We start from the raw sequence: 288,358 nt of genomic DNA, 5'->3' as shown, positions 1-288,358 counted from the left end.
AATCTTATTTAATGATCACTTCAACTCGAGTTTGTAAACTTGGGTTTTCATAAGTGATTTTTCGGATGGCCCTCAACTCCTTCAACGAACTTTGTTTTATCTCTTCGATCGACTGAACGACGGCTTCCATTCCGATGACTGTGGACTTCTTGGCATGGCAGACTCATACGATAAACCCATATCTTATTGGGTGTTATAATGCTCTTCATGAATCTGGGATCGGAATTCGAATGATCAAGCATGCCTCAAGTGACCAGTTTACGGTACTCTTTTTGAAAAAAATCAGCTTTATCGAAACGAGTCGACTAAGAACGCATTCCATACTCAAATATGCACTAAAATCATTTGAAACATTTTTTGAAATACCACTTACCCTGTGAATTTAATAGCAATTTCCGAATGCTTTGTAGTCAGAATGTATGTCGGTCCACGGCGAAGTCGATCATTACGTCTAACGTTGGCGTAATGATCGACTTCGCCTGAAAATAAATTCTACACGCACCGTGGCATTAAAGTTGTCAAGCGAAAATCTGATATCATCAAGGTGCAGATGTCATAAGCGCTCTCTAGGCTCTCATAAAAGGTACCTTTGGTCATATCTTCCGACTTCTCCATCTAGGTTATGTATTAGTTTTATTTCGACGAATTTGGCTTGATACAGATTGTGCTCTTCAATTATTACTGGACAAATATGTCTTTGAGAGTTTTGTAAAAATGTCAATTCGATTAGTCCAACCATTCCAAAGGAATCATTTCTCCTCATTTCAATAAAGATCAAGCGATATCAAGCTACGCTGCTGAAGTTCTATTATACCGCCGATTTATTCCAGGGATACGAATCCGTGCGATTGAACCAGCTACCAGAGCCGTCTGCAGGCGCAAAAAAGAGGAAAGAACCTATAGCGTCACAATCCCGGACATAAATTTGTGGATAGATGGACAACGGATCTAGGTCCTCAGCTAACCCAAATACTGAGTGGACATAGAAGCTTTAGACGTTACCTGATACGATTCCATCACGACCTTAGTCCGTTCTGTCCGATGTGTGCAGAGTACTCGTACATAGTTGACTCTAAGCACGAATTTTTTCAATCCCTTCAAATGTAAGGGAAAAGTTAAAAACTTCGCTTGGCGATAGTTTTTCGGTAGACAATTTGACAGCACTCATTTGTCAGTCCTCTGGTAAATGGAAAGCTGTCAGCGAAGTGTCAGCTCTAATTATGACAAATCGAAAACATATAGTAACAGTACTACATCAGGCGTCAGTCAGTCTGTATGACAGATGAGGCTTAAAATCTTTCTCTCCTCTATGAAGTGATAATTAATCCGGCGGTTCTGTGGGAGAGATGTGAGTTTAGAGTGGGTTAGATTTAGCGGATTAAAGTTTCGTACTCCGGTTTTCGATACTTCCTACGAATATAAACTAAAATGTATCCAAAGATGCTCATATCTCTTGAATATTGAAGGATCATTTTAAAATTTTCGGAGAATATTCTCATAATCACAAAAAATTCGATTTTTTGAGAATCTCAGTTGAAAGAAGCACCTTTAGAGCCTTTATGAAACCTTTGAACTAATCTGCGTTGAATCATATACAACACAATTTACAAAGTAATGACTTTAGCAACCACTTACATTCTCGCTTCCTCACCTGCAGCTGTCAACCAAGCAAGAATACAACAACAACTGACTTTAATAAATGAAAAGAGAAAATTGCATGCGCTCAGCAGCAGCTGAGAATGACACTTGAGTATTTATTATTTTAATTACATTACACTTACAACAATACAAGCAAGCATGGTATATGTATATACGCACAAACACTGGTATGCATCGGCACGTCTAGGCCAAAGTTTAAGTGTCCGTTGAGCGAAGTAAAGTGATCGCCTTAGGCGCTTATGCTGGCGCTTATTGTTGTTTTGGTTGTTGTTAACTGACAAATTTTGCTCTTATTCGCTTTTATGGCAACTTTATTAAAGGTATTCTAGCATACTTAGCCTGGCATTTGTACCAGCACACAGACACGCACACACGCCCGCGCCAAGGTTGCAGAAATGCAACGCTGCATGCATGTATAAGTGTGTGGGTGTTCCAGCATATTTGCTGGCATAAATATTTATGAAGTTGTAGATATGCACACATACACACATTTACACTTACATGTGAATGTAAATAATACTTAAACAAATGCTTACACAAATACTTAGTATATGTAACGCATTTTATGCTCCTTTTTCAGCAAATAACAGTCACTGCATTGTCGTTGTCGTTGTTGTTCGACATACATTGTATTACTGCATGTTAATCCTGGCATTTTCATAACTTGTTATAAAATGTAAACAAGATTAAGTTAAACTTTGGTACTTAAAGTGGCAACATGCAGCACAGCGCGGGAGAGAGAGAGTGCATTGTTGCAAGTATTATATGTAAGAGGAGAGCGGAGAGTAGTTTAAAGAGAAGGTGTAAGAAGGTGGAAGAGTTAGCACAACGGAGCAAAGCTGTATGTGAGGGTGAGACAAAAAAATGCTGTGATACCAAAAATTCCACATTCGAACTTGACTTTGATCGGCTCGTTTGTATGGCAGCTATATGCTATAGTGGTCCGATCTCAACAATATCTTCAGATATTATACCGTTGCTATAGGCAATAATTTATACCAAGTTTGGTGAATACGAGTATATACAGTCATGTGCAAAAACTTTTCCATATAGGACGACATTTTGGTTTATCAATGCGTATGACAGCTATATGCTATAGTAATCCGATCTGAACGATATAAACGGAGATCGTTTCGTTACCTTAGGCAATACTGTATGTCAAATTTCAAGCTGATATCTCGTCAAATAAAAAAGTTTCCCCTACAAAAACTTGATTCTTGTCGTTCAGTTTGTATGACAGCTGCATCATATAGTGATCCGATCTGAACAACTTGTCCGAAAAAAGTATCGTTGCCTTTGATAATATTAATATCCGAATTTCGTGAAGGTAGCTGAAAACACCATACCCGTATTCGTGTCGGCACTACAAGGGGCTGCCCATAGAGAGGAGTGCTATCCCCCCTGTTTTGGAGCCTTTGAGATGGACAAACTACTTGTCTTGCTAACTAACAATGGAATCCGCTGTCAAAGATGAGCGGATGATATTGTTATCATAGCCAAAGAGACACAAAGAGGACTAGGCTCACCCAAGGGATGGAATAGAGGTGATGGAGTAAACATCAACACCTCGAAGACGACCATCGTCCCATTTACGAGCCTCAGGTCTCTACCTGCGCTCAAGAACCTAACACTCGGGGCAGAGAAATAGAGGAAATATCGTGGTCTCCACCTAGATTCCACTCTGCCGTAGAAGTAACATGTTGATCGGACCGTGGTCAAAACCACGAAGGAACTTTGGCTGAATAATCAGCTTGCTGCTAGTTTCTGGGATTGCAACCCAAGGAATGTCAGGTGGTTGTACAACATGATCGTGCGACCGATTATCGCATATGAAACGATGGCTTGGGCTCCAAAAGCATCGCAGACTTCGTTAGGACTTCAACCATCGCAGCTGCAATGACTCGCCTGGTGTCATGAGCAAATGTCCAACGGCGGCACTTGAAGACTTGCTGGAACTCACACCGCTTCAACAATTAATTGGTAAAGTCGACAAACAAACACTGGTCCAAATGACAGCAGAAGGGTTTGGCAAAGGTAAGGTAATCTATTCCCAACGCATGAAGGACCTAAGTGGCGAAATACCACTGGCTATTCTCCCAAGGGATAGCATTACCAAAATAGTTAATTTACCCTCAGCAGTAAGGCCGAATGGAACGACTGCACTCTCTACTGTGCACCGACAGCTCGAAAACGTCGGGATAATTTGACGCAGGACCATGCACAAAACTCTTCATACATTTTGGTAGTTTACCGAGCATATTCGCAGCAGTCGGTGCGTAGAGTTAAACCTCTAACGCAACTATTAAAATGAACAATACATTATACTCAGCGATAGTCAGGCACCACTCAAAGCGATATCTGCGTACGAGATCCAATCGCTATTGGTGCAGAGTGTATTAAACGACTGAGTCTATCAGATCGGGAGCCAGGTGACAAAGGTTTCGCCGGAAATGAACTGGCTTGCCGCTTCACATTCATCAATATGGTAGGACCGGAACCTTTCATTGAGGTTGGTCCCCACACAATAAAAGAGCTGTTTCGCAAGGATGAAGCAGTGGGTAGAGAGAAGACTTAGCAACAACTCCTGGGCATGTGTCATGCCAAATTGCTAATGGGTGGTTACAACCTTAAAAGGTCTAAATATGTAGTCAACCTTCCAAGGAAAAAACTCAGGCTACTCGTCGTTTTCTACAATGCCATTGTTAGATCAAGAAGCACTTATATAACATGGCACCAGCTTCTTGCGCGAATTTCCGGTTCTGCGATTTGGAGTCTGAAACTCCAGAACATCTACTAATTGACTGCACAGTAGTGTGTACGCTTTTGGATCCATGTTTCCCTATATAGACATCACCTCAATAGCACATAGCAGTATATTGAAATTTATCAATTTGCTGGGGCTAGGTGAAGCGTTGCGACTTAGGTGAGAGCACAATAAGTCGCAGTTTTCCTTACCTCATCAAAGAAATTAAGGAAAAGATTGACGAGGATCGTAGCATAAGCCATAACATCGCGAAGGAACTTAATTCATTCATTCTCAAACGGTTTTGAACCATTTAAAAAAGGCTGGATACAAAGAGAAGCTCGATGTTTGGGTACCACATGAATTGTCTATGAAATATTTAATGGACCGAATTAACATCTGCGATTCTTTGCTGAAAAGAAATGAAATTGATCCGTTTCGGAAGCTATTGGTAATGGGAAACGAAAAGTGGATCAAGAACGACAAAAATATGCGAAAAAGATCATGGTCCAAGTGTGGTGAAGCTCAACAAATGGTCGCAAAGTCAGGGTTGACGCCTGGAAAAGTTATGCTGAGTCTTTGGGATGGGAAAGGAATCATCCACTAAGAGCTGCTCCAGCCTGGTCGAACGATCGACTCTACATTTTACTGTCAACAGCTGATTAGATTTAGGGAAGCAATCGAAAAAAACGTTCAGAACTGATCAACAGAATGGGCTTCGTCTTCCATTTGGACAACGCTGGACCACACACTTTTTTTAGTACTCGACAAAAACTGGGAGAGTTTGCCTGAGAAGCTTTGATGTATCCATCATATAGCCCTGACCTTAGACCATCGGACTACCATTTGGTTCGGTCAATGCAGAACTCTCTTAATAGAGTACAGTGGGCTTCAAGATAAGCCTGTAAAAATTACTTGTCGCAGTTTTTCGCCGCGAAACCAAAAGAGTTTTACATTGATGGAATGAAGTCTCTAACCAAACAATGGTCGTCCAAAATGGGACATATTTGGTACATTAAAGTTCATTATAAATAAAAAAAAGTTGAAGTTTGATTAGAAACACGAAAAGACTTTTTCGACACCCAATAACTTTACCAAATGTTTTTTTTTTTTTTTAATCATCTCAGTCGCTATTTTAACCATTACTAAGTGGAAATAAAAATTAATAGTTTTATTCGGACCACCCTAATGCATATTTGCAGTTAAAAAGCGTGTGGCACAATTGTCATGCCTGCTTTCTTTGTATTGCGTGTAGCAGGTGGCAGCACCATATGCCAGGTGTTTAGCAACTAATGCAAATCTAGCTGGGTACTTATATTTGCACTAGGAATACAGCTACTATAACTGTAACGGTAATGCTTGCACTCATCCCCACACACACGCTCAAACACTTACTTTTCTCCACCAAACAAAACAAAGCGCCAAAGCATACAATGACACACGGCTTTTATAGTTGATACTTTCCTTAATACTGGTAAGTGTATGTGTGTGAGTGTGAGTGCTAGTATTAGTGCATATAACGGCAGAGTGGACGCTGCAAATGATAAAAGCTTTCATAGACTTATTCTACGAATTTCACACAATCGCATAAAGAGTTGCATTGTAGCTGGCCTGCGTCATATATTCATTCATTCATTGCGCCAATTCGCACTTGTAGTTGTGTATCCATTACTCTATCTATTACTCTATTACTCTCATTCGCTTTCGCCTTTTTGTTTCTGCACATTCACAACTTTCAACACAATAAAATTTGCTTACAAAAGGATTTGCGTTATTTTCACAGCTGTCCTACACTATGAGCCTTCCTCCTCAACCCGTTGCATGCCTGAGCCGTCCGGCCGCACACAACTCGCCTGCGCCTCCCACTCGACCCGATTGCTTTTAGTTTTGCGAGATAATTTTTCGTTCGCTTCCAACTTTGCTATTGATTTGCTCTACTTTGCCGGTGTTATTGTTGCAGCTGCTGCGTTCGAGTTGTTGGTGGACTCACATATTGTTGCCACCTGTGCTGGTGTTTTGTGGACTTAGACTAATTCAGTTTAATTAAAGTTATAGCAAGCGCTCCTTGTTTTAGAAGCTCACTTAAATTAATTCTCAGCACTAAAAATTTGAGCAAAAAGATAGGCTGTGAATTTCAGCTGCTAGATTTAGGTCAGGAAGTTAGAGTTTCCTCTACTAATACCAAATTGAGGGAGTTAAAGTTGAAGTGCTGCACCTCCGTCTAAACAAAATATTTCACCATTAAAATGTGATGAGTTAGCAGTTACTTGTTCCAAATTACTTTTGTTTTTTTTCTTATTGGGCATCAGGTATCTTTCCTTAACATTTTGAAAATGTGACTCGAGTAAGGTTCTACGAATTTGAAAAACTTTGAGCAAAAAACTCATCGAAGAACTTTATTTCACACAGATTCGAATACGCTTCTTCGAAATATCTCAATGGACGCAATCAACGTCTTGATCTTCACAACATTCATTAGGATTTTTTTTGTCTTTATATATTGTAGTATGCAGCTCGATTGGCTGCCTTGTTTAAGCAAAATTATTACTAAGAGATAGGTCTCTTATAAAATTTATCTGATATTAATACCTATTTGTACTCAATTCCTTATAATTTCAATGGTAGGGTGAGCAAAAGTAGGTGGCAGCACCAATCAATTCATAACATTAATCTCTCTCTATCATCAATAGGCAGATATAAAAAATGACAGTAGATGCTAATAATGTGATCAAAACTCCAACAGAATCCAATAAATGATCAAACAACTTAACTTAAGCCTTCGTTTTGCCTTCTTTAGAATATTATGAGGTTGTAACTATTCATTTGAAATTTTGCCTGGTACAGGCCTGTAAATGGTTGCAAGCATCTCACCCTCCCCAATCTTTCCTCTTTGCTGATAGCCGCTTTATGGTATGGGAACCCCCTGCAATGCAGGGTTCTGGTCCTACCATCCTGTAAACCGGAGCGAAGAGGACAAGCCCATTGGTCAGTTCGTTCCGGGCCATCCCATTATGAGCCGAAACCAAGATGAGATACACTTGGTTTCATACTGTTCAGGTGGTAATACCCCAACGGTCAGAATTTGCCTGCGAAAAGGTATGCCTATCGTAAGTGGCGACTAAAATCCATATGCCTGTATTTTTTTGTTTGCCTTGAAATTTCAACACTGCCCTTGTCAGAAATAGTTTTATAATTCTCAACTTGAAATGATATTTTAGACTTTGAATAAGTTTCCTTGTAATGAAAAGACATTTGAAGTTCAAACGACAAATGTCACCAGTCATTGACTTTTTTGGGTGCTCAACTGGTAGCAGCAAAAGCCCCAAAGTCTGAATGGAGACTTAAGGCTGGTGCCACGGGGAGCAGTTAGCCCTTAGAGTTCGCTCCAATCTGCTCATTGGGATTGGCTCTTTGGGGAAAGTCGTGGAGACTGTGGTTTCAGTGTGGAGTCGCACTGCGGCAGGGTGCCGGACCCACAGCAAGATGGAAAAGGTATCCCTTCCACCAAACCAATTGAATTTTTTGATTCCATGTGCAAAAAGATTTTATTAATTTGGGCGCTGATCAACGAATTGTATTGAGCTATGTGCTTTAAAAAAGCAGCGTGAGGTTAGGCCGAATTCGGCAGGTCCTCATGTAAATCACAACGATTTTTGTTCAGCTCGTAAGCTGAGATCGCTTTATGTGCCATTTGACCGGCGCTGAGTATAACAATACATTAACTGCGCTAGTTGCATGTAGATTTATTTCTACACACCAATTTGTAGTATAAACTTCTGCTTGAAAATGCTCAGAAAACTTCAATTAGGTATGGAGAATTCGGTACGCGGTCCTACACCAATGCCGTCCGTCGTTTTGGAGCCGCCAGTATACTACTTAATACTGACTTCCCTATATAGAATATCAAGCATAAAGTTACTCCATTCCATATAACTGCCGATAGTAACATTAAACTTCTGTGTGGAGTTTATCCTTTTGGCAAACTTATGTTTATGGTGATAATGCTCCAGCTGAACGATCGTGCCAAAAATAGTTTGCACGAATCAAAAGTACTGATTTTGGATAAGAATAATGCAATAAGAAGATATTCTGTTCGGCTAAAAAGTCTGAAGACGAAGAGCTAGAAGTTTTACTTGATGATGATTGTCGCCTAGTCGAAGAAGAGCTCACTGATTATTAGTGAGTCCCAAACGCAGCCATTTAGGAACATATAAAAGCAGACGGATACATTTATAAGCTAGTAAATTGGGCGCCATATGAATTGAAGCCAAGAGACGATGATAGACGATTTTGTATGACAGAAATGCTACTTGGACGCTGCCAAAAAAAGTCGATTTTACATCGAGTTGGGATAGTAAATGCAAAGATTATAAGTGAAACCTGGCCAATAAGCCAAATGAATGGCAAAGCCAAGGTAATACTCTATAATTAGATTAGATTAGATGGCTGATCAATGATCGCACGTGGACTGTTGTATATAGTTCTTTGTAAAGCCATAGAAGAGAAGAACTCCTGTGTTCGAAAAAATAATTTAGCAAAACTGCTTAGTAGTTTCTATTTCAACCAGCTCGGTGGGTTGTCTGAAGGTATGCACTCCTAAGAGTTTGAGTCATGGCCTACCCAACGCGTAATAGTCAAGAATGAAGTGTTAATTTGTTTCCATCTCATTTTCTTTCATACGGCTTCTGCAGATGGCGTCTGGTAGCATTCCTAGCTTACAGCGTGGGCGCCAATAAGGTAATAGCCTGTTAAAAGCCCCACCATCAGAGAAAGGCTAGCCTTACTGAAGGCGAAGAGATCACTAGTTCTCTTGTGATCGATCTTGGACCAAAAGGCGCATGTACCGATGGTGGCCAAGCTTCCACGAAGCCCAGCTGTATATCTCCGCTATCTAAGTGAATGGTCACTTCTATGAAGGAGGCTACTATTTACCTTAGTGCCTACAACCTCGGCCTGGAAGACACTGTAATAGTCAGGAAGTCTGAAGCTGGAGTTGATAGAGAGTTCTTGACAGTAAACCCCTCTACCAACCTTCCCCCATACTTTGACCTATCCATAAAGAAACTCACTACTCCTCTCTTCCAAAAGCTGTTTCGCACCCACAACTCCCTCACCGGTACATGGGTAGAAAAGGAGCCGCCAGAGTTCGGTGAAAACTTAAGTTTGAAGTGAAAAATATTACTGTAATACACAACTCAGTGAAACTTTAATTTCCTTTCCAGGAGGACTCGAAAAACCTGCGGCATAAATAACCTAAAGCATTGATAACAACAAAAAAAAAAAACAGCGGTCCCTTTTACACGTTTATCTAATTTATTAAAATACTTCAGAACTAATGCCATAAAGCACACGAAAACACACACATACAGAGGTGGTGATTACACCCATTTTGTTGCATAATTAATTTATCATGCAATCAAGCACCGACTGAGGCAACACAATTCATTTTTGCCACGCACGCATAAGTACCTAAAAATATGCTTCAACTTTTTTAACACAGGTACTCAATCAACGAGGATGATTGCAACCAACCACACACACACTCAGACGCACAAACGCCAGTAGATATTGTACGAGTATATGTGGCAAAGTGAGGTGAACGAGCATTTGCTACTGTTTTATTATTGTTGCATGCCAACATATGCTTGCACCGCAAATTCAATTTACCGCTGGCAAAGTTCCACACCAGCAATTCAACCAGCAACAACTACAGTTGCGCACATAACCACACGTACGTACATATATGCATGCAGCCAGTCAGCGAGATGTGTGCAACACTCCACATAACAGTAACTGCACTGTGATGACCGACAAAAATAACAATAAAGCATAACAATGCCAAAAGCGCACAAAAAAGCAATAGCACTGACAACAACAACAATAATAACAACAAAGTGCAAGCTACCCTCACACGCTCCACTGGGCTGCCAGCCGTGCCGGGCTGACGTTGTAACCCTTTTGACTGCGTTTTGTGTCTGCCAAAATATGCAGGGCACAGCAAAACTACAACAATAACAATAATTACAACAACAACAATGGCCCTCTACCTTGGTAGGCACCTTGCCGTGGTGTAGAGGCTTAGTCGCAAGGCATACTCGGCGCCCCCCAACCGGTATGGACAGTGCTGACTAGCGCTATTCAGGCGGGTTGTCGGGAGCTGCATGCGTGCGACGACCAAGGTCTACCACCTCCTAATCCAGGGTGTCATGCGACCCGTGCCCATTGGATGATTTGCAGCCAGGAGGTAAATTCGGCTGTATTTTAACGGAGCCTTCCCAACACCGGGCCGAATTGGGAAGTAACGGTGGCCTTACCACGCCAAGGGGCTCTGGTGTGGCGGACCTTCCCGTTCCCCATATAGACTATAGACCCGACAGCTCACCCTGTTGAGCCAAGGGTCGTACGAACAAGATGAACGACCAAAAACAAAAAATAACAACAAAACCGGATTTGATGACGGACAAAGGCCAACGACAGAGGACAACGGTAGCGGATACGGAGAAGGAAACTGCAGCAGCGGAAGGCAAGGGGGGTCGAGGTGCCAGGCGCAAGCCTAAATACTTTGACGATCTCACGCCTGAGGAGCGCTCGCTGTTCGAGGAGCACGCCAGGGAGGATGACGACGACGTGCCCTCTGGCAGCGGAGCTCACCTGGGGGGTACGCCTGGAGCTGAAGCAGTACCTAGGGGCATCGGCAAATCCCCTGCCGGAGGGTGCAGTGGGTCGGCCTCTGGTGAATCGAGTCGGGCAGAGCCTGACGGCGCCAAGAGGAGAAGGAGAAGAAGGCGCAGGAGAGGTGGGCAACGCCCCCTCCCAGAAGCTGGCCAACCCGGCGGGGGTGGGGATCCACGTAGGAGAGGAATGAGTGGCTCCACCATGAGGTGGTACCTACGCCACCTACATGATGGGAAAACCCCGGAGGAGGCGGAGGCTCTAGCCAGGAGCAAGGGCCAAAGGAGTAACGTCAACCCGGCGACTAGACGCGACCACAATGTGCCAGCTCGCGCGCAGGGCAGCGGCAGCGGCGGCCGTGGCCCGGTCAGCACTACGCTGTCCGTGCGGCGGGGCGACAGCAGGGCATTGCCCGCAGGCACAAGCGCCCAGGCCGAAAAACGAAAAAGCGGCCAAATCACGCCACAGGAGCCCCCACGATCCAAGAGGGTGAGGGGCACAGACGAGGAAGCACCTGGGAGCCAACATTCTGGACCGGCTCCTCACCGGGTGGAAGAGGGGCGGCGTGGGTATGCGGATGCTGTTAGGGGCATTCGCATGGCTGTTCTGCCTCTCAAATACCCGGCGGAATCGCTAAACCCGGAGCAGCTCACCGCGCTGCAGGACATCCTCATGGACGAGGTGTGTGGAGGAGTCGAATACACGGCGTCTTTCCTTGGTATTGACTTCAGGGGAGGCATGATGCAGGTAGACTGCTATGACGAGTCGTCCGTCGACTGGCTGAAAGAGCACGCTCCAAAGCTGGGAGGCTGGACGGGCCCTGTCCTCTGCGCGAAGAGGGTGGAGGACGTGCCAATCATGCACAGCATGACGGTTTTCCTCCCTCGGAGTGGGGACAGGTCCTACGAGTACGCCCTGAGCCTGGTGAGGAACCAGAACAGGGGGCTCAGTATCTCGTCATGGTGTGTTGCCAGCAGCAAGAAGGAGAAGTTAGGCGATATGGAGGGATGGAGGCTGAATGTACACATCGACGACGAGTCGTACAAGTACGTCCGGGCCGCGAGCTTCCGCCTGTTTTACAGGTATAGCACGGTCGTCATGCGGCCCTACAAGCCTGCTGACACCGGGAGCAAAGAAGCCAAGACGCCCGCGCCTCCACATGATAAAGGCGTCGTTAGCCAGGCAGTGCCGGTATCCGCCCAAGAGGATGCGATGATGGAGGTGGACGTGTCGGCGGAGCAGCCCTGCGTGAGCAGAGCTGGACAGGCAGTGCCAGGACCGACAAACGACGTCCCCGATGATGGCCGGAGCATGGGGCTACCCTCAACACAGGAGCTCCTAGACGGACTTGGTGGCTCAATCGACAGCAGCGCGGTTGACGGCGGGGTCGAGGATCTTTCCCTCCTCGAGCCCAATTTATGATGGCCGTCAACATGGAAATTGCCCAAGTGAACCTGCATCATGCGGCGGCAGCCTCAGCTGTCATAACAAGCAGGTTCACGGCGGAGAAACTGGGCACGCTGCTAATCCAAGAGCCTTGGATATACAAAGGAGAGGTAAAGGGCCTCAAGACCGAGACAAATAAGGTAATCTGGGACCTCTCTAGCGAGAGGCCTAGGGCGTGTATAGTCGTCAGAAGCAATATTGATTTCTTTTGCATTTCAGAGTTTCTGACACAGGACTTGGTGGCGGTGCAGGCTAGAGACAGTGAGGGCAAAGACTTCGTCCTAGCCTCGGCATACTTTCCGGGAGAGGCAGCAACGGCACCCCCGGAGGCGGTGGGAAGGCTGGTGGAGCATTGCAGGCTGCACAAGCTCCCCCTCATCATCGGCTGCGACGCGAACGCCCACCACACGGAATGGGGCAGCACCGACTGCAACGCGAGAGGTGAGTCCCTTTTAGAATATCTAGTAGGTAGTAATTTAGCGATAGAGAATGTAGGGTGTGAACCCACATTCATAACGATAAGCAGGAGAGAGGTGCTGGACATCACCCTCAGCAATGAGCCTGCATCAGGGCTGGTCTCGCAGTGGAGAGTCTCAACGGAGCCCTCCCTGTCGGACCATAGAATTATAAGGTTCACGCTGAGGGCAGATGTCAAGCTGTTCCCTCCTAGACGTAACCCTCGAAGGACCAATTGGAGTACCTTCCAGGAGAGGCTAGATGAGGAGTTGAAGAGGAAGGGGCAGACTGACAGTAGCGCCACGGGCCAGGGCATTGAGGTCAGATTGACCATGCTCAACGGGTCCATAATTAATGCGTACAACGACAGCTGCCCTTTGGGGGTATCCGCAGACAGGCGCAATTGCGCTTGGTGGACAAGGAAACTCGCAGACCTAAGGAAAAAGGTACGAAGCCTATTTAATAAAGCAAAACGTACAGGGGTCTGGGAGGAGTACAGGAGCAACCTGACTCTTTACAATAAAGAGATCAGGTCTGCTAAACAGTCCAGCTTTAGGAGATTCTGTGAGAACGTCTCCTCCACACCAGAAGCGGCCAGGCTGCATAAAGCTCTGGCAAAAGGGAAGACGGACACAGTGCTAGCCATCAAAAAGAGTGACGGGACTTTCACGACCAGCGCAGAGGACAGAGCTAAAGAGCTCTTGCGCGCTCACTTCCCGGAGACTGTCCCGATTTATCGGTGTCTGCCCTCAACTGAACACAGGCCGTCCCGCACTGATTGGGCTATCGCCAAACAACTGTTTACTGCGGACTCGATCAGGTGGGCAATAGCCTCGTTCGAGAGGTTCAAGTCTCCGGGAGTGGATGGTATCTTCCCAGCGCTTCTACAGCAGGGTGAGCAGATTCTAATGCCACACCTGATAAGGCTGCTGAGGGAGAGCCTGGCGTTGGCCTACATCCCCGAATCATGGAGAACAGCTGAGGTTATCTTCATACCGAAAGTGGGAAGGAAGGATTACTCGCTGGCCAAATCTTTCAGGCCGATCAGCCTAACCTCCTTCCTACTGAAAACTATGGAGAAGATAATAGATCATCATTTAAGGTCTAATGCGCTGAGGGACGCACCCCTGCATGCAGCTCAGCATGCATACAGAGCTGGCAGATCAACTAATACAGCTCTGTACCAGTTGACCTCCGAGATAGAGAGTTCGCTGGAGAAAGGGGAAATCATGCTATGCGCCTTCTTGGATATTGAAGGAGCTTTTGATAACACTTCTCATAGAAGTGTAGCAATGGCACTGGAAGGTAGGAATGTGGAAGCACCGGTGCGTAGATGGATAGAGGCGGTACTCCGCACTAGGATTGCCGAGACTACTGCAGGGGGTACTAAGATTCGCCTAGGAACAACAAGGGGATGTCCGCAGGGTGGTGTACTATCGCCCCTGCTATGGAGCCTTGTCGTGGACGACCTGTTAGCATTGCTGACCGTCAACGGCATTCGCTGCCAAGGATATGCGGACGATATAGTAATCATAGCGAAAGGCAAATTCGAGGACACTCTCTGTGACCTGGTGCAACGAGGGCTAAATCTGGCTAAGGAGTGGTGCAGGGGAGTTGATCTGAGCATCAACCCCTCGAAAACAACCATCGTCCCGTTCACGAGGCGTAGATCCTTACCCGGGCTTAGGAACCTCACACTTGGGGGCAAAGTGATTGAGATGACCAACAATGTTAAATATCTCGGTCTCACTCTGGATTCCACTTTGCGGTGGAAGCAGCATGTGGACCAAACCATGGTCAAGGCGACGAAGGCTCTAATGGTGTGCAATCGACTGGCAGGCAAATCCTGGGGTTGCAAGCCAAGGATTGTCAGGTGGTTGTACACCATGATTGTGCGACCGATAGTGACATATGGAGCGGTGTCCTGGGCCTCTGTTGCGGCACAGGCCTCGGTGGTGGTGAGACTATCGAGGCTTCAACGGCTAGCATGCGTTTGCATGACGGGCGCGATGCGGTCCTGCCCAACAGCGGCGCTGGAGGTCCTGATGGATCTCACACCGCTTCACATTGTGATCGGCCAAGTAGCCAAGCATTCACTTCTGCAAATAACGTCAGAGGGATGCGGCAAAGGGAAAATAATCTCGTCCCAGAGGATGGAGGTGATAGGTGTCAATAATCCAATTGCCCTCTTCCCGAAGGACGGGACTACTAAGATAATTAACTTCACTAGGAAATTTAAGGTTACCTTTGGTAGCAAGAGCGAGTGGAATGACTCCACTCTTGAGCTGTTGCTGAGGGACAGTACACTGAAGTGGTACACCGACGGCTCGAAGACGTCGGAAGGTATTGGTGCAGGGATCGCGGGCCCACGCGCAAGGTTATCCATACCGATGGGTCGATTCCCCAGTATCTTCCAGGCCGAAGTCCTAGCCATAAGTCGGTGTATAGAGATAAACCTCCACCGCGGCTATCGTAATGAGAGAATAACCATACTCAGCGATAGCCAAGCGGCACTAAAAGCAATCTCGGGCTACGAGATCAAATCGCTGCTAGTGAAGGAGTGCAGGGAACGGCTAAACAGCCTAGCGGAATTGAATCAGGTGCACCTAGTCTGGGTACCTGGTCATAGAGGCATAGCCGGAAACGAACTGGCTGACGAGCTTGCCCGCTCTGCAGCATCCACAAGTATGGTAGGGCCCGAACCATTCACCGGGGTGGGCCCCCACACGATAAAGGAACTGCTCCGTAAGGAGGAAAGAGAGGGCAGAGAAGGTCATTGGCAACGGGCGCAGGGCATGCGGCATGCCAAGTTGCTGATAGGGGGGTACAACCTCAAAAGGTTCAAATCCATAATAAACCTCCCTAGGATCAAACTCAGGCTCTTGGTCGCATTTTATACCGGCCACTGCAAGTTGAAAAGGCACTTGTTCAACTTGGGACTTGCCTCTTGCTCCAATTGCCGGTTCTGCGACAGAGAGCCTGAAACCCCGGAGCACCTGCTGATCGATTGCATCGCAGTCTGTAGACGCAGGTCTAAGGCCCTTGGAAACCCATTTCCGGATAGGGACCACATCGACTCACTAGCTCCCAGCAAAATACTGGAATTTATCGATTTGTTGGGGCTTGGTGAGTCCTTGTGAGCTAGGAGAGGGCACAATAGACCCAAGGTCGCAGTGCATACCTCAAGTAAATCTATCTATCTATCTATGGCACGTTGTGTATAAAATAAAACGTCAATGGTGTGGCATGCCACAACAGCAACACCATGGCGCACATTCGCGCTGACACTCAACTTGGCAATGCACTTGCAACATGCAACAGCAATGGCGTTAGCTGCCACTTACTTACTGCACTTGCTACATATGACCAAGTGTATGTGTGTGTGTGTGTATTTTAGTTATTTTGCGTATCTCTGTGTGTGTGTGATACTACGTGCCTTCGCATATGTGAAGTGGTGTTGCAAAGTAGTTAAGCACATGCAACATGCAATCGCAGCAAGCTGCCTGCTAACAGCATATACGCACATACTGCGCAAGAGAACCCAAAAATTGAAAAAAAAAGTAATAAAAATTCCAAAAAATTTCAACAAACAATACAAACGCAGCTGCGGCGTTGGTCACGCATACATAGATACACATACATACATATGTATATATGCACATATACATACATGCATACGCATGTGTTGGCGCTGGCTTGGCGAGCAAGTGGCATAACTACACATTGTTGCAGTTAGCCTTGCAACGCCATGTGCTGCCACTTTGATTTAACGTGATTGCACGTGTACGTGTGTGCGTATTTTGTTGCATTTTTTAACGAAACCGTTATCAGTTTACGTGTATGAATATTTGTATTTATTTTTACGGGGTTAAATTTCAACGGAATCTCAGATAAACCCCATAAACAAAATTAAACTGCATTGTAGCCAGCGGCTGGCCCTCAACCATAGGACAGATGATTCTTGCCTTGAGGGAATATCTCTAGTCAAGCCAAGTTAGTTTAGACATGAACCTTTGTAATTAAATTCAGTAATCTAATCAATCAATCTAATCTAATCGAATCCAACTCAATTTACTTCAATTTAATCCTATCAGATGCAATCCATTTTATTTAATTCCGTCCAATCTATTCCAATACAATCCAATTCAATTCGATCCCGTCCAATCCAGTCTGATCTAATCCTTATCTTATTTTGTTCAATCCTATAAAATCCAATCTATTATACTCCCATCCAATCCAATCCAATCCAATCCAATCCAATTCAATCCATTTCATTCCAATCCAATTAAATTCAGTCCAGTCCAGTCCAGTCCAGTCCAGTCCAGTCCATGCTAACGCATTTATGTTAATTTCTTCCAAGTTGGAAAAGTCATGCTTAACACATGAGACTTTACTATGCTATACGAGTATATGTTAGGGTGGGTCATCTAACGTTTTAAATTTGAATTATCTATATTTCGATATTGGAAACGTCAAATACCATTCGGAAAGTGACAGATATTCAGTAAAAAATCTAAAATTTACGAAATGGGTCGCTATTCGCTAGAAAAAAGCCATCTACTGTTCGCAGATTGATTAGAAGATCGTTTGACCGAGGATGGTCAATTTTACCGAAAAATCATCTTTTCGGACGAGGTTCATGCCCACCTCGATGGTTACGTTAACAAGCAGAATTGTCGCATTTGGGGCACAGAAAACCCGCACGTAATCGTCGGGAAGCCAATGCACCCAGCACGAATCACTGTATGGTGCGGATTTTGGTGTGATGAAATCATCGGCCCATTTTTCTTCGAAAATGAAGAAGGAATCGCCGTTTGCCGTGGTGAGCGATATCGTGCAATGTTAACCGAATTTTTCTTCAAGCAAATTGAAGAGGAAGACTTGGGAAACATTTGGTCCTTGCAGGACGGCGCTACGTGTCATACAGCACACGCTACACTCAATCATTTACTCCCTACCTTAAATTTAAAATTTTATATGGCCCACCCTTAATATAATATGCGCGATTTTATCTTAAAACTCAAAGAATGCTAAATATGATATGGCAGCCAGAGCTCCAGGTAATAGTTTCTTGTTCGTTGGTAGATTAGAAGATTTCACGAATATTAATACAGAATATTCTGGTAATTCCCGTAGACCCAAAAAACCGACATTGTGGATATTAAGAAAAGAGACCGCTTTTATCTTTATTTTTGACTGACTGCCACACTGTAGTTGAATGGCAGCCACGGGTCCCGGTTTGATGGAGTTTTATATTATGTGCATGCTGTTGTTGCATTTTTTATGTATGCGTTGAGGAGAGCTGTTGGTGTCAATATCAGCACTGTAGCCTCTTATTATTGTCCATTAAACGTTCAGCTACTCTTCGTGTGTCAAATGCAGTTCAGTGATAAATTGTGCTAAGGCACACAAAAAAAGATGCCATATCATACTGCTTTGGTTTTTCGGGACTCTTTTGCCAAAAAATCGATTCATATGGTTACACAATCGTCGTATTCGTGTGATTTAACTACTTGCGGCTTCCGGTTACTCAGCAAACTCAAGAGGCCAATATATGGACGCCGTTTTGACACGATTAAGGAGATAAAAACCCAGTAGGATAAGGTTTTGAAGGCTATACCATAAAAACATTATTCCAACTGTTAGAGGACTGGCTTTGACATAAATGCATTTTATTGAGCGAAGATTATATTGAGGGGATGGAAATGATTTGTGAGAAAAATACAGAATTTACGTCTTATAAACAAATTCAGCGTATGATTTTATCTTACAATCTTTAGAGTTTAAGGAAAGCTATTTATCTCTCGATTTGATTATCTAAAAATACTCATGAATACCAATGTTTCTTAGACAAAACTAGAAGCTTTTTGGTCTGTCAGACGGTAGCACTACTTTAAATTACCCATGCCCTGCTTTGGTAGTGCTTTGCTTAAAGCAATCTTTGAAGAAGCTGAATGATCTTCGGCAGCGTAGAGGAATTAGTTTCTCCCTTTTTAGTTATTAGTTTTTTAGCATACGCTTAGTTATTGTTTTTTAGCATACCCTAACGCAGTGAAACTTAGCATAAGCACTACTAATAGTTTTATTTGTCTCATGGTTAACAATTAGAAAGTTAATGAATTTGCTGGTTGCAGCAGAAGCTTATAAATCGTGTTCTGCTTTGCAAAGATTGTCGGCCTGAAAAACTGAATTTAAGTTTCATGTTGAGTATGCTTCACTACACTTCTGTTGTTATTTCACCCTTTAATCTAACAGTGAATTATTTCGCCATTCTAGTCTACTTCTTCTTTTCTAGGTCACATTGCGAATTTAGCCCGAGTTTGGCAACATGCTCGAGTATTTTTACCTTGCTCGCAATGTGTCTTGGCTAGATCGGATTTATCCATTTCTCAAACCACCAACTAAATTTTACAATATCAAAGAAATTGTATAGTTAGATGCAATTACTGTACACAAAGTATATTTTAATATCAGTTTTTGGAAGTTGGTGGTGTTGTACAGCGCCTACCAATAGGGATGCTGACTTCTGGCGGCCATTTTTGTGTACGGACTTATGTCGAATTATGTCAGTGTGTTCGGTAAGCTTTGCCATTTCATTATTCCAGATTTTTATGCAAGTTCAATTTCTCGAAAAAAAGTTTAGTAAAAGTTCATCGGGTTCAGGAAACGCGGTTGCATGCCAAAAATTTATCGTTTACTGCGGTTTGTGGTATTGCGGCATAAACGGATCTTATTTCTTTCGAAATGAAGCACACTTTGTTATTATTCATTAATATCGGTTATAAACGGGTAATGCAAGTGGAAGCTCTCTTCAGTAGCCTTTTTTTGATAAATTATAAATAAACGTTCCTTAAAGAATGTGTTTTGTGCGCTTCGCCCAACTTATAGCTAACTTAATGGGCTTACTGTACTGTGAAAAAAATATAACAGCCGTAGCTGAGAGTGTACACGAACATCGTGAAGAGTCGAATTGACGCCATCCACAGCAGCTCGGACTGATGTACGGAAGACTATTACGGCTAGATCTTAAATGAAAAGCATACAAAATACAGCTTGTTTTTAGAAAAGTTCCAAGAATATCCGGCGTTTTCGGACTAAATTTTTTTCGGTAATGAATCCCATGGCTCTATGTTTACATACCTAACAAATAAAATTTCCGGATTTGGGACGGCACCACTTCCCACACATCGTATCCATCAATGAATTTATTGAGAGAACATTTCGGTTAGCAGATAATTTTCTCCTTTTGGGCCGGGCAATTGGCCGCCGAGATCGTGTGATATCACACTGTTGGTATTTGCCAGTTACCTGTCGAAATACTCGAACGAGTCATCGAAAATTTTAATCCACGGATGAAACATCTGTGACAAAGCCGCAGCTAACAATTGAAAAAGATAGTCTTCAAAAATTAAATGCCAAAAAATGATCTTTCGAATGATAATAACCATTTCCCATTAAGTTTGAAGTAGGAAGCTTCGAAATGAATAATCAGAATGCAATGGTGATCGAATATTATTTCCAACAAGACGGTGCGCTGCCTCTTACTTTGAGTCTAAACATGGACATATTGCGTGGAAAGTTTGGCGATACGAAAAATGGTGCAGGGAAATGGCTTCAAAGATCATACGATTTGACGCCTCAAGACTTTTTTTAGGCATATATTAAATCAAAGATCGAGTCATTGTTAATTGGCTTTGAAACGGAGCCGTGGTGGCTATGTGCCGACATTTATCCATTAAATTGCATACAATTATATGGGGAAACGAAAAAGCAGAACTCACTTTGAGCGAGCTCGAGTGTTTTATTTAAATTTAACATCACGCCGTCCTTATTCCTAGACCCTTTAGGCTAATAGTTTCTCTTAGTTGGTTAACAAGGTTACGATCCTTTAACCGAATTGCTTTGACAAATTATTGCTGATACTTTTCAGCGTAAATATACGCTATCCACCCCCCACCACCTTACTTACCCAAAGGCACTTGAAAATATTTCAAAATTTAATTTAGCTAATACGAATGTGGTTAATGTTTGCATAAGCATGACGGGAAATACTTGACGCGCACGTAAATATGCCAAATTTTAATTAATTGAAATAGAAAATTTTACCCTTTTCAACAAAAATTTCATAACAAATCATAATGTGTATTTAATTGCAGCCGCAAAGTATTACACAAAAATGCAGATGAGCGTATATTGTATATGAATAAATGTATATGGGTGTATGCAAATACATATGTTTGTTTGTAAATGCATATGCATGTGTTTGTGTGCAAATAATTTCAACGAAAAACAAAATCAAATTTGCCTTGAACGCGCAAACACGCATGTAAATGTAGGAAGCATAAAGCTTAAGAGCGTGTTAAGGGCACTTATGCCTGTGCATGTGACATGCGTGTGTGTGGATACGCCTGTGTAAGGGCACAATTTGTTTAAACAAAAAACCGTTATGCTCATTTACGCGCAAATTTCTGCATAAATTCACAACGCTCCATTGGCGAGGCACAAAAATTCGCATTTATTTACAAACACGCACACTTATATGCATAATTATGTATGCGTGCATGCGCTTGTTGTCCAATGTTGTGGGTACCGCTTTTGAGCAAACACATAAAAGTAATTAAATACATTTTTTATTTAAACACAACTACGCAAATGTCACCCACAACGAGGCAGGCAGCTGCGTCGCACACTCGCAGTGCGCTCTCATCAAGGCACTCTCACTTCCTCTCCGGCGTAATAATATATTTTTCATTAAATTTATATTAAAATACGCAAATTAGTGTGCATATTATTTAAAGGCAAGCGGCAAGCATGCGAAAGGCCAGCGTACAGCGGTCACGTGTATGACACTCATGCTATGCCATGTTGTGTTATGTTATGCAAATATGTGTACTCGCATATGAGTATGGCAGCTGTCAGCATAGCGCCGACTGCCGCAAAGCAAACACATACGCATGCATTTGCATATGTGTACGTGCGTGCACTTTACATACAGGTCAGGCAAAGGCAAATAATTATTGCTGCATATTTATAGGCGCGCACACAAATTGCCACAGTGTCAGCGTGGCGCACAGAGCTGTGGCCTGTCTTTACCAAAGTTACTTAATTGCGACCAAGAAATAAAAAAAAAACAAAACACAAAAATAAAAATAAAAAAAAACAAAACCAACAATAAAAAATTTTGCATCACACTCTAATACCCTTAACATATAAAAAAATCTCCATACAAGACACGGTTTTGATCATTCAGTTTGTATGGCAGCTATCTCCTATAGTAATCCGATCCGAACAATTTCTTGTCAGATTATGTAGATGTCTTAGATAATGATCTTTGCCAAATTTCGTTTGGAAATCTCCTCAAATTAAAAAAATTTCCATAGAAGGACTGGATTTTAATCCTTCAGTTTGCTTGACAGCTATATGCTATAGTAATCCGATCCAAACAATTCCTTCTCAGATTACATAATTGTCTTAGAAAATTATCCATGCTAAATTTCGTTTGGATATCTCGTCGTTTCAAAAAAATTTCCATACAAGGACCAGATTTTGATCGATCAATTCGTATGGCAGCTATGCCCTGTAGTGGTCGGATTGAAACCATTTCTTCAGCAATTGGAGTGTTGCCTTAAACAGTCATTCGTGCCGAATTAAGAGAATATATCTTACGAAAGAAAAAAATTTTCCATACAAAGAGTTGATTTTGATCGCTCAGTTTGTATGACAGCTACATGTTTTAGTAATCCGATCTGAACAATTTTAGTGGAGATTATTGTAATGTCTTTGATAATTATTCTTGCCAAATTGTATGAAGATATTTTTTCAAATAAAAAAGTTTTCCATACAAGGACTCGATTTTGATAGGTCAGTTTGTATGGCAGCTATAAGCTATAGTTGTCAGATATCAGCGATTCCGACACATAAGAAGCTTCCTAGAAAAAAAGAAGCGTATGAAAAATTTCAGACCTTTATCTCTTACACTGATGGACAATTTTCCATATATATGTACAAACGGTCAGTGAGTTTAGGGTATAATTGCAATTTACATATCTACTCCTATGATATCATACAAATATATATATATATGTATATATATATGTAAAAATATATATACATATATCTTTGCACACAATTTGCAGCATATTTAAATGCTTATTTATTTTTATTTACTCACGCTTACCAAACACAAGAAGAACACATAAACGCGCAATGCGCTAACCGACGCTCGCCCATACACAAATACCCACACACACGCACATACATATAAGCGCATATTAAGTTCATTAATATGCATTCGCGAGCGTTTAAGCAGTCATATGTGCGTCTGCAAATGCCAATAAACTCGCTTACAACTGTCCGCACTAGCCGCATAGCGCAGCTGGTGCACCCACTAGCGTATGTCATGGCGTATGAGTAATCTTCTTTAGCCATTGCAAGCAACTTTGCGTAATCGTCAAACAACTAAATAATTTGAATTTACTTGTGTTTTTATTTTTGTTTTTACTTTTATTTTACTTTACTTATGTCATTTTTATCTATATGCCACATTCGCTTAATGCCACTTTAAATAGCCATGCAATTGGTACCAGCTGCAGTGTAGGTCTACGAATATGGTAGATACACACATATGTATGTATAAAACTGTATGTAAATATATGTCTATATAACTGTATATACCGATATATAACTGTAAATTGCGGCATGCGTGAGAGGTGTTTAACAAAATCCCTTAATACTCAACTGAGCGCTGGATTATCCGCCGGCTGTTAACCAATTACGGAACTTTCATTTGATGGCTGTGCGCTATTGTGTTATGTAAGAATTGACATGGCAATCGGTTGATTTAAAATATTTTATTTTACGCTTCGCCAATAATATGTGCCTGAGGTAAATAAAATGCCTAAGGCTGACTTAAGCTAAATAAGTGACTTAACATGAAAGTGCTGGGTTGCATGGGAATTTTTATTAAAAAATAGGAAAATATATATTATAAAAATTCCATACAAACGCACATTTCTTTATTGATATTAAGGAAACAGTTTGTTCTAGTACGTTTAGGCAAGTTGTTGCTAAATATACACCAAGCGTTCGTCTGAAAGGATTATCTTTCAAGTAAGTTAAAAAAAAATTTATTTCAAAAAGTTTGATCCACATTTTTCGCTGTCCCAACGTTTTGTCTGTAATAAATTTTCAAAATATTGATGTTCCAAATTTCGTCATCAAAAACAGCTATGTCCTACAATAGTTGTCCCACACTTTAGTATAGTATGATTGAAAACACATAAATGAATATAACAAATGGAAAAAAATATTTCGAACTATTTTGCAACCAAAGAACTAGTGAAAAGGCGTTTCGAAACTTACTTTTGCTCCGCACAGTCAGATCAATGGCTTAAGGGTTCAAAATATTTATTTATTTACCATATTTGCTGAAACAGTGAATCATTGCATAGTTAAGCCCACTTTTACATTGACTCGCCAACAAGTAACATTTATTTAATAATTAAATGTTAAAGGTTATTTAATTTTTAAGCATAATAATTTTCATTTACACAAATGTATGCATATATAAAGCTTTATAGGCATATTTTAATACGCCACTGTAATTGTTTGCGGCATTTTTATTGCGGTCACTTCAAAGTGTCAATAACTCACGCAATGCCCTGCAAATTGTTGCTTCGGTAAATAACGGTTATTAAAATGCTGCAATTAACAAAATATGTTAAATACAAATGAAAAATCTGCGGATATTGCATGATTGAACAGGCAACTGTTGAGCCTTATTATAAATGGTGTTTATATATAAACAATTACGATAATGATACACGCCACTTCAACGGTTAATGTGAGATTTTATTTGCGTTACATTTGTTTATTTATAAAAATGTATTTTTTTTTTTTTTGAGTGGCATCTCAACTGCATTCAGTGAGGGTCATGAAGTCATCGAAAACTTGCCCATATATAGGTCGCCCAACATAACATTTATATTTTTTCCTTATTAAGGAATCTTAATTCAACTCTACGATTCTTTAGAGTGTTAATGGAACAGAAAGCCATTTAACTGTTGGTTGTGATTGGAGTTTTTCGACGTCGAAACTTCCTTGGCAGGCGTATGTTGTGGCACAAAGAGGGTCCTAGTCCATATTGGGTCTTTGGAGCATACGAGTGTCAAGAACACTGAAGACACGTCGGTCTTCTATCACAACATTATTTGGTTTTGAACTTTTCAATGCGAAGGCAGCCAAGTAGCGTGATGGATTGTTATGTGCTTAAATCTAGTACTACGGGCAACAATATTTCGGGACCCGACGAAGTCGATCAATCCCTACTAATTTGGAGTAGTACGAGAAGTTTGAGGATTTGTACACATTTATATAGTGATCCGCTTACTTTAAGACCAGCACCCCATCTAAGCTAATGATTCAACTTGTTTTAGTCTTTACATTAATTATAGAGTTTTATGGGTCCAAAACCATCATCTTATGTATAAAAATCGTTGCATGAAATGGAATATGGCCTGAACCACTTTGAAGGTAATCCAATAAGAATGGTTCGTAAAAAAAAAAACTTCAGAAAACTTTCATTTTTAACCGAATTATGAGCATAAATTAAAAAAACAATTTATTACTTACTTATAACAGAGAATACTAAATTTAGGCAGCGAATGTTATTTAACATTTATCTAAGCTGCAGCAAACTGATAAGAGCGAGTTATAGTGTTGCGTCAGGGCACTCGCAAGACGTTTCTGGCAAATTTAATACTTGCTAAAATAAGAAAACCAGGGAAGAGAGCGATAGCAGTTGCTCATTCGTCTTTTAAGCCTCCATTATCCATAAATCTTGACCAACAATCAACATGTTCTATCACCAAACAAAGAGGACAGAATATTAAAAGATTTAAGTAACACCTTTGCTCTCATGGACGGGATAACTTTTGTATTTGATGGAGATTTACGAAAGGCTCTTGCGTCGATTGAGAATATTAAATTACTGATATGAATGTTAAAACACTGATAGTGATTTTCCACAGCAAATGTTTAAACTTGGGGAAGGCATTTTTCGTATTCCAAATTTAAGCAGTAATAATAATACACTAATAAAATACACTATAGTTTGAAAATTTTAAAAGATGTAGTAGACATCGAGAATTTGCACGAAAAGGAGGTGCATTGGTTGTGTTCCAGGACAATAGTGCCACCCAATTTGTCTTCGAATGGTGCCCGGAGAAATAAAACAAAAAAATCGATGGACACCGTGACTAATATCGAAGATGCAGTCTATTATCCCAGGAGTTTTTAAATTCATTAAACCTATCTGGACTGCCACCACAGGCTTTAAAAATTGGAATTCCAATTATACTTTTGAGGAATTAAATCCTCCAGGCACGTGGAACGAGACGAGACTGCTTATTAAGGAATTGAAAGACAATTTAATTGAACCAGCCATTATCAACGGCCCAGCAGCTGGTCAATTAGCTCATATACCGAGGACTCTGATAATACCAAGTAATCAGTCAATCCCATTTAAACGGCTTCAATTTCCAGTGAAACCATCTTTCGCTCTAACTACATACAAGTCCCAAGGCCAAACTTACGAATTAGTAGGGATTGACTTATGAAAAGAATGTTTTACTCATGGCAAACTATATGTTGGTCTATCGCGAGTAGGAGGTGCTAAAAATCAACTCATATTGCTCCTACAAAATACTTTCATGTTCAAATTTTCTTCATTTAACTAGTTTTTAACGAGAACGAGAAAACGAGAAAGTCTGTGTAGGAGAGTGTGTACAAAATTATAGCTTTTGAAATGATTGTTTAATAACCGTGTGAAGCCGAGTCGGGCTGCTAGTATTCGTAAGTTTTTCTCTCAAAATTTCAACAAGTATTTATGCATAACATGTATGGTAGTATTGTCCGGAGGATTACTCATCGGAATGAATATCCATTTGCCAACTTTCTATCAAGTTGTAGATTTCGTTATAAAAGCACTTCTAGAAGCAAACGTTTGACCCGATAAAAATGGGTATATAAACGATTAGCCTTACTGTTAGTACGAAGTAGTCCCTCCGCTTTTGAAATATTGGTTTGAAATTTTGCACAATGTGTCTATTTTGAAAACAAACCGTTGGCCGGTAATGTATTCAGATTAAGTTATATACACATAACTTCTTTTAAGAAATGCTCTTGTGATGTCTATCATAGCTTCGACGCAGACAAAGGTAACGATTCCTATCTTTTTGCTTTATAAATCTTTCTTTTGTATGGTGTATGTAATACAAATATTTCTTATTTATTTCAAAATTCGTAAGTTAATCTTTGCTCTTGTTTTTATCTTTAAGACTTATATCAGTAATATCAGCACAAATACTGGCTTAGAATAATGTACTAAAAGATTTAATTTTTATACTCTCGCAACAAAGTTGCTAAAGAGAGTATTATAGTTTTGTTCACATAACGGTTGTTTGTAAGTCCTAAAACTAAAAGAGTCAGATATAGGGTTATATATACCAAAGTGATCAGGGTCAAGTTCAAAGATGGGCAAAATCGGTCCACTGCCACGCCCACAAAATGGCGGAAACCGAAAACCTATAAAGTGTAATAACTAAGCCATAAATGAAGATATTAAAGTGAAATTTGGCACAAAGGATCACATTAAGGAGGAGCATATTTGGAAGTAATCCTTTTGGAAAAGTGGGCGTGGCCCCGCCCCCTACTAAGATTTTTGTACATATCTCGGAAACTACTATAGCTATGTCAACCAAACTCTACAGAATCGTTTCCTTCAGGCATTTCCATATACAGTTCAAAAATGGAAGAAATCGGATAATAACCACGCCCACCTCCCATACAAAGGTTATGTTGAAAATCATTAAAAGTGCGTTAACCGACTAACAAAAAACGTCAGAAACACAAAATTTTACGGAAAAAATGGCAGAAGGAATCTGCACCCAGGCTTTTTTTTTAAATTAAAAATGGGCGTGGCGTCGCCCACTTATGGACCAAAAACCATAACTCAGGAACTACTAAACCGATTTCAATGAAATTCGGTATATAATATTTTCTTAACACCCTGATGACATATTCTAAATATGGGCGAAATCGGTTCTCAACCACGCCTTCTTCCAATATAACGCTATTTTGAATTCCATCTGATGCCTTCTCTGTATAATAAATATATACATTAGAAACCAATGATCATATCGGAATAAAACTTTACTCAAATACGGTATGTGAGCTGAGGTATCCCTTGTGGAAAATTTGTTGTGATCGGACTATAACTTTTCAAGGTCCCTGATATCGAACACGAAGAACTCAGTGCCCAACCTAACCTAACCTAATTTTTCACCGAAAATATCGGTAAATCTCTCAGAATTTAATTCTAATTAATTTTACAGCAAAATATAAAAATATGTAAATGACGGATAATGAAATCTCGATTATCACTTTATCGTGCGAGAGTATAAAATGTTCGGTGACACCCGAACTTAGCCCTTCCTTACTTGTTTTATATAAATATATAGCATAATGACAAAAATTATTTCCTACGATTCAAAAAAAAACCTAAATAGTTTTTCGTTTAATATTCCCCTAAAATGCACAATAAATTTTCATTTCACAATAACATTAAATTATCCATACTGCCAAGTATTTCGCGAAATTCTCCACATTTTCACTCAAACATTTTTTATCTGTTTTTTTTTCACTTTTTCCTAACTACAATTTTGTTACAATTAATAAAAAAAATAAGCAAAGCTACAAACCTCTCTTCACATAAATGCCATTTTTCATAAACCATTTTAAAAATTCCGCCTAAAAGCGCACTTTTTGGCGCAAAGCCACATTTTAATTGCAAAAATGCATTAAATGCAAATGGCATGCAACAATATATAAAGCGTAAAATGCAGAATATCGCAACGAATATAATAAAATATTGCAAATGAAATATTTAGGGACCGATCGAACAACACACAATAAAATTCTAAATCGCTAAAAGCAAATAAAGCACATGTTAACAACAAATTTCGTAATCCTTTAAACGCGTGCATAACGAATTTAGTAAAAAAACGCGCATGCAACATGGCAACAACAAAGTCAAAAGCAAATAAAAGCTGCAAAATGCGCGTAATATTTAAAGCGCACAGCAAATAACTGGATATTTTGTGAAAGTTATTTTTCAAATGTCCCGCAGGAAGTGCATTTCTGCTGCTGCAACGTTTTTTACCGTTAATAAAATGTGCAAATGTAAATAATATATGTATATTAGGGTGATTCTTATCTTCAATTAAATCCATTTTAAGAACATAAAAATAAAATTTGAAGATTTTCCTGAAAAGTTAACTTTTCCTTAGGGTTTTTTAACGCTTTTTAAAAAATTTAAAGTTTTTTGTTGATTAATCTCTTCATTTTTTTTGAACCACCCTAATGTAGTATATATGTATTTCGTTATATGCCACTGCTTTGGGACGCCAAATGTGATAAATGCGCGCTGGTCAACCAAAATTTCGCAACTTTTCTCTTACCCCACATACACATCACTCGCTTTTGCTCGTATTTCGCTTTCTAACTCTTCAAATCCGCTTGTCTTACCCCAAAAGCTTTTTCAAGTGTTGCAATATTAATTTTAGTAGCATTGCATACTTTATTCTTGTTTACAAATTTATTTCTAACGGGTGATTTTTTTGAGGTTAGGATTTTCATGCATTAGTATTTGACAGATCACGTGGGATTTCAGACATGGTGTCAAAGAGAAAGATGCTCAGTATGCTTTGACATTTCATCATGAATAGACTTACTAACGAGCAACGCTTGCAAATCATTGAATTTTATTACCAAAATCAGTGTTCGGTTCGAAATGTGTTTCGCGCTTTTTTATCGACAAATTTTGTTCAGCGATGAGGCTCATTTCTGGTTGAATGGCTACGTAAATAAGCAAAATTGCCGCATTTGGGGTGAAGAGCAACCAGAAGCCGTTCAAGAACTGCCCATGCATCCCGAAAAATGCACTGTTTGGTGTGGTTTGTACGCTGGTGGAATCATTGGACCGTATTTTTTCAAAGATGCTGTTGGACGCAACGTTACGGTGAATGGCGATCGCTATCGTTCGATGCTAACAAACTTTTTGTTGCCAAAAATGGAAGAACTGAACTTGGTTGACATGTGGTTTCAACAAGATGGCGCTACATGCCACACAGCTCGCGATTCTATGGCCATTTTGAGGGAAAACTTCGGACAACAATTCATCTCAAGAAATGGACCCGTAAGTTGGCCACCAAGATCATGCGATTTAACGCCTTTAGACTATTTTTTGTGGGGCTACGTCAAGTCTAAAGTCTACAGAAATAAGCCAGCAACTATTCCAGCTTTGGAAGACAACATTTCCGAAGAAATTCGGGCTATTCCGGCCGAAATGCTCGAAAAAGTTGCCCAAAATTGGACTTTCCGAATGAACCACCTAAGACGCAGCCGCGGTCAACATTTAAATGAAATTATCTTCAAAAAGTAAATGTCATGAACCAATCTAACGTTTCAAATAAAGAACCGATGAGATTTTGCAAATTTTATGCGTTTTTTTTTTAAAAAAAGTTATCAAGCTCTTAAAAAATCACCCTTTATACCCTGAACAAAGAAGCTCGAAAAGCTGCTCATTTGTCGAAACAGTAGATAACAGACCACAAGCTGCTCTACTATATACATATGTACATATATGTCATAAGAGCTGACCAATCAAAATCAAGTCCTCATAAGGAAACTTTTTTATTTTAACCCCACGAAATTTGCACAAATTATAACCTAAGGCAGTGCAACAATCTCCGAAAATATTTTTCAGATCGAACAACTATAACGTATAGCTCTCATACAAACTGACCAATCTAAATCAAGTCCTTCTTAGAAAAACTTTTTATTTTACAAGATATCTTCACGAAATTTGGTACAGATCAATTTTCGACGCAACCCTACAGTTTTCGAAAAAATTTCTCAGATCGGATCACTATAGCCTATAGCTGCCATACAAACTCACCATTCAAAATCAACTTCTTGCGAGGAAACCTTTTTATTTTACAAGGTATCTTCACGAAATTTAGTACAGACAATTTTTAAGGGCAACCCTATATTCTGCCAGAATATTGTTCAGATCGGACTACTATAGCATATAGTTGCCATACAAACTTACCCATCAAAAACAAGCTAAAGATCTCTTTATACCCCTTTACAGTATAAGAACTGCATCTGTGAAGGGTATTATAGTTGCGTTAACAGTTTTTCCTTGTTTTCTTTTCTATTCACACACACATACACCTACATTTATCAATCTCTCCCTCGTCCGCATTTTCGCATTCACTTTGTTTGCTCGCACAAATCTAAATGCGAAAATTTCTTATTTGTTTTATTACCTCATCTGTTGTGGCACTTAGTTGTTAATACAACAACAACAACAGCAATAACAAAGATATATATCCACTAACATTAGCTACTTTGTTTGATAATCTTAAGTTTTAGTTGCAAAGCACAACAACAACGCCGACAAAATGTGGTAAATGTTCATTAAGAGTAAAATGCAGATAATTTGAAATTTGCCAAACGAGCAATAAACCATGATTGTGACCACAAAATAAATGAACAGCAAAATGGATAAAGAAGCTAAATGTGTTTGTTAAGAAAGGCATTATTTGTTATTGTGAAATTCGGTTTCCAATTCTTGCAAAAAGTAATTTGTTTGAGGAAAGTTTTTTATGGAAAAAATCTTTGGATTTTGAAAGAGCTCCTAAAATCATGTAAGATGAAATTAAGGGGCGCATCTAGTGTTAAATTTACAAAACGGAAGGTTTTAGTACCTTGGGAGAGAAATCAGCCTTGCTGGCATGCTTCCAAAATACTTTCAGTCAATATGCGATACGAGGTTACTGCCTTGATTGCTGTTTGGCTGTCTAGGTAGATGTTGACTCTGGAACTGCCTGTAGGTGCAGACCTTAGCTTGACATATACATGAGTGGTTCGGCAGCTTAAAAGCTTGTTTTAGGCCTAATTCTGACGAGAATATTCCCTCACCAACTCCATCGTCCATTTCGAGCCATCAGTATAGATGTTTGGATTGTTGCGCGTAGCTAACATACCTTTGCACCAGCCATCTTTTCCTATGTTTACTTTGAACCTTCTTGCCCAGTTGAAAAGTGGAATCATGTAGTCGGTGTTTGCCCAATCTTCATTACCCACCGAGCTATGCCTGAAGATTCTATGTGTAAATTCTCCTGCAGCCAATCCCACCAATTTTGGTGCGCAGTTTTCAGCGAAGAGGTTTATAGGTGGCAAGTTTAGTACCAATTTAAGAGCCGCCATTGGCGCTCTGAACCTTTTTCCATTTACAGTGATCTTGAATTTGGAATTGTCTTCAAAATTTATTTCAAAAAGTAGGCAGGAATGATTAAAACAGTTCGAAAATTTCCCCATAATTTTTCTCGTAATATTAAAAGATTTAACAAGCCGAAATCATTTTTAATCATATTTGAACGACGTAAGATAATGATCTTTTTAAATACCGCAGACACTTTCTAAATAGTACACCATCTTTTTCAAATAAAGTTTTGCATTTTTAAATTTCTTTCTGTTTTTCTATTTTTAGCCTGAAAACCTTCAAACATTTTTTTTAACCATACCACCATGTTTTTATATAGGAAAAGAAGGAAATTGTTCAACACTATACAGAATATATTTTTCATATTCTTCTTTTTCTATATAAGGAGCCGATTTAGAAATTGTGGAATACAACTGTCGTGGTGCTGGTCAAAGATGGTAAAATCTAATGTCTGTTCTCACTATAAGTAGCATCAAACTACCTCACTATGAGATTCATTTGGGTGACTGATTACAGTGGAATCCTCAAAAATTGCAAAGTCGTATCGTTCGCAAGAAGCGCGCTTTGGCCCCTAATATGACGAATAGAGAACGAGTTGGGTATCTGTTACTCTATTGCATTGTAGTGCTGAACCCTGAACTTCGCGTAAGTTTAGCAGATCCTGATCGGCAGCTAGCTCCTGTACGTTTGTATAATATAATAATAGAAGAAAGTTCGGTGGAAACCTACAGGAATCTTCTTCATTTTACAGCTTTTGAAAGAAAGAGTTTAAAAAATCTCAGCATTTATGTATATTTTCGGCGAACAAAGTGAGATATGAGCCACCTAAACAAATTTGCGACATACTCTTACTCTATAGATGGTCAAGATTTAGTTAGGTGTAAAGGGCGATCTTGTTAAAAAAGCATGCTACGATTTCAATTGGACAACTTCGAACGCCAGTCCGTTATGATACCTAAAACTTCTACCAGAAAGTTCCTCATAAATCGACAAAGGATTAGCATTCTAAGCGGGCTAAGTGTGATCCTTGGAGGAATTTCTAACAGCATGCCCTTTTAACTTAATCTAACCTTAATCACTTAAGACATATCACACAGTGCTCCACCACTGTTACCTATTATATAGAGACATGACAACCTTAACACATATGTAGACCAGTCTGCAAACAGAAAAAAACTAAATTTCCTAACCGAACCAGGCAGTCCTTTAACTTGAGTCCTTCTGATTTTATATTAATTATTAGGGATCCAATAGGAAACCTTAATATTATGCAAGATGTCATTAAAAAGCGCTTTTCGAGAACCTAATTCCAATTGAGTTAGCCTGTCTAAGAATTAAGTCTTCGATTACGATCTTGTCTTTGCGATTGTAAGCTTTTCTATGGCAACTTTCTGCTTTTATTAGGGCCACAGTATTTCTGGTCAGAAATCTGAAGCATGCGGGGTCTAGATAATTTATGAAAGCAACCAAAGGTCTCGTAAACTGAAGGGTCAGTCGATTTAAGAACTAAAATTTTAGATTTTAAAAAATAGAAGAACTTCTAGAATTATGAAAGGGTTTCGAATAATTGAAGGTTGAAAGACCTACATTTGAGCTTTAGATTCTCAAAATCTATATCTTTAGTTTTCATAATATCCCTTGTAACAAGCTTGCCTTAAACGTTTCCGCACAAAATACTTAGCTCGTCTTCACCACAACTAAAACTATGCATAACATTTAATGTTCAATTGTGTGCGATAAATACTGCTTGATGATTAAATGCACAAAAACAACAACTACTAAAATTGAATTGTCACATTTTCTGCTCAATTTCACTATGTCAAGGCAGGAAAGTGCAAAATCGAGTAAATAATAGCAATGCAAACAATATTTGTGCGCCTAAATGTATGCATATACATACGTACACAAACATATGCATAGAAACACAAACTTAAATAAACATGTTTTTGCATATAATTAAATGTTTGTACAGACGTGTTGACTTTTAACTAGACATTTGTGCAAAATTTCTATGCTAATGCAATTTCTCAGTATCGGTACTGCAACTAAGTTGCTAGTAGCGTGTTGGCCTGCACATATTGATTACCAGCAAAGATATTGTCGCAAATTTAATTTGCCTTTTCTACATAAGCGTAGCATTATTCAAGGCGCACAAGCCGCATCAACAATTCAAAGTTGACACGTTAGACTCGATATTTAGTGCGAGAAAGGGAAATTATTTACACAAAACGAGCGTACATAATTACTTAAGTGCGCCGGGAAACACACACAAACATATGCACACACACATGCATATACGGATAATGCTATAAAGCTCCATAAAGCATGCTGTTAGGCAGAGATAAGCGCTTACTAGTATATGTGCGCTCTCGTATAGTCAGCATCTTTGCTTGCTCGCCAACGCCGCAGTGCTAATGTACGCACACACACGCGCTTGCGGACGCCAAATGCATGCAATACTCTTGTGCACCCACACGCATCCATCAAATGCGGCACAAAGCCACATTGAACTGTATTTGATTTATGCTGGCCACTGCAATGAGCTATGACTGTTGCTGCGATTACTATGCCAGTTGCTGCTGTTATTGTTGTTGCTGGCATTGTTACATACTGCTGTTTTAGTGACTGCTTTAATGCACTGAAATCAATACCCATACTTACACATATCTACAAGCACACTTACAAATCCATTCAAGTATTTGCCTGGCCAAATAAGCAGCCTCTGCGCAGTGTCCTGCCGAAGCTTCTCAAGCCTCTGTTGCATTTTCCGTCAGTTAGCCGGAATATTTAACATATCCTTGAGCAAATTAATTGAAAATAAATTCAAATACAATTGCAATTAGCAAATCAAGTTGCTTTCTGCTGCTACGGATTGTATGCAAAGGAAGGTGCTTCTCACGCTGCTACAGCAGAGAAAGTAATTAAATTCAGTGGAAAGTTGCTTATGCGCATACTTAATGGCAAGTGGTGCCGTACTGAGTGTAAGGGATTCTCAGCTGCTGAATGTTCTCCCAAGAATTTCGCTGCGTATTCTGTAGGGGTTATTGATATGAAGGTTTCTGAATGCTTTAGCCTTTGCCTAGCTTTCATAGAAGATGACTGAACTGATAGCAGTAGAACAACGGATAGTTTCACAGCCGTGCAGGTTCTATGTTTCACCCAGACACTACGGAATTTTTTATGCCTGTGAAAGTACATTCGATGCCGTTATGTATGCATTTTGATTCCTTTTGCATGGTTACCACAGACACGCTTGGAGAAAGCCAGGCGCTGAATCCAATTTTCGACGAGATACTGCTGCAATTCCACCTTCGATATGCGTACAAAGTCCATCAATCGTCACTGACTTGTTGGCATAGACCATGGACGTGACGTAGCCCTACAGAAAATAGTCTAACGGCGAGCCAATTGACTGGTCCATTGCGTGAGATAACACGTTCACCAAACTGTAACTTCAATGAATTGACTATGACTTGTGGCGCTGTGTGACTTGTGACGCCGTCCTATAGGAACCATAAATTATCCAAGTCGATATCGTCCAAGTCGGGCAAAAAATATTCGTGTTATCATTGAGCGGAAGAGACTCCCGTTCACAGTAACGTTCCGGTCTTGATTATCATGGGAAAAGTATGGGCCAATGATTCCGCCAGTTCATAAACCGCACCAAATTTTATCGGCAATGCAATGGTGACTTATGGACTACAATAATAATATTTTGCTTATTAACGAAGCCATTCAGCCAGAAATGAGACTCATCGCTGAAGATGATTTTTCGATGAAAGCCCGGATCATTTTCATATTGTTGCTAAGCTCAATTCACAAATATACGACAATTCTGGTGATCAAGCCGCTTCAACTCTTGCGTCAATTTGATTTTGTAAGGATGTAGTTCAAAATCTTTCACAGAATTCGCCACAACGACGTCACAGAGATACTCGTATGCTATGCTTGAAAACGACATTTGAGAGGCTGATTTGGATCAATTGATGCGCTAGTGGCAGCAATATTCTCGACACTACGACACTTCTTTGTCTCACTGGCACGAAAACATTTTTTACTGTGCCTGCGGATACAAATTTTTCCACTAGACGCTCAATTGTAGATCTCACAGGATGATTACGACGATCATAAATTGAACGTAACGCTCCTAAAGATGAGACTACTGACTCCGAATTTCGTTAGTAAATTTTAATAATTTCGATTCGTTGTTGGATCGTACATCTTTCCATGATGAAATGGTAAACTTAACTGAAGAGAAATGTCAAAAGAGCGGAGAAAATATGCCGCCATTTGCTGTCCTTATCGGCCTACTTTGATAGCGTTTTTATTGCGAAACCCGTTACAACCATCATTGAAACTCAAAGATCCTAAAGGTTAGACCAAACCGTTAATTGAAGAAAGGCGAAATGGAATCTTTGGACACTTTCTTCCTTTTATCTAAGTAATCGTTATTTAAACCCAAGTTCACTAATAAACTAACCTAACCTAGACCAAACGCTTCTACTTGTGTAAAATTATCTCAAAGTGTTTATCTAAAAAATCGTTCCTTAACCATAACGCCATGTGGAGACTTAATGGCTTACGATTCATAAGCACATTTGCGACTATCTGTATTTTTTATTTTTTGCTCACATAAACCCATTCTATTACAAAAAACAAACAGTCGACAAAAAAAGGTTGAGATTGAAGGCCTGGACAGTGATAAGCCATGCATGTGGTTTCAGTTGCAAAGGTTTATTTCCTAAAACAAAAACACTTTCTTTTTGTTTATGAATAATTTATGGATTTCCTTCTCACCTGAAGCGAGAATTTTGTTAATTTACCGCACCAATCAGATGAAAATGAGCCTCATTAAAGTAGCTGATTTTTTTTACAAAAATCGTTATCGTTTTCAAGTTGTTTCAAGGAAAATCAGCAAATTCACGACTTTTACGATGGTCTACTTGCTTCTACTGGCTTCAGTTCTAGAGTTCGAACAATTTTATATGGATGCAACGACAAATCCTTTCTCAAAACTGCTGGGATGTGGTTTGTGAAAGTCCCATTTCTTGAAAACTTGAAAACGACAAATTGCTGTCTTCAGCAACATTTGACTGAACGACAGCAATATTTACTTCGAGAGGTTCTTTGTCTTATTGGCACTTGAAAATTGTGTAATGAAAATGTACGCTCGAAATTTTCGGTGAATGGCGGGCACAGGAGGATGACTGTTACGACCATAGAATGGCAAAAACGCACGAAAAGTTACAATCGGAGAACGTTATTTTGATAATGAAATTGAAAGATTTGTAAACGTTCTTCCTGCGTATATCTTTTCATGCTGAAATTGTAAACGCTAATGATTATGTGCAATGAAAAAAAATTACAGATCGTGACATATTGTGGCCGAAATGATACTTAGAGATAATATCATCCCTATTAGAAAACCTACCGATATTCAAAATATCATGGGTAATTTCAATGGAGTTCTGATGAGTTTTATACGCCGCAGTTTCCGCTTTTAATCAGTAACACTCGGTGTGTGGAATTCGGTATTTTTATTTATAAATGCATCTGCTTTCTTTTCGAAACTGGTCAAGAATTCCATCTGCCAAATCATTCATGCAACTCTATATACTTTTTTAACTTTTGTTAGAGAGTCAAGCCTGTTTTTCCAGGATTTCCTGACTATGAAAACATCTACTTTTGATATTGCGTTATGAACCTGTCAAGATCGCCATCTGTCAAATCATCCTCGTAACCCTATATAATGAGAACCCTAGTTCTGAACCTGCCGAGAGTGTCAAAAGTGAAATCTTCCTCGCAAATGTACAAACATTTTATTGTTAAGCCCTTTTGGAGCAAGTGAGGAAAATTTGTCATTTCAGAATTCTAGAAATCTGAAATAGAGAATAAGCTTTATTGCAGTGATCAAATTATTTATATGAAATATATATTTTTCAGAAAACTTCATTGGCATAGTCGGGCTTTTGTGTATTTCTGTAGTTCTTAGCATCTCAGTAGTCAGTTAGCCATTTTTTTCTAGGAAGTACCTTTCATTGGCATTGTAGTAACAATAAAAATCTAGCATCTCGCCTTCCCTCTGGAATCACCGATCTCTAAGCACATCCATATCAATTCAAACGCTTACTCTGCCAGTGAAGCATATGCAAATTACTTCAGCCAGTCAGTCAGACATACCCCTACTGCAATTAGAGAATAGATTTGAGGCCGACCATTAGAAGCTGTTAGTGAAGTAGTTCACCGTGCAACGCTATTGACTAAGCAAACACTTTGACTGCCAGCAAAGGATGAATGGAGTGCATTTATAGTTTGAACGCCTGTAAGTAGACTACAGTTAACAATTTACAACACCCTACACTCCCCCACACACGCAACGTAGTACACTTTAAACACACGATACGTTATGCACTTAACGCAAACTCATCATTGCAATTGCAATTTTGACAGCAAGCGCTACTTAATGCCAAACGCGCCTACAAGTAGGCTTTAATATCGACAGCATGCGGTAGCATATATGCAAAACGCTGAGTAGACAGACAGACAGTAGTAGTAGTTGGACAGGCAGAGATTAGACAGCGGCAAGTCAGTATACAAGAAGAAGGAGAAGACATGTGATGTAGAGTGAGTGGCACAAAGCACAACGTGAGTAAGGACTGTGTGCGTGTTGCTTGACAAGCTTATAGTCAATCACAGTGGCAGTTGAGGCGAGGTAGACAGATGGTCGCATGCCTGACTTTCGGACAACTTTAATGGCACGCAAATGCCTGCAGCTACGAAGCAACGGCACTGTGCCCACACACCTGCAATCACCTTGCCGGTTTGTTGTATAATTTTAGGCGCCATATTGTTTATCTTGCAGCGCATCTCCGTGGGGAAGCTAACGACTGGCTGTTAATTTAGTAAATTGCCACATAATGAGAATGCCAAACCAACACACGGCCAAACACCAGCGACCACAATGGCCTAACAGACGCATACCAGCGCAGCAGCGGTGGTAAACACACACACACATACACATACATGCATACCTTTGTACGAATATGCTTGCGCTAACAAGCGTTTACAACGAAATTAACACAATCTCTGCCCCGCTCTTCTCACCCGCAGTACTTCCTTGCCACTCACGGGCAAACACACACACAGGCAGAATTCGGTGTATGCGTTAGCCGCCACACAAGCGCGTTAATGTCCACACCAGCAGCACCACGTTTGTAATAACATAATTCACTTTGTTTACACACAGCGCCAGCGGTTTCAGTGCCCGCCACCGACTCGAGCTGCATGCCGCGCATACACTTCTTCACGACACCACCAGTCCACCGCAGCCTTTGTATGTGCCACAGGAGCGCCCAACTCCCCAAAGCAAACATGCTCATGCCGCTGCGGTGCTGCCATCACACCGCCACCACCAACATTACATTAGTGTCAGGTGTCACAGCGCCAGCCGCAATCTTAACTGCAGAAACAACAACAACAACACGCGCGATGTGGCAATCATAATTTGTTGTTGCGTAGTAAATTGGCGCACACCTTGGTGGCCTGGAGTTGCTGGGTCGGCGCGTCTAGTGGGTGTGTCTGTGGACGTGGCGGCGGGCCTTTGCCGGGATGTCAAAATTTGGGTATGTCGCTTGGCAGTTGTTGTTGCTTCAAGTATGTATCTATCTATATGCTCACACCTGCTCGCAATGTTACGAAGATTTTGCATGTGTTTTACTTAATTTGAAGATAATTTCCTTCGTGTTGGGAGTGGTAAGCTACCGCCATGAATAATTCATTGTTTCATTAAGTATTCATGCGAAGCCAGTTAGCTCTAAATGCCTGAGATTGCAAGCAGAGCTGTGTTATTTTAACACTTTCATAGACTTTACAGACTTTGCTGCTGAAGAGTTGATTTATTTGGTGTTAATATATTCATTGAAGCAATGTCAAGCAATTCAGGGTTCTGAACCGCACATATGTTGTCACATTCATGCCGTTGGTCTCTTTCTTCGCTATCACTTCGTCTGACATTATAAAGTCTCTAGAAGATACAAATCCATTATTTTTCTAACAAATGGCTTTAATAACTTGGAGCTTGCGTTGTATAATTGCGATCGACGAATTCTATATGGTAATAGCTTAGAATAAGTTAGTCTAATGAGCTGGGCATAGACCAGTTTTGGTTCTTTTGTGATGTCAGATGGAGCGGCATTACGAAAGCCATGTAAAGTAGTAATTTTTAGGATGTTTTAGAATTAAAATTCCGATATATGGTTTTTCACATAACTTTTGCAGTTTTGCATCAAGGTAGACCGTTTCGTCGCGTTTTAATTATCTTGCCGTACCCCCGCCCAGATAGTTCTATAGACAATAAATGGGCTTACCAATGTCGCTGACGATGTCGGATGACAGCTGTAAACCACATATGGCAATCTCGTCTACTATCTTATTGCCTTCGATGCCTTTGTGAGCTGACACTCAGTAGAAAAAAAGACACCTGCTTCTGGCAACACTTTTCACTACTATCCTGCTTCCTAAGATATTTCTGGGTCATATAGGAAACGAGATTATTGCTTTGAATGCTACTTGGCTGTCCACGTAAATATTAACTCTGCAGTTTACTGCTGATGCACTAGAGCCTAGTTCCGCGACTTGTCCAATAGCAAAGGCCTTTGTTTAAAACATAATGCAGTGGTTCGACAGATTTGAAGGCTACTCATGCCTAACTCCGGACAATATATTTTCACACCAACTCTGTCATCCATTTTCGAGCCAACCTTATGAATGTTGAATGTGTTGTGCGTAGCTAGCACATTTTTGCACCAACCATCTCTTTCTATATTTTCTTTGAACCTTCTTTCCCAGTGGGAAAGTGGGAAATAGTAGTCATCCCGCAGATTTTGGCGCGCATTTTTTAGCAACGCGGTCTTTAAATGACAGGTCTAGTACTAGTTTTAGAGCCACGGTTGGAGTGTTTCTTAAAAAATTGCTGCGTTGCACTAAATCATGTTAGAAGGAGGCAATTTCCAAGTTGGGCCAAGCTTCTGCCTATAACCATATAGGAAGTTGCGGGCCTTTCTTACTCTTTCTTCCACATTGGGCTTCACAGAATTTTGCTGTTCATCACTACCCCAACTTATTTGTAGCGGTTCATGAAAGAGAGTTTTGTTCCACTTATCAAAGAAAACCTCTATGAAAGTGAGTGAAGGTTAGTTAACCTTTAACTTATGAGGTCAAATTTCGAAACGTAGATTTAGAGGTAGTAGTAAATTTTACACCATTTTTAATTGTTAAAATTTATTAAAGATTTTTTTATTATAATACTTACAAATTTCATTAAACTGATTTAAATTAATTCTAATTACAGTATTTGGAAAGAAAATTTTAAACTCTTAGTATTTTTTTGAAAAATGTGTCGTTTATTTTAGAAGCCTTTTTTACTACCACGTCATAAGTTAAAGGTTAAAACAAGCACATTCAAATTTCCTACCATCGCTAATGATAGGAACAAAAGCAATATTTTTTGTTAAGCGGATAATTACTGATGACAAAATGATTCACTTATAACAACGTCAAGTGAAAACGATCGTGGTCGAACACGGCGCAAACGCGGTCAAAGCAGTATTGACGGTCAGGACGATTTTTAATGTGTTTGGTGTGATCGAAGAGGAATCGTCTTATATAAGCTGCCTTCTTACGCCTGAACATTTAATTCAGAATTGAATTGCAAACAATTGAATTGGACAATAAAATAGGACAAGAATTGTCTTCCTTCAGATCGAAGCCAGGTTATAAATATCGACAAATATAACTATAAACTCCAAAAGCTTGGTAGAGAGATTCTTATTCATCCAATTTACCGTCCAAACCTGTTACCAACTAATTAATGCCTGTTCCTGTTCCTGTCTACGGCGAGTGATTTTGAAAATCGAATGACCATTTCTCTTACCAATAAGACGAGAGTTTTTATGAGAGTGGCATAAAGAAACTACTAAATAAATATCACAAATGAATATTAAAGTATTGGATTTCTCTTACTAGACTTATTACGCCTTCGAACGCAGGGCCGCATAGGCTTTTCGTGGCTTCAAGAATTAAAAATCGAAAAATGGATAATAGGAAATTTTGAAGTAACTGCGACCTCTACCGACAAATGTTTTTTTAAATAATCTGTTGGTCAGAATTAAGTAATTAAATGTTTGGGTTAGGAGCTCTGGCCTAGGAACATAGTTAGAATAGCAGAGGTTCTAAAATTAAAGCAAATGAAGCTCCGTCTTTACACAAATCTAAGTAACGGCCTTAGAATAACTGCAGGAACTTTATAGGAATTAAGATATTTATTTGGAATTATTATTATTTATTGATCATGGAATCCATAGATTATCTCCGCCGAAATAAATTAGGCTTCAGTCGTATATTGGATTTTTTTCTTGTTAAGTGGATGTTATTCCTTCACTGAGACAGCTAAATCCATAGGGATTTTTTTGCCATTTAAAGACACCATCACACTTTCTTTTTACTAGCAGATCACACCATAGTTCCAAGAATAGCGCTATTTGGAAAGGTTATGAAAAAATACCACGACCACGAATTTTATCCAGTTAAGGACTATCAACTCGGTCACATTACTTCAAATTATTATTCGGGGATGTTTTCTGCCGCTACAAGAACAACAAAAAGAATAGAATGGAAAAAAGGAAGGAAAATAAAAGGAAGCGTGAGAAAAGGAAGGGAAGGAAGGATGGGAAGAGAGGAAGGATATATACGCTGTAGTTATTTTTCTTAAAAATGGAAATACTCGTATAACCTCACTAGGAGTATTAAATTTTAGAGATTGTATCTGAAAACTCCAATACTCACACAACTACCGACCTGAGAGCTGAATATTTAAAAATATAATTTGTGAAAGCCCTGGCTTATATGATGGTATGATTTTAGTAGACTAGTGAATTAGCCATGTTACTACAAAAGAAAATGTTTAAGACTGTTTATTTGAAGTACTTACTTTTGTGCATTTCAACATACCACACCTCATTGAAACTCACCACACTTTACTAAATCTCACTACACCTTAGTGGAATTCATCATACTTGACTAAAACTCAAAAAAAGGTTGAAACTCACCGCATCTTACGAAAATTCACCACACCTTATAAAAATTCACCATAACTTTCCTTTATTTCAAATACATAAAATCCAATTTGTCTCATCAAATGTCAGCTTATCCTTGTCGAACATTCTCTGCATTACTACCTTCTCTCTTACCACACCTGATCTTAAATCACTTGAGTGACCCACACTCGAACAAACTTCTCATTTCAATAGTTATGGTTTCGCTTCAAACAGGAGTTGAACACTTGAAACAACGAATACCAATTACACCCTCCAGCAAACGAAACGATTAAGGTGACCAAGCAATATCGCCTGTAGCTTGAAGCTCCATTGGTTTTGTAGAATAGCACCTAGCAAGTTCTATGTCTGCTTTTACCTAAGCACTTTAAAATAGTTCTGATTGAATTTTTTTACCTCATACAAATTATAGACATCAGTGTCCAAATAACAGTCTCTTTTCTCCAGCAAAAGAAAAATCCAAAAATTTTGAAAAAAAGTTGCAAAATAGACTGCTAATTACAATTCGATTTGGGTAGTCATTTTAGACCGAATTTTAAATGAATTCCAATGTTAATGCAATCCACAAACACACGCACACACTGCAATAAAAATGAGCAGAATATAACTGTATTTGCATTTTAGGCATGCGTAAGTGTAGTGGTAGTGGTGGCTAAGGACAAACACAATGCAAAAACATTGCCATTTCATTGCCATATATGACAACCAATTTTGCGGTTTGGTTTTTGTGGGCATGTTGCACGTTGCATGCAACCGCATAACGTAAATGCAAGCACATATTTGCTTATCAGTGTAAGCTCAAGTACATATGTATGTATATGTGTGTGTGTGTGCGTTGCGTTTGCATTGCTGCACTCACTGTTGTTTTGCAGTTTGTCAAGCAGTGCGGTTCATGTAGATGAATTGTGGAATTTACTAGCGCACACATACACCTATACACCGAGAATTGGTTTTATGCACGCGTTTGTGTGCGTGTGTTCATATGAAAGTGAGTGTGTGTTTATTTGTTTACTACACAAACACACGCGCAAATACTCAACTAAATCCCAATAGGCAGCTACTCAAAGCAGCAAGATATATACTCGTACAACAACAATAAGTACAACAGCGCATCAGAGTAGCTACAACAACAGTTCGATACCACAAACAATACAAACATTGCAAGTAAATACCGAAGTAGTCAACAATTATTAAAAAGGATTTCATGTTATCTACGAAGGATTTCCTTCCGCACGGCACCGGCTCGAACCACAAGCCAAATTGCAGTGCACAAATAAGCAAATAAACTGGCAAACAAACAAACGCAGAACGCAGCACTTCAAATAGCCAAGCAAATAAGCGATATTAGAAATTTGTTTATTTTACAAATTCCATCAAATGCGCATTGCTTCGGCACGTGAGGCAGACGAAATTGACGGGCAATAAGCAGTAATTAAGTGGACAGCGGCAGTTTGAGGTGCTTAATGGAAGGAGTTGATTAGATATGAGAAGAATTGTAGCTAAAGTGAGTGGTTGCTTTTATATGTTAAACATGTTAATGACTGCACCGAAGCTATAATGCCTTTCAAATGAACATTTCTTATAACACCTATATGTTTAACTAAATCTGGAATTGTAACCGGCTTTCGGTGTGGTAGTTCTTTGTACAACTAAATATTTTTTATGTTTAAAAACCCGAGGAAAATGAAAAAACACGCGTTCAGAGTCTTCTATGTCTTCTCCATGGCATGGACGGATTGACGCCTATTTATCTGTAACTGTCTATAATTTGCCATAATGGAAATTGCCCTCTTGGCGAACATCTTTACCCTTTTCCTCATACCCGCTTAATATTTGGGTCAGGTGTAAGTCCAGGTCTCCATATTGTCTAGTTATCCACGTATGATTGTCAGGTATAAGTCTGAGGGCCCACCGTCCTTTGGTTGAGGTTTGCCACCATTGCTGCCCTATATTTATGCTCTTCCTTCTTTCCACTATCTTTTTGATTTCTGTAAGACACTGCCAACTCATATAATCTCGTAAATTCATCTCGCTGGATGTGTCTGGACGCCATATTAACTAGTACTTCAGCTGCTCCGCTGGATATAGTTTGGAAAGCATTTGTTACTCTTGTTGCTGTGAGTCTATGCACCGCATTTATTGGTCTGGCATACGTTTTTATGCTAATGCCTATCTGTATCCATACCTGAACAGCATAAAGTCAGTATGAATGACAGCTATATGCTGATGCGGTCCGATCCGAGCAATTTGTTCATGCTTTGCCAAATTTCTTGAAGATATCTTATCAAATAAAAAGTTGTCCATAAAAGGACTTAATTTTCATAGAGCAATATGTCATACAAAAATATCTTTCGTACCATTATCCTCATAATCTGAACTGAACTGACCTACTTAGAACTCAGACTCTCAAAAACAAACCAACCAAGAATCCATCCAATGGGCCAACACATAACCGTGTTTTGAACAATGTTATGGATTTTAGGTTTATAAGTAAGTAGGGCGGATATCTCACGACAAAAATAGATCTTTAAGGGGCCCATTTTGAAGCCATTGGTACTAAAATTCCTCACTTTACTATGTCCTGATAAAGTTGATCAATACAAGTCGGTTTATATATGGAACTTTCGAGACATTGTCTAGAAGCAATCTACCGACATTTGGAAGACTCTGTAGGGGTATAGCAGGCTGAAGGTGATTATGGTATCCAATTATGTGTAAAATACATCACCTATCACTCGATTTTCTTGTTTGGAGACCAAAGAAGGCTAAGTTAAAGAATAAATGCCCAATTTTTCACCGGTTTCGTTTTCATTTTGTAGGCTCAGTACTTTTCGGACTGCCCGTGTAGTATCCTGATCCAGTGGAGAATATTCAACTTAATTTCGACTGAGTTGGACCTTCAAAATGTTAAAAGCGGTCTGATTAAGCCTCACACTGCGTAGTTAATTGTGAAGCTCTCTAGCCCATTGAATTCGTTTGCATAATATTCATACAATTAAACTGTGCTCGAAAGAATTTTAATTTCAGCGAAGTGCTCAGCCAAAGAGTTTAATTTAATTTTAAAGTACTTTACATGGGAAAACTTCAACGAAGTGGAGTTGAAACTTAATTTGTATAAAACTGGTAGCGAACACATTCGATTGCCGTAAGGACCACGACTGAGAGAGCTTGCAATTTAAAAGTAAGTATTACCAAATCGAGTAGCAATATACTTTTGCCCTTTACCCATGCACTCCAAACATTTGCCACAATCAAAGAATATATGCGAACAGCGTTGCAGGGTGTCACAATATGGCGCATGCCAGATCAAGCGACCTGTGCCCCCAACCGGCCGTCCGTCACTTTGGCAACCCATCCGACACAGCTCCTCGGGGAAATTGTTAAAACACTCTCGCACGAGCAACCGAAGTGATGCGGCAGCTGCAGGCCAACAACTTTGGCAGCCACTTCGATACTTTCTTTCCGTTTTGCTGTTGGGCAACACCTCCCTAGCTCCAGAAGTGTGTGGAGCACATTTCTTTTTTTGTTGCCTTTTTTGTTGCCAATTGACACTTTATTACGGCAACATCGAAATCAATGAAAATTTTCAGGCGGTGAGCGGGGAGCGGCAGTGCGGAAGTAAGGCTCGGGCTGCGCAGCTCTTCCGCTGCAAGGGATCGTAGTCAGTCAGGCAGTTAAATGCAAGACACACACGTGGAGACAGTGTAATATTGAGCACTGTGCCGCTGCCAATGGAAATTTGAATATTGCACGTTGAACGGCGACAATGTAAAATTCGATTGCCACTTGGTGCAGTCTCCAGCTGCTGTCTGTCTATCTGTGGCACATCTGTGCAGTTCAATTTATATTTGAGTTCGTAGCAGTCTGCATGCAGATTCTTAGCAGTTTGGGTCCTGAGTTTTGGTGCTCGAGTTGAAGTTGAAATGAATGAATATTTCCTTGCCACTTCATTTGCAACATACACTCGTGTTCATGTACGTGGATGTGTTTGTGGTATTGGCAATTAAAAGTGGCACCACAAAAGTACTTGCAACACTCAAAGTGTCCCATCCAATATGTGAGAATGAGTCTGTAAGCGTCATCTAAGCATCAGCAGTGATTGATAAAGTTCTTGTGGCAATAAACACTTAGTCATTATACATGCATTTAAATGGGTGAGGCAGGGGTGTGCAGAACTGATTGCCGTATTGCAAGAATTGAATATTTGGTAGAAAGGTGTTGACAATGCTAACGTATGCAGTTAATTGCATTTTATGTAGAATCTTTCAGGATTTCATTAAATCTTAGAAAAATAAGCAAAATTAGCATGCATCAGAGATCAAATTTTGAAGTTTTGTGATTTTTAGAGCCCTTAAGCTTTTTTGAATGTTTTTAGGCTATACATGGCTTATACGAATTTTTCGGAAATGTTCCCACATATCTTTGCATGGAAAAGAACTTATTATACCCTGAACAGGGTACATCAAGTTTGACACGAAGTTTGTAACACCCAGAAGGAAGCGTCGGAGACCATATTGAGTATATATATATAAGTATATACTCGTAAATGCTCAGTATGATGAGCTGAGTCGATTTAGCCATGCCCGTCTGACTGTCCGTCTTGGTACTGAAAATGCTTAGCATTCTCAGGGCGCTGATCAACGCATTGATTTGATCCGCTGTGCTTTTGAGCGACGTGAGATAAAGGTATCATCAGCAGGTACCCACGTAAAACACACCGGACGTTGTCTGTCCGTCTGTCGTTTTGAAATTTTGCAAACGACATTTCCTCTTCAAGAAGTTGCTCATTTGTCGAAACTGCCGATATCGGACCACTATAACATATAGCTGCTATACAAACTTAATATTCGGAATCAAGTTTTTGTATGGAAAACTTTCACATTTAACAAGATATATTCACGAAATTTGGTATAGATTATTGTTCAGGTCGGATAACTATAGCATATAGCTTCCATACAACAACAAACCATACTGAACGAATAGTTACTGACAGAAATGCACCTGTGAAGAGTATTTAGCTTCGGTGCAACCGAAGTTAACATTTTTTCTTGTTTTATTTATTAATTGAAAACATGTGGTAAATGTTTATATCCCTTTTTTTCGCATAGGGACGCGAAGGCGGCATCCACAAGTTTTTGATTCAAGCACGAGGAGCCATAAGCTGCTGGCAGCCATCAGTACAGGTGGAATCAAAACTTGTTTGCTGGTCCGAAATAAATAAAATGTTTTCCTCGTACCTAATTTTAGTAATGGAGACGATTCGACTACTGGGCTTGAGGGTAATGCCGTAGAACTCTGGCTTTTCTCAGTCTATATTTCGTACGATGACAAGGATGAGCCAACTCCAGTGGTGCTGAGGAAAATTCTGGCGGACGTTCGACGACAAAAAAGGCTCACTGTATGGATAAGCTCAGACATCAATCGAAGTTAAGAGGGAGAATGGGAACTGAAATCTTCCGTCAAAAGCTCTCTATCAACTCTAATTAGCATAATAAACCACTATAACGTCTTTCAAGCTTTCTTACCAACAAGGTAGTGGGAGAAACACTGCTCTAAAATCCAGCATTCTTCAGAGAGATTCGCGTTCACGCCAATGATAGCTATACTGGCCTTAAGCTTACTGACTGTACTCTCAAAACTAGTCAAGGATTGCATAACCTCATCAGCGAAAGCTTCAAGTTTATTTCGTATTAGACTTGTATGGGTGATTGCTTATACGGAAATTGCTGAAAACTGAAAAGCCGAAAAGCCAGCTATGAAGGGCACTCTAAGTTAAATTTCATCCGATTGGGTGAAAGTACGTTTCCGCATGGCTTCCTCAGTTCTATCGCTGGATCTATGGAGCTGGAGCTCGAAAGCGCTTGTCAACAATCAGAACTTGTGCGGATCCGTGATACGTGAGAGGTTCTTTGAAGTTCTTACTCTTTACACAGTGCATATGGTCATGAACCTCTAGGGAGTTTGGAAAGCGCTTGTCAGCAACCAGAACTTGTGCGACTACAAGATGATTCTGGCCCAAGCTGAAAAGTAAGTGATCCTCTGACGTCCTTACTATTTGCAAAGTGAATATCGCCGCACTTGTAAAGGGGAAAGCGAAGTGGAATCATCTTGTCGTTTTCTTCTCTATCGCCCGAATTTTTCCAAATTGAGATTGAAGTATATCGGTAAACATACCTTTGTAGAACTCTGCGAAGGGCCTGAGATTAATATTGATCATCTTAATAAATTCGTGGTTTGCTCAAAATGCTTCGTCGATCTATGAGGTTATGCACTTTAAACAGGTTTTGGATAACACAAAGGACAAATATCTATTCAAATGAGTCGATTTTTTTTCGATCAACCCTACGAACTTATCTAAACTTTGTTTTGCTTACCTTTCGAAAGCCCAGGTTTTGGACTACTTGTGAATATATTATATAAGCCGACGCTCGTGGGTGAGTGCATTACTTTCATCTTTTTTATTTACTACCTACTCGCGTTCATCTTTTTTATGTTTTCAACTCTTCGCGCATTTATTTTTTGTTGCACACATATTTTGCTCCACTTTCAATTTGTTAGCCGCTAACAGTTACCCCACGGATTTGACGCGCCGCAGCGAACTACTCATATTACACACACACACACATCAGCGCCAGCTCTCAGTCACACACAGACGGTCTCATGCATTCATACATACTCACACGCTCAAACATTCACATATGAAAACGTATTCACACATGGACTCGCAGGCCCCACCGCCGTCGACATTTATGTGCGCATTCAGGTGCGCAACTGGCATGGATTTTGCGGCAATTTCAATACAAATTGGAAATTTTATGATCGCATCTGGTCGCTACACGCCTACACACCGCCAGCCAACTGCTGTGCGCTCGGCCCTAGAACTCTTTTCGCCCATTTAATAGGGCGGCTGCCCCGCTGAATGGGTTATCGGACGAGCGACGCGCTTGTCTTATTTGGAGTACGGCAGCGCGAGGCCGCAGCGCCTGGTGCAGATGGCAGATTGAACTGCGGCGCGCAACTACACACAGACACACACACTCACACTCGTGTAACGTAAATCCCAATCCCAAATGCAATCGTCGATTTTGTGTTTATATGCGCCGTGCCATCAGCAGTGTGGCCGACGCCCGCCGCTTTGCCGCACGCCTGCAATTTGGATGAGCAATCGCTGAGCTGCTGTATTGCTTTTCCATTTTGTGTGCGCATTCCTTTTTTGCGCGCACATTTCATCTTGCTCTTCAATTATAACCATTTCGCGTGGGCCAGCGCGCAGTGTTGCATTCGTTGCTGTTTTCTAAAACACCACATTCGCTGCCTAAAAATGCGGACTGCATTTTTTCGCCCCACCGCAGTGGCGCTTTTTGTTATATTTGTTGTTGTTGTTATAATTTTTTCATTCACTGCAGCGTCCATTTGTCAGTCAACCGTAGAGCGAGTCAGCGAGCCAACCAACCGTTTTTGGTAACCGAGGTCGTCGCTGCGTATTGCATATTTCCAGGCGCTGCCACCTGCCGCTGCAGCGTAACGCGTGCCAAAGCGCCTTTGCGGTTTTGTTGTGTTATTTCGCTGTGGATGCGCTGACCATTAAAGTGGTTGCACCCGTGCTGCATGCGGGACGGCAGACATGTGGCATTTATCTGCGCAAAACTATTTGTATGCGTGTGTGTGGTGCAGATCACTTTTAGGCGCTACGGCTTGATTGTGGTTTTATAGTCCGTTGGTTGCAAGTAGACAAAAAAGAAAAAGATATACGTGTGCATGTGTGTATGCGCGTTGTTGTTTCGTTCAATTACTGCATAACCGATTTGTAGTGGCGAGATTTGTTATGAACTTTTAGCTTTCGCTTTTGGAAACGTCGAAGGTTTGGCGTATTTGCTGTTGGGGCGCTGCTTGCTAAAGTCCTGTTGCATGAAATGTTGATTTAGATATTTGGTTCAGTTATTATTGTGTGCGCACCTGTTGCAAGCGATGCCAATGGTGTTCTTAATTGGGAGCAATGTTTAGTTTGTTATTCGAGTGAGCAGTATTTGAGCTTTAGGGTTCCTACTTTGAAGGTAGCAAGCCTGGCAATTTTTATATACCTTAGTTTTCAAACAAAATTTGATATAGCATTAACGTTATAGCAGTTTGTAGAAGCATTTTATAAAAAACGCTTATGTTCAAAACTCCTTAGGAATTGATACTAACCTCCAAGCACCTTAAAACAACGAAAAATGTAAACTTCGATTGAACCGAAGCTTTAATATCCTTCAAAATACAAAATATTCTACAAAAGTACTTGATCCCAATCGCTTAGTTCGTATACAGCATCTATAGGCCATAGTATTCCCATGAGAATAACAACTATTTATTGCGAATTAATAGCAACAAACAGCTACAGATCTTTGCGTATTTCAAATATTTTACTCTAGAAAGGAGAAGGTACCCCTATTTTAATTTTGGATGTATAAGTACCAGTTTTCCTCTGATCATCGAAGACAGGGCTAAGTTACGTTTGGTCCTGGCTACGCCAAAGATAAAAGCAGGAGCATTCTAACTGTTTTCCATCTTACACTTCACCTAATTATGAGGTGTTACCATCTCCAATTTTGATGCGGATGACTTTGGTAGAGCCCAGAGGAAGAAAATCAGGATCACTATTGGCTCGGATGCTACACCGAGGGAACCTGTATGAAATTAAAAAGTTATAAATTATTTCCAGTGAGCCACAAAAATCATAAATAGTCAAAAATTACACATACGATAATAATATTGTATTACCGGAAAATAGTATATTATATAGTAAGTTGCCGACTACAAGTGACACTCCACAAAGAAGCGGATTTTGAGTTGCTAATATATTTTATTTACCCTATGAGGACTCATTTTAAAATTAGCCCATTTCTGTGGGTGCGCGTTCTCAAGAAAAGAGATAGTGGTAGATCTCTTTGTCTCTCTCTCTCTCAACGCGTTGAAACTACAGTACTGAGCCAGAGAACATAAAACAATGATTTGACATGGTACATGCTCGACAGCGAACATTTGTAAAATTTCAACCAGGAAACTTACCTCACAACGATTTTATTAAACTTATTTTTTACGTCACCACGATGTAATTCACCTCGTGAAATATCAACATTGCTTTTGGTTTTAACAGAAAGGCATCTGTAGAAATACAGTATGTTCATGATCAACGAAGGAATATTGTTGATCAACCAAGATTGAATATATTTATGCCATGCGATTTCTAAATGTCTTATGCATTTTTTGTAAATAGTTCTACATAAAACTGTTTCAGCTCAATTCTTGAGCAAAAAAATTGTGCAGGTTTATGAGACAGGGTGAATAAAAAAGTCATGATGCCGTTATTCGATTCACAGTCGCCCTTCCAGAAATCATTCAAGTACGTAAAAAAATAATACCGTACTGTACAACTTCGAGTTTCGAGTTGGAATTTTCTGTCTAAGTGATGTTTTGTCACTGACGCAGCCACTTACTATGATTCTGCAGAACAAATCAATCGATCTTTCGAACGCATCAAACGTCATAACAACATTGGTTGCAACATTTAACACACGAAGAATGCATGCTAATCATTATTTTAATAAAATTTTGTCAGATGGCTGAAAATTACCTGTTAAAGTAAAAACCTAGAACGTGTGGTCGTTAGAGTCATCGAAACAATCACCCATCTCAAAGCCGTGAGGACTTCTACACAGTTTCTGTATACATGCCACTCATTGACACGGTCACGCAAGAAAGTTTCAATTTGAGTCAGCTGTTCCACAACGATTATTTTCTTCTTTGCGCCGAATCACTTGGCTCTTTGCTCTGAACAACGACGCTCCAGAAAAATTGAATGGCTTAGCAATCCTCAACATAAGCTACGACATTGCCGTGGAACCAGAAGAAGTAATAGAAAGATTTGTTTAAATATTTATCAAAAATAAAATTATAGTCTACAGTTACACATTTCACAAATAAGTACAAAAATTTATAGTTTAACAACCCCTAAAATTCTACTCTCATTCCGCCCCTGACGATGATCTAAACAATATACTAAGCTTATTTCACCAATTTTTTTCTTTATTGATTTTTCAAAACAATCACATTACTGATGTTTTCTTAAAATCGGAGATATTTCTCATTTATTAGTTTAAGCGACAAACGAAAGGAACACCCGACTGTGATCAGGCTAGAGTACACGTAAACGTCTGTGTTGCTGTTCGTGAAACCAATTAGAGTTCACTAAGTTCCTTATTAAAAGTCTGTTGACTGTCTCGTTTCATATTCTGTCAGAACGCTTTTTGTTTTGCAACGGTCTTAATTGATTACTAGTAACCCGCTGCAAAGACAACAACTTGGCTCCCGGCATAAAAGAGGTGAACTTTTATATAAGAGTACCCACTGAAGAAACTCACACTGAATCTCAAACAAATTTTCACAACCTGTTTTTGGTAGGTTTAAGAAGGCTTTCAGCGAACTTTTCTCCAACACCTTGACGGGAATGCGCTGTTTCGATTCGACAGAAATGCTTCTGTTGATATCTGCGTATATGCAACGAATTCAACGAATTTCTGGAGCAGTAGGTCAAACGTAAACGATGATAAGCGAATTGCGTTGAGCTGCTGACTATCACGAAACTTTTGGTATGTGTTTAGTGGGAAAGTAGGTCCTCTACATCCTACGACCAAGTGCGAGCGTCTGAAGAAAGCAATGGCTCAGAAGCTGTCATCTTCAGATAATAGGAGAGAAATTGTTTGTCATCATAACAACGCCACACAAACACATCAAAAATGAATCGCCAGAAGCTTAATGAGCTTGGCAAGAAGTTTACTATGCATCCATATTCTAGTAAGGACTCTAGAACTGCCTTTGATAAATAAATTTTTTGGTAAAAAATTTTCAAGAGGAGCTTGTGAAAATTGACAGTCCCAGTCTTTTACTAATACGAACGATGGTTTCTGTGAGATTGGCGTTATGGAATTACCTTTAAAAGGACAACAAGTTATCGAACAAAACGGTGCTTAAGTTAGGTCACTTAAACTACCAAAAATAAAAGTTTCAATTTAGAACAAATATATAATAGAATTTTTTTGCTAGAAGTTATGTCAGAACATATGAAAAATCATCACTGATTTCTATGCTATTTTAAAGTTGTGAGATAGAGGCTTTTTAACTCCTAAAAACTGAACACAGTTTTTGTTCTTTTTTTCAAAAACATCAGTTTTGAAAGTCCATGACTTTATGGCATTGAAAAGTCTGCTCTAAAGAATTTATGCTATGAAATGATAACTAGAAAGATATTATATAAGCCAACTTTTATTTAAGTTAGTATTTCTCTTACACAATTATTATAATTTTTTTTTCAAAAAATACACATAATTTAATATAAAATATTAAAAAAAAAACTTCCCTTTTATTTTAATTTATTTTTCACAATTTGTTTCCAACTTTCCGTCTCATGTCGTCAAACTTTTTAAATATGCGCCTTCATCGCTATATAATTACTTGTTGCCACAACAAAAAATGGCCGGAAGTGAAATTTAATACATTAAAAAACGAAAACAACAACAGCAAACACATCAAAATACCAAACAGCAGCCAAAATTAAAACTTTGCCGCAAAACTTATGCCATTAGTGTCATTACAGTACAACAACAGCAAAAAAATATTCACACAAACAACGACAACGACGCGTGTCCCCCCAAGCGGAAATAAAGAAATTAACATACCGCCGAAGACTACGCAAAAACGAAAAAATGTTTTCACCCCGCAACATTTTTTGTACTTTTCCTTGTTGTTGTTGTCATTGTTGTAAGTCTAGACCAGATCGTTAAACACAAAAACCGTAACGAAGGTGTAATCCACTTCACATTCTTCTTTGTCTGCCCATCAACGGAAATAAGTGTTGTTGATAGAAGTCAACAGCATTCTGCTCAACTTAACTGCGCTTCTAGCCCACATCAAATATTTAACTGTCAACGTTTTGCCCTAATTTCCGGTATTCGTGTAAGGGACGCGCGGGCTCAAACAAAATGTGAGAGAGGAGAGGGTGAAAAGAAATGCGAAAAGTTTATCTTTATTATTATTTCGACATGACCAGCCTATGAACACAGCAGGGAGGCAGAAAAAAACTTAAATAGCGGAAATGCCACAAACGAGCGTGAGAAAGTTGGAGAGAGAGAATAATTGTTATACTTGGCTTCAGAGTAAGGGAAGATTTTGTTGCCCCTTTTTTTAATTTTAGCTTAAAGTGGTCCCAACTCAAAGTTTGATTTGATTTCACTCCTTCTTTATTGCCTTTAATCTCAGTTTTTGATAAAAATTTTCCAAAATATGTTTTCCAGTTTTGATGACAAACAGACAAACATATTGACTTCATTTAAATGTAATTTTGAGTTTTTTACAGTTCTTTCATTGCTTCTCCCTACTTATATTTTGATTAGTTTTAGCTTTTTTTGGCTAGAATCCCCGACCTGATCTGATGACCTGATGGCACCTTCAATGGTCGGTGAAGATGTCGTGAAGTTGGCTGATTCCCATGCCCGCAAACTGAGTTAGATTAGGCCATATTCTCAAAGCATGGAAACAGGTCAGAGTGGCATTCGTCGCGAAAGTTGGCATTATTGACAAGGATTTCCGGCCTATTAACCGCTCGTTATTTATTTTTAAAATGTGGTAAAGCCTTATGAATCCGTAGATCAGGACAAGATATTATAGTTGCGTTCTAGTGCTGGATCTGTGGTTATCGTTTGAACTAAGTAACTGTTTGTCTTCAGCCAACACATATTTGGTTACGAAACCCTAAACGTATTGATGAGATTCATTATAATACCTCAATAATTAGTTAGGTTAGGTCATTTGCTTGATCCAAAATCGACAGATCTCACTTGGACAGATATATATGTAGGTACAACGCCAGAAAACGGACTACGGTTTCATGAAGTCAGGTCACTCTTGAAGAGAGACTAGCAAGGCTATTTCCTTGATTAGAAGATCTCTTGGAAGCCAAACATTGAAGAGATAGTATTTCTTTCTCTTTATAGCCAGTCAACTAAACTTAATCTAAGATAAAGTTAAAAAAAATTGAAAACGTCTTCAGTTAGTAAGATTTAACTTTCAGCCGATAATATTTAGTATATGATGAGACATGAAATCTTTCCAATTCGAGAAGACAAGTGTAGCCATGTTCTTCTCCACTTTGTTTCTCAAGAGAGAACTTTACTTCTGAACTGCCTACTTACTTGTAGTCTGAAGTGCTCTATTGGCAAGACTTATTCTGCGTTAGATTTCGAGGATTGTTGTTGGTGTTAATACTGATTACAGGATATTATCTACGACTTCGTAGTTATGACTTTCAATAATAACGTGGGAGCCAAGTTGCGAACGTGATGACTGTTTTTTTTTGATGATAGGAAGTATTTCGCCTTGCCCTTGTACACCATCAGACCCATTTGCTTTGCTTCCTTATCCATTCTGGAGAAAGCTCTATAGGTCGAATCTCGAAGAGTAGATTGCAGAAGTCGCACCATAGGGAGTCACCTTGTCCGAAACTTCGTTTGATATATGACGGGTCCGAGAGGTCTTCCCCAATCCTAACGTTAAGCAATACAATGTCAGTTTAGGTAGTAGTAGGCTTATCTTACTGCATGATTTTCTAAGGCTCTATACGTCATAGCTAATAGAGATTTGGCATAGTCCATTGAACGGGCATATGAATCACGTCACTGCCATTGATGAGTAGCAATTACAACGGTCAGAAGATATCCATGATATTTTGCGCAAAAATATAGATACCCCGGAACATTTTACGATAATAACACTCATATATCTGCCCAAGGAATGAGTCTAGAGTCCATGAAATGAAATGATCATGGCCTTGAAATACAGAAAGTTGTTTTTGGCGTTTTTGAATACCAAAAACGGAAATGTTTTTTTTACTTTAAGCTTAATCATTAAGGATGTTTGAAGTAATAAAAGTTTTGCTAATAATATGTGAAAAGTATTTCAAACCTCCTAAATTAACACGACAATAATATCCATACTGGGGACTATAAATAATAGATCGTACATACCGGCCTATACATATATACAAGTGTTCTATTAGCTGTATACATATGTATATGTTATATTATATAAAGTAGACGTAGAGTTTATACGCAAGCTATAAATATAAAGAAGTTCAGAACGTCTTTAATTATAGAAGACTTCAGCGTAAAATGTCTTTGATATTTTATGCGACGTTTTTATGTTTCTTTTTCGTGAGCTTCCTTCTTGTCGCTATGTCCTTGACCAAAGCTGTGCACGAAGAAATTCAAGCTTAACTATTTTTTATTCACTTTCCTTTTTACATTTTTTTCTCTAATTAATGTGTAAATTAAATAAAAGTATCCCCAGCATACTTTTAGGATGGTGAAAGTGAAACGAAGAGAAAATGCGAAAGTTTGTTTGTTAGAGCGAGGACTGGTGAATGGGAATGAAAAATGAGAAGAAAAGAAACAAAAATTTTAAAAATAAAAATTATATAAATAAGAACTAGAAAATATACACCATAAAAGAAAAATTGAGAGTCCAAAAAAAATAAATATGTACGTTAAAGAAGGTCTAGCAGCCAGTTGTCGCAGCAAAGCTCCGCTGCCGCATAGGAAGAACAGGAAGAACATAGGGAAATGCGAAAAATCTGCACTAATTGCAAATTCAATTGTGTTGAGAAAGCTGTCAATTCTACAAAAACAACAACACCATTACGAGACCAAATAAGAACAACAACAAAAAACTACAACAACTGCTTGGGATGAACAGTCACAGGAAAAAAATAATTATGTGAAAACAACATAAATTTAATACGACAAAAACTGCAACAACACCAAAAACAACAATATTAAGACCCAACATAAACTACAACAAAAACTACAAGAACTGTTTAGGATAAACAGGCAACTGGAAAAAAATAATTAAAATGCAGCAACTTAAATTTTATACAACAACAACTACAACAATACCCACAACTATAACAACATAACTAATTCTGAATGTTTTTTATGAAAAAAACAGAAAGTACAACAATTAGTACATACATAATTTTATACAACAACTACAAGTAACTGCAACAAGAATAAAAACCACAAAAACAGCTTGGAAGCATATTCACAAGGGAAACAAAAAATATTAATTTACAACAACTCTACAGGAATTTATTTATCAACAGCTACAACAACAAGCTAGCAACTATAACAACAACAACACTAACTATTTCTGATGAACAGTCTGTAGGAAAAACAAAAAAAATCAACCAATAGTACATAATTTCAATACAACAACATTAAAAACAACAAAAACAAAAGCTACAACAACAACAGCAACAAACGTTGTTTGGAAAGTGCAACCGTATGGAAAACAAAAAAATTGAATTACAACAAATTTTATTACATTTTCTTACAACAACAACAACACAGTCATACAACAAATGTAAATACATTGAAATGAGCAACCGCATGCTTCGCAACAAAATAATAATTAAAGCAAGCTTTAGAACTTTCAACCCAACAACAACATGCTGTATTGTTTTGTTGCTTGAAACAACAAACCGCGCCAACGACACGTCATGAATACGTGAAAAATCTGCGGAGAACCACAGCGTGAGACAACGCAAAAACAACAACAATAATTGTAGAGCATAGTACACTGACAAAACCAACAAACAGCAACAATAGTAATACCAAAAACAACAACAACAAATAGCAACAACAACAAATCGCAACAAAAACAACCAAACAACAACAATAGTAATAACAAAAACAACAACAATAAATCGCAACAAAAACAACCAAACAACAACAATAGCAACTGATTGCATCATTGACAATAGCACCAGCACTTTGGGAGATAACATACTTATTGTCATGTAGCATGCAACACTAAACCGACCAAGCGAAACAAATAACGGTGCAGCAGCAATGTGAAGTGCAAAACCGCAAGTACTAACAAACAACAACTAAAACACATATGTACATATATAGCAATAATGATGCAAGTTGCTGTGGCAGCAACAGGAAATGCCACACATAATCTGGGCAGCGTTGCACACATAATCAGTGCAGTTCACAATGCCACGCGGGCCTCACAAACGACAGACAGACACACAGAGAGCAGTAGCGCATTTGTAATTCTATGCTGTGGATAGTATACATATGTACATATGTATGTATTTGTATATGCCTGTGTGTGGCTGCATGAGGCAGCCTGCCACTGTTGCCAAGCATCAAACTTTGTCACTTCGTCAGTGGCGCGCTCGCTGCGCAAGACACCAACTTCACTTACTTACCGCATGTACTTCATGCCACAGATGCATATTGCAAGTTGGCGTTGCATGCCACATACACCGGCAATGATGTCGCACCGGTAACGGTATGGTTTTGAAAAATTTATTGTGAATTATGTGAGTGACAGCGTCATCGACGGTGAACCGTTGCCAAGCAGCTTGCAACAAGAAGAAAAAAACAGCAACAACAACAACAAGACACCGGCGACCCATAACGTGGCAGTCGCGCACACAATAGCGCAGAGCTCTGCAATAATAATATGCATGTATGCAAACTCGCCTTGCATTATGCATCACCTAACTGACACATACACACACACACATACTTACGTTTGTGCAACGCTAACAAGCAAGCGGTATTTGCATTAAAAATTTATTGTAAAATTTACTTTTCACACACACACACTCATATGCATACTGACAGTCGCTGTGTTGATGACTCACAGCATACTGCGCCTGCAAATATGCAATGCAAAGTACACTTGCCACATTTTGCCAAACAGCGCAACGCCGGCTTTTTAATTTTCTCAAAAGCGGAGTACCTTTGCTGGAACGTCTGACAATGCTTATGCAACGGCACGCAGACGCTCAGAAGTGTAAGTGTACTCACACACACATACATGCAAATATATGCACATGCATTATATATGCGCCGCATATATGGTTAGAGGCTGCAGGTCTTAGCCGTCGGGGTAGCATAATTAAAGTGCGGCTTTCTTCTGCACACCTTTAACAGCCTCTATGTATTTGTGTGTGTGTACATATGTCTGTGTGCTTCACTCAAACATTGGTGTAGCATATTTTCACTTTGCTTTAGGTTGTCTGCGTTCCCTTCGCATAGTTTCAGTTAAAGTTTGTAGTCTAAAATAATGAATTAAAATTTGCCACAGCGCAAAAGTTTGGTTTGCGTAGAATTTTTATGAGTTTGTAGAAATAGCTAAAATATATGCGCACAAAAGTATGCTATTTTTTGCACACCGACGAAGCAACGAAATGAAAAGTAATTTTAGAAGTGGCGGAGAACTTCAAAATAAGTAGGCCAAGTGCGGGAGAGTAGCGTATAAATTACAAGAAGATTACGTCTAGCTCATAGTTTTAACCTCTTAACTGTGGAAAAATATTCTTAGAGCTATTTTGAGACTCATTGCGTTATCATCGGCTTTTTAATCTCAAGTAAAATAAAATTTGCCAGTGTATATTTTTTCTGAATCTCTCAAGTATGCTTCATAAATCTGCTGTCAGTCACTTTGCATTTCTGTATAATTGTTACATGCCCTTCATGCGTTCAAATTTCTGCAAAAAACTCGAGTCCCGAAATATTTTTTTCATTTATTGCATTTATACATTTTGCTTACAGATATTTTTAGTGTTTAGCAACTTAAGCACCGATAGTGAACAAAACAAATTTTCGGAATCCCGAAAAAAATTTAAATATTTTTTTTTATTTGTTGTAGCTTCAGGTGCCTTGATTACGCAAGACTAGCACTCCTTTAATTTTTTTAGATAAATTTGCAATTTCGGGACCCCGAAAACAAAATTAAAATTACGCTTCTTATCTATACTTCAAATACTAAACTTAAAATTATGTATACTGTAAATATATGTTTATGTAAGTGCTGTAATATATAATATCAGGGATCCCGAAATACTTAATTTTCAAGTTTACAAATTTCACTTTCGGGATCCCGTGAAAAAAACTTTCTATTACACATTACTGAAGTTGCAATAATATTGTAATGTTTTAAGGACAAAATGTATATACTAAAATTTGCATTCTCGGGATCCCGAAAAAAATTTGGTGTTACACTTCTTATCTATAACTCAAAATACTAAACTTAAAATTATGTATACTATAAATGTGTTGAACAAAAAAAATTCAGTGATCCCGGCGTATTTAATTTTAAAATTCAAAATTTTTACTTTCGGGATCCGAAAAAAAATTTTTGACACATTGCTTAGTTTTTTGTATTTAATATGTAAAAAAATATATTAATAATTACAATGAACATACAATATTGTAATATTTTGAGAAAAGAAAATTCGGGATTTCGGAGTTTCTACCTTCAAAGTTCACAAAATTCACTTTCGGGATCCGGTGAAAAAAAATTTTCTATAACGCATTACATTTGCACTTTCGGAATCCAGTGGAAAATTTTTGACTTACACTTTTTATATTTGAAATTATCTAACCAAAAGGCTTAAAATTACTTTAAATTTTTAGTTAATATTTTTTTAAGAACATAATTTTTCGGGATCCTGAAACTCGGGATTTAATTTTTTTCTTAATTTAGTTACCAAAATAGGTCCTCTAGGGCAAAAATGTGTAATCCCGAAAATTTGAAATTTTTTTCGGGATTCTAAAACTCGGTATTTGATTTTTCCTAATTTAGTTTCCAAAAGAAGTTTTCAAAATATGTTTCTCTAACAAATTTTTTATGCATATATAACCAATTTGAGTGCCACATAGTATATTAACTTCCTAGCAAAAAAAATTCTGAAAATTTCCTAATTTTGAAATCAAACTGTTTAGCTCAAAATTTTTAAATTGTTCAATATATTCGGTACCTCGAAATCTAAGAACTGACTTTTTTCTCTATATTATTTTTATTAATTAATTATTCATAATTTTTTACCAAATTTTACCAAAATTGCTAGTTTGAGCATCAGAAATAAGGTTCCACATATTAATGAGTCATTAAAATTTCCACAAACGGACTAATTTTTCTATGCACCTCATTGCTTCATGCAACACTAATTGCATATTCTTTTGCAAAACTTTGATTTCACCCAACATTACATTCAATTAAAGACTTAATCATCTTTTCGACCTCAAAAGTGCACGCACACTCTACTTCACCGCACATTGAAAAAGATTCCACAACATTTCAACTGTCATTTGCGCTGTCACACACCTTTCACCTCCCGCAGCAATCAGTTCATATTTATTGTAAGTGGCAGTAAGTATATGCTTTTCAAGTGAACCAAGCTAAATGGAGCGCAATTTTCGCAAATAGACCGACAGTGTGGGTTTGTGTGTGTGTGTGTCTTCCTGACTAAAAGTACATTTTATCATGCTCAGTGTGTTGCCACATTTAATAGTGTTCGCAACATTGTTTGCGCAGTCATTCATTCATACAAATTTACTTCTACGATGCGGCTAGTGCCGTTACAACTAACTTTAACTAACCAATTGCGCAAGCGAAAGCGCTTTGATGGCGTAACTAAGTTGAACGGAGAGTATACATACGTAGATAGAACATAAAAAAATATATTTACAAAATTATATGTATATATATAATATATAAAAAAGCAAAACGATGTATATACTTGCCAGTTGTCAGTTATAAGCAAAATTTTTTCACTGCTTGCACTTAGTTTGTTGGCTGCCATGTCGTATACGTAACCAACGAACCGACTAAATGTCCATACAATTGTGCGCAAGCTACTTACTACCTGATAATTGGCAAATGTACAATTCTCCACAGAAATAAAATGAACTGTACACTTCCATATATATATAAATATATATACATACACATGTACAAACATACATACATGCAGTGTGTCTCTGTGTATGCCTGTGCATCACTTCTGTGATTTGGAACGAGGTCGCCAAGTGTCAACAGCAGGTGTGGCAAGCGTGCCAGTAAATTGAAAGTAACCACGACAGGTCTCTTAGGACTCTAGCTGACGCCGTTGCTGCCCATCTGGCCCATCTGGTTGTCTGCGCAAATTCCCATTTCATATTATCACCACTATTTCGTATGTTCGGAATGGATAATTTATTTGCGAGAGTTCAAGTGTTTATTGCTGTTGAGTGTACTTTCGCATAGTTACAGCCGTACATTCACACAACTTAGTTTGTTCGTGTAGTATTCTTAGTTTTTGGCAATGCTTTTGCAAGTATTGATATTCTTGCCACAGATTGTTTGAGCGTAAATGGGGCACCGGAGATTCAATTATGCGCATAAGGAAGCACTTAATTGATGCTCAAAAGGTAACAAGAAGGTAGGCAAGTCCATTAAAAGGAAGCATATTTCTATGTCTTTTTACAAGCGAGCTATTATCAGTAATGACTCTGTTAATGGACTCTTTGTGGTATTTTTGTGCCTATTTGTATTTGTTGTAATTATATGCTCATTAAAAGCATTGTGAATAGTTTCAAATATAATTTTTTTGAGAACAATATTTAGCATAAATTTTAAAAAATATCGTTAAATTTTTTAATATCCAAATACGTTCCACAAAGATTAACTTCAGTTCATTGCTTATGGCATGCATTGTGAATAGTTTCATTTTTATTTTTTTTTTAAGAAGGAAAATATTGCATAAATCTAGAAATATTATGTTATATTTTTTGCAATCCACATACATTCCACAAATAATACTTAGCGTTCACTAATATTTTGTAAAAGTATTCAGTAATGTAAAATATATTGTTAAAATTTACGTTCCACATACGATCCACAATATAAAATGTATGGATTAAGTAAAGAAAGTAATGTAGATATCAAAAATTTAACTACCACCGTTTAAATCACACATTGTACATATGTTTATTATTTATGTTTCACATCATCCACTAAATATTATATACAAAATGTAGATGTAGTTTTACTAATACAAAGTTTTTACAATATCGTAAAAGTTTTCTTATAATAAAATATATATGTATATGTATTCCACGACTCTCTCTACTACTCACTAGTCAGTCAGCAATAGGTTGACACGTTCCATTTTCATCCAATTTGCTGCTCATTCAATCTCATTGCAAGTGAATTGCGTGTGCATGCAGAAAATTGCATTCCACACATTTTGCGCAACGAAGCGGCAATTGCAGCAGTGTAACAGAAACCAAAAAAAACTAGTAGTGCACAACCATGCAAGAAAAGGTGGCAACATATTGTTGTAAGAAAAGAAAAGGAAATGTTGACACTACACGCTGCTACAGAGAATGAAGCGCCGACGCTTGCGAGAGCAACGGCAGCATACCAGAAGCAACCAGCCACAGTAACCGTTAGCGCTGAGTCCTTATGGTGCATGATGCAAACCGACTTGCGACGCCTTGCATTTTTCCACTTTTTCTTGTTGTGCAATCAGTGCAACCAAGCGCTGGCAAAACGAAGCCAAGTTGACATCCGACAATGAAATGAACGCGTGGGACAAGTAGCACATGGGTCGTGTCGTCTAATTAACTTTATTGCTAGCTTACGAGACCGTACTTAACGAAAAGTGGTTTGAAGGAATAAAATTAGTTATTTAACATATGTATTTATGTATATACTTGCGTTTGAAAGTAGGAAATTTTATAACATATTTATAGGACTGGAAACCTGACTGTTAAGGATGTGATTCTAGAAGAAATAAGTACTAATAATGATGTTGCAAATAACACTTTTTTAAGTACATAAAAACTTTTTATTTATCAAAAGAAAAATAAAAAACTTACGTTCTACATATGATCCAAGTTTTAAAATTACCACGTTTTACTGATACGGTGCAGAATGCTCCAAGTGTGATTCTAGCTCATTAATTTTACTTTGTAGCATCATAAAAATCCTTTACAACTTACGTTCCACAAACTTGAATTCTAAGATTTGGACTGCGAACATATTTTTAATGCAGCAATAAGAGCAATGATGAAATCTTACTTAATCAAAATTTTTCTTTAACATTTAAGTTGGGTTCCACAAGCATATATTTCTTCTCTTTATTGCTTTTTGACGTGGTAAAATTCAATAAGATTATATAGTATGTGAATGTAATGATTAAGTGTTCAATAAAACCGGAAATATGCATAGGTAAGATACGTTCCACAACTTTTTTTTGCTCCAATTGTAAAAAAATAAGTGATTTCTCATTCACTTATAACTAAATGTGGGTTCCACATACTTTTGTCTAAAATTACCAACACAATTTTTTTTACATACATTCCACAAAGAATTTCATTACTGATCTTTCTCTAGTGTTGCTATAGTAATTACTTAATAACAAATATATGAAATTGCTTATTCCGTTTTCTTATCTACTGCCATCCATTATGGTGTGAAAAAATCCCTAAGGTGCATATCGCTTACTGTTTACATCCACCTTGCACCATCCCACACACAAACTTTTCTAATTAAGTGTATGCCAGTGGAATTTGCGTAGCGAATAAGAAATGCGTAACATAAAAACAAAAAAATGGCATACACACCACAAACTAGCTGCCACCAGCGCAATTTATTGGCAGTGGAACGTAAGAACTTTTCCACTTTCTTGCGCACATTACACAAGTACATTTGTGGGTGGGTGTGCATTGCAAGGCAGTCACCAATTTAGTGCTTTTTCGTTGGCACTCTAATGCCATTTCATCGTTAATAATATTTTCTTGTAGCTACGCGCAAATTTACACATACATATGGATGTATGTAAGTATGAGCGACTGGGTGTATGAGCTTGTGGTGGTACGAGTATGCTTCACCACCACAATTGCAATCGTACCACACGTAAGTGCATTTGTTAGCAAGTATTTGCAACATTGCATGCCTTTTTTTATTCAACCTTTTTTCTCGTTGTTGTTACTGTTACTGCTTTTCTTCCACAACTCTGTTCACTTTGCTTAGAGCTTTCGCAATTAGACACACCCGGGCAGACACGCTTCATATGTATATACCGTCGAACCCACACTGAAAGCATATATGTGCACTCCCACACATACATTCTCACATATACATTTATATTTGCTATGTATGAAAATGTGGGCACTAAGTGTTTTCCCAAGTTTGTGGCATAAGTTTGTTAATGTACTTTTTTTTCGTCCACTCTTACTTACCACAACATTTTCAACTACAAGTGTTAGTAGTTTTTATTTCATTCCAAGTTGTGGCACATGTAGTACTTAATAATAATTATTTCGAGTTCTTTGCGACATTTCTTGCTCACTTAATTGGGGTATCAAATGTCTTGACAACGAGGCGACCTCCATATAAGTAAGTAATGCTCGGAAAGTATTTAGTATGTTAGGGCGCGTGGTGATCAGGAGAGAGAGGGAGAATAATAATTGATTACTGTTGACAATTTTTTTTACAAAACATTCTAGGTGCACATTATTAAAACTAGTGGAACCTATTTAAAAAGTTATGCAAAGCAATGAAATTAATTGATTTAAATGCTTCTCTCAAGTTCATTAACTAAATCAAAGCATTATGTTATTTAAAAATGTGGAACATATGTGGATTGAAAATAATATCCGCTATTACTATATGGAACATTGTAGCACAAATAGATAACTTCATTTTGAAGGTTTTGCAATGCTTTATTGAATAAATTTAATGTGGAACGTAAGAGTAATATAGTTAGCATATTTATTTAGTAATAAACTAAACTGCAAATTAAACATAGAAATGAAATTGAAGGATTTTTTAAATATTTCTAACATAATTACAGCCATACATTTTGCTATTGTAGAACGTAAGCGGTTTTATATATTCTTAAAAGAAAAATTGCTCTGTAAATTCTATATTCAAGTTATATCAAAGAACTAGTTGAAGCTATTGTAGAATTTATTATTTTAATGATGTTGTAGATATTTGTGGAACATAAATTTATTAATATTTTCTAACTGAATTTGGGGCATGACAAAGTAAGTAATGAACAACGTTGTTATAAGGTAACGGATAACGTAAGGTATAAGGTATGTACATATGTATATTCATACTTTTCATTTGAAATAAAATGACTTAAGGTAGTAGTCTGGTAACTGGAATTCAAAAAATCGATCAATTTAAAACAAAAAAATGTGGAACGTATGTGGATCTTAAGTAAAAAAATAAATTTGTTCAACTCTCGTATACATATGTATTTGTAACATTTAAAAAAAATTTTGTGAATTTTTTGATTATTAAACAAGAAAATGTTTGTGGAATCTAATTTCGACTTTTTATGTCTTATCAATTTTAAAATATTTCTGACTTTATCGTACAAGCTAAAGTTTATTATGAGATGTAAATTCAATAATATTTGATCTTCTGATACCTCTTCAAGTTTTATGTCAGAAACGTTCTATTAAGCGGACATCTCAATTAAACGCGCACATTGGCCGGTCCTAACGTCTTTTGATGTTTATTAAGCATTATTAAGGATAATATGTTAACTGGACAGAAATGCTCTTCTCGACAGTGTCCGCCTAAGGGAGATTTTACTGTACTATAGTTCAACATCATCTCTGCAAAAGAACACATAATATCTGCGTTTTCGCATTTTTATTGCTTTAACGAGACATTTGTTGAGGTTCAAAGTGTTATGAGGCAAAAAAAAACTATTTAATTATAGAAATACGAAATATTTTCGAAATTTTCAAGGAAAATGACGTGGAACGTATGTGGAACTTAAGTGCAAAATTTTAAATTCTTCTCATTTTTCGACTTTTTAAAATATTTTTGTACAGAGTATAAGGTTTCACTTAATTATACAGCACGCTTACTTACAAATATCAATATGGGAAGAGTCATTTGTTTCCAAGATACCTTCCAAAGTTGAATGCTGCTTCATAATGTATGTTTACTACGCAAAAGCATGAAATATGTTCAAAAGCTAAGTGTGTGGAACGTATGTGGAACTTAATTATAAAATTTCAAAATTGTCAAAATCACGTACAGATGTATCGGTTTTGACAAATTTTTATAAAAATAATCAATAATCTTCAAGAAAAGTGTATGTGGAATTTGACTTTTTCGAATATAATCATGTCTGGTGATTTCAAAAAATATTGTACACGCTCGAATTACCTAAAAATGTAACCTCGTAAGGAGTAATTTGTTTTCAATATATGTATCTCCCCAGCTTTTGTGTTCCACTATAATATAAAAGTACGCTTAATATTCACAATTTCCTAAAATTAAAAATTAATTTCCATTTGCGCAAATATAGCGCATTTGCGTGACGCACAGCTTATGCTGTCTCTTGAGCTCCTCAAATTTCTTGTATTTATTTTTCTATGAAAAAGTGTTATCTATTATCCTCGTGGTTGGCTCAAAGTTGCAGTGGCAGACATTTAATCGCTTTAATGAATTTCTAGCTACGCTTAAATAATGTCTGTTTGAACTTGCAACATTTTGGCAGCAAGTTTCAGTAGCAGAAGATGCTTGCGCTGTGGCAGTGGAATAAAATTTGCGGTAAATGACAAAATTAAAAATTCATTAAGGTGCAAATGAACGCACAGCAGCTGTGTATATATACAGTTATCTATATATTTTATATATATAATTAGAAAATGGAAATGCGTTGCAAAAACTTCTTAAGGAGAACTTGAATTATGAAAGACCGATTTGCATGGCTTATTAGCATAGCAGAAACTGAAATGGTGGCAAGCAGCTAATGAAGAATAAGAAAGTAGTTTACTAAGAAACCGGCGCACAAGACGACATAGCGCTGTGGCAGCTGTGTTTCACACAAATATGTGCAACGCCGGTGAAATATTTCACCTCTTGCACTCGGCGCACCACGATGTCACATTATTTATGGCAAACCACGCATTTAAATGCAAATCTTACCGCAACCAACTGCGCGGTGTCTCAAACGCGCGCTGCAACGGCCGCCGTCTGCGTATTTCCTGCTACACATACAAACACAAGCGCGCACGCAAATAAACTTTGCGGCAAGTATTTTAAAGTCAGCGCGCGCTCCAGCGTCACATCCTTACGACAGACGGCTTTGTCTTGCGCCACAAGGTTAGCGGCGCGCTCAGAATGTCTGCGGTTGCAAAGCATTTGTTGCGCGCATGCACCTGTAGGTGATTGTATGCTTGAAAGTGTATGTGTATTTCAGCGCGCATTACCGCCCCCAAATCGGAAAACAACCGCATGTAGCCACAAGCGCCTCAACTTTTCTTACCGCAGCTCACCTCAGCAAGCTGTAATCTCCGCGGCGCGCGCTTGTCTCAGCCGCATAACGACACACCGCGTTTCCTTAATTTTTCCTTAGTTTAAGCTTTGCGTTATTAGCCGCCTTGCGGTGTGTGCGTCGTTGCATGAAGTTCATCTTAGCGATTTCCGCCCTCGTGTCGCTGCGTTTAGCTGCGTCATTCATCTCAACTCTTCCTGCCAGTTGCGCTACCCTCGCTTCGTTTGCCTGAACTTTTGTCAGAGTTTACACTTAATTAGCGTTGCAACTTGGCCGCGCGTTGCAAATGCAAATGCGAAAGTCCGTCGCGCGGCATAAAATTTGCGAATGCAAAATGCAAATGTAATTGCAATGGAAATGAAGTCGGAAATGGCAAGATTTTCCAATGATGTGCGCACTGTTGTTCTTGTTGTTGCTGCCGCGCTAGCTTGTTGCCTGCGTTGTCCGCTGTGACGCGGCGTGTTTGCTTTTGTTCTTCATCGCTCTGGTCATTTCGTTAGCACAATGCTTTTAAGCTAATTTCCCTTTATGTTATTCGCTTTTAGTTTTCATTTTTCCTCCTTCGCTTCAACGTTCTCTAACATATTCATACAGCTAGCGACATATTTTTAATATTTTTCTTTTTATTGCCTGCAAACTGCACTTTTAATTAGTTCAAGAATTTATTGCGTTGTTCAAACAAATTCTCTAATTAAATATTCACTGTAATTTCGTGGAAAGTTCTGCAAGCGAATGGGTTAAAAGAGAAGGCTTTAAAGCGAGAAACGAGTTTTCGTCTGAAAATTTTGCGTGATGAACTCGCAGCTCAGTTCGCAGCCAGAATTTTAATTTATTTAGAACATAAAATTTAATGTTTAGTGCAACAAAACTCGTTCAAAATAAAAAAATAAGTCTCAAAATTTAAAAATTGTCCTTAATAATCAACTAAAGCACAGAGGCCTTAATTTATTACTGTGATTGTTAAAGGCAGTTCAGTCCAGTCTGAATTTAAAAATAACATATGTACTAAAAATTTTAAATTCCTCAGTTACAGACTTTAGCCGATGAGTTCAATCAGCTTAAAAATGGGTTTCGGGTTTAAAAACATAGATTTTCTTTATTAACTTATTAAATTGTACAGGACCTCTAGAATATTGTCCTCAACTTTCAAGTTGATCTAAGTAATAGTTTCGGAGATACAAGCTTGAAGACTTGTGTACTCGAGGTCATTAAGATACAGTACATAAAGACTTGGACGAAGAGTTTTTTATTTAAAGAAACACGTCGCAAAATTTTCACTAAAATTTGCATTTGATTATAAAAATATCTGCCACAAATTTAATTCTCCCTGTTAAAAAGTTTGCAGTAAATCCGTTAATGCACACAAAATCTTAAAGTAGTATTTATGAATAGTAGTTATTTCCTTCGTGCCAATAGTGATAGAAGTTTCGAGGCAATCTTGCCAAAGGTGAAGGCTTGAATCCTTGAGAACGTCTAAACTTTGTATAAAACGCTCAAGTTATGTCAAAAGCAAAAACCAGCAAGAGACTCTTCTTTTGTTAAAAAAACTTACTGATCCATTAAGAAATTTAAGTTGGAGATCAGTATAAAAATGACGAGGACGTCAGCAATTATTATATATTTAATTTGAACCTGAGGATGCTCACTCTTACAAAGAAAAAGTACAAAAAATATATTATATTATAAAATTAAAACATTATAGAGGTCCAGTAAAAAGAACTTACTCTTTTTGGAGTAAATTGAAAATTTAAGTTAGAATAGTTGCAATGATCCGAGTTGAGTTAAATATTCAACGTTTTGTTCAATAGTAATAATTAATAATTTCATTATGTCGCTCTCATAAAAATCCTTGTCTCCTTTGGCAAAAAAAAACCGCGACGGATCAGTTCTACAAACGCATTTCTGACCAGCCAAATCAAACGCTATAAATAGAAAAATATATAAATCACTTGTTACCAGGTCCATACTATAAAATATAATTCCTCTCCTATTGGTTAAATTGGGCACTTGCTGACTACTTTCCGTCAGATTGACCAATTGTTGGCAAAAAAAAAGTTGGAATTATTCGAGTTCAGCTCATAGTGGATGATTCCATGCTAACCCCACCAAATACATCGCAAAAGCTTCCTGACCGTCAATCTTAGCTTAGACATCGTTTGAACGAATTTAGCACGATTCTATTAGGACCATTTCCACTTGACGTTGTCGAGAGTGATCTAATTTTCATCGTCAGTAACCAAACGGTTAATCGAATTTTCACTATTTAGATGCGATTTCCAAATGGATATGCAGTTCAAAGGTTTGATTGCCTTAATTCATGTGGTGCCTATACTACTATGAGCAGAAAATAGTAAGTCTTTGTTCATAATTTTGAAATTCATAACTTATTCCTGAAAATCTATGTCTTCCCCCTTAAAATAGCACCCTTGGCATTTAATACCTTCAATTGACTCAAAACGTTTGCCCCGAAACGGTCGTTTGAGTTTTCTGAATAGCCAGAAGGAACTAAATCAGGTGAAAATGGAGGTTTCGGTACGATATTGGTTCAAAATTTAGCAAAAAAAAATTACGAGGAATCAATACAATAAGCGTGGCATCATACTTATGCACAAACTAAGAGTTTTTGGCCCGTAATTTCGGTCTCTTTTTAAGAATAGCTTCGCGCAAATGACGCATAACACGCAAATAGTATTCCTTACTCACAATAATTTTAATTTTTGACCTACTTTGACGTTAATTTTTCGACTCCGGCTAACCTTTGCCACGATATTCGGCCGATTGATCGTCTGTTTTCAGGTCGTAAGCATATATAAATCCAAGACTTATCGCCACTAATAATACGTTTCATGGCATCCTAGGAGTCGGACAGCATTATCTCACAGACGTTAACACGATGGTGTTTATCGAAATTTTGTGACTTTGGAATCAATCACGCTTTTACTTTTCTTATGCCTAAATGATGATTTAAAATGGCTTTATTTTATTGACGTGTTGATCATCAGTTCATATCGATGGACGTCCTGGACGCTGTTCATCGCGAACGAATAATGTTTAACAATCAAAAATACTTGTTCGCGACAAACAATTATTATCGGGGGCATTTAGCAACATTCTAAACGTTTCGGACTCAGAAATTTGATTGTGGAAATAGAATTTTATTGACAACTTCTTTGTTGAATAATTTCACTTATCGTACATAAAATCGGCGAACGCACTTTATGTACTTCAGATAGAAAAGAAAAACACAAATGGTTATTTTGATTTGACATTTAATTTAAAATGTCTTATTATTTTTTCCCTACAGTAGTATCCCTCTTATTTTCGCTTTATTGAAGTATGAAAGCGTTTGGAATATTTTCCACCTCGTTAAAATAAAATTGATATAGCTAAAGGATAGAAAAGGATACAAGTAGATCAAATCACCACTATTTACTGAAATGACACAATTAGCTTTAGGTAATGGAAAATCATTAAACTCAAATACGTAATCAGGACACCTTAAATATCAATACCAACCAATTAAACAACCATTAAATCGGTTTGGAAATTTATTTTTATTTATTTTAAAGTACAAAATGTGTAAAAATAATCATAAATTCAGGACCAATTGCTCGATATGACCATCTTTTGCCTCAACTATGGCCTTGAGACGGTCAAAAAAACGAATTGCAAGCTGCCCGAATGTGACTTGCCGGTATTTTGGCCCATTCACGGACAATGGCTTTCTTCAGCATCTCGAGACTGGTATACTTTTTACTTCCGACCTTGCTCTCCAAAATGGCCCAAAGAGAATAATCCATTGGATTCGCATCTGGTAAATTCGAGAGTCATTGTGTGTTCGTAATGACATTCTTGGTTCACTCGCGCTTTGTGAGACGGTGCTGAGTCCTGTTGAAACGTCCATGGTTTGCAACCGAAACGTTTGTTTGCCCACGGCTTCAAAGCAGCCTCCAGAACACTTTCTCGATAATATGTCGCATTTACTTTGACGCCAGGCTCGATTAAAACAACTGGAGGGCGCCCATCTGCGGCCCAAACCATTATTTGTGGCGGGTGCTACCTCACCAAGTGGTCGGTCAAGTAAACCCTATAGTTTTGAAAGTTTACGAATTTCTTAATCGGAAAATTTTTTGTCGTCAGAAAACACAATCTTCAAAATTTGACCACTTTCGGCCAAGCGAAGCGACTGCTTCGCTTTCTCAAGTCTTACTTGTTGCTGCTTCGGTGTGAGATCATGGGCTTTTTGGAACTTGTAAGTCTTGTGACCTGGAGCTCATTTTTTCAATATACGTCGGATGCTATGGTCGGATATTTTCAGTTCTTTAGCCATTTGATTGGCACTTCGTCGTGGATTTCGCTCAAGTCGCTTCTTCACTTTCCGAACCATCACACATGACGTTGCAGTCTGTTGAAGACCACCTCCATGTGGTTTTGCGATGCTACCAGTATTATTGTAACGAATGATGGTGCGATAAACAAAAACTTTATTCACATTAACGTGTTTGAGCTCACGAACAATTGCTGGATGTGATTTTCCAGCTAAATATAAAGCAATCACACTATTACGTTTGAATTCCATCGCTGATCACTTTTTTTTTGCGTTCACTTTTGGCAAAACGCTTGTGAACAATACTCTGAACTGTCCTTCAGCAAATTTATAAACAGCTGATTCTAGAGCGAACAGCAACGCGAACGGTGTGAAGAGGCAATAATTTATGTACCACCGACTATATTATAGCTACTCATACAGTACGGGCGTATGGAGGATCCCATAGTTTACACAAGTAGTTGGTCCTATCTTAAATTTTTAGTCCTTTGAAAAATATATAAAATGCTTGCAACTTTAAAATTTAAAAGTACTTTTATTTATTAATTTTATTTCAATACAAAATAAAAAATAAACTAATTTATTTTTACAAAATTCGTAAGTACATTAATCCAAACTATCAAATATAAAAAAAATACAAAAAATACAATACCATTTATTATATATCTGCTATATTAATTATAATACATACCAAAAATTAAGTATTTGTTCGCTTAAATGGTTCACATACTATAATATCAGTTGTTACAAAAATGATACATAAAGTATAAAAATTTATTAATGTAAGAATTACTTATAATCGTAATTGTTTTTATTTCACACTAATCGAGCTAAAGTTTTTAAACAATATTTCTAGTTAAATTTATAACTTTTTTAGTTTTAATAATATTTCAAATGAATTTAAAGTAATTAAAATTTTTTATAAAGTTTACAAATTATTTATGCTTTTTCTTACTAAAAAAATTTTTTTAGCAAATACATTTAGTACTAAAGAACTTTTCATATTATTGCTATGTATAGCTAGAATTTAACTAAAAATAAATTAAAAATAACTAAAACCTATATTATTCCTCACTGATTTTTTATAAAGCATATAACAAATATATAAAATAGAACTTAAAGATTATTATTATTTTAATATTTAAATTTATTTTTTTAAATATAACTAATTTTTTTTTTAATACAATAAAATTTCAAAATTTAGTTTTATAAAAATATATATATTTTTTTAGTTTATTTTTTTTTTATTAAAAACTATTTCAATTATTTAACTTCAAATATAAAAAGATTTACGGAAGTAATGTCACTGCTTTTCCTTAGACTTAAAAGCAGATCTTTTCAATTACATAACCTGATTTTCATGCTATATTTATTGTTGTCATTCAGAAATTGTTCAAACTGTCAGAAGATTACTCAGTAATGACAGCTAACAACCAATGAACAAGAACTTACTTGTGGACTTATAAAATAATCTCATAATAAATACCGCTTTAAGAACGATACTTATTTAATGAACGCCTACCAGGTGAAGACAACTGGTAGCCCTTACTACAAAACGGTTATTAAAACTCACGCAATTAAGATGACTAAATACTTTTGTCTAAATTTTCTAACTGAACTTTTTTCGTCAAAAATTTTTCTTTCTTTTCTTTACAAGTTTCGTTTTTCTGCTTTTCTCTTCTTTATCTTCCTTTTATTTTTCGTTGCCCTCCCTTCCTTTTTCCTCAATCTTTAAACAGAGCGCAAAGGCAAACGCAGAAATCTCGCACTAATTGAGTTATGCCTTTCTATGCTTCTTTCTCTTGGTCACCTCACCAATCCACTCACTTGACTTTCACATGTAGTCCACCCTTGACGACCGCTTCGGCTGGCGGAAACCTTCTCGCCTGACTAATGTCGCTCTTTCTACGTATGCCAGCGAAAAAGCCGCCACCACGTCGTGGCGTCGTAACAACACTCGGATGCATGGAGGTTGTCGGCACCACCGGGTCGCTTACGGCATCCTCCACAACCTCTGCCACACCAGCCGTACCAAGCAGCACTTCTGGCACAACTTCCACCTGACCGGTGCCCTCAGCCAACGGCAATTGATCATTGCCGTCGCTACTGCGCGCCTCAGCCTCCTCATCCACGGCCGGACGGTATGTGCGTATGCCCGAGTTGGAACGTACGGGCAGCAATGTGACCAATTGTGGTGCCGTTTCCGTTGTGGTATCCGCCGCAAACTGTGATGACTTCAACATTTCCTCGTATTTATTTGGGTCGATGACCTCCACCTCGGCCTCACCCACAACTGGTATGGCCGCACCGATGCCCTCAGAGGATGTGTCTTCCATGAAACTGGACATGGGCTTGATGAATGGCTCTTGTCGTCGTAGCGGAAGTTCAATGAAATGTTCGTCGGTTGTTGCTGTTGGCATAACTGTTGGTGCTTTTGTTGTTGTCGGCGTCGCCATTGTTGTTGTTGTGGTTATGGCTGGCCTCGTGCGCAATGTTGGCATTGTCGTTGCTGTGCTTGCTGTTGTTGTTGTCGTAGTTGTCATTCTTCTCGTTGTTGTTGCTGTTGATGTCCAAGGCATTTTGGTTGCGGTCGCTGGTACTGCCGTTATTGTGCCTCTTCTAGTTGTAGGCATCCAATACACTGTGGTCATTGTTGCCGGTTTGTCTCTAAACGCTAATGGACGTTCTGTGGTGGTGGTGGTGGTGGTTGTGGTTGGTACTGCCGTTGTGTTTGGCAACTTGCTTCTGCTGTCGCTCGTGACCTGTGTGTGCTTGAGCTTATTCTGTGAGAATGGTGGCACTTTTGTTTGTACCATGGGCGTAATGCCCAACTTGGAGGCCAGCGTATCGAAGATAAGCGAAATATCTTGTATGTTGGTCGCATTATTTATGCGTGTCTTGATGTCATTAAGCGTGAAGTTATCCTCCGTATTACCACCCACATCCTCCGAAATCCACGCCTGCAGTGTCTTATTGAATACTTTACGCATGTTGCCCGTATGGCCGAAGCTATTGCTCGCCGAACTATTCACAAATTCCCATTTCGATTGTGATGGAAAGAGATTGGAGTCATCAAGTATGGTCGGTGGTTTCTGATTGTATGTGGGTCTAGGACGATTCCAATTTGTCACTGGCGGCTTGAGTGTGGGACTAAAGAGTGTTGGCGGCGTGGTTGGCGTTGTAGTGGTTGGTGTTGTTGTAGGCGTTGGACGTCCGGTTATGCTGTCGATATTACGCGTTTGGTTTTTGGCTTGATTGCGCTTTAGAATGAGTTCTTTAATATTTAAGAAAGTGGGTTTTGGTGTTGTTGCCACTTCTTCAATAACTTCCACCACTGGCTTTTCCACACTCTCAGTTTCAACCGAGACTGGTTCACTCGCCACTGCCGTAACTGGTATGGTGGTTTCTTGTACGTCTTCCTCCTGCACCTCCTCATTCGACACCGCTTTAGTTTCAGGCTCGGTCACCAGGTCCTCCACATTTTCCTCTGGTTCAATACGCGACTCAATCGGCTCTACTGCCGGTTTTGTCGTGTTGCGTGCATTTTCTTTTGGTAAGTTCAACAGACCCATAAAGAATTCTCCAATTGTGTCGGCCAGCTCAGAGTTAGCACTCGATTCAATGCGATTAATGTTCGGTGTGCTGACTTTCGGTCTAAATGTGGAGGTTGTGACACCCTCCAAAGCGAATTGCTGCAGCAACGTTGGTATTTCGGTCTCACTCTCATTATCGGCATCACTAGCCACGACCTCAGTGTTAGGTTTCGACTTCTCCTGCCCAGTCGCCAACTCTAACTCGTGCTTCTTAACGATCACACCACCGCCGAGATGCTCAAACTTTTCGTTGGTCTCCATCGGTACTTTATCCATGCCCGGTATGAGCGGTTTAAATGGTGGTATGATGACATCGTCGATTAGCGGCACCGGCAGTGGATGTGGCTTCACATGTGCGCCAGCGCCTAAACGTTCTATATCCTCAGTGCCAGGCATGAACACCGGATTGCCGAAACTGTGATAGAATAACATATCTTGTGGATTTGTAGCTTCTGCGCTGATTTCCGGTTTACGCACAGCGGTACCAAAGTAACCGGATGCGTATGGATTGAAGGCGGACGGTGTCGGCGGTGAGGGGTTGTCCGGTATAAACGGCAACTCTATTTCATCATTTCGTCGCATTGGTAGATCAGGTCTATAGGCCGGTGCAAGTGGTGCCACCGGCATTGGCTTGTCTACATTAGCGAGTGTCTTCGTGGGAAAGGCCGGCGGTGGTCCAGGCAACAGTTCAGGCACTTCACGATGTATCGGACGCCAAGGTTGTGTATCGAGCACAGGCACTGATGCAAAGAGGTTGGCATCCAACTTCGGCACACTTAAAGCAATGGACGGTGTAGTCATCGGCGGCAAGCTGTATTGTTGTTTCGGCGAAAAAGCGGTAGGCGGTGGGTATGTTAGCGGTCGGATGGTTGCGGGTTTAGCGGTTGTGCTTGTTGTTGTGGTAGACGTAGTAGTTGTAGTGGGTGGTGGAGTTGGTGATGGTGTCGTTGTAGTTGTGGTAGTCGTGGTGGTGCTGGTGCTTGTTGTAGTCGGTTTTCGTGTCGTCGTAGTTGTTGTTGTGGTAGTCGTACTAGTGGTCGTGGTCGAAGTGGTGCGTGTAGTTTTAACCGTGCTGGTGCCACGCGTAGTGCTTGTCGATGTTGCAGCCGAAGTCGTTGGTGAAGGCTGATTCTGTGGTATAATGGTCGTAAGTTTTTCTATCGATGGCTTCTTCGGCTTGACACGCAACGCAAATGGTGTTACCGCCTTCGGTGGTAAGCTGGTGTAAGCCTTAGTAGGTGTAACCTTCTTACGTGAGATATCAGCATCGGTTTTAGTAATTTCGAACGAACCCTCAAAGGAACCTTGTATAACTGGCGCATTCTCGACATCGACGTCGGGCTCATCATCGACTGAGTGTGGACGATGTGTAGTACGTGGTTTAACGGTGGTAGCTGGCTTCGAGAGTAGAGTTGGCGCATTGGGTTTCTTCATTAGACGCTTCTCCAGCTGTGACTGACTAGTTGGCTGCTGCACCTGATAGTTATGAGCTCATGAATTATAAAGCACAGTTAGAGAAACCAAATAATACTTACAGCATCTTTGAAGAGCGACGCAGCACGCACAACTGACTCATCCAGTATACGTTTGATCTCCACCGACTCTGCATCTATACGCAACGAGCGATAAAGTGATTTAGCTGCGGTAGTTTCCAGAAAGAGTGATTCCTTGATGTAGTCCTCAACGCTGTGTATATTTCTGCAATAAAATTTGAGTTTAGTCTAACTCGGTATATAGATAATAGTTTCCTACTCACTGTGGCAATTTTCTCACATCCAAAAATGTGCGAAATGAGACTTTTATCAGCGGTCCGTCACCAAAGCCCCATGTGTCCACACGCAATGGCTGCAAACCGTTATCCATCAGCGAACGTTCAATGAAACGTTTATAAAATTCGATTTTCTGCTTATAAGTCGTCGTATGGTTGTACTTTAGACCCGTCGAGAAAAGGTCACCCTTCGCTATGCGAAATGAACCCTCGAAGCCCAAAACAGCTGTATGGTAGAGAATATATTATTTGTTAAATTTTTGCTTTCATTAATGCCAAACTACTCACGATCCTCCATATTCGCTTTCACCGAACTAAAGTAGAACGCCAGTCCGGCTATTGAGATCACGGCGAGTAGCACAATAAACACTGCGGTCGTGAGTATAATGGAGAATGAACGCGGCTTCTGGTAGTGTGTATGCGTTTTGGCGGAGAATGTTGAGGGGGCTATATTGCGACCATCACGCCATATTCCCCACGCATTATAACTGTATTGACTGTTTAAACTGTGTTCGTTCGTGTACGAAGGTTGTTTGTTCATATGGTAGTAAGCTCCAAGTGTCGAGCGACGTCCCAATGTGTTTTGGTAGGTGTAATCGTTGGACTGAAAGAGAAAAAAGAGAAGGAGAAATTATTGTACGAGCAATGAATTAACATATTCATTGAAGAACTTGGTTAAAAGATTCCTCAAAAAGTTAAAAAAATATGATAAATTTCAAATTTCTTCAAATTTATTTTTTTCTCTTTTCTACATATATTCTTTATTTCTTACTCAATTTAAGGCTTTCAAACTAAACCTATTTTACACCTCCTTTCGTACTTTCCAACACCTTTTTTCCTTCTGTCTTCAAAGAACTATCGGCTCCATTGGCTTCTTGAAACTCAAAAGGCGAGCTTTTGAAGATAGTGAAGCTTCTTGTATGCTTCAAGTTTTAGTGTGAAAATTTTGTAGGACTTGAGGAGCTAATTATGGTCAGAGATGATCTAGTGGTAAGCTTTATAAGGTTTTCGAGCTTTATAGCTTTATATAAGAAGTTCTTAATAAACTTTAAGCAATAGGAGAGAGCTTTTTAAAATCTTCGTATTATAACATCTTTCAAAAAGCTCAAAAAGTGAGTTACGCAATATTTATAAGTTGCAAGCTAAAAATTTGTACAAACATTTAATTCTAGAGAGGTGCTTCTTAATGGCTAAAAGTGCTAATTAAGGCCGGAGGTGTTCGAGATATAAGCTTAATAAGAATTGTAAGCCCTGTAGAGTCGATTTTTATAACATTCAAGCTTAAGTTGTAAGCTTTTTCATAAACTTTAAGCATTAGAAGGAATTTTTTAAGGACTTCGTAACAAATATTTTTGAAAAGGTGTTCGAGCTGTAAGCATCATAAGAATTGTGAGCTCTATAAAGGGATTTTTTATAACTTTTAAGCTCTTGTTGAAAGCTTTTCAGTTCTTGATCTAATATTGCTTGAAAAAACTTAGGAAGTGTGTTACATAAAGTGAGCTTTCAACAGACGCTTCTTCTTTTTATTTTATTTTAGCTTTGGTACGGAGCTTTTTAAGGACAGCTAAATTCATTTATGGCTGAAGCTGTTTGGAGAGTAAACTTTATAAAACTTTTTATTTATGAGTTTTATATCAGAGCTTTTTATAATATTTGAGCTTTAGTGAAAAGCTTTTTATAATTTTGGTAATCTCATATTTCTTAAGAAAACCTCAAAAGGTAAGCTATTTAAGATGTGTAAGCTTTAAACTGAAGCATTTTATTTAAATTTAGAAGCTGTTTAAGGCCTTAAAGCTTTCATGACCGAATCTGCTCAGAGAGTAAGCATTTTAAGGTTTAGAGGCATTATATAAGAATAAAGCCTTTTAATAACTTAAAGAACTACTTATAGTCGGAAATTCTGGCAGTGTAGGCTTTACGAGAATTGTAGGTTTTACAAAGGAGCGTTTTTATACTTTACTTTACTTTACTCGGAAACTTCACTTTACTCGGAAGCTTTAATTTAAAGTTTTTCGTGATCATAGAAAACTAATTGTGCTCTAAAAGTTTTGAAAGTGAGCTTTATACACTTTGTGAGCTTTATGCAACAGCTTTTATAAAATGTAAACTTAACTGTAAAGCTTTTTAAGCTCTTCAAGGTATAAGTATTCTCAAAGGGGGTCAGAATATAGGTGTTATAAAATTTCTGAGCTTTATTCGGCAGCATATTTGTATAATATGCGTAAATGTATTTCAAAAGCCTCGAAGATTGTTCTTGTATTATTTATGTGGCTAAAAGTATGTTAAAAGCGCAGTAGACCGATGATAGAACTCTGAAGGGTATATTAATGAAAAATTTCTGAATTTTAGAATCAAGGGAAAAGATAGTACTATTTTCCGGTCCTTACATGATCGCGAAAGCTTTTTGTGTAAGACAACATCAGAAAAGTGCAATCTTATTAGTCTCCTCATACAACTGTATTAGGCGCCATGACAAGAAAAGCAACGAAAGTGATCAAGATGCATCAGCAACAATATAAATTCCAACCAAATTCCCTCCTTACACGCAGCGCTGTTAGAGCCTTCGATTTTCCGCATCAACAATTAACAGCAAGTGATTATCAGATACCAGTTATGTGGCAACGCCTAGTTAATTAAAGCTCTACAAGCGGCAAATTTTAAGTGGGCTTGAACAGCATGCAGCGCCGACGTCGACGCCAACGCCCAAACTACAAAATTAATATCCGACAGGTACTGCAGATGCCAGCGACAGCGTGTGATTACACATATGTCTATGTGTGTATGTATGTATGTATATGTTAGTGCTTGCAGTTAGTCAGCCAATTTGTAATCCGACACATGCCAATGCCAATGCTAGTCAACTGATTAACAATTAACCAGTTTTCGTCTGGCAGACAATGATGTCCCGGGGGACAGCACGGGCGCACACACCAACACACACACCCAATTACAGCGAAATGAGCGCAAGATAATGCTGGGTTGAGAGATAATGGCGGCAAAAATAACTATTCGAGTTTGTGTGACTGTAAAGGTGAATATATATATATAGGCAGATATAGTTATATATATGAAAGGCACAAAACTTCATCTCGATTAGCTGCTGCCGACTACACGACTGACTAGCTATTTGATAGACACTGCATACCAACTAAATTGGCAGCATTGTAATTATAGAAATTTGCCTATAACCCCGCCGTATGCATTTGTGTATCAACATGTGGCATGTAGCTACATGTTCATATGTTTGTATGCGCGTTTGTGCCACTTTGCAGTGAGACCTTCAAAACTGTTTCAAGTGCAGTCATTGCCACAGCCAAACTATACGTTGAATTGGATATGCTTTACAGCTAAAATGAGCGCATGCTAAAAGGATTCCATTGAACTCGCCGGCCGGAGGCAACAAAAGGCTAGCAAACACCAAAAAAAAAGCTAAAAGTAACATTAAAATCATCAGTCGTTAATGGTGTTGCCATTAAAATAAATTACTCGCTTCTAACTATATGCTATGGTTGCTAGGCGTACAGCCACACACACACACTAATACCAGTGTAGCTGTGCGCTTTTATAACTGTAGCGATATTGTTGTGTGGCAAGCAGCAAATGCAACAGCTTCCTGCATTTAATGGAATTTAATACTTTGTAATACTTAGCAGCACTTTAGAGCGGGCCCTCAAGTGTGTGGAGTATATATGCACAACTACAACTACATATGTATGTGTGTATCATAGAAGTGGCATAAATATTTTCATCTACATTTTTATACCATGAAGAGGGGTTGTTATGAAGTTTCTAACAGCCTGAAGAAACTGAAAGATCCTATAACGCATATTCTATACATAAATGATCAAACTGACGAGCTGAGCCGATTTAGTCAAGTCCAATACGTGCAACCGTCTATATTTACTCGAGTTAGTACCTACGTTTTTAAGATATCGAGCTGAAATTTTGCCCACGTCTTTTTCTCCCTAAGAAGCTGCTCGTTTGTCGGAATCGCTAAAATCCGACCACTATATCATATAGCTGTCATACAAACTGAATGATCAAAATAATGTCTTTATATGGAAAACTTTTTTATTTGATGCGATATTTTCATAAAATTTGGCATGAGCTATATTCTTAAGCAATAATGCAACTTCCGAAAAATTTGTTCAAATCGGACCACTACAACATATAGCTGTCATACAATTGGTCCTGTCAAGATCAAGTTCTTGTATGAAAAACTTACTTATTTGGCAAATTATCTCCACTAAATTTGATACAGATAACTCCTTAAGTTAACACCAAAATTTGCAAAGGGATTTTTCAGATCGGACCACTATTATATATATGTACATAGCTGCCATACAAACTGACAGATTATGACCAACGTTTTGTATGAAAAACTTACTTATTTGACAAATTATCATCACCAAGTTTGGCACAGATTATTTTCTAGGCAGCGCTATAATTTTTGGATAAATTGTTCAAATCAGACCACTATATCATATAGCTGTCACATAAACTAACCGGTCAAAATCAAGGTCTTGTATGGAAAACTTTTTTATTTGATGAGATAATTTCATGAAATTTGACACAGATCATTATCGAAAGCACAGTTATAATCTCTGAATATATTGCTTGAATCGGACAGCTATATCATATAGCTGCCATACAAACTGACCGATCAAACTCAAGTTCTTGTTTGAAAAAACATTTTTATTTGTTGAGATATCTTCACGAAATATAGCGTGTATTAGTTTTGACTTGAATCCTACAATATCCGAAAAAATCATTCAGATCGGACTACTATAGCATATAGCTGCGGTGCAAACTAACCAATAAAAGGCATGAAAAATATATTTGTATACCTTTTATGCCACAAAAAATGCAGCTGTGAAGGGTATTACAGCATCAGTGCCGCCGAAGTTCATATTTTTCATGTTTACGTATAATTATATCAGCGCTGTTTAAATGCCACCAACATGTTGATGCCGTTAATAGCTTCCTTTAAGCCACACACAGGTTTGTATGCTGATGTGTTTATATGTATATGTATGTGTATGTAAAGTTCCGCTGTCCGCTCAAGGCTATCATAAAGTATTTGCAGCCATACTTTTAAGCTCGTGATATCAGTTGCATAGCTCAACTCAATTAAATTGCTTTCAACTGTAAACCTACATGCCACACATTGTTGGAACAACTAACAGCAGGAAATATATAAATGTACATATTAAACTTCAATTCATATGCATTCAATAAATGTATTTTTTTTGCACAAAAATGCCCTTTGAGGCACAGCGATTGCTTGCCACTACTGCAACATGCACCTTCTACCACACATATCAATTCATCGCTTATAACGAAAGTGTTTACTTTGCGCTATAAAACTTTTCTTCAGTTTTTTCCTGCGCATATCACATCATCTACTTAAGGCCAAGAGTATGCATCAGCCCTACATACTGCCTTATCTACTGCTCTAGCTCTTAGTCACACTCTCTTATGGTTGCCCACCGCTTTTAAGCGGCTCATACCGTTCTCGAGCAGCTGAAATCTTCTTTTAGCCACGCTTCACACAGACCGGTGGTGTTGCTTTCGCTCTTTGTTGCCTTAGTTCATTGAACTGTTTGCCGTCTGCCTGTCAGTTGTCAGATTTATCACTCAAACAGCCATGAATTCTTTTGCTCACAGTGTCCAAGTAGACACAATCAACCGCCTGTTTTTATGTGTTCTTTTTCGCATTGGTACTATATGTATGTGTGTTGACTTAAAGGGAGTGAGTGTTAACATCTATATTTGCAGCACAGGTCGTTTTGAGTCATACCAGGGTTACCGCGTATTTTAATGAATTTTTCAAAATATTAAAATTTCGATGATATGAATTTTTAGTGTAACATAACATAAACCTTTATTTGGAAAATAAATTTTTTGCAGTAATTTTTTTATTAGGTGGCAACCATATAAAAAAATGTTGACCTTTATGCAATTGATTTGCAAATTGTCAATCCCCTGCAAACATGACCGTCATGTGTAGTTTCAAATCAACAAAAGGCAACTCCATCCACTTTTTCTCTACCTCTGGTTTTTTTTTATAAAACAAATTATAAACAATCTGGCAACACTAAATAAAATATAAAAAACAAACAAAAACTAATCTTTTCATAAAACTTGCAAAATATATTTCATTTTACATCATAAAATATTGAAATTTATATTAGTTGCAAACTTATTAGAAAATTTAAACAGTCTGGCAACGCTAATTAAAATTTTATTTTGTTAAAAATTTCCAAAAATACCATTTTTTAACACCTTTCTAAATATCTTTCATTTCACTTAATTAAATAAAAAAATTATGTATATTGGTGGCAACCCTATTGGAAATAAATTTGCTTTAAACTCGTAAAGATGCCGGTATACTATTTAAATTACACATGTTTATATAATTATATATACAAATTTACGGATTGGGTTTATATATGTACATACATATGTATGTACATAAATACATGTGTAATTATTATTTACTATGCCCACATATGGCAACTCTAAAACTCCAGATTTCTAGAACTATTAAATTAAAAAAATGAAAACTTATCTATAAAATAATTTTTTATTTCGATATAGAGTGGAATTATAATAACTTTTTGGGGGCAGGTGGCAGCACTAAAAAAAAATTAAGAAATTTTTGTTAACATTGAGCAGCAGTCATAAGAATATTTTTTTATATAGATTCCAAACAGGCATGATTTTGAAGGGATTTTAATTTTTTTTTAGAAAATATGGCAACTCTATCTCACATTTCAAGAATTATGAATTTTTAAAAAAGAAAACTTGTCCATTTAACAAATTTCTTTTTCGATAGCGAACGAAATTATAATTATTTTTTTAGGAACAGGTGGCAACTCTAAAATATATTTTTTTAATTTTTAAAGAATTTTTTATTTTAATTTTCAGCATGAATTTAAAAAACATTTTTTTATTTATATTTCAAACTAGCATGATTTTGAAGTTTTAATTTTTTTAGAAAATATGGCAACTCTATTAAAATTAGTTTGTTTTTTTTTTCAGAGATTTTTAGTTTCCCTCTGCTTCAAGTATTGCAAATTTTTTTTTTAATTTTATTTATATTCCAAACAGGCTTAGTTATGAAGATAGTCACCCACGTATCTTCAGCAAACGCCAGCGCCATTTAGCAAATATCGATAGTTCTTAATCTTTATTTGCTTTGCATCGTTTTCATATTACTTCTCCGTATCTTTTGCATACCGGTCTTTGGTTTTCTTTTTGAGACGCTTCACTAATGCCTCAAATCTCAACACACACATGCCTTCGAATATATTCAAGTGGTCGTTAGTTGCAAATTCTTCTGTTGCATGCTGCCATGTTTATTTCCCTTCCATCCGGCGTTTTTCACACTTTTTATTCCAAATGTTTGCCGATATTACTTTCATGTCGTCTCATACCCAGCTGTTGACGAAACATCAAACCGCTTGTTGTCAGAATCTTCGCTCCACTGCACGTTTACTCCGCTTTTTCGATTGATGTTTGCTTGAGCGTTTTTTCTTTCGTATTTCTGCTTGTTTACACGTTCTAATGTCGGCGGCAACAATTGTGGGCCTTTACCGGTCGTTTTGTAGTTCTTTTCTGCTCTTAATTTTTGTTTGCTTCTGTTTCCATATTGTTCAGCGTGTGGCATGTTGCAGGTGTTTTGATTTCCATTTTCTAATAATATTTACAACTGCAATGCTACAACTAGATATATATTTACCTCAAATCGGCATGAACACGCTAAGGTTTACCTAGGCTGAGAGCAGCAAAAAGGATATGATGCTTATGCTGTGTTTGTGTGCCTCAAATAGTGTCCGATATGACAACATGTTTGCTTAACAAGAATGCACACGGGTATGTTAATGGCTAAACATACAGGCATATTTGCGTTTATATAGTTTTTAATGAACTCAGTTTACATGCGGGATTTTTTGATTTTTTTTAGTGCAACAAAGATAAGATTAGAAGTATGTAGTACCTAATATTTCCATACCTATTAAGATAGAACAATTGCAGCAGAGTGAGATGTTGGGCAAAATGTTCATGAAGTAAGTAAATCAAGTAACTGAGTGGTACAACGCATTCAAAATAGCGCTGAAGTCATTGGGACCTTACCTCAAATGATCCCTCTACTGTGTTCAATAATATGCAAAAGGTCCGAATAAAGTTACACAGTCCATATTTAAGGAATATATTTGTAAAACAAGACCTTTTTTACCTTGAAACCCTAACCCCTTCCTTAATGATGAGTGCTTATGTTGGCATCAGAAAAGTAGCAAGGGATCTCAACATCTCTTCTGGATCGCCTTAACGCATTTTGTGTTTTTGTTTAATGTTTTGGGAGTGAAGCGTGTCAAGGATAGACTCATACCAACAGAACTGAATCTTTTATAAACACGACTTGATCTATAGATCGCAAAAGACATTCTTGAAAACAAGTGTATGGAAAATTGAAAATTAAGACATGAATGAAACGTTGGAATAAGAAATGAATTAAGCGTTGGCATACTAGCAATGACTAAGGAGCCTACTTTGAAGGTGATAATAAAATTTTGTATTCATGAAATGTTTTTTTTTCCAATCCAAAGCAAAATTTTCAGTTCAGGTCAGATTGCATATCTCCAAGCTATCTGGCTCTATGCAAATATTATATATAATATTAATACACATATGGATTGGTAGAAATCGGAAGTTCCTTTGAGGAAATTGTACAAGAAAAAATTGATTTTAAAAAAGAAGGGAGTAGATCTGTTCATATCAAAAAATCTCTCCATAACAAAATAAAGTCATTGCTGCACAATGACTTAGCATCATACTTAATTTAAAGTAGAATATAAACTTTGATCTGCTCTTTCTCAAGCTGCTGTAATCTCAAAACTATCTCAGTTTAGCATTTCAAAGCATAAACAATACTGGTATATTTATTATTGATCTTTGAAACGAGAACACCCATCTTCTTCATAAATGATAGAGTTGCATGAGACATTTTATTCCTCTTCCTTACAATCAATAAAGTACAGCGTAGTGTTTAAAACTCGAATTATTCAGTCCCACCCCCAAAAAAAGTGAACTCAAAGAAGAAGGAAACGAAAATATTGATGAAAATTTTTTTGGTAAAACACCCGATAGTATGGTGAAATCATTTTTGAGAAAATTGTGAAAAAATTATTTTAAAGTACTAGGCCTCTATGAGTATATGTTTTAGAGGAGAATACACAATAGACCTTAGATCGCAGAGCAAACCTCGTTTAAATTCTATTTTATTATATTTCAAAATTAGGTAGTCTTAATCAAGTTCAAGTGTCAAAGATAACTTAAAAAGCCTGCATGTATCAAAACAAATATTTGTAAATATTTTTACATGAAACAATTCTCCAGTTTTCCCATGATCTCTTGATACCCTCTCTTCAATGTAATAGCAAAAAATTAAACACATAGTAGTCACGCTTATAATATTCTCTAATAGTGCTCTTTTAGCCACATACTGCTAAGAGAGTACTCACTGATCGCTTGCTCACTAGACAAAGGAGCGAAGAGAAAGAAAGCGCTGAGAAAGAGCGTGAGATATTCACTTATTGCCGTAAAGAGCATATAGTTAGCATAGATTTGCATTAACTGCCGCTTAGCAAAATAAACAATTTCTTCTGACACAAAAAAGCGCAAAAACTCTCTAAAAAATAGAAGAACAGAAGAACATCGATGGTTATGCTAATAACTATTTTGCATTTAGCCAATGCTGCTAAATTAAGCTAACTGTAACAATAGAACGCGGACAATTAGTAACACAAACGATGTCAATAACCTTCATTTTATTTTTTTTCGCGTGTTTTTGTATGAAGAATTTGTAAAGCTATAGTTCCATAATATTTATTGTTATAATAAAAACTTTATGAGGTGTGATTTCAAGAATAGATGAAATAAGCGCTTTATCTACTTAAGCGCATAGTAAATATTATGAAATGTGACGTAATTGATTTGGCTATGTTGTTTTGATTGCTATGTTGCCCTGAAATGAGTGATTCTATAGAGATTTGGATGAATATTCTTGCAAAAAAGGCAAGATAAATAGACAGCAAAAGCATGGAAGCTGTTAATAGCTGTATTTTTTTTAGAAACGCTTATAGTTTGCATAATTCTTACTTAAATTAAAAAAAAATCAGAAAATAATTTTTGGATTTCATTCCAAAAAAAGAAAGGATACACAACTTTTGTTGTTTCAACTCGATATTAACAGATAAGATTAAGTAGAAGGAAATTTTGAAGATTTATTCTCAACTATATCAAATTAACTAGAAAATTCTTGGAAGAGTTCAACTTCTTCAAGAGTTCAAAAAACTGTAATTGATAGCCGTATTACCCATGACATATATACAGTCGGACCAAAAACATCGGGCACCTTAAGGTTTGCATCCAGTTATGAATTTGAAAACACCGATTTTTTTTCCTTGAATATCGCGTACACATATATTAGTATATGTTTTCTTTGAACTTTGAGAGCTTAATTATAAGAATTTTTTAACTTCTATCTCAGCTTCGAAAACTTTGAAAGCGACGAGAAAAATTTCGCCTAAACGGTTGTACCAAACCACTCGAATTTTTCACACGTTGCTAAGACGCTGTGATGTGTAAATTCTTTCACAAAAGCGGCTTTTTAGGAAGACTCCACTTTGACAAAAATGATAATGTGGACAGGTCCTTCAGCTATATCCGAATTTTTCATTGCAAATACATTTTTTGTTTTTGGTTTTGGTTTTGAGATAATTTTAAGCAGAAAATTCTTCCTCACAGCCGGACACCGCTTTTCGAAAATCATCCTGGAGACCGGCTCTCTGGTTGAATTGTTCAAAATGACTCAATGATTATTGAAGTTCCCTTTTTTCGGCTGAGTTGGTCAAAGAACAATGAAAAGAACGCAATTAGGCCATATTTTTCTTCGAGTCACTAAGTTCGTATATGAAAGCAATAAGAAAGTTAAATTAAATTACATACAAAAGACTATCTTATGAAAGTGGCATTACTGCTCATCAATATATTGCTATTCGATTATACCAGTCCATCTCAGTTATACCACTTTTTTTGTTCGAAGAGACCAGTTTTCCAAATTTTGGTAGATCCCTTCCATTCTGAATTCATACCAATTTAACTTATCTATATCAATTTTTGTTTATTTTGAAAACACTTTCATATTTTAGATAGTTGCTTGGCTTTTTATATTTGTTATATTACACTAGTCTACCGTTATAGATTAGACTAATTTTCAAAATTTTGGAAAACCACTTTCTACTCTGTTTCTCTTCTAGTATACCAGCCCGCATGATTTATAATAGATTTTTTTTATTAGATTAATTTTTCAAGTTTAAATGAGTTGTTTTCGATTTGATTACACCAGCCTAGCTTACTTATACCAGTTTTTGTTCAATTCAACAGATACTCAAAATTTTGGTGGATCTCTTGCTATTCAGTTGTTGTGAGATCATATCATTCTCTAATAATTATACCAGTTTTTGCTCGAGTCGCTCAATTTTCCAAATTTTGGTGGTTCTTTTGCTATTGCATTATTATTGTTGTGAGATTATACCAATCTTTTATATTTATACAAGTTTTTTTCGAATCGTCCAAATTTCCAATTTCGGCAGTTCACTTACTTTGCTGTAGCTATTCGATTATACCAGTCTAGCTTATTTATACCAGTTTTTTGTACGATTCTACAAATTTTCTAAATTTATACGAGTGGAAATCTGCTTCTAAATTGAAGGTTTTATTCAGCGAACGCATTATATTGTGAAAAAAATTCTGATGCAACATAATTTAACCCACCACTATGTATCCAGACTTATGTCGTGGTTTTTAATCTTCTAATTGTATTTGATAGAATTCCTAACCTTAAGTGTACTTTAAGCTGCCGTTTTAATAAAAAATCGATAGCGAGAAAGTATATCAGAATAATATATATGAATCCATGATGTATTATTTGCTTAAAAAAAGTTCCTTTGTGTATACCGTTACTCCGGCGTTTTTATAAATATTAGCGTAGTAAAATATTTAAATGTCGCTTTTATGTATATCAAGCTCAAAATGAGTGACTTTTATTAAGCAAATTTATTTTTTGTGCGAAAAAAATATTAAAATGTTTGTTGCAACTGACTGACAGCTGCAACAATGTTGCCCAAATGTGGCATATAAAATATACGCGCGTGAAGTGAGCAACAATTGCATTGCTGAAGTGTCAAACAAACTTTTATTAATTTCTTGCCAACCTGAGCGAGCAAACACACACAGGGACACATATGTATATAGGCAAATACAGACACATATACAAAATACGCACACATAAACATGAAATTTTACCGCTTATGCGTCTTTGCGACAACTTTTGTCAAAATGACGAGCTGCAGCATTTGATACATATTTTTTTTATTTTACGACTCAATTTTTTGCCGAAAAACCAACAACAAGAACAACGAAAACTGTATGTGTCATAAACGTGTGCATTTTGACAGCAATTCAACTGCATTGCGTTGCACGATTTTTTCGGGACACAAAACTTTTTCCAATAGCACGCTGCCACACACACACACACGCACACATGCATACATGCACGCTTAAGCGCCACACTGTCGCTTTTGCGCTGCGATTTGCTTATGCAGCTCAGCGCAGCTTGAGATGCGCAACCGTATTTTCTTTTTTCTGAACTGCAACAACAACCATACTCATGCATATATGCAACTTGTATGCCAGTGAGTGGCAGCAACACACTTGAAAGTCATAAAAAAGAACTTGTTGAGTAAAAACTCAACAACGAGCTGCTTGGCAAGCAAAGTGCACAAAAAGAACGGCGAAAAAAATTTGCCTTTTTAATGCTGCATGCAACACCGACAAATGTTGCACTGGCACTAGCAACATTTTTATGACGTTTTCAATGCAAAAAACGACGACACATATTATTTGTTGCATGAATAGAAGTGGTGTGTCAAAAGAAGCTGCATGCCACATAAACACACACATACTTGCGTGGACACTTGCATACATTTAGTGCTTTCAAATATGCATGCGCATGCGGTTATGCAGTTTTCTTTGCCCTAAGTTGTGTCTGTTGCAAGCAAAAGTTGACATATCGTTGACATATGAAAAATCGCTTTGCTGTCAGCGTCACACACACACTCACGTATGTTTTTTCATTGCTAGCTTGAAAAATATAGCAAGACTTGCAGGAAGTACTCATGCAGGGGTGTGTTGCAAGCTGAGTTGAAGGAGTTGTTGATGCACAAAATAAGCAAAGCAACACTTTTTGCAGCAATTGCTTGCCACACGCACACATATGCAACGTTTGAGGCGCTAAAACACACTTGCAACATACATGCAACACATGCCACATTTACACATATGCACCCACACGCATAAAAACTGTATTTTAGTGCGCCTGTATTGGTTTATCAGCCACAAAATACAAGAACAACTACATGCACAACAAAAACAGCGTCCATAAAAGCAAAGCCCCAGCACTCAACACGCTCCTGCTGTGGCAGTCTTTTTCAATTTAGCTATGCTACCCTCTTAAACACTATTTGACTTCTGCTTTATTTTCTTGCTACTTTTTATTATTTCTTATCAATTGCGGTAGATGCAAAAAAAGACGAAAACAACAACAACAACGCAAACAAATTGCAAATAAACGCAGATACACAGAGATACAGAGAGATAGTGTGTTGCTGCGGGAAAAAATAAAGCAAATACCATTTGCGACGACAAATTTTCACTATGCTGCTTGCTGCCGTCATTTAATAGTTTTTCACACAAACACACACAGATACGCACACAAAAACTCAAATCACACACTCACATACCAAAAGAAACAGCCAATGCAAATGCAAAGTCTTGTTTGATTTTCTGTTACCAGCATCTTTCTCATCCTCTGCCTGCACCGCCGCTGCTGCTGCTGCGTATTTTTTGCTGCTTCTCTCTGCCAGCAACCTACATAATCTATCTGGCATTTCCGCTATCCGCTTCACTTCACATCACATCACATTACATTGCTTTGGCATTTTTGCAGCAGCAAAAGGACGCAAATATTTTTTGGTTTGCTGTGCCCCCCACCGCCGGCGCGCCAGCAGCTCGTTGCTGGTAATTTTAATCTGTGACTCCTTCGACTCACTTGTCCGTGCATGTGTGTATGTGTCTGAGCACCTACACATGTGCATGCACCTATGTCATGTCGACTCTGCTTTGCTCTTATCCCATTACACTGATGCTGTGACTCTTTAAGTGGTTTTTGCAGATTCGTGTGACCACAAAAAGGCTATAAATGAGTACAGCATGGGAGCTAGATAAATAGAAAATGGCAAATCTTTAGTTGAAAAATGTGTGCAGGGTGCTCTAATAGCGCTGGTTTGCCTGTAGAGTAGTTTACTGCGTATAAAAGGGTGTAAAAAAATAGTTAACTTGATTTCGGTTGGTCAGTTTGTATGGCAGCTATATGATATAGTGATGGACTTGGTTTTGGTATAAGCTGTAGTGATCCGATTTATGGTAAATAACATCTTTGAAGACTGTTCATTTGAACAATAAGTTATACCAAATATCGTGAAGATACCTTGTAAAATATAAAAGTTTTCCACACAAAGACTTGATTTTGATCTGGCAGTTTGTATGGCAGCTATAAGATATAATGAACCGGTCTGAACAGTTTCTTCGGAGATTATACCGTTGCTTTCGATAACAACCCGCGACAGATTTCTTGAAGATATCTCGTCAAATGAAACAGCGTTCCATACAAACACGTTTTTCCGATCGTACATTTTGTACGACAGCTATGTGCTACGAGTATAGTGATCCACACTTGACAATTTCTTTGCCGATGATATCACCATTTTAGGCAATACCTCATGCCAAATTTCTTGAAGTTGTCTCGTCAAATGAAAAAGTTTTCATTACAAGCACTTAATTCCAATAGTTCCGTTTGTATGGCAGCTATAAGCAATAGTGATCCAAAATCGGCGCTTGGAACTTATAAGTAACTCTTTGCAGAGAAAAGATCGTGTGTAAAATTTCATATCAATATCTTAAAAATTGAGGGACTAATTCGTGTATATATACAGAAAAACAAACGAGCATGGCTGAATCGACTCAGCTGTTCACTCTAATCATTTATTAAAAAAATATTATGTAGAGATTTTGACCTTTCATTCTGTGTGTTACAAACTTCGTACCTAGTCTAATATAGCCTGCATTGAATTCTGAAAAAATAGTCAGTAAATTTGACAAATTATTGTCAGCTTTGAGGTTGAAGTTGAGGTTGAACACTTATACCTGTAACTAATCAACTTACATTATATTAACATTCGAAAAGTATACAAACTAACATTATTGGCATTTTTGTCGTTTTTAAGACTTTTTCTTAAACCTTAACTGTCAAAAAATCATAAAATCAAAATAGAAAATAAATTTTATTTCTGAATCTCTTTCCCCTAGACCATGCCAGGATAGAGATATCAAAAAAGTATACAAAAATATCAACAACGACAACTTGAGTGTAGTCTGTCACATATAAATCTCTTTCTATTTGGTTAATCAAAAAACTCAAATCAATATGTCAAAAAAATATGACGTAAAAATGTCAAAAAATAATGGCACAATGTCAAAAAATGACATAGTTTCTATATAAGAAGCTGAGTCTGTGATATATAGGATCAGCTCAAAATATATTTACATATGTAAGAGTAGTCGTTGGATCGTATGACAACTCAACTGACTAAGTAGTAATATAAAGTTGAATAAAAATAGCTATTCGACCGACAGATGTCGCTTTTGCTCTCATTCGAACAAGAGCACAATATTTTGACCACCTTTAGAAATTATGTAGCCACATTAAACCAAAATACGGAATTTTATAAGGCTTTGTAACACTGACGCACTTGTATAGATTAGAAAATCAAGTCCATATAATGTTTTACTGCACAAAAAAATATTTTCTTTGATTCATTTCATTTTAAATGTATATTTACTCACGCTTACGCTCCATTTATCTACCCGCAGCTGTATATCAATTTAAAAATATACACGTGTTAACTTAAAAAAGCATCTACCGTGAGCATCAACACCATAGCTACTCATTAATACCTGGATCTAGAGGCCAATTTGTAGACACTAATGCACGAAGCATTCACACAAAGCGCCCCAACCATTTGCATACCTTGCCACATCACCACCGGCTGCCACTTGCGCGCCCGCTCCCCATCATTTCCATATACAACATTTGCAGCACGTTGGTACTACAGAGAAGCTGCGCGCCTTCATCTTATTTACAATGCTGTAACTGATATGGATCGCATTGCTTTTGTTGCTTAGCATATTTTCACCTTTGGGGCATAACACAACACGGGCGCATGTAAGCAGCATATAATAAGTGACTCCGCACACAGCTTAGGCAGCTCTATTAAGAACAGAAGTATGTGGGTAAGCAAATAAGTGCGCAAGTAAGTGTGTAAGAGAGGTGGAGGGGTGTCGCTTTAACGAAACGGCGGCCGCGTTGGCAGATGGGAAGCCAACAACATCATCAGATATAACTAAATCGTGCCACACGCTGCTGGCCGACTGTACGCCAGCACGCGCAACACGCCGCTTGCTGATTTACTACGCTTTGCTTGTTGATTATACCCTGTACAGGGGCATATTAAGTTCAAGAGGGGTAAATGATTAGCGGCACGCGCTGCGTGGATTTCGCCTGACGATTGACTGTCCATGCCTGTCCATCAATATATTCGCGAAATAATTTCTCAGTTTTTGAGATATCGATTTGAAATTTTGTAAGCGTTCTTTTTTCATCAAGAGGGTGCTCATTCATTGAAATCGCCGATATCGAACAACTATAGGGTATAGCCGTCATACAAACCGACAATTTCAAATCAAGTCCTTGTAGGGAAAATTTTTGTACTTGACGAGATACCTTCACGAAATTCAGCACAGATCATTTTTCTAAAAATTGTTGAAAATCTCCGATGAAATTTTTTTGATCGAATAACTATGGCATATAGCTACCATACAAACTGATCGCACAAAATGAAACCCTTATATGGAAAACTTTTTTATTTGAAAAGATATCTTCACGAAATTAGACACGAATCATTATCTAAAGCAATAATACAATATCCAAATAAATTTTTCTGATCGAACCACTATAGCATATAGCTGCCATGCAAATTGACCGAACAAAATGAAGTCCTTGTATGGAAAACTTTTGTATTTGACGAGATAGTTTTACAAAATTTGACATAAGTGATTTCCTTAAGAAATTTTGAAAATCTCTGAAGCAATTTTTTCGATCGAATAACTGTATCATATAGCTGCCATACAAACTGACCGAACAAAATCATGGCCTTGTATGGTAAACTTTTTTGTTTGAAAAGATACCTTTACAAAATTAGACTGAGATCATTATCTAAGGCAATAATACATTCTCCGAAGAAATTGTTTGGATCGGATGGCTATAGCATATAGCTGCCATACGAGCTAACCCATCCAAGGTTTGTAAAGAATATTCTGTATTTGTGAAGGGTGTTATAGTTTCGGTGCGGGCGAAGTTCATATTTTTATTTATTTTCTTTAAATTGACTTTTTCTCCGCATTTCTTCATTTCTGCTTCTCTATATACCCTGTGTTCATGCGCTGGACCCTCAAGGCTACTTTTCTATATGCGAGATGCAATGAGTAATTTAGCGTTGTGGCGCGTACTAGCTGGCGCAAATTGTTTTTATTGTTGTTTTTTTTTTGTTTTTCTTGTTGTTGTTTGATTTTACCTTTCCAGATTTCGTTTCTGCTTTTCGGCGTGCTTTAGGTGGCATCCACTTCAGTAGGCAACTTTTTGGTGTTCTGTGTTGTTGTTGTTTTTTTTGGTATTTTTTTGTTTTTTTTTTGTAAATTTTTAATGCATTCCTCACACTTCACGCTTGATTTTTTTTTATGCCACAAAGGCAGCCCTGCGTAGGCTACTTTGTATAGCTCCTCCTATATATGTGTGTTTAGGTGCTTTTTTGTGAGTGTTTGTGCCCGCATACACTCACGCTCTGTGTAAAATATGAAAATTAACTTTAATCTGATATTTGCCTTTGGCAATTTTCAATTTGTTTATGCTAGAAATTCACGCCTCAGCGCACTGGCAAGCGGCTGATGAGTATCAACATCAACGGGCGGTTGGAAAACGCACCCTCAACGGCATAGCGACCAAACAAAGCCGAGTCGGTCCACACCATTCGCGGCCTACCCACCTCGCGTCGCCTTGCCTGCTTTGTTGTACACTTGCGTTATCCACATGTCTGTCTGACTAGAGTCGGTTACGTCTGCCTTTACCACAGTGTATCTGTCTCCAGGTTGGTTTGCGTGTGTTGCTACGTCGGTGGCTCTGTCTCTCAATGTCTGTATGCGTCGGTGTGTCTGTCTGCTAGCGGTTTGTTGTGCGACACCATAGCGCCTAAAGTTCGTGGAGCCACTTGAATGTCGTCTTTATGTGCGTCACGCCAAGCATAAATAGGAAATTCGCACTGATGTTTAATGCTGATTTGAACGAGTGTGCAAGTTGAGCTAGTCAGGGGAGTCAGAGAGCGGACATACAGTGGCGGACAGACGGGCATTCTAGCAGGCAGCCGTGTGTAGCTAACCGCGATCTCTCCTGTATCAGTCGTGTATCGTTGACGCTGCCGCTGCTACCACCGCGCCACTGAAGCACTGAACTCTCACGCCGCCACCGTCAGCTTCTCAACTTCTCGTCTTCTGTCGGCCCATCGCTGTGTCACGCTGCGCCGCGGCTTAAGTGTGCCTCTTCAACTTTGCAGCATCACTTCATCTTTCAGCGATTTTCGTGTGATTTTGTGTGGCATTTGATTTGTGTCGTCCGCTTATAAAGCGATTATGCTGATTTGATGTTGTTGAAAATTTCTAAATACAACTTGCCTCCGTGGATGCCACATAAATCTCTTTATGCGTACAAAAATGTGCGCTTAAATATTTATAAGTGTGCGTGTGCCGGCTACGTGTTGGCAATTTGCATGCAAAATATGCTTAATACCCGCTAACAACAACAACAACATCGAAACATATACACACATACAAAAATTGTATACATTTTCCTACCACTACATACTCAACTCGCATTACGAAGTCACTCGAAATGCATGCCCGTTTCAAGAGAGGCCACGTTTTTTCTATGTCAAATGCGGATTTTCCGTTATCATCTCCAGCGAATTTTTTTTGCAAGAAAATTAAATTGGATTTTTAGGTATTTTGTGCGCAACTCAAGCGTTTTTGTATTCGAAAAGCTGTGATTTTATGCAGATTTGCACTTGTTGAACAAGATTTCACAGCGAAATCGCAAGCACAATATTTAGCAGCATAGTCCAATCATATATGCGACTATATTATCGCATAACTGTGCATATTTATAATTTGTGAAATGCGTGAAAAATATGCTAATGTTTCCAATATACTATATATATAGTATACATATATATCTTTATTTTTAGAATCTTATATTAAACCAATCTAAGGACCTCTGATGAGCTTACAGTGAGAAATATGAAAATCCGCTTCTCAAAAAATACAAATTTTTCCACTAACAAGTTTTTAGTTAGTTAAAATTATGTTGCTAGAAGAATATTCGACTCCACATTTTTCTAAAGATTGCATCACAGCAAGCTTAAAGAGCAGGCAGATCAACCAACACTGCTCTGTACCAGTTAACTTTGGGGAAAGAGAGTTCACTGGAAAGAGAGGAAGTGATGCTATGCGCTCTAAGACGACCATCGTTCCGTTCACGAGACGTAGGTTCCTGACCGGCCTCAGGGACCTTACCCTTGGGAGCAAAGAGGTAGAGATGACCAACGTGGTCAAATATCTTGGGGTCACGCTGGATCCCATTTTGCGGTGGAAGCAGTATGTTGACCTCGACCATGGTCAAAGCCACTAAAGCAATAATGGTATGCAATCAACACGGATAATCATGAATTGTGTGGTGGCTTGGGCCTCAAAAGCTTCACAGTCTTCGGAAGGGATTCAACTATCAAAACTGCAACGACTCACTATATTTGCATGTCGGGTGCAAAGCACATTTGGCCGCTGGCAACACTTGAAGACATGTCATGTCACGGTCAGGCAGCCAAACACACACTGCTACAAATGACAACAGAAGGGTGTGGCACAGGTAAGGTAATCTCGTCCCATTCTCCAAAAGGACAGCATTAGCAAAAGACTAAACTTCCCCAAGAGTTTCAAGGTTACCCTTAGTACCAAGAGCTAAGCTACTGCTTAGAGATAATACAATCTAGTGGTACACCCCCGGCTTGAAAACGTCGGAGAGAATTGGTGTAGGAGTTCCAGTCCCACGCACCAACCTCTCCATAGATATATGAAGCTTTCCGAGCATTTTTCAGGCAGAATTCTTTGCCATAAGTCGATGCATAGAGATAAACCTCCAACGCAACTATCGCAAAGAACGTATAGCCATACTCAGCGAACGACAAATGGCACTTAAAGCAATCGCTATCTATGAGATCAAAAGATATAGCCGTGAATGAACCGGCTAATGATCTCACCCGCTCCGCAGCATCCACTACATCATAGGACCTGAACCTTTCATTGCGGTGGGTTCCCATAACATAAAGCAGCTGCTCCGCAAGGGAGAAGAAGAGTGATATTGGCAACAAGTCCAAGCCTCCCTAGGGACAATTCAGACTACTGGTCGCGTTCTACAAGGTCATTGCAAGCTGATGATGCACTTACCCAACATGGGCCTAGCTTATTGCGTAACAGAGAGCCTGCAACACCAAAGCACATGCTAATTGACTGCATAGAAGTCTACAGGCATAGATACAACGACGAGGGATATGTTATTGGAAAGGAGTCGCTAGAGAATAGTCTAGTCAGTGAGTTTTTTCATGAATTAGTCGCAGCTAGGAGGGGAGGTTAGAATGAGTGTTTTTAATAACAAGCTCTCCATCAAGCTTAGCTTTAAGCTACCTGACCACTATAGTGTATTCAGGCAAAAATGGCTGCTAATAAAGTAGCAGCGCTGAGCTCGTGAACTGTGAGGTTTAAAGTTAGTCAAGGAGTCTTACGTTATGTCTCTTACGTTACCTGAAGTGTGTTATATTACATATATTATCGCAGCAACTAAATTACAACTTATTCCCATAAGTGGGTCGCTTACAATCACGAATCTACAAGGCAAAAGGTAGCATTCTTAACTACGCCGTAGTCGTTAAGAAAATTTGTATGAAATCAGCATTCTCTTTTGCCAAAAATTGAGAAAATCGTGACCACTCTCCTTAGTCACCATAACCAAACATAAATATTTTCCAACCTCCGGCTCACTTTATAGTATATCGCATCTATTGGTTGGTCGTAACGTAAAAAATCTTGATAAAGTTCAGAAAGAATATCTTTCTAACAACAATCATAGCAATATCCCCTAGCTAAAATAAAGTTTTGTAAACACCTGAAAGTATTTTTCCGCCTTGTTTGTTTGAAATTACGAGAGTATAAAATGTTCGATTACGCCCGAACTTATCCCTTCTTTACTTGTTTTTAACTTTTTAATAAATTTTACTTCAATTTTCTGTGGACAAACGCTTTTTCAAATAAAAACATTATTTGATGGACCTCACAGCAACCAACCCACTTAAGTTCCAACTAAATTAAAATTAATGGCAGAACCCATTCTCGTTGCCACCTTTCTCTTCTAGATCTGAAGTGAAAAACATAGCAGCGCAGATAGCCCTTCATCTTGGACTTCCTTGGTCATTTTTGCGTCGATCCATTCTGCTCTTATCCGTCTAGAGGTCAAAAGGCTTCTGATCAAGCATTGTATAGAAGGATCAACACCTAATGACTGGATACTGTTCAGGATAGATTCAATATAGACCTTTTGTATGCTCCAGAAATGTCCAGGACTGCTCCAAGATCGTATTCCTTATATTGAAGAGACCTTTCGTTGTTAAGTACCAGTGTATCGAGTGCAGTCTCTATTGATCTGCCCTTCGTATATGCGTACTGCGTCTTGGACAAGATTCTAGGAAGCGCTGCAGCCCTAATGTCAGTAGGTGGGAAGTTAAGCTTATAGGCATAAACTCTTTTAAGTAGGTTGGGTTGTTCCTACTTGCCTTTGGTATGTAAACTACTCTAGCCTCTCTCCATGAGGTGACACATAGCTGAGCTTCAAGCATCCCTTTAAAATCCCCGCTAGACATGCCATATATGGATAGAGCGCATTCTGTGGCATTGCTGGAATGATTCCGTCCGTACCGCGAAATTTGTATGGGTCGAATGATTGTATTTTATCCTTCGTAAAGATGTTTTCGGGAACGTTTACTGCGCTACTTTATTTGTATCAAAAACTACCCCGTTCTTACAGCCTGGAAAGTGCACACCGACTTCCAATGAGTCCTGGCAGATGACCGTTCACTCTCCGCTACTTTTGCAAATTAGACCGAGCGAGGTGGATCCTTTGAATAATAGTTTCTTAGTTTTTCTGGGTCTTTTCAAATTCACTACAAAATGTTTTTCCAGTATTCTCGCTTTGTCCTGCGCACAAACTTTTTGTAGATCCTTAAGAAATCTTTATATTCGTTTCATCGCAGTCTTAAGCATTTTAGACTATTCTAAAGCCAGTTGTATTGTATTAAGTATCTACCTCAATCCTACACAATTTCTATCATTTCTTCACGCTGACAACAACTCTACACAGAGTAATGCAATGAGTGTGGCAACTTCATCGTGTCTCAATTAAAATACTTCACACTTCTTTAAGTAAATTACAACTATAACAAGCGCGCACTTAAAAAATTTCCAACACTAAATAAAAACATGACAGGAGCGCTTAAGCGCTTTTTTGCGCAAATTTCTCTAGCTTTCAACGAGCTTTCACGCATTTCTTTTGTTTTTGTATCTTTTGTGCTTTTGCAATGCCATACTTCATTAATGCTTGCTGCATTCACTTTTTGCCAGCTGCTGCTTATCTACAAAGTCAACGCAGTGCCAGAGCGCCACATAACCCGCATATTGTGTGTGTACAAATGGAAAGAGTGTAGAGTAAAAAAGTGCTAAAAAGGGTCCGACAGCAAAGAAGCCAGTGAAGCGTGTTGCAAACAATGAAAATCCAAAGCATTCGCGTTCGCCGCTTAAGACAGACATAATAACAATTAAATTAAAAACGCTTAAAAGGCATTAAATAGCAATTGCAACAACAACAACGGCAGCAATAGCACGGAGTACAACACAAACGCCACAACAACAGCAACAACCGAAACAATGACCATAAGCAAGCATAAGCTGCCTGAAACAGCGGCTAAGGCAAGCGTAAGCGTGTAAAAACCAACAATTACAACAACAAAAACACTAAGCATTAATGCTGCAATCATATCGAAGTTTAGCTGTGGCAAGTGCGCCGCCCTTCATGTGCCTGTGTGTGTGTACAGCTGCAGCCATCTGAATATGCACACTCGGAAGATAGTGGGCCACACACTTCAACTTGTTGGCTTCGCTGCCACCCTTAACCGCTTCATACACCACTTTTTACACTACGCATACCCACCACTCTCCCCACCCACCATCATGCTTTGTCTTTAAGTGCAATAAACACAGCGCCTCACAAGCAGAAAAGTTGCAGTTCCTGCACTTAACCAAAGTTATTGAAGCTCTAAAAGCAACTTTAGCACTTCAGCTTTCGTTGTTGTTGTACGACGCTGCTCTGCGTGCGTTGCATGCACACAAGTGGCTCTCAGTGCTTTTATGTTTAATATACAATTTCTTTTTTCTTCACTTTAACTACACTGTTGCATAGTCATTTTATCTGCCGTCTTTGGTTGCTGCTTGGCTAGAGTCGGTGGCATTTTCTTAATGGTCTATTGGCTGGTTGACTGCTGCTGCTGCTGCAGCCGCTCGTCGCCTGGTTACTCCTTACAGCTGCCGCACCCCGACCACCACTTTGTCGTCCACATTGGCTTTCATGCTGTTAGTTGCTGCCTTTATTTGATTTTTATTGCTTTATAATTGAATCTTCGAACGGCAGCTGCATTATGGCGCACTGAGTGCCGGCAGCAACAGCAGCCGCTTGGGTTTGTGTGTGACGGTCTCGCATAAGTTGAAGGGGCTGACTTGCGTGTATAGGCAAATTGCACGTACGCTGATTATGAGCGAAATGGTTTGCAGTTTTCATACTAAATTTTATATGCTGTGAGGCGGCGCTTCACTTCTTCAGCGCAACGCATCTCACTAGAATATTGCGAAACGGAAGTAAAGTGCAATTATTGTAGAACAAGTCTGCAAAGATAGAATCACTCGACCAAGCCAATCCGAGGCAAACCGCGAGTTATATAGAGGAAAGAAGTGAACTTTTTCTTCCTAAAGGTAATTTTATAGACGTTTTTACATGAAGAGATACGAAGAGTGTGAGTATACATCTTTTTATATTTTTCAAACCAAATTCAGATCTTCTTACTTACAACAACTGTTCGACTACTAAGTTCCTCTTCTTTTCTAGAACTACGGAAAAGTTATAAAAAGCTTGAGGGGTTAGAGCTTTTTGGTATGACTCCGAGCTTTTTTGATTCCAATTTTTTTTCAGAAATTCCTCTCAATAAAGAAATATAGACATATCAAATATGAAATCTAATATGAAAATCTTCTTCAGATCAAGTCTTTGCGATCCCTCTTGTCATAAAGAATCTCTCAGCTAAAGCTTTTTCTAGAACTACTGAAAAGCTTTAACAAATTTTTCATATGACTACGAGGTTTTTTAGATTCCAAATTTTTTTTAAAGAACACCCCTCAGTAAAGAAATGTAAATATAATTTTTGGATTAATGCGGCTGAAAGCTTATTTGGCGAAATTCCATTCTAATACATAATTTTAATACTTAATTATTTGTGGCTTTAAGTAAAATTTTTAATACTATAAATTATCAGTTTATGATACTTCATGAAAATCGACGTTAAAAAATCACAAACTTTAAATACTAAAGCACCTTATGACCTCGTTTAAAAATTTTTCGTTGTTTCCAAAAGCTTTATTTTGCGATGAAGTTCGAATTTGATAAAGGGAAAATCTTAAAGTCCAAAATACTTTAAGAGCCTTTTGAGGGGGGTTTTCCAGTTTTTAAAAGCTTTATTTTTCCGTGGAGAACAAGTTTGACAAAGCCCAACCTTAAAATATCAAGGAACTTTACTAGCCATTTAAGAGGAGGAAATCCAGAAATTTCAATATGCTTTGAGAGCTTTTAAGAGGTTTTTTCAGTTTATAAAAGCTTCTTTTTTCATGGAGATCGAGTTTAACAAAGCGCAAACTTAAAATTTCAAGGAGCTTTACAAGCTTTTTAAGAGCTTTTTACAGTTTTCTTTCCTCGATGTAAATCAAGTTTTATAAAGCGAAAACTTAGAACTCTGAAAAACTTTTTGAGCTTTTTAAAAGCTTTTTCGCAGTTTTTAAAAGCTTTATTTTATTTTTTTTTTTGTTTGAAGATCGAATGAAGATGAGTTAAAGAATGCCAAATCTTAAAATTTTAAGGAACTTTACGAGACTTTTAAAAGTTTTTTTACTGTTTTTGAAAGCTTTATTTTTTCCATGATGATAAATTGTGACATAATGAATATTTTATTTGATTTTGATGAGCTTTGTCATGCTGTTTAAAAGCTTTTCCTCATCTACTTGTGCTTAAAGTGACTTCTTTTAGAGCTTTCTAAGAGCTTTTTTCGCAGTTATTTGTTCCTCATGTCGATCAACTTTCATAAATGGCAAACATAAAACTCCAAAAGATTTTACTAAATTCTTAAAAGATTTTTTGCAGGTTGAAAAGCTTATTATTTATAGTATTTCTTTTTTCTTCTGGAAGATCGAATTAAGGAAAGCGAAAACTTCAAATTTCAAATATGCTAGCTTTTATAGAAGTCTTTTACTATTTCTAAAAACTTTATTAGTACCGTAAAAATCAAATGAAGATATTTGTTTTGATATTATAAGCTTTTTTAGAGCTTTATCCACTTTTTAAAAGTTTTTATTCATCTACTAGTGCTTGGGGTGAAATATTTTTCATACGCACTTAACTTTCAATCATTTCTTCAACTAATTTTTCTTTCAAAGCTTTCATTTCTTTTTAAATTTTTTCATTTTGTCTAAATAAATAACCCCTTAACAAGCGCAAAGCCACTCGCAAACAGTGATTGCCACTGCCAGCAACGCCAGCAATCAGTGCAGTCAACCGCCACTGCCACCACCACAAACACAGGTGACAGGAAACATTAAATGCTACTTGCAATGAAAGCAGTGCCAACGATAGTTGACTCCTGACTGCGGATGCTTACCGCTTGACTTTCATGTGGCGACAAATAGAGCCCGCCACCGACTAGAAATTCAATCAAACGCAAAGCTATGACCCCAAAAGCAACAAAGCGACAGCACTAAAAGCTCAACAGCCACGCTATAAAAGTGCGTGTGCAGGTGTATGTGCTCGTGTATATATGTTCGAGTGTATGTATTCGAGTATATGTGTATATGTATGTGAGTACAGGTAACTATAAGATACGAGTGCTTTGCCGAAAATACGAGCGCTGCGCTGCCACGGGCAACATTGCTGCCAGCATTCGGTGCGCATCGCTGGCCCACCGGGTTCATTTCGTGTGCGATTCAGGTTCAATGCAATTTGGGAAGCTGCAGCAAGTAAGCCGTCGTTGTTGTTGTTTTCATATCGTTCTAGTGGTGGTTACTCTGCGATATGCACAGACCAACAGCGAGACAGACAGAGAGACTGACAGCCGGTTGGCGTGTTGGTGGCGTAAAACAAATTTTTTAAGCCAAAAAACATTTGGCGACAGTTTGTTGCAGCAAATGGAAATGTTGCAAAGCAGCAACAAAATCAAAAAAATACAAAAAACGGCGAAAAAATATGGAAAAAATGCGGCGAACTGGAGAAACATTACGAGTGTGGTATTTGTATTTGCATTGAGCGACGTTGAATGAAATATAAAAGCGCAAATGCTCTGTCACATAACTGTAAAAAATGTGAGAGAGAAGTAGAAAAGCTAAAGCAGACAAGCCAGCAGACGTATGCAGGCAAGTCAGACCAGCATACAGCGACAGACAGCCGAAACAAATGGATTAAACTCATACATACAAGCCACACAAACACGTTCGCACACACACACATACACCTGCAGCATTCAACTCATCACAAACTTGACAAAATGCATGTGAGCGCGGAAGAAAAGTCTTTCAGGCAACTTGCTGTAGCCGAAGTTATCTGCTACACGCTCTTTTGCTAAGCTACTCAACACCTTTTGCATATTAAATGCCAAGCTCAAAGGCAAATACACCCACACATATATAGACATACCTAGCTACACTTACAAGTGCAAGCACGAAAAACTATTGAGCGAAAGGATTAAGTGAAGCTGCATGTAATTGTGGCAAAAAGAAATTGAAAACGGACAGCTTTTATGTGCATGAGATTGATATGGCGGCTCAGACAAGCACGTACTGCTTGATAGTTGTAATTGTATGAGTATGTATACACTGTATTCTGTATGTCTGTATTTTTTTATGTGTGCATACATAATAGTTGAGTGGTAGACGTCTGCAGCTCAATTGTCTGCGCTTGAATGGAGAGGAAGTTGAATTCGAATGGTTGAAAGACTAATTTAAGCAGGTACTCATAACTGTTTCAAGTCAGTGAATTTATTAATAATGTTTTAATGTATTGGCAGCGTTCATAAAAATTATTTTACAATTTTTACTCAAATAATAAATTATAAAATTAACTTCTCCACAATGCGAACTTTAGTGAGAATGGATCAAATGAGGTAGGAGATTTTTCACATGAAAGCTGTTTTTCTGGCTGAAAAATTTTGGGGAAATTTGTACCATTTAATTTTCCATAATTCATTTGTAGCCCACTTCTTCTCCTATAGAGACGATCATTCACATTTTAACTGCTATATTGATAGGGACTTCTTTAATAGAAGTGGAACCATTGTTTGTGGGCTTAATTTAAGGTTGAAATGATCCAATGTAGATCCGATTTGTTCTATAACTTATAACGATTTTACAGAAAATTTTCTAAGAACCTCCCTACCAACCTCCCAGAGTTTCTGGCAAGTCATTATCGATGTGTGTGGCCTTGCTTGTGCTGTTGGAGCACAATTCCTGACCAAAGCTGACCTCTCCTCGGCATTTTTCTATGAAACTGTCCAATTGTTAACTGTACAGTTAATAGTTAAGACATTGATGGTATGAGAACAGCTCATAGTACTCTGTTCCCTGCTAAACTCACCAAACGTACAGCAAAGCCTTCTTGACCATTAATCCTTGACTAGTTCACTTGTTGTGCTTTCTGATCGCAATTCGAACACGAACGTTTTCACTTTTTCTTCACCAGTAATCTTCCACTACAAAGCCAGATTTTCCAAAGCTTGATGGATCTTTGCCATAAAATTCCAAATCTACTAAGATACATACCTCATAGCTGATGTCATCACTGACGTGTTTATAACCGGTCGAACAAATGTAATTCGCATCAACCAGTCCTAAAACAATGAATAACACAGACCGAGAGCTGTTTCTTAAACTCACGACTGGTGCTTAAAAATAGGCTACACATTTATGATGTAACAGATTGGTTATTTCATTTACCAAAACAACAATATTTAAGAACAGTGAACAAGGACACTACTGAAATAATATATAACATATACTTGTACGCGGTGTGAGGGCTTCAGAGCGCTAAAGATCTCTTATAGAGCACAGTTTGAAATCGTTCAGTAACCAGCGGTATTAAAAGACTACACACGTCTGTAACAATAAAGCTGTTTAGAAAGACCAGTGCCCAAGGGGGAAAAGATTCCAAGTTTTGACGAAGACGGTGCTGTACTTGAACTCGATGACAAGTCAAGTTTTGAATTCGAAGATGACAGCAGTCCGAAATTGTTTTCCCAGGACGAGCTATATGATTTGGTAAGAGACTTGAATCTTTCCAAAACGCTGCTGAGTTACTTGGATCAAGGCTCAAGGCCCTACTTTTGCCGGGTGTGTCTTCCTACTGGCTTAGATATAGTGAGAAGCAGTTCACTTCCTACTTTGCCAAAGAGGACGAGTTGGTTTATTGTTCCAATGTTGACGGTTTCATAAAATATTTAAGATCTCATACGACCCATCACAGTACCATATTTTCATAGATTCCTCAAAAGAAAAGCCTTAAAGCAGTTTTGCTTCACAATGGCGGTTTCTATGCATCCATTCCTGTCGGTCATTCAGTACATCTCAAAGAAACCTTTAAGAATTTGGAATTGGTACTTTACAAAATAAAATATAAGACTGCGGATGGCAAATGTGCAGTGGTTTCAAAATATTAAGCATGGTCCTCGGACAACTACCTGGGTTTACCAAATACCCTTACTTTTTGTGTCTATGGGATAGTAGAAATCGACCAAATTATTAAATCAACAAGTATTGTCCTCCAAGGGAGTTAATGTTGGCAGAAAAAACGTCTTGCATGAAACTTTAGTGCCTACCTATAAATTGTTTTTACCGCATTTATAAAGCTGGAATTGATGAACTAATTCGTAAAGCCAATTCCAAGAGATGGAAATTGCTTAAAATACTTAGTATCAAAGTATCCAGGTCTTTCAGTGGCAAAGTCGAAGGAAGGGGTTTTCATTGGAACAGATATTCGACGGCTTGCGGCTGATCCACAGTTCATCACAACCATGACGGATCCTCAAAGAGAACGGTGGATTGCCTTTGAAGAGGTCATAGAGAAGTTTTTGGGCAATAACAAAGAGCTTAACTACAAACAAATCGTCAAAGGAATGTTAAAAGCATTTCCAGCTTTAGGTTGACTAATGAGTCTAAAAGTACATTTTCTATATTCCCACCTCGATAACTTTTCGGAAAATTTAGGAGATGTGAGTGAAGAGCAAGGTGAACGAGCAAAATAATAATCAGACGGAAAAATGGATGGCAGGCTACTGTTAAAGGCTTCAAAGAGACCTTCCAGATGCTTCCTACAAACGAAAATGTACTAAAAGGAGTCTTTCAATACTGAATCAGGAATATTAAGTTAACTATATAACTACCAAATCTACACTGATCAATTTTGCGAACACAATTTAAGTATTGTCTTACAATACCTACTTATCTGACTCATTTCTGACTTTGAAAAAATTTCTTCGGAAATTTATTTCTGTGAAATTTTTTTTTTTGTTTTGTCTTTTTGCATCTGGTGCAAAACCAGAACACATGGCAGATTGAAGACTTCATGGAGCTCTCGTTGAACAGTTCGATCCTTGGAAATCAATAAAAAATTTACTAAGCTTTTGCATTATTTTCTGAAGATTGTAAAATATTAGATTTGTCAACGGAACATTGTTATAAGTACAAGTATATCAAAAAGTTGCCTGAAAGAATGATCGAATGTCACTTTTCAATATCGGTGCTTTTAGTGAGGTTCATCAAAAAAATGTTTAGCAATTTAATTGACACGATCAGTGAGGATTTGGTGTTCCAATAGAATAAGTTGAAATGATACCTTCTATCAACTAAGCTTTAATTTCATTACTGACAGCTTCAACTCGAGTTTATTAGACTTGAATCAATATATACAAATTTATAAAAACCCACTGGCAACATTTAGTGTTATATAACAATAAATAAGCATGGAAAGTTTACTTGCAGAAAAGAAAATATATATCAAATTTAATATGCAATTATGTAATGCATAAAAGCAGAGAGAAAGGTATTTCGGAAAAAAGTAAAAAAAAACGTATATAAAAACTTTGCATACACCAAGGCGCTAAACCGCGCTAGCTCGCTGAGGAGCTGTCAATGGCAGCAAGCGAAGGCAAATTTACAACTCGCAAGGACAAAAAAATAAAGACGGCAAAAAAAGACATACCATAAGTAAGTAAATGCAAGGCAAAAACCGAAAAGGAAAAAGAAAAAGGAGCAAAACGCAAAACGAATAAAGAAATTGTGTAACTACTTGTTATATGATACGCCAAGCAAGCACACGCACACATACACACACACTCACACACACGCAAAAACACGCAATCTAACACACTTGCTAGCTGCTTGCGTAAGTGGCATATGTTAAGTTGCAAAGTACGCTGTAATAACAACAAAGTGCAATAATGTTGCAACACCAAACTCTTTGCCACACAACAAAATACAAACAAACAACAAAAAACATGGCGAAAAGAAACAGTAAAAACACGAATACACACAAAACATCAAACACTTGTTAGCAGCGGCATAAACAACTGCAACAAAAGCAACAACAACACCAACATATGCGCAAGAAAGTAAGTGATATGGAAAAAGTAATAAAGCAAGTTCTATTCAAAAGGCGAAAAAACACAATTTGTTGACGTTGTTGTTGTTGGCCATGTTAATGTGGCAAGCACATATATGTGAACTTTGTTTTTGTGTGTTTGCAACTACGTGCATATAATGTTGCCGCTTGAAGTGTTGCACATAGAAAAAGGCCAAGAAATAAACAACACTGTTTAGCAGTTTATTGCATAACAACAACAACAACAGCAGCAGCAATGTATAAAACGTCAACTGCACAATTTACAATTGACACTGCAGCTTCTAAAGTAACACAACAACAACAACAATATAGTTGCGAAAATAATAAAACAACAACAAATATAAAAGTTGCAAATGAAAACATGCATAAATTGTGAGCCATAACACAAGCAACAACAACTAAAGTGCCGGTGGCAGCAAAAGGCGTTACAACAACAAAATAGCTGTCAATTCATCGCTGCAACACCTACATATAAGCATATGTTTAAGTGTTTTAGGGTCAAAATTGTAGTGATGCTGTGCCGTAGTACCGTTATATGTGGCGGGAAGTTATATTTTCAATAAAATATTTTTAATTAAATCAAAATGTTTAAATACATATTTAAAAAGTTTATAAATGGCTGATAATAAGACCTTTATTGAGTTCTATGATAATTCCTATAGTTTCTGTCTCCATGCCGATAATATTTGAGAACCACAATCGTTTTCTAATCGCTCTGTTATCATCGGTCTATAATGTTCTTCTCACTCTGTTAGACCCAATCGAAAGGTTAAACTTCGCTTAGAAAGAAACTCATCCATCTTAGTCGAAAAACATTCCATTTCCTTGTCTTCCAATTAAGTATTTTTGCATTGGTCATACGTGTGAGTTTGGATCCCGATTCCATATTTCAGCTTGCTAGCAGCAAAATATTCACATTTTTCATCAGAGAAGTATTGGGTCTATAACAATACCATATTTGTTTGGTTTGACAATAGATGGCGCAACTTGATTATTATTCCATTCTACTTATATCCCAAACATAAATTGGAAATCTACTGTTGTTGTTGTTCCAACGGTTATCTACTCCCCGTTAAAGTGGTAAAGTTCAGATAAATTCTCACCGTTGTTATCCAATGATTGACTCAGGAAACGTGCAGTTTCGACGCGGTCAGACTATAGAGAGAGGGTTGTCAAATGTGTAGAGTTAGCTGGGCATGGAAAGAGGTAGTTCGAGTTATATGAGGACTCGTCGCATGCTGGACAAATTTTTGATATATCGGTGTCGATTCTGGATAAATAAGAATTTAACCTGCTAAAGCATCCAGAACGAAGCTGCGCAAGGGTTACTCTCTATTCTCGGGGTAACTAAAGCTAGTCGTCTGCAATTGGTGATGGTTTGACTCCAAGTACGCTATTCACTAAGAGTCGACGAAGTTGCTTTAATGTAAATGGCGTTCAGTACATGTCTGAAGTTCGTTGCGTTCGAAGTCCGGCCGGCTTAATGTCTTAAATCGTCGACGTAGTTAAGAAAGGAGGAAGGATCTCTTGATGCTCCTAGAAGTATGTTCCACTTCAAGGAGATGAATGTAGGTTTGATTTCTACGAAAATGTGACAGAAAAAAACTACTTGGAGAGGAGTTCATAATGCTCCTTAACTGGGAGCATGCGGGACTCACTGTGCTAATGTTCGATAGCAGACATGAAGATAACTGACATGTTTGGAGCTTCTTCGTCTACGTTTCACTGCATTCAGGCGATCATATTGGAGCTGAATAATTAAAGAATCGGCCGACAGATTGCCTTATATGTTGCCAAAGTAGTTTCTCTGTCTTTGTCCGATGTGCTGCCGGCTAGCGACTTGATGTTTTTCTTGCAGCTCTGTACTTTAGCAATAATTGCGGTCGTGTGAGGAGTGAAGGAGCACAGGCTGAAACCTACTGTCGTTCTGGGTGGAAAAAATGCTTTAAAGTTGAAAAACGAATGCTTCTAGTTCTTAATGAACATTATTTCAAATACCAACATTAGGAGTCAATCAAGCAGCCATTTTAAAACGTTTAAAAGTAGCCGGATATATTTAAAAGCAAGAAAATTAGTCTTTATTTCAGTTTAACTCAAGAGACGTTGAAACGTGTTTTGCATGTCAGAAATGCTGTTTAAGTGCTACAAAAATGTTGTTTTTGTAACCGATTGCGACTGATTATGAAAAATTGATATACCGCAATAGTCTTAAATGCAAGAAAACATATACGAAGCCTGGCCAACCAGCCAAATCAACGACAAAACCGAATATCAATGACGCCTAGATAATGATCTATATTTGATGGGATCATAAGAGCGTTTGTATTATCAGCTTCTGAAACCGAGTGAAATCATTAACGGGTAATGCCACCGAGCCAAGAATGCCAAGAGCTCACGAAATTGATGCGTGCAATTGCCGAGAGACTGTCGGAATTCACGAGAGTAAACCTGGCAATATTTTTACATCATGTCAACGCTCGACTTGAAGCAACAAGAATAGTTAAGAGCTATTTAGAAATCAGCATCTTAAACTAACCCACCTCATAGTCCAGTGCCATCTCTTCTGACTACCATTCTGTCCCAGTCGATGAGGAATGCGCTCACTAAAATACAGCTGGAAACAGTATAGGGTATCAGAAATTGGCTTGATGCATTCTTAGTCTCCAAAACGGCGCAAATGATTTGAAATGAGGGCAAGGTAAAATATTGTATAGCCTTAAATGGGCTTTACTTTGAGTAATCCTATTGAATGTTCACATTTTATATAGTAAATGTTTTTACTTTTCTTACTATGATGTTGGTGATAATATATACAAGTTTATATGTGAAAGTAGCGACAGAAAATATTAGTTTCTTTCAAGAGTAAAATTATTTTAGTAAATTGTTTCACATTATACTTTTCTTCAACATATCACTACCTTTCTCTTACGTTTGCGAATATATTCATCTCTTTCTATCTCTCTCTCTCTCTCACTTTTGCAAGTTCCCACTTTTTCTGTTTATATCCATCCGGCCATGTCTCCCTCTTGCTCTGATACGATTTAAGATCTTGCTGAGAGCTATTGAGACAATGCACTGCCTTATCGGATATATATGTAGATCCAAGGGCCTTATTATATATTTGCCTCTCTTTCGATAGTGCTTTTTCAGCCTTTCTCTGTGGATAGAACTCTAATTAGATATATGTTTCTTTTTCGATATTTCTATCTCAATATCTGCTTTTCTGTACAATAAATCCATATATATCTGCCTGTGTGCCTCACAATATATCTGTTGCTGCATATAGCTGTCTCTGTCTGTTGCTTTCTTTTTCTCAACCCATTGGTAATCGGTCTTTCATTCCACAGTGTTTTCTCTGTCTCTCCTTTCTCTCTAGATATAATTCTTATTAGATATATTTATATAACTGTCTCCTTTTCGATATATCTATCTCTCTCACAATCTATAGAATAAATCCATATACATTTATACATTATTTCCTTTATATAGCTACTTCTGTCCTATATAATACATCCGCTCCTGTCTGCCTCCCTCTGCCTCTTTCTTAACCCATTGGCTACCAAGCTGTTTTGACCAAATACTTCATCGGACCCCTAGCAGCTAGTTTGCAAACCCTCTGTTTCTCTTTCTCTCTTTATTACCATCATTTTCTCATTTCATTATACTTCCTTCCATAGCATCCTGTCTTCCATAAATAATTTAAATATACATTAATTTCAATATAAAAATTAAAACTTCGTTCCACTGTCATCGGCTTGTAATCCTTCAACTCTTTTTTGAAAAGAGTTTGCACCAACTTTAATCCTAATCGACGCTCTACGTCCCTCTTTTGCGCCAACAAAGTTTTTCTCACCAAAGCAAGTGAAATAACACGTCTAAAACGACGAGCATAAAAGAAAGTTGGCAAACTACAACTTTTTGTCAATTGCTTTTATTTGCCACTTTTATTTCTTTTTAATTCTTCCGACAGCTGCCAGCTTAAACATCAAAAAATTGCCAATAAAAAACCGTTAGTTGGGGCATCAAAATTGCAAATACGCGACGTCTGCATATTTTAAATGGAATGTGGTGTGCGGCACCCACTTTGTCCGTCACTTTTATCCAGCGCTGCAATTTTTATTTTCGCCTTTTCTGGCTGCTTTCATATTTTTCACCAACAAATAACGGTAAAAGGAGCTACTAATGTCGGCGATGTCAGGCTTTGAGCGCGCAGCTCAATTCTGACAGAAGCTGGCGGTGTTTGTCATAGAAACTGCCGCCCCTGAATAATCGGGTGAACAGGCTGGGTGGCATGATATAAAAGAGCAAGAACGGAGGATCAACAGCGAGTACCGTGACGTGGAAAACTGCAACAGCACGCTAACAGACAGCCGCAGGAAACGTACTCGTCTGCGGAAACGGTTGAGGAACTGCGACAGCCAACGGCAACGGAATGTCACATTCTCGATGCAGTGAATCGGCGGAGTCGCCTGGCTTTTGCTGACTTTCTTTTTTTAACCGCCAATTCATTGCAATTGCACTTCGTTCTGCGCATTCGTGCTTTTTAACCAATGCTGCCACATTATTTAATATTTGTAGATTCGCATACGATTTTAAAAGAATTATTGTGACACAAGGAAGAAAAGCAAGCAGCTACTCACAATCAAACTTTTACTATAAATGTATAGAGGCAATGCCTTCCCAGCGCCTTTTGTGCAATGAGTAAGCCAATGACTATCCTCACTCAGCTATTTCATTCATGAATTTATGAATGAGCCTTTGTCTGGCCGTATCTACTGACACGAAGTCTACAAGTATTATGTATGTTTGCGCTGCTGCTGGCAATATTTTGACGTCTCACTCGCTGACGTTTGCAACTTTTTGCTTTGTATAAATATTTTTTAATTTTCTCAAGTACATTTCACTGCGCTTTTCTACACTCTTTCACTAATCCCTTAGGTGCAAATGAAGGCGCGACATGTTGAGCCGCTTAAGTGGTGCTGATGCTTACGGCTTGGAGTGTTTCACAAGTTCAACTGTGTGTATTTGGCTGATGCAACTTTAAAAAGGCATTTTTTAGGAGAGCAAATGGTTGAAGTATCTTTGAAGTTTGTATTTTTTTGTACTGTTTAACCTTTCATTAGTTTGGAGGATGGAGCTATGGAGGTTAAGGCCTTCTGTAGAAGTTCACGCAAGTGAGGAAAGTTCTCTGAGTGCCATTTACTTAGGAGTGATCAGATACGATTATTCTACATATGGCTTAAACAACTCACAAATTCCGGTCTTAAACCAAGTATCCCCTAGGTAGCCAAAAAACATCTATTTGAAGGCAAGTTAAAGTGATAAGGCGAACTATCCCTCCCCAGGGTTGTGTGCTGGGTTTGGAACCCGTCACCCCCAATAAAAGGAATAAAGATGTTTTCGTTTCAAAGCATGTTTTTTTAATTATTGATAGCCTCCCGTACTTTGAGTTGTGAGTTCTTCTAGTTCTGTACTTTAGAATAATTGCTTTAGCAGATGAAGTACAGAAATGCAGACTCTCAAACGTTATTTCAAATACCCGCGGTTTGCTGACAGAAATTATGTCGTCATAACCCATGATATTAATATCTAGCCTGTACTCTTTGGGAAAATATTAAAGAATGTCACTTAACAATTTGTAGGTGAAAGTATAGGCAAGTAGCCCTACAAAAAGCCAGAAAGAACAGAGCAATTTTTTCCAAATATATGTCATGAATTACCCATTATATGGGTCGTGAAACACGTATTCCAAATTTCATCGTTTCAAAACAAGAGACTATGATGATTACTACTAATAATCTAGTAACCTTGAGCTAGTAGCCTTGAGCTTGAACACATCCAAATCTTTCGGCTTTTACTTTCAGCGATAATACTGACAATAAGTATACTCTCCACCTAGTTTGTTATGGGTTAAAATAACAGTTAAAATAACGTGTAGCAACTTGTACGGAGAACTCAAAATTAAAAGTCAGTTTCTTTACTATATAAATATTGCATTTCTCGAACTGTGCTTCAGTCGTACAATTCCAATGACAGCAGCTTGAGCTCACCCTCTTTGGATTAAGACTGTGAAATTATGCAAATTGAATTAAGGACTATATTAGATTATGTAGGTTGGCTAGTTCTCATTTCGAAGGTAATGCAGGATTACGCTTGAACAGCCTTGAACGGCGGTAGTTTGTGGTTCCTAAATCAACTAGATTTGTTTGAGTATAACTTTAAAGATGAAAGAAGCCTACCAAAAATGTAATGAAACGGCAATTAACATAACAGGTCAATTGAAAAGTATCCGATCCACTAGATTTAAAGCCATATGATTTTTAGTTGGCACTAATCTTCAAAATGCGCATATATACTAAATTTGACTGCCGTCGGATCATTAAGTTGTAAATTATATCAGTTTGAGCGAAGCAGCTTCTATTATTGTGCAAAATGGATGAATGAGAATATTGTGTGTTTTGATAAAATATTGCTTTTTGAAGGGAAAAAGTGCAGTTGAAGCAAAAACTTAGCTTGACCACGAGTTTCAGGACCCTGCCCTAAGAAAGTCAATCATCAAATATTGGCATGCTAAGTTTATACGTGGTGAAATCAGCACCGAAGACACTCAACGCATTGGACGCCGATGAGAGATTGTTATCAACGACGACATCAAAAAAAGTCCACAAAATAATTTTGGATAACCCTAAAGTGAGGTTGTTCGAGCTAGTAGCCACTCTAAAGATATCAATTGAACGTATAGATTACATCATTCATGAATATTTGAGTATGAGAAAGCTCTGTTCAAAGTGGGTGCCGCGTGAACTCCCTTTTAATCAACAGAAACGAGTTGATGAATCGAAGCAGTGTTTGGAGATGTTTCAGTTTAACAAACCCGTGTTTTTGCGTCGATATATGGCAAAGTTTGAAATTTTGCGCCATCATTTTACTGCGAAGTTCAATCCACAGTCATTCAAGTGGACTGCACGCGATGAACCCGCTCCAAAGCGTGGAAAAATGGAGTAGATCGCAATATAATTATTTGAAATCAAATTGCTTTCTCAAACTACACACACAACAGTGTTAAGGAAAATAATGAGAATAAGCTTATATATGAAAGTATGTTGCTACATTTTTACTACTACCGAATACACATAACAGTTTGAGTGCAGAGCTCCTTTCACTTCCTTCTATCACTCGGCTGTATTCTTTCTTTTCTCCGTCGAAAAAAGGCCAAACAAACATCTTTTAAATAAATTTGTATGTTTTTTGCTAGTTCTCTTCTGATTTATTTCAAATCTACTGACGAGAACCACAAGCTGTGATATTAATCTCTTTTTAGAAAAATAAAATACTATTTTTGGTACAGACGTTTTGGTTTTTTAACCCATTTTCCTCCTATCACCTTCATACATTAGCTTCTCGACATTATACTCCTCAGCACCAATGATTTCTGTGCTGTCTGAGAAAGCAAGCTTACATAAAAAATAGAAAAAGTTTATAGATTTGACTTACTTACATATATATATGTAATATAGAGGTATATAATATAGAGTGTGCTAGCCCTTGTATCAAGTAGCCAAAATAGCGGCAGCAAAAGTCATTCAAACCGAGAACGCAGCGATGAGAGTTAATTTTTTGCTTTAGCTGCTGTGAATTGGCGTTTCCACACATATCCCTACCCCTACACACATGCATATTGAAAAGCCAAAAGCCAAAAGCTGTAATGTACTATAGTAGTTGTTTATTTATTATTTAGTGAGTGAGTGCCCCAACATATCATAATGAGGTGAAAATATATGTAATGTTGTTGGCAAGCGAAAAGTTTTCATACAAGGGCTTGCTTACACTGGATAATGATATACATGTATATGTGATTGTAGTGCTTTTCCTTTACAAGTAATTTCATTTTTTATTTGCCTCTCTTACTTTCTTATTTCTTTAATCTTGTCTTCTGCTTTTGGTATTTCCTTTAAGCGCTTCCTTAGCTTGCACTACCTTTAGTAGTGTAATCCCTCGCAGTGTACTTTGGCAGTTTCTCCTGTTCGGCCGCCAGTTAATTAGACATGCTGTTGTAGTTACTTGAGTGCACTTTTACTCGTAAAGCTAATGATGGTGCAGTGTTGCAATTTAGGGTGCAAAATCACTGTAGAAAGTGGTAGATATAGGATATGCGCTGCTCAATATATGTAGATTCAAGGCTTATTCTCTTAAAAACTATTTTCTTTTTTTGAACTCAAAGTGAGTGCGTAATGCACTTTGATTGATATGTTTGGAAATTTTTAGCTCACATTCAGGCGATTTTTTTTTTTGTACTATCTATAGGTTTTATTGTTTCTACTGTCTACAGAGTTTTTTAAAAGGATTTTTATATTATAAAATGATATTTATACTCTTCATTTATTTGATAATGTTTATTTTCTGAATATAAATTAACTCTCCAAAAACCTTCAAATTTTTTTTTTGGGCGGCCTTTCATTGTAAAGTATTTGAAAATTGCTTTTTATTCAGGGCATTGTTGAATAAGTATGTTATGCGAATCTCTCCATACACACTCGAATAGATTGTTTCATTGTAAACAAAAATAAAGTAAATTTTAGTAGCATTTTCAAAGACTTATTGAGATTTGTTGCATATATTTAGGGGAAATTTAATTTTTTACTGTCTGTAGCGTTACATATAGTTTTTAGTGGTATCCCATCTAGGAAACCCCTAAAAAATTGTATGGCTCGTAATCCCTTGGTATACTTTAACCCTATAAAGACCACCGGATTTTTTTTCTTTTACAGATACATATTTAAAGTGTTAAAAATTCGCTTTTATTTAGGCTTATATTTACTAAGCTTATAAGCATTCACTATGCACGCATTACATTTTTTTATTGTTAAACTTTTTTTTAATACAAAATCCTTGGCTGGATGTGCTTAACCGATTTTTTGAGATTTGTTGCATACATTTAGGCGAAATTTCCTTTTTTACTGGCTGTGGTGTTTCATATAGTTTGTAACAGTATCCCTCCTAAGAAAATTCCAAGCAAAGTTTTATTTCTCACAATTTTCTGGAATACTTTAACCCTCTAAAGAACACCGAAATAATTTTTTATACAAAAATTCAATTAAAAGTATTAGAAATTACCTTTTTTTTAAGAAAATACACACTATGCACGCAAAGACTTTTTATTATTAAACCTTTTTCAGTACAAATTATTTGGCTAAAAGACATTTAACCGATTCTTTTGGGAATTTGTTGCATACATTTGGGCGAAATGATAGTTTCAACTAACTGTAGAGTTTCAGATAATTTTAGAGAGACTTTTGCTTAAGGTATATGTTGTGAGGTTTTATAGCGCATAATTTTTAGAACATTTTTATCCTCTAAAGGACACAGATTTATATTTTTGTACGAATTTTCAATGAAAAGATTTGGATATTCAACTTTTATTTTGGGTTTTATTAGGTAAGTATGTTATATTTCGCTGTTTTTCCCAAAATTCTGTCGCAAATAATTCTCAAATACAAACTTTTTGAAAAAAGAATTTGTTGTTGTAACAAAAAAAGTATTATAACTCTAAAAATATGGCAACTATGCTACTAAAAATTCGATCCATAAATACAAAACATTATTTTTTGATTTTTAATTTATCAATTTCAGTGTAGACATTGCTTACTTTCCTTAATTCTGCACTTTTCTTAATTTAAGTTTTGTTTCCATGCAACCCTGGCGCACTTTTCCACCCTAACCTCACTTTCATCGCGCTATCATTTGCTTATCAGTTTGTCATTTACTTCCAATACACCATTGAGCGCGCCTTTACAACTCATTACGTAGCAAAATATGTATGCAACATTTTGTGGCAACAACGCAGCAGTTGCTTAATGTTATTCATAGCAAGCGCTGGCGTTGCCACATTGGCTTTTCAATTTATTTTCAAACACCTACTTTACTTATCGGCGCAACATTGTTGTATGCCATAAGTACAAACAACAAAAGCGTGCGCAAACAATGAGCTTGCAACACACAACAACAACAATAATATCGAGAACTTTCAATTCTTTCAAATAATCGTTAACGCCAACGCTTGGCTGTGCGGCACAAACAATCCTTTTGCTATTGTGTCCCGCTACTACGGCTGCTGTTGCTACTTCTTGTTCTCCCTCTCCGTCTTCTTCTTCTTTCCTCTGTGCTCCTTGTGTCACATTGTATAAGCGTTTAAGCGCCGCTGTTGCCATATAACTTCTTAGGGAACGAGAAATCAAGCATGCAAAATGTTTTGTAAATTTCGCATACATTGTATGTGTAAGTGAATTTGTGTATGTGTGTGTGTGTGCGTGCCTTTGTGCCAGGTTTCGGCAGCATTAAAAGCGCAGCGCCAACAACAAGTGCAACCTATGCAACACTGGCAACGTCAAAATGTCACACTACAGGAAAAGCAACTGTGTTGCATGCAACATGCATACATATACGTATATGTATGTGTATGCAACGTAGCGTTGCAAGTAAAGACATCAGCAGCGGAAGTCCATACAAAGCGTCTGCCACATAAGTGGTTTCCGATGCAACAAACTCATGAAGTGGCAGTAGTGCAGGCACAACAACAACAAGTGGAGCAGAAATGTAGCATGCAACACACACACACACAAAATGATAACAATAATAATAATAATAATCAGAAAGCGAAATGTGAGTAACAACAACTGCAACAAAAATAACAATAACAACAAAAGCGCATTTGTTGCAAGTAAAACTTGCGTTGCAACAGTGGAGTGGCAACATCAATGTCACATAACCAGCAGCTACCAGTGACAGCAGTAACTACAATATGAAGTCGCTCTACATTCATATGCAAATTATGCGCAGCAACAACAAACACAACAAAAACAACAACGTAAGCTTTACTTGTGCAACTTGAATGAAAATTGAAAAGGCGCCACATGCAACAGCAACATTAACCGGAGCAGGCACACCGACAAGTATATAAGTAACGTTATACCTACATATGCATTTACATATATGTATATGCATGTGTGTGTGCCGGAAGTCGCCTGCAGATAAAGCAAACAATGCGCTGAAGCTGTGCAACATGCGCATACTAAGTACGTTGCCGATAAGAGTTGGCGACGTGCGGGTTTTGCTGCCGTCGACTTGTGCTGTGTGACATTTGCTGGCTTTTTGACTTTTTCCACATTTTGCCGCTTCAACTGCAGCAGCAGCTAGCGCATGTTGCATGGACGCAAGCTGTGCAACATCTTCAACTTCAACTTCATTTCTTAATTTTCTTGTTGCTTGCTGTTTGTTTGCTTTTTAAATATGTTTTTGTTATTTTTGTTGTTTTTTTTATATTTCTTGTTTTTGTTATTTTTGTTGTTGTTTTTTTTTGGTTTTGCATAATTTTGCTTGCTTCTCGCTGCATGTAAATAAAGCTGTATGTTGGCTTGTTATTATCTTATATTCTCGTCTTTAAGCATTTTTTGTTTTTTTGGTTGTTGTTGTTGTTTCAATGCCCGCATGCTGTTCTGATGACATTTGTTTTCATATTTTCGTTTGTTGCTCGCTTGTTATTGCATTTCTAGAGTTTTTTGTGGTGTTTATAAGAAAATCATATTTTTGTTGTTGTTGTTGTTGTTTTAAAATTTCATATTTTCGTAAAAATATTATTTGTATTCTCATATTCAGTGCAACTCTTGCCTTTACTTGCTTTGAGCACGTAAACAGTGCATGAGAACGTAGTTTTAAATGAGGCCTTAGCATACTTTAAGGCGCATTGATTTTTCTAAGATGCTCTGTATATGAAATTTGCCTTAAACTACTTTTGTGCATTAAAAACATATTTGGCTTTTGAATTAGAAGCAGTTTCAAGCAGAAAATTCTGCCTCACTGCTAGACACCTTTTTTTGAAGGTGCTCCAGGAGCTCGACTTGGGGAACAAAAGAATTCTATATATTTCAAAGAGGAATCTCGATTATTAAAATACATTAAATTCTATATTTCTGCTTTATTTTTATTTATTTATTATATAAAATGCTTTCCCAAGAATACCATTCACAAAGAAATGCATTTTCTCCTGACTTGTAAGTGGTTATTACCTCTAAATTGAGCTCTAATTGCCACTCAGTCATCATCGCACTGTTACCATACTTGCTTAAAATACCGAAAAGAATTATTTTACTGCGCTAATAAAATTAACTTTGATTGTATGTATATTTATGACAGCTATTCGACTAACCGGAGCACACTTCTAGGCGCTTTCCATAGTTTTACCTTTGTTATGCTTAATTCTTGCTCCGTATTTTTTATCTTTGTTGATTAAGATATCATTTATATTAATTTGCATTGCTAATAATGGGTGATCCAAGATCATGGTCCAAGTGTGGTAAAGCTCAACAAATGGTCGCGAAGCCAGTGTTGACCAATCGAAAGATTAGGCTGAGTGGAGTGGTGGGATTGGAAAGGAATCATCAACTATGAGCTACTCTAGCTTGGTTGAACGATTGATTCTACATTGTACTGTCAATGACTGATGAGACTGAAGCAAGTAATCGAAAAAAACGGCCAGAGTTGATCAACAGAAAGGGCTTCGTCTTCCGTTAGGACAACGCTAGACCACACACATCTTTGATGACTCGGGAAAAACTGGAAGAACATGGCTGGGAAGTCTTGATGCATTCACAATATAGCCCTGACCTTGCACCATCCGACTACCACTTTTTGCGGTCAGCGCAGAACTCTCTTAATAGAGTAAAGTTGGTTTCAAGAGAAGCCTGTGAATATTACTTGAAGTAGTTTTTTGCCGATAAGCTATCTCTAGCGGAAATTGGTAAAAAGTGGATGAGCAAAATGGTAGATATTTCATTAGATAGATAGTTAGAGAATTCCGAATTCATTAAATTTTCCAAAATAAAATAAAAAAAGAAAACGGAAGTAATCATGCAATATGGTGATCAGAAAAAAAAGTGCTCTTAGTATCCAATTTAAATTTAATATATTAAAAAATTGAGTCGAAAACGAACTAAAAATTTTTTTAAAAATATAAAACTACCAAATTTCATTTTTATTGATATTCTTATGACCTACTCATCCGCAGTACTTAAATTGTTGCCGAAAATATTACATTATCTTTTTAAACTACTCAACACATGCCCGCATGTGGTTACTCATACGTAGTGGCGCCTTCGCTGCCTATAAACAAAAACACCGAAAACGCCTCAATTGTATGAAGCAACAAAATTTTTACGAGCCAAACCACTATTCCGCTTACTTTTGTTTAATAAAAGCTTTCGATATAAAATAGTTTAACACTCTTTCCAAAGGGGTGGCTTCTAAAACTATTACTGGCATTACTGGATTTTTTGTTTGCGCCATTATTTCACTCTCACGCTCGGCAAACGCCTTTATTAGCTGATTTATGCACTTGCTGGAGTGTTGGTGAAATATGTGAAATGCTTAAGTGGTTATCGGAAAAGTGTTAAGATTGACTTTTATTGGCACTTAAGGCGCGCAGCGCACCAGCAGCCCAACACGCTAGGGTAGGAAATGGTACATACGAGCATAGAACAGAGCAAAGCAAATACTCCGGAACTATTATTTAGTGCGAGTGAGTGGCGTTGGAGTGAGTGTGAGTACATATATATGTATATATGAGTGTGCGTTGTAGTTGTTGCCTGCTACAGGGTGGATAATAAAAGGAAAGTGCGAGTTATTGAGCTGCTAAGCAGTCGTGAGCTATTAAACAAATGTGCCATGATTGGCGTGGGGTCAATTTTATGCGGGAACGAAATATAAATAAGCTGCCGGCGGAAACTGCACTAAATTTATTTATTTAGTAAGGAGTTAACACATTATTTGGCTCCGGTAGCATTAAAAGCGGCGAGTAGAATATGCATATAGTGCTAATATATTTAATAGAATATCGCTTATGAGCCTACTAAAAGATTTTATGGCAGTAAATGTGGAGAGCGTAATAAAATGAAACGAAGTTACATAGTCCTTTTCTGATGTCGGGAAAAATGAGTAAAAGAGGGAAAAAGAAGATTTGTACCGGAAAGGCAGTATTGTGATGCCACTTGTTTTCTTTTTGTTGTTATATTTTATGATTTTTTGGAATATTTCAATTATTTATTAAATTTCTGGTTTAAAAATAATTAAATAAAATATTGATTTACCAATACCCGAAATCAAAAAAAATTAGGTTTTTGTAATTTAGAATTAAAAAATATCAAAATAAATGTAATTAAAATACAAATCCGTTAATACGTGTATAAATATTTAAATTAATTTTTTTGTTTAATTCATCTTTAATTTTTTTTAATTATTTTAAAATTTTTTAATTATTTTAAATTTTTCTGATTATTTAAAATTTTTTTTTTTATTTTTTAAATCAAATTAAACTTTTTTTATTTTATTCTGAATCCTTGTAAATGTTTTTTAAGTTATCTGCGAATTTAATTTTTTCACTGAGCTTTGGTATTAAAAATTAAATTTTTAAAATTAAAAATTTAATAAAATATAATTTGACAATACTTATACGGTTTAAACCTTAGAAAAAAATTTGAAAAAAAATTTATAATTTAAAAATAAAAATGAACAATTAAATATGTAAAAATATTTAAATTGAATTACATTTTTTTTAATTTTTTTTTTTTTTTAAATCAAATTTAAATTATTTTTATAATATTTTTGTTTTCAATAAAATATAATTATACCAATGACAAAATTTTTAAAATCTAAAAAATTAAATTTGAAAAAATAAATTAAAATTTTTGAGATACTTGAAAAAATTAAAATAATTAAAAAAATTAAAAAAAAATAACTAAATCAACAAATTCTTAATTTTCTTCAAATTTTAACGGTATTAAAATGTTTATTCAGCTATGGTAATGGTAATCTACGAAAGAATAAAAATTGGGAAATTTAAATATAAAAAATTTTATTATAAAAAAAATAAATATACTAAAAAATTATAAAAATTAAAAAAAAAAAATTCCGAATATTTTTAATATTATTAATACTACATTTATATATTTTTCATTATTTATTTTTTTTATTTCATATTGTTAATTTTTTTATTTTTCATTTTACAAAATTCTTTTATAAATTTTAATTTTAGTTCTTTTTTAATTTATTTATTTTATTTTTTTTATTTCTTTAAAATTTTAATTTCAAAAAAAAAATAAATAAATATACTAAAAAATTATAAAATATTATTATTTATAAAAGCGAAATTTCCGAATATTTTTAAAATGATTTTTAATACTAGATTTTTTTTATTTTTTAGTTTTTTATTTATTTTAATTTTTTTAGTTGCTTTTTTATTTATTTTTTTTTTTAATTTAAAATTATTAATATTTGTTTTCATTTTACAAAAATTTATATGGTTTTTCTGATTCTTCTATTTTTGATCATAAATGTTTTCCCTCATCCACAAATTAACAAGTAAATGATAATTAAGCAATTTAAACTGAATCTACTCACCACAGCGCGCCCCGCTGGCGTCCGATAGATGTCACTGGCGCCTGAGAGGCTCTGAAAATATTTCTTTGTGCCGTAAACGGTATCCATTTTCGCGCTCCTTATATAGTCCGCCGTGTTTGTGAAAGATGAAGTGATATATAACAACAACAAAATATAACTCACACTTTAAATTTCAATACACTAGTGAGCACTGAACGTATCTTTATTATTTTCCAAAAAATTAGGTAATAATCACACGCAACGCAGTATTTTAAAATTCAAAGGGATTTCGAAAATTTTCACATAAATAAATTTTTTTTTCACTGACAAACAAGATCACATATGCATGTAGTTGAGCATCAGCGCTGGCCAGTGGCTGTGAGCAGCATATCGCTAAGAGAATGCCGGCAATGTCATTGTCATAACGTGCGTCACTCACACCGTCTTGCGTGCAACATATCAGCAACGGCGTTGAAGTGACACCTGAGTCGCAGTTGCAAACGTCGCGCAGGTGTATGCGTCACTGTGTGTGTATGTGTTATGGCGCGTGGAACTGTATTGATAGCATCAACTAATGAATGCAGCGCAGCAAAAAAAAAATCGCAAAAAGTTGAAAAAGTGCAGCTGCTGCTGTTCACGCTTAATATGCGTAATGAAATTGAGCCGACAGTGGTTGTTGTTAATCGTGTTCTTGTTGTTTCTGTTATCACTTGCACGCTTTTGTTGCTGCCACACTGCTCTGCGTTCTGTTGCCAACCGGCAGCGTTTCGACTTGTAAGTTTGCTTGTTCCGTTGGTTTGTTGTTTGGTGGAGTTGTTACTGTTGTTGTTGTAGTTTTTGCTTGCAGCATTAACATCAGTGTTGGTTGTCGGCGTTATGACGTTCGCTGACGATGAGCGATGAGCTGCCGCCGTTGGCTCTGTTTTTCAGCTACTCGGTGGATTTTCTGTTGCAGGTGAAGACTTTTCATAAATTTTCTGTAAAAAAAAAATTAATAAAGTTTTTTAATTTAAAGTAGTGATAGTGAATTTAAATTTAATTAAAATTTTTCTTATACATATATTTTATTTCAATAAACTTTTGTAATTTTGAATATGAGAAAAATTCACATTAACTTCACAATTGACTAAATTATAGCTTAACTTATATAAAAGTCGGAAACTAAAATTTAATTCCATTTTGAGCAGCTTTATTGGTTCAATAACGGAGTAAGTGAATACTTCTAATATCTACGTCTGTCAATTTTAAATAACTAAGTTGCCCATTTCTTCCGCACATTGCTTATAATCAATTCTAACTCCATTCCTACAGTTCTGTTTTTCAGCATAGAGCTATTTCTAGTCTTATATGAAATATATTCTTTCCAGAATTGATTTACTTCTAATCCTATACGAATACATATCAAAATTTAATTTTAAGGTACTTTAATGCAAATCTCTATTATTGGCATCAAAAGAGTCTCATTGTTATAATCCTCGACGAGAATGACCTATGACCTACTTTCTTCTTTTTCGGCTGTGATGACCTTCTTACTTTCAGCGAGTTTTGAAATTTTCGGTTACTGTAGCGCTATCCACTGGGTTATTGCAAAGTTTTGCCGTCACTAGTAATGATGCGTTTAATGAATGTAGGCTCCTCAGCTACATTGTGAAGCATCTCTTTTGCGACCACATAGGCGACAATTTTGAATTTTTGGTACCCGTCTTGGTATCAGTGAGATAGCAGGGGATCTCAAAATCTCTTGTGAATCGTTTCACCGCTTTTGGTTAATGATTCTAGTATGAAGCAAGTCAGTATACCCGAATCATTAACAAAAATGCGTTGAGACGATTCACATGAGATGCCAAATACAAGTAAAATCGTGATCCAATTTTTTTCGGGGGTTAAAATAGTTGTCGAATTTGAAAAAATTCTGGTTTTATTATCGTCATAGGAAATAAAGTATGATCTCGAAAGAATTTGTATATTTAACACTCATAAAAGTCGGTGTATTCCTGTTTTCTGTATTATCTGCGGTAACCTAATATTTTAAAAATTAATAAGCCTGACAATGTCCACAAGTACGCGAATACCGTGAAGAGTCGATTCCGTGCCGTTTTCAGCAACTTGGTTTGGAACGACTTGGCGCATTTTACGTCGAAATCTTAAATTGAAAGCGTAATAGCTCACAGCTTGTGCAAGAACTGAAGCTCTCGACTATCCTTTCGAAATCTTAAATTGAAAGCGTAATAGCTCACAGCTTGTGCAAGAACTGAAGCTCTCGACTATCCTTTCGCTCTATTGGATCTCGAATCCGACTTCGGTAGAGGGCGTTCCTAGCTAACGAACGAGCAGCTCGTCAGTTGTCTCCGAGCATCTGGAGTGCCAGGACAAACATTTCCGCGCGACGTGTTTCTGTAAGTGGTCCAAGCCAAGTGTTTCTGTAAGGTACGCGAGAGACGTTCGATATGATCAAGCAGGCTTACCTAGAAATGGCTTTAGCAAGAAGTGGTGTGTTTCGGGGGCATCAGGCCTTTTGGAGGACCGGGAAGAGGTCGCTGATGAATGAGTAGGCCCAAAGTGAAAACGATGCTCATTGTTTCTTTTGACATCAAAGGCATCATTCACAATGAATTTCTTCCTGCTGGACAAAATATCAACGCCAAGTTTTACATGGAAGTCCTCAAGAGACTCAAACGAAAGGTCAATGAGGTCCCAGAAGACAACGCAGCCATTTGGAAGTTGCACGACAACGCCCCGGCTCACACCGCTCCCCCCCGGACGTTTTAAAGCCTTCAAGAATTCTTCTGCGACAACAAAATATATTAGAAATTAAATTAAACTTAAGCACTTGAGGATTGCCACCCGCTACGTATTATATTTACTTAATTGTCAAGTCACTTTATTTAGCCCGCAATTTACAGCAGACAACTTGTTTCTTTTCTGCAACAACTTGAAATATGATATACGCAACAACAAATGGGAATAGTTAGATAAATTGCAAGTCAGCGGGTTTAAAGGCCAGACAAGTAGTCAAGCCGCGCACAAAGTCAAACTGACTGACAATGCCAATATCACAGCGCCACAGCGAAGAAAAGTGGACAATCCTGTATATGCAACAAACAAGCGGCCGCAAGGAGTGGAGGCATTGAAAAGCTGCATGCGCAAAATGAAATAAAAATAAATTAAAAGCAGAAACGCTACAGGGAAATTCTCACTTTTCGGCGAAAACTTCAGCGGCAACAAAAAATAAACAACAACAACGGCAAGCAAACAAGCACAATGCAACGCGCAAAGTCCAAGTCCAAGTCTAAAGCGCACAAACGAACGCGTCACCCGCTTGGCGACAAATAAATGGGCGAAGCAGGAAAAGTGAACAACAAGCCCGTGGAAGCGACCAGCAGCTGCCAACAAGCAAACTGGGGAGTTTTACCAAATTCCGCTGCCACAACGGCGACTGCCCGCCTTTCTTTGTTGTTTGCAACAAAGTTGAGAACGAGTTTTGCGCGCGCGGCAAGCGCCAGCAACAAAATGTTGCAAGGAGAATAGTGAAAATTTTCGGTGCAAAAAAAAAAGCAAATAAATTGCACATTCAAACAGCCAACAGTTTGCAATGCAATATGGACTATGGACACAATGATAGCAGCAACAAAGATTAGCGCTTCGTAAGACAACTTTACAACAAAGCAGCGCTGCTTAGTTACAAAGACGCCTTTCTTGCCTCTTCTTAGATGGAGGAAATACAGCTAACAGCCGCTAGCAACAGACAGTTAGTGGAAATTGGAGCACAAGAGGTGAAGACTACTTAGCAGCGTGCGACAATGAGGCACAATAACAACAAAAGCAATGTGCGGGCAGTAGAGATAAAGTTGTGTGATTAGCCAGCGGCTAATGGAGTAAAAGGAAATGGAATGTGTTGGCAAAGAGCATAAAAATGTAAGAAATGTGAAAAAAGTGAAAAATAATATACAGCTAGTTAAACTAATTTGAATGCGCATAAATTTGGCAACACTGCGTTTTGTTATTGAAAACGCCTACAATACAGACCGGACTTTGAATAAAGTTTTAAAGCAGATTCTTAAGTAATGCTTTGTTGCTTAAATTTCCTCGACTCTGACTTCATGTGTACGCCTAATTTAACAATCATCGGACGGTAAATACCGTGATGAGATGAATTGTGGCAACTCCGCCCTAAACAAATTCCACCATGCCTTTGCAGAGTATCAGATGATGTGGTAAATTCTTTTTACAAGTCTTGTCGCACTGAACGATTATTAATTCAGAAGCTTCCTAACCCCAATCGTGTCCACGTGTCACAACACGTACAGCGGCAATGACGTTTGATCGTTTAGGCGTTCGCCATGAGTAAAACCAACCAAAACAAAAGACAGCAAAGACGCAGCAACACCGACGAGACGACCTCTTACTACAGAGTTCAACGTTATCCGGAGACGCTCATCATGTGCTTTTCAGCGACACAGCAACTGGCCTCCCTGTCATATCCTAACGGTCACTCAACTCAAATTCCCTGTGTTCTGGACCAACGATCCCGCGCTCTGGTTCATTCAGTTGGAGGCACAACTTGGGTCGCGAAACATCAGAAATTACAAGACCATGTACCAGGCAGTCGCTGGTGCTTCGAAGCCTGAGGCACTCAAGAAGGTCTTCGACATCATCAGGGCACCACCAGCACAAGATAAGTCTACCTGTCTAAAAACCAATATCATTCAACGTTGGCTGTTGGCAGAGCTTGAACTTGGGAATCGAAAGCCTAGTCAACTTCTCACGGAGATGAGGACCCTGGCTGGCACCAGAGCATCAAAAGTGCTTTTTCGTAGTAAATGGATGGCGCTGCTGCCTGATATCGTGTACAGAATCCTTAAGGCCGTCCAGAATAACCAGCTCACCGAAGTTTTAGACAGTGTCAAGAAAAATCACACCAGCTCTCAAGTCATTTTAATCAGCACCCAGGCTCTTCCAGCTCATGTCCATGCCGTCGCAAGCAGCGGTTACATTTCGCAGTCACATCTCAGTCACGACACCTCGTACTCTGTCGCACTCTCCGAGCTGATCAGCAAACTCAGTAAGAGCAGCGACAGAAGACCACGATCATGATCTCCAACTTCAGAACCATCAGGCCCATGTTTTTACTTTGGTAAGAGAGCCGATCGATGTCTTCAACTCTGCACCTACAAGCCTGTTACCAATCAGAGAAATTAGCTGGGCTGCCGTCATAAGTCAAGGCGGTTGGCGACAGTAGTCATCATGTTCCATCCAGCAAGGAGTACCACCTGCATGTACATAACAGATCTTCACGCCAGAGATTCCTCACTGATTTTGGTTCTGTGGTCTCTGCAGTACCACAAGCTTTTATCATGCAAAAACTAGAACCCTCAGTGTTTAAACTCTACGCTGCAATTTCAACTAACATCAGCACGTACGGCTTTTATAATACCAGTTACCCTCAACCTTGGTCTTCGTCGAGCACTCACATGGCTCTTCATCATCGCTGACGTTCAGTCTGCGATCATTGGCGCTGACTTTATCGTACGCTATGGCGTACTGATAGACCTCAAACAATATCAACTAATCAATCCGCTAACATCACTCACAACGACGGGAGAACTTGCTGAAACCACGGAATACGGTATTTCGACAATGGATCAGCAAGCCCTCTTTAACTCCCTTACTAATAACAGGTATGTCGAGCTGCTAATTTGGTCAAAGTATAAATAGCTTTATCGCTATTATATCAGGTAATCAGTTGAAAAATATTGTCAATCAATTAAACTAGTATTATTTATTAATTGACTAATTTAATGTAGACAATTTATTTATTCAGGAAATTAATTGAGTAAATTACATTAATTGGTTAATTTATAATATAAATTGGCTAATTGATCAAATTAATAGTATTTGTTAATTGACTGAAATAATATAGCCACTTTATTAATTGACTCAATTAATGGACTCAGTGTATTAATTGACTAAATTGAAAATAATATTATCAAATTTTGAATTCATTAAATTAACATTATCAATTTGCAATTCAATTAATTAACGTAATCAATTTATTTATTGAATAAATTAAAAATATTATTGCAAAATTTTTACTCATTGATTAGTATTACAAATTTTTTAATTTACACAATTAATGTAGTTAACTTACTAATTCTCTAGTTACTTAATTAAGTGGCTAAATTAAAAACCAATATTAATTAATATTGTAAGATTATGATCACGTAAATTAGTGATATTTATTAATTGACTCAATTAATGTACTAAACTTATTAATTGACTAACTAAAAAATAATATCGCCAAAATTTTAACTCATTAAATTAATATTATTAATCAGTGAATTGACTCAATTAATGTGTTCAAAATATTAATTGACTAAATTAAAAATGTTATTGTCAAATATGTTACTTATTTATAATGTCAAATTTTTAAATCATTAAATTAATATTATTAATTAGTAAATTGACTCAATTAATGTGCTCAATTTATTAATTGACTTAATTAAAAATTTTATTGTCAAATATGTTACTTATTTATAATATCAAATTTTTAATTCATTAAATTAATATTATTAATAAGTAAATTGACTCAATTAATCTGCTCAATTTATTAATTGATTAAATTTAAAAAAATTATTTGTCAAATTTTTAACTTATTAAATTAATAATATCAATTAGTTTATTAACTCAGTTAAGGTAGTCCACTTATTAATTGATTAAATTAATATCTTTTTATTTCAATTGTTGATATTAGCCATTTTAATTCGATTTTAATATCTAACCAAAAATAACTTCTTCATTAAACTATTCTCGAAAATTATTTTCCAAATAAATACGGACAAAAATTGAAAATTTTTGAAATTTAATTATGAAAACATACATATATTGACTCTTCACAATAAAAAATTATCCTTGTAAATATGTCTATAAGGCAAACTTTCGTATATGACAAGCTTGCTAATTTCATTATTTATACTAAAATGAATGAAAATAAAAAAAAAACTGTTAATTTTCTTAGTAAAACCAAATAAATAAAACTTCCAAAAAAAATTTTATCCTGAACTAACTTTTTTTGTGCAGACAATTAAAGAAAATTTTCTCAATTAATGTGAAAAAATTTATGATTTTATTATTTATTGCCATATTACTCATGTCAAAGCGGCGCCGCATTTAATTTAACACATATTTGTGTCACTAGCAAGCTGCCAAAAAAGTACAAGCAAAAACAAAAAGTGTTTCGACAGGTGTGGTAACTGATTTTACTGCAACTTTCCAACAAATTCTTACTCAATCACATTTTATTTCTTTATATTATGATGTGAAATTCCAGCAAGCGCAAAAAAAATTAAATTTTTCGGCTTACTTCAGTTGGCGCCGACTTCTTTCTACATCACAGATACATACATATTTAATATTAGTCAAAACTTTCATCAGGCAGCTTAGTGGCACAGTGGCAAGTTCATAACGCTTTTGAATGTCCGCAAATTTATTGATATTTTACTCAATATATCACTGAGACGCGAGCGACAATAATTGGAAATTTTAAACATTGATAACTCCATTAGTTTGCAGCATAATTGCCTGAGTGCCACAGCCTTGCCACCTAGCAAACTGGCTGACCACAAAGCGCACACCAAGTGACTGTGGTGTTTATTGGCGTGCTGGCACTTTGATATTTCTTGCAACCGAGCATAAATATATCCAAATATGTTGCTTTGTATTGGTAGCGCCATTGAGGCAAACACATTACTGTCAACAGCACGGTTGTGGCTGCATCATTAGCGGCAGCGCTTGCCACAACCAACCAAGCGCCATATTAGCCACTCAAATAGTCATCCAGCCGATGTTGTTGTGGCCAACAGCAGATTTGAGTTTAGTTTGTTGTTACTGTTGTTGTCGTTTTCTTTTTTGTGCAACAAAATATAAGAATTTTAGAGAAATGCTTGCATTTACAGAATTTGCAATTTATAACAAGTTTTACCACTTCCTGCCTTACGCCCATGGCCACAAGCAGACACTCCTTTCGTGTTACTTTGCACTTTCTGCTTACCTTCCCTGTTCAATTCACTTCCACCGCTTCTTTATGTTCGCCGCAAACTTCAATCTTCATTGCTTTTGAGCAATCACTAGCATTTAGCCACCTTTCTCTTCCGTTCGACGCGCTCTTTCTCTCTAACTTACTCACACTCACACCCTCCAACTTGTTCTCACTCTTAACTGCTCACCTTTTTCGCATCATCATTACTAAATATTTATATTTAAGCACACATACATCCATACATTTCTTCACCTCTATCCAGCTGCAGTTGGCATGCGTGTTGCATGCATCTTTGCAACATGAAATTGATGTCGTGTCAGCTCAGCATTGCTTGTGTCAAATGCCAGATTGCTACTGCCACTGTCGCCACCGCTATCTCAGCGCCGGCTACTCGTACTGTGGCCTCCACTGTGTGGCACCTTGCCGATCCCGCTGTTGGCAAAGTGACAACACCAAGTGTACACACACACATACACAAAGGAGCAGGCGAACAGCCAGTTGTTGCAAGATAATCAAATGCATTTATTGGTGGTGTGTATTTGATATCATATATATAATGTACATATATGTATATATGCCTGCCTGCGCGCAAAGCACGCTCTTGGGCATCGCAAATATTCCCTCCGCTCAAATGCTGGCAACACTCAAATACACAAACATACAGCCGCAAACTTTACTGTTTATACTTATTTATTTATTTGTATTGACTATATGTATGTATGTATGTATTTGTTATATTGCTTGTAATCAAGCAATGCCAATAGTTTGCGTCAAATATTGATTCATCGCTGATCGATTGGCCAGCCAGCATCACTCTTACATACGCACACGCATTTCATTTGGTCTGGTATGCAGCACACAGCAATGAAAGTGATTGAAGAGCTTGTCGTCGTTATTATTACACATATTGCTGGTGAATATCCATGCAGTTGCTTGCTTGTTGTTGCACGTAAATATGTACATATATGTAAGTACTTTTACTTGGATTACAGTTCATTCGTGCGGAAGTCTCGTCAACTAGCCACGCACGAATTGTTGCCAACGAATAGTTGTAAATCTAATAACTTCGTTACTAGAACTGCCACAAATGTGGATATTATTATATTAAATGAAATCATTACAGAAATTATTGAGTTATTTTATTGTGGATCTTCTTCTGCACTTATTTATGTGCCCTATGGGAATCTCTATTAAAAAATGGTCGATTCAAACATCACCAGCTGGCTTTCTTCCTTAAGTAATTCAAGTAATCCGCTGGAAAAATATGGTTAATTGACTAAATTAATCTCATTTTTAATATAATAAAAGAAATTTCTTATTTAATGTAGCGAAATTGTTAATTCACTAAATTAATATTGCAAATATGTCAGTTCTCTAAATTAATATTGTCAATTCGTTAATCGACTATTATTATTAATTGACTTAATTAATTTATTAAATTTATCAGTTCATGCAATTATGAAATTGTTAAGTAACTCACTTCTTCTAGACAATCTCATAACTGACTAAATTAATATAGCCAATTTGTTAATTGAATATCACAATATAGTCATTGTGTTAATTAAATCATTTACTGTTGTCGACTAGTTAATTTACTCAATTAATCAGGTAAATTTATTAATAAACGAATTAAAATTTATATAATAACTTTACTAATGAACTCCACTTATGTAGTCAATTTCTTAACTGACTAATTAAATATTGCCAATATCTAAATTTATTCAATTAATATTATCACTTTGCCAATTGACTCAATTAATCTAGTCACTCATTAAATTAAGACCTCTGTCTTTTAACTTTTACACAATTTCTGAAATTTGATCTCTTTTTTATATTATATTAACTAATTTTATACTTAATCGAAATATATTACCCCTACTACAATTATATCAGAATTATCCCCTAACAATCCTTCTCTGTACCCATCTTCCTCCCTGCACAGTTTAACCAGTAGGTATAAAAGATGATCCATTTAGAGGTTCCCTACTTTTTCAAAGAAAAACATAGAAACCTTAAATTTAGTGGGGATTGTTTATTATGACTCTAAAGAACATTCTTTGGCATTTATTTTTTGAAGACTCTTTCTTTCAAATGTTGGTCGCGGCTTGGTTTCAGATGGTGCATCCTTTGAATCTAATTTTCTATGATACATTCGAGCATTCCGATCCGTAACTGGCGAATTCACGCGAGATGCTAGCCCGAATCGAAGCAGAATTGTCCGCATAGACTTCAGACTTTACATAACCCTACAGAAAAAAGTCTAACGGATGTCACACCGATCTTGATGGTATATTAACCGACTCAAAACATGAAATTATCTGCTTACCGATGTGTTCTCTCCTTCGCCGTCTTGTTGAAACTAAATGTCGCTGAGATCACGAGCTTCAATTTCAGGCATCAAATAGTCGGTTATCATGGCGCGAACACGCCATTGACGGTTACTTTCTCACCGGCATTATCACTGAATATGGACCGATAATTCAGCAGCTCTTGAATTCAGTAGCTCTTCGTCGCACATCCGGAAAATTTGCTTGTTTACATATCCATTGTGTCAGAAATGGGACTCATCGCTGAACAAAATTTGGCTCAAAACTGTGGGATATTTTTGGAATTTTTCAGTAGCCCATAGAGCGAAGCGATGTCGCTTAGGAAGATAGATTGTGTTAAGTTCTGCACAAGCTATATTTTGTACGCTTTCAATTTAAGATTTCGACTTAAAATACGCCAAGTTATTCCATACGTCAGTCCGAGTTGTTGCGAACGGTGCCGAATCGACTCTGACCGTGTTGGTGTTGCGAATAGTACACTCAGTAGTCCGAGATGGCAGTATGTCTCAGACAAATATTCGGGTAAAATGTTTCTTAGACTCTTCAGCTTGATTTCCGTATTATAATATTGAATCTGGTTCAATATCTATTTGGGAAGTTGCATGGGAATTTTTAGCAGATGGCAACACTTATTTAAAAAAAAAATGTCCATTAGGTTTTTTGAACATTTTAGTTTTTTACCCGTTTTTACGGATTTTGTTTATATGACCATTTTTATATTTATACTTTTTTAAAAAGTGGCAACCCTCTTTTCAAATTAACTTTACCTTTAAGGATTTTAAAAAGGTTTGACCCGTATTTTTGCTTTTAGTCCACATATATAATATGACCTATTTTATATTAATGAAATTTTTTAAAAAGGTGGCAATTCTACCATCTTATTTATTATTTAAGCAATTTAAAATAATTACTGTTAAATATTTCTATTTTTTGGTTTTAATGTATATTTTTACAAAATTTAATTCCTTCAAACAAGTGGCAACCACCTAAGAGTTATTTTAAAAGGGAAGTATTTAAAGACTGTTCACTAGTATTAAATCCATTTTGTAGTGCTTTAAGCCCTAAAATTTTTTTTTCTGAAAATTTTCAAAATGGTGGCAACCTTGTACCTTTGTTGTTTGAACTATTGACTACTAGATTGATCAATGTAAAAGGATTATTCATAGCGGTAAAACCTACAATACATTAGGAATCTAGTACGTAAAGTAAGCGTGACGAGATTTTGTTGCGTAACAAAATTTTGTTGCATTTTATATTTATATACATGTAGTATATTGTGGTACAAAGTAGTTTCACTACCAGCATTTAGAGTAAAAGCCTCTATTTATCTGAATCTAAATCTGTCCAATTGAAATATAAGCCACGCTCGAAGTACACAGTTTGCCACTTACGAGTCGTACGTTCGTGATAACATTTTACTCCAGTTTCATGGCGTGGCAGGTACAACAGCGATTTTACTTTGCCGGCCAAATGCTGACCGCGCAAAAGTAAATTTTTGGCACAAACACTAATGTATTTAATGTATGTGTATGTGTGTGTATGGGATGCAAAAGTATCTAGCACATTAGAAGAGCCGCTTTGCATGAGATAAACCGATATAGTAGTTGAGTATGTGTGTGTGTATACACAGCACTATTCCGGCTGCATTGCAAAAGACTTGACACCGAACGTGACACACGACTTTAACGACTGTCTCTAACACTCATTTAAGCGACGAAGTGTTTATTTACACTTCTCTTTGCCACTTGTGCGATCATTAAAATTGCTACAATTAAATTTGTCAAAATGTCTGACCAGCGCTTAGGCGGTCGTGTGAATCGCTAGCCAGCCAACAAGTATGACGGCTACCAGTCTCAGAAGTTGCACAAACCAACACGCCAAAAGGCCGGCGTGCACCTGCCGGTCGCACCTCAACAACGAAAACTCCAACCGGACCAGACCAGCTCCACTTCGGCTACTCGCTTTGCTATAATTTTCATATGTTTTTGTGCGCCTTTGCTTCGTCGCTATACACTCAATCATTGCAGCGTGCTTTTGTGCCGCATTTCCTGCCTGCTTGCCACATTTCGTTGCCGCCGTTGGCGCAGACTTCCAGCTAAAACGCCAACTCCAATGCCGACTGTCTGTCGCGCAGTGAGAGTTAATTCTTTTCGTTTTCTACATTATTATGGATATTAAGTTTGTACGTGCTAGTATGCCCACACACACACACACGCACATGCATACCTATTTACTTGCCGCTTATTGTCAATATGTAAGTAGAAAGGAAATTGTAAATTTCCGTTATTGATGCGATAATGATTATATTTATTTGTGTTCGTTCGCCAGCGGAAAGCACGATTGGGCGTTTAGTAAAAATGCCAGCGTATCGGCAAATATCTGTGTGTGTCTATGCTTAGAGGAAAATTTAGCCTCAATGCTTAAGTGTTTCTTAACCTAAATTGTTGTTGAAAAAATGAAAATTTTAATACTGAAGTTAGCAATAACATTTAGTTTTTATATTTTTTAATTTGTTTTGTTTTCTCTTTCGTTGCCGCAGCCAAGAAGGTCAGTGAAAACTTACTTTGGTCCACTTTTGCAGCTTGCGAATTCATAATTGGGTTAATATATCGATTAAATTAGCGATTTTGGCTATAAAATAATTTTTGAAATACAGAAACAAATAAGCAAACCGGTTTAGGTCAGCTCAAGTTAATTATGCAGAGAGCGCGGTGAAGCGGAAGAAGATGTCATAAAATACTTAATTTAGTTGAATATTTTTGAAGTTATTGTTGTAGGAAATGTGGAACAATAATTTCACTTTAAAAAAGTTATAAAAAATCAAGAAATTTTTAATTTGCTATAATAGTTCTTTCTCTCTAATCCACTAACAACCTCAGCCAGCAGTTTCCAAGCAGAAGTACTATGTAGTGTAAAGGGCTGTGGTTTCAATTGAATAACTACCGGAAGATACAAGAAGCAACCATATACAACACTGCTAGCCAAGTGGTATTGCTGGCCTTTTCGAAGCGACTTATAATTCCCTACGTAATCAACTATTACCGAAAGGCTTTCAGCTCATTGCTAAGTCAACTCCACTTGTTCAAAACTTGAGTTTCCAGCCACCGGAGCATTTTCAACAACGAACAAGTGGACAAGTTGACCAAGTTAGCAGCATCTTTAATACCACGCCCACTGGATACAATCAAGCGAGATTTATACTCACAGAGCAGATCTAATTCAATAGCCAACTGTCAGATAATTAAGCAGATATGGCCCAAGTATGATAAGCCTAGAACTAACGAGTAATTACATAAGTCTCAGAATAGTATTTACAAAATTACGGCTACAATAACGGAATACTGGCCTTTTGGAGAACATACAACATATATTTGCTACAGCTGCAAGCTGGAAGTTGATAAGGAACCACTTTCTCTGTAAATTCCCAGCCCGGCCCAGCTGTTACACAAAACATACAGAGAAGACTTCGAACCTATTACACACTAAATTTTAAATACCTGTTCACAAAAATCAAAGCGGATAAAAGTAGTGTCATTGAGAACACCTAACGGTTTGAGTGCAAAGATGAAAGGAGATAGCAAGATTATAGTGTTTTACCAGAATTTAACCATTTTGACCGCAGCTTATGAGGAACAATGTATGGGTTTGCAAATTTTTCCTGGGCATAACTAGCCGTAACTCGCCAAATAATGCACCGAATATTGGTTTTCGTATCGTCCCAAATTAAAATTTAGCAAACGAAGTGAAATCAATATCAGGAAGCCAATAGGCAGGCCCTTCTTAACATAACATCTAGTAAAATCAAAACCATATTTTTTTCAAAAGATTTTATCTCTCGTCTAATGAATCGATCGGATTACGCTATATGGCACCGAAGAAATAAGATTTTGTACAGGAAACGCTACACAGACAGTCTTGTGATTGTTTATCCCAGTATTGCTTCAGCATGCGTCAAAGATGGACACCATTAAAGTGGAAGTGCGACATATTCCACAGGTTTTCTTCAAATCCAACCGTCATGTTAGCACTGCTTTGATTGTTCAGAAGAATTCCAAGTGCAACCGGGTCCTTCTTCATCTGGTCTTTCCAATGACCATCCTTTCCTCTGCTTTCACCGACGGCTACTGCCTCGAATACTGCCAGAACTGTAGTGTTTTCGTCCATTTCGACGACTTGACCTAAGAAACGTAGTCACTGCCTCATAATCCGTTGAACTATGTGAATGCCGTCGTATGTCTCGTACAGCTCATCGTTCCATTGGATGCGAATTCGCCGTGGCCAATGCCCAAATGATCATTAATCTTCCGCAATACCTTTCTCGTAACGTTGAGTCATCAGATGTTGTCAACGCCCTTGCCTCTGCACCATATAGCCGGACGGGGATGATCAGTGACTTATAGAGTTTGGTCTTTGTTCATCGAGAGGGGAGATTTACTTCCAAAAGTAGAGCGTAAGCTTCATCGTCATCGATTGGGGAAGCGGGTTCACCATCGCATTGTGTTATGCTTTCACTGCCATTCAGCCGGCTGGAAAAGTGTTCCCTCTATAATTTTAGTATGCTCTGGGATTCAGTCACTAAGTCAACTCTGGGGGGTCTATAAGAGTATGATCCGGACTTGAAACCTGCTGTTAGTTGCCGCATCTTTTCTTAAAACTTTGGAGCATTGTCATCTAAACTAAATTAGGATCTATAACAGTCAACAATTAGATCGTCTGTTATAAGCAATCACCCAGAAGCAGCCAGGGCGCTTGGTTGGGAATCATCTGTGATCATACATATTCATATGTGATAATTTCCTCTTTATGTCTATGGCAAATGAGTTTACTGGTAAAATATTCACCTTAAGTGGCGCTTGTAGTTAGCATGATAAGAGACTGATATCTCTTAGGAAGAAAGAAAATACCGAAACATTTGCCTGAGGAAGTCACCTATCTTTAAAAAAGTGTGAACCCATATTGCCTATAGTACTTAAATTGAACCAGGCAGTAACTTTCTTTTAAATACTAGCTTTGAAAGTTTCGTAAGAATTACAAGCAACCTATTTCGCTTACCCTTGTGCCAATAAGGTTAGGTTAGGTTAATCTAGTAGGAAAATAAGCTACACATAGACCTGTTTGGTATCTTGCGATACCAGATTAAGTTCACTTGCTAAGCTAAGTAGGAATAGTAGAGGAGTAGTCGTTTAGGATGCCGGTGCTTGACGTGAATTTTAACAGATTCTGCGGGCTCACTGTCACTGCCTCCTCCATACTACAATGTTGATCACATTTTCGAATGTTAGTCGCACACCATTCTTGGCAATCCCGTCCGCTATTTCAATGTCACCGATGCCTTTGTGGCCTGTCAACCAATAGAAGAGAAGTTGCTTGCTTCTGGCAGCACTTTCCACTACTGTCCAGCTTTTCAAGACACTTCTGGCCGATATACGATACGGGGTTACTGCCTTGATTGCTGCTTGGCTGTCCACGTAGATAATGACTCTGAAATTGCCTACAGGTGCACTAGAGGCCAGCTCCACTGCTTTCGCAATAGCAAAGTCCTCAGCTTGAATATATCGAAATTGAAAAGTCGTGGCTTGAACTTAATTTTATGAAATATTTTAGAAATGTTGTTTTTCCAGCAATTTGAAAAATTGAAATTGAATTTGGTTCTCTTTTAAGATTTCCACTAAATTTCTGTATATAATTCCCAAAACCTGTTCAAAACTCTAAGCACCTTCCTACCTTACACACCTTAAAGCTGCCAAACATCAATTTAAAGCATTTATTCAATCAAATTAAATCCCACACAACACTTTTGCATGTGCCAAACACAAAGAAGCAAATTTTGCCTTTTACTTTTTTACAGTTTTGAGGTCTCACACACTTCTCCTTTTAATTTCCAATTACATGTAAGCACTTCAGCATTCGGAACGCTTGGATTAAAACGCGGAACAAAAGAGAGGAGTTCTATGGGTATAAAGCTTAAATGGCGGTCAATGTGTGGGAAGGTCCAGAAAATTTGCTTCGCTTTGTTTGCAAAATAAAAACGGCCTTTGTAAACTCAAAACACAAGTATGCTCCAAAAATTATTACAACAACAAGAAAGTGAAAAAAGTAAAAAACAAAATAAAATAAAATGAGCGCATGGCAAATAGTATGGAAAGCGTAAAAAGAACTAAACTTTTTCCACATATGCTCAAATCAAATGAATAACATAATAAAAGACCACGAAAAAAATGCCAAAACAAAACAAAATAAAATGTAGAAAAAGTCAAATTAATGAAAGATTTACTTAAATGTGGAAAAAGGTTGCCGAACAAAAAGAAGAATTCTTACAAAAGCATGAAGACATGTGACCTACTTTGTTTAAAGTGTTGCGCATGCGCAAGCAGCGTTAGCTAAACGCGCAGTCAAGCGCAAGGAGAAGCAACGCTTGGGCGCTGTGTTGGCGGTAGAATCTTCAAAGCAAAAGCAGAACGCGGTAGACAGATATACACAAACATACTTGCACACATACTAAATGCAACAACAAATTGTTTTCTTCTTTTGTAGTTGCTGCGTTGAAGAATTCTACATATGCCTGTTTTCTTTAAAGGTTTTTATCCGTCTGTGCGCACAAGTAAGCCCATAATTTAAGTTCTTGGCATTGGGCACACTGCGGTTTTTATTGTTTTTGCCTTTTGCCTCTTTTTCTCCCAAACAGTAAGCAGCGACCGCAACTCAAAAAGGTAAAATAAAATCTAAATGAAGTCACCAAAGCTTAAACGCATAGGAATTTTTTGTTTTCCATGAGTTGTGAAGAGACAATAGTGAAAGCACCCTGTAGGAATGGTAATGCCAAAGAAATATACTTTTAGTAAAGAAACTGATGGCTACTAAGTATATGAAAACTGGTCTTGAGGTGGTTCCATTTACACTAGATGGAAGTAGAGTAATCAAATGAAAAAACCTATTCCTATTTCGTCTCTAAGACTAATTAGAATTAGTACTTAAAATAATTATAATTTCTTAATAAGCTCTAAAAGGTATGGCTTGTTAATTTATCGTCAAGTGCGATCCTCTTTAAAGTCAGTCATATAACCCATAAACGTATATATATTTTCGACTCAGGCTTTCATGAACTATTTAAATTATCAGTACTTCTATATTAGGTGAAGTTAGGTTAGTCCGATAGATCCGTGAGCCACGCATAGACTAGCTTTGATCCTTAGCGATGCGAGATGGAGTGTTCATGAGTAGTCGGAATGACAGCTCTTGACGCGAATTTCAATCAGAATGTTTTGAGACCTCACTATCGAAACGTTTTCCAAGGTGTGTAACCGTGAAGATCACAAATATTTTAAACATTGCCTTACTAGTGTAAAATAAGTGCACAAAAGATGCTACATAGTTTCTCTAGTGCCTTGCTTTTGACATTTCCTGCACTCATCTTGATGTGTCAGTTCCATTTTGCAGGCGACCAGTTATACTTATAGTATATGTACTACTGATACTTTATATCATCCGCAACATCATCACCCATCTTGAGACTCCGCATTCATTATTGAATAATATTCGATCGAATAGATCACGTCCAGTACACAGTGAAGAAAATATAGGAAACGTAGCTTAGAGTGTACACGAAGACTGTAAAAAGTCGATTCGGCGCCGTTCGCAGCAACTCGGACTGAAATGAATAATGAAAAGACTTGGCGCATATTACGTCGATATCTTAAATAAAAATCGTTCAAAACACATCTTGCGCCCGAACTGGAGCCGCTCGCCCTTCCGAAGCGACATCGCTTCGCTCTATAGGCTCTTCAAAAGTTCCAAGAAGATCCGACGTTTTCTTGGATAATTTTGTTCAGCGATGAGACCCGTTTCTGACTCAATGGTAACACGTAAAACTGCAGCATTTGGGTCGAACAGGAGCTCGAAGAGATTCAAGAGCTGTCATTTGATCCAGAAAAAACAAAGGTTTATATCGGTATTCTGCTTGAGACGATTGTCTCATGTTTTTTGTGACTATAGTAATTTAGTGACTCTGTCAGTCAGGAATCTCATTTTTATATTCTAGCAGATACAGTGTAGTAGTATACTGTATAGTAGTATACTGTATTTACCAGAATACCAAAATGAGACTCCTGACTAACAGGATCACTAAATTACTATAGTCACAAAAAACATGAGACAATCGTCTCAAGCAGAATACCGATATTAGTGTGTTATGTGGGCCGGTGGAGTCATCAGTCCATGTTTCTTCAAAAATGATGCCGATGAGAACGTAACCATCAATGGCGACAACGATAACCGACTATTTAATGCGTGAAATTGAAGTTCGTAATCTCGGCGACTTTTGGTTTCAATAACCCGACGCCACTTCTTACACATCGCACCAGTCAATGGACTTATTGGCAAACACTTCGTTGAGCAGATAATTTCACGTTTTGGGCCCGTCGATTGGCCACCAAGATCGTGTGATGTCACATCGTTAGACTTTATGCTGTGGGGATATATAAAGTCTAAGTTTATGCGGACAATCCCGCTTCGAGTTAGGCCTTGAAGCAAAACATCAAACTCTGGCTTAACTTAATATAACTTAAACACTGAGTAAGTCGGCTTTTAAGATCTTGATATATATTTAACAATTAATTATTTAATTGCCTGGGTACCTGGTCATATCGGCGTCGATGGAAACTGTAAAAATGCGCTTTACCCAAATCTGATTAGGATGGGAATGAGCCGGTATTCTCCTGTCTTCTTCAGTTCTAGCGCTGGATATATGGCAATTCACGAGGGAAGCAAGCGTTGATCAACAATGAACAGCTGAGAAATCTTTCTGGCTTAGAGAGGAATGGAAGAAGTCTATTGAAGAATGGAATTCTAATTGAAGACTGCCCTATTAACACTCACGTAGATTTTGGAGGACGCCACTTATGAAAGTGACTTGGAGGAAGATGATGTGGAATCTTCTAGACACTTTCTCCTCCACTGTCTAGCTTTTGCTACACTAAAGTTGAAGCATCTCACTATACACACACCTTGAATGAACGAGGCGAATTGACTGAAATTGATTTCACTTGCCTCAATAAAATTGAGATCATCTCAAGGCGTTTTACCGATATGATACGATTTCTACTCAAACAGCCAAGCTTCATCGGGAATGAATTTTGGCAAAAGTGGTGAAAACCATCCAAATAGACCCAAGTCAAGGTAATAGCTTTGAAACTGAAATCTTTCATCTTAGTACTTCAGTCTAGCTGGTATCACAACAAGTATTTTTCTAATAATTTTTTTTTCACCTACTTGATTTCATTATATTTCTTTCTTCTAATTTATTTTTTTTTTTTTATTTTTTTCAACACTTTATCGACTACAAATTGGTTTTCTACAGTTTTGCCTACCCCACTCGAAGATTAATCTTTAGTTTCGGTTACTTTTTTCACTCCACCTTCTTTTAGCTACCAATAAGTGAAATTAAGGCGGTCAGTCGACCGATTTGCCTGGCCGTTGGGAGCGTGAGAAATGCGCTAACACCAAACTCAGTAAGCATATGTCAGCTTGTATGTATTTCTATAAGTAAGACTGTATGTCTGTTTGTTTGTGCTGTATGTATGCAGTGTACGTAGTGGGCAGCCATTCATTTTAATCACTGATTTTGATTCATGATCAGCAGTGCACGTTTTGAACTCGGTTACTTGCTTGCTGTTTGCATATCATTTTATTTATGTATATATATTCTGTATATATTTATATACTTATCTCTAGTACATACTTTTAACTTTATTGAAATTTCTTAAACTAAAAGCCGCGCTGATTCATTTCATCTAACCAAAAGTTCACTGAATTGCTATGTGAACCACACCTGAGCTTGAAGCACTTGCCTGCACAAAGAGTTAAATGTATGTATGTGTGTGGGCTTACATATCTTCAATCGAACATAAATCTTGTAAAAATTTCCACTTTAAGTAGAGTTCAGTAGTCGTATATTATGTGTTGTTGTAAGATTTAGGCCGTGCTTACTTATGAGAAAATGTATTTATATCTCCAGTACACAAAATCAATGTCGTATGGTGACTATCAAAGCCACTTCGTGTGTGTATGAGCCTGTTTGAGTGCTCTTTTTAAAAGTTTGTCCAACTGATATACACTTGTAAACTATGTAGAAGTGTGGATTTGTATACAATATATATAATATAAGTATATATGTATATATGAAATAAATATCTTGAGTGTTCTCTTATAGGTAGGCAAGTAGTTAAATTTTCTTTAGCATATTTAACCATTATTTTAAGAAAGGAAAAAAACGTTTACTTTGTATACCCAAAATATATTTACAAGAGCTTGATTCCGATGCAATTGTAATCCTATCTGGATGATTTCTTCGGAGATTACACCATTTCTTTAAACTATAACCCACGACGAATTTCCCGAAGATACCTCGTCAATTGAAAAAGCGTTCTATACAACACTTTAGACTCAGCTCGCCATGCTGATCACTTATGATATGTATATCTTGTAGTGTTTCAGACGGTTCCATCTGTGTGTTACAGCCTTTGTGGCAAACTTTATATACCCTCTTGAGATTATGAAAACCCGTCTTTTGGTGGCTGCGGTTGAGATCCAATAATTCGTCCTCATTATCAAATGTCATAAGCTTTGTTCTAAAGCTGAAAACCAACTTCAAATAATGTACTCGATGCTATGGCTTGGTAGAAACTGAGATACTCTTCTTAGATCTCACTATAATCTTCTTTTTATACTCTCGCAACAAAGTTGCTAAAGAGAGTATTATAGTTTTGTTCACATAACGGTTGTTTGTAAGTCCTAAAACTAAAAGACTCAGATATAGGGTTATATATACCAAAGTGATCAGGGTGACGAGTAGAGTTGGAATCCGGATGTGTGTCTGTCCGTCCGTCCGTGCAAGCTGTAACTTGAGTAAAAATTGAGATATCATGATGAAACTTGGGACACGTATTTCTTGGCTCCATAAGAAGGTTAAGTTCGAAGATGGGCAAAATCGGCCCACTGCCACGCCCACAAAATGGCGGAAACCGAAAACTTATAAAGTGTCATAACTAAGCCATAAATAAAGATATTAAAATGAAATTTGGCACAAACGATCACATTAAGGAGGGGCATATTTGGACGTAATTTTTTTTGGAAAAGTGGGCGTGGCCCCGCCCCCTTCTAAGTTTTTCGTATATATCTCGGAAACTACTATAGCTATGTCAACCAAACTCTACAGAATCGTTTCCTTCAGGCATCTCCATATACAGTTCAAAAATGGAAGAAATCGGATAATAACCACGCCTACCTCCCATAAAAAGGTTATGTTGAAAATCACTAAAAGTGCGTTAACCGACTAACAAAAAACGAGAGAAACACAAAATTTTACGGAAGAAATGGCAGAAGGAAGCTGCACCCAGGCTTTTTTTAAAAATTGAAAATGGGCGTGGCGTCGCCCACTTATGGACCAAAAACCATATCTCAGGAACTACTCAACCGATTTCAATGAAATTCGGTATATAATATTTCCTTAACACCCTGATGACATGTACGAAATATGGGTGAAATCGGTTTACAACCACGCCTTCTTCCAATATAACGCTATTTTGAATTCCATCTGATGCCTTCTCTTTATAATATACACATTAGGAACAAATGATGATAGCGGAATAAAACTTTACACATATATATATATATAACTTTTCAAGGTCCCTTATATTGAAAACGAAGAACTCAGTGCCTAACCTAACCTAACCTAATTTTTCACCGAAAATATCGGTAAATCTCTCAGAATTTAATTCTAATTAATTTTACAGCAAAATAAAAAAATATGTAAATGACGGATAATGAAATCTCGATTATCACTTTATCATGTGAGAGTATAAAATGTTCGGTGGCACCCGAACTTAGCCCTTCCTTACTTGTTCTATACTGCAGCCTTAGCTTAGGCACGTTAAGTTGGTACAAAACAATTATGAATAAAAATGAGCGCATCAAAAGTAGAACTGATGAATTTGGTGAATATGTTATAAATTGAGCTGACACAAGAGTTAAAGTTCATATATGTATAAGAGGATTCTGGTAAATAAATACGTAGACGAAATTCTCAAAGACTTCAACGGCATTTTTTGACAGATCACGGAAGAGTCCTGACAAGCTGTCATGTTAATTTTGTTGAGCAGATAATTTGGCTCGTTCGAATGATAATATTCCCTAATAAATTTAAAGTGTCTTTGTTTTTTTTTTAACTAGGGAACCTCGAAATGGATCAACGTTTATTATTGATCTTTCGTGAAAGAACGTATGTCCAGAAATATGAATAAGGTTGAGCTAAATAATGTTCATACCCCAAAGCAAGCGCAGCAAGCAATGCGACTACCCTCAACTTGAAGCCGACGTGGGAAAGTTCATCGAAGATTTGTGAAATTTGGAAACAATGTGTAGCATTAAAAGCTTTAAAAAAAAATTTAATGAAACTTATCCTCTTACTCCATGCATTTTTGAAAATATGATTGGAATGACTTTTGATATTAACTTTGTGAATAATGTTCTAAATTTAGTCACTAATTGCTTCAACTGTTAAATTTCTCATTAAATATCACACAATTCGTATTTTCAAAGTTGATTGCTTTTGTATAAAGTTTAATAGTTAATATTGGCATATTTTCTAGCAAACGATATTCCTTGAAATTTATTTTCATAAAATCAATTCCGTTCTCTTGATTGGCACACAAATTCACGCCTGAAGAAATACAAATTAAAAATTTTGTGATTATTAATATTTTTAGTAATGCGTACATACATACTTACATATGTACATATATGGGCTTTGATGAAAATTGCTCATTGGAAAGCCAACAACTATTTTGTACAATATGTGTATGTATATTTATTTATGTTTTTTTACAAAATTTTAAAAAAGATAGTTTCGGAAAGAGAAATATTTATTAATTTTTATGAATTCGAAAAGATATTGATAAAAGTTACTCATTTGCTGATACTTAGTACTAAAGGGTGTGTGGTCCACCGAAAGAAAGAACTTTCATTAAAATACATACGAGTACTTCATATAATGGCCAATATAGACTGTGTACAGAGAGCCAGAAAAAATACAAGAATTCTTAAACCACTGTGAATCCACATAATCTCCGGAGACATAGGCTTTATTATATTTTCAAAACAGTTAGGGATCCTTACTAAGCCACCAGTAATATAATCCGCTCGGCTAGACTGCAGCATAATAAGCGATGTTGGCGTCATTGGGGAACGGGTTGGAAGTTAGAGTCAAGAAAGAATGTGTTGTAGGCTCACTCGCACAATTGTCTCTCTACAAAACAGTCGGTATTCAATATGTATGTATATTATCGTTTACATGTGCGTATCATATTTATATGAGGTCCTCTGCTCCGAATTGAGATAACAAAGTAAAGATATCTGCTAGTATATAATATATATGATATATGGAAGCTTAAAATCATCAAGTAAATTTTTGTACTAACAATTACTACTTCAAAGTTTGCCACATGCTGTTTTTTCTTTCAAAATCTCATTATTCCCATTGTAAAGGCCAATAAGCCAATGTTACGTGTAAAAAATATTGTTATTTTGGAAGTAGGCTTGCTTGTAATCCATTTGCGTCTATTTTTAACTACAACAAAACAATTGTGTCAGAATATCACGAGCAAAATTTAAATCAAATTTGAAAAATATTTTTACATCACGACTATCTTGCATACTACGATAGTTTTGTTACTTAACCGTTAAGGTAACCATTAATTTAACTGTTAAATTAACCGTTAATTAATCAAAAATGCATTACTCTAAAACACGTTGTTAAAACAAACATTCCTTTGGACTTTCAAAAGCTACCTAATAAATATTTTTTTATAAGTTTGAGTGTATAAAAACATATGTACATACATATATTTATACACATATGTATTTACAAATACATATATGGATTTAATTAAATAAATGTTTAGCCAAAATCACAGAAACTGACCACAAAAAAAGGAAAGCGTAACAATATACCGGTAAAAATGTGGAAGTTATAAAAAGCATTTATATTTTGCAAAAAACGTATTTTTAACAACATTTGCTGCTATTGATGAATGAATCACTGCAACGCTTTGTATTTACTATGCAACATAATTGCTCAAATATTAAATTTTTTTTTTTATTTACTGGTAAGTATTTTCTGTGATTTATACTTTTTATAGATATCTGAAATATTTATACCCAAATCAGGGTACACGACCTTTCCTCATCAAAAGACAACTCATATGTCCGAATCACTGATATCAGACTACTATAGCATGTAGCTGTCACACAAACTGGCCGACCTAAGACATGTTCTTGTATGGAAAGCTTTTTTATTTTAGAAGATATCTTTTCGAAATTTTGCATGGATTATTCCACAGCTCCATTCAATGATCTCCTAAAATATTGTTTAGTTCGGAGAACTATATCACATAGCTGCCATACAAACCGACTGATCCAAATTAAGTTTTTGTATGGAAAACTATTTTTTTTGCCAACATATCTTCACGAAATTTTACGCTGATTTTTGCACATAAACATTCTACAAATTCCAAAAAAAATTGTTCAGATCGGCTCAATATAGCATATAGCTGCCATACAAACTGACCTATCAAAATCAAATTAAAAATTTTTTATTCATTTTTATGCACCTGAGAAGGGTATTTTGGCTTCAATACAGCAAAGTTCACATTCCTTCTTGTTTTTTTATATTTAGGTGTTTTTTTACAATTTTTATTTATATTTATTTATTTGCTAAAGTTTCAATTTCGACTGCGCAGCCAAAGTGTTTTTCTGCTGACTAATATTTCTCTCGCTAATGATTTGCAAAGTTCATATTTTATATGCATTTTATTGTTTAATTTTTTTACTTTACGAATTTTTAACGATTTTTCAGTTTTTTATATCACTTTGCAGTTGTTGTTTTTTGTTAACATCACTGCTTTGTATTTTCTCTGCATTATCACTTTATATTTGTTATTGTAATTGCTAACGCAAAAGCGGTTCTTTGCTTTTGTTTTTGTTGTTATAACGTTATTTTGTTGTTATTATATTTTTATGATTAATTTTTGTTGTTTTTGTTATTGTTGTTTTTGTTATTAATTTTTCTTGTTTTTGTTATTATTTTTTATTATTGTTTTTTTTCTTATTAACATTATTGCTGTTATTGTTGTTTTTGCTATGTATTGACGTAGCGTCTGCGTTTGACAGCTTCATTTGGTCAATTTGTTTGTGCCCACTCATGCGGTTTTTGTTGTTGTCATTGTTTTGGTACTTTCCGTTGGTATGATTGCATTTTTCCAGCTGAGTTATTTAATAAAGCCAATTAAGCAATCGCAATTAGTGTAATGCTGACACTTTTTCTTACTCTTTTCTATGCTTTATATATGCATGTACATATGTATATATGTATGTAGTATATACTTCATATTATCTAACTGTGGTTCGAGCTTGCGGTTTGAGTTCTCAAAATACAATATTTTGTTATAGTAAAAACAGACCTTTTCTCTATTTTTTTTACTATTTCCAAAATATATGCTTACCGTATATGTTATGTTAAAATATATTTTAAAATAAATACATTATTTATATAAAAATACAAAATTGATTTAATAAACAAAAAAAAAATTAAATAGTTTTCAAAACTATAAAACTACTATTTTTTTTTTTAATTAAATAGTTTTCAAAACTATTAAACTACCATTTTTTTTGTTTTGAAACCGTTTCGGAATTTTCAAAAATTTATAAAGTTAAAAGACAAAAACGATATATTTTTCACATTTTTTTGAAAAGTTTCGAAATTTAAAAAAAAATATTTAAGTGAAAAACGAAACAAATTTTTTTTTTTAATTTTTTGATTAAATTTGTCAATTTTTCAGTTTTTTTTGAAGTCTTTTAGAAATTTTTCAAAAATTTTTTTAAGTTAGAAAACAAAAACCAAATTTTTTTATTAAATTAGTGAATTAAAAAAAAATGTTTAGTTGACAAACAAAAAAATGGTTTTTAGTATTTCAAAACCATTTCTGAATTTTTAAAATATTTATAAAATAAAAAAAAAACCATATACATTTTTTTAAACCATTTCTGAATTTTTCAAGAATTTTTGTTGTTTCGAAACCAAATTCTGAATTTTTCAAAAAATTTTAAAAATAAAATATAAAAACAAAAAATTTTTTATATATGTGGTCTACGAAAAGGGAGCTAACGTGCGATTTTTTTTTTTTTTTTGAAAAAAAAATGTTAAAAATAAACAACTCAACTCAAGATCCAAATCAACTAAAAAGTGAAACTTTGATTTTTTGACACCTAAGCCCCCTTTCCGTAGATCAAGTCACATATATTTTTAAGGAAAAAAATTATTATAACTTTTTGAATCTTTCTTTTCCATAAAACATATTATCTCCTTCTTTTATAAGTCTTTCTCTTTTAAACTTCTACACAAAAAAAAATAATAATTTGGAATAAAATAATTATTTTTTTTGTTTTCATTAGCCTTTGTTTGCGTTGCTTAATTGGCTTTAATATATATATTTTATAATAATAATATTTTAATAAATAATTATTTTTTTTTTAACAATTTTTGAGTTTTTCTTCAAAAAAATCCAATTCCTTTTTTTTAATAATGAAAAATTGAAAAAAAAAATTATTTTTATTAGCCTTTCTTGTTTTGGCTAAATTTTGGGATTTTTCTAAAAACAAATTTTAGGAATTAAAAAATGTAATTTACCAAAATTTTAGCATTTTTAAAACATATTTATATGAAATAACGAAAAATTTTAGAAACGTTTAATTTTTTCTTCAATACAAAATCTGAGTTGCCTAATTTGAAAAACAAAATTAAAAAGATTATATATAATTTTCAGTTTGTAATTTTTTAAATAAATATTTATTTTGAATGATTTGTTCTAATATTTCTTAATTTTTAAATTGCTGAAATATTTTTTTATTAAAAATTTATTTTTTTTTAATTTTGTATAAAAGTTCATTTAAAATGATTTTTTCTTAATTTTTAAATGGTTTAAAAACTTTAAATAAAAACTTATTTTTTTTCTTAATTTTTAAATAGTTTAAAAACTTTAAATAAAAATTTATTTTTTAATTGAAAATTAATATCTATATTTTTTTAAATATTTTTTTTTAGTTATCAACAATTTAAAAATTAAGAAAAATTAGAGTAAATCGTTTTAGTTTCATTAGTTTTTCTTGTCTTCATCAATTTCTATGTTTTCTAATTATTCAAATTTTCCTTAATTGTTATTTCAAAAATAAAATTACAAGTCAAATTACATAAATTCCAAAAATTTTAAAATGTCGGACAAATTAAAGTAAATAAAAAATTTTTGGTTAATTTGCATTTAACGTTTTATTAGTTTCTATTTTTTAATTAAAAATTTATTTTTTTGAAAATTTAAAAAAAATATTAATTTTTATAAAAAAGTTCAATAAAACTATTTTTAAAATTTTTCGAAGATGTTTTTTTTTAATATTAAAACATATTATTTTTAAGCCACTATTTATATTATATATTAAACCATTTCATTTTTTTTGTAAGACAGCATTTTTCTCAAAGAATAAATTTCAATGTCTTATTAAGTTGTTGTACTTTTATTAGAAATATGAATTGTGAAAAGGCAGTCATTTAAGAGTCTGTCCCTTTCGTTTAACGTCAAACTGCTTTCAAGTACCGGTTACATAAGCCGGTGAATTTTATGCATCACTACTTTCTATTGAAAAAAACTTGTAATAAAAACCCAAATCAATGCTTTTGAGAAAAAAATCGTACAAAATTACTTAAAAGCGTGAAAAATTATTATTTTCACTATTACTTCGATTGAAATTATTTAATTATTATTTTTTCGGATCTATTTTGCATTATATGTACGTATTTGTTATTACATTTGACTTTGTTTTCACTACACACACACGAGCAACGCATGCAATTGTTCTGCCGTTTTTTTAGGGTTCATTATGCGACACTCATCAGTGCAAGCATCACAGCATTGGAAATATATATGTAAGTTTATTTATATATGTCTGTAAACACATGTATGTACATATGTAAATATATATGTATATGTATTTAAATATATATATGTATGTGTCATTCGCACTCTCGCTTTCGCCGTTTTGGGTCCATTGAAATCGCATTGTGAATCACGAATTCACTTGAAATGCGTCTGTCCGTTAGGCCATACACTTAGTGGACTTTCAAAAGATTTGAGACAGTATTTGCTGATCGCTTCTGAAAGTCAATTCAACGGCATTTAAATTTGTTTCCATGTGGCTTTTCTTTTATTATTTGTTTATGACAATTTCACTTTCATTGCCAGCCATTCGACAGTTAGCTATTGAAAGTTGTTTGGCCGTTTTTTGTTGTTGCTCAGATACAATATTTCAAATTTTATGAATGGAAATATTACAAATTACAGCTGCCGCTTTGAAAATAGCTAAGTAAATGAAACAGTATGAAAAGAAAGAAGCACTAGAAGACTTAAACAGCCGCTATTTAGTTAAATGCTCATCGCTTTTAAGCTTCGTGTGACGCTCAATTTCTAACTGAAGCCCACAAGCGTCTTATTAACTTACGGCGACTATTTTTTCTTGTTGTTTCTTTTATGTTTATGTTTACAGCTAGCCACCAGCTGCTGTTCAAGCCGTGGCTGCGTGCTTTCGTCGCCGTAAAATTAAATCGTCTCTCTCTAATATCGTTGTTGCTGCTATGCTGTAGTTACACGTCAACGATTTGTTTTGATCTTTCACCTCGATTTCCGTCTTAATCTGTTTATTTACATAAATAATTTTATGTTTTCTTTTCTGCGATTTACAGTTTGGTTTTCTCGAAAAGAATTCGACGTCGGCGCTTGACCTAGTTTTGGCACGAAGACTGCCCTTGAGGCGATTGTAACTTATGAAGGTGCAAAATATGACGACAAGAAAATTGATGAAGCATAAATAGTCAGTGGAATTTGATGTGAGTCATGACTTATCTTTTATGAAATACGAATTGTATTGAAATATTGGACGAAAAATATTCGGGCGATACTTAAGGGAATTTTTCAATTCACATTTAATAGGTTAACATTCATAAAATTCATAGATTTTGTAAAAACATACTTATATACTCTTATTTAGAGTCTACTTCGGAGGTCATAAATGAGCTAAGCTCTTGTTAATCTTAACCGCAGTAAATCAGAACAAGTTTAAAGATACGTCCTACCGGCGGTTCTAGACATAGCTTAGCGGGGACAACAACTTTATAGACACGTTCTTCATCTAATATCATAAAGATATCCAAGAAGTTATCAGTAGTTCTACAAAAAATTAGTTTAATACTTGAGTACTGTTCAATTAATTTTCTTTCCACTTTTATTTTAGAAAAAATCACTCCAGAATCATACATTACATGTTGACATGCGGAGTTGCAAAACACGGCTTAGCGGAGACAACAACCTTCATAATATGAACAATATCTGAAACAATTCGGTGAGTTGTCTCACAATCAAGTAAATATTTCAAATTAAAGAAAAAGTGTACTGATCGACTCCGATACGGCTATGATAACGACTCTCAATTGAAGAATAAGTTTATCAACCGAGCCTTCAAATCAATCTTCATCACCAAAGAGTATCAATTAAGCTCTGTGCTAACCGGAATGAGATTTTCTGCAATATCTAAACAGATATATAATCACCATAACCATTATCAACTACAACTTTTTATTGCTCTTTCTTTACTAAAGATGTTTTCAAACTGAAACCGCACTTAACAAAGGAAATATGTTTCAGACAGCCGGTAAGTAGTCAATTAGTAAATTAACTTTAAATTGCCTTTACTAAAAGAAAGCTAAATCTCACTAAATTCCTGAGCTGACTAAAATTAAAGTAATATTTTTCACATGACTCGATTTTCATTAAATTAGGTATTAATTGTGCTATTAGAAGTTTGTTTTTACACATTAAACTCAACTCAATTAGAGTCATAATTTAGAAACTTTTTTATTGTTCAATTAATGGTACTAACATATAATATTTAATTACAATTTGAAATTTGAAGTTGCTGTTCATTAGTCTGATTAATGCCCTAGCTTATTATTTAATTATTATTAGCTTCTTATTGCTCAATTAGTGGTTATTTCAAAGTTAATATGAAATCACTATATAAATATTATGGAATTTTAAGGAACAAAATGAAACAAGTATCAAATTGAAACAAGAAAATGTTTGCTTAAGTAGCTGCGATATTTGATCAACTTAGACCGCTTCAATAAATGAATGCTTAATTGAGTCAATTATCAATATCAAGTATTCCCATGAGCTCAAAAACTTATTTACGTAAGACACTATATGAAAGTTAACTTTACATTTTGCTTAATTGGGTCAAAAAATAACCAAAAATTTTACTAATTGACTTAATTAAGTGACTACATGAAATTTAAATAAACTGTATACTTAATTGAGTAAAAAAATAACCAAAAAGTTTACTAATCGACTCAATTAAGAGACTGCAGCCTTAAACATACCTACATAGTTGATATAACCTTAAACATTTTGTACTAGATCAATTGAGCAAACTTTTTCAAATTGAACACAATTAGATGAAAAAAAATTGAGTAAATTATTTATTATTTCAGTGTAAATTGAAAAGAATTTTGAGAGTAAATTGAGTTGAATTAATGAAATTGAGCTTGACTGCTCAATTAGTAGTAATTTCGTGCCTAATACAATATTATTATGCGTGCTTAAGTTATAAAGAGTTAGAAAACTGAAATTATTTGGAAAGCCGGAGTCAGTTGATAACTTATCTCTCGTATTGGATTAATTGAGCAATCTTTTCTAAATTGAACACAATTAGCTTTGCACAAAACTGAGTCAATTAATAATTATTTCAGTTGTAAATTTATAAGAGTAAATTGAGTTCAATTAATGAATTTGAAATTGAGCTCTATTAACAAAATTGAGTTTCTCAATTTAATTGGCCAATTAGTAGTAGTTAATACAATACTACTATGAGTGCTTGAGTTATAAACAGTTAGAAAACTAAAAATTTTTTGGAAAGCCGCAGTCAGTTGATGGTTGATAACTAGAAAAAAGTTAAGAAATACGTAAGCATGATAGCCATAACTGAAAATACAAAGTGGAAGATGAGCTTGCAATCAGTATTTGAGAAATACTACCATGCTTATAGTACTAAAATCCTTGTTTCATAATTCAATTCGATACCGCTGATCAAGGCTATCAAATGTAACCTTGTAATTTTAAATCAATTAAACTAAATTATAATTCACTACTAAAGTTCCGCCTAACCTATAACATTATGTTAATTGTATTGCTTGTTTCCGATTTTCCACCTCCAACTTTGCCTCAAATTTCTTGCTCTATTTTGTAATTGCTAATGCACAGCATGACATTTTAGCCACTTAATCTCCATGTAAATGCAGCATTTCAGTTTCAGCTCAATACAATGTAGGAGTATTTGAAAATCTGCAAACGATTAAATGTGTCACGCCCCAATTGCGTGACCACTCAACGTCGATTGTCGAGCAGATTAATTAAAGTGAGGCAAGCAGCGTCACTAATTGATGTAAATGAAATTAAATTTTATTCTCGGCAACATTCTATGTGGCACAGAGACAATACAAGAATCGTTTGAAGGTATATTCATACATATATACTAACATGTATTAGGGTGGCACAAAACACTTTATGCACGGAAGACACCTCAAAATTTCAAATATGTAACGGGTGATTTTTTTTGAGGTTAGGATTTTCATGCATTAGTATTTGACAGATCACGTGGGATTTCAGACATGGTGTCAAAGAGAAAGATGCTCAGTATGCTTTGACATTTCATCATGAATAGACTTACTAACGAGCAACGCTTGCAAATCATTGAATTTTATTACCAAAATCAGTGTTCGGTTCGAAATGTGTTTCGCGCTTTTTTATCGACAAATTTTGTTCAGCGATGAGGCTCATTTCTGGTTGAATGGCTACGTAAATAAGCAAAATTGCCGCATTTGGGGTGAAGAGCAACCAGAAGCCGTTCAAGAACTGCCCATGCATCCCGAAAAATGCACTGTTTGGTGTGGTTTGTACGCTGGTGGAATCATTGGACCGTATTTTTTCAAAGATGCTGTTGGACGCAACGTTACGGTGAATGGCGATCGCTATCGTTCGATGCTAACAAACTTTTTGTTGCCAAAAATGGAAGAACTGAACTTGGTTGACATGTGGTTTCAATAAGATGGCGCTACATGCCACACAGCTCGCGATTCTATGGCCATTTTGAGGGAAAACTTCGGACAACAATTCATCTCAAGAAATGGACCCGTAAGTTGGCCACCAAGATCATGCGATTTAACGCCTTTAGACTATTTTTTGTGGGGCTACGTCAAGTCTAAAGTCTACAGAAATAAGCCAGCAACTATTCCAGCTTTGGAAGACAACATTTCCGAAGAAATTCGGGCTATTCCGGCCGAAATCCTCGAAAAAAGTTGCCCAAAATTGGACTTTCCGAATGGACCACCTAAGACGCAGCCGCGGTCAACATTTAAATGAAATTATCTTCAAAAAGTAAATGTCATGAACCAATCTAACGTTTCAAATAAAGAACCGATGAGATTTTGCAAATTTTATGCGTTTTTTTTTTTTAAAAGTTATCAAGCTCCTAATAATAATAGCCTTCAGTTTTCTGAGTTCAATTAGTTATTGAAAATAAAAATTCATATCTCATTATTCAGTATTGAAAAATATCTCGTCTCTTATATTTGTAAAAAATCAAATTCATTATAAAAATTTTATATTACAATTTTTTCTGAAACCTTTCAGTTCAAAAGTTCATTATTAGGGAAAAAATAGGAAATTGAAAACCATAGGACTTTTCTATACATTTTAGGAGCGCTTCCTTGGAGAGAGCTTTTTAGAAGTGTCTAGCGACCAAATTTTCAAAAAATGAAATGAAAAAAAAATAATAATTTTTTGGACACACCCTAGTACATATGTATATATCAACGTTAGCCAATTTGTTTGCAATTTCTTGCAAGAATTTAGCCGTCTTTATTTCTTTTTTTTTATTTTGTTCTAGCTAATTAAAATTCGAAAAATGTCTTCGCCTACATTCGCTTAGTGTCGGCGGCGCTTCTGCAACGCTACTCTCTTATTTCACAAATGCACAGTTATTCATTACGTGCATTTTTTCGACCATTTATTGCGCGCCGTTTTGGCGCACGCTGCGACTTAATTCCGTCAAGACGCTGTGCCATTTTTTCCATTCCCATTCTTCACCGCATTCGCGCGCTGCAGACACGTACCATTTCTGCAATGTTTTTGCTGCAAATAAGGTGGCTCATTTGTATGGCCGTATGTCCGTCTGTGACGTAGACCGCAAAAAGTCACTCAACCCCGGACGGTGTGTAAGCAACTGTCAATGTGTTTTAACGTGAATACCTGCCACTAGTAGACTTAAATGCACGGCACTCAAAAAGTACAACGGATCAAAATCAAAGCGTTGATCAGCGCCCCAAAGTATAAGTGCATGCACAACACTATACTCTGGGAACCAAAGCAAAGTGCCGCCCCACACTTACACTTTGGTACCAATCAGTTCGGGTGAAAACCAAAGGAAAAACACTCTAGCCACCTTGGTCGGGTACGAGGCCTACCTAAACCTCTGCCGTACTTTGGGTCCGGCACCCGGCCGCAGTGCGACTCCACATTGGACAAAAGCCCTTCCTGCATTTAGGTCTAAACCACAGCCACCACGAATCTCCCCAAAGGGCCGAACCCAATGAGCAGATTGGAGCGAACTCCAAGGGCATTACTGCTCCCCGTGGTACCATGTTTTAGTCTTTGGTATGACCTGTAGACCACAGTGTTACCTGTGATCTACTGCCAGTCGGGGACCCTAAGAACTCCTAGGAATTCCTAAGGACCGGCTGTATAATGTGTTGTTCGTCATTTCATTTTTGTGTTTGTTATATAATCGCAAACCCATTCAAAGAATATGATAATCATTTCGATATAGCACTTTTCTGACACCTCATATGACCATGCCGACATTATAAATCTGACCTGTCAATGTCGGACATAGTGCATTTGGATTTTAGTCGCCTTTTACGACAGGCATGCCTTACCACGTGGATATTCTTTTCCCAACCACGCAGGGAACAATGGGATTTTAGTCGCCTTTTACGACAGGCATGCCTTACCGCGGGAATATTCTCAATCCCCCTCCCCGCAGGGGGACGGTGTGTAAGCAGTAGGCCAACAGTCAACCAACAGCTGATTAATATTTTTAGCCGACTTGACGTGCATTTGGCTTTGTCGTCTGTTGTCGTTGTCGCAGTTGGCTGTCACCGCCGTCGCAACCTATAAAACTTGACATTAGCCAAAGTCGGCTGCAAGCCATAAGCGTCGCTAAGTCGGGCTTTGCACTGTACTAGAAAAGTCTATGCAATTTAGGCGCATGTATAGTCCCGCAATTATTCGCATTTGCCAAGTAAACAAGCAATTAAAGTATCTACATTTTCGGCAGTCCGATGCAGTTTTTGGTGAGCAATAAATAGCTTAGCATTACAAATGGCATGCAATTTTGTGGTACACTATGTCAAATTGCAGCAGGGAAACAGGAAGATGATGACCAAAATGGCTGCGATATTTGGTCAACTGAAAATCCTTATACGTTGTATGCTTAATTGAGTCAATTATCAATAACAGGTTTGCCTTTGACCTTACACAATTTACCAATTGACTTAATTAAGTGACTGTATGAAAGTTAAATTTACCCGTGCTGAGGGTTGAATGGTCAGCGAGCGGTAATCGAGGAACTGATTGCGTACGGTCTTTTCTGGTGTCCGAGCGAGGTATCAAATTTTTTCCTATCCATACCGGCTCTACGGACGAGCGAATAACTCTTGCCGCCTAACTAGTAGGATCAAACATGAAGTTAATAACCGACAATAATGAACACTTTGACGACCAACGACACACGGATAACCAAGCGGCATTGCTGGTCTTTTCAACAAAATTAAATGCAAACTAGTCAACAAATAAAGGAAGGCTTTAAACTCACTGGCAGTTCAACTCTACTTGTCCTTAACTTGTGTTCGCGGTCACAAGAATATTTTTGACAAGAGCACCAATTTGTTCGAGGATCACATATAAAGTATTTGTGAAACGGAGATCTTTCCATTTTGGAATTTATATTTATTCACTTTTACTTTCTGATGATAAAATATTGCTTTTTGAAAGAGAAAACGACAGTTAAAGCAAAAATTTGGCTTGATGACTAGTTTCTGGACACTACCACAAGATTATCAACCATCAAAGATTAGTATGCTAAGTTAAGACGAGGTGAAATGAACCGAAGGCGGCCCAACAAAGGTTGTTACCGACGAAAACATCAAAAAAGTCCTGAAAATAGTATGTAGACATAGTAGGCCCTCTAAAGATATCAACTGAACGAGAACACCTGTATCGTATCATTCACGCATATTTGGGTATGATAAAGCTCTGTGTAAAGTGGGTGCGGCGCGAGCTCGCTTTCGACTAAAACCAACGATGAGTTGATGAATCTAAACGGGATTAGATCTCCGAAATAGCAGCTCTTGGTCGGATAAAATCCGGGTCAATTCGGATGCTTAGAACCTACTGGTGTGAGAATTGATCCCTACCATCCTAACGGGGATTAAGTACTCGTAGTTGTAGAGTTGATAAATCGGAGCAGTGTTTCGAGATGTTCAAGCGTAACAAACCTCAGTTTTTGCATCGATTTGTGAAAACATATGAAACATGGCTCCGAAGTCCAATTGGCAGTCATACGAGTGGACTGCACACGATGAACCCACTCCAAAACTTGGAAAAACGCAGTCGAATGGCAAAGTTTTGGCGTCTTTTTTTAGTGATTACCTTGAGGAAAGAAAGCGCAACCACAATGTCTATTACTATTAGACCGTTTGAAAGACAAAATCGCCAGAAAACGGCTGCATCTGAAGAAAAAGAAAGTTATGTTTCACCAAGATATCCGAAGAAAAAGAAGCTGCTGTGTCCTTAAGACAATGCCTCTTATCACAAGTCAGTGTGAACGATGACGAAGACCATGGATTGGGCTTCGAATTGCTTGCGTATCCATCTTATTCTCCAGTTCTGGGCCCAGTGACTATTTCCTGTTCTTAGATCCCAAAACAAGACGCACGCTGGGAAGAAGTTTTCGTCGAATGCAGAGGTGTTTGCAGAAACTGACGTCTATTCTAAAGCAAAGGACAAATCGTACTATAGGGTGATTTTTTAAGAGCTTGATAACTTTTTTTTAAAAAAAAACGCATAAAATTTGCAAAATCTCATCGGTTCTTTATTTGAAACGTTAGATTGGTTCATGACATTTACTTTTTGAAGATAATTTCATTTAAATGTTGACCGCGGCTGCGTCTTAGGTGGTCCATTCGGAAAGTCCAATTTTGGGCAACTTTTTCGAGCATTTCGGCCGGAATAGCCCGAATTTCTTCGGAAATGTTGTCTTCCAAAGCTGGAATAGTTGCTGGCTTATTTCTGTAGACTTTAGACTTGACGTAGCCCCACAAAAAATAGTCTAAAGGCGTTAAATCGCATGATCTTGGTGGCCAACTTACGGGTCCATTTCTTGAGATGAATTGTTGTCCGAAGTTTTCCCTCAAAATGGCCATAGAATCGCGAGCTGTGTGGCATGTAGCGCCATCTTGTTGAAACCACATGTCAACCAAGTTCAGTTCTTCCATTTTTGGCAACAAAAAGTTTGTTAGCATCGAACGATAGCGATCGCCATTCACCGTAACGTTGCGTCCAACAGCATCTTTGAAAAAATACGGTCCAATGATTCCACCAGCGTACAAACCACACCAAACAGTGCATTTTTAGGGATGCATGGGCAGTTCTTGAACGGCTTCTGGTTGCTCTTCACCCCAAATGCGGCAATTTTGCTTATTTACGTAGCCATTCAACCAGAAATGAGCCTCATCGCTGAACAAAATTTGTCGATAAAAAAGCGGATTTTCACATTTCGAACCGAACACTGATTTTGGTAATAAAATTCAATGATTTGCAAGCGTTGCTCGTTAGTAAGTCTATTCATGATGAAATGTCAAAGCATACTGAGCATCTTTCTCTTTGACACCATGTCTGAAATCCCACGTGATCTGTCAAATACTAATGCATGAAAATCCTAACCTCAAAAAAATCACCCGTTACAAAAATAGTATAGAAAATTCGGATGGTCTCTATAATCACTATGTATATTACCATTTAATGTAGCTATGTTGAATAATAAAACGAATTATGCCAAAATAATGTGTTTTACTATGGTAGGTCGGGGACTTTTCAATTGACATATTATATTAAGAGCAAGAGCGATAATACTGTAATAAAAACTACAGCCAAAAGCCACAAAAAGCGGCTATTGAACTTGTCTAAATTGATACACTATTTAAGAGTTAAAGGGAAACAAGAGAAAAAGGGAAACAGGACGAGTTTATTGTTGAGCTGAACGCAAGCAGTTGGAAGAAAAAAATATTTTCTGCCGGTATTCAAGTAGCAAAAAACTGAAATTTTTCTCGAATTCATCAAATCTTTCTATGCTGAAGACAAAGTAAGAAATATTTTTTCTCGCAATGACAACAACGCCTTTAAGCAATCGCAAGTTGCTGCTATTTATACAAACACTAATGAGCTCATTGGCCTTCAGGCTTCATTTACCAGCAACGTTGATCTTAAGAGGCCTTTGTTACTTTCGGTCATTAGCTGTAAAAGCTTTTTATATTCAATTTTGGAACTTTTTCCGTTGCGTAGTTGGATCAATCTACATACTTGTACATATAAGACGAATGAAATTATTTGAACTTAAACTCTGCTCTTTCTTTCTTGAAAATACTCTTGAGTAATTTGAATTAATTCAGAGAAATTTTCGAAGTATTTTTAAATTACTCTATTACATTTAGATATTATATTCAATAATTTTTGAGCGCAATAAACTTGCTTGTCTGCTTGTTCTTCCAATAAGCCAATATTCATACTTGCAAATGACCTACATAATCTTTTTTGAGGTAGCACAATTTATAGAAATTTTCTTATATGTTTTGTCTACTTTTGAATTCATTGTTATATAATTTAGTTCACTATACAATGTAATATGCTCGTCATTTCATAAACATGTTATGTCAAATTAGTTTCTTCTTCTTGTTAAGAAAATCCCTAGCAACAAAACGGCATTTAGCAACGGTTTAATCGAATCAGTACTTGGTGCATGCAACTAGTCATCATACGAAGCCACCAGCACATAACCCAGACGAACACACACATCACACACCTGCACACTCGCGAACTGTCAAAAGAACATCAAAAAATGCTTGTTGTCGTGGATTTTTGCATGCTCATCGTCAAAACTGACAGTTGTCAGCTTAGTCGCTTTCAACGTTTCTGCTTTTCTTCAGCTTGTTACTACAATGTATTTGGATTTTTAGTTTGCAATGCATTTTATTAGCTGTTTATGACGTTTCCGCAATGGCTTGGTGACTATCATTTTGTAGCGCGTCACCGCTTGCATTCGTATTTCCCGTTAAATCGCTTGACGTACCGCAAATTTACTGTTATTTTAGTTACGCCTCTGCCATCAGTGAGTTTGGTTAGTGGCTTTTTATTAATTCTTTCTTGAGTTGTAATGAAAAGCGTTGGCAAGTTGGGAATTAAATGGAATTAGCGAGACCAAAAGTATGTATGATACATGTGTGGGACTACAATGGTGTGAAGAAAAGAAGTTTCATAATAAAATTTCATTATTTCACAACTTTAACGAGCCATTTAATTGGCTTATTTGTCGCGTAGAACAGCGGAGAACAATTTTTCACAGTTTTGAACTGTTGTGGCATCATTTGTTTTGAAAGATGTCGAATCTTGTGGTTTCGAAAAGGTTGTGGAGTCTTCAAAATTTGACAATATAATAAAATAAGGCTTCGGATAGATGTTTTTATTAAATATTTTTTGATTTAATTATTGCTTATATTTTTATTTTATATTTAACTATTATCAAACAAGGTTGAAAAGATAATTTCTTAGCAAAGTCTCAGTCAATTTACACTAGACCTGAGGTCTATTGTGTCCTCTCCTGAGTCACAATAACTCTTTTTGCCCTAGCATATTGATAAATTCCAATATTCCGCTAGGTGCTATTCAGGCGATATGATCTACGAGTATTTGGAAAACATGGATCCAAGGGCCTTTATCCTGCACTTACGGACTGTGCAATGAGTTAGCAGGTGTTCTGAAGTTCCATGGATGGGGAGCTCCATTTCACAGAACGGGCAGTTTGCACAAGAACTAAGCTCATGTTATATAAGTGCTTCTTGAGTTTAAAATGACCAGTGTAGAAGACGACAGGTAGCCTGAGTTTGTCCCTTGGGAGAGATTTAAATTTTTAAGGTTGTAGCTACCCATTAGCAACTTGGGATGGCGCATGCCCTTGAGTTGTTGCCAATACTACCTACTCCTTCATCTTTGCGGAGCAGCTCCTTTATGGTATCCGCAATGAAATGTTTAGGTTCTACCATGATGGTGGCTGTTGCAGAGCAAACAAGCTCATTATCCAGTTCATTCCCACCTATACCTTTGCAAAACTTATTTTCAAATGCTGTAAACGAATATTCAGTACACGAAAAAATTTAGCTAAGATCAAAACCATTCTCTATATTCATTTGATATTGTTCTATATTACGAAAATAACACAAAAAAGCTTACATGGGTATCTTCTTGCATCTTTCGCAGTTCAGTAGCGAACTTATGCCCTGCCGCTCTCTTCCTTTCTTTCTCTCTTCTTTTCTTCAATCAACACATAGGAATATATTTTTCGTTCTTCATATATTTTATTAAATACTCAAGCAGCTAAAGATTTTGAACTTGTCTTACCCTGATCACAAGTACACAGCTTGGACAGCAAGCCCGAAGATCTATGTGTGAAATTCCAAGCAGGATTGATTACACAACTACTGCTTCGGCACCACGCAGTAACGCCAATGGTTTCAAGAACCTATTGGCTATTGCTGCTGCCCCTGAAATGGAGTTCAAGTAAGCTGCTACTATCAAGGTGTCTATCAAGGATCGCAGAAAGTTGGTTGCTGTCTCTGCTACATCTGCTCAGATGCTCGTGCTGCTGCCGAAAAGTAGGGATAAGTAATAAAGGAGGAATCAGAGGTAGAGGAAGACGAGACATAAGTTTCGGCTCCTTCGACTAAACAGCTCAACACATGCCACATCCATAAGGTACATATATGATCAGCATGACAAGGCGAGTTGATTTAGACATATCCCTATATACGCAAAAAAGTCCCAAAGTTTTAGAGATATCGCTCTGAAATTTTGGAAACTTTTCGTTCTTGCCAATACCCAACTCATTTGTCGGAACTACCGTTATCGGGTCATAATAGAATATAGCTGCCATACAAACTGAACAATTAAACTCAAGGACATGTATGGAAAACTTTTTTAATAGACAAGGTATCCTCACAAAATTCGGTGTGAATAATTGCCTCAGTCAACGCTACAATATCCGAAGAAATCGTTTGGATTGAACCACTATATTATATAGCTGTCATATAAACTAATTGATTAAAAGTTAGTCCTTGTATGGAAACTTTTTTGTTTGACGAGGTATCTTCAAGAAATTTTACATAGATGATTTTATACGACAATGGCATAATTTCCGAAGAAATAGTTCAGATCGGATCACTACATCATATAGCTGCCATACAAACTAGCCTTTCAAAATCATGATAAAACTCTTTTTATACCCTTTTGTGCTACAAAAATGCAACTGTGAAGGGTATTATAACTTCGTTGTGATAGAAGTTAACCTTTCTTTTGTTCTTAGAATATCTCACTAATAGCTGCAAGTGTTACGTAACAATTTCAGGCTGCATTTCTCAAATACTTAGCACCCAGCGAAAAATGCAAGGAAAGCCTTAACTTCTATAATATTTTTTTGTTGCAATCGCAATTTGTTTTTATTTTGTCAGCTAAATGCGGAAGTTGTGGCACAGCGACTGCGCAAGCGCAGCAACACAGGCGCTTTAATGAAACTGGCTGCTGCCCGGTGTGACGAGTGACGACAAAAAACAGGCAATACAGTTTGTCCCACTCATGCAATCATTTATTTCCTTTTTTATTGTTGTTCTGCTGCTTTTTTCCCAACTGTCACGCCAACAGTTCCGATTATTACGGAATTCACGCGGTGTCACTTTCGCAGCTGTGCGCCCACAATTTTACGCTGCCGGTGATTTTATACCTTTTTGCCTCTTTTTGCTTTTGTTTTTATAATTCACCGCACCGGATGCACCGTTACGTTGGTGCGGTGTTAGGAATACCGCTATATTTGCTGCTAGGCAGCACTCAGGGGGCTGACAACCTGGAGAGTGTGTGTTTGTATGCTCGTATATATACATACATATATACATATATACATATGTATGTATGAAGTTGTGTGCCTCAGCCTATAACAGTGTTGACAAGCATTAGCTGTCATCACAACAAACGATTATGCCTCAGCGTTGACATTCAAAAGTTGGTAAACACTTTGGTGGCACTAACCCAAGTTTATATACTATAGCGTGTATGTATGTGTGCAGCATGGTAATACTAGTAGTGTGAGAAGCCAATCACACACACACATACATACTTAGGCTTATGAAGTCGCATAGTTCACACATAGCCAAGACACTTCATTAATAGGCATTGTTATTTGTTGTTGTTAGTTGCTTGGTTGGCTCTGCTGAAAAAGTAGGCCATTCGGCGGTTACTCATACGCCACCGCATGCACGCAAATGGTGTCAGCTGTAGCACAATTGCACGCTTTTATCGCTTGACAAACCATATAATAGCTTTGTAGCTCATACTTTTTTCCATACTAAGATCGCCACATTGTTGTTGTTATTGTTGGTTTATGATTGTTGCACGCATTCTTTGCATTTGTGTGTCTTTTTTTGCTTTATTGTTGCTTTTTTCCTTTCAAATGTTGTTATTGTGCTATTGTGTTGCAGCTGGTGAATAATAAAAAAAATGTCAAGCCACAATGGCCTCTTCAACGCACAATTGGCCCATTGAAGCGATTTGTTCTAGTTGTATTGCCATATTTTCGAAGTTGTTTTAAGCTGACCGCTAATCTGCGCGCTGTCAGAACTTTAGTCATTTGAGCCGCAAACAAGCTAAAGTTTTCATGATAATTTCGAAAGTAAGTGTATAATTATTGTCTGCTTGTATTTCTTGTTGATTTTCGGCATATTTCTACATTCATATACCATATGATCAAAATTCACCCGGACTGTTCCATTTAAACTGCGCCTGCAAACTGGATAGATAGATATGTTTGACAACATAGCTGAGCGCACAATTATCAAAGGCATCAATACTGGTGCCGAGATGAGGGTTTAGGAATAAGACGTCGAAACTAGCCAACAATGTAGTGATGGCGCTCAAAAAATGTGCCGAAACTGAAAATTGAACAAAATTCCCTGAAAGCACTGTAGACTTATAAAAAGTGTATGGAAAATTATATTTAGCTTGGCATGCTTGTATTGGCTCATGAACCTTTTTTGAAGACGATAAAAATATTTGCATTAAAATACTTGAAAAAGTTATTTCTTTTTGTTGTCAGTCCGGCTCATATTTGATCTGGTATACTCTATTCAACCGCTTTTGTTTGATCTAAGAAGAAATGTGTGGATATACATATATTGTACGTATAATAAGATATGAGATGTTCCAAATAGAGATAATGCACCAAGTTCGAGGATATTGGTATCCGTTAAAGAATGAAAAGGTAAGCTTAAATTGATAAGTGATAAGCTATATTTAATTAATTTTTGAAAATCGTAAAATGAAAACTCATGGGAAAAACTCACTTCTTTTTAAAAATTGTCGTTACGGCAGGATGATTTTGCAGTAGAAATAAGTTTTTTCATGAATTTTCTTTTTACGTTTAAAAAAATTTCCACTAAATAAAATTGTATGAAAAGTTTGTCAAACAAGCCAATTGCCACAATGTCAATAGCTTAATTTAAAGTTACTTTGTTGACACTTTCTTCAAATCAGTTAAAAAAAACTTAGGTTAATAAAAAGTGGAAAAAAGTTGCAAAATCTTGTTATTTATGGGAAGAGAATTTCTAAAGCCGTCAAACCCGGAACACTCGAAAGTGATAGATTATGGCTTCCTACGTATTAGAAATTCTACAGTATGCATTCCCATGAACACAAGTCTGAACTTTATTAAGCCAAAATACTCAAGTTCACCTAATTTATTTCTGGCGCTGTCCAATTAGAAAATGATATTTCTCTCAGGACAACTACACTAGAATTTGTGAATAATAAATTCTCATAATTTTTATTGATATATAGTTGCTATGCAGAAATATATATGGCCGCTTTTGAATTAGGTTAGGTTAATCTGGTAGACCAATGAGCCACGCATAGACCAGTATTGCACTTTTGTGATACCAAATGGAGTTCAATTACTGGGTCCATAAGGAGTAGTCATCCTTTAAAGAGCGTACGCTTGACGCGAATTTCAACAGAGTCTGAGGCCCCACTATCGATACGTAGTAACCGTCTGGGATCATTACGTTGTGAAACACTGTAAAAGCTTCAAATGCTTATTGCGTAGTTTTGCCAATATGGAACAAATGCACAAGAAATGCACCATTGTTTCTTGTTCTAAACATTTCCTGGAGTCTTTTCTATCTCAATGAGTATTCTAATCATATTTCTACAATCTCTTGTGTGGAGTGAATTTTGTGTACTTCGATCTACCGCTTTGTACATAATTTTTGCAATTTTGCACCAACGTATCTCGTTCTATCTGGCTTTGAGTTTCTTTTCCATGCTTTTGTCATGCTCGTGGTATATACAACACATGGGTTTCCCAATGTTGAACACGTTTTCGAGTGTTAGCGTACAACATTCTTGACAATCTTGTCCACTATTTCATTGCCCTCGATGCCTTTGTGGCCTGGCACCCAGTAGAAGTGAAGTTGCTTGCTTCTGGCAACACTTTCCACCACTGCCCTGCTTCCCAAGACGCTTCTGGCCGATATGCGATACGAGGTTACTGCCTTGATTGCTGCTTCGCTGTCTACATGGACGTTGACTCTGGAATTACTTGCAGCTGCATTAGAGGCCAGCTCCGAAGCTTTCGCAATAGCATAGAACTCAGCTTGAAATATACTTCAGTAGTCCGACAACTTAAAAGGTTGCCTTATGTTTAACGCTGAACAGTATATGCTTTTAATCTCTATCGCAGAAAAATCATAAAGAAGTCAATCAAATCCTTCAAGTAAATCAAAAGTATGAAAATATGTCTCCTTTGTCTTATATACATATGTATGTATAATAAAAAAAATTACTACAAAATTCTTTCTGTGGTTACTTAAACAAATAAAGGGTAATTATATTCATTTTTTATATAAGTATTATATATCTTCCTGAACACTTTAGGTGCCCTCCTCATTAAGACGCGACCATGTGACCATCTTCCTCATATTTTCTATCTCTAAATTTATCTAACTACAAGTACATTAGGTCATGTATAATAATGAATGACCAATCTATTAGTCACAGATCATTTAAATTTGTTTCTTATTTTCCGGGCATATGTACCTACCTTTAACACAAACTTCGAAATTAAATTGGAAGGCAGTCATTCTGCAAAAAAAGAAAATTTTAAATAAATAAAAAATATATTTATTTACATTATTTTTTTAGAAATAATAAAAGTTAATATAATTTAATAAATAATATTGCAAAAATAATACTTAGTTAGCTCATTTCTAGCCAAAACATGGACTGTGACGAAACGAACAAACAACTAGTATAAATCATACAGACTGGTAGAATTAAATGGTAATAAAATAGCTATCTGCTCTACCAGTTTATTATTTATCTACCAAGTAATCAACCTTGGCTATGTTAAAAAATACTCTTTCAAATATTTGAATACAAATATTTATTAGCGCCTTCAAAATCGGTTCATCAGTCAATGGAAGCATGCCAACGTTTAGTCTAACGTCTTGGTACGCATCTAATATTGACAAACTTCTTACGAACAAAAAAAAGTTGCACTATTCTAGGAAAAATTAATTTGTCTACCCGGTGGGACACGAAGTTTAAATGGGCCAGTCCGGGTCAAGCTTGATCAGATAACTATATTGTATACATATACATATTTTAACTTTAGATTTTTTAGGTTTATTTTATTTGTTTCGGTTTGAGCGCGTAGCTTAAGTGGACCTGTCCGGGTCAAATTTGATCAGATGTATATATTGAATATATTTTTGGTGTAGATTTTTTTGTAAGAGCCCTCTCGAAAATAATAGTAGAAGCCCTCTGTGCTGAACGCCACCTAGCGGAAGTGACATCAAAGATAATATAGATATATGAATACCTAATTGATCGCTTAAAAACTGATTATATATACATTGCTGTTTTTTTTCATTGTAAACTATTTTAATAAAATTTTTGTGTACTCAATTTTTTTTAATATTTCCTATTTTTTCCGTTCATCCGCTTGTTATATAAAAACCTGAATTATTGCAAACAAATTTAATAATAACTTGTTTGTAATTTTTTCAACATTTTTTAAATTTTTTTCTTAAATTTTTTTTTTATTTTTCTTAATATTGTCTTAATTTTTTTTAAATTTTTTATAAATTAATAAGTTAAAAGCAATCACTGGAGGAGCTCCACGAAAGCATCCGCTTTATATTTAAAAAACAAGCTGAAAATGGAAAGTTCCTAAAATTGCCTTAACCTTTGCATTACCACGTTTTAAAAACATAATCATAATCATAATAATTTCCATAACCTTAACCTACAAACGAAAGCCGTAAAGCAACCGCAGTCATGTGCGAATTTCGCGCAATTAAAGCATTTCCACACAAGTGGTATTGCACTGTATGCCAGTGGCAGCCAGTGTTGCCATGGGTACGCTGGCCATATGCGACACTTTCGCTCATTAAAAAGAAAAACAATTTTTGTGACGCTACTGTGACGATTTTTCATTTCAGAATGCTGCTGCTACTCTTGGGTAAAAATATGTTGGTATTGCATTTTTTTAAGTTGACTGCGGTTGCAAAGGGTGGCAACTTTGATACGTGATTTTCTGTAATTAATCACATACTTAACTTTTTCAGTCGCTTTTTCAATTATTTACAGCTTATTTAAGTGCGTTTTCGCTCTGTCCCGCTTGCCGATAATGTCCATAAAACCTAACTGTAATTTTATGCACCACATCGCTTGTTTTTGTTTAAGCAAAATTCTCAGCATTTTTCACACGCTTGCAGCGCGCTGACAATTATCGCCCTTTTCGTGCCAAGTCAATGTCGCGGAGGAAGAAAAAAGATATGCAACTCTTTTATCACTGCCACACTCCAATGAATTTTCTCATCCACAGTTTTTTCTACGCTCTGTTTGCGCTCTTAAAAAACGCAAAATGCAGAACCAACAACAACAGCAATAATATGCATAAATTCTAAGCATGAAGCATTTCAAGTCGCTCAGCCGGCCAATTTTCTACATTTTCAGACATTTATTAGTCGCATCCAAGCGGCCATTAATAAACATCTGTGACAAATGCCAACAACAGCAATAACACCAGCACTTGTAATACAAATAAAACTGTCACATTTACACACTTAAAATGTCATTAAAACATAGCAGAGTAACTCTTTGCCACACATATCTTCATTAGAATTCTAATCTGTGAGAAAATGCCAAGTTATGTGCAGATGACCGCAAAATGGTCTAGAAAATGTTGGCAGGGAAAAGTTTTTATTTATGGTGTAGTCAACAAATGGACTGCAATAAAATTATGGTAAATAAAGACGGAGAAAAAAATGAGCTGACAATTTGGCACACGAACGTGAATATAAATAAGTCATAAACTGTACAGTGGTAGTGAGAACAAATGGGACAAACATAAGCTTTATAATAAACAAAATTATTAAATCTTATTATTTAAAATAATTATACAAATATATTTTATTACTTTAGTGCCCAATCTATACATTTTTTAGTAAAATGTAGAAACACCAAACTATTTTTATATATTCCCCCTATAAGTATTCACTATGAAGGCACTCTTTTTGGTTCAGTTCGTAGCTTTTTCTTAAAAAAAAGGCGCAAAGCTAGCGTGAAATTTAAACTCGATTTTTTATCATTATCCTATCGATAGGTACGAGAGTGGCCTTCTGATGATCCACCTAGCCCTTTGGGAGGCTCATTGTGAGACACTGGAACTCAGATCTCCTCTTTCTATTGTTTCCTCTCTGAACCAGCTCGCGCTACTGATAAAACTCATCAGTACAGTCTTCGAAATATCATGAAGAACACCTCGAGTTTCCCTGCAGCTATATACAATACGAGTAGTTATCCGATGTCGGTGGTTCCAACAAATAAACAGCTTCTTGGGAGAGAAATATGTTGAAAATTCCAGATCGATATCTCAAAAACTAAGGGTCTAGTTCGCTCATATACAGTCAGACACAATTGGGTAACGACGCAGTTTATTTATATACATAATTTATTTATTAAACAAAATTTTGCCTACAGTTCGGAACCAAGATTAAAACGTTTAATCAGCGATTTTTATGATGAGTGAAATTATTCTACAAAGAAGTTCCAATATATTTTGTTTGCTGAATCAAACTTCTGATGCTAAAACGTTCTGGACGTTTAATAAGGTCTTCGATGATAATCGTTTGTCCCGATTGTCGCGAACAAATGTTATGAGGGTCGAGAACGCGTTGACGACGAACCGCCTCCAAGACGGCTATCAACGTCAACTGATGATCAACATGCAATAAAATAAATGAATTGGGTCTTGAGAATCGACGATTAATAGTTAGAGATCTTACTGGCATTATCGGAAGGACCAATAAAAACCACATTGAAAGATCATTTGGTCCTAAGAACAGTGAAAGCACGATTTGTTCCAAAATTACTCAATGTTTTCGAAAAACATCGACGCGTTAATATCTGTGAAACAATGCTTTCCGATGAGTGTTGGATCTAAGCTTACGACCCAGAAAAGACGAGCAACTGGTCGAATATCGTGACAAAAGTGAGTCGAAGCCGAAAAACCATGTTGGTTATGTTGTGGCGGTTCTTCAATTATCAAGATGTAGTGTACTTCGACCTCCTTCCGCCGCCAAACTCTCAACAAGGAATAATATTTGAATGTCATGGGTCCTTTTCCCGAAGCTAAACAAGTTTTTTTGAAACTAAAATTTTTATTTTTTCGAAGATCAAAATTTGACTCTGTTAGCACCTGTCATATCGTTTTTTTTCGAAGATTCAACTTTTACTTTGTAAAAGACCTTTCATAGAAATAAAAAGTTGTTTCTTAGTTTTTCGAAATTAAATTTTTATAATATAGGAAGTTCCGACTTTGACTCTGTATAAGACCTGTCATAGAAGTAAAAAAGTTTTTTCTCAGTTTTTCGAAATTAAAATTTTTTTTCGAAGATTAAACTTTGAGTCTGTAACCTGGTGTATTTTTCGAAATTAAAATTTTTTTTTCGAACGGCACACACTATTGTATAACACCTGTCATATATACTTCATATTAATTTGTTTGCTTTTTTTGGTAGATTACATAATATGACGATATTTGCAATAATTTTAATTTCGAAATTCGAAGGTGAGTATTTCGGTTTGAGATGTTAACTTCAAAAAGCGGAGAAAATATATTTTTAGTTATGATCAAACTCTCGAAAAATTTGATTAGTTTCAATACCTAGCCGAGTTTCATCTAAGTTACATTTTAACTACGAATTGTAAGGCTGCCTGGGAACGCTTAGAGAGTTCGGTAACTTTTTTGTACCACTGTACCAATATCATATACAAAGTACAAACATATAAATCCGCTGTAACTACGAGTGAAATCTAGAAAACTGCAACTATGCAACGAATTAGGTGTCCAAATAACCTGTCGCAAAAGCCGAAGGGCAACACTTACTACAAACGATGACACGAATTGACGAACGCAGCGAAAGCGGTGCCGTTGGATTGGCAAATGCTGAGCGGTCACGTGGAAAATTGCAAATACGACTTTCAACGACATTTGACTTGGCACAAAGTGCCCTATTTAACGTCAAAACAAAATCCAACAACAGCAGCAGCAATGACAAAGAGCAAAAGTGCCACACATTGTTGCCAATCATAATAATAAAAGTAATAAAAATATTAGAGCGCAATAAATGGCAAATGAGGAGGAGAAAATTTGGCAACAACAACTACAAATAATATAGAAATAGAAAGAGGATGCATGAAGGGCACAATGTTGCACGCTGCATTGCACAAAACTGTCAAGCCGAATGCGCAATATTTGCTCGTTCAATAAAAGTCAAAATATTGAAGGCAAAGCGGCAAATCAGCTAACAACAACAACCAGCGACGGCAACAACAAAGCAATCAAAGCCAATGGGCGTTAAAAAGCAACGAGTGTGGCAAGTATGTAATGTGCGGCAAGCATGCTCAACCGACGACGGCAACATTACACCTACCAGCTGTCTGTCTGTCTGCCGCGGCGCGCGCATAGCATGTGAGCCACATTAAGGTTAAAGCGAACGTTGAACGGTGCAGCAACAGCAAAAACAATAAAGTTTACAAACGGACGGACATTTTGCACAGCAACGGCATATTGCTTAATAGAACAGAACGAATTCGGTTGCACGTTGCATGTGCCGCACACACGAAGCGCAGCAAACGTCATAACTGCAATAAATATTGACTGAGTATGTTCAAAGCACACAGCGGCAACAACAAAAACAACAAGAAAGACACTGAAACGAAGCGAAAAAAGTACGTGGCGCGTTAGAAAGATGCGGTAAAGCATGCAGTAATGAGCAAATGTGCGCTCTGCTGGAAAAATAGCAACAACAATAATAACAAAAATGTTCGAGTTTCGCTATAAAAATCATATTAGTCATCTATGAAGATAAAGGAGACCTTAAAAAAATGTTGAAATGTGCAAAAACTTGCACTGCTATTAATATTCGAGGCAATTTTCTTGATGTCAACCGATATCAAGGCAATTTTGCTTGCTTAAGGTAGCATAAATGATAGCCAATTTAATTTTCAAGGCAATTTATAGAAAATAATATATAATAAATATATATCTATAAATAAAATACATAGAATTGGTATCATTGCCTGATTAACCCGTCAAAAATCACGAGGTCATAACGACCCGTTTGTTATAATTCACTAGCTGTGAAGGTCTCGTTGTAATATGTCCCATACATATTTCCGTTGAAAGGTCATGCGAGTAGGTGGACAAAACATCCAACACAAGGAACTATATACTTTTCCTTCACCCTTAGACTAGTTTTGGTAAACAGGCTGATATTCGTGAGGCCAGGAATAAACCCAATCGAACAGACAGAGACACTTGTCCCGCTTGTAGCTTGTGATATCCAGAACTCCTGAGTATGAATCAAATAGATCGCAGCTTATTGACAAGGAGTCTTGAACCTGCCACAAATTCATTGTGGCTAGTATCAACACCATTTCGTAGATACGGGATAATCCACAATTACCGAGCGGTAGGCAATCGGACGAGTCACAGGTTGCAGATATTGTAAGGCAATCAAAGCAAAGGTTAGCTTAGATTAACCAATAACGAGAGTATCAGAGAGGTTTTTGGTGCACGGAACACTTTATATATTCTAAGTGCCTATGATTCTTGTAGCGATATAGATTCAATAACCTGCCATGGTAGCAACCTATGTTTTCATGAACAACGAACCAACTACCAAATGAGTTTATAGGCTCATTTCGTCAGCATGGCAGCGAAGAAGCTCCCAGTGAGTCACGGTATCGTCCACAGACGATAAAGGAGTCTACTATTAAATAATATGTCTTTAGTCACAACTACGTTTCCAGCCAATTCACCAGATTTATAGAAGGTATGACAACCGATATGCTTCAACGTTAATCCTGCGTAAGCTGGACAGTGGAGTAAACAGTGTCCAGTCGTTTACACCTCATCATTTCAATACAACTTCGAAAAGTTGCATCCTCTAAATTTTTTAGCCATTTTTACTTCATTATCTCAATATAACATACAATACAAAGTCGCATCCTCCAAAATCTTTAGCCTCCCAGCACGAGTTCCAATAAAAAAGTGACCTCTTATCTTTGCAGCATTAAGTAGTTCAATAGAGCTCTTTTGTTTCAATCGGGACAAGAAAAATTTCTCAACATTTCTTAACGCTTGCCAAGCTCGCGGAAGGTCTATAGATTGGCCTTCAGATGGCGAGAGAACAGAGGAACAGCACGTCGTTTCACACTTATTTCGTAAGGCTGCCTACTCCCGTGTACTCAACGGCTCTACAGCCTCCAGCAGTTCTGCTGTGACCACTCACGCAAGAAAGTGTAGGAATCGGATCAAAAAGTTAAAGAAAAATGGATCTCACATGAGCTTATACCAAAAACAACATCGAATTTATAATTCAGAGCAGTGTTTGACGCTGTTTAGCCGCAATTAGATCGAATTCTATCGCTGTTCAGTGAAAATGGACGAAACATCGTTTCACTATTATACCCTGGAATCTGAAAGATAGTCAGCTGTGTGGACAGCAGTCGACGAACCGAATCCAAAGCGGGCAACAACGCAACAGTCGATCGGTAAGATGAGGGCATCTGAATTTTGGTATGCGAAGGGAATAAATTTCATCGACTATCTCCAAGAACGAGTCATCATCAACAGTGACTATCATTGTGCACTATTGGATTGAACTTTCCATTCTTATCCTATGGACTTATGACCTATTAATATGGAAGTAACTTGATGGTACTGCTATTGAGATCAGCCATTCCTTGACTAGCTTTAGCGCACTGTCAATGAGTTCAAGGCCTAGGTTTCGGCTCCAGTTCCGGGATTGAATACTGAGAGAAACTGCACTTCGATGAAGTTCAATGAAGAAATTCACTGAAGTTCCAGATTCAAGATCTCTTCAATTCTACGCTTTCATTCTTTATAATTGAAACTACACATTTGAGTCATTGCATTAAATTTGTATTAATTGTCAAACACTTATTCGTTTGAAAAGGAGTAACTTCGCATTGAAATCAACAGTTCTGGTTAGAAAATTACGTTACATGAAACTTGTAAACTTTTCAAGGGGTTCTAATCTAGGTATCGATGAGTCTTAAGTTAGTTTTAGAAGCTATATCCTTAAAAAGTTCCATATACGAGTATATAGTTCGTCTGTAGTATAGTCACTAAACTGTGGTTATTAAATGAAAATTTTGTTTCGGTATATTTTGGATTGTATTTCAAAAAGCAGTCAGCGATAGTTTATTTAAACCACTTGGAATCGTGTACTAGTTGATATTACCAGCACTGGTTTGTAACCTCGCTAAAAAGTTATGAATCATGAGTTCGATCTGAAACAACTACCACGTCACCACACGATCATCATAAATTTCTTACTGCCCTTTGAAATGATATGTTCATTGAAATTACTATCGACTGAGAGACTGTAAAATTAAAACAAAGTTGGGAAAAATTTTTGGCTCGCAAAAGTTGTATATTAGGGTGGTACGAAAATTTATATTTTTTTACAATTTTCTTTTTACGATAAAATTAAAAATTGTATTTTCTGCATTTTCTTAGACCTCTTCTAAGTCTTATATTAGGGTGGCATAAGAATTTAGAAATATTTTTATATATTTTTGGAAAACTTTTGCTATAATTCATAATATTATCGACTCTAAACATACAACAAAAAAATATTGATTCTCATTTTCTTAAGTATCTCCCAAGTCTTATATTAGAGTGGAACAATAATGTACTTTTTTCAAACAATTTTTTTCTAAAATGCGTAGTTTTATCGATTCTAGATTCACAACGAAAACAATTTGGAGTTTCGTTTTCATAAATCACTTGCAAGCCTTCTATCAGGGTGGTACAAATATGTATCATAATTTTTTTTTGACAATTTTATTTTAGGATATATAGTTTTATAGAATCTAAATATAAAACGAAACAATTTTGAATATGATTTACAAGTCTTACATTAGGGTGGTACATACATATGTATATGTATTTTTTGTTACAATTTTATTCTAGTCAACATAGATTTATCGACACTATAGATGTAAAACACAAAAATTTTGAATACCATTTTCTTAAGTAACTTTTAAGTTTTATATTAGGGTGGTACAAAATTATTTATTTTTTTTTTCAATTTTTTTCTCGAATACATAGTAATATCGATTCTCGATGTAAAACGCGTATTAGTTTTGATTTTCCATTTCTAAAAACTGTATTAAAATATATTAATTTCAATTTCAGAACCACCCTAGTGTGTATAAAAATTTATCACCTACCACAATGCGATAGTAAGCACCTCAAAGTTGAAATGCCATACAAAGCAGTAAAAATTGCACGCCTCCTTAATTAAAATCAGACACGCTGCCAAGAGTATGTTCTTAAGAGAGTACCCGTTACACCCAGACAGCGCGGATGGGTGTATACACATATAATCAAATGTTAAGTAACTTCCCAGGCTCTAGCATCACAATACGTGCAAGCGTCGCAGACGATCGTTGATAGCGCATTTGTAACATTTAATTACCGTTATTTTATTTGTTAAATCGCGCCTGAAGTTCAGAGATGAGAAAAAAATAAAATTTTCGAAGTAAAAAATCTTCTATTTTTAATTTTTTCGCTCTTAACATCACTGAGACCGTGTGAGTAACACAAGAGCACATTTTTCTTTCACACCAGCAACAAAAATAACAACAATAACCACATATAAGTAAACGGCAACAAAGGCGGCGAGTAAAAGTTTCAGCTGAAGGCAAATGTTGGTGGCAAAAAGAGGCGTACACTGGGGCCAAAAAGAGCTTCGAAAAGAACGTTATAGAATTTACCGTAGTTTGAGACAGTTTGAGGCAAGAAAAAGCAACAAAAAGAATACAACAAAAGTGGCAAGAACAAAAATGGGCGAAAAAGTTGCACAAACAAACGGTGTACGCACACATAAACAAGCGCGACTTTACAACAAAAAATTGCAACAACAACAAAGGCTTGCAGCAACAAGCTACCAATAACTCGCATCCGAAAACAACAATAACATACAAGACTATAAGATTTCAGCTGGCTCACATGCACACGCGTACGAAAAGCTGCGCGGCAGAGAAGCGCGCCGAGTGTGGCAAGCACATAACACCCGCATGGATGCAGCTAAATGACGCTGCCGCAGATTGAAGCGGAAAAGTGTAGGTAATTTTTCTTCGAGACTTTAAGAGTGCAATGAAAAAAGTTGCGAGTGGCAAGCACAGTGGCACGCATGAGTGGTGGGCGGGCAACAGAGTTGCAACAAACAAACACACATACACTTGCATAGCGAAAACGTGCTCACACAGGCTACTAACGACTCCCATAAGTGGCGGGACGGACAGCAATCGTTGAGCGTGTAGCGTTGCAACAAAGGTGTACACATGTGAATAAATCGCAAGTTTACTTTGATGCACGTGTATGCGTACTTGGGTACGTGCAACAAGTTCGCTGCGCGACATGGCATCATAATTCAACGCATAAATGCGCCACTGACACAAAGTGCAGTCGTAAAAAACACCAACCAACACACACTCACATACATGCAACGTGCAACATACTCACAAATACACGACATGCGACATGCAACACGCACACACACATACGCCGCAAATTGTCGTAATGAAGTTGAAGCGCAGGGCACTGGCAAAAAGTGGAAATTCTTCAAGTGGAAAATAAGTTGCAAACAAATGCAAAGAGTGTTTGTGCAACATTTCTGTCAAAGAAAATGTATTGTCATACTTTATTGCTCAGCATTATGGCTTTGTCGTTCTAAAGTGTATGCATTCGCTTGGTTATTTATGTGGCATACAGTTGGCAAATGTGTAAGCAATGCTTGAGTTTTATGGCAGAGGGCGCTCTGTGGCTCATAAGATGTTGCTATTTATAGCGGACGCTAATGAATTCGTAAGTATTGTAAGAAAGTTTGATTATGGAGTCTCTAAAAAAACAAGCGTCGTAATTATCGACCGGTCTTCTTGAGTTGACAACCAAAAGTGGGGTTGGGCAGAGATTCTTTCAATCGAATGCAAGGGAAAAAAAAATTATTGGGTTAAATAGAATTAGATCCCTAGGATTCGAGCTAGAATTTAAGCTCTAAATACAGCTGTTGCGTCACTTTATCTTCATTGTGAAGATTTATTCAATTTTCGATATTTCCTCACAATTATTTCATTGAAGTTATAAGTACCACTTTCTTGGTGGCTCTGATATAAGTAGAGGTTTTTCCATATTCCATTCATTATTGGGCTATACTCGACCGAATAGAGTGTATATATAGACCGTGGAAAGTCGATTCGACGCCGTTCGCAGAAACTCGGACTGATGTATAGAATGAGTTGGAGCATAATACGTCGAGATCTTAAATTGAAAGAGTAGAAAATACAGCTTGTGCAAGAAATGAAACTGCTCGATCGTCCCAAGCGACATCGCTCCACTTTATGAGCTCCTGAAAAGATCCAACGTTATCTAACCAAATTTTGTTTAGCGAAATTGGCCTTATTTCTGGCTCAATGCGTATGTAAACAAGAAAAATTGCCACATTTGGGACGAAAAGCAACCTGAAGAGATTCGAAAGCTGCCATTTCATTCAGAAAAAACATCGGCTTGGAGTGGTTTCTGGTCCGTTGGAATAATCTGTCCATATTTCTTCAAAAATAATGCCGGTGAGAACGTAACCGTTAGTGGCAATCACTATTGCGCCATAATAATCGACTATTTGATGCCTTGAAGCTCGTGATCTCGGTGACATTTGGTTGTACCAAGACAGCGCCACTTCTCATACATCGAGTCATCGAAAATTGGGCCATCTGAGACGTAGCTGCGATCAACATTTGAAATAGATAATCTTCTAATAATAAGTAAAATGTTCTTTCGAATGATTCCCCATAAAATTTTAAGTTTCTGTAACCTTTAGCAGTTTCTATTGAGACTTACTTCGAAATATATACAGCATTCATAAAAACTCGGAAGTCAGAAAAGCTTTATATAATTGCTAAACATTAAGGAACGATTTCTTTGGAATCTTGTAAGGTGAGAGTTAAGAAATTTCGATCCACTGAGTTAATTTTAGACTTAAAAAAGAGGTGCTTTTAAAAACTTCAAATTCCCTATTCTTCCTCTTCTCATACCTAGTATATACTTGCTCGATTTCATACCGTCTAACGACAACTCCAAGTTGAGGAATACCTATCCCTGCTATTAACGGCATCGAGTCACTTCGTGAAAAGACTAATATGGACACCTAGCCATAGCATTAGCGCAAGGCACTACAAAGCTGACGAGCTGACAATAAAGGAGACTTTAGCGCCAATAAACTACTTGTAGAAACGGTTCGAGCTCTGCTCTCTTCTGGCTAGCTTCCTAATTATCTTTAGTTCTAATATTGGATAGCAGGATTTCGCGCGAGCTTGACTATTGCTTGGTTACCACTATCTCTTGCTTTGTCACAAGACCCATTTGACCCAAACTGAACCACATCACCGATCTAGTGGGCTTTTCATATTCAGTTAGACTAGCCATTTAACACAGAATTGGCCGCAAGTGGGCTTTTCGCTTTCTGTAAAGCTAGTATTTTTCTAGTTGTACGGGTTCTAACTAGTTATTGGCAATAAGTGTTCTCGTGGTAAAGTTGAGAATTTTACTGAATGCCAGTTGTAGAGGAGACAACTCTTATTTTTCTGAGAGTTTGCTGAAAATCATTTTTTGACTTCTAAAATCTGCAAATTTTAGATTCAGCGACCATAGTGCAGTTAACAAGTAAAGACAAATACCAAGAAAACGGTTTATTGAGATCGATTTTGTCAAAAGTGGAGAAAGCAAAGGATAGAAGACAATCTCTTGTCTTTATACACAACCGTATGTTTTATATGTATATTAGAATCAGTTCTCGATTAATAAAAGTCTGTCCAGACCGTAAATGTGTAGGAGGAATATGTTTTCCTTGAGTCGGCAAGCCAACTTGCTCTACAATAGGTGTTGGCTTGGTGTCGCTAACAGCTTCTCAAAAAAGAAAGAGAGAGCGTGAATGATGGTCCTTTTTCATCTTTTTTGTCATATACACCGCTTTCGCGAGTTATGGCCGCTTAGTCAATAGTATTTAACACGTATTGGTATTATACATATTGCGTTCATCATTTGTCTTAGATAACTTTATAGATATAAAGTTCTTATAAATTAGGCATTGTTAAAGAAACGATTGTTCAAATAAATATCTTTCATTGAGAATAAAAGTAGTTCGCTGTCCAATTGGCGCTCAGAAGTCATCAAGAGGCATTGTATCTCCACATAAGGAAGTCAAACACGGCTTGCTACCTTCCAGGTCCTGTACGATGTAGTCGGGCTTTCTTCTATGAAAATACTAATTTAATGCTCGCAATTCTTGACGTCTTCTCTAAACAAGAACACAAGAATAACATTAGCTTAAAGCTCGCATTTCTGGATTCATTCTGTCAACAAGAACATACCATATGGACAATATTTCATTTTAAGAATAATATTGGCGAGTTAACTCAGTTCACTTTCGCACCTCCAGTTTCAGTTATCATTTCAGCTTTTTTCAAAAATAGAACCAAAGCAACTGCAATTTTCTTGGAATTTGTAAACGCAAACTTTTCTTTTTGACAACTCAAACGCCAGTTTGCTTTCGAACTGTCAATTAGAAGTCTCCGTAGTCATTACACCGTATATTGCGCCGCAACTCTGTGTGCCCTGCAGTTCTGGCGGCACAATCAAATGCAAATTTGCACCGTTATTTGTCATACCATTTTGATTTATTGCTTTTGACTTCACTTGTAACTCAGCAGGCGTTCGCTTTATCCGAAAGCAACGACCTATAGCGCCTGCTGGTCAATTTCTCTCGACCAAAGTGTATTTCTTTCTTTAGAATTCGCTTATAAACGGTGCACAACTCTGAACTGCGGGTTAATCGTTTGTGATTTTTCTTGCAGTTCGCATGTTTTTGTTGTTGTCTTAATTGTTGCTTAGCTGTTTTCTAAATTTTTGCAATTTTCTTCGTTACTTTGGCCCTACATGTGGCTTTAATTTCTCGAGCTTTTCTCCGACGCTGTGTAAATCACATTTGTTGTTGCTTTTCTGGGTTTTTTGTTGTTGTGGCTGTCTCATAAACTTGATTCTTGCATATTTTCCACTATTAATGTACTTTTTCTCGCTTGCTGGTGATTTTCCCCCCAACACAACAACACTGCAGCAAGCATTGCTGTGCGCCAACCCATCTCTATTGCCCTTTTGCTTGGCCACGCTCGATTAGGTACACGTGGCTGGCGTGCATTTTCTGTGTATATGTGTATGTGTGTTTGTGTACATGTTTGTAATTTGCTTGCTCTCGTTATTTGTTGCCGCCATAATTATAATTTCTACCTTTTCCCTCAGTTCTTTAGTTTTCTTTTGTGCCTATATACTGTACATATGGTTGTTGTTATTGCTGCTGCTTTTAATCGCTTTATTAATTGCTACCGCGAATCATACAATTTTCACTTTTTTCTTGGAGTTTTTTCTTTGCTGTTTTTCTTGAAGTGTAGCCTCATACAACAAGTTTCGTTTTTATGATTTTGTCCCACAAATGACAACAACGTTGTTTCGCACTTTTATTGCGCTTAATTTTCGAGCCTACGTTTTATATGCCTATATAGTATATACATATACATATGTACTCATATAGTAAGACTTATTTGACCTTAAGTTTAATGGCGTCTTCAACACTTTTTTTGCTAATTATATGTGATTAAAGCATTAAAATTTGGTTTTAAAATAGATAAGTAATGCAAGCGCTCAAGACAAAGGGAGTATTTTAGACAACTGGTTTCCAAGAAAACATAAATCGCATATAACGGGTGATCCAAGTAGAAATACTTTTTTCAATAGCATTAAAAAATGCTAATAATAATGCAGATAACGCATGGGTTGTGTCAAGCTGTCATATTATTTTTGTTCAGTATCGTTTGGCTTTTCATCATTGAAACACTGACGGCTGAACAACGTTTACAAATCGTTCAAATTTATTACGAAAATTCACGTTCTGTAAAGAATGTATTTGGCGCGCTTTGCATAACTTATGGGCAAGATAATCGGCCTACTGAGCGTACTATTCGCAAGACCATCACCCATCTTAAGAACCAGCATTCATTATTGGACAATATTCGACCACATAGACCACGTTCAGCACGCATTGAACTCCGCAGCTGAGAGTAAACACGAAGACCGTGGGGAGTCGAAGCGACTGCCAATCGCAGCAACTCGGACTAAGGCATGGACTGATTGATTGAAAAACGAGGAATGCACCGTGGCCTTAGTTCTGTTGTGCTCTCTCCTAATCTCAAAGGCTCACCTAGCTCCAGCCTATTTTTAAAATCCAATATTCTGCTAGGTGCTAGCGAAACAATGTGATCACTATTTGAAAACATGGATCCAAGGTCCTTAAACAATCCAAATAACAGATGTTCTGGTCTTTCAAGTTCCCTGTCGCAGAACCGACAATTTGCGCAAGAAGCTAGGCCCATGTTGTTGACATGCCCCATGCCATGTAGTTGTTGCCAATGTCTATTTCTGCCTACTCCTTTTTCCTTACGGAGCAACTATTTTATGGTATGGAGACCCATTCCAGTTCAAGTTGTACCTTGTAAGCGGACGCTGCGGAGCAGGCGAGCTCGTCAGGCAGTTCGTTAATGGCTATACCTGTGTGCCCGGACATCCCGATAAGGTGCACAGGCTTACGTTCCGCTTGGCTATTCAGCCATTATCTACACCTTGACACCAGTAGCGATTTGACCAAATAGGAGGAGACTAGTTCCGTTGGAGACTATATTTCTATGCACCGACTTATTACAAAGACTTCTGCATAAAAATACTTGCAAAACTTCCCATGTATGGGAAGTTTTCGAGCCGTCAGTGTACCACTTGATTGTACCATCCCTAAGCAGTAGCTCGAGGATGGAGTCATTCCATTCAGCCTTGCTGCCAAGGGTAACCTTGAACAACGCATGGAAAGACTTGGCACAATTTTACATCGAGATATTATATTTAAAGTGAACAAAATATATCTTATGCAAGAACTGTAGCCACTCGACCTTCCTAAGCGAACTCGCATCGCTTTATGGGCTCTTGAATAGTTGCAAGAAGATCCGACGTTTTCGAGCCAAATTTTGTTCAGCGATAAAACCGATTTCTTGCTCAATGGATATGTAAACAAACGGAATTGCCACATTTGGAACGAAAAGCAACCTGAAGAGGTTTAAAAGCTGTCATTAAATCCAGAAAGAAAGGTTTGTACTGGTTTGCGGGCCGGAGTCATCGGTCCATATTTCTTTAAAAATTACCGGTGAGAACGTAACCGTCAATGGCGACCGTATTTGATACCAGAAAGTGAAGCTCGTGATCTCGGCGACTTTTGATTTCAACACGACGTCGTCACTTTTCACACATCGTATCAATCTTTTCATATATTGAAAGAACACTTCACGTTTTGGGCCGGTTGATTATTCATCAAGATCGTGTGATACCACACCGTTAGACTTTTTCCTGTGGAGATATGTAAAGCCTAAAGTCTATGCGGAAAATTTCGCTTCGATCGAGGCATGTTTTTATAGTAGGGGAAAGCATCGAAAGCCGGAGTATGGAACTTTAATCCGCTAAACCAAACCTACTGCCACGGAGCCACTGGATAAATAGTACTTCCTGGGACATTGAAATCTCTTCTACTGTGCAGACTGACGGACGCCTAACCTGTTGTCTCAGTTTTGTTATTATGAAAGCAGACGCTTTGCTAACGGCTTTCCATTCTATGTAAAGCTACCTCCGAGTGTGCTTCTTAGTTTTTCCATTGTATTTGAAAAGTGAGGGCAATATAATAATACATGTTCAAAGTCTTTTATATTTTCTGTACTTCTCGGACAGTTCGGACTAATGTTATTGTGGAATCTGTTAAGGTAGCATTTGTATTTGGGCCAGATGGAAATCTATCCACTAGTGCTTGTCCGGAATAAGTCTGTTGGTCCAACGTCCTGCCACCGCAGCTGCCGTATTTTATTGCTCTTGTTCCTTTCCCGCTGTTTTTACGATACTATTTTCGGCGTTGATTGCTTAAATCATCGCTTAAGTTCATCTCCCTGGATATCAGGCCTTGGAGAAAAATATAACGAGTGTCATTCGCTAGATACCAGTCAATCATCAATTGTCTCTCGCGGAAGGAAATCGGCAATATCAAAATGATTGGCTGTTACAGTATCAGCGAGAGACTATGACTAGAGCCACGTTTTAAAAAAATTGTGGATTTCTCTTAACTATACTTTATATAAATAAAGCAACATCAAATAGGTGTAAAACAAGAACACACAGCTGCATTACAACAACAGCAATACGAAAGTCATATTTCTCGTCACACAGAAGAGCTCTCCACAGCATCAGCAAGTGCAGCGGAAGCAAATAAATTTTATAGCCACATAAGACAACAGACTCCAAATAGTTATCTTTAGATGTCACTTGATAGCAATAGCTATTTACATATACTTAAACGAAAAACTAACAAATAAAGGGTGATTTTTTAAGAGCTTGATAACTTTTTTTTAAAAAAAAACGCATAAAATTTGCAAAATCTCATCGGTTCTTTATTTGAAACGTTAGATTGGTTCATGACATTTACTTTTTGAAGATAATTTCATTTAAATGTTGACCGCGGCTGCGTCTTAGGTGGTCCATTCGGAAAGTCCAATTTTGGGCAACTTTTTCGAGCATTTCGGCCGGAATAGCCCGAATTTCTTCGGAAATGTTGTCTTCCAAAGCTGGAATAGTTGCTGGCTTATTTCTGTAGACTTTAGACTTGACGTAGCCCCACAAAAAATAGTCTAAAGGCGTTAAATCGCATGATCTTGGTGGCCAACTTACGGGTCCATTTCTTGAGATGAATTGTTGTCCGAAGTTTTCCCTCAAAATGGCCATAGAATCGCGAGCTGTGTGGCATGTAGCGCCATCTTGTTGAAACCACATGTCAACCAAGTTCAGTTCTTCCATTTTTGGCAACAAAAAGTTTGTTAGCATCGAACGATAGCGATCGCCATTCACCGTAACGTTGCGTCCAACAGCATCTTTGAAAAAATACGGTCCAATGATTCCACCAGCGTACAAACCACACCAAACAGTGCATTTTTCGGGATGCATGGGCAGTTCTTGAACGGCTTCTGGTTGCTCTTCACCCCAAATGCGGCAATTTTGCTTATTTACGTAGCCATTCAACCAGAAATGAGCCTCATCGCTGAACAAAATTTGTCGATAAACACATTTCGAACCGAACACTGATTTTGGTAATAAAATTCAATGATTTGCAAGCGTTGCTCGTTAGTAAGTCTATTCATGATGAAATGTCAAAGCATACTGAGCATCTTTCTCTTTGACACCATGTCTGAAATCCCACGTGATCTGTCAAATACTAATGCATGAAAATCCTAACCTCAAAAAAATCACCCGTTATATAGATACACAAATAAACTGTACATGCTAAACCTATATAACCTCAAATTCACATATTGACAGCAATAATTATCCGCCATTTGAATTTCCACAGAATGCTTAAACAAATTTAGAACAGAAAATCAGTTCGTTTAGTGACACAGAAAGCTAAAAACAAATCAAGTTCGGGTGAAAAGAAAACAACTACAAAATTCTAAAAACATCGGAAAAGCATTTCCATAACCAATTAATGAGTAAAACTGGAAAATAACACATTGTTGTTGCACACTTTGACGTCAGCGCAACTCTAAATATCCATGTCAACACACTGCACGCAGCAACAACTTTCAATTACCACCAAAAACAGTGTCAACAGCACACCTCAACCGCCACTCGAATAATTATGACAACAATAAAAAATAGTAACAACAACAATAGCAACAAAAACGCGTGTTTATGGTATGGAAACTTGCGTGCGGATGAGAGAATCGCATGACAGTGATAACACTTAACCTGTATAAGCTGTTGTTGCAACCAAAACAACAACAACAAAATTATTGAAATGTGTATAAAAAATGCCAAACCAGAAAAAAACAAAATAAACGTGAAAAAACGAAAATTTATGTAGACTTCAGTAGAAGTAACAACAACAGCAAGAAAACAGCAACAACGTCAGCAACAGCTTCCGCGCTCATCGAACACCCGACATTGATGCAGCACAACTCCGCGGCGACAACTTTATTTCAATTGCCAAGTATTTGTTGGCGCTGTTGTTGTTGTTTGTGCTGCTGTGGCTGAGTTCTCACCGCGCTAACCCCTTTCGATTGCATTGTGGCAGCTTGTTGCTCATCACAGCACACACACATTGTTTGCAGTTAAATTATTTGATTCTTTGTTATTGTTGTTGTTATTTTTTAGTGAACTTCTTTTTGTGGTTTAACCACTTTCACATTTTTTAATGGAGCCAAGCAGTCACACGTACATACATACATTAATGTATATATGTATGCTTGCCGCAATATTCACACATTGAGGTGTGGAAAGAAGCAATCTTTATACCAACAAATATATAGTAATACATATATACATATATTTTGTGAGTGCCCAAACGTGTATATTGTGTATCGAGGCGCAACACCTCGGGCAACAGCTTGTCACAACGCGGCGGCGGCATTCTTTATAAAATGCAATAAATACGCGCTGACACCGCTAGAGTGACGGTGTGGACATAAAAAATAATCAAAACTATATTCAGGCACACAAAAAAAAATAAATACATTCTTTCTTGCATATATTATAGAAAGGAGGTTTGTGACATATGTACATACATATATAGTACGATGAGTTGGCTGTTAGTCATACTCAGATGAATTAAATAATTTTGATTTGTGGAATTTTTCAAAATACCTCTTGCTACACAAGGTTGTATACTACCATATATAGTAAAACTAGAGTCCATGCATTAATTTTTTTATTTTCATCAGAGACCTTCAGCAACTCCAGATATGTGAAAAATTGTACATTGAACTCTGATTCTGATAAAGTACAGTTTTTTTAGCCGACTAAAACCGTCCATCTCAAAATTCTAACAGACATAAGTATCATTATTGTCTTTTCTGTTCAAAAAAAAATTTTCAAAGATAAATACAATACATAAAATAGTAGGAATAAATTCCTAAAAAAAAAATACATAAAATCTGTTTTTAGAAAAATAGCAATTATCTATCAGTTGCAGGCGATTCCCGCCCTTTTGTGTGAAAGTCCAGACTTCGCAAGGAAAATTTCTTCCATTATAAACCACATTGTTTCGTTCTTTTTCGATGAACTCCGTACTAGAAGGTAATAAGCCCCACCAGGCTTGCAGTAACCATTACATTCCGTTGTCATTGCTTAAATATATTCTCGAAAACATTAACAAAGAAATCATTGGCAAAAACCACATTCAATCGCTATGTATCACTCAGGTAATCTATTGTTCCAAAGTTCTAGATCAGAGAATTTTTAAACCCAATGTAAATAACGTTTGATGTATGACTTTCAAAATAATTCTTTCTAACTCCAGCAATGCTGCTATTGAAGATTCAATAATGATAGACATACATTGTGATATAAGTACCCGAAAATTATAATTAAATTCCCCGAGTAAATGATTAAAAGAAACTGCATTTTGCTAAGTTGGGAGGACTGTCCTTAATTACTATAGCAAACATGAGCGCGATCTGCCAATCAGTTTGTTTACAGCAGCTGCTTAATTCGGTAGTGCGCTGCGATTTTTATAATAGATAAAAATATCGAAGAAAGAATTTGTCTAAAAATTTATATTTCCAACCAAATTTTGTGTATTGCAAATGTTGGAAGAGGCTCACTGCGCCTCAGTTTTATCAAAAACACAAGCCTACGAGCGGTACAAAGACTTCAAAGACGGTCGAGAGATCGTTGAAGTCATGACTCCTTCTGAACGACCTTTGACTTTTTCAACTGATGAAAATATTAAAAAGTGAGGGATATGGCCCTGAAAATCATCAGGCAAATATTATAGAGTTTGCTAGAGAGCTCGACATCTCTCGCAAGTCTGTTCGAATGATTTCGGGGTATACTTTTATTGTGGGTATGAAACGCGTTCGTGCTCGACTCGTCCCGATAAAGCCGATTTTTTCAAAAATATTACCGTAATCAGATCTGTTTGGACATGCTTGACCATGCGAATTCCGATCCCACATTCAAAACCGCTCAAGAATCAAGGTGATGCTCTTTGTTTTTTTGATATTCGTGGTTTGGTGCATCATGAATTTGTTCCGGATGGGCAGGCGGTCAATAGGAAGTTCGTTTTGGCCTTATAGAAGCGAAAATGGCCGGAATTGTAGAAGAACAATGCATAGATTTTACACGACGATATTACACCATCGCATCGAACCACGCTTGTGACCGAATTTAAAGCCAAAAACGCAAGTATTTCGAAGACTGAAAAAATCGTTTGCATAAGTAATTACATCTGATGGGAATTATTTTGAAGAAGATGAAACAAATATTGATTAGTTATTAAATAATTTGCATTTTATTTACAATTTCCGAGACCTTTTACGTCGAAATGCATTGCTATTGTTTTAGAAAGTGGTTTCTGTAATACCAGCTGTCGAAGAAAACACATTGTTTGACATTTCTCTAGATCAAAGATCTCCTTCAGCTTAACTCTGAGATAATTATTTTCTCCAACTATATGTTATTATCGAAAAATATCGATTCTTACCAAAATCCAGCCATCTATAAGTACAAACTATCCAATATCTCTCACTTATTTTAATATAGCAACAAGTTATGTCACAAAGTGGGTGAAGAGAGTGGATTCTGTAACCAGTTACAAAACCAGTTACAAAAAGTTACATGATATTTGGATGTATAAGGATCTTATATTACACTAAGCTATCAGCTCGGCAACATTCCTCAAAACAATATAGTTCATATTTATGCCGATACAACAAAAACAGTTCGGCGGTCAAAATATTGCCTTTAAGCAGGCATTGAAGCTAAGGAAGTGCCGCATTCCTTATTAAAAAAGAAAAATTACCTAATATACTTCCCATACTAACACATAATTAGTAATTTTATTTTTTTCACACGGTTTGGACGGTACTTCAAATTAATCTCCAGTAGTAAAACAAGTACTTCTCAAATTATCTTTCACCTTTTTATACATCGCTCAGCGTTTATTAAGTTTGCCTCGAAATGATCAGCGTACGAGCTAAGCCAATATCGTCATGACCATTGATATGGTTATCCGTCTACTTTCTTTTCTCTTCAAGAAGCCGCCCGTTTATAGAAATCGCTTGTATCGGATCACTATGGCATATAGCTGCCATACAACCTAGTCTTTCATATCTAAATCTTTATTCAAAAATTTTTTATTTCAAAAGATATCTTCACGAAATTTGGCATGGATTCTTGTTTCAGACAACGCTGTATTACCAAAGTAATTCAGATCGGACCATTATACCATCTAGCTGCCATACAAACCGGGTGAAATCTAAATGAAAACATTTTTATACCCTTTTATGCTATGACAAATGCCCCTGCGAAGGATATTAAAGCTTCGTGGCAACCGAAGTAAACGTTTTTGTTTTTTTTATAACGTTATAACTCAATTAACTGTCTGCATTTAGTCACATTGCAAAAGCTCTGCTGCATCATAAATTAAAATTGAAATCAAAATGCAATTACAATGTCGAAACTTACAAATTTATATATTTTAAATATATATAAAAATATTTTAATCCTCTTAAATTTACACTCTTTTATATAGATATCTATATAAAAATATATATAAATGTATGTACTCATATATTTGCTCGTCTATGAATATACAAATACATACATGTATGTATGTCCACGAAACACTCGATGCATTTATATATAAACTAAAATAAATTTAAAATTAGCTTTCAATAAATCAATTCATAAACAATTTATGCCACAAATTTAAAGATTAGAATATTTGCATAGCAAAATTCACATTTACTTTCACATAACCTCAAAAAATATGCAAACAACTGTCTGATTAATGTCAATAAAAGCTTACATAAAATAAAGGCAATTGAAAGAACGCTTTAAAAATGCATACAAAATACCGACAAAACTGAAAAGAAAAAAAATTTATTTCGAACAATACAACATAATAAATACCTGCATTACAGTAAAACAAGCCATAACGAAAACATAAAGACCACTTAAGAATTCGAATAGAAAATTGCTGAAAATTTCTGTCTGCTGGTGAGCTGAGATCTTAGATTTCTTAGAAATTAGCAACGAAAAGTGAAAGCTTGTCAATGAAAGTCCAAAACAAGGCAATCATTAGCAGAAAAAACTATAAAATAATAAGCTTAGAAAAAATTCAAATCAGAAATCTGCATTTACATACAAACAAATTGCTAGTTTCTAAATCAAACTTTACAGATAAGTGTTATTAAGACACCTTTCAACGCTGACAACTAAACGTCACGGCAAGACAACTGAGAATTCTGCAGCTGAATGACAGCATAACTGTTTGCCTGACTAACTGTCTGACCAGTCAGCAAATCAGTTGTAGCACACGCTGCTGAAATCTTAAGCCGAGCAAAGCTTTGTGTTTGTAATGTGCTGTTGCCTTGTAGCGACTTCGTATGCCGAAGAAAGTCTAGCACAACAAATACTTGTACAACAACAATAACAGCAGCCATAATAAGCAGCTTTAAGCTATACATATCGTTAAGAATTGATATTGATTGGATTTTTGAACTTTCACTTGTGAAGCTGGCGTTCGCAAAGTGATTTATGGATTCTGGCATTAAGGGGCGAGATGAGAAACTGAAATTGATAAGATAACACGGAAATATTTCTGTGGTGTTTATGGTTTTAAAGCGCTGGCATGTGGTATGAATGCGAAAGAGGTGTAATAACAATGAAATAATGCTATAAAATTTAACTGAGGGCAACGTAAATGAACTGGATGATGATTTAGTGGAAGAGGAAACTTTTTTTGAGGTTATGTGCTTTTTACTTGTGATTCTAATATCAGAAAGGCTTGCCGAAGTTTGTGAGTGCATAAAGAAGACTTAAAGTGGCTGGCAAATAGTTTAAAAAATCAAAACTGCAAACTCGGGGTTAATAGATATTCAAAATAACTCAAACTGGTAAACTTGTGTTTAACTAATATTAAAAAAAAATCGAAACTTTAAAATCGTGTTTACTAAATATTCAAAATCTTAACTCCGGGGTTAATAAATAATAAAAAAATCTCAAAATCGATAAACTCATGTTTAAAAAATACTCAAACAACTCAAAATCAATAAACTAGTGTTTAACAAACACTCAGATATTCCACAAATAAGTTTTTGAAAAACTGAAATGTTCCAAATGTTCAAGATCTTTAAACTCGTGTTTAACAAATACTCCAAAAAACTCTCAAACTTATGTTTAACAAATACTCAAAAAAAAACTCAAAATATTTAACTCGTGTTTACCAAATATTCAAAACCTTAAACTCGTGTTTAACAAATAAGCCAAAAAACTCAAAACCTCAAACTCATGTTTAACAAGTGTTCAAAAAAACTCAGAATCTTTAACTCGTGTTTTCTCAATATTCAAAATCTTAAACTCGGTTTAACAAATATTCAAAAAAACTCAAAACCTTAAACTCGTGTTTGACAAATACTCCAAAAAATTCAAAATTTTCAACTCGTGTTTTCTCAATATTCAAAACCTTAAACTTGTGTTTAACAAATAATCCAAAAACCTCAAACTCGTTCTTAACACATATTATAATAACTTGAAAACTCAAATTCGCGTTTAACAATCTTCCACAAAATGTTAAGCCTTAAACTCGTATTTAAACCAAAAGCTACTGTGAGCAGTGGCATACAGATTGAATTCCTTTAAATTCGTCTACAAAAAGCTGACGAAATATGGCTTTTGGTGTGTCCAGTTAACAACAAAGGTTACACCGCTCCAAAAATTAGATTAAACTAGGCTCAGAATACCACTTCTAAATATTCATAATTTAGATCGAGCGAAATATTATTGTACCATAACCTCATAATTTTTGGAATTTAATCTTAGTGATTAAGTTAAATAAGCCGCGTAGTTCAATAGCTTTAAATTATGCGCTCCTAAAGGTATGCAAAAATAACCACTGGACATGCTGTAGCATACCTTTAGGATAGCATAAAATCGAAAACATATTAAAACATTAATAAAATATTGATGTTATCGATTTGCTTTAGTGGTAGCGGAAATGAATAAAATATTTTAATTTTTATGCCTCGAGCGCCAAAGTGTGAAAGGTGAGGGTTGGGTACAAGCATACATCATAAATAAATTAAATAAAATTTTTTAAACGGTACAATCAGGCATGTCTTATTATATTTTAAAGCAAATTTTTTTCAGGAAAAACTCATTTTAAAATTGCTTACTTAGGACATCACTTCTTGGGAGATGGCTTCAAAAATAAAAGAATACAACTACCAAACAATCGGACCGAACAAAATGAAGATCCGTTCCTACTTCAATCGAATCTACGTAACCAAATCAAACTCGGGTTTTTATACGGTTAAGGACTGTCAACTCGGCAGAATTCAAAATGAAGATAAAGATTTCTTTCTCTTATATGCTATAAGAAATGCAACGCTAAATAGTAGACAAGATTTTATCAAATATTCTAAAAATTATTAATTTGATGATCATGTTTTTTTTTTTAATTTTTTAAAATAGTATAATCATCATACAACTTGATGACAATTGCTCTTTCGCGAAAATAATGACAGCATTTTTTCTTCCCAACCACTTCCTTATTGTCAAGGTTTTAACCGAAAAATCGCTAACTCACCACAATGTCAATGACTGTGAAGAATTCAAGGAAAAACGCAAATATTGTATATACTTAAAAAATCAAAAAAGAATAAACTTATGTTCATATGACAATCGCTTCTAACCTCATTTATTGTACTAAAGTCTATCTTCAAGCCTCTTCAGCGTTCAGTTTAACAAAGCCACGTTCTAAAGGCAGGCAGAAAGGTACTCAAAATAAAAATATAATATAATGAAAAATACAAAACAAAAAGAAATTAAGAGCAGACAAAATAATAAAGAACAATTCTTATTTACACAGACGCAATAGTAATGGCTTCCGCTCAACAATGGTCACAAAGAAGGCAAGCCAAGTTCATTGCAAACATTTCGCTTTTGTATAAGTATACTATATATGTTGTATATATATATCCCATGTATTCATATATACTTGTATATACTATGTATTATCATATAATTATATGTATAACACTCTGCTTTGTCACCATTCCGCAGCCAAATTGCAGAATTTTCTCACTAACTCCAGTTGATAGCGTTGAAAATCGTAATTACAACTGAAAGTCAACTCTTTTTGTTGTCTTTATTGTCATTGCCTTTGTTTCATATGCACTTAAAATTCGCTAATTATTTTGTTTCATTTTTTCTTTATTTTTTGCCATTTTGGCAGGCATTTTAAGTGCGACTAATTGTTTCTTGTTTGTGTTTGTTTTCTCTTTTTTCTAGCCATTCGAGGCAGACCATACGAAAACCATGCCGCCGTCGTCGCCGTCTACACGCCAGCGAAAGTAACAGATTAGCGCGCAGATTAAGCGTGTCGCCATCGTGTCTGATTGACCACCGATTTGGACAGGCAATTAAGCATTAATTGCGATTAAGAAACTTATAGTCAATGATGGCTGAGGGTAAAGTCTGATGGAAAACCAAGATAGGGGCATATTGATTGTGTTTTGGTGGAAAGTGGGAAATTGGGAGATGCGGTTGTAGAAGTTTTGTGGAAATTCGGTGGCTAGATTATTATGTTAAGCATAAATTTGCATTACATTGGACAGAAGTTTTTAGTGAATTTGGTAGAAAATTATTTTTTAAGCAAAAAACAGTTCATAATTTGTGTCAGATCACTTTTGCGACCCACTGAACTATTGTGTTGGCATAACTTTCCCTTGACATTATTGAATATGAGAATCAGGTTATTCTCTTTCGGCAGATAAGGCAAAGGTGATTGAATGATTATATTTTCAGCATTGCCATTTAAGCGCAACATTACTGTATGGAGATTCCCTTCTATGAATGGGACACAACTCTCTCTCAAGGATCGCATCACGTACCTTGGGGTAGTCTTGGACAGCAAACTGTTGTGGAAGCACAACGTGGAGGAAAGAAGGTGCAGAAGTAGACAGCCAAGCATCAATCAAGGCAGTAACCTCTTATCGCATATCGGCCGGAAGCATGGCAGCAGTGGAAATTGCTGCCAGAAGTAAGCATCCTCAGTTCTACTGGGTGCCGGGCCACAAAGTCCTCGAGGCCAATGAAATAGTGAACGAGATTGCCAAGAATGTTTTACGGCTAATATCCGAATACGTGATCAACATTAGAAAAATATATTGTCTATACGACGAACTTGAAGTATGCATGTGTTCTTTTGAGATTAAGTCAGAATTGGTTATATTCTAGGAAACAACAACAGCCAACTCTAATCCTAGATACTTTCGAAATCACTGTACTCGACATTTCTAAGTTCTTCAAAGTAATTTAAGCTAACAAAATTCAACTTAAATGTGTTAGAAGGATTGAAAAATGGCCGAAACCCCTTTCTACCTACTTTTCACTGGCGCGAGAGACTCAAACAATCAAAGCTAATGATGTAACTAGCCTTTTGCTCAGCAGGCTAGTAATAAAATAACGGCTATCAAATAAAACTTTACAATATTTATCAGTTCCAAACAGACTCAAAGACTTAAATTTCAAAGCAAAGCGCCATTAAAGGCAGCGCAGAGAATATAAAAAACGACTAAATTGCATTTAAGTGCACCAAGCTGCGGCAGAGTGCAAGCAGCAGTTGCTGGCAGCTGATAAAAGACACAAACTTAACTGCAGATTACAATGAAGCACGCAGGCATTTATAAGAGCCGCCTTACCTACTGGCAAACTGATCCCGCCCGTGAGCCGCTCGCACTAAAGTTAATGCCAAGCACAGCTCAAGTGCAACAGCGCGTATGTTTTGCTGTGTGTTGCTGTGCGTGGCAGGATAATGAAATGTGCACAATCTCGCGAGCGAAAAGTTTATGTTGCTTGTCTTTAGCGGCGCTCTTTGCATACGCACAGCGCTTAGGTGCGGGTGTGAGGCACCCGCCGGCTACTTATGCCAGCATCGCGCACGAATCTGGTGAAGCGTAAAACTGTTATTCGCAGCGTCGAGTTGCAGGTTTCAACTGAAAATTGTCTTAGCTTAACTCTCTGGCAAGTCATATCTTAGGTATTTGCCTCTTCAGTGCAGCAGCGGCTCCTTTACAGCCAGCTTAGTGCTCAGCTCACAGCCACCTCTGCAACTCTGCGCCTGTGTATATATTTCATGCGGCGCAACTGCATTTTATGTCATTTGTGTTTTATGACACACTGCACTTGAAAACTTTTAAAGTTCTGCGAAAAAATTTTATGGCAGTCACAAGTCAAGTCAAGTGGCAAGGTAGGTGGGGATTGCCAGGGGTATTAAGCAGTCTAGCTGCGTTTGTAATGTGGCATGCCGTGGAGAGCCGACTTCCTTATAGTTACCTCTAAGATTGTGCGTAATTCTCTGGGGTATTTAAAACATTAAATTAGTCGGTAGAGAGGTAATAAAAAACAATAAAAATCAGTGCTAGAATTTTTCACAGCAATATAAATGGAAAATTAGCACCAAAGGTTTTCGAATTAACTCCAAAGATTTTTTCTAAGCAAAAAAGGATTTTCTCTAATAAGCAAGAATTCCTGCTCTCTAAATTCAATAATATTTTTATTTAGAGAAACTTTTGTTTGGTCAGCAGATCCTATGAAGTTTTACTTATACTCGTACGAGTATATGTCAAAGAACGGCAGACCTGTGATGATGAAGGTATCCGTGACAGTCTAGAATTTTTCACTTTTCCTTAGTCAATTCAATCGTTAATTGCATTTTACGATTGCCTCTAATCAACTCGAAGTTTGGAGCACCACTCCCACGAAAAAGCACTTCCACAAGTCAACTAAACAAGATAGTACTACTAAGAAAAGTGATTTATAGTATAAAAGCAGTGTCATTATTCTGTCAAATTTTCAAACGTTTTTGAAATAGTTACATATATCAGAAAATACTCCAATACAAATACAAATACTCCATTTATTTGATCTTTTTACCAGTATAAAATATAGCCAAATTTGAACAATGTTTGCCATATGATGAGCTGTCAAATTCGATGGCAAACCTTGTCAAAACTTGAGAAATACTTGCTATTTCAATTTTTGTGGCATTTTCATAGCCTATAGATATAGAATGTTCTACATTTTCAGTAGAGTGGATATTATAGAGTACTTTGGTGATAAAATGATTTATCAAAGCGGTGTCAAAATGCTGTCAAATTTTCAAACGTTTTAAAAACAGCGACATATTGTTACATACATCTGCAAATACTCAATGAATTATTTTATCTTTTTGCCAGTAGAAAATATAGCCATATTTAGCAATGTTTGCCAAAAATATTTCCTTAACTCAATTTTGTTATTACTAAGATATTTTTAAAATGTTTAAGCACATAGCAATGATTAGTATTCCTAATATGTGTAAGCACATGCCAGTGAAATTAGAGAGGTATTTTAATACCAGCGCCACCTGCCGGACATATTTATTAACCGAATATAACATTTAAAGCAAAGGATGAAGTAACGAACTAAGTGGGTTGGCAAATTAGGGCCTTAGGAATATTTTGAGATCTAACAACACATATTGGAGATATTTTTGGATATTTTATTTACTTTCATTCATTTATTTTTATTTATTTATTTTCCTTAAAAAATTATATGATTAAAAAAAGAAATCATTGCAGCTATGCTGTGAAAAATCACTTTACGGAAAAGTTCTTGTATTGAGAACTTTTTTATTTCACAAGTTATCTTCACGAAATTTTCGGACAAATTATTATGCCAAACAATGCCATCAGCTGCGAATATATTTTTCAAATCAAACAACTGTAACATATAGCTGTCATACAAACTGACCGATTTTTGTTAAGTTCTTGTAAGGACAACTTTTTTATTTGACGAGATTTCTTCACGAAATTTTGTACAGATTACTTTCTAAGACAATGCTATAATTTCTTGAAAAAATTTGTCAGGTTGCATGTCTGCAGGATATGGTTGCCATACAAACTGACCGATTTAAGTCAAATTCTTTAAAGAAAATTTTTTATTTGACGAGATTTCTTCATGCAATTTTTTATAGAGTATTTTCTAAGACAGCGCTATAACATATAGAGAAATTTTTAAGATCCAACAACTGTAGCATATAGCTGCCATACAAACTGACAGTTCCAAATCAAGCCATTGTATGGAAAACTTTTTTCTCTGACAAGATAACTTCACGAAATTTTGTATGAACCATTTTGCAAAACAATGCTATAATCTTCAAACATATTGCTCACATCGGACTAATATATTATATAGCTGCCATACAAACTGACAGATTTAAATCAAGTGCTTGTATGGAAAACTATTTTGTTTGATGAGATATCATTACGAAATTTTGTAAGGCATATTTTCTAAAGCAGCGCTATAATATGTTAAGAAATTTTCAGATCGCATGACTAAAGCATATAGCTGCCATACAAACTGAACGTACAAAATCAAGTATATGATCTTTTTACACCCTTTTATGCTATGAGAAAAGCAACAATGAAGGTATTAAAGCACTAGAGCAGCTGCTATGAATTTTTTGTCTTTATTTTGGCCTTCCGGCATTCTCAAGCTTTGTAGAAAATTTATTAAATATTTTTATTTAAAAATCTCAATATCAAACAATTTTTTAGAGAAACAAAAATTAAGAAAAATTAAAGAAAAATATGAATATTTCTTATTAAAACATTTACAAAACATATTTTTATCACTCTAAAGCTAAATCTCTATAACTTTCAGTACTCACCATACAATTGTGGTACTTTTTCCGTCCTTTCTAACGCCAAAACCGCAATATACCTCCACTCATGTGGAAATATGCTGCAAATATAAGTAACACTGCACAATTTTAAGCCTTAATACACGAAGCTAAAAGTTGAAGCGAAGCACCGAACCGAAAGTACACAAATTAACTTAACTTTTTATAGTAATCAATAACTTTTAAAGAATATTTAAAAATCTTTTAATTTTTATTAAAGCAGCAGCACTAGCATACAGTTTAAGTAACGCTCAAAATGGCTCCAGCCGCAATTTCAACTCGAACGAAGTTCCAGGCTTTAGTTGCCACACAAAGCGCCCAACAAAAGTTCGTCAATGAACTTGAGTGGCGAGTTCAAAGTCAGCGCAAATTTTAACTGCTTATATATATACAGACAAATATGTCTATGTATGTATGTAAATCAGGGTATAATGTAGCAAGGGCACAGATTTCGCAAGTAGAAGAGATGCACTGGATATAATGTTTCGAAAATTTATTTATTACTGCAATTTTTATATTTCAAACATTTTTTTAATACAAAATTAGTACTTTTATACTCGAAGCACGTTCGTTGCTTAAGTCTTTTGTTTAGCACTAGTATATATGTAAATATGTATATATAATCACTTCTTACTCCTTTTTCTTGCTCTTTCACTACACTTTATGTAGCAAGCACACACACACACTAACTCGACGCGAGTTTAACCAATTCGGTGGCAGAAGACGAGTCGCTTTTATGTTGCTAACGCGCACGCAGTCGCAAGAGAACTGATGGCCCACAAGCGAGTCAAGGCAAATCACAGTCGCCGCTGAAGAAATTGCTTTTACCACAAGATCAAGTTTACAACGCTGCAACGGACGGTGGCAATAAGCAAATAGCAAATAAATGCTAGAAGCAAAAGGAAAAATGAGAAAAATAAAAATAAAGCAAATAGAGAAAATAAAGTAGAGAGAGCAAGCAAAGTGGAGAAAGAAAACAAAGTAGCGAAAGAAAGTTATAAAGCACAAGCTGGCAGCGGCCAAAGCAGTGGACAAAGCGTTCGAAAATAAGAACAAAAGAAAGCACGGAGTTGATGGGTATCAGTGATGAGTTATTTAAGAAGCGCACAGAAGCAATGGGAGAGAGCAAAGATTGCGAGCAGATAGTTGGTAAAGTGGCAAGCAAGAATTGTAGAGGTGTGTGGAGCAGAAAAAAATAGAAACAATAAAAAACCGCAAAGGTGGATAAAAGAAGAATAGCAGCAATAAGCCATTAACTAACTAGTAATATATATACATACATATATATATACATACATATATACCTCACTATCCATAAATACATATTTTTCTCCGCACATGAACGCCCGATCAGCAACGATCGCGCATTAATTTGCCAGCAGCGTGTTGCATACGCATAGTCTAATAATAAATGAGAAGTTCTGCATAAAGCAAAATATACAATCATATCACTGGCACGCACATATTTACGTGTGCGCTGCTCGCTCGTATTTAACGACTGTCGTAGCGCGCCGATGGGGTGATGTATGTATATGCGGTAGCTGATGCCTAGATCGCCGGGGCAGGCATTGAACCTGACTTTCTGTTGATTGCTGTTGGTGCTGCGGCCACAACAATAATAGCTGATTTTATTGCTATGTGTGCGCATGCGCGCTGCGTTTGTAGGTGCATGCGTTTAGGTGGTTTTTATGTTAAAGAATTTTTCTTTTGTTGCGTTAAGAGTGGAGGCCGGTAGAGTGTGTGTAAAAGAGAGTGCAGCGTAAAGTTGGGAAGTTGATAGAGGAGGAAGAGCGATGAAGTTATAAAGGTAGGTAATGAGATGAGTATGTGAGAGAGCAGTAGTTTAAGAGAGTACGCGCTGAGAGTTATAGATTGGGTGGTAGATCTCTTACAAGTAAGTATATCATATATATATAGATATTATTCGTTATTGCTCCTATTATTGGTTAGTTCTTGGTTTTTCGTTTTTTATAAGTAAAATTTTATTATTTTATAAATATTTATTGTATTTTCTGCTTCAATTATTTCACTACCCATTTTTCTTTTAAATGGATGGACTATAATTTCTTGAAATCTATTGCCTAAGAGGTTATGTCAAATTATGAGTTTAAAAATTTTTTTTTTTTTTTATAAATTGATTAATATTATTGGTATTAAAAATATTTTCAGAAAATTCGAAATTGATACTGAAAAACAAACTTAAATTGAATATAAGTTAGAAAAAATTTTCAGAAAATTTTAAATTCATCCGATAAATAATTTCGAGTATATGTTTTCTCGAAACAACTTTTCCGCACGGTACCGGCATTATCTCAAGTTCTATTCAATCGACTTACTAGAAATTTTGTGTGAACCTTCTTTATATAATCCTTTATTCTTTATCTTTATATAATCCTTAATCCTTTGTTTTTAATATCTAAAAAAAAATTCAGGAATTTCAAAAAAGCGTAAAAATTTATTTTTATTTTCAGGCAGTCGCCATTTTTCAAAAAAAAATTTTTTCGTGTTCCCTGAGGTAGGGACTATAACAGCATCCCTACTGATTAAGATTAAGAATTTTTTTTTCAGACCACCAGGAGAGTCAGGATCAATGTCACCAGGATATTTATATTTTTTTGTAAATTTTTTTTTTTCTGTATTCTTAAGATATCTATAAAAACTCCATAAAAAAAATGGATAGTAAAAATATTTTTGGTTTTTTTCAATTTAATTCAAAAAACTGCCCAAAAATTTGATTTCTAGAGTAGAATACCTCCTTAAGAGTGGTAGAGGGACGTAGCCTTTTGTTTAACAAAAAATTATGTAAAATATTATTATTTAAACAAAAGGACCATGAAAAAATATCTATAATATAGTACGGACATTTTTTTAGTTTCGCAAAATTTCATCGATTTATCTCCAGTAGCTTATAAGAAAATAGTTTTTACAATTTTCTCGTCCTCTAAATTTCAATCTTCAAAAACTTTAACAGAAAAAATAATTTTGACGAAATAAAGGGTGATTTTTTAAGAGCTTGATAACTTTTTTTAAAAAAAAAACGCATAAAATTTGCAAAATCTCATCGGTTCTTTATTTGAAACGTTAGATTGGTTCATGACATTTACTTTTTGAAGATAATTTCATTTAAATGTTGACCGCGGCTGCGTCTTAGGTGGTCCATTCGGAAAGTCCAATTTTGGGCAACTTTTTCGAGCATTTCGGCCGGAATAGCCCGAATTTCTTCGGAAATGTTGTCTTCCAAAGCTGGAATAGTTGCTGGCTTATTTCTGTAGACTTTAGACTTGACGTAGCCCCCACAAAAATAGTCTAACGGCGTTAAATCGCATGATCTTGGTGGCCAACTTACGGGTCCATTTCTTGAGATGAATTGTTGTCCGAAGTTTTCCCTCAAAATGGCCATAGAATCGCGAGCTGTGTGGCATGTAGCGCCATCTTGTTGAAACCACATGTCAACCAAGTTCAGTTCTTCCATTTTTGGCAACAAAAAGTTTGTTAGCATCGAACGATAGCGATCGCCATTCACCGTAACGTTGCGTCCAACAGCATCTTTGAAAAAAAATACGGTCCAATGATTCCACCAGCGTACAAACCACACCAAACAGTGCATTTTTCGGGATGCATGGGCAGTTCTTGAACGGCTTCTGGTTGCTCTTCACCCCAAATGCGGCAATTTTGCTTATTTACGTAGCCATTCAACCAGAAATGAGCCTCATCGCTGAACAAAATTTGTCGATAAAACACATTTCGAACCGAACACTGATTTGGTAATAAAATTCAATGATTTGCAAGCGTTGCTCGTTAGTAAGTCTATTCATGATGAAATGTCAAAGCATACTGAGCATCTTTCTCTTTGACACCATGTCTGAAATCCCACGTGATCTGTCAAATACTAATGCATGAAAATCCTAACCTCAAAAAAATCACCCGTTATTTATATCAAGAGGTATGCGTTTGGTCGCCCTCCTAACGAGCTCCTAATTTTCAAAATCGGTGATTTTGCGAAATATCCCTGGATCACTAAACGTGGTTTGACCCGGTTTCTAAAACTTTTTATTGCATTATCTATGGTTCAATTCATTCTTTTCGTATCAAAGGGTAGCTTTCAAATGAGCCTGATAAGTTAAAATGTTCCACGAGAATAATTAACCTGAACTTTATGCGATAAATTACCTGTCAAAAGATTTCTATGTACAATTCAAGTGTGTAGTTTAACCCTTCAGCGACCACCAAAGTACTTTTATAAGTTTTTCTGGAATTAGTGCTAAATGCGACACTTCAGGTGGTAACAAAAGGGTTAATTTTGTTTAAATTCAGTTGAATTAAATTTTTCATAGCATATGCATATAAACAACGTGCGTTCCAAAGTAAACAGGACTTAAAAAAACAGAACAAATAGTTTTTTCGGCAATCAAAATCAATTTATTTTATTCAAAATAGTCTCCTTCTGCTTCAATACAGGTTTTTGCACGGTCCAAAAGCATGTCGAAGGAGTGTTTTAGCTCGTTGACCGGTATGGCCGCCAGTATACCGGTGCAAGCCTTTTAAATGGCCTCTACGTCTGCATAACGCTTTCCTTTCATGGGGAGATGCATTTTTCCGAAAAGGAAGAAGTCGTTAATGGTTAAAATGTAATTTTTGGTCAAATAAACGGTCACAAGCGTCGACACGAATGTTGGATTCTGAGCAATTTTGGTCGTCAGTCAATTTGTGCGTTCACACACCTTTCGTAAGCCCAAATGTTCGGTCAAAATGCGATAAATTTCAATGAAATCAGCGCGATCGATTTTTAATGAATTCATGCACAGTTTCAATGGAATTTCCCGGCTCATTTTCGCACCGATAACACAAACTTTCTGACACTTAAAACGCAAAAATCGCATTTCCAATCGATGAAATGTCATCAAATTCTCACTGGACAATCGATAAAAATAGCAGATTATAACGTACCAGTCGACATATAAGTGGCACGACCAGGGGGCGCTAGTGCTGTTTACTTTGGAAGGCACCTTGTAACGGGTGATTTTTTTGAGGTTAGGATTTTCATGCATTAGTATTTGACAGATCACGTGGGATTTCAGACATGGTGTCAAAGAGAAAGATGCTCAGTATGCTTTGACATTTCATCATGAATAGACTTACTAACGAGCAACGCTTGCAAATCATTGAATTTTATTACCAAAATCAGTGTTCGGTTCGAAATGTTTTTATCGACAAATTTTGTTCAGCGATGAGGCTCATTTCTGGTTGAATGGCTACGTAAATAAGCAAAATTGCCGCATTTGGGGTGAAGAGCAACCAGAAGCCGTTCAAGAACTGCCCATGCATCCCGAAAAATGCACTGTTTGGTGTGGTTTGTACGCTGGTGGAATCATTGGACCGTATTTTTTCAAAGATGCTGTTGGACGCAACGTTACGGTGAATGGCGATCGCTATCGTTCGATGCTAACAAACTTTTTGTTGCCAAAAATGGAAGAACTGAACTTGGTTGACATGTGGTTTCAACAAGATGGCGCTACATGCCACACAGCTCGCGATTCTATGGCCATTTTGAGGGAAAAACTTCGGACAACAATTCATCTCAAGAAATGGACCCGTAAGTTGGCCACCAAGATCATGCGATTTAACGCCTTTAGACTATTTTTGTGGGGCTACGTCAAGTCTAAAGTCTACAGAAATAAGCCAGCAACTATTCCAGCTTTGGAAGACAACATTTCCGAAGAAATTCGGGCTATTCCGGCCGAAATGCTCGAAAAAGTTGCCCAAAATTGGACTTTCCGAATGGACCACCTAAGACGCAGCCGCGGTCAACATTTAAATGAAATTATCTTCAAAAAGTAAATGTCATGAACCAATCTAACGTTTCAAATAAAGAACCGATGAGATTTTGCAAATTTTATGCGTTTTTTTTTTTAAAAAGTTATCAAGCTCTTAAAAAATCACCCTTTATAAAAGTAATATTTTAAGCCTGCAGGAAACTCAACTTGTTTTGTTGAAGGTTTATATGGGTGAAGCTGGTTCCTGCGCTCAAACTTCCTGAACGATTGTCCCAGTGCATCGCGAAAGATACGCTCGTTAAGAATAAATAAATGACAGAACTTGGATATGTTGCTACAGAATATAACAGTTTTGTTCACCTGACGGTTTTATATATCTCTTAAAACTAATTGAGATAGATATATGATCAGGATGACGAGAAAAGTTGAAATCCGGTTGACTGTCTTTTCAGCCGTCCGCCAGACCAACATCGAAAAAAGTGAATGCTTAAGAGCTTGAAATTTTTAATTTTTACTCAAGTTCCGTCACTTCTCTTATCTCTAGATTCAAAGTTTTTATTGATTGGCCTGCATTCCCCTTAGCTCAATGAATCTTTCTCCTCCAAATCACTTCACCAATCTCCACCCTGCTCTATTGTCTCAATTTACCGTTAAATATATTGAATCCTGTTGAGCCATGGCTTATATTAAGCGCATTATATAACTGTAATTTGTCTGCCACACATTCGAACCATATATTGCAAGCGGTAAATAAACTGCACCCAGCTGTGAGAAATCAATTCACCGGCAAATGCTAACAACTATTTCTACAGTAGAAGGACGCAGTGCTCTCGTTAGGTAACAAGCGACAACAATTCGCTATAAAACACCGCAGTATATTTCCTTGACTTCATGCATTTTCCGCTGTTAAGCAAATCCATTTGTGCATTTGTAGCTCGCATCCGCTCGTTAGAAGCTTATCTTATCACTGTGCACTTTGTAGGTATGCGAAGTGTCAACAAACTGTGAGCGGCAGCCAGCGACGAGATGCAAAACAAATGAGCAACAAAGTAAATGGTAAAGGTATTATAAATGTAAATATATGTTTCCTAAGAATTCTTTTATCAGTTGATCTAGAAAGAGCGGAGATTATTGCTTACATGTTGTCAAGTCGATAAACAGACAGCAACAGTTCATTGGTCCTCATGTCTAAGCGCTGCTTTTCGCTGATTAAAATCGATGTGCTTGTTTGCATGTATTTGTAAAATGTCGCAAGCTTAGAAAAAGGGCGCGCAGACAGAATTGAATAAATTAGAGATAAACAAATTGACAATATTCTTAGCAAACGAGAGGTGAAAATGAAAAGGGAACACGCAAGGATCACTGTTAGGAACAAAAGAAGAATAACTATAGAACAACTGCGTATAATTTATTGTAAGCAATTTTGGTTATACATAGTACCCTAGCTATACTTTGAGAAGCAAATCTAGTCTAAAGTTTCGAAAAATTCAATTTTATCTATCCTGCATATATTGCTTGTCTTTACCGTTTTACAGTTTTCAAACTACAGGCCTCCACAGTATAAACGCACAGTTCAGTTAGCTTCACCTTTAATCAGATATTCTAGTCTATAAAAAAGTATCGATTTTGCTTATATGTTTTCATAGAGATATGTCTAGAAAATATCCACAAGAAAATTTTTGAAAATTCAAATTAATTTCGAAGAAGAAGGTACTTTGTTGACCAGGCATTTAGTATTCTCCTTTTTACAAAAAATGGGGAAACAAATCTGAGACAACTCTGAGGAGTATCGAAATTAATTTTTCATAGAAAATAGGGACAGTCAATACTTCCATTAATAACATTGAAAACAAATGAAAGGTAGAGAACGGACCGTCAATCTTCCAGTGATTTAAGTTGTAAAAGCAATTAACGAGATGTATGCGATGGTATTGCGTCAACAAACTTTCAGGAGCGGAGGGTAAATTCAAGAAAAATCTTTTAAACGCATTCAAGCACAGAGAATGATTTATAAGTGATATAGTTGATGTGATTAATGAAAGAAAATCTGTTGTCAAAGATTACCCCAAGATCTTTGATTTCAGTTATGCATTTTAGGACGCAGTTTGAAAAATTTAATAAACAGCACAAAGAGAAAGGGACCTAAAACGCTTTCTTATGACACTCCCGAAGACGCAGTGAATGATGACACCCCATCGACAATAACAACACATCGTCTATGAGGTATGACAATTAAGTAATGAGATTGATTCCATAAAAACCGTATGTTTGAAAATTATTCTACAACTCTGCCATCCCCTTCAAAGTAGTTCCCTTGGGCAGCTATACAGTGATTCCAGCGCGTTTTCCATGCTTCATAACATTTCTGCAACGCTTCGACAGCATATTCGAAAGCATATTTTTTAAGAAATTTTCGAAAATGCATCACATACTATAAGATCTAAAAATTTTTAAATACCACAGCTAATCGAAGGTTACTTCAACGTGGTATCGAACAAGCAGCTTAGCAATAAACCCAAATAAATGCCAAGAGGTTCTATTTACCAACAGGTATACGATCCCATGGCTATCTCCACATTCGGAGGTTCACGTCTTCAATCTGTTGATAATGTGAAAAAACTAGGGCTTATCCTTGACAGAGAGTTGCCTTTTATTTCTGTAAAGGAGTTGTAAGGAAAAGGTGGAAGCTTTCACTAAAGCTGATGTTTTGGCTCTACAAAATCGTAACGGAGGCAGTACTATGATATCTATCTCGGTTGTAGAGCGCTCATTGGGAACTTCAAAGTAGATAAGATAGTCAGGGGTGGCACCCTTGCTCCACTCACGTTGGAATGGGACCGAACTCGATCTCCATTAGCAGCTTGCGTTTCATGACTGACGTCGACGACCCTTTCCTGTGCGACTGCAATAACCTTTTGGCGTAAAGTAAATCGCAGGATACTTTCTGAATTACTTGCCCTTCAAATTTTTCAAATTTCATCTTTCGGCATTAGTAGGAGTTCTCACTGGATATTGACGGCCGCAAGTTGTCAATGTTGTATGAGGAAAGTTAGGTGGACACATTTAAACAATTTCTTCTCCATTGCCCAACCTTTTGCAAGGCCGAAGATGAAACCTCTCAGTAGTCTTACTTTCGGCGAACCAGGGAACTTAGCCGTAACTGACGTTAGCCGTCATAACTAATTTGTGGTAGGCTTAAAACGCTTTGACGATTTGTGAGGGCTCTTATGTTCTATCAAACTGGAGTTTAACGTAACACAATGAAATGGCGTTCTAAGCTGTTCAAGTGAAATCCCTGTTAACACCGACCACTTAATCTAACCTAACTTAAGAGATCTAGATAATTTCGAAAATGTTTTCTTAGACTGCTCAAATAACAGTCTTTAACCGAATAATTCCGGTAACATAGAACCGTATGTCAACGTATATGAATTGTTCTTGGTTCGGTATAAACAACATTTTGGAAAGCACGCCGAAGATATTGGGTAGTCAAATAAGACTTCTCGTATTTTGTCAATAGATGTCGTTGAAGTCGTATATCTCCAGTGCTACCAATTACAATATATCATATCATATAATGTTGGAAAGGTGAGATTTCAAGCTTCCTTGAGCCAAATAAATAAAAGAAAGGTGAAAAAATAAGGGAAATTGAAAAAAATGTTACAGCTGTTCAAACATGAAGAAATTCGCTAAATTTTGAAATATTTGTAAAAAAGGGAAGAATGCCACACAAGCCACCAACGAAATTTGTGAAGTTTGCGGAGACAAAGCTGTATCAGTTCGTTTAGCACAACAAGGTTTCACTCGCTTCGCTTGAAGTTTGATGTGAAATACGAAAAAACTTTTACGACTATCCAATATTTTAGGCCCTTGAGTTATTTTGATTCAGCATTTCTCAAAATCATAAATTTCAGTGTCTTTTCAGAAGACCTCGAATTACCGCTACATTAATTGCTTAGAAAATATTTTATGTGTATACACTTTCGAAAATTTCTTTAAAAATCTACGCATGTTATTCTTTACAAATTTATGCTATATATACATACATATATGTATAATGTAAGCTCACTAATCATTAGTAGTGTTGAAAAAACTGCGTAGAAAAATAAAGAAAAAGTAAATAAATAACCGAAGTCAAGGAAGACAGTGACCTGCAGAACCTTTGGCGAGAAAGCGCGAAATTTCCAACAAAAATTATTTACGACTGTTCAGTGGACAAAAAAAAATTACAATAATGTGGTAAATAGCAAATATGCAGACATACGCTGAGGGCAAACTAAAAACAAGCAAAGTGGTAAAAAATAATGCAAAAAGGAAGGAGAAAAATAAAAAAAAAAAATACTACAAAAAAATTAAAAAATTAAATACTGCAAAAACTACTCAAAGAATTGCTAAAAATAGTTTTTTCTTTAAATATATAGTTACATATTCATTAAGCACCGTTTTGAACAAAACGCTGTAGTTATAAGTGCCAGCCTTTTAGTAAAAGGCAGTGAATGCAAGGCTTTCTAGCAAAATGTACAAGTGTATTGTGAACTTGCAAAAAGAGTCATTAAACTTTTGCGTCAAATAGCTGAAAGCCAAAGCAGCGAACTGCCGCTGCTGCAATTCTAAGATTTTCCAAAGCTAAACTTATGTAATAAGCATGCTACTGATTTTCAATGCTAAGCAATGACATAACCAAAGCACAGAAACTAGGCCATTAAGCAGAACGTTGGCTAGCTATAAATATCTACAGCTATATATGTACATGTATACGAGTACGTGTGTCTGGGGAGTTAATCAAGAAGAAATAAAAATGTGGCCAACCGTCAATAGGTGAAAAGTTCATGCAAAATGTGAATGGTGGCTTGTAAAATCAGCAGAAGCTTCCATAAACTGCAGCAAAATATTATTACTACAGACATCCATATATATGATAGACATATATTCATGTAGATATGTATATATCATATATACATACCTACAAATATATGGATCGCCAACTTGCAACAGTTGATTGACTTGGCAATTACCAACTTAGAATGGCTATGCGCTAATGAAGCGACCGCCTTATGGGTGAGAGCGGCAGCTAAACACTGTATTTATACTCGTATATATGTATGTATGTATATCTACCGAAATATATATAAACACATTAATACGTAATTCTTCGCTTCTGTCTGCTGATTGATTTCATATCACGGCCGTTTGCTGCGCCATCACCATATTTAGTTGGTTCTTGTATGAAGTTATTGCTAACCAAATGTGGCTTAAGCTGACTCACTTCGCTTACGCATTTTGCTCACTCATTACGTTCACTCACTTCGCTCATTAACTTCGGTCACTTATTTCGCTCACTCAGTTTGCTCACGCATATTATTCACTCACGTACTCCTTTCATTCACTCATTTCACTCACACCTTACCAGCAGCAGCAGCGTCTCTTCTTCACTCAAATTCTGCTGATCTACACTCAGCTGTTTGGCTACGAACAGCTGACCGCAGCTGTTGACTTTTGGACTTCAGCTGCTGCTTTGGAAACTGTGTTAGCAGTGGCTTACATTGCAGCACGTCTTATGAGATAACAGTAGCGCCGTTCGCTTGCGAGACAGTATTTGTGGAGTACGTAATCAAATAAGAAAATTATTGTACAACAACGAGACCAAATCCTAAAACTTTCCGAGTTGTTCGTCAGATTGGATAGAAATTAAGCGACTTCAAATATTACTAATTGTCCAAAAATATCCATAACAGCCAAGGAAGAATACAGTATCGGCTGGGTTGGCTTACAATGCCTTCTAAAAATTTATGTTTTTACGGCTTCGGCTTATTTTTAGAGCGCCAAAGGTTGGACAAAGATTGTTGGACAGTTTCAATGTCATATTCATAAGCCCACATCTCACCACAGAAAATGATGCGCTCTGCTTTACCTCGGGAAATTTTTTTCGGGGAAATTTAGGTAATTATTTTAGAAAATTTTCTCTTACAAGAATGTTAGGTTTTATAATACAGGGTACAGGTAATCGAATACGAATTTTTCAATTGAAAAAAATTTCCCCGAGGTATGTTTTTAAGGAAATGTTCTCTTACAAGAATGTTATGTTTTATAATGCAGAGTAGCACGATCTTATGATAATCGAATACGAATTTTTCAATTGAAAAAAATTTCCCCGAGATATATATGTATTTTGGAAAATTTTCTCTTACAAGAATGTTATATTTTATAATGCAGAGTAGCACGTTCTTATGATAATAGAATACGAATTTTTCGATTGCAACAAAATTTCTCCGAGGTATATTTTTAGGAAATTTTTTCTGATAATAATGTTATGTTTAATAATGCAAAGTAGCACGTACCTATGATAATCGAATACGACTTTTTCAATGGAAAAAAATTACCCCGAAGTTTATTTTTTTTATTTTTTTGGGAAATTTTCTCTTATATTAATATTATGTTTTATAATGCAGAGTAGCACGATCTTATGATAATCGAATAAGAATTTTTCAAGTGGAAAAAATTTCCCGCGGTATATTTTTTAGGAAATTTTCTCTTACAATTATTTTTCAGCTGTAATCAACTTCATTTCAGACTACAAATCAATATTCATATAATATTATTAACAGAGTTGCCAACCTAGAAAATTAATTATATGAAAAAGATTTAACTGTTCACTTTCTTTTACTAATTACATATGTGAACTAGTACTTTTGTGATATCAATCTGCAATTTACATACATATTTTCGGCCAGAGATATATTGTTATTTTTGGCTGAGAAAGTGCACTTAATTAATCTCTAACCAGTAAGTTTCCCTTTGCCACTGTTAAACGAAAACCCCTTATGATATTTTAGTATTACATATTAAATTCGTTATTCTTTCAAATAAGTTATCTCTTATATATTAACTATTTCCTTCGCCTGCCGTATTACAGATGTTCACGTACATCCGCACTTAATTTATAGGTTTGTGTGCACAATTTATTTCCCTCGCCACATTATAAGCACATCCTTTGCTCGTCAATTCTCCACATGCTTGGTTTCTTTTCAATACTTTTTATTTGGTCCTGCAATATTTTGTACTCCTTATAATTTTAATTACATGCGTTTAATTACTTCTCAATAAAACAATTACAGCGCCCCACACACTTACCCCAAATTCATTATTGTGCTTACTCTTTGATGATTTTAATTAAAAATTTACTTATTACACTCGTGTGCTCAAACGATTGCACGCAAAGCAATATGACTGCAGTAAATATCCACCCGATACTACTTATAATGTACGTTCGCTTTTATTGGTATGTATGTATTGCTGTATACAGTGTGTTGTAAAATATTGATTTACGAATATTGTGAAGGAAATAAGCTTCTCACTTTTGTAATGCAAGTAGCTATTTAAAAAGCGCGTAAAATGTTGCATGCGTCTTCGGACAAGAATATTTATAAATTTAGAAAATTAAATAAACAAACAAATAAACATTTTGCCTCAATGACATGTGATAAATAATGACATTTAGTATGTGTATTTGTTTGAAAACTTGTGACGCCTTAAGGTATGCAACAAATTTAGCTCTTTAATAATACATACTATTTAACAATTACAAATCTTCATTTGCTCAGAAACAGAAATATATTGCATGCGATTTTTTATCAAATACAAATTTATTTAAACCAATGCGATTTCGAATTTAAATGGGGGAACCTTTCCTTCCAAAGAAAAATTCAAACAACAAGTACTACTATCTTCGCTTGCTCAGACACCTATTTATTAAATGCGTTTTTTTTTTTTCAAATACAAATTTATTGCATGCGATTTTTATATCAATATTAATATTATTATATTTATATCAATTTTTGGCAATTTTCCGAAGAATGCTACTGAATGACGAAAAGTAAGATTTTCAAAGAAAATTTCAGGCAACAGCAAGTAAGGAGATATATATACATATGTGCTGAGTCTTAGGCCAGTTCAGCAAGCATTGGTCAAGTATGCAGTCTCAAGGCCCTACCGTGGTAAATAGGAAAAACGTCCAGAGAGCTCTTCTCTCTCAGCAAGTTTCACCTTTCAATGGTTATAGCAGCCCAACGCTGACTAAGCACCAGTGAAGCCCAGCTATCCAATAGTAGAATACAAAAAGGCTGGAGCACTAACCCGTTCCCATTCTATATACTAGTACTTACCAGCTCGTCAACTTTACAGCTACCTGTGAATCCGCTGTGCCATCTGGCATCTATACTATTCTTATCATAACGTGACTCGATGTCATTGATAACATGGTTAGGTATTCTTTAGTCAGCCTTAAACGCACGTGAGCTCAAAATCGGTATTGCCACTCTGCACCCAGAGTCGCTGTTTGCATCGCTAAAGAAGGCTGCACTCCGCAACAAAAAGCATATTGCTACCTTACTAGCAGCAACCTCAGCTTGAAAGAAACTACAATAGTCAGTAACCCATCGGTAAAAAAGCTCACTTTCTTTCACAACTCCCACGCACTCATGTAGACAGAGAAAGAGCCGCCAGTGTGTGATTTGGTAACTCTGTGTTCCAAAAGGTCCTGTATGAAATGTAAGCGTACGAGGATTTCCGAATATACAGACTCATGCTTTTTTAGAAAACCAGATTTCCTGAGTCTGAGTGTTGTAAAGAGAACTACATGGCGTGAGAGAAGCCAAACTCTCCCAGTTTTTGCGGAGTCATCAAAGATGTGTGTGGTCTAGCGTTGTCCTGATGGAAGACGAAGCCCTTTCTGTTGATCAGTTCTGGCCATTTTTTTCGATTGCTTGCTTCAATCTCATCAGTTGTTGACAGTAAAATGTAGAATCAATCGTTCGACCAGAGTGGAGCATAGTAGATGATACCTTTCCAATCCCACCATGCACTCATCATAACCTTTCGAGGCGTCAATCCTTGCTTTGCGTCTATTTGTTGCGATTCGCCACGCTTAGACCATGAACTTTTTCACACATTATTTGCTTCAGAAATGGTTCGATTTCATTTGGTTTCAGCAAAGAATCGTAGATCTTAATTCGGTCCATTCAATTTTTCACAGACAATTCATGTGGTAACCAAACATCGTGCTTCTTTTTGTAGCCAGCCTTTTTTAAATGGTTCAAAACCGTTTGATAATGAATGTTAAGTTCTTTAGTGATATCATGGCTGCTTATGTGTTGGTCCTGGTCAACTTTTTCCATAATTTCATGGACTTTTTCAACGATAGTTCGACCAGAGCGAGGTGCATTTTTCACATCGAAATTTCCAGTACGGAAACAGCATCATTGACAGCATTGACAAAATACGAAAAGCCTTTTTCGTCTAACCAATATTAACAAAAATCCATCAATAATTGTTTAATTCCAAAGGTCTAAATTTTCTGCGCCCCTAAATGTATACTAGATTTATTTTTTTGTACAATTTTATTTTCATTTATACCATTAACATATTCATTATCATAGCTCACTGAGTGCTTATAACACAATAATTTTTTACATTAAGTACATATATATACCGTTATAGTAATTTCTATATCTTTTTTATTAAAAAACTTATATTCGGCCACAAGACACAGAAATGCATTTCATCAAAAGACCTTCGAGTGCATTTTAATTATAACTTAAAAATACCATCCCTTATGTAGCTAAAAACATAAACAGAATTTTTTATTAAAATATTATTGTTTAAAATTAATATGGATTGCTTTTCGATTGCGTCATTTCGCAGAGCACGCTTAACGCCAAGCCAAATACTGCTGAATCAAATGTCTTTTAGTAAAATTAAAGCACTATAAGCTGGCAGCTGTGGTCGCTAGAGCTATGCGAAGGCAATGACAGCGCCAAATGTGTCGTCTGCGTTGGTGCCACAGCGACTGGCAGTGTGTGCCACATAAATTCTACGCCATAAATCAATGAGAAAACGTGAACGAAAGAGAGAAAATTAAATGAAAATGCAAAAATAAAAAAAATGTAAAATAATAAAAAAAAAGTTGCAAAGAAAAATTGCAATGCAACAATACAACAAAAAAACTGAAAATGTATGCAAAAATGAATTGGTTGCATGCAAATAAATAACGTTAATGTGAGCGGACGCCATGCAAGCAGCGCGTAAAGCAATGAGGCAAACAAGCAATAATAAGAAAATAAAAATAAAATAATAAAAAAAATAGAAAAAATAAGAAAAAAAGGAAAAAAAACCATTAAAAGAATACCCAAAAAAAGAAAGGCTACAGCAAGTAAAGAAAAACTATTGTAAATAATTGCGTCAGAATTTATGGCTGCGCGTTTTTATAGCTGCCCAGGCTGTAGCGCCTGAAAATATGTGAGGCACATTATATATACGAATAAAAAAAATATAAATCAATATGCCTGTCTGTGTGTGTCTCGTGACCAATCGCACGTAGAAATTACTACAGCATACACTCATTAACGCCGTCAAGCCGCATAAGCGCGCACTTGCCGCTGCGTTGCCTCCAATTCTTCAGGCGCCGCTGCGCCACCAACTTCCTCCGCGCTTTGTCTCGTTGCATCGTCAGCGTCATCGTCATTTTCATACGCATTTCCTGTTGCATAATCTTCACCAAACGCCTGTCGATTTGTCGTCGCTACGCCTGCACGTTCGCCACGCATCGCTTCGTCCGCCTCACGATGATCCACGGGCAGTTTATCGAGCGCATCGAGTATATATTGCAATGTGCGTCCAGCGCGTGGCAACATCGCATTCAGCCAGCTGCTGCGTCGTCCCTGCTTGCCACCGCCTTCACCACCGTCACTGTCATCATCGATGAAGTCTTCGTCGCCACCGCTCAGCGATCGTGCGCCACCCAAGTAGTCGGTGTAGTCATAATCGGACACCAATGGATTTACTTTCGAGTAGTAAATGGCGGCGAAAGTTGAGTAAATAATCAGCAATGCGGTGCCAGTCTGCAAGTGAAGACATAAAGAAGAGAATAAGGCATGTTGGAATGAAAATGTGTGTGGGATTAAAGTAGAGAAGTCTTTAACTACATGTGTTTGTCTTATATTATGTGTTACTTATATATGTAAGTATATATGTATGTATTTGAGCTAAAATTGATTGACATTTAATTTTTGCGTGGTCAGCATAATATGAGATTTATTGTACCATGATACGAAATACATATTCATATAAATAAGTATATAAAGGACTATGGAAATTCTTTGAACGCAAAAAACAGCAAACTCTCTAGACGTAAGGCTACACACCAGACTAACCTTCTGGCTACACATCTAGCCAGCCACAGGAAAGGCAGCGAAAATCACCTCCCAACTCAACAGACTAATGGCCATCATTGGAAACCCCAGCCAAGAAAAGAGGAAGCTTTTAATATCGACAAAAATTAGCGTCCTAATATAAGGAGCTGAAATCTGGGCAGACGTGCTTAATGGAAGGAGACAACAAAGCTTTTATCTGGCCGCGGATACTTCAAAAAGTACCTTCACAGAAAGCGACGGAGTATGGAACGGCGTTTCAACAATGGTATATGGATTATCATAACTCCAAATGCGGCAATTATGTTTACTAACGTACCAATGAAAACAAAAGTGAACAAATTTTACTTACGAAAGTCGGAATGGGTGCAATGCCCTTGATCGCCGTTCGGCCTCAATTCTTACACGAGTTAGGTTTTGCAAACCCCCAAACCCAGATCCGTCCGGAAATATGATGCTGTAAAAATGAGCATCATCCCTTAATATTTATCAACAAATATACCATACTAACACACAACATTGCCTCAGACTCACAACACTGATACGCCACCTTCACCACACTCACCATATCATGGCTTACAATCCACATTCTGCAATACTCATGAGAACACTACACATCGACACCCACACGAAAACAGATGCATTTTTCTGAGATGCTTAAGGTGTGACCAATATCCACAATTGAAGGAAAGTAAGAGATCGCAGGTCTGTAATATGTCAAACCTCTCGGCATAAAGTTTGCTATCAGCCGGAAATGTGATGCCAACCGTTTGCTGGAACTCGTAAGTTGTGATTTAGATGGAAAATGGACTGCCTGGAAAATGGAAAACAAAAGATCACAGAGCTCTACTATGCTAAACTATTGGACACATATGAAGCCGGATTGCAGAAAAAACTGTATGATTTTGAGTCGAACTTATCGAACTAGGCTGCGAACTTCTTCTACGTCCACCTTAAAACTAACAAACCTTCAGTAAATCACTTTTCAAAGAATTAAGGAAGTTAGAGTACCGCTGGTCTTAGTATTAAATGCTAAAAGGAGAATATAAATACCAGAAATTTATCGTACCACCCTGGAAGTAAACTCAAAATAAGCATTTTTTAAAGTGATTAAGAAATAAGCGATTTTTAAGTTCCAATCTTTTTCCATGATTCCAGTAATATTTTTTTTAAGACAAAGTTACGAAAAAGCCAATAAAATTGTGATATTAAAACTTCATATCTAGATACTTAAAAAATTTATTAAATATTTTTTAGTTTAATATTCATAAGCTGATTCCTCCAAGATACGCATAGCAACTCAAGTGAATCCAAATCATCATTTATCCTTTACAAAATATACATGAAAGCACTCGAAAAAGTAAGAACCAAATTTTCGGAATATCGAAAATTTTTTTTCCAAGAAATTCAGCAAATTTTACGAACACAGCGAAATGAACTCGCTGCACAACTGCTGAAAATGACATTTCAATTATAAATTCGCTCACATGAGCATGTGCGAGTGTGAGTGTTAATATATTGCTGTTCTGACTGTTTATATGTGTTGTTGTATGACAGTGCTGTTGTTGTAGACAGAAAATACAACTGTATCAAATATGAAAATACGCTCATAATTCAGCGTAACAGAAGTATGTCAAACGACCGTTCGACCGCAAAATTTTAATTTGTTAAACGCCGTAATGTATGCTACGAGTTTGCCGTTACGCATTATTTTTATACCCTGAACGGGGGGTATTAAATTTGGCACGAAACTTATAACACTCAGAAAGAAACCGGGGAGGCCCTTTAAAGTATATCGATCTGATATAGACATATATAAATGATAAGCGTGACGAGCTGAGTTGATTTAGAACATGTCCTTTTTTCTATCCATCTGTATACGCGGATTAGTCCTTCAGTTTTTGAGATATCGATCTGAAATTTCGCACATGAACTATTTTTTCCCATAGACTGCTCATTTGTTGGAATTGTTGATATTGGACGACAATAGCATATAGCTGCCATACAAACTGTCCGATCCAATTCAAGTTCTTGTATGGAAAAGTTGTTTATTTTCGAAGTTATCTTTACGAAATTTGGCACAGATTGTTATCCAAGATATCGCTATAATAAGAACAAATATTTTTTACATCGGACTACTATAGCTTATAGCTGTCATACAAATTGAACGATCAAAATCAAGTTCTAGTATGAAAATTTTTTTTATTTCACTAGATATCTTCATGATTTTTGTCCTAGAATACTATCTAAGACGTCGCTACAATCCATGATAAAATTGTTCAGATCGGACTACTATAGCATATAGCTGCCATACAAACCAAAATATCAAAATCAAGATAAAGATTTTTTACACTCTCATATGTTATAAGAAATTCGCATGTGAAGGGTATCATAGCTTCGCTGTAGTCAAAGTTAACGTTTTTGCTTGTTTTTGCTGGTTTTTTTTTTGCAACTCTCTTTTCCCAAACGCGCTGATGCACTCGGCTGCGAAAAATTTTGCGTGGCTGCCAATTAAATGACTGACCTTACCTGTACAGCGGCAAAAAGCGAAGCGAAATGATGAAAAAATTACAAGAAAAAAAAACAACAACAACCGCAAAATGAAATCCGAGCAGAAGAAACACCGTTGAGTAATGATAATTATAACCGCAGGAGAATATCAAGTGAAGAAGAACAATAAAAATGAAGCCAACAAAAACACATACACACACACATGTACAAGTAAAAACTCTTGCACGCTACACAGAAAATGCGGCAATAAAATCTACAGAGAGATACCGTTGAAAATTACAAGAAACACATTAATTAAAAGTGGGCATTGAAGAAATCGCGGCGCGCGTTGGCATGCGGCACCCGGTGGCGTAAAGCGCGGGCAGCTGCAAGTTGCACTCAAATTAAGTGGTGCAGCTCATGTGGCAAGCGCTGATGCTGAAATCTCTTGCGGGTCAAGTCCAGCTGTCAAAAGCACAGAAATACCACGCGGCGCGTTATCCGGTTTACTTGTTTTTCATCTAGATTTTTCTGCGAAAGTTTACCGCTTTGAGCCGCGGCGAGGCGGAGTTAAAAAAATGGCGTTAATTTCACAAATAGCGAAAAATCTTTCGCCAAAAAGCCTAAACGGTTTTTTTTGCACGGGCTTTAAAAGCAAAATGGCGCACACTAACACAACACGCACACACTGACATGCAAATATACGCTTCATTCAGCGGCGCGTCGTTGTTGGCGCTTTTGTGTTGCGCGCTTTCAGGCGCCCACATGGAAAAACTCGTTGAATGAATGGTGATTAACTTACGGGTGCGCGTTACAGCAAATGCGCAGCAAAACCGAACCCAAAGACAACTATATATTTATAAAAACACTGCTAGATATGTTTTTGAGCACTGCTTTTGTTTATGTGTACTGTGGAACGCCGTTAAGGGGAACATTTTGAAAGCAGAATTTAATAATTTTTGTTTTGTAGTTGAACACTAAGTATTAGACAGCATAATTGTTTATTTTTAAATATAATATAGTCTAATTTAAAAGATGTTCTCATTGAATAAGCCTAGAAACATCACGGAAGCATACTTTTTCCAGCAATTTGCTCCTCATTTTTATCACACTTCCTTTATAACTTATTTGAAAACAAAAATCGTTGTTCGATCGATCAGTTTTCATTTGATACCCATTTTGTCTAAGTGAATAAAAAAAAAGAAATATGGCAACCCTACTTTTTTTATTTCTCATTTTTGTAAAAAAATCTACTGGTGGCTCTCACTGTAGGCAAATTCTATTATCAATTTTGATTATCAATATCAATATCAATATCAATATCAATATCAATATCAATATCAATATCAATGTCAATATCAATATCAATATCAATATCAATATCAATATCAATATCAATATCAATATCAATATCAATATCAATATCAATATCAATATCAATATCAATATCAATATCAATATCAATATCAATATCAATATCAATATCAATATCTATATCAATATCAATATCAATATCAATATCAATATCAATTAAAAAATCAATACAAAAATCAAAATAGTCTTATGTGTAAAATTCTTCTCAATGATCCGTATAACATTTCTCGAATACGCCATTTTTTTATATTTTTTGGCTCCCTGTAAATCGACCCGCTCTAATGTGTGCATACATATATTTCAACCACATCTGGGCTTAAATACACGAATTTGGAAAACAAAAACAAAAAAATTATGAATTCAGCGATAGGTGAAGATAAGTATTGATCTATATGACTGAATATTTCACAAACTAAAAATAGGTGGCAACTCCACCAACTTTTTTTTGTTTTAAATATGCATTTCTATTACAGTAAAAGCCACAAAAAATACTTTTTGTATTTTTTACTTAAAAAAAATTATTTAAGCCGCACCAAAAAATATGGCAACTCTATTAAATAAGCACTTTTTTCTTTCTATTCATAGTTTTTTGATAATTTATATTTCAACTTACGGTAATTTACAATATTAATTTTTATTTTAATTAATTTGATTAATTTTCAGTTGATCGCAACTCTATTAAAAAAAATGTCATGAAATTAATTTTTTTATCAAATTAATGTATTTTTATATTTAACATTATCGACTTTACCCTATTAATTTAAATTAAATTCATATTCAAAATATGTTGGCAACCCTAAAACCAAATTTTTTCGGATTTAAATTTAGTGCGCTCACCTTAAGCAAGTCCCACTTTAATATTGTGCATTATGTGTCATAAGCTAGCATTCACATACACAACACACTCAACACGCAGACACAACATACCCATCTCAACACATAACACACACACACATGCAAATATGCACACACGCAACCCCACAATTATGCATACTCGCCCTTACACATACCCCACTGTGGCTTAACGCTGTTGCGCGCCATAAAATATGCAACGAAATGGAAAATGGACACATTGCAGCTGCCACGCCACGCACTTATGGGCGGCAAACTCTTTATTTTGACGGCAAAAACATATAGAGTTGCCAAAAACATAAAATAAAGAAGAAAGAAAGAGAAATTTAAATTTGGCTGCATCGAAATTAGAATAGCCTTCATGGATTAAGGTAGAAAAAGTTGTTTATTTTGAATTTAAGCAGTCAGTTCTTGCTGGAGAAAAACAAATTTCGATGAAAGGACTTTATTCAGATCGGTCGGTCCGAGCAGAACAGGTTCTTCAGGAGATTATAGCGCTGCTCAACAGAGAAAAAAGTTTTCCATACAAGGACCGGATTGTGAACGGTCAGCTTATATGGCAGCTATATGTTATAGTACTTCAATCTGAACAATTTATCAGGAGATTATAACGCTGCTTTGGACAATATTCTGGGATAAATTTCGTGAAGAAATCTTGTTAGAGGAAAAAGTTGTCCATATAACGACCGTATTTGAATCGATCAGTTTATATGGCAGGTATATGCTATAGTTGTTCGATTTAAGCAAATTTTCAGGAGATTTCATAACGCTACCTTGAAAAATATTCTGGGATAAATTTCGAGAAAATATCTTCTCAAATAAAAAAGTTTTCCATACAAGGACTGGATTTTTAACGTTCAGTTTGTATGACAGCTATATGCTATAGTGATCCGATAACGGCAATTCTGACAAATGAGCAGTTCTTTGAAGAGAAAAGCACGTTTACAACATTTCTGAGCAATATCTCGAAAATTGTGGGACTAGTTCGCTTATATACGTATGCAGTTGAATAAAGGGGCAGAGAGAAGAATTTAAACCGTCTCAACTCATCAAGCTGATCATTTGTATGCGCAATATACTTTATAAAATCTCCGACGTGTCCTTCTATATAAAAAAAACTTCTTCACAAACTTTATTTACCCTGTGTAGGGTATAAAAACGCACAGATATCGCGTGGAAAAAGTAAAAAAAAAAAATATGAAAACGCTTTATTTATACTAGCATGTTGAGACTTTTATCTATTCGTGTATAAATAAGTATGCGTGTGTGTGCGTGTGAAAGTTTGTTCATAAGTTCGCGCTTGTTTAACGCCTTTACTTGCAAGTTTTTACACGCTTAACGGTGTTGGTGTTTTGCGCGCGTTAAACCTCGCGGCAATTGCTTAACTCACTGCATGCGGCTTTAAGTATATATGTGTGTGTGTGTGTGTATGCGTGTTTGTCTCATAAGTGCATGTTTGTATGCCACAGCTATTCATTTACATATTTTTATTCACACATACCTCGCTTCACATATACCCCGCTTTGTCCCTCTCTTATATCAACTGCTTTACTCATACATTTCATTTCTCGCGGTGTTTTTACGCCACAAATGCCTTCCCCTTAATGCAGTATTCAGGCTTGTATGCCAATTTAGTTCATCCATTAGAATTTGCCACACACACACACACACATATGTACTTAATTATTTTATGCGAATAAAATGCAATGCGATGAAATGAAAGGAATGGGGGAGCATAAAAACGCCAAAGCATACTTGCCACTTTTCATATTCACACTTAATTCGCTTGTTGTTGCAAGGACTAAAGGTACTTGTAGTCAACGAGTTTCTTATATAATAAATATACATATATATATATACATAATTCTTTGTAGGGCTGTGTATGTGCTTTCATTTAACAAATTAAATGCTCTCACTTTTCATTGACTTTGCTTTTGTAAATTCTGTTTTCTTTTGAATTATTTGCGGTTAGCTGTTGGCATTTACATTTGGTTTTCAAGTATCGCTTTCAAAGCGTAAATATTTGTACAAATATTTAGCTAAAACAAACATACACGTTTTTACAAAAATTTGAATTTTTGTCCTTATCTTCTTCAATATTTTATATATTGACAAACTTGTACTAAAATTATGAAGGAATTCAGTTTGAAACGGTTATATACACTTGCGAGTCAGAAAAATTGCATTTTTTCAAATCAATTTTTCTTTGAAGATGCAATTTTTTTAACAAATAAACGCAAAATTCGATTATTAATTTTAATAAAAATTTTATTTCCTTACTCAAAATCAATAATATCAATAATTTTCTTAGAATTCGGAGAGCTGAGTAGTAAAGGAATGATTACTAGAATGGAAGCGGATCGGTGCTCCCATATCATCTTGTGTTCTAACACTGGGCTTTGCAGAAGCTTAGCCAGCGCTGGGTCACCATCGGTAAATGAACTGTCGCAAAAGCCTTTTAGCCCAAGTTATAACGAAAGAGATTTAATGATCTCTTTGCCGTCTATAAGGCTAAACTCTCCCTAGTTGTGGGGCTTTTAACAGGCCATTGCCTTATTGGCGTCCATGCTGTACGACTGCGACTCTTATTAGACGCCATTTGCTAAAGTTGCATGGAAAAAGATGAAGTGCAAACAACTCAACGCTTCCTACTTGACTGTCCCGCGTTTGGGAGATCAAGATTTAAACACTTGGAAGTTCACATCTTCAGACATTGCACCGAACTGGCGGGAATGGAAATTAAACGCAAATTTGTATTGTCTACTAAGCGTTTTGCTAATTTAAAAGTTCGAATACAAGAATCCTTCTTTTTCATGGCTTCACAAATTACTACATAGAACAGTCTTCGTGATAGCCAGTAATCTTACCTAACCTAAGATAACCCATGGCAAAACAAAACTGAATTGCCTATTCACTTTCATGTACATATTAGAGCGGCAATTCTAGCCTTGAACTCAATAATGTGCAATCGAGGCTGGTTAAGGCAACAAATTGCTTCTGGGTACCAGGCCATGGCGGTATCGCTGCAAAACTGAGTTGGCAAATAAGCGCGACTTCTACGCTGCCGTTAAAGAGGGAATGTGTCAGCGCACTGCTGTACTTCGACGGTCTCCTTTTGAATAGCTGGACTTGACTGAAGTTTGATTACCGCTAGTCAACTATCGGTACTTCTACGGTCGCTGAGTACTTTTGACAGACAGTCCTTTTAACACGAAGTTCTTTTGCCACGAAGTCAATTGGAAGACAACTAGCTAGATATTATTAGATATTAGTTATAACTGGACAATGTTCAATGTTTCTTGTGCCAATTACAGAAGCTGCTTGGAGATGAGGAGTTGGAAATATCTGAATTTGTTCTTTTTGATTTCCCTCATACCCCTTGGACTCCACAACCTTAGAAGTCCAGTTGATCTGACGTTGTACAGCTGATCTGACGAGGATAAAAATTAAAATGTCATGGCAGATTTGTATTGGGTACAAGGCTCTTTGTCGGCACTTACTATAGTTCTTTTCTTGACTTTATAAAGTACTGTTCATAATCGGTCCAAGTGTGGTTCTCCCTTGCAGTCAGACATACGAGATTTGACAATTAAGTAATGAGACTGATTTTATTGCCGCGCTTGTGGTAAACCTGTGACCTTGAAATTCCCTTTCTTTTTTTCGGCATCCCTCTTCTCTTTGTACTGCTCGTCACGAAAATGGAAAAACGAAATCAAGAGCAACGTGTCGCGATAAAATTTTGCGCTAGATTGAGCGAAACAGCTTCGGAAACGTACGCTAAAATTGTAAGAGTGTATGGTGATAGTGCTCTTAGTCGTGCCCAGGCTCACAATGGTTGTCTCCGCGCGCCCCCCGCCCGAAAAAAGCTCGCATGAGCAAGTCGAAGGTGAAAACGATGATTATTGCCTTTTTTGATAGCCGTGGAATCGTCACAAAGAATTCGTTTCACTGTGGATCAAGTCTACTACTGCCAAGTACTCGAAAGATTGAAAACGAGTTAACAGAGTGTGCCCAGACATCGCTCGTAACTGGATCCTTCATCACGACAACGTGCAGTGCCACACCGCCCTCAGCGTGTCCCAGTATTTGGCCTCTAAAGGGATCGCCGTGTTGCAACAGCCGCCTTATTCGCCCGACATGTCACCCTGTGACTTTTTTTGTTTCCTAAAACAAAGTCGGTGGTCAAAGGAAGCCATTTTGAGTCGATTACGGACATCCAGGCGGCCGTGACGAGTGTACTCGCGGACATCCCAGTCGAAGCGTTCCAGAAATGTTACGAAGCATAGAAAACGCGCTGGAATCACTGCGTAGCTGCTCAAGGGGACTTTTAAGGGGATGGCAGAGTTGTAGAATAATTTTCAAATATACGTTTTTTATAGAATCAGTCTCATTACTTAACACTCCAGTGGTCGCGCCCCTTTTTGTGCCGTTAGTAGTCGCGCGTACTACATGTGTAGAACATTTTAGACATAAGGGTTTGAAACGAAATATTTGTAAATAAAAAAATTTGTTTTAATAATAATAAGTAACAGTTTATTATAAAACCAAATCAACCAAAAAATATTCATTTTAAACATATTAGGAACTTAAAATCAGACTTCTTGCGAATAGTTATTCGTAAAACGTAAAAGTATATACACAAGTGGTCTACTATTGTAGTACGCGCGACTACTGGAGTGTTAATTGTCATACCTCGTATAAATACAGGGAATTCTACTAGTAATACTATCTTTTTGAGCATTTACTAGTGTTTTTATAAAACTGTTTAAATTTATATTTGGTTTGTAAAACAGTTTTGAAAAACTTATCGTTGTACCATCATATTTAAATTTAAATTATTTAATTGATACAAAATTTAGCAACCATACAAATGAAAACCCGTAAAAAATTCAGACTGCAGCTCGTCAATTTATTTATTTGTCACATAATAATTTCCGGTTGGTTTGTCAACAGCGTTTGACAATAAAGCGCAGCCAGACCGGTGAACCATGACAGGTAAGTAGGCTTGCCGGAAATGTACTACAGCACACAAATAAATATTACTATTTTATTTTTATTTTTTATATATCCATAAGTACATCTGTATGTACTATATATAACAAAGTTTTTGTTTTGCCACACAGTTACATGTGGCAACATTACATGCTGCCTTTCATCAGCCGCGAGGCATGTCGCTGACAGCAGCAGCAGTAAGGCATGTTCAAGAGAGGAAAGAAAGCATAAAACTCTTGGCAAACTGACAAAGCCAAACACAGGTTTACAACAACAGTCTGCCAGTGCGCCAAAAAAAAGCATCAAATAATATCACATACATGTGGCAACACTGTGCATTCGCGTGTCACATTTAAGTAAGACAAATTATTTTCACGCCACTCATTTGGTGGAGCGCATAATTTGTGACCAGTCGGGTCCGCGGATTCTTCGTAATGCACAAACGCAGTTGCCAACACTCGTACACGATGCATATACATATGTATGTGTATGTGTTACGTGTGTGTGATTTTTTTTTATATGTTTTGGAGTGCATATGTCGGTCGCAGCTACCTTTTATGTCAAACTAATGAATGATTTCCCGACTGCTGTCACGTGTCGTCCGCTTTTTTCGCACCTGCCAACCCAGTTTTGAGTGAGTGAGTCTTGTCAACGGACTCTTGCGCCAACTGTAGACGTTGCCTTACTGCGTTTTTTAGCGTATAATCTAGATGGATGATGTGTGAGAGTAACGTGGATTACAACTGAAACGCATGAAATGAGTTTATGAAGAAAGATGTGGACATGTTTTCTTTAACATTTGTATAGAAGATACAACAGAGAAAAGAATACTGTGACTGGAATACTGTGGCCTGAGGATTCGGGACCCTTGTGTAGACTGCTCACTTAACAGTTATGTTATACTTCCCCGAAATAAATGTGGATTGTAAGTGGAACCTAACCTGGCATATGTGGAACGTAATAAAATATTCTTATGAGTGGCTGAAACTAATTTTTGACGTCCATTTTCCAAACCAAATGGCATGTGGACTGTATGTGGAAAGTATTTCTCAAATCAAATACATATTTTTTAAAGAAATGTGGGGTTTTAGCAGCATAAAGGACCTAAAATATTCGAAGGAATTTTGTGGACTGCATAGAAAACTCTCTTGGCTTGTGAAAATAAGCATATGTCCCTAGAAATATATGAAGACTCGGCAGTTGTTCTCTACTCCCTTGAAATAAATGTAGATTGTAAGTGGAACCTAACCTCAAAAAAGTGGAATATAAGAAAATATTTTGATGACTGGCTGCAACTAACCTTTCACCTTCACCTTCCGAAACAAGCAGCATGTGGGCTGTATGTAAAACGTATGTGGAACAAATTTCTTAATTCAAAAATATATTTTCTAAGAATATTTTAAAGAAATCTGTGCTTATAGCGGCCTAAAAGGGTGTGGAATGTATTTAGAAATTTTATGGACTGTATATAAATTTCTCTTAGCTGGTGAAAAGTAAAATAAGTTCGCGACCTATGAAGACTGCTCACTTTGCAGTTGTCCTCTACTTCTGGAATGTATCTGTAACTTAAATTAACCATGTGGAACTCAAATAACAAGTATTTTGGTTAGCATACTGCAAACTTTTTATAATATTTTTCCTGAAAGAGATGGCATGTGGAATGTATTTGGAACGTATTTCTTAAGAAAAATTTCAAAAGAAAGTCACAACTGTATTTATTAGAAAAAACTAATAAAAGTTGTGTTTAAAGCAGTCTGACGGGGTGTGGAATGTATGTGTAACAAATGTGGACTGGTGAAATTGTGGAATGTATTTGAAATATTTTCCGGAAATAAGTGGAAAACAGGATCGTTATATAAAATTGCATAAGTCGGCTAGTGAACTGTATGTGGGACGTATTTCTTAGAAAGAAAATCAAATGGTAAGCCGAGAAATATATTGGTTAAAAATAATGTGCTTAAACTTTACGTTATTTTCGTAATATAAGCTAAATCAGAAATATAGCTTAACGGAGCGTAAGATGAATATGGAAAAATAGTGGATTGTTTGTGAAAAATTTTGATCTGAAATTTGGCTTGGACGTGGAGTGCCTCCTTTCTTACGAAGAACGATTTATTGCTGTCAGTAACGAAAACAGAAGTATAGCAAGATCTCAGAAAATTGAAAGAAATTATATATTTAGATCAAGTCTGAAACTCTACTTTGAAACGCATTCCAAAGTAATTTCCGTAACAAATGTACGTGTATAATCTATTGTAAAACAACCATTTCGTACATATAATTCTAGTTCCATTAGTTCTAAAATAACAACATAACTTAACAAGTGAAATTCAATCATTATTTCGAAGCACTCACCTGAAAAACAGCCCAGAATTTGTATGAGCCTTCGGTGATGACGAAATCGTAGTAGCCTTTCAGCGGATCGCCTTTGATGTAACGACCTTCGCCCACATCAGTCGATTCCGTCACAGCTGTGTCAGTGCTTTGACGTTTCTCACGGTTACCCTGAGCATTTTGGCGCGCCATCGTATCACCCTTTGAGCCCGCGTTTCTATTGTTGCTGCTGCTGTTGGCAACCGTCTCTTCCACTTCGCTGCTCGCCACAAACTCAGTTGAGGTCGTACTTTGCGCTGCTGTTGTTGTTGTCGTTTTAGGATTTTTCGTCGCTCTGTTGTTTGGCTTAACTCGTTTTGCCGCATTTGGGGCAGTTGCAACGGTCACCTCGCTACTCTCCGCGCTGCTGCTGCTATTCCTTTGTGTGTATTTATCGTTCGCGCCGATTTTGGGCGGCTTTTTCGAATTGATACGCGTTTGTTGTGCGATTTGCTGTTGACGACGTTTTGCTGCCTCTTGTCGTTGTTGCTCTTGTTGTTGTCGGTGTGTCGCGAGCGAATTCCAAGCGGCAGAAAACGCCTGGTAAATGTCCCACATGGTTTTGAGGCTTTTCAATGTGGATAACAGTGAATTCTCAGTGGGCGGGTTGTTGTTGCTGTTGCTGCTGGTGGTTGGTCGATTGTGCGGGTCGGCCCCCTGGACCGCCTGCTGTTGCTGCTCCATTGTAGTGGTCTGTTGTGGGCGGTTTTGCGGTCTAGGTTGTAGTTGTTGGCGTTTTAATAGCTGTTGTTCGTATTGTTGTTTTTGCGATGGCGTTAGTGCACCAGGATACTCGTAATCCTCCATTGGGCCATCGGCATCGTAAGCAGCGTAGGGATCACTGTAATGTAAATGAGTTGAAATCGTTTAAATATGCAATTTAATAACTTTGGATTTTAGTGAGCGATTTAGTGAAGTTCCTAGAAATGGTAAAATAACAGTACATCACCTAAGAAACTATTAAATTGGTGTAACCCTGATATGGATATTTATTATACCTGAAATAATTTTGAATATAATATTTGATAAATCGGAAGCCGTAACCTAAAATGATGTCCGACAGTTTTTATTTATAGTAGCTATTGAAGCATGATACTACGAATGGCTTTCAGATCTTTAATTTTCTCTCTTAAAATATTCCCAAAATCAAGAAAATATGATAACATAAAACATCACACAGATAAAACGTGTCTTACCCCATTTACAGCACTGTCCTTAATTACTGTGTCAAATATGAGGGCGATCTGTCAACCAGTTTATTTAAAGCAGCTGCTTAAGTCGGTACACCTCAGTGGTGCGTAGCGACTTTACAATGAATAAAAATATCGGAAAAAGAATTTGTTTCAAATTTTCTATTTTTGACCAATTTTCGTATGCAAAATTGTTGAGAATGTTTGAAAAGGCTTACGGTGATTCAAAGCCTTCAAAGACTGTCGAGAGATCGTTTAAGACATGCCTCACAGTAGACCACCTTCGACCTCTTCAACTGATGAATATACACGTATGAAATAAGTGAAGAATATAGTGCTTGAAAACCGTTAGCTAAAGGTTAGATAGATGGCAAGAGAGCACGACATCTCTCGCGATGTATGAACGCGTTCTAGCTCGACTCGTCCCGATAAAAATGATTTTTTTCAAAAGAGTACCGTAAACAGGTATCTTTAGACATGCTTAATCGTGCGAATTCTGATCCCACATTTATGGAGAGGATAGCATTGAGACTGGCGCTAAAACATAGATTTATGAGTTTGGAATGAAAACAGTCAACAATAATCGGAATGGAGGAAAATAAAAGAGCTAAAACCCAAAAACCACGCCAAAACTGATCAAAAATTAAGGTGATGCTCATTTTTTTCAATATTTGTGGTTTGGTGCATCAATTATTTGTTCCGGAGCCACGATTGTTACTGAACTTAAAGCCAAAAAAGCTTTGAATACCATCGAACAACCACCGTTTTCACCAAATCTGGCTCCATGTGATTTTTTTTGTTGCCCAAACTGAAATTGCCGTCGGTGGGATCGGTGGAACCCGTTCCTCTGAAGAAGCTGAAGGCCATCCCAAAAAGTGTTTATGAAAAGTGTTTCGAGGACTGGAAAAGTTATTGGCAAAAATGCATTTCATCTGGTGGGTGAAAAGACGTTAAGCGTAAAGCATTTTATTTACAATTTTCGGGTTCTCTTTTGTCCCAATATATATTCCAAAAAAAGCTTTGAACTGAAGACTCATTGCTTGTAATATGAGGTCTTCCTAAAACCATCGGAACGGACTCAATTTAATGTTCGGTTAAGCAAAGTAATATAAACAGGATTCCGCAAAACATTTTTACAACTGTTGCATGCCTCTATCGTAACAAGCTTATGTAGTATGATAACACACAGAAAAAAGGTAATTTAGATGCAAGTTTTCTATAGTTCTCGTAACTTCTCGCTATCCAGAACTTAAATTTCTCAAACGGGATCAGCAACAAATGTTATGACTCTGGTCAAAAAAAGGTCGGCGAAAATTAAGAAACTTCCAAGGCTTAAGGAACTGTGGCCATATCTTTTAGAACGAAAACAGAAACTGTTCCCTATCTACGTTAGAATGAACCGTACTTATTATAGTGCATATGTCTTCTTAGGTTTATGGTATTTTTTTCAGCTACTAGAAAGCGACTTAGTTTCCGATAGTTTCGGTGGTTATTGAACTCAACTGGAAGTTATAAAGTTAGATTATGTTGAAAATGTTTCAATGACGGCTGATGTTTAATTGTTTGAAAATAAGAGCAGTCGAACTAGAAGCACGCCTACTTCATACGTATCATACATAATTTTAAAGTCGGTATGATTATATCACTTTACTGTACTATATAAATCAATGAATGGATATTTTACTTCCAAAAATAAGCGAGATCTAACCACATCTTATCAGGCCCCCATATAAAGAATATGTGGACCTCAGAATTGGTATATAAAGTATAGTATAGTATGCTGATGAAATACCGAAAATATTAATAAATCTGTAAAACATATCATTAAAATTCAGAGAGAATATTTTGCAGATAATTATGTACCGTTTTATAAAGAATCGGGTCGGGTAGTGTTGACCAAATATTCCCAAATATACATAATACGAGGATAAGGATTTTTAACTCCCAGTCGACTTTTGCTGTGTATATCGGTCAATATGCATGATAGAATAATTAAAAAGCGACGTTTAAAAATATTCCGTCACACACGATTTTTTGTCTTGTCTTATTTGCTTTAATGTACATATATATTTTTATTATACAGACCACTTTTATATCCCATTGATTACTATAAGCTTAAATAGTTATATTATATTAAGTTGGCCATACAATTGGTAAAACCCAAAAAGAAACTTTGGAGGCCCTATAAAATACATATAGTTATAGTAAATGATCAGCACAATGAACTGAACCGATTTAGCTACATATGTCCGTCTATCTGGCCGTCTGTTTGTATGTATACGAAATAGTGCCTCATTTTTGAATTTATCGATCTGAAATGTTGCACTTGTTCTTTTCTCACCAAAAAGCTGCTTATTTGTTGAAAAGACCGAAATCGGTCACTATAGCGGATAGCTGCCATACAAACTGATCCATCGGAATCAAGGGCTAGTATGGAAAACGGTTTTATTTGATGAGATATCTTCACGAAATTTTGCTTGGCGTATTTTTCAATACAATTTAAAAATCTGCGAGAAAATTGTTCAGATCTGATAACTATAGCATATAGTTGCCATACAATCTGAACGATTGAAATAAAGTGTTTGTTTGGAAAACTCTTTCATTTGACGAAATATCTTCATGAAATTCGGCATGCATCATTATTTAAGGCAGTAATGCAATCTACGATGTTCAGATCAGTTAACTATAGCATATAGCTGCCATACAAACTACACGATCGAAATCAAGTGCTCTCTAAAGGAAAATTTGGATTTGTGTAGACAATTATAGCTTCGATGCAAGCAAACCTACCGTTTTTTCTTGTTAATTTATTAGATCGATTTTTCAAAAGTTAAGGGACGTCAAACGCCTACTTGTTCATTGAAGGTTATCTAAAGTTGCTCATACGCACTGTTGTACTACACACTATGGGCGATTCTTCACCGCTGCACTCATTTTGAGCAATTTTAAGGTCAAAGCAAAAATGCAGATCGAGTTTGTGCCTATAAGAGCACAACAACAACAACAATTTGTCAAAAATCAAACCTCACTTGAGCGAAATTGCATGCAACACAAATTTAATGAAAATTCTGTTTGTACTAAACACAACAACACACGCTATGTACTTGAACCTTACGCACTCGCCACATTACTCATCGGCTCACAAATTTACGTTCACAGTTAATTTTGTTGCACAGCAATTTTTGATATTTCCGCTGCATTGCCATATTAGCTGCTGATATTCATGCTAATGTTGCAACATGGCGCACAAACGGCATCGCAAATATTTGCAACACCACTAGCAGCCATCATTAACCGCACCGTTACGCAGTGCACGAGATGACGTGCGCACACACACACACACGCGCATAGAAGTATATTTTAAATAGCTGCTGTGTGGTAAGCACATTGGCAAAGCGTGCGGCAAACGAGCATCAGTCACGCGCAACGCCTCCACCAATCAATGTGGTGCACAAGGCCACACATACTCAATCACACTCACACACATAAAACAGAGAAATGCACACATGACTGCTGCTTGATGGTTGCAAACTAAATCAGCGTTGCCGCAACCACTGCTGCCGCTGTGCCACTAAAACACACGCACACACACTCATATTTGCATGTGCACTACAATGGCAACAACACAACTAACCACCCACACAGTTGCACGCTTCAATGTACTCATTCACTCACTTTGCTGCTTTCGCAAAGCTGGAATTTTTCGCTATAATTTTGCTGTTGTTGCAGCCAGCATCATTATGTTGCAGCAGCGTGCATTCCCTGAGCATCGTGTGGCGCATAGTTTACCAACACACATATGTATATATCTGTATGTGTATCTTTACATGGCGCACAACTAATTTTGCTGGTATCGCAGGCGACAGCTTCAGCCGTCGTCGTTGTTGCAACGTCGTCGCGTTGCAAACTTGCAACTTCAAGTATAATGATAATTTTACGCTGAATTTGACGGGGAATTTCATGCATGCCACACTGTCAGTTACGCGCACAACTAACTACTTGCGCTTGCACTTTGAGCGGAACTTCAAGCGTGTGAGCGGCATTAGTTGCGCGTTTGTTAAGGTGGCGCCGCAGCAGTTTCGCTGATTTCACGAAGCTTTAATCAAACTTGCGAAGAAGTTTTTATAATACCAAAAGTGTAAATATAATGAAAATGAAGCTTCTTAAATGGTTCTATAAGCGCCGAAGTGAAGTGAAGCAATGCTTGCACCAAATAAAAGGTTTGAATAAAAAGGAGAAGAATGGCAACGCTGAGGGAAGATTTCTTTGGAACTCCGCTACCTTAAAACTCATAACTAACTAACTAGAATTTATTTAAAATTTCAATTTCGGTCTAATACCAAATAGGTGGCATCACTGCAAAATTTTTTATGGGAATTCGGTCAACATTAGAAACCATTTAATATCTTTCGATGCTTATGAGATTCATACTCAACCTGTAATGTCGTACTAGTCTCGTTTCAAAATTCATTATACCTTGAGTGTGGCCACCCTATACAAAAATACTCCAAATTAATTAATGAAGCCATCTGTTTCATTTTCGTTTTTCAAATAACCAAAATTTAAAAAAGTTTAATTTCGCTCTAATATCAAATAGGTGGCATCACTGCAAAATTTTTTAATGGGAATTCAGTCAATATTAAATACTATTTAATCTCTTTTGATATTTATGAGATGTATACTCACTTTTACTCACTTGTACTTTTTTACTAAAATAACATTAAAAAATCGATATGGCAACCCTATAAAAAAATACGGCAATGGTTGACAAATCATAATTTAATGAAACTATTAAAGTAGGATATATTTAAAATTTAATTTTCGTTATAATACCAAATAGGTGGCATCACTCTAAAAGATTTTGTTGGAATGCGTTAAGCATAAGAAACTATAAAATCTGTATTAATATGTATGAGATGCATGCATACTCACTTGTACTGTGTTAAGAATCACATATAAAGATTCGATATACCTTGTGTGTGGCAACCCTACACAAAAAAATTGCAATGCTTAATTCATAATTTAATGAAACAGTCTGTTTCATGTTTTTTTTATAAAACGAAAGTATAAGTAACATTTCATTTTTGCTCTAATACCAAATAGGTGGCATCACTGCAAAAAGTTTATTGGAGTTCAGTAAACATTAAAAACAATTTAATCGCTATTATATTTCTTTAATTTAATAAAATTTTACTGCACTTTCTGAATAGTTGGCAACTCTACTTCGGTCATAATAGATTCAAATATTTTTTTAAATTTTTTTTTAAATGCTCTTACATGAGTACTTGTTTCATTTTAAACATTTTTATAAAATTTTACTATCCGTTCCAAATAGTTGGCAACCCTACTTTGGTTATAGTAGACTCAAGGTTTTTGCTGTTTTTAAGAACACTTTTCTAGTAATACTTGCTTAATTTTAAATTTTTTAAATGATATATGAGAAGCTGTGAAAAAATGTATTCCTTATTAATGACCGTTGGCAACACTGAAAGTCGAAATTTTTAAGTGAAAACTTTTACTGATGTTTTTGGTTTTATTTTTCTTATTATAAATTCTTTATATTAAAAAATTTGTCATAAAATTATATAAAAAAAAATTTTTTAAATTAATCAATTAATGACAGTTGGCAATACTGAAAGTCGAAATTTTTACGTTAAAGCTTCTACTAATATTTTTAATTTTATGAAATAACTAAAATTGGCATATTTTTCTATTATTATTTTATTCTTGCTCTACCACTAAGTTTACATTATTCTAGACATTTTTATGAGTTTATTAAAATTATTTTAACTAATCCAGGTGGCAACACTGTACTAAATAAAATAATATAAATTAGGATAATCTTTTTTTGACAGACATTTCAGAATTACAGCCATCCACACTTTTACAAATTACATTGAATAGTTGTATTATAACTGTGTGGCAACTCTAGTCAAATAAAAGCTACATATTATTCTTCTTAAAGACTTCTAACTACTAAAACGCCTACAAAATGTTTCGGCACATTTTTTACTACAAGCAAATTAATCTTCTAACTAAACTAGGTGGCAATACTGCACTAAACTAAAAAATATAAATTTAGATAATCTGCCTCTCACAAACATTTAAGAACTTAGCCCATCCATACTTTTACAAATTACATAAAATACCTTTATTATAACTGAGTGGCAACTCTGTCAAATAAAAATTAGATATTCTTCTTCCTAGAGACTTCAAAGCACTAAAACTTCCACCAGACTGCTTCGGCACGTCTTTGCACCATAGGCAAACTAATCCCCATAGGTTTGCATCTGTTATCTCAAAGCCCCACACCCCTTTTGGAATAAAATTTATCTTGCTTAAAATTTAAAATTTCAGCACCGCCTCCATTACTCATTTATGCACCCCCTGTCAGCTAAACAACAGCACCCTTCAAAATCTAAATGCATACAAGTTAATGATGCGAAGTTAATTTCAACGAGCGCCACTGCGTATGAGTCATGTATTGTATGTAGCGAGTGCCATATGTGCGAGTAGTATGTACTATCAGCTGTGGCGCACGCTTATTATTATTGTTTTCTCATTAGCCCACGCGGTTATGCGGCACATTAAAAACGTATTTGCGCGGTAATATATTACAGCTTTACATACATATATACTTACATACATACATATACATATATAAATTGTACACTGCAAATGTGGGCTAACAAGTAGTTATTTATAAAATATGCTTTATGTAACGGAAAACAGGAAATGTGGGTGCACAAAAGAGTGTAGCAAAGAATTAAATACAAGGCTTAAATGCACACAAGTCAACCTTGGCGACAGTTATATGCGCTCATACAATATAAATATATATTCGTATATACAATATTGTTGTATAATTTTAAAGAAACGGCTAAAATGTTTACGGAAAATTTTAAAAAAGTTGCTGACACAAGCAATTGCATTAATTGCCATTACTTTTTATATATACATTAGGGTGAGCCAAAAACTGCAATAACTTAAAGAATTTGTGGGTTAAAATTAAATTATATAGGAGAAAAATATATCATTAATTTAACAATTTTTTCACCTTTCTAAGCTTTTAAATGTATAATTTTTTAATTAAAAAAATTTCCCTTGAGGAATATTTTTTGGGAAATTTTATATTTTACGAAAATCTGTTTTAGCTATGGTAATATTAATAAAATTTGTATAACTAAAAAACAAATTCCCTCCTGAGGTATATTTTTTAGAAAATTTAAATTTACTTGGGAAATATTTATATTTTACAAAAAACCAGTTTAGTTATGGTATTATTAATATTTTTTTTATTAAAAAAACAAATCCCCTAAGGGATATTTTTAGGAAATATAAATTTAATAAAATAGTTGGCAACTCTACTTCAGTCACATTGTTTTTTGGGAAATTTTTAATTTTTGGGAAATTTTATATTTTACAAAAATCTGTTTCAGCTATGGTAACATTAATAAAATTTGTATAACTAGAAAAAAATTCCCTCTGAGGTATATTTTTTAGAAAATTTAAATTTTTTGGGGAAATATTTATATCTTACAAAAATCCATTTCAGTTATGTTATTATTAATAATTTTTTTTATTAAAAAAAAATCCCCCTAAAGAATATTTTTGAGAAATATAAATTTTTACAAAAATTCCGTTTTAGTAATTAATAAAAAAGTATCGTAAATTCGATAGCTTGGTTTTGGACTGACCCTATTACATACAAATATAAATACATAAATATATGGTTGTCTACAAAAGAAAAATCGGTTGTCATGCAAGCGTTGGCATACATTACCAACATGGCTAATTAGCCCAAATGAATTGACGCACATACAAATGTACGGAGTTATAGGCATTTAAAAAGCGCAACAATGCGAAAGCATATCAATTTTCCAGCAGCGCACAGCGCCAAGCAAGTTTAAAAATAAGATTATGAAAAACATTTAATTACTTATATAAAAAAGGCCACTTGAACGCCTTCAGTGCGTGCGCTGAAAACTTTTTCATTTACGAAAATTTCCAAGTAAAACAAAGAAGCGAAAAGTAGCAACAACAAAAATACCGAGAGCATGCTCTTTTTGCTCCCCCGCACTCATATTTACTTATGTATATGAGCGAAGTGAGCGCTTTGAGTAGCATAAATTTGTGAGCTGCCATCTTTTGCATACCGTCAGGCGCTGTTGTCGACAAAAACTTGCTGTTTTTGTTTCGCTGCTTCAACGCCTTAATACCGAGCATTTTAATGTTGTTAAATATGCATGCATAAATATCTACAGATGTACTTATATGCAAGCAGTCGCAGATGCATACAAAAATTCATATACGTATATACACATTCAAATATACACACAAACATACATACACACATGTACACGCATATTAATATTTCCGTTTTATTTATGTCGACGGCAAGCGGATTTTCGTGCCTTTTTTCGGAAGCCAAAATTCGAGTTTGCTTTTGCTTTGTGTTTGTTTTTTGGATATACTTTATTTCTTTCGCAAACATTTTTCTTCTTCTTGCGCGTGTATTTTTCGTCTTTTTTGTTCAGTTTAATTGGCATTTCTTCTTAACTCGCTAACACTGTTTTCCAATTTTTATTATGTGGCTGTTTTTTTTTTGTTGTTCTTAATTAAAAACGCGTTAAAATTTATTGGTTGAAAATTATGCTGAGCAAATGATGTGCTTTTTTTAATAACGGTATTAATTAGAGTTTGAGCATAATGGGTACTTGAATTTTATATCAGTAATTAGTTGAATTTCGCTTATTAATGAAAAAATAATAATTAATTATCAGACTAATTTTTACTAAAACAATTTATAACTAAGTGGCAACTCTAACCAGAGCAAGTTGTTGCAAAAGGTGTTTCTGTTTATTTTACAACAAAATTCGAATAATATTTTAAATTCGAAAAAATATTTAAATATATTTTTACATAAAAAAATTAAAAGCAAGTGGCAACGCCAGCACATAATATGTCATTGTTAAAGCTGTTTCTTATATTTTTAAAACAAAACTGAAATTATTTTTTAATATCATTCACTTTAACAAAAGAAAATTAGAACAGGGTGGCAACCTTAAAAAACCAAGTTGATCTTGAAGCTGATTCTAACAATTTTATAATAAAATTAAAATAATATTTAATGAATATTATGCACTTTTGTATAAAAAAATAAAACTGAGTGGCAACTCCAGCACATAGTATGCCGATTTTAAAGCTGTTTCCTATATTTTTAAAATTGATTTGTAATTATTTTGTAATAAAGTTCAATTTTATATAAATAAATTAAAATAAACTGGCAACACCAACGCAAAATACGTCATTCTTAAAGCTACTTCTTATAATTTAAACCAGAGTTCTTCTTACTTTGTAATAAAGTTCAACTTTTATATAAAAAAATTAAAACTTCGTGGCAACTCCAGCACTTTGTATGGCTTTGTTAAGTTGTTTCCTATATTTTGAAAACAAAATTCAAATTATTTTCTATTATAGTTCAATTTTATAAATAGAAAATATAATGAAATGGCAACCTTATTGTTAAAACTGCTTGTTATAATTTTAAAGCTCAATACATAATTGTACATATTAATTTTCTTATAATTTTAAAACAAAAAAAATAAAAAATTTAAAATTCCTTCTGTAATTTTTAAAACTAAATCCAAATTATTTTGTATTATAGTTGAATTTTATATAAAAATAATAATAGCTGTATGGCAACTCCAGCCATAATATTTCGTTATTAAAGTTGATTCCTATATTTTTAAAACAAAACTGAAATTATTTTTAATAACATTTACTTTTACATCAAGAAAAAAACTATAACAGGGTGGCAGCCCTATCGCAAGGTAAAATGTGGTTAAACTGCTCCCTATAATTTTTAACAAAATTCATATTATTTTGTAAAATAATTCAACATTATATACAAAAAATTTAACCAAGTGGCAACCCGTGCACAAATTCCGTCATTTTCAAGGAGCAACAAAGATTTTCAAAACAAAATTCAATTCATTTCGAAATACAAGTCCATTTTATACAATATTAAAAATTTATATTAAAATATTTTAAACTAAAAATGTATAAATTTATAACAGTGTGGTAACTCTAGCGCAAAAAAAAATCGCTGCTCCTTAAATTTAAAAAACAAAGAATATTCGCAATACTTTGTAAAATATATTTTTTATGAAAAATTTATAACTGAGTGGCAACGCCAGCGCAAAATATTTCGTTGTTCCTTCAAAAAAATTATGTATGTATATATTCACAATATTATGGAAAATACTGTTATTTTAATTATTTTAATTAAAAAAATTTAGCTGAGTGGCAACTACAACTCAAGGCATAATTCATAATTTTTCATTATAAATTGTATTTTTTACAATTCGCTTTCCAATTTTTTTTTAATAAATATCTGGCAATACCTTAAGATATCTAAAATCGAATTAAGTTAATAGTTGGCAACCCTACATAACAACAAAAGTACAAACAGTTGGTTTTTATAACGCTTTAAAACTGCCAGCTCTAATTTCAAAGTCAAATTAAAATTATTTTGTAGTATAATTCAATTTTTGTTTCTAACATGTAGCAACGCTAAATTACAAACATTTCACAATTATTATTTTTTCATAATAAGAAAATTTGTTAATTATTTCTCATAAAAATACAAAATTTTTCTTGCTTGAACACGGAAATATATGAAATATTTGTTATCAAACTCATGAATCACCCTGTTCTATAGCAAAATGTGCGCCATTACCGGAGCGAACCGTATATATGCATAATAATAGTATACATATATAACGGGTGATTTTTTTGAGGTTAGGATTTTCATGCATTAGTATTTGACAGATCACGTGGGATTTCAGACATGGTGTCAAAGAGAAAGATGCTCAGTATGCTTTGACATTTCATCATGAATAGACTTACTAACGAGCAACGCTTGCAAATCATTGAATTTTATTACCAAAATCAGTGTTCGGTTCGAAATGTGTTTCGCGCTTTAATTTTGTTCAGCGATGAGGCTCATTTCTGGTTGAATGGCTACGTAAATAAGCAAAATTGCCGCATTTGGGGTGAAGAGCAACCAGAAGCCGTTCAAGAACTGCCCATGCATCCCGAAAAATGCACTGTTTGGTGTGGTTTGTACGCTGGTGGAATCATTGGACCGTATTTTTTCAAAGATGCTGTTGGACGCAACGTTACGGTGAATGGCGATCGCTATCGTTCGATGCTAACAAACTTTTTGTTGCCAAAAATGGAAGAACTGAACTTGGTTGACATGTGGTTTCAACAAGATGGCGCTACATGCCACACAGCTCGCGATTCTATGGCCATTTTGAGGGAAAACTTCGGACAACAATTCATCTCAAGAAATGGACCCGTAAGTTGGCCACCAAGATCATGCGATTTAACGCCTTTAGACTATTTTTTGTGGGGCTACGTCAAGTCTAAAGTCTACAGAAATAAGCCAGCAACTATTCCAGCTTTGGAAGACAACATTTCCGAAGAAATTCGGGCTATTCCGGCCGAAATGCTCGAAAAGTTGCCCAAAATTGGACTTTCCGAATGGACCACCTAAGACGCAGCCGCGGTCAACATTTAAATGAAATTATCTTCAAAAAGTAAATGTCATGAACCAATCTAACGTTTCAAATAAAGAACCGATGAGATTTTGCAAATTTTATGCGTTTTTTTTTAAAAAAAGTTATCAAGCTCTTAAAAAATCACCCTATACAATATGAAACCCCACGAATGCTGTCACTTCAGCAACTCTCCTCAAACCTGTTCAAGACACGTTTAATGCAGTTATTACGAACAACAACAACAACAACAAAACCACTTAATTACATACAATCAAGCTTTAAATTAAGCATGACACATTATTACAAGTTGCCAGTTGGCAAGCGAGCTGCTTAAAATGGCGTGGCGCAGAAAGCGAAAATCTGTCACCTGCTTGTATGTACATACTATATATGTATATGTATATATGCTATAATATGCCGTTGTTGAATGTATACCCTTTTTTTAAGCTTCATAACTTTATCGAATTGGAAATTCTTACAAGCTCTTTAAGCTTGCCTTCTTTGAAGGTTCTAAATATGTAAACGCGCTCGTCGATATTTGCATTACGCCAGCGATTACGCAATGAATCAGTGAGCAACACGGTCACTTGCAACAAAATGATACAGTTATATGGTACTCTTAGAATTTCAATAACTGCAACAGTGAATTGTGAGTGCAGCTGGTGTTTGTGATTTGCACTACGCATCCAGTAGTGCGCCTTCAAAGTTGTAGCAGGCTGGGAGGAAAAATTGAAGAAGGTTATAAATACAATTTGTTTTAGGAAAATGAGATGGTGATGAAAAAGTGTAGCAGTAACCGATGCATACCCGAAACTTTAACCAAAATGTGTATAGCCGTTGCATAAGTGAAGTTAAGATTGTCTGCTATCTCTATGATACCAACAGGTCGATTTTGAAGATTTCTTTAATTTATAGCATTGACGCGATTCATGCCCGAAACTTTAACCACAATGTGTTGAGTCCATGTAAAAGATTCTCTGAATCGAATGATTTTCTTCACCAGAGGGCTATAGCCGATTCACAAAGTCAAGTTTTCAATGACTTCACGACCTTTACTGCTTGCTTTGTGATACCCACCTATTTGTTTCTGTGATAAATTATACTCCCTGAAACACTTTTTCAAGGATTCTGTGGCCAACATTTCATTAAAAACATCGAATTTCAAGTCTTTAGGTTACCATTGACACGATTCATACCCGAAACTTTAACCAAAATGTGTTTAGTCTTTGCATAAGGAATGTTGAGATTATCTGTTATCCGTTAACGTAATTCCATTAGAAACACAAAATTTTATTAATGCTCGTTCTTCAAATATTTTTTCGTGGAAAAAATCGCATCTTAAATAAACAGCTGATAAGCTCACACTTATTTCCATATGAAGCGCAAACTTCGCACGAATATAAAAAAAATAGTTGAAACTAGGAAAAATTTCTTTTACCGATATTTACAATTTTTGGTATCATACTAGAAAAAAATCATATTTCTTATGATAAATTTTCCTACGCGATATTTAAACACAACATCTTCACTGCACTATAGTGTATGCCGGCAACAGCCTTGCCACCTAACACCCACTGCAGTTGCTTCCGATCCAGTCAAACGGCCAATTATACAACTGCGTTGCACAAAGCCGAAGCGCAACACATACACACTGGTTCACACATACAAACATACAATAGCGTTTAAATGAAGAAAACGAAATGAAATAAAGCCATAGAAAGAGTAACTACTTTTATTATTATTCTAGATATGTTTCCATGTTTGAATGTGTGTGTGTTTTGAAAAAGAGTTAATACACAATATGAAAAAAAAAAAATATATATGTAATAAATATGTACATTTAATTGTACAAAAGTATGAATACGCATACTGTTGCACAACATGCCAGTTGCCTACACAGCAGCTTTCTCTCCGAACAGCACGCACCACGGCTTATTATGCAGCGCTTGACTATAAGCAGTCTTTGTTATAGAAAAATGCAGAAGCTTCTTTATTCTTTATTCTTATATGTTATAACTATATACATACAAGTATATATGTATAAAAGTATTTATAAATATGCAAATAGCATATACTCAGCCATCAAAAGAATATTAAAATGTATACTTGCATTCGCACAATATGCTTTATGGAATTATACAAAAGCAAATTTCCTGTATTTGGAACAAAATTCCAAAACAACTCGTAACGGGTTTTCCAATAGTGATAATATGATTTCTCAGTGTCGTTTCAACTACTTCGATCAGGACAAAAAAACGCTCGAAGTAATAAAAATACTTCTGATGTAGAAGCAAGTGTTACTAAAGACAAAAACCGCAATTTGACGATTCCAAAACGGTCTCAAAAATTGGGACTGTCGCATACCACAAGCTAGCGGATTTTACGAAAGGACTTGTGCTTGCATTTGTATCAATTTGTTATCATTCAAGAACTGAAGCTTTGGGAGCAATGTTGTGAATTTGCTGTTTTTGCCTTGAAACCGCTTGAAAAAGATAACGATTTTTTTAAGAAATTCATCCTTTCCGATGAAGCTCACTTTCATCTAAATGGTGATCCTTTTTATGGCCGCAGTTGGAAAAAGTTAGTCTGTTCTCAAGACTGCGGCGACAAAAAGTTAATCTTGACAACACGTGGTACCAACAAGACAGGACTATATACCGCACAGCACATGCAACAACCAAATTATTGCTAGAAAGTTTGGAGATTCGTTTATTTCAAGAAATTGTGACAACAACTGGCAGGCAACTTCTTTTTCTTTTAGATACAAATTCCAAGGATGGTCAGGTCTTCTCCATTTGGCCTTTTCAATGGATTGAAGGTATTTCTCTAATTACCATGACGGGTACTGAGTGGAATACTCTCAGAGCTAGAGTGTTTTCATCCATGACCTAGCCAGCGTAGCCGCTGTCTCTTAATGCGCTGATATATGTCAATGGCAGGAAACTGGTCAGAAGAAATTAGTCTCCATTTCATTCAATGGAACAGTTAAATAGAGTGTCGTCCTAATTATATGTGTTGAGCTAGATACATTAGGTTCTAGCGGAATGACTGAATCCTATAACGAAGTTATAACCCACGTTAACACGGCAGTCGTGTCCAAACAACCGCAACAGACCCATGTTTTTATCCAGCCTAGGAGTATCAACTCGGTACTATTCCTCGAAATTACTTTATAAGTGTTGTCTGCCGCTTTCCCAAAAAAAAACAAAAACGAAGTTATGACGGTTTCAAAGAAAATGGAATCCATTTCATTCAACAGGGCTAGTTAAATTGAGTCTAAATATAGTCGTCTTGAGCCAGTTTCATTGGATCTTAGCGGAATGACCGATTCCGACAATTCATTTGGGTCTGAGTATAGTCGTAATTACATGTCTAGAGTCGAATCGTATGAATAAATTATAACCCACGTTCACACGAGAGTCGGCTCTACAAGTAAGCGGACCTGGATTTTTATTCGGCCAAAGAGTATTAACTTGGCATCATTCGTCGAAATTAGTTTACAAATATTTTCTGTCGCTTCTTAAAAAAGAAAAACCCAAAACGAGGTAATAACGGTTTCAAAAGTCGACTTCATTTTATTTAATATTTGACGCCGCTTACCTTGGAAAATTTTCTTCTCTACTTTTGTTCAGCGTGATTTCGAACCCACGTTCCGTTGGGAAAAAGTCAAGAACTTTAATCATCCGCATACGTTCCCTAATTTACTAACCATATCAAAAAAAATACCTCTCATAAAAATATAAACAATTTAATGGAACAATATGTGCTTCAGGCATGACCCATTAATTTTATTACGCCAAATTTTACGGTATAAAATCTTTAAAGTGGCGATTTCTTGTCATTTCGAATTCATGCATTGAAGAAAATGTTTGCCACTCGTCGTGTACTCGTCAATATTTGCGCATTTGTTTTCGCACTTTATATAATTATATGTGAAGGTGGACAAGAGGAAGCTTGGAATTGCTTAGAGGACCGATGTTGTTCTACTGACTTTAGTAAAATGGTGGTAACAGTGGATTTCTTAAGTAAGTACAATGCAATTAAGTACTACCGAAACTAACCTTAAAAAAAACATATTTTGATTTTTTATTATTATTATTTTTTGCAAACGCAGTGTATGCGTGTGGTCAAAAGGTCGATAATGAGTGGACGTATAGCTTGTTTTTGGATACCGGCGAAGAGATGGACTACATTGCTTATCATCCATATCAGACGTTGGACGAGACACAATACTGTGCTGAAATTTGCGAGAAAATCATGGTTTGCGTCAAATCGAACTCATTCAAAGTGTCCGATGATATGGGCGGCTCCGCCGAGTGGTGTTTCCAAGGAAATGTTGATGTGAATAACGAGACTTTATATAGCGATGAAAATATTTGTTTTACTTTCCACGAGGATGTCGTTGATATACCAGGCAACCTGGTGGATTTCCTTTCAAGTTCAAATATTTGGTGAATGTGGCCAGTGCACGAGATATTTTTTTAACATTGCGGAGAGTATATGATTTGTAGAAGTCTTTGCATAAGATATTTTTTCCACAAGTGAAGTGTTATTTTAAAAAAGAAAATATAAAAATTAACTTAAAAATTATTACGCCTTTATATTGGAATGGAAGTCTTAAAAAAGGAAGGCATATTATATTGTGCTATCAATAATTCGTTTCCTCTATCTCTCGATCCCCCGATTTCCTTATCGATGACGATTCAGCAAACGTTCGATTGCCCGACCATGAAAAAGTTCGAAAGCAAATACCCGACTGAAGAATCGCCAAGCTATTTAAATACGAAAGCATACCCAACGATTGGAATTTAAATGTGCTCTGCGCGATTCACAAAAAGGGAAGGCATTGACATTGTTCAACGAACAACAGCTCTGAGAGTCTTCGACGCAGTACTCCGTTGGAAAAACAATGTGAGCAAACAGCAAAAAGGAAGAATGAAGGGCCGGCTGTTATAAACTCGGTTATAACTGCGTAAGCGGTGTCTTTAGCAATAAAAAATAAGAAAAAAAAAATATATATAGCTACAAGTATTTCTAAAATACAATAATTTTTATATTTAATTATAAGTGCCGGAACAAAGTTGCCACTAATTGGAATTATTATGCTTCTTCGCAAGCTTTTTTGCTTGCCTTTTTACACGCCAAAAGTAGTGTATATTATTTATTTAAGTTACTTCCTCACTTAAACATATTAGAAATGTTATTATGCCGCTCTAAACAGTTTCGTTTTTTCATATTAAACGCGCTGTTGCTTGCTCTAAGCTTCGTATTACGAATCGAGTCCAAGAAAGTACAAGCTTGGCACTGCATGGCAGAGAAATGCTGTTCTATCGACTTTAGTAAAATGATGAGAACCGTGGACTATGTGCGTAAGTTTAAATAACATATTTCTACTGTAAACTCATTAACCTACTCTTTTTTCTTTATTCTTGCTACAAAGTTTACGCCTGTGGCATAAAGAAGGGCAAGAACTTGCACTACAAGCTTTATTTCGACAGCGGCAGCAAAATGGATCTCATCGCCTATGAGCCCGTAAAGCAGCTTGATGAGACGGAATATTGTGTTGCTGTTTGTAATGTTGCTGAAATTTGTTTTAAGAGCACAACATTCACCGTAATTCCTGATAATAACGGTACGGCTGAATGGTGTTTTGAAGGCAGTATTGTTGTTGAGGATGAAACTGTATATTATGAAGAAAATGTTTGCATAAAATTTTATAATTCAACAGTGGAATTTCCGCCATATATAGAGGAATATATGAAGGCGCATAAGCTTTGGTAGAATGAGGCAGTGTAATGTATAAAGTTTTATTAAGAAAAGTGGTTCAAAAATATCGACAATTTTCAGACAAGAGCGGAATGCTAGAAGCGAATAGGGTAGCACGATCCTTAAGAACATTTCGACTATTTTTAAGCGCCTTTTAATAAATCCCGATCTCTCTGATGGCTATAATGTTTTGAGATTAAAGGTTTAACATTTCAAAGCCCTCTCTTAAAAATTGAGCTCAACTTTAAATACAAGGGCACACCTGAAAGCAGCTCTTACCCAAACGGGCTCCATGATCATATCCAATAATTGTCCTTAGCTTTAGCAGAAATCTTAACTTACAAGCTACCACAATCATGTACATAATGTAAACTAACCCTCTATTTCTAGATAGTTCTAGCCGGAATTTTTTTGTACCGGATAGTTCGATAAATTGGATGCCTTGAATACGAGTATCAAACTAAATAGTTTTAAGAAGAATTTAAAAAGAAGGTTACCACTTGTTCGGAAAAAAAATATTCTCGAAGAAAGTTGCCACGTATTTCAAAATTTTAAATAAAAAACTTGGTAAGGAAAAATATTAAAAAAGACCATCAAACCAAAAAGTTTTAAAAACGTTTATGTTGAACATTTTGTGAATAAGGTTGCCACCTATTTGCATTTCTAAGTCTGAAAATTTAAAATTATAAAAAAAAACATTGAATATGAATACTAAACTGAAAGAGAGAAGACCTAAAGTATATTTTCATAGGAGGTTGCCACCTGTTTTAAAATTTAAAGGAGCAAACTTCACAAACTGAAAATATTAAATGTAAAAATCGGCCTACAAAGTTTAAAGAACGTTTATGCTTGAAAATTTTAAAAAGAAAGTTGCCACCTATTTGCATTTTTTTAAAGCCGATAGTGTATAAGATAAGAGAAATTTGAATATGGTTAGTATACTCAAAGGGTTTCAGAAGGCTTAAAGTTGAAAATATTCCTAACAAGGTTGCCACCTGCTTCGAAATTTTATGGGAAAATTTTATTAATTAAAAACATTAAATATTTATGAATATCAAACCAAAAAGTTTTAAAAACGTTTATGTTGAACATGTAAATTAAAACAAATAATGTAAAAGATAATATGTTCAATAAGAGTACCAAAGAGAAAAGGTTAGAGAAAAATGTTGCAGTTCAAATTTAAAGGGCTTCACAAAGGGTTATATTGAAAATATTTCCAAAGAAGGTTGCCACCTATTTCGAAATTTTAAATGAAAAATTTATTAACTGAAAACATTAAAAATTGCACGAATATCAAAATAAATAATTTTAAGGAGATTTGTAAACAACAATTAATTGATGAAGGTTGCCACATAATTTAAACGTTTAAAACAAATAATGTATAAGATAAAAAAATTTGCAATAAGAGTACCAAAGAGAAAAGTTTAAAGAAAAACAGTTTCTGAAATTTTGAATTCGAAAATATTTCAGAAGGAAGTTACCACCTGTTTTAAAATTTATGTGAAAAACTTGACAATCAAAAGATATTAAATAAGAATATTACGCTAATTAACTTTATGAATATTTACAGTTGAACATTTACAGTTACGGGCAATAAAATAGAACTTCATGGTACTAACTTTCCGTTCTATAAAAAAAGAAGATTGCCACATTGTTGGAAATTTTAAGCCCAAAAATTTTTAAAATAAAAAAAAATTGGAATAAGAGAAAAATGTAAAGAAGACTTAAATTTGAAAATATTTCTTGAACAGGGATGCCACATGTTAACAAAATTTGAATAAAAATACTGTTAAAAGAGTTTTATTTGAAAAAAATTTTCGACAAAGTTGGAATAAGGGATAAGAATATAGAAAATTTAAATTTGAAAATCTTTCTTGAACCGAGTTGCCACATGTTAAAAAAACGTTAGAATAAAATAACTTAATAAGAGTTTGAAAAAAATATGTGGAGAATATTGGAATAAGAGAAAAGAGCAAAGAAAACTTAAATTAGAAAATATTTCTTAAAAAGAGTTGCCACATGTTAAAAAAAAATTAGAAAAAAAGCAAGTTAAAGATAGTTTTATTAGAAAAAATATTTATAAAAGTTGCCAATAAAAAATAAATAAATGCAGGAACTGAAAATGTCATCGCTAAGCTCTCTTAATTTAATTTAGTATAAAAAACGTACGAAATACTCAAAATCATTAAAATCAATCAATAACATAAAGTGTAAAAGCAAGTTTTCACATTCTTAAACTTCCACAAAATTTTCCAACGTCTCAATTTCACTTAAAAGAAAACATAACAAAACCATTTGAATCACCTAACAAACTCGTGAAGGTCACCGAAGTGACGCGTCAATCATTTAGTGCTACGCGCAAACTTTCTTCCACGCACACACAAGCAACAAACCACCAAAAGAACACTGCATTGCCTAAGTTGCCGATCGTAAAATTGACGAAAACTTTTGATTAAGCACACAAACACCAGCTTTATTACATTTTTATAGCAGCGCTGAAGTCGTGTAGTAAAAAACGAACAGCCAATATGCGCCTAAAAGTTCACTACAAATTACGAAATCGGTAAAATGGCATTTCGCCAAGTACATGCTAAGCAAATAAACACATTTTTATGAGCCACAAACATTTTAACAAACTCCGTTTATACAACAACTAAAAAAAAAAGAAAAATAAAAAAGTTTGTAGCATAGATTACTTTATATAAAATATGAGGTGTGAAAAGACATAAATAAACGCATTGGCACGTTGTGCGTGGCCGCCAAACGCAGCACTGCCACAACTTTGTTATTCATCTCTGCCTTTTTAATTTCATTGACTGTGAGGCAAGTGTGCGGCATGCACGCGCGCGCACACATACGATACACAAAACATTCTATAAACTGTTTGGCAAAGTTGCTCATTGATGGTTGGAGCGCAAAAAAAAAACAAACAATGTGCGAGCAGATATCCCATGCAATCGTGTTTACTTTCACGTTACTCATATGACGCGTCATACCTGACACTAACAAACGTGCGGCTTTTATGTAAAGACAAATATGCACACATTCAAAAGTATGTTTTATCTGCGTTTTTTGTAGCCTATTTTTCGGCTGAAATCTAAGCTATCAATTTTCGTTTAAGTGACATCATTTAGACGTCGAAATTTTTGATTTGTGCGTAGCAAAAATTATGGTACTGAATGTTTTTTCATATTTGTGGAAAAATTTGGGTTAGTGGTTTAGTATAAGGGTGCTGATACATGTGAAGTGGACTTTCATTATTATTAAAACTGACATTATGGTCTCAAAGCCATTTCTGTGCACTTTATGTCTACTCAAGTAGTTGTCTTCTGATCGACATTTAGATTCATCAACTTTTCTTTCACTTCGTTTTTCGCAGAAGAAAATTTTTCATTATTGCTTGAGTGATTACTTGGAGACAAATAATCCCATCAGACGGCTTAAAGTTGAAAATGTTTAAAAACAAAGTTGCCACCTGTTTTAAAATGCGCGTTTTATAGATTTTATTAAAAAAGCCTTTAAGTTGAGAACATTAAATATGCATATCCAGCTAAATAGTTTACGTAAGATTTGTAATTAAAAAGTTTATGGTGAAGGTTGCCACCTATTTGCATTTTTTAAGTAAAAAAATGTATAAGATAAAAAATTATTATTATGCAATATTGGTACAAAGCTAAGAGTTTCAGAGTGCTTAAAGTTGAAAATATTTCAAAATAAAGTTGCCACCTATTTTTAAATTTAATTTTAAAAATTGGTTAGTTCTGAATATAAACTATGTACATATGTATATCCAACTAAATAGTTTTCGGAAGGTTTGAAAGTAAAACTTTTATGAAGAAGGTTGCCACCTGTTTGCGTTTTTTTTAGGAAAAAATATATAAGATAAAATGTGTTACTACGAGTATGGAATATTGTTAATAAGATTTCAAAGGGCTTAAAAAGAAGTATTTCTGAAAAAGGTTGCCACCTGTTTATAATTTAAAAATAAACAAGTAAGGAAGGGCTAAGTTCGGGTGTCACCGAACATTTTATACTCTCGCACTATAAAGTGATAATCGAGATTTCATTATCCGTCATTTACATATTTTTTTATTTTGCTGTAAAATTAATTAGAATTAAATTCTGAGAGATTTACCGATATTTTCGGTGAAAAATTAGGTTAGATTAGGTTGGGCACTGAGTTCTTCGTGTTCGATATCAGGGACCTTGAAAAGTTATAGTCCGATCACAACAATTTTTCTACAAGAGATACCTCAGCTCACATACCGTATTTGAGTAAAGTTTTATTCCGCTATGATCATTGGTTTCTAATGTACAGTTATGGACAATAAAATAGAATCAAAGGTGTGGCTTTGAAACAATATCATAATTTTTTTGAAATTTTTCATCTATGTAGTAACTTTTCGGCATAATAACAAAGGCAATAATATGTACTTTTAAAAAAGAGGAAAAGATAGCATTGTCGAGTTTTACAGTTAACTGTAATTTAAAAAGTGTAAATAGCATGCCTCGTGCTTAGTGACAAAATAATAGAATCAATAGCGAAATAGTTTCATAAATGAAAAATGTTGAATTTAAAAAGCGTAAAAAGTAGTTATATTAACTTAATTAGATCTGTGGAATGAATAATTGTATCAATTATGAATTTATTTAAAAAAATGGGTCAAGCAAAACATTGTTTAGAGGGGGAAAGATTGTGCGTCCAAAATTTGCAAGGGATGGGTCATGCGTAACGGCAAATTGCAAATATATGAAATATGTCTCAAATATTTGTGTTTGATGCCTTAAAATGTCTGAAAAAATAGCCCGATCACAAAAAAATGACTGCGCAAGTCGTTCGAAATATTGCATGATTGCCGATGCGCGTACCGTTAAAGGCCTCTGCAGCCATTCAATAAGAATTATTTGCAAAAATTTCTTCGAGAACAGTAAGAAGACGACTTGTGGAGAAAAATTGCTTTGGCACATGGTCCCGAAAGGTGCCAATGCTGAGAAAATGGCATAGATACAATCGTACTCAGTTTGCAAAACGACACATTAATTAGGGCGGAGCTGAAAATTAAGAAAAAATGGTTGGACATTTTATGGTCTCAATGCAAAATTAATATGATAGGAAATGATACTTAAGCATGAGTCCGACGTCCAAAAAACAAAAGAAATGTGCGTCCGCTACACGACTAGGTCTTTCAAACGCCGTGAGGGCAATATAATGGTTTAGTATTGTTTCTCATATTGTGTTCCGGGACCTATATTTTGGATACAAGAACACATAGACCGCCATATATACGTTAAGGTTTTAGATAAGCTCATGTTCTCAAATGCTGACTGGAATTGGCTTTGAATTTTGGCAATTCCAACAAGAGAGCGACCCGAAACATATTTCGGGTCTTGCAAAAAAGTGGTTTTCAGATCATGGTGCTAGCGTTATGACTTGGCCAGAGTAATCAGCAGATCTGAATCTCATCAAAAACTTACGGAAAATTGTTAAGGAAAATATTGCACCCCTTAAACCGAAAAATAAAGCAGAATTCTGAGAGAAGGTACAAAGGTCTGGTATTCTGTTCCACAGAACACTTTCGGTAGCCTAATTAGGTCTATGCTTAGAAGATGTGCATTGGGATTACACGATTAAGAATACACTACAATGTACTACCAATTTTTCTATTAGTTCCCTTAAAAAAATATTTTTCTTTTATTGAAAAAGTTTTTGATTCTATTTTTTTGTCCATCGAATTTTTGAAATATATTGTTTACCTTTGTTTTTGTAATATTTATGAATTCTTTTGTTCCAATATTTTTACTGCTACCAATAGCACTTGATATGAAGTACATAATAAAAATATAACTTAGTTGAATTTAAATCAAATTCATAATTTTTTTGAGAATGGAAAATTAGTACCACGGATGATTCTATTTTATTGTCCATAACTGTATATATTATACAGAGAAGGCATCAGATGGAATTCAAAATAGCGTTATATTGGAAGAAGGCGTGGTTGAGAACCGATTTCGCCCAGATTTAGTATATGTCATCAGGGCATTAAAAAAATATTATATACCGAATTTCATTGAAATCGGTTGAGTAGTTCCTGAGTTATGGTTTTTGGTCCATAAGTGGGCGACGCCACGCCCATTTTTAATTTAAAAAAAAAGCCCGGGTGCAGCTTTCTTTTGCTATTCTTTCCGTAAAATTTTGTGTTTCTGACGTTTTTTGTTAGTCGGTTAACGCACTTTTAGTGATTTTCAACATAACTTTGTATGGGAGGTGGGCGTGGTTATTATCCTATTTCTTCCATTTTTAAACTGTATATGGAAATGCCTGAAGGAAACGGCTCTATAGAGTTTGGTTGACATAGCTATAGTAGTTTCCGAGATATGTACAAAAAACTTAGTAGGGGGCGGGGCCACGCCCACTTTTCCAAAAAAATTACTTCCAAATATGCTCTTCCCTAATGCGATCCTTTGTGCCAAATTTCACTTTAATATCTTCATTTATGGCTTAGTTATGACACTTTATAGGTTTTCGGTTTCCGCCATTTTGTGGGCGTGGCAGTGGACCGATTTTGAACTTGACCTTCTTATGGAGCCAAGAAATAGGTGTACCAAGTCATCATGATATCTCAATTTTTACTCAAGTTACAGCTTGCACGGACGGACGGACAGACAGACATCCGGATTTCACCTCTACTCGTCACCCTGATCACTTTGGTATATATAACCCTATATCTTACTCTTTTAGTTTTAGGACTTACAAACAACCGTTATGTGAACAAAACTATAATACTCTCTTTAGCAACTTTGTTGCGAGAGTATAAAAAGTGAAAAGTGAAAAGCTAAAATGTGATAGATGAAAATAAAAGAATGAAACTGAATAGTTACGAAAGTTGAAGTCGAAACTTTTATGAAAAACATTGCCACCTGTTTGCAATTTTTCACTCCAGCAATGTAAAAGATCAAAGCAACATTATAATACGGGTACTAATGTAAAATACTTTCAAAAGGCTTGTAGTTTTGAAATATTTCAAAAAAGGGTTGCCAGCTGTTTTAAAATTTTAAGTAAAAAGATTGATAATCATAACATATTAAATAAGAAATATGACTATATATCAACCCAGATAATGCATATGTCAATATATTTGAGGAAGGTTTGATTTGTATAAAAATCCATGTTAAATTTCCAAATAAAAACATTTTCCATACAACGACTGGATAATATTCGTTTAGTTTATATGGCAGCTATGCGCTACACTGCTCATATGGCAACTAAGTTAACAAATAAATAATATCTATAGAAGAAAAGGACGTATACAAAATTTCAGATCAAAATCTCAAAATCTGAGAAAATAATTAGAGTAAATAACGTCTACTAAAATGCAAATCATCAAAAAAATCTAAATTGAGATTTTTAATCCTTACGATTCACATTACTTATGTGTAGCATAAAATTTTAAGCTTCCCCTGTCAAATATAACCAACATATAACCAATATGTAACCTATATATAACCTATACATATACCCAATATATAACCATTTTGTAACAAAAACTGAACTTTTTTTGAATATTATTTTCCCTTCGCCTGTAAACTTGTGAAAAGTGATGTAACCAATATATAACCATTTTATAACCACAACTCAAAGCAATAGCAATATAAATAAAAATAACTTTTAATACAAAAAAGCTTGAAAAGTATAAAACAGCTCACTTAAACTTACAGACAAATCTTTTGAACCTTCAACACTTTTCTTCACTTTTCACAAACCCACCTCAATCGCGCTCTCTTTGCTTATATACTCTTCATAGATAAGTAAACATAATCGCCGGAATTTGCGAGTATCAACCTAACTTTTGCAGAAAGCATGACGGGATACACAAAATATGTCACAAAAATATAAAATCAAGGATTTAACATACACTACCCAAAAATATGTGACACACGCACAAAGGCTACGCTATGCGCTAATACCTTTACAGCACACTTTTTGTTGACTTTTTGTTTTTATTTTTGGATTTTCCTAGCTTTGTTCATGGCTACGTGGCACCCACTTAAGCGAAAGTTTTAAGTTCTGCGCCTGAAATTGATTTTTGTCGTCGACACGTGAACCTTAAAGCGCCGAAAACCAGCAACGCCGACACACGCCTTACATAACTTATCACAGCAATAAAAACAACAAAAGTTTGAAGAGAAAAAAGTTGCAAAATTAGAATGCGCGAAATGCAAAAGAGCGAAAACTTTGCAAATGGCAACCTTGTAAGTTGCAACACGTCAACGTGCCACACGAATACGCCGACAAGCAAGCCAAGAAGTCAAAAATGCGCGCTAAGGACATTGACGAGTAAACGAGGAAAATCGAGAGCATAGAAACGAGAAAATGCAATGCAAAAACAATAAAAATAAAGAAAAAACAAAAAACAAATAACAAAAAAAAGCAAAAACAACAAAATGAAGAAATCAAAAAAAAAAAAAAACATAAAGAACAAAAACAATGTAAACGAAAAACAATTTGAGCACGCTGACGAAAAGATGCGCGGCAAACCACTTGCAACATGCCGGCAGAACGCAAAGCGCACGAAATTAAGGCACGTCGCACACTACATGCAGCGCTGCCAGCCGCGTTGCAAGGAATGGCAAGTAGCGCGCCAATTTATCGAAGGGAAAATCGAGTTGCCGCAGCAAACAACGAAGGGAGGCATGAACATAGGAAAGGGCTGAACAGTAAGCAAAACAAAAAACTAAGAAAAAAACTTATTTTTGATTGAAATTGAAAAAAAAACAGAAACTAGCTTCAAAAGGTTGCGCGTACAATGAATTTTACGTAGACAACAATGACTTTAAAGTAAATTTGCTAAATCATTACCCGTGTTGCTGCACAGCAGCGCCCAACAATCACACATACACACACACACGCGCCGATAACTCATTGCTAACAACGGTAATTCGAGAAAATTACTTGCAAAAAAAGCGCGCGCCGTTTAAAGCGAACGCCAACAAACGAAAAGTTTCAGAAAACTTGCGCCAACGTGACGTCTTCAAGCCGCGCGAACGTGCATCAAAAGAAAAATGCAGCGCGTTGGCAGCAAAGTAGTTAAGCAGTGATGGCAGTGTGCGCTGATGAAGCGCTAGTTTTGCTTACCTTTCGCTTTGTTGCTGTGCATTTGTTTGATTTGCAGTTACAAAGCGCCTTAGTTGCTAATGACCAGCAAACTTTTTCAACTTCCGCCGCTTGCTTTTTCTTGCAACTTGCAGTTACTTCTTAATTAATACTTATGGCAGCTACTAGTTGTTTGTGTGTGTGTGTGTAAATTTGATTAATTTAATTTCAGTACAAGTACAATTAATTATAGAACTACTTTTATGATTAAAAAAAATGCCTTTTTTGTGAACAATTGTGTTTATAAAGGACTCGGTTGCGTATACGCAGTGTCAGCTGAGGGTACGTTTCTCTGAGGACATGTTAATTCAAAGGTTTACGCCAATCAACCAGTAACGTACGAGGAACTTACCTTATTATAACATATCATGGTATTCTATTCTATCAAATAAAATCTCTAAACCATCTGAAGAAAGCTTATGTAAAAAATTTGTAAAGAAGGTTGCCACCTGTTTTAAAATTTTAAGTAGAAAACTTAATAAATATGACATATGAAAATCGAGGTAAATAGTTTTAAGAAGGCTTATGTTAAAAATTTTTTGAGGATGGTTGCCACCTGTTTTATAATTTTAAGTAGAAAACTTACTACTGTGAAAATATGACAAAAGAAAATTGTACTAAATAGTTTTAAGAAGGTTTATAATCAAAAATTGTATGAAGAAAGTTGCCACCCATTTGCATTTTTTAAACCCATCAGTTCATAAAATAAATAGTACATTCAACTATGGGTAGTATACTCAAACAGTTTCAGAAGGCTTTAAGTTGAAAATATTTGCAAAGCTGACGTTAAAAATTTTATGAAGAAGGTTGCCACCTGTTTAAAAATTTTAAGTAGAAAACTTAATAATGTAAATACATTACATATGAAAAAATAGTAGTAATAAATGGTTCTAAAAAGGTTTATACTTGAAAACTTTATGAAGAAAGTTGCCACCTATTTGAAATTTTTAAGCCCGAAAGTGCATAAGATACATAAATACATACATTAAACTATGGCTATTATACTCAAAAGGTTTCAGAAGGCTTTAAGTTGAAAATATTTCCGAAGAAGGTTGCCACCTTTTTTGAAATTTTAAGTGAAAAATTTATTACATTAATTTGGTATTAACCAAAAACATTAAATACCGTAAATAATTTGAAAGAGATTTGTAATTGACTTTAAATAGAGGAAGGTTGCCACATAATTTAAACCTTTAAAACAAATAATGTATAAGATAAAAAGCTTGGAATAAGTGTACAAACGGGCAAGGGTTAGTGAAAATTGGCTTCAAAAGCCTTATATGCGAAAAGTTTTGAAAAGAAGTAGCCACCTGGTCTAAAATGTATGTAAAAAAACTTGGCAACCAGAAGACTCTAGATAGAAATATTAAACCAAATAATTTCAGGGTTATTTGCAGTTGACCATATACATATTTGAAGAAGATTGAAACATTATTGGAATAATATTTCGGAAGAAAGTTGCCCCCTGGTTTAAAATTAATGTAAAAACTTGACTACGAGAAGTCATTAAATAGGAATATTAAATAAAATTAGGTTAGGGATATTAACAGTTGATCATATATTTGAAGAAGATTGCCACAGTATTGAAAATTTTAATCCCACAAATGTTTAAATTTATTGATTTTCTGCTCAACTTATAGGATTCTGTTAAACACCCGTATGTGTACAACCATAAATTATCGTATAGCTAACGGATTATGATCTTAATGGATAGTTATTCCCCATTTCACAATATAAATCCTTAGATAAATGGTCGGAACTATGCTTAGAACTATTAAGAAATAGAATAGATAAATCATATACCAGTATAAATCATATTTCACGTATTAAGACAGTCCAAAAGCTAATCAAACCAATTTTTTAACTGAGCCGTAAAACAAGCTTTCGTTACTTAGCTAAGACACTTACTTAGCTAAGACACAGACCCCTCATTGTCAAGTTCAGTTAGAATAGGAGTTGGTGCAGACGAGAAATCTTGGTTTGTGCAGCTGGTGTAAGAAAAACTATAGGTGCGATCAAATAACAATAAAATGTGTCTTAAAATCACAGCACTTAGCAAAGTCACAAACCACATTCAATATAAATAGGTACTTGATGAATTATTATTGAATTTTTTAATAGCAGAATCCATCAGAATAGTAGAAGCCAGCACTTAACTGATATTTTTTTAACAATTAAAAAGCAGTTTTAGAAAAATAGTTTACAGTTTGAGAAAATTTTATTGAATTATGTAGTTATAGAAACGAAAAATCCTTAGCCGAGTGACACACCCACTAGTTTTACATTTCTCTTTTTAAAACTTGCTTAGAACTATTAAGAAAAGTAAAATCATATTTCACACATTAAGACAGTCCAAAAAGCCAATTGAGCCAAACTTATCTTTGAGCCAGAAAACAAGCCTTTGTTACTTAGCTAAGACACAGACCCAACATTTGTAAAGTGCAGTTATCATGGGAGTTTCTTATAGTTAATAAGTATTTCCCTTTGACTTCTATTACAATTATTTTTTATCGATTATTAATTATTCTTTCTAGTCAGAATGAAGGGAAAGAAATTAATATGAGGTCTTTTTTCCGCTGGCCGAGTTGCTCAGAACAACTGAAAATATGACAACTATTTCTAGTCTTCTTTTTGGAAATGAAAATATACATCCAAATAATAGCGTCCATTGCTTCACTCACATGCCTTCAAAACGATTGCTTCGATCACACCACAAATCCACCGAATAACTCCGAAATCATTCAATCATTCGCACTGCCATTCAGCTATTCATAATTTCAAAAGTTTGCATATTCAAACTGAGCGCAAATAGTTTTCGCCATTTCGTTATGCATTTTAGCTTTCCAATTCGCATTCGCTTTCACATTTGAATGCTTCGCAAATGAAAAATGATGATGCAGGATGCATTATCAAAGTGCAGGAAACACTCAACGAGCGCAGTTGTTGTTGCTGCAATTGCTGTTGGCATGTCAGCCAACATTGTCCCAGCAGAGGAAGTGGGAATGTGATTGCGTGTGTAGACGGAAATGTTCGCCGTCAGCGACAGGATATGTTTTGAAGCATTTCGGTTTGTTTCGGTTATTATTCTTTATTTTTTGCTCTCATCAGAAATTTGTTTGCTGTGTGTCATTTGTTTGTATTTTTTGGTTGATTGGACAGTTTTGGCAATATATGTTGTTGGTATAGTTGACTCGCTATTTCATTGTGCCGTTTGATATATATATTTGAAGTGGCAGAAATTTGTGTGAACGAAATATTTATTATTTAAAGAACACCATTAAAATACTTAATTATATCTAGTGGGGAACTTTCTGGCAAGAATCGGAAGAAACCATCTTTCCGTTATTTAGTAATGATAATGGTTGTGAATATGAGTTTTTATTAGGGTAAGTTTTTCTAAGAAGGACGGAGTCATATGTAAAAATTCACGCAAGTGAGGAAAGTTCTCTGAGCGCCATTCAGTTGGGAGTGGCCAGAAATGTTTCTTCTACATATGCCTCAAGCAGCTCCCGACTTCCAGTCTTAGAACAAGTATCCTCTGGTTAGCCAAAAAACATTCAATTGAAGGCGAACTAATGTGCTGATCGCTGATTTGCGCCCCCGCCCCGACAGAAGAGCAGGACGGTCTGATCAAAGATGCCTTCTATCAGCTCCCTCCGCCAAAATCGACTTTAACGCCAGTGTGAGCAAAGATAGTATCTTTGGAAGAATGGTCGGTAAATTCATCCTCCATAATGAACCACTCGCAAATGAGTTGAAGCTGATTAACTTCGCCGGGGCCCGAAATATGGTCATCTGTAGTACCAGATTCCAAGCCACTTGGCTGTCTCCGGATCGAAAAACCACCAACCAGATCAATCATGTTGTGATAGACGGAAGGCACGAAAGGCAGCCGAAAGATTCAATCATCGACTTGCACTCCTTCTCTCCCAGAGCACTCATCAGCAAATGGGTATAAGGAAACTGAACGGAGAGAATCGTTTCCGGATAATAGTATGTCTGTGGGTCAAAAATAGGTTGAATGGGGTCAATACTTTTCTTAGCTTCCATATACTTAAGACAAAGGTTTTTAAACTTCCTAATTAATATCAGCATTTTCGAACATCCGGCTGACTTTACTCCATATGATTGTTAATGGTATGTGGGATACCTTTTGAATCTCAGGTAACATTTGATTCGTATGTAGCATGTTAATAGTATATATGCTTATATGTCTGCATATATGTACTTTACTTGTGAAAATATTAAAGCATTTTATTTCTCATATTAATATGATTGCTCCCAAGTGCAACCCAAAAATATTTAAATCCAAAATATGTATAAACTTAAATAACGGTTAGTTTCGAGATAGAAATATTTTCATAAGCACTTGCCAAATATGAATCCCACATATGCAAATCAAAGCAAAATTAATTAAAATATTTTGAGGAAAGAACTACAAAATCACAAAAAGCAATAAAGACAACAAATACATAAACAAATATTTGTGTAATAGAGTCAACTTTAGAGAACTGTATTTTATATTTTTACTAGGGTGAGTGCAAAAAAACGATTTCTTTTCACTTCAATTCCTCATATAAAATAAAATATCCTCTTCATATAAATGGAATATATTCTATGAATATTAAAAGAAAGAAATCAAAGGTTATAATGAATCAATTAATGGATTTATTGAGAGAACACTGCGGTGAGCAGATAATTTTACGTTTTGGGCCGGTCGATTGGCAACCAAGATTGTGTGACACACTGTTAAACTCTTTCCTGTATGGATGTGTAAAGGCTAAAGTCTATACGGACAATCCCGCTTCGATTCAGGCGTTGGAGCAAAATATCATGAGTGTCAATCGCCAGTTTCCAGTCAAAATGCTCGAATAAGTCATCGAAAATTGGACTCGAGGGATGGACCATCTGAGACGAAACCGCGGCCAGCATTTGAAAGAGATAATATTCAAAAAATAAATGCCAAAGAATGTTCTTTCGAATGATAATAAACAATACCTAAATATTATATTTGAAGTTTCTGTGTTTTTCTGTTTAAGTGGAGAACTTCAAAATGGATCACTATGCAGTTTGATTATTTTAAGACCCTGTTTTTGTTTTTTTCCAAGACTTTGGAACATGCTAATAAGAAATTATTATGACCTTTTTTATAACTTTTGATATTGGTAATGTTAAGTACTAAATAAAAGGTGAGTAAATTTGCGAAAAAAAATTGGTGGAGATCTTTCTTATAGATAATTCAATTTCCCACGATTTTATGAAATTTTTTTCAAATATTAGTTGCTCTGATATCAATTTTTCTTCACAATAATAAGGAAAAAAATGGAAACTGAAATATGGAGGACCTTGCTTAAAATATTAGAGAACAAATTTGGTGAGAATTTTTTCGAGGCAACTACTAACCAAACTATCGGATTATAAAGTGAACAAGAATAACCCATTAATTGGTTACCCACCCTAGTACATACACTCACATTTTCATATACATTCATATATTTATACAGCTAGACAAAATTTGCATATAATGCCATGAAAGTGCTACGAGAATTATAAGCTGCTAGTATAAATCCGGATTTGGTAAAATTAACTTATACAAGCAAAGACAGATCCACACATATGTATATACCTTTATGAGAATTTATATGTGTATATACCCCTACATTAAATCATATATACACTTATTCGTACATACTAAATCACAGACCTGCTGCTGCCACTTCGAAAGTTTATTTCAAGCGCATTTTATACAATATAACAAAATCTGCAACTTGCAACATGCGGCACATACACATACACCCAACCTATCAACTACCACAGCAACAATGTATGCAGCTTTTGCAGCTCATTATTTCGCACTCAATGTCAGTCAGCTCAAGACGAGCTGATCCGCACTTGGCGAAAGGATGAACTTGCCGTCCTTGGCAACTTGAGAGCGCGCAGCAGCGACGTCTCAACGACGCAACTTGCGCAACGCTTGCTAAGTATAATGACAGTTCAATGGGAATTGGTGGGCTGAGCAGCGCAGAGGCGTCGAAATAATGCTTAACTAGACAGCTGCAGGCTATAATGCTATATACACATCCACACACACATACGCATGCAGGCAAATGTAACGGTTGTTTGTGGGTTATGTTACGCTCAGTTGCTCAAAATGCATATCATATTGGTAATAATATTATCATCATATTTGCTATTGTTATTTCAACTTAAAACTTTATTGTTTTCATTGTGGTTATCGTTGTTGTTGTTGTGTACGTAGTGTTTGTAAAATCTGCTGAGTATTTGCATAAAATTAAACTGAGCGTAAAAATAAATAAGCGTGCACAGCAGAACTTTCTGCGCGCATACACAAATGAAGATACATATTTCGTTATATACATATACAGTAAATATATATAGTAAACTATATACATAGCTATACATATATTTTAAAATTTTTGCGTGCAGAGACACATTTGAAAATATCCAGCTGGAAATTTTTCACATGCACATAATTACTGTTACATATGTATGGTACATAAGCCAATAAATGTGATTTTATGATAATGCCAATACAGTGCGTGCAAAAAGTATGCATGAAGCTGAGATTAATGATACACTTTTCTGTGCGCAAAATGCAAAAATCGCTATAACTAATTTATGAAATTGAAAACTGGTAGAGATTTTATTTATGAATATATCAGGCAACAAATAAATTACAGAAATGCTTCCAGAGATACCCTTATACTAGTCTAAACATATTTTCTAAGCTACCAGAAAGGTCATATTGAAAGTAATCAAGCTAAAAAATAAAAATTTTGAAAGAAATTAACGAAAAGAAAGAAAAAAGAATAATTTTAGAAAGCTTTAAATTAGTCATAATTTGGAATAGTGTTGCCACCCGAAAGAAAATTATAAATAAAAATATTAAAATACTGTCAAAAAATATTTATTTAAAAATATGCGCTATGCCTTTGACGTAGATATATTTTAAATGGAGTTGCCACCTATTTTAAAAATCAAAAATTAATATACTAAAAGATGTGTGCAAAAACATCTAAATATACTTGATTTGTCTTTAATGAAGTTACATTCTCTAACGGAGTTGCCACCTTACTGCAAAATAGAGAAATAATATGTTGTCAAAATGCCTCCTAAAACTATTCGTCTAAAATTATTCAGTATGTCTTTAATGTAAGAATATTTTTAATAAAATCGGTAAGCTCTAAATTAGTTATAATTTGGAATAGAGTTGCCACCCAGTTGGAAAATTTAAATTTGAAACGTCAAAATATGTATCAAAAATCATCCAATTAACTATACAGTGGAACCGCCATAAGTCGGACTTCTTAGTTAAGTATGTAGTTTTAGGTGATACATACTTACAACCGTTAGGTGAACAAAAAAATAACACTCTGCAAACATTTTTCAAAAATAAGAAAACAAAAAAAATGTGGCAACAGTGCTCAATTCTAAAATATTAAAATAGAAAAATGTACCATTCATAAATGTACTAAAAAATGCACTTTACTTAATAAGGTAGTTGATATAAATACATTAAAGAAAATTGGCAACTGGGCTTTTACGCAAAGTAAATGTGAATCAGGAGAACTATTAAATTTTTGATTTTGAACGTTTTTTTTCAATGAGTGATATTCAAGCCAAATTAATTTGAATGCATATTTCGACATTCGAGTCCCTTGAATATACTTATTCTGCACCAGTACCCAAATTCTTTCCTATTTAACCAATTTTTAGGACTATATGATACCCTTTCGTTGAAGTTCTATGAAATTTTACATAAACTATACTCATATACGTACGGAAGAGACCTTTTCTATACATATACAAAAAAATACGGTATTCATTTTTATAAGCATATATGATCATAAAGAAAATATACAAAATACTTAACTTTGAATATAGTTAAGGAAAATTGGCAACAACGCTCATTCGCAAAGCAAACTTTTGAAGCTTCCAAAGCATGCTAATACTATTATTATGAAATTTTTTTATACCCAGAAAATAATCCTGAAATATTTGCGCAACTTTTCCGGTCACTATGAGTGAAAAATCTCACAAAGCTGCCAGATTGTACCAACTCACTATACAGTTATGCAAATTTGCATATGTGTAAATAAAAACATTCATTGTATATAGTAAATAAAAAAGCAAGCACACTGTTTACACATACTTAACAAAAATTAAAGACAGACAACAATGTTAAAAACAGCAACAACAACAACAATAATAAATTTGCAAATAATGCAGTTAAATAAGGGCGAGCACGGACGTACACTATGTAGATTGTATGCGTACGCGGGTTGCATGTGTATGAGACAATAAAAGTTCACACACACATACATACACTCAAAAATATACCGTTAAGCTTTAAGGTACGCAAACGCATGCGGTCCAGTCTACAACACTTGCAATAAAAGCCTACAATTATGTGTAATCAACTTGACAGTGAGACTTGGCGCCCGAAGCAATTGCTTGCACGGCTACAACAACAACAATGACGATAATAATAATAAAACAAATTTTCAACTAACAACAATAATTGAAATAACGGGTGATTTTTTTGAGGTTAGGATTTTCATGCATTAGTATTTGACAGATCACGTGGGATTTCAGACATGGTGTCAAAGAGAAAGATGCTCAGTATGCTTTGACATTTCATCATGAATAGACTTACTAACGAGCAACTCTTGCAAATCATTGAATTTTATTACCAAAATCAGTGTTCGGTTCGAAATGTGTTTCGCGCTTTATTTTGTTCAGCGATGAGGCTCATTTCTGGTTGAATGGCTACGTAAATAAGCAAAATTGCCGCATTTGGGGTGAAGAGCAACCAGAAGCCGTTCAAGAACTGCCCATGCATCCCGAAAAATGCACTGTTTGGTGTGGTTTGTACGCTGGTGGAATCATTGGACCGTATTTTTTCAAAGATGCTGTTGGACGCAACGTTACGGTGAATGGCGATCGCTATCGTTCGATGCTAACAAACTTTTTGTTGCCAAAAATGGAAGAACTGAACTTGGTTGACATGTGGTTTCAACAAGATGGCGCTACATGCCACACAGCTCGCGATTCTATGGCCATTTTGAGGGAAAACTTCGGACAACAATTCATCTCAAGAAATGGACCCGTAAGTTGGCCACCAAGATCATGCGATTTAACGCCTTTAGACTATTTTTTGTGGGGCTACGTCAAGTCTAAAGTCTACAGAAATAAGCCAGCAACTATTCCAGCTTTGGAAGACAACATTTCCGAAGAAATTCGGGCTATTCCGGCCGAAATGCTCGAAAAAGTTGCCCAAAATTGGACTTTCCGAGTGGACCACCTAAGACGCAGCCGCGGTCAACATTTAAATGAAATTATCTTCAAAAAGTAAATGTCATGAACCAATCTAACGTTTCAAATAAAGAACCGATGAGATTTTGCAAATTTTATGCGTTTTTTTTTTTTAAAAAAGTTATCAAGCTCTTAAAAAATCACCCTTTAATAACAACAGTAACAAAGGGACGATACACGCAGAAAATGCTGACTGCATAAAAAATTAAAAACAACAACAAACACACACATATAATTACAAATGTATATGTGTATAATTATGTACGCTGGGCATTGACTGCCATTGATTATGCCAATATGCACACATACACAACCACAGTCGCCCTTATAAATGTATGTATGGATGTGTGTGCGTGCCTGGCTTCATTTGTATAATTGTTAATTTAAATTTCACACGGCAAATGTACGTAAATTTGTGTAAATAAATAAACACACATACAGTTGTTGACCATATTCACACGCATACATACACGCACGCATTGACTTATGTGCAATTTTTATTTGGAAACTTCATTCGCACGGAAATTTCAGTCAATTCCGAAGTGAAATTTAATTGGATTTAAAATTTCTCAATCACTTCCGCTTCATACAGTTCGACTTTACCATTAAAGTGGCGCCAATTTACATGCATTTACATACACGCATATGTAAATGATCAAATTATAAACACATCTTCGCATATGTGCGCGTGTGAATATAGTAAATATTCCGTTATTGTATTGCTCGAGGATATAGCATTCAGTAAACGCTGTCACTGCTGTCAGGAAAACGTACTTTTATATCCACATATACCTATATATACAAATATACTCTCATGTATATGTATGTATGTGGTCATTTACTTATGTAAGTTGGTGACTACAAATGTTTATGGTTTCCTGCGTTTGTCTAGCGTTCTTCAAATGCATACAATTGTAACTGTATGGATATATGTATATGCATCTAGTATGCGCTATACAACCCTGTAGGCACACTCTACTTTTATATTTTATTGGAAAAAAATTATTTTATTCAATTCTAATCATTTTCGAAAATTTTGCGGTTTTTATAAATATATTATTAACATTTTATTATTGCTCCCAAAGGTGGGCAACATTACTTAATTTATGATTTTATGTGCGCAGCCTATATCAATAAGGAGATTAGACATTATTACGAGGTTTGACAATTAAGTAATGAGACTGTTTTTATTGCCGCGCTTGTGGTAAACCTGTGACCTTGAAATTCCCTTTCTCTTCGGCATCCGGCATCCCTCCCCTCTCTATTGATATATGTACAATAGCTCTAGCTTGTTTAGTTCGCCTGCTGCGTCAAGTTGAGTAGACGTGTGTTTGTAGTGCTCGTCACGAAAATGGAAAAACGAAATCAAGAGCAATGCGTCGCGATAAAATTTTGCGCCAGATTGGGCGAAACAGCTTCGGAAACGTACGCTAAAATTGTAAGAGTGTATGGTGATAGTGCTCTTAGTCGTGCCAAAGCTCACAATGGTTGTCTCCGCGCGCCCCTCGCCCGAAAAAAGCTCGCATGAGCAAGTCGAAGGTGAAAACGATGATTATTGCCTTTTTTGATAGCCGTGGAATCGTCCACAAAGAATTCGTTCCACCGGAGAAAACTGTGAATCAAGTCTACTATTGCCAAATACTCGAAAGATTGCGAAAAGGCTCGTAACTGGATCCTTCATCACGACAATGCGCAGTGCCACACCGTCCTCAGCGTGTCCCAGAATTTGGCCTCTAAAGGGTTGCAACAGCAGCCTTATTCGCCAAACAAGTCACCCTGTGATTTTTTTTGTTTCCTAAAACAAAGTCAGTGGTCAAAGGAACCCATTTGAGTCGAGTACGGACCTCCAGGCGGCCGTGACGAGTGTACTCGCGTACATCCCAGTCAAAGCGTTCCAGAAATGTAACGAAGCATTGAAAACGTGCTGGAATCGGTGTATAGCTGCCCAAGGGGACTACTTTGAAGGGGATGGCAGAGTTGTAAAATAACTTTCAAATATACGGTTTTTATGGAATCAGTCTCATTACTTAATTGTCATACCTCGTACAGCATCGTCTCCGTAAGTTTCCAGCTGGGCAAAGTAAAATCATTCAATGGTCAAGTCAATGTATCAGCTTTCTCACAAGTGCTTTACTTGAAGTTTGTCTATGCATATGTGCACGAAGGCAATTTAATTTGTAGTTAATTATACTGAATTACACAATTATTAAAAGTATAAAATTACATACATACATATATGTACATATACATATTTGTGGGCGGAAAGTTTTATATGGCATCTAAATTGCTTTACATTTAATAAATAAATAAACACATTTGCAATGCAATTTACTCGCACATTTGTGAGTTTATAATTTATTTACAATCCTGCCATGAATTTTAAATTATGTTATTTAGTTATAAAAATATGTTGAAGGATACTATTTAGATACCTGCAATTGTATACTAATATTTAATGTTTATTTAATGTTTAAATATTTGAGGATATTTTAGAAACTAAACCTTTCACAATTGCGTTTACTTCTTTTGAAAATAAACCCAGAATGTTAAAGTGCGACGAGTTGGCTAACCGACGGTAAGGAAACGGCAGCCACTAAGCTGATAGAACCAGAGTCGTGCTTTGCCAACATCGGAGAAGAACTCGAAACATCAACGAAGAGCTCCGGAAAGCAGACAAATTGAGAATTAATGATTACTGATTATGCTTGTTTGGTCTAAAATTTCAGGTTGACAAATAATTATTCTCCCCAGAGACAAATCAATGAAGTTTTAAGCATTGTATACTAGTCACTGCAGATTAAAGTTTACATGTATTATATTCGGTAGAATACTATAGATATTATGACCTTCGCCTTGACCTTTTGGAGGATGGAGTCATGTGTAGGGAGGATGGAGTCATGTGTAGAAGTTCACGCAAGTGAGGAAAGTTCTCTGATCGCCATTCACTTGGGAGTGGCCAGAAACGATTCTTTTACATATGACTCAAGCAGCTCACGACTTCCGGTCTTTGACCAAGTATCCTCTGGGTAGCCTAAGAACATCCGTTTGAAGGCGAGCTAACGTGAGAAGGCGAAACATCCCCTGCATAGGGTTGTGCGCTGGGTTTGGGACCCGCCACGTAAAAAAACACCCCCAATGAAAAAGCAAACACAGCCTCGGATGAGAGACCCCCCTTTTGATGACGTCCATGGCAAAACGAAATAAGGACTATGATTTGAGGGCATGCACCTGGAATGTCCGGTCCCTTAATTGGGAAGGTGCCGCTGCCCAGCTGGTAGATGTCCTCGTAAAGATAAAGGCTGACATCACCGCCGTCCAAGAAATGCGATGGACGGGACAAGGACAGAGACGAGTAGGTCCTTGTGACATTTAACTACCAGTGGCCATATAAAGGAGCGCAAGTTTGGTGTTGGATCGTGGTGGGAGAGAGACTCCGTCGCCGAGTTACTATCATTCACTCCGGAGAATGAACGTCTTAGCCACAATCCGCATCAAAGCGAAGTTCTTCAACATGTTGCTGATTGGCGCCCACCCCCCGACGGAAGAGAAGGACGATGTGACCAAAGATGCTTTTTATGAGTGCTGGAGCGCACTTATGAGAGATGCCCCCGCCACGATGTCAAAATCGTGCTTGGCGACTTCAACGCCAGGATGGGCAAAGAAGGTATCTTTGGCACTACGGTCGGTAAATTCAGCCTCCACGAGGAAACATCCCCAAATGGGTTGAGGCTGATCGACTTCGCCGGGGCCGAAAAATGGTTATCTGTAGTACTAGATTCCAGCATAAGAAGATACATCAAGCTACCTGGGCTGTCTCCGGATCGAAAAACCACCAACCAGATCGATCATGTTGTGATAGACGGAAGACACGTCTCCAGTGTTTTAGATGTGCGTGCGCTCCGAGGTCCTAACATCGACTCGGACCACTATCTTGTTGCAGCCAAGATTCGCACCCGCCTCTGTGCAGCAAAAAACGCACGCCAACAAACACAAGGAAGGTTCGACGTCGAGAAGCTGCAATCACAACAGACAGCCGAACGATTTTCTACTCGGCTTGCACTCCTGCTCTCTGAGAGCACTCGTCAACAACTCGGTATAAGGGAACTGTGGGACGGCATTTCTAACTCCTTACGTACAGCTGCAACCGAAACCATTGATTTCCTGAAAACGCAAAAGAACAGCTGGTACGATGAGGAGTGATGGGAAACAGACTGCCTATCTCGCAACGTTACCATCGACCACAACACGTGCGGGATGGGATAGATACCGAGAGTTGAAGAGGGAAGCGAGGACGCATTTGCAGACAGAAAAAGAAAGAGGTCGAAATACGTGAGTACGAAGAGCTTGATAAGCTCGATAAGGTCGACAGGGGTAATGCTTGAAAATTCTACGAAAAAAGGCGGTGGATAACGGAAGGTTCCAAGACCGGAACATACTCTTGTAGAACCCGCAAAGGTGATCTAGCCACCGATGCCCAGAGCATACTTAGATTATGGAGGGAACACTTCTCCAGCCTGCTGAATGGCAGTGAACACATAGCACCAGGAGAAGGCGAACCCGATTCCCCAATCGATGACGATGGAGCAGACGTTCCATTGCCCGACCATGACGAAGTTCGAATAAGCAGTTGCCCGCCTGAAGAACAACAAAGCGGCAGGGGCCGACGGATTGCCGGCCGAGCTATTCAAACACGGCGGCGAAGAACTGATAAGGAGCATGCATCAGCTTCTTTGCAAAATATGGTCGGATGAGAGCATGCCCAACGATTGGAATTTAAGTTTGCTATGCCCAATCCATAAAAAAAAAAGGAGACCCCACAATCTGCGCCAACTACCGTGGGATTAGCCTCCTCAACATCGCGTACAAGGTTCTATCGAGCGTATTGTGTGAAAGATTAAAGCCCACCGTCAACAAACTGATTGGACCTTATCAGTGTGGCTTCAGACCTGGAAAATCAACAACCGACCAGATATTCACCATGCGCCAAATCTTGGAAAAGACCCGTGAAAGGAGACTCGACACTCACCACCTATTCGTCGATTTCAAAGCTGCACGATAGCACGAAAAGGAGCTGCCTTTATGCCGCAATGTCTGAATTTGGTATCCCCGCAAAACTAATACGGCTGTGTAAACTGACGTTGAGCGGGACCAAAAGCTCCGTCAGGATCGGGAAGGACCTCTCCGAGCCGTTCGATACCAAACGAGGTTTCAGACAAGGCGACTCCCTATCGTGCGACTTTTTCAATCTGCTGCTGGAGAAAATTATTAGAGCTGCAGAACTGAACCGAGCAGGTACAATCTTTTATAAGAGTGTACAGCTGCTGGCGTACGCCGATGATATTGATATCATTGGCCTCAACAAACGCGCAGTTAGTTCTATTTTCTCCAGCCTGGATAAGAAAGCGAAGTAAATGGGTCTGATAGTGAACGAGGACAAAGCGAAATATCTCCTGTCATCAAACAAAACAGTCGTCGCACTCGCGACTTGGCACTCACGTCACTGTAGACAGTCATAACTTGAAGTTGTAGATAATTTCGTCTATTTAGGAACCAGCATTAACACCACCAACAATGTCAGCCTAGAAATCCAACGCAGGATTACTCTTGCCAACAGGTGCTACTTCGGACTGAGTAGGCAATTGAAAAGTAAAGTCCTCTCTCGACGAACAAAAACCAAACTCTATAAGTCGCTCATAATTCCCGTCCTGCTATATGGTGCAGAGGCTTGGACGATGACAACAACTGATGAGTCGACGTTACGAGTTTTCGAGAGAAAAGTTCTGCGGAAGATTTATAGTCCTTTGCGCATGGCAACGGCGAATGCCGCAGTCGATGGAACGATGAGCTGTACCTGATATACATATGTACATAGTTAAGCGAATTAAGAGGCAACGGCTCCGCTGCCTTGGTCATGGATGAAAACACTCCAGCTCTGAAAGTATTCGACGCAGTACCCGCCGCGGGAAGCAGAGGAAGAGGAAGACCTCCACTCCGGTGGAAGGACCAAGTGGAGAAGGACCTGGCCTCGCTTGGAATATCCAATTGGCGCCACGTACGTAGCGAAGAGAAGAAACGATTGGCGCGCTGTTGTTGACTCGGCTATAATCGCGTAAGCGGTGTCTACGCCTGTAAAGAAGAAGAAGTATGACCTCCCCACGGGCGCTTCAAAGCTTTCAATCTTAAATTGTTCTGTAATTGAAATGAGCAGAAGTTCTTGAAATGACATATGCGCTCCGAAGGCATGTATATTAACCCAAACGCGTTGTTAGGCTTCCTTAATGCATTTGAGTCGAATGAAATTACATGAGAGAGAGAGAGAGAGAGAGAGAGAGAGGGTACAATAGAGAGATTTCAGTGCATTCATTCTTTAATTTAAGCCCTATGCACCAATTAGATATACAGGAAATGATGATAATCTATTTTAGATGCGAAGTATGTAGTCTTCTAATTTTGCACGATCATTGAGCTTCACCTTGGAAAGCCTACTACGGATATTCCTAGGACACAAAATGCAGTAAACTACCTAGGCATCAGACTGAACCACAGACTAACCTTCTGGGTACAAATCTAGCACGCCGCAAGAAAAGCAGCGAAAATCATCTCCCAACTTAGCAAAGTAATGGCCAACAAAGGGACGCCAGCCAAGAAAAGAAAAAGCTCCTAATGTCGACAAAAATTAGCGTCCTATTAATCGGAGCTGAGATCTAAGCAGATGTGCCTAAAAAGTAAAACCAGCCGAAGATAGTGGCCAGAGTGCACCGCACAGCAGCTTTCAGGGGTGCATCAGCCTACTGAACAGTATCAGGCGATGCAATAATAGTTATACACGATAATGCTCTAGACGACATTCTGGCATACGAAAGGAATAAGCTGTAGGAGCTAAAGAAAACATCGGAAAAAAGCAATAGAATAAATAAAGAAAGGTATAAAAACAACATGGCCTAAACTTAAAAGGGCAGTCATGCCTATAGAACGACGGCACAGACGACGGTATTCTTTGAATGAAACTGCATAATACAAAACCAGTTCTTTATTGTGTCATATAAACTTTAAGATTGGTTGAATTACACATGAAAATTATAGTATCGCAAAGACGATTATTTTACATATATCTCAAGTAGCCCATGACTTCCGTTCTTAGACCAAGTATCCTCTGGGTAGCCAAAGAACGTCCTTTTGAAGACGAGCTAACCATCCCTCCCCAAGGTTGTGTGCTGGGTTGGCGAGCCGCCACGTAGAAAACGTCCTCAATGAAAAGGAAAAAGAAGCCTTCCACTGTTCTAAACTCGGCTATTACCGCGTAAGCGGTGCCTACTCCAATAAAGAAGAGTATGGTTCGATGAAAATCCATACTAATCTTTTGTAACTAAAGGTCACGTGGAGACCACCTTCATATTATTCATCTGACTATCATGAATTGGAATAGACATATGACTTTTTGTGAGTTTATAATTAGACCTCTTGAACATTCTCGTGAAAAGCTTTACTGGTTAGCTGTTTAGTTGAAAATATCGAAGCTCCTAACGTCATCTAATCTACAGTGTTCTGGTAAGTCTTCATAGCCTTTAAGTTGGTTATTCGAACCCACGACAGACGGAATGGACCCAGACTCGCAGCACTTGTTGGTCATTGGAACTTAGATCTCGGAATGAAACCTGATCAAGACCTATTTCATCAAAAGCAATTCACAAAAATCAATTCGAGAAGATTCCCTACCACTACAACAACAATAACAATCTAAAATTTCCAGTTCTTTATATATACAAACGATTTTTCCTGGACTTTTCTTCTACGAAATTTAACGTTCAACCGAAACACACACACACGCACATATACCACGAGAGTGGGTGTATACAACAATAGCGCGCGAAATCCGACATGAAGCATGCAACATACTTGTACATATGTGCACATCATAAATTGTGTGCGGTGGCAACAAAGTAGCAAGCAATGCGTGCGTATGGGTTTTTATTTGCTTACCTATTATGCGCCAGACACAATGTGGCAACGCTGAAGAAATCGCCAACAATAACAACGCTAAAACAATAACAAAAATTGAAGCAAGTAAACTCAGAATAATAAACAAAAGTCGCCGTAGCGCACAGACATGCAAGCGATAGCGTCACGCACTTGCAACATTGTGTTGCAAGTACGCGAAATAACGGAAATATTTAGAAGGGGCGTGTAAATGCAGCATAGGTGAATATACATAGGTGGCAACAATAGCATTATATTTGTCTACGATTTATAAGTATGTGTGTGTGTGTATGTGTATTCAAGTGAAATTAGTTTGCATTGTTGCATTTGTGGCAAGCATGAAATGCAGCCACATTGCGAAGTTGTCAACATGCGGCACAAACAAGCGTGCGTGTGTAGACGATTTTATTGCCGCATAGAAGCAGATACTAGTTGGTGCTATGCGGTGCTAATGTAGCAACATGTGTTGCATGCGCAAATTTGGTAGCAACAGAACAGCTGCTAATTGCTTTATAACGCACGCACAAATCATAAATATACAATATGTGGATAAGAAATGAGTATGCAACAACAACAATAACATTAAATGAAATTACAACAAAAGTAACCACAATTCTGCAGTTTTATAGTATATGCAACAACTAGAAGACGTTATTGCAACACTTCTAATAGCAGCATAACTTTTAACAACAACCATTGTGTTGCAACTTGGCTTAGCTGCTTTTCGTGCTCGCAACCACAATGCTTAATAACCTGCAACAATATGTTGCTTGTTAATTAATGCCTCCGTTGTTGCTGCGCATTGTGGTTGAATTAATTATTGTTGTGTTCCTTGTTACTTAAAAGGATGTGTTGTTGTAGTTTCTATAAATATATTAGAAGACTTTTTGAAAACTGTCATAAAATTATCCTGGTACAGGAGTCCACTGAAGTGTCTTCCAAGCGAATGTGGTTGCCGTATAGCTAACATTAGATCTACCGCTGGAGGATGGAACCATATCCTGCCATTCAAGCAGCTCAAGACTTCCGGTCTTAAACCAAGTATTCTCTGGGTAGCCAAAAAACAGCCGTTTGACACAAGAGCCTCGGATGCGAGACTCTTCTTTTGGTGATCCCTTCTGGCCCCTTAATTTTGAATATGCTGGTTGATGTCCTTGGAAGAGAAGGGGCTAACATCAAAAGAGTTCGATGGACGGGACAAGAGCTGAGATAAGTCGATCCTTGTGGCATGGATTCGTGATGGAAGAGAGATTCCGTCACCGAGTTTTGACATTCACCCCGGTGGAGCAACAATCCGCTTCAAAGCGAAGCCCTAATTGAAGATAATGACGATGTGACCAAAGAAGTCTTCTATGTGCAGTTGAAGTGCACCTATGAGAGCTACCCCCTCCAATAAAGAAGAGAAGATCTACCGATTCAGAGCGCAACCCCCCTCAAAGTGGGGACTATCCGCTCCGATAATAAGGCAATGATATTAGCATTGAGTTCACTGGATGGTGTGCCAAGAACTAGTCAAAGAATGTCTAGACTCCTTACCTTAACATTGAGTAAAATAACTGATTAGGTCGGTTGGGTTGCCTAGGCAAAGCGTTATTGTATAAAACAATAATGCTGATGAGCTGCTGTGCAGTTCCAAGGTCTTTCAGACGCAGAACACATCGTAAGAGGCTTACGGAACTCATCTCATTTCAAAAAAAGTTGGGAAAGAATAATTTCAACACATATTTCTCGAGTGTCTTCTTTTAAGACCTTCAATAGCGTACTTTTAGACCTCCAGGTGAAGTGGCGGAAATAGAAATATAATACCTTAGCAGATTTTTGAGAGGTTCAGGGCATTTTTGCCAATAGCTGATATCCAACTAAAGGAGTTTTTCGACTGGCTTCACAAAGGATTGTACAGAAACGTCTAAGTGTGAACCCAAAAGGGTTGAGGGATCAGCTATCTTACCTAACTATGCTAATATTCAACTAAAGGAGTCTGGCTTCACAAAGGACCGTACACAAACGTCTAAGTGCGAACCCAAAAGGGCTGAGGGTTCAACTATCTAACCTAACGTAGCCAAGGACCCAATAGTTAGCTTATCTTAAATCATAATATTAATATTTTGTTCGAAAAAAAATTCTTGAAAATATTTTCTCGAGCGCAAGACTAGAAATTCACACAAACCAATGTCAAGCGGTCAAGCATAAGATTTCAACTTTGGGTGATATAACCTTTTGACCTCTTTTTCAGATATTTAAAAATTATAGGCTGATAAATATTTTGTTTTCTGTCAGACTACAAAGAAGTTATAAATATTGAAGCATACTATGAATTTTTAAAATATAATCACCATCCGATCTACTACTGTACAATTCTTATTTATCTGCCAACAGTGGATATCACACTTTTCTAGAAAGTATTTTTAGCTAGTTCTCTATTTCTCTCTACTTCTCTCTCTCTTTTTCAGAATCACTCTTTCTTTCTGTCTACATTCTTTCTTTCTGTCTCTTTCTGGTCTTCTCATTTCTTCTCCATAATCATCCACGCACTCATCAATCTCTCACTTACCGTTCGCCATTCTGCATCTGCCGATTATTACCGACCTCCCAACCGCCATTCGGTCGTTGTACCGGCGCTGGTGTGGCATAATGCCATTGCCTGTAGTATGAGTCATAAGCAGAATTGCCTGCAGCACGTCCCTCACCCACACTCTCCGCCTCACCACCAACACGCTCCTCAGACGCCTGCCGATCATCATTATCATCGCCATAATAACCCGCTGTAGGTCGCTGCTCATAAGGATAACCATCAGCGCCCTCTTGCGACGCATCATCTTCTTCGTCGTCGTACGCAGAGGCGGGACGCGCATAATAGGCATCCTGATAAGGCCTAGGTGGCGCACCATAATTATCTTGACGCCGACCGAGCGTGGGCAGAGTCTCGGCATGTACGACTACAGGTTGTTGCTCTTCGTAGTAACCTTGTTTAACGGTACTTTGGTTGTTGTTATTTTGCTGATCGGCTGTATTACTAACATCGCGTTTATTTTGTTGGTGTTGTAATCGTGGTTTCTGCTCCTTTATTGTTGTTGCTAAAAGTCTCTCAGTATCATTTTGTTGTTCTATATTGACAAGTAAAAATTTACTGACTTTTTCATCATTCATTGTTGCTCGTTGATCGTTGGCGCTCATTAATATTCTCACCACGGTGGCGTTGATCTCATTTTCTTCATTAATTTCAGTTTCTTGTGTCTTCGTAGTGCTTTCTGCGTTCTTTGTATCCTGCAGCACTGTCGTAAAAGCGTAGGTAGTAATTGAAAACACAAATATTAAGACGAACAGTGTGAGGAGACATTTGCCGGTGGGTTTTAAATTTGCCATTAGTCTATTCGTGTGTTGCAGCATTTTTTGGAAAATTTTCTACGAACACTTTTAGTATATTTTTGGTCTTTTCGAATATTTTTTTTTTGGTATTGAAATTTTTTTGAATAAATTTGATTTTTTTTTTGGAAATTTATTTGATTTTTTTTTTGTTTGTAAATTTATTTGATTTTTTTTTGTAATTTTTTTGGAATTTTTTTTTTTGGAAAAAAATAAATCTCACGCGCACCGCTATCCACGCGCTACGAGTGATACTCAAATTCACTTTTTCCTCTCGCTCCAAACTAAACTACAGTCACTGTTTAATACCGTACAGCTTGAATGCCGGATTGCAACTGTTCTAAAATCTTGTGGCGAGCTTTGTTTCCTCAAGCGGCTGACAACTTGCGACAGCACTCTACATACATACATACTTTCAGTTGCTACACATACATATGTAAATACATACACAAGCTCATACTGGACAGAAATCTTTCCGAAAATGTTTGAAGAAGGAAGCTGCGATAAATATGTAAAAGATTCCAACAATCTTCGATTCTCAAAATATCATCACTGCTAGTTGTATCTAGAACAATCATCACATGCCCGCCATGCTCAGCCAATTATCAATTATTTCACTCACAAACACGCACACCTAAACTGTATGTAGAACTAGTAGCAATGCTACCTTCACCTGTCAGGTGCTAATTGTCAAAGCTCGTGCTAACAACAACAGCTTACGGTTAGTTTGAGATATACATACACATACTCATACATACACATACTCACACATACACATACTCACACATACACATACTCACATATGTATATATTTTAAAAGCGTTCTACTGCTCCAGTTTTAATTGCCGTCTAAGCAACCGTCGAAACTCGCTTGTCGTGTTAATCTCGTCACCGCTTAACGGTGCTTTGAAGGCGTCTCAGTTGACGCAACGTCATCATTTAGCAGCCACTTAGCACTTTATATCAGTATTTACACATAGTACATATACTCGTATTTGTGGGTATATATGCGTTTAGCATTTACTACTAGCTGCGTAATACGAGTACTCGGCTCTTCGGAAGAACCTTTTTCTTTATTTTTATACCCTAAATACCCCTGTTAAGTTTGCCACGATGTTTGTAACATCTCGAAGGAAAAGTCGTAAAGTATATATAGGCTAGTCGAAAAAGTCTTTTCGCATAATCAAACTTTAACTTATTTTTTTTTATATTTAGAATGAACTTTAATGAACTAAATGAATATGTACTATTTTGGTAGACCACTTTTTGTCAATTTTTCACTAGAGACATTATTCCGTCAGTGTAAAACTTTTCTGGTTTCTCAGTGATAAGAAATTTTCACATGCTTCTCTTGAAGCTAACTTTACTCCGTTAAGAGGGTTCTGCATTGTCCGAAACAAATGGTAATCCGATGATGCAAAGGCAGGACTATATGCTGGATACATCAAAACTTCCCAGGCAACTCTTCGAGTTTTTGCCGAGTCAACAAAGATGTGTGTGTTCTAGCGTTGTCCTAATGGAAAACAAAACCCTTTCTGTTGATCAGTTCTGACCGTTTTTTCGATTACTCGTACTTCCTTCAATATCATCAGTTATTGACAGTAAAATGTTGAATCAATCGTTCGACCAGGCTGGAGCAGATCATAATGGATGATTCCTTTCCAATCCCACCAAACATTCATAATAACCTTTCGAGGCTTCAATCCTGGCTTTGCGACCATTTGTTGAGCTTCACCACGCTTAGACCATGATCTTTTTCGCACATTATTGTCGTATTTGATCCACTTTTCCTCTCCTGTTACCATTTGCTTCAGAAATGGTTCGATTTCATTTCGTTTCAGCAAAGAATCGCAGATGTTAATTCGGTCCATTAAATTTTTCGCAGACAATTCGTGTGGTACCCAAACATCTAGCTTCTTTTTTGTAGCCAGCCTTTTTAAAGGGTTCTAAGCCGTTTGATGATGAATGTTAAGTTCCTTAGCGATATCATGGCTGTTAACGTGACGGTCCTGGTCAATCGTTTCCATAATTTCATTGACTTTTTCAACAATTGGTCGACCAGCGCCTGGCGCGTCTTTCACATCGAAATTTCCAGAACGAAAGCAAGCGAACCATTATTGTGCTACACGAACAGATACAGTCAAGTAAAGACTTTTTCGACTACCCAATATATAAACGATAAGCGTAACAACAAGCTGAGTCAATTTATCCAGGTCCGTCCACATGTTCGGCCGTATATCTGTGTGTTCTAGAACTAGTCATTTAGTTTTTGAAATATCATGCTGAAATTTTCCACACCCCATTTTCTCACATAGGAGCTGCTCATTAGTCGGAACGATTAATATCGGACCACGATAACATATAGCTGCCATACAAACTGAACGAACGAAATAAATTGCTTGTATGGAAAGCTTTTTTATCGGACAAGATAGCTTCACGAAATTTGACACGGGTTATTGCCTAAGATAATTATGTAATCTCCAGAAAAATTGTTCAGATCGAATGACTGTAGCATATAGCTGCCATACAAACTGAACGATCAGAATCAGGAGCTTGTATGGAAAACTTTTTTATTTCAAACGCTACCTTCACCAAAATTGGGATAGATTGTTGTCCAAAACAACACTGCAATCCTCGAATATTTTTTTTTCAGATCGGATCACTATAGCATATGCTATCTGCCATGCAAACTGATCTATTATAACCGATTTAAAGATCTCTTCTTTCCCTTATATACTAAAAGAAATGCAACTGTGTAGGGTATTACGGTCTCGGTACAACCGAAGTTAACGATTTTTCTTATTTTTTCCGGTAATTCACTTATTTATTTATTTTTAATGTCTATACAACTCCGTTCGTTAACACCCGATTTGTTTATGTGCTATTTTTTCTTCAATGTAGTAGTTTGTTGTTGTTCTTTATACTTTGTGGCTTGTTGTTGTACATAACATGTACCGCTTTTGACCTAAATTCTTTCCGTTATCTGTTTTCAACGACAATACTCGTTCTTTTTATTCCTTATTCTATTTATTTTGCTCTTCTCCGCTGGCATCATCGGCACTTACGCATGAAAATCTAATTAAATTGCAATTTTCGCTTAATCGAAGTATTTTTATATTTTATTGGCCGGAGAAAGTTGTGTAAACATTTGGGAATTTACTAATGTTCTCAATTTTTTGATTACACAACAAATAGTCATATTTATGAAACCAATATACTTATGCATGAGGTATGTTAAGTATAATACTAAATCTTAAAACGTTATTTGTTAATTAATTATTGGCTTGAAAAGTATAGAAATAGAAATTAATTATGTTACGAGAATTATTTAAACTAAATCAAAAGTTAATGAGTTCTTAAAATGACATAATGACAGCATATTTTAGGAAATTGTTAAATAATTCTAACTCATCATGCACATGCAATTTCCGTCATTTTAATATAGAGAGATTATTACTAAAATGTATAAAATCCTGCCATAAATTCTGTTACAAGTTCAGGTCATTATAAAAGTGAAACTATAATGCATTTCTCGCTCAATACCAACGCACAGTTTTTATTCAGTTTATATTGCTACTGACGACGCTGCGCGAACCAAAGATTTTTAAGACTCTCCAAATTTCTGTGGACTACTCGACAGTTCATGTTCTCCAGTCTTGACCTCAAGCTGTAGGCCACTGGATTTAAATGCGGACTTCCAGATAGCCAATCATTTGCAGCTATGAAGCCAATAATCTTGCTTTTAAGCCTGTGCTGGGTGGTTTTTACATTGTACTAGAGCTGAAACTTCCTAAAATATTCAATGATTTCCATCGAAAAGAGTAATGCTTAACTGCTTTAACACGACTTCTCAAACATCCTGCTTGTATATTTTTGTCCCCTTAAAAAAATATGCTTTCATGGTTGAACGCATGCTACTGAAGAAGCCGCTAGCATCTGTTGAGTCTAACCAGAGAACATATAAGAATACATTCTAGAATAAATTTGTTTATGTTCTCTGATCTGCTCCAAGTGGTGGCTAGAAGATTACTAGTTAATTGCTTGTGGGTGATTATATGGAATAAGTCTTGACATTGTTCAGATTGGTATATGTATGTAATTCTCTATCTACAAGTAATTTGGCTGGTCAAAATGGGTTCTGTTTGGTTTTTTTTTTTTTTTTTTTTTTTTTGATTTGACCAATGTTAAATTTCCGCCCCTTCAATAGGAAATAAAAATTAATTTAATAAATTAGTCAAATTGCGGCTCTAAAATTCTTGCGCTTTATGAAATTTCCTAATTTGTCTATATTGCGGGGCCGGCCCCCTGGTATATATCCATATACTATATTTAAATAACCATTAACAGCATGAAGTAGACTTTGCTTTTTTGCGAAGAAATTTCCATCAGCTCCAGTTTTAAACTTCCTTTAAAACTTTAAACATCATCTAAGTGTAAGTAAATGTCATAAAGATAACAGTTGATCTACCCCTCTGTAGGGCAGCCTTTTTTAGAGTAGAGACTATCTACTCTAATAGTGGAGCTGCGATATTGGCCTTGAGTTCGCAGTCTGCGCAATCAAGAACTGTAGAATGTCTGGAATCCTTATCTCTAGCATCAAGTTATTTTATCATTAAACTAGTTTGGATGCCTGGCTTGCTACGACAGGTACTTCAGTCTCAATAAACGCGGACCAGGAACGAGTAGAGACTTCGTTGTCTCCTTATGGCTCTCTGCAGATTTTTTGAGCCTCAGAGCAGCTCAGCAAGTCTTGTTCCACTACAAGCTATACAATCGGAAAGTCTTTATGGCCCAGGACAAATCGTAAAGGGTCTCGGGAACTATTCGCTTTCAGTAAGGTCCATCTTTCAATGTTCTAACTGGACCTTGTCCATTCGGAATTCATGCAGTACATGAACATCTTTCCTGATGCCAGCTGCATTAGTTTTTTCGAATGAGATGAAATAGAAATATATCAACGCTTTTTCCAGGAACGCCACGCTTTCGCCAGGTCAAGACAAACACATCATGGATCTCATACTTTTAAACATACAGGCGAAATAGTGGGTATGGAAATAAAACGCCTAAGCAGACCTGTGATAGGTTCAGGGCGTTTTTTCAGATAGCTGATATCCGCCTACAGGAGGTTTGGATTTACAAAGGACTGTGATTAACAGTCTAAGATATACAGCCTCGCTGAGGGATCAACCCTCTAGCCTAACCTAACCCAATATATGTATAATTGTTGCCTACATTTAAGCGCAATGTGATTTAGCTGATACTATTAAAGTATCCACATCATTCTAAATCATTTAAATATTTTTTATTTTGAAATCCTCCTAGAAAATCAGCGATCTACCAGTTCATTTGCTCTGCCACACAAAATTAGGTGGTTAATTGTCTGCGACAACGCCGCTATTAAGTAGTTTTGAGGCATTTAACGGGCAATTCAAAGACAAATGAATTTTGTTCTCGGGGTCAGGGGTGAAGCTGGCAGAAGACAACCAACATTAACAGAAACATTAAATTTGCATATTTCCCATGGCAAAAGCCCCAAAATGCGATGTGAAGGAGTTAAAGCGTACCCACACAATAACAAAGACAACAACAATGACGCACGTATGCATATACACTTACATACAGATATGTATATATCTATGTCTGTATATATTTATGTGGGTATGTATATATTCATTATCTAAAGCTTCTTGCTGCAAAACACTCCATACCTGACCACCACTTGCCCCGCCAGCTCTCTTTGGTGGCATTTTAATTGCAAATATACAGAGACACAGCAAATGTTTTTCTTCACACACCCACACATCTACATGTACTTGCACACACGCATAGCAGCAATTCAAATTCGTGGTCAATAGGCTTTGCGGTTGGCGTTTTCCATTAATGTGCGCTGCAATTGTAGCATTTCGGGTCGACAACGTTTTAGTTTTCTTGTTGTTGTTTGTACAACAACAAAAGGTGTATTTTAATTGAATTCCATAATACATAGCGAAAATTCGAAAGTAACACCAACAAAAAGAAACACTACAATCAACGACCACCTGATAGGCATAGTGACCGCAGAAATGACGTTGGCAGGCGCCGACTATGGTGGCACTGGCAACGTCACCAAGGTAGAAGCACAAAGCATCTAAAACAAAGCCGAAAGTTTGTGGCGAAACATTTTATGTGGCACCATTTCATTTTTGGCCACACTCAAATGCCTCTTTGCCACTTTGGCTGGTTTACAGCGTGCGCGGGAGCCTTGTGTATTTATAAATGTTCGTGTGTGTATATAACGGTTGTGCCGCGAGTGTGGGTCATATGCCACCAATTTAAGCCGATTAAATTCGTAGTTTGCTTGTTGCGTCATTTGCGCGAAAGCACCTTCAAATCTCCATGTTTGTGTGGGGCCTCACATGCAACAAAGACTTCTTTGAATGGCGCTTTTCGTGTCGAAAACAAAGCGTTCGATCGCACGGTCCGCTGGTCGGCCAAGCAAATCCCTGTTACTCTCAGCGTGCGCCTGTTGCGCTCCAAATACGCTTTATAAAAGCACCTTTAGGCTTAATTGCCGCGAACCCTTGCTGGCACTGCTCAAGCACACACCCGGTTCTATGCCCGCATATACCCAATGTGTGGGAGTCCTATATGTGTGTGTGTGTGTGATTGCAAGCGCCGCCTTTTATGGCCAAAGTGTGGCTTTTTAGGCGTGAAATAAATTAAGCTTTTCGCTTTTGCCAATAGAAAGTTGGAGAACAATTAAAATGATGTCGAACACCATAGCGAAATAGTGGTCCTGGAACACTAGCAACATTTAAACAAGTGATTTGAAGTATTGTTGGTGGAACACAGACCCAGAAGACTCAACTTTTAGGTAAAAAGGAACTAAACTATATTTTACGGGACTTCTCAGGACATTTACTCTAAAGAATCAACCTTCGGAAGCTTGGTGAAGTGGAGTTGGTAGAATGCGGAAAAAGCGGATGATATGAAGGTTGTCTGTTATATTTCGAGTTTAGAGAACACTAACCACCATTAATCTTTGAAAATAACTTTTTTGATTTTTAAAAATCCTCCATTAAGATCTGTACACTATTTGATGCGCTTGAACCAATGGTCGACGCACTCTTGCCACTCTGATTGAGTGATTGAGGTATCTGCAAAACATGCGTTCTAAACGTAATCGCCTCTTCTAGGGTCTTCTTCTTTATTGGCGTAAACACCGCTGTAACAGCGTAGCCAATATAAGCAAAGGACCATAAGTCTTCCGAAAGAACTTTTTTCTCGAGAATTCGTAACACGGGATGTTGTCGAATGGCTCGAATGTCCTTTCCGATTCTGATGGAGCTTTTGGTTTTGCTCAACGTCAGCATACACAACCGTGTTGCCTTTAAGGGGATACCAAGTTCAGACATGGTGACATAGAGGCAGTTCCTTTTCGTGCTTTCGGCTTTAAAATCGTCGCAGAAGCGGGGTGTCTCGATCTTCATTTCACAGGTTTTTTCCAAGATTTGGCGCATGGTGATAATCTGGTTGATTGTATAGATTTTCCTAGTCTAAAGTGACACTGACAGGTCCAATCAGTTTGTTAATGTTAGTCTTTAATCTTTCACACAATATGCTTGATAGAACCTTATATGAGATATTGAGGAGACCTATCCCACGGTAGGTGGCGCAGATTGTGGGGTCTACCTTTCTTGGAGCGAAACATTACACGAGTCATTCGCCAGTTAGCAGCCGAAATGCTCGAACGAGTTATCGAAAATTGGATTCAACGAATGGACCATCTGAGACGTAGCCGCGGCCAGCATTTGAAAGGGATAATCATCAAAAATAAAATTCCAAAGAATGTTTTTTCGAAGGGTAATAAGGGGTGATCCCTTTCGAGGTTCAAATGGGGAAAACCTCGAAAGGGATCACCTTTTGCTGTAAAATATTTAATATTTTTTTACAAAGTTTTATTGTGAATTCTGAAGGTATGTCTAAATAGTATACCCTTAAAATTTTAAAACCAGTCTAAATCCCAAAAATCACCTTTTTTACGGTATCATGCTAATTGTGCCACTTAAGTTTAAAGCTTCACAGTGCATCTGAAAGTACTAATCTAAATATATCCGAAATAGTAAACAATGATTTTATATTTAATTAAAAAGCTCACTTTTCAATTAAATTAAAAAATTAAAAAAATATTTCTTTAAATCTCCGCTAACGAACTAAATTCCGCCATCCGCTCAATCATCAACAGAAAAACAAGATTATCCCCACTTTTGCCAAATGCTCAGCATCACAAACTAAATTTATCAAAAAACATTTTGATGCTGCACTTTTAAACGCCAATAAGTATGCTTCAAAATTCATTCATGCTTTTGCGGTTTATAAACCACTGCCAGTGTCATTGTCAAAGCTCTGTCCGACCAGTGTCAAAGCCACCAAACTATTGTTGTTGGCATTCGCATTTCATTTGTTTTTGCGTAATTTGCGGCCTTTCTCGATGTTGCACGCAGTACAATGAAAACACTTAAAAAGCGACGAAAACAATACGATTTGCATTTAAAGCAACTCAACGAGCAAGAAAAAAGTATAACGACCACGTGGCGTTTAAATGAAAGCATTGGAAGGCGTAAGCGACAGCAGCAGCGAAAGGCTGACACGCGCGTAAAAAGTGGCAATTACAATGCTAAGAGCTTTTGTAAGCTTTTGCTATTTCCACAACAAGATTATGGAGTTTCTATAAATACTTGGAGTCTGGTATTATTGTTTTCATTTTATCGCGATTGTTTCGGATTGCCCACTGTCTACGCTGCTTTTATTTTCTTCTTTGTCTTATGGCCATTAAATGTTTGCCATCATTATCCACTTTTATGTTTACATGCATTTTTATAGATAATCTGGCTGTGCTGCAGCCGAAGTGGTCTTCTCAAGAACAACAATGTTAGTAGTACTATCAAAAGTTTACCCTTTTTGCAGAAAACCTAAACTCGCTGCAATTTAACTTCTTTTTACTGGCGTAGACACCGCTTACGCGATTATAGCCGAGTGTAAATTAACGACCAACATTTCTTTACAGAAGGAAGCTTGAAGATTGAAACTAATTATTTTAAAGGTGGAAAGAGTAATTTCATTATGGAGTTCCCTAAGTACACACCACAATCTAAAGTTAGATCTTCCTATGAATATATTGGCTATAAGGTGGGTGCATCAAAACTTCCTAGCCAAGCTCTTCCAGTTTTTGCCGAGTCATCAAAGATGTGTGTGGTCTAGCGTTGTCCTAACGGAAGACGAAGGCCTCTTATTGATCAGTTCTGGCCGTTTTTTTCGATTGCTTCCTTCAATATCATCAGTTGTTGACAGTAAAATGTATAATAAATCGTTTGGTTATGCTGGAATAGCTCATGGTGGATGATTCCTTTTCAATC

The 288,358-nt window shown here is 36.6% G+C and overlaps 4 protein-coding genes across 4 annotated transcripts; 2 read left to right on the top strand and 2 right to left on the bottom strand.

Moving 5' to 3' along the window:
• Positions 1-75,221: 75,221 nt before the first annotated feature.
• Positions 75,222-202,586, bottom strand: LOC105222289 (mucin-2). Its single transcript, XM_049446751.1, has 7 exons — positions 201,543-202,586; positions 171,140-171,180; positions 126,122-127,077; positions 79,597-79,912; positions 79,297-79,534; positions 79,076-79,238; positions 75,222-79,016 (listed from the first exon to the last, which is right to left on the bottom strand). Exons 3-7 carry the CDS (start codon positions 126,206-126,208, stop codon positions 75,771-75,773), a joined length of 4,050 nt encoding a protein of 1,349 aa, XP_049302708.1. The 5' UTR covers positions 126,209-127,077; positions 171,140-171,180; positions 201,543-202,586; the 3' UTR covers positions 75,222-75,770.
• A 14,130-nt stretch (positions 202,587-216,716) lies between these two features.
• On the bottom strand, positions 216,717-279,275 carry LOC105222290 (caprin homolog). The gene is made up of 3 exons (XM_049451713.1): positions 278,152-279,275; positions 230,596-231,454; positions 216,717-218,223 (listed from the first exon to the last, which is right to left on the bottom strand). The coding sequence occupies exons 1-3, from the start codon at positions 278,985-278,987 to the stop codon at positions 217,735-217,737; spliced, it is 2,184 nt and encodes a 727-aa protein (XP_049307670.1). The 5' UTR covers positions 278,988-279,275; the 3' UTR covers positions 216,717-217,734.
• Positions 247,210-247,960, top strand: LOC105222287 (uncharacterized). The gene is made up of 2 exons (XM_011199526.4): positions 247,210-247,395; positions 247,485-247,960. The coding sequence occupies exons 1-2, from the start codon at positions 247,236-247,238 to the stop codon at positions 247,823-247,825; spliced, it is 501 nt and encodes a 166-aa protein (XP_011197828.2). The 5' UTR covers positions 247,210-247,235; the 3' UTR covers positions 247,826-247,960.
• On the top strand, positions 248,524-249,338 carry LOC105222288 (uncharacterized). The gene is made up of 2 exons (XM_011199527.4): positions 248,524-248,739; positions 248,811-249,338. The coding sequence occupies exons 1-2, from the start codon at positions 248,568-248,570 to the stop codon at positions 249,149-249,151; spliced, it is 513 nt and encodes a 170-aa protein (XP_011197829.2). The 5' UTR covers positions 248,524-248,567; the 3' UTR covers positions 249,152-249,338.
• Positions 279,276-288,358: the final 9,083 nt, after the last annotated feature.

Source organism: Bactrocera dorsalis, chromosome 1, assembly GCF_023373825.1.
Source record: "Bactrocera dorsalis isolate Fly_Bdor chromosome 1, ASM2337382v1, whole genome shotgun sequence".
Taxonomy (NCBI): Eukaryota; Metazoa; Arthropoda; class Insecta; order Diptera; family Tephritidae; genus Bactrocera; species Bactrocera dorsalis.
This window is presented reverse-complemented; position numbering and strand designations above follow the sequence as displayed.

Excerpts from the sequence above, each read along its gene's own strand:
- LOC105222288 (XM_011199527.4), top strand. The coding sequence starts at position 248,568 with ATGTTATTATGCCGCTCTAAACAGTTTCGTTTTTTCATATTAAACGCG. Across the intron at positions 248,740-248,810 it reads GAGAACCGTGGACTATGTGC|TTTACGCCTGTGGCATAAAG; the intron begins GTAAGTTTAAAT and ends CTTGCTACAAAG.
- LOC105222289 (XM_049446751.1), bottom strand. The coding sequence starts at position 126,208 with ATGGATACCGTTTACGGCACAAAGAAATATTTTCAGAGCCTCTCAGGC. Across the intron at positions 79,913-126,121 it reads CGCCAGCGGGGCGCGCTGTG|TCCAACGATTACACCTACCA; the intron begins GTGAGTAGATTC and ends TTTCTCTTTCAG. Across the intron at positions 79,239-79,296 it reads GATGTGAGAAAATTGCCACA|AAATATACACAGCGTTGAGG; the intron begins GTGAGTAGGAAA and ends ATTTTATTGCAG.
- LOC105222287 (XM_011199526.4), top strand. The coding sequence starts at position 247,236 with ATGTTTGCCACTCGTCGTGTACTCGTCAATATTTGCGCATTTGTTTTC. Across the intron at positions 247,396-247,484 it reads GGTAACAGTGGATTTCTTAA|TGTATGCGTGTGGTCAAAAG; the intron begins GTAAGTACAATG and ends TTGCAAACGCAG.
- LOC105222290 (XM_049451713.1), bottom strand. The coding sequence starts at position 278,987 with ATGCTGCAACACACGAATAGACTAATGGCAAATTTAAAACCCACCGGC. Across the intron at positions 231,455-278,151 it reads CAGATGCAGAATGGCGAACG|TGATCCCTACGCTGCTTACG; the intron begins GTAAGTGAGAGA and ends TTTACATTACAG. Across the intron at positions 218,224-230,595 it reads AATTCTGGGCTGTTTTTCAG|ACTGGCACCGCATTGCTGAT; the intron begins GTGAGTGCTTCG and ends CTTCACTTGCAG.